This window comes from Limanda limanda, chromosome 8, assembly GCF_963576545.1.
Source record: "Limanda limanda chromosome 8, fLimLim1.1, whole genome shotgun sequence".
NCBI lineage: Eukaryota > Metazoa > Chordata > Actinopteri > Pleuronectiformes > Pleuronectidae > Limanda > Limanda limanda.
The window spans coordinates 15732097-16007301 of record NC_083643.1 but is presented as its reverse complement, the minus strand read 5'-3'; the positions used below and the strand labels follow the sequence as shown (position 1 = coordinate 16007301).

The window sequence follows — 275205 nt, the reverse complement described above, 5'->3', positions numbered from 1 at the left end:
CGTCAGATAACATTTTGTATGTAAAAGCCACTGACCTGTTTAGATTATTCCAGTTGTGAGAGACCAGGTCAGTGAAACAGTAGCCACACAGAAAAGGGTCAATGGATCCCAATGATGTCTATATAAATTATATCCATTCCAGTGTACATTGCTGTGGAGAAGATGGCTGTTTACCATGCATTCATCACACAGAGCTTCTATGCAACCTTGGAAGAGACCATTTATCATGTGTAGAGAGGAATTAATGGCATTAGCCTAGGGTCCATCTGGGGGTTAAAGACTTGCATTAGCCTCATATCGACCGAGGGGAGTGAAGGCACAGGGCGAGATTCTTTCAGTCTGGGTGCATCATTCACATTTGTAAAATCAGATAAGAACACGGAATAGAGAAGTTAACCTCTTCAACGTTTCTGTCCAGGACAATGCTCACATCTTTAATGACCAGGCCAAGCTATTCAGCAGGATTTCATTATGGACAGCCTTGCAGAGATGGACACGTGATACAGGCCATTAGAGCGGACACAAGGCAAGTCAAACAATAGCTGACATCGTTCGAACGGCTTCATTGTGCAGCGGCGGCAGCAGCATATCTGTATTCAGGGGTGCTTGTGCAGGTTACACATTTAGCTGAGGCGGGAATAACAGAACGGCTCTAAATCTGTTCTGCTCCAGCTGCAGGGTGTAGATACAGGCCTCCACATGGCACTTCAAACATAGCAGCCGGGCCCGACCTGGGCGCCGTGCAGGAGCCGAGGAGCTCCCCACCATCCTCCACTCCGCCCTTATCACAGAGCAACAGCAGAATGAGGTAAACAACTGAGGAATTAGCCCCTAAATAAACCCTGTAAGTGCCGTTTTAATGACGCCGCTGTCTGGTAAATGTAGACTCATGATGTGAGGCACGCAGAGTTTGGTCATTACAGTTCTGTGAGGTAAGTTAAGCTGGAAATTGACATAAATGGCTCCTTCGTGCCAGATCATTTATTACAAATACTGATTAAATGTTTGAAAAGAATAGGTTTTCTTGTTCTCTCTCTCCACGTGACAGTAACAATAAAGACATTTTCCTCCAGCCGTCAGAGCCTTGGCTTATGATGACCCTCAGTGTTCAAGGTCTCTAACGCTCTCAGCTCTCGTATTTGGAGTCAGACTGAACCGCCCACGTTCATGATTCCTCCTCCCACACAGGCAGGCATGCTTTGCTCCAGAGCTTCTTTTTTCTCTCTTCCTGCTTTTGTCTGTCAAGGCCAGCGTGTATCTCATCAGTTTTGCCTACATTTCAATCCAAGACTTATAAGTATACTGGACACTGGTGTCTCCTGGTGTCCCTCTTGATTCCATTAGTTACAGCATGTCTTCCATTTCTGGGACAAATTAAATAACAGGGAGGGTGGTGTCTACATTCCAGCTCAGACACAACACCAAGATGGAAAATCACAACAGTGAGAGAAAAAAAGAATAGAGAATAGAGAATAGGAAAAGAGAGATAGTAGAACACAAACAAACAAGAACAGATTCTACATTATAAAAATGTAATAGTTTCAATTAAAGAAGCTCAAATAGAGAGATTTAATTCAAATTTGTTACTAGCAGTGTCCTGACACGACCGTCTTAAAACATTTTCATTTCCTATGGGATCAATAAAGAATCTGTCTATCTATGCTGATAAATTGGACTGTAAACATACGTTGACCCATACAAAAATAAAAAATGTATTAATATATGTTCATCTCATCTTTTAATTTGAGGGCAGTGAAGGAAATACAATACTAACATTTTTATTCTTTTAAAACAAATGTCACATGTAACACGTACTGTTTTGTGTTTTCGATCATCACACTCATCTATCTTTCTTTCTATCTTTCCGATCCCAATCCAGAAGACACCTCATAGTGAGAACACAAAGCCACTAGGTGTCACTGTGGCCCCATTTCCCCTCCTGTGAGCAGATCAACTGACACTTCCCTCTGTGTTACAGATTCAGGGGACCTTCTCAGTGATGGGATCCTCACACTGCTGTGTCTGAACTGCACAGCTGTGTGGAAAGGGCCCATACAGCTATTACTATTCAGGACCACTACCACACATTCTTTCCCTTCTGTCTGCAATACTCTCAAACCACAGCAGAGGCCGGAGGTGGAGGGGGGGCTTGGAAATTACTGTACACTGCAGCTCTTGTGGAGAAGGACTGCATATATTATGCTGCATCTGAACCTGGGGTCCTGCCTGCAGGGAGTACCACAGCCCTGCCAATAAAAAACAAAATACCCAGAGGATTCCACTCATGCTCAGTGTTACTGCTGAAACAATTGGAGTGGGGATGATGCTCGAACAACCAGTTAGACAATCAGATGCCTGAGAAATATAATATGATGCTGACTAATATTATGTGCAAGGTTAATTTCCCTTTAGCCGTAAGGAGATAAATGGTTAAATGCAGAGAGAGATCACATGTAATGAGACGGGAAAAGGACACACACAAAGGCCTACTTTACATTAATATCTACACCTTTCAGTCAAATAAAGCAAAATGACTGAGTGGATGTATTAATGCCCGACGGATCTGCCTGAATAGTGCTATCAGACCTCTGTTTGTTCTGACTGTTGGAGGAAAAAGTAATCCGATTCTTTTCTGGGCAGCCATTGCACAAAATCAATACCACATAAGGAGGCCTGATGAATTTGAAATTTGTACTCAGAGTGAGTATTGATCAGTCTCTGTCAAAGACTTTTGAAAGCCCATGTAGATTTCTAATCAATATGTACTTTAAAACATATAACTCCAACATCAAGAATAATGCATGTAATAATATCTGCACAGGAATCTATGCTTAAACAGAATAATCTTGGCTTGCTCATGCTGTATGCAATAAGCAGGGCTGCTACAGATTTCACATTCAACAGATACAGTGAAGACATCACATACAATAGCACAGAGAGTCTGGTAGGAGGATGTACAGAGAGGCGAGCTGGGCGTGGTGCTCTTGCCTGGGAGGGATGAGTAAAGGCCCCCTCCTCCTCCTCCTCTGGGTCTGTCTCAAGAAGAAGAGATTGGACAGTGACTAATCTCTAAACAATTAAATTATTCTGGTTTGAATAGCATCACACAGTCAATGCATTACCACAGCCATTAGTGATATCAGTATTTTAAATTGTGATAATATAGTAATACTACATTTATTAATGTAAGTCTTCAGTGGTTATGTATCCTTGATTCAGTTGAAATGACAGACTCGCAGTATCCGACCGAACATTTCAGAACAGCAGATGCAGCCTGCGTCATGTCCATGTCGGTTTTGAAATGATCTCAGTTTCCCTCTGGCTCGTCAGAATGAGCGCTGTGTGCTGGAAGGTAAATTCTCCAGACTCCCATCTAATATCATTAAGAGCGGATATACCTCGCTCGGACTAATCCAGCTGTTCCCCACAATTACATTTTAGCCTCTTAGACATATCTGTCCCAAGTTTATTGCAACAGTGCTTTCCTGGCAGCGCGTAATGATTCAGTTATTGGCTGCAGCGGGAGTCCAGCCAAAATACATGAGTCTCACTCATGTACTGTCTATTATCAGAAATCTGCAGATTGTTTACTTGATTATAGTTGAGTAATTCTTTTTTCTCTGAAGGATAAAATCTTGATTATTATTTCCCATAGTTCAAAGAAATACTTAATGAACAGACTAAAACCTAAAGACATTATAATTACACGTGATGAAGTGACAAATCTTCACATTTGACGACCTTAAACCGATTAACATAATTTATTATCAGAATCGCGACTTATTAATCATTGATGAAAGTAGGTTTAGGAACTCATCCTATTTACATAAGATACAGTTCAAAGTCACAGGGGAACGCTCTAGAATGTATAAAATAGTTTTACATCTATAACAATTGCTCATAACGCTGCACATTTGACAGGGCATAGTACTATAAGAATGTTATTTATCATGAAAATAAACCGACTACATGACATTCACAGGAATCAAATCCCATCAGGATGAGGCTGCATGTCGCTCAGGGACAGACTCTGCTCCTCTGAATGCTGCAGTTTGAATCCTGGCTCTCAAACGGATCCTTCATTAACCCGGCATCTGGAGGTCATCACGTAAACAGACTTTTCCTTGAAGCGCAACCCCAATCTCCAGTCTGTCTGAAATGAGGCAGCTGAGCTGTGAGGAGCAGCAGAGATGTGTGGACTGTGTCTGGGCGTGTTTGAGAGAGACAGACACAGAGGAAATATGAGGCACGAAGATATGCACAGTCACACTGTCCTGTCTTTGTCTTCTTAACATTTGTTTGTTCTGCTTGCCGGGCACCACCTGCACACTGACACATGAATCATACTGCAGGGATATTACTCTGTCTTCTTTCAAATCCAGATTAAATGGGGTATTGAACGTTTCGATCTTAAGAGTGGGCCAATTGCCACAGTCTGAAGATAAGTAATTTACGGTGTTGTCGAGTACAACACACCAGTCTGCAGCCTCAGCACAAGAGTGAGACGAGAGCAGCCGCAGAGACAGCGACTGTCAGGGCGCTGCAGCGAGGACCGGGCTCTCCATCCAGCAGCAGGCAACTAGTTGCAGCGAAGCCCCCTGGCGCTGTCCATGGTTCTGAGGAGAACAAAGGCATCAAAGCCGAAGCTCTCCTTCTCGCTCCTCTCGTACGGGGAGGGGCCGAGCAGTGAAGGGGGAGGCACCATGTGTACTTGATTCAATTAGGCAGTCTGTGAGGCCTCCCCTGGGAGCAGGCTGCAGAGAAGGGGGCTGCAGGCCTGTCTAACAAAGACGTTCATCCCACCCCTTTGCCCCGAATGAATCCACCTCATTAGTCGGCCGAGTAAGTGTTGATCATCGGGAAGAGTGTCCTCGCCACGCAACAGGGAGAGGAGGAACAGATCTTCTTCGGATTCTGTCAGGCTGAAGTAACATGGTAGAGAAAAAAAACTCTCATTGCACAACGGAGGAGGAAAAGACCCCTATTTTGTTCATTTTATTGAGCCAATATATTGTACGTTCCATGTTATGATTGCAAGTTAAAATTACTTTTCTGTAAAAGTTATTACATGTTTCTGTTGAGCCCCTGCAGCCCAAGCAGATATTGATACAGGAACTTAGAATGAGAAAATGAATAAGTTGCAATATCTCTGTCAGTCAGAGCTACGAGAGAGCATCAATAAAAATCATATCTCTCTGCAAACATCTGTCATACTCACTGACTTATGCTGCTGAAAGTCCTCAACGTTTCAAAGTTTCCTTTGTATCACAGAAAATAAGCGAAGCAGTTAGATCTTTTTGAATACCAGACAGATAAATGTGGTCCGGCGACATTAGTATTCATCGCTGTGTGCAGCAAATGCTGTTTCAAAGCACAGACACTGGTGCTTTGAAACGCAGCAGATGTCTGTGTTTCTGCATTTGCACGTTGTCAGAGTTGCTCAGAAGCTATGGAGGAATTTTACAGGAGAAAAAAAATGGAGACATCTGCTTGGGTCTGTTTTAATGAGTGCCATGACGTATCTGTCAACACTAATGTTTACAGGATCGTTGTACAGCGAAGCGAAACACGGTTGAGATATTGGATTTATTTGATGATTAAAAGCACACAACACTGCACTGCAATCATTCTGTATATTCCAATCACAGAGGTTAATTCTACTGTGGTCTGCAGAAAAAAAAAAAGACTGAAAAAACATGTTAAAGGGACTCTTACCTTTGTTGCATTTTTACACTTTTTTTGGATAAGGTTAAATTGGTATTAATACGGTAATGACACTCTAAAATGCAAGACAGACCCACCAGGAGTAAAAACAAACAATTATTTCACTCTCATAATATTTAGTGAAAACTTCAACCAATAAAATTCTTCGGACCGAAGGACCTTATTGGCCGACAGACCTGTCTGTTTGCTGCATGGACATGCAGGTTTTCCGTCTGCTTCTTGTGGCGCATTCGGGCCCGCGTCATCAAGGCGCGGGCCCGAATGTATATAACTTACCGGTGCTTCTGAATCCGAATCCATTGCTTTGGTAAACAAAAACTCACGTGCGTGCGCGCGGGCGCGCGCGCGCGCAGGCAGTAGGTTGTAAGTCTGCTTGTAAATAAAGTTTCTTCAAAAAAACACCGCGGATGGGAACGAGGGGGTGGGGCATTGGAATAAGGCGGGATGATTTGAATGTGCTGTAATTCTCAAATGCAACAAAGGTAAGAGTCCCTTTAATGCTGCGATTTAATGTGTAGGTGTAAGTAATACAGGCCAGACACGAGGTTTGAAATGTTAGGACACGACCAGTGTGATTTATGGTGTTTGATCCCTGAGGAGACTTTAGATTTTCATGGCTAAATTAACCACCATGCAATAAATCAAACTAAAGCCATTTCCTTTTAATCTAAGAGAATAAAAGGAAATGGGATTTGTCCAAGTAAACCACTAGTGTGTCAATGTATTGATAAGAAATAAACCTCTGCACATGTCTGTTCGGTCGCATTCAAATCCACAGACAGGCCCGGCACCAACCTGCGGTCTGCCACTCACACCTGCTGTGCTCGGGGACCACTCGGCTGTTTCAGCAATCATTGCCATCATAGGAGCCAGAGATAATTGCACAGCTTCCACCCACCAGCCTGCTCTGATTCGCTCAAACCGTGTTGCTCCAGTCCAGCACTCACACTCGTCTAAATGAATGCACACCACTTTACTGCACAACTGACAGCGGCCCATTTATTCAGCCATCCAACTGGAAAGAAAAAACAAATTAATTTGGCACTTAAGGCCCCCACCCCATTGAATAATGGATCAGCGTTCTGCCAAACCACAAGCCACCCCTCCATTCCCCAATCACCGATATTCAGCCCTCTTTATTTGATTTGCAGTTTAACTGTTAAAGAGACCATTAACGCCTTTTTTACATTTATACAGAAAGATGAAACCCTGGTGTCTGATCTCAATCTGTTATCATCTGCATTGCCATTCATCTTGTGCTGCCATTGCATCTATCGAAGCAAGTATTTTTTCACTGTATCCTCATTAATTACAATGAAAAATCACCATCTGTCAAACTTGAATAAACATGTAAATGTTAGGCATGCTCTGGAACCAAACTAATTGATGTAAACATTTCAAAAAATCTACTTTTACCGACCATTTGCCTGTCTCTTTGTTCTCTTCACACTGTGTACATTATGGTCTGGGTGACAGAATAACAGCTCTCTAACAATTATCACTTCTGCACCAGATCCCAGTAACACCTCTCCTCCTCTCTCCCCCCGGGGGGACGACAGACATTGGGCTTTACACTCTCTCGTGCCCCATTATATTTATGCAAATGAGACTAAAATCAGGGGAAATCAGGGGGCATCCTTTCCTGTTAGTGCTAATTAGCAATGAATGCTATACATTGTATACATTATGTATGAGATCCCCCTTTGCGCAGATACACTGTGACCTTGAGGACAAGGCCAAGTTCGGAGTGTGCATTGAGAAATCTTTATTTTCTCGTCTCTCAGTGCACGAGAGGATCGTAGCTTAAAGGTGACAGATTCTGTTCACACCTGCATAAAAAGTAAAAGTGACAGACTGGGCAATACCTTCTTTTTATTTTTACAAATCTTCGTCAAGGGATATACTACTTACGAGCACAACACACAAGAGAGCCGTGGCTGCACAGAGATCTATTAATATCATCTGGTCAAAGCGTTCCAATGAATCAGGCCCCATAAACAGCAGAGAGACGCAGCAGGGACAAGATACATCAAATCCAAGACTGCCACTCTGCTCCCGAGTGCCAGTAAATGGTATTTCTGCGGGAACCCATAAAAGAGGATGCATTAAGATAATAATGTTGAAAAGCAATTATTAAAGAGCAATAAAGGACGTTTAGAGCACTCTCAAGGCAAGTGGTACATATATATTTTTAGTAACTGAGCTGTGAAATGAGGCCGGGGTGTCTGGGTGCAGGCTCCATGTGGAAGAAAACAAGAAATGCCATGACAATTGACCTGTGGCAAAGTAGTATGAATATTTTATAGTTATAGTCGAGCCTTTGCAAAAGAAAATGTTTTTTTAGCTAATCATATTTTTATTGAATACAAGGTTAATGACTCAATTCAAAATCATTGTGGCTCCTGCGGTAACATGCATCTGCTGAATAGAGGAACACACCTAGAATGGCATCGTTAACAATCCTTTTGAATCCAAAATCAAGTTGGACCAAATCAGTCACCTAAATATGAAATTTTACCCATTTCATTAACAATTCTTTTGGGAAAATCTGGGGAAATGTCAAAACTGTATTATACAATGTGAAATAAGAGATAATCCGATTTGGATCTGCTTAAAAATTGAATGTGCTCTTCCCCGACTCACACTGTGTCCTTCAACCAAGTTTCATTTTTACGTGATCTTACTTACGAAACAAATCATTTTGCCCTGCTCTCGCTGAGTCATGAATGTTAATGTTTTGTTATGACTAAGCCATTTATGATGAGCGCTGGAATATTGTAGCATTTCACAAAATATGACACAAAGGGGGAAATACTGGATAAATATTCACTTCTTCCTACTCCTTTCCCCTTTTTTAAATTTGCAGTTGAAGTTCACTTGTTTGCTGGGCCTTTATCTTACTTGCTTATATATTATTTGAAGTTTTAACGTGTTTGAAATAAAATCTAAACCAACAGGTGGAGGTAATGAACCTGTAACTTGGCCAATATGGACTGTAAAAATATCCATGCAGTGAGACCACATTTTTAAGATGATAAAAGTGTTCACTGTGAAGGAAAGATGTAAATGATATATTAAAGTTCTCTTTAAATGACTCAAATTGTAAGAGGCACTGCAAATTAACTATTCATAATTCTGCCACAAAGTCATCAACGCACAAGAAAGACTCAATGTGGTTTCAGTAAAGATCATCTGCATTCATCAAAAATTTAAAACATTCTCTAAATCCGTGGTGAATCTTTATTAAGCACAGCTTGTCCCTGGGTTAATTAAAGAGTCTCTGGGCCGGATTGAGAGGACATGACGAGCAACAGTTGGCATGGCGAGGCGTATCCCAGCAGGCAGTGCTGTTGTGGCATGGCTGGGGTGACAGCGTGCCCAGCACCTGGCTGCTGCCCTGCTAGGAGCTGGCAGATGGTCCTGAAGCTATTGGTGTGCATAGAGGGAGGGAGGCTGCAGGTGAGGAGAGGAGGCCGGGCCAAACAGAGGGCGGGGGTGTGGGTGTTGGGCAAAGGGACTCCAATGGACTGGGCTGCGGAGGGGTCACACTATGCCCCAGGCAGACAGATGTTTCAGCTCAGCAGGGCTCACGACACTGGCCGGCATACTTCTCTAAAAAACTGAATTATTCATTTCTGCAATGTCTGCATCCCTCACCAACCTGTCTCTGACCCCTGTGCAGTGTTTTCTGGCTTTATGATTCACTGTACCGGTGCGGCTTATACTGAACGTAACTGCAGACTGCTTCTGTGCATCTATACGTTCTGCCACAATGACCGCTGTTTAGAAACCCACAGAGATTGCCAAGAGTCTAATTTACACTCCGCACAATCCACGGGGACCTTTGAGTTTAAAATGTCACCGGCTGAGGTTCCTGTGAGCGCACACAAAGGTCACCAGTGACACCCGCTCCACAGCTCCGTATTGATTCCAAATCTACCACCATTATGCCTGGCAGTCAGAGGTGGATCTGAAATTCTAAATCATGGAAATAAATTCAGCGTGAGCATGAATCTGAAATTGTAATGTAATACCAACACATGTATAATTCAGCCTATCTTCGGGGATTCTCCCGTGTTGGCGGACACTTTGCCCACTGCTGCGTCAACATTTGCTGTGATTTAATGATATTATTATTGATTCATCCGCTTAAGCTTAAATCCAGGCAAATCTTTAAATATAAAAATGGTGATGAAAACATGCATATGAACAAAAAATGTGATGACAAAGTAACTCTCTCTATGACTGCATAGTTAAAGAGAAGGCAATAGAAATAAACACTAAGCATTCAGCTCACAATTATAGTGTTTAAAATAACTTGTGGTGTTGCACTGTTGCAAACAGAAGTTAAGCTAAGCTAAGCTAACCTGAGAGGGAAGTGGAAGTAAACTGACAACATTAATCATGGAAATACTTTTCAAATAATTCCATTACATTGCCTCAAACTTAAACTGAGCTTTTAATCAGTTTGCCGAGATTATCTTTAAAACTACTCAGCAATCATCTGATATATAGAGAGAAAATATATACCCCCACCAGGGAAGTTGTGTTTCCATCTTTATTTTTGTTAATTTGTTTGTAAACTAGATTACATGGCAGGGTGTGCGCAGGCGGGCAGGTTTGATCCGGTTAGAGTGAGACGTGAAGAGGAGTTCAACAACCCTGCCTTTAAACAGCACCTTTAAAAAAGCTGAGGTAAATTGACAACGTTAATCTTTTTCAAATATGTCGTTACAATAATGTTTATTAATACAAGATTTATTACTCAGCAATTACTGAGATCGACTGTCCTTTCACAACCATTTTAAAGATGTATAGTAGGTCGATATTTTCATAGTTTGAACAAGCTAAACAAACAAACATAAACAGATATATATGTGGCTGTGGGGAGAGGCTGAGTGTATGAAGTGGCCTGTTGCCTGCCTGGGCACAGATGGTGGCAGAGCAGGAAGTACTGACCAGCGATAATGTTCACATGCACATGCTCGTGCACACAGAAACACACATGCATTCAGAATAATCACATATGCACTGATGCCTATATACTGTCCTCACACACACACACACACACACACACACACAAAATGAGGTGCTGATCAGCCAAGTCAGGAGCTTATACAGGAAGTGACTGAAGATTCATGAGACAGGTTATTTAAGGAGGCGTTACACCTGTTTTACAAACATCAAAAGTCTAAACTCGACATATCCTGTAAACAAACGGACCCTTCTCCTTTTTCAACAGCGATTCCAGGCATTCAGACGTGTCGATCAAAGGCAGTTCACAGAGACATCCAAGGCCAAGCAGGATAATTAGTGCACTGGAACGATCAATACGCCTCGCATGGGGGTTGGATGCAGAGGAAGAAGCAATCTACGGAAGAGCGGAAAGAAAACTGCAGGAGAGAGCAAAATCCAAACCAGGCGGTGCGCATTAAGAAGTGAAACCTTAACATCAGTGCTCCAGATTTAAGCCACTGTCTGTGATTTAATTCAAACTGTTTTAAGAGCCATAGTATAACCTCGAATATTTATTATTTATCATTCTAAAGTGAGAGGTATACAACTCATTGATTACTCACAAAGGCCATTGAGATATCCACAGTTAGTGTACAGACGTGTATAGTAAAGACCGGAGACAAATGGCGATGCTTAAAGACAGGAAGACGGATAGATAGGTGGATGAATGAGGGCGAGGGCAGAGCAGATCGATTGGCTGAGGAAGAGCAGAGGTCCCTGGGGGGGAGCGGGGCCTTTTTAGCACTATGGGAGGAGAGAGGGATGACATGTTTCCCCTTTGAGGTGTCGAGTATGTGAGGGAGGGCTGGATGGAGAGATGCATGAGAGGAGAGAATGTGTGGCCGCGGCACTCTGCGGTGTGACAGACGGTGATAGCGAGCGACAAACAGAGCTCTCTGAGAGAGGAGTGGAAGCCATGCCGCTTCTCCAGACTCCAGCTCCCCGCCTCGACTCTGGGATGTCAGCCATGTCCTGTCCGTCCTCGCTCAGTTGACAGCCAACCAGAGAAACACAGAGCTTTTCATTTGATCTGGAGGCTTTCGGATACATCATCCCAGCGATCTTTCTGGAAATACTTCAGGGGGAAACCCAATTAAAACGGGCCAAAAAGGCCACAACAAGACTATTTGAAGTCAGCCTGCAGTCATGTCTGTGCTGGGATGTGTGTGGAAGGTGGAGGCATGAAGGTGGAAAATATATTATGGCCACAATCAGTACTGCTCCTTGTGGAGGGGAAAGCATCATGACATCCTCTGAAACCAAATGCCGCATAACTACCATAACAGAAAGACAATATTAAGAATCCTACTATCAAAAATATTACAACGCAATTATATAAAACAAGCAATGTTGAGTTGTCATTATCCAAAACAGAACATTTACATCAAAATCAGTGGTGGAAACGTGTCTTCGATGGAAACAGAGAATTGTGTCCCGATCTCTAGAATAATAAGGAAATGTAATGGCTACCCCCACCCACAAAAGGCATAAACGAAAACATGATGTGGTTCGTCTGCCCTCCTCTCAGCAGATTAAGGATCTGACACTCCGCTACGCATTTCATTTCAACAGGAAATACATAAAACATTGAGTTGAACCATTTGCACCCTGGCAACAGCTTTACTGTTATTATAAAACAGGAGGGAGCAGGGGAGACGGGAACACAAAATACAAATATTATTATTGTGAGGCCAGATGCTCTATATACACTCTCTTACTGTATCTACTATTATTTATATCAGATATCATAGAGTTGTAAAAATGTATTTATCACCAATAAACAGTGATATTATATATAATATAATGCTATTTAGTATATGTTGAATCCATACATATTTATATTCATACATCTAGCACACTGCATTTTATTCCTTCTTTTTGAAGACCATAAATACATATTCATGAGAGTCTAAATATGTATATATTTGTATATTTCAATATCTCCTTATACTTTGGGAGCGGGTTCTCTGTACGGAGGCCGCCATGTTTTTTACAGTATAGCCCAGACTGGACAAACTAAACATCTTTCGAGTTTTTAAAACAAAAGAAGGCTGCCACAGTCTTTCTTTAATATTTGGAAGGGGAGGGTGAGTTGAGGGGTATTCAGCTGCAACATGCAACCTCACCACTAGATGTCAATAAATTCTACACACTGAACCTTTAAAAACTATAAGACCCACTATTAACGTGAACAAAATATCACTTTGACAGAGGTCTGATCATTAATGACACTTCCTTTCACCCGATAAACATCCACATTTGCTTCATGCATTACAGTCATAAGTGTTTTTAGCTTGCACTGCAGAGGCCAGTTGTCCATTGTCTCTCTTAATTGATGTCGGAGCCCTGAGGTGCATTAGTGCATTACATGATGTGCCCATGCTGGTGTGCATTTGCCCTCTCTGTAAGGAGCACCCGGCCTCGCCTACCAGCTGCACAACGCGGCCAGAGCATATTGACTATGCTGCTTATGGAGGCAGAATAAAAGGTGTGGACAGTTTCTTTCTCACTGATCTGTGTTAGTGCTGGTGAGGAGGAGGTGGGCAGGAGAAGGTTCCTCATTGGGTTATTCCATGGCCTGAAGAAACACCTAAAAATGATTTATTGAGCAGGAGACAAAATAGACGGAGCGAGTAAGAGCAAATCCCTCACAGCGTCTGATCTGCAAACATGGCACATCTCTGCTGGTCGGTCTAAGTTATGCACTTTCACATACAGACGTTTGAACACGTTCGATACCACCTGGTGGGCAGACGATCAATGGACACCTCCAGCTAATATCAAATTCTCCGGCTGATTGAATTACAATCTTTTTCATCTCTGTGGCAGAGAGCTGTGAAAACGGAAAACTGAGATTGGGCTTCTTATCAGATTCAGCAAGATCTAATTAAAACAAAATGATTTGTCAAAATAATAATTGCTCGAGTCCAGAGCCCATAAACCCCTCTTCATTTCTAGCTGGATATTTATCACCGCCAGAGGTTTTAATCTATTTATCAACCAAACTAGAATATAAACTAATTCAGGTTGGACTGAGAAAGTGCTAGGCCCAAGTAAGGAGCGGTGGGGCTGCTGAGGAGTGATGTAGACTTTCCCGATCACAGAAGACCTAAGGGTGGTAAAAGGAAGGAAACAGCAGCAATAAAACTGCCACAGTGGGGCAGTAGTCCATTAAACTGTAGAATCCATTACTGTAGAATGAAATATCTTCTGCAGCAACATTCAATGCAAAATTCACCTGGTGAGAATTAGTCTCGATGCTTATTGAAGCTACAGCATCAATCTTGGAAAATAAATAAAACAATAAAAAACAAGAATCACTCGACTTCACAAACAGTGATTATTGCTCAATGCCCTCAAGAGGGTTGTCCATTATTAACACTGCACAAATCAATGTTTATGGCCATCATAAAAAACCTGCAAACTAGAAATCCCACACCCCCCAAGACTGATTCATCCATATATTCTATTTTTACTCACTATTTTCAATCAGCTGATTCAAACTGAGACCATTGCACTGGCTCTTTCTAACTGACCTGTGAGGGACTGGTGTGCAGCCAATGGACTTTGATTTGGTAGTAGGCCGACATCTAAAAATGTAAAAATAACTACTGCTTGAGGCAAAGAACGATCCAAACCTGCAAAGAGTAAAGTGGAGAGTGAGATGGCTCGGATACTTCCTGCTGCTTTTACAATGTTATTTATTTAATAATGATAATACCGCCATCTTTGTCTGTATGTCTAAGAAATAGTGTTAAACAGAGGTAGTAAATAAATCCTGTCCACATGAAAGTTGAGCCTTTAAGGGCATTGAACTTAGAACACATATGATTGTGGTCCTGTTGATTCACCTTCACTCTATTTATTTTTAATAGAAGCAGTAATATGGAATAAATGAAGATGTAAGTTATCATGGTTTTTGTTTTTCAAAATCAAGGAGTCATTCACAGTATTTTGGATGCACACGATTTTAGTCTCATACTATGATCATACTTATATCCTAAAAGCTTTTATTTCCACAGGTATTATCATTAATTAACTAATATACAGACAAACTACAGGCAACATATCAGCTCTGTCAAATCTGTGTTGTTAGATGGGATAATAGGAAGACTACTGGACGGATTACCAACAAAGATGTGGGATGGGTCAGGGAAGAACATGTTAAAATTGGGGCAGGTCTGGATCTACTAGGATTTTTATTATTTTTTCCATATAGTTTAATATTGCAATATTGCAATTTTTCAGACATTTTCCCAAAAATCAGGCACGTGTAGGGGACTTATATTTATGAGTGTGATGTAAATTTGGTATGTGCTCCACTGAGTGCCATTTTATTAGTTTCGGTTATAAGTTATATCTCCCAGTAAAACATTTATAGATAAAAAAAAAAAAAAAATCTATATTTTAAATTCAATATTAAGTAAATACAAAAAAGCAGCGGCTGGATATTTGAAGAAAAGACCACAGAGAATGTGATGGCATACGCATATTGTTGCACAGGAAAGGGTAAAGAAAGCATGGATTATTCATGTCTATTCCCACAGAGCAAGCAGCTCCTTTTTGATGGATTGTGCCCGGGGCACTCCTCCCCTGCTCAATACCAACAGTCCCAGGCAGCCCAGCCTCACGCTGCTCCACAGAGCCGGGATGATGAGCTCCCAAGAATCACAGACGGGGCCGACAGCTCTCATCCCCCCGCTACAGTCAGACATAATGATGGTGTGTGGTCTGAGGTGAAACTAAATTTAAACTAGAGTAGCGAGAGGAGGGTCGTCTAGAGGAGAGGCAGGGTGAGACAAGTGCTGATGGCGCTTGACTGAGCTCATTTTAGTTTAAGTGAAGGAGAGGAAAAAACATGGATGGTGCATAATGGTCTGTCATAGCGATGGGCTGACAGGAGGAGATGCAGAGAGGTGGTGGTGACAGGTACGCAGGAAACATTGTCACCTCCAGTGCAGTGCAGTAACGTGTGCTGAACATGTTTCTCTGCACCAGTTTGTTCTCAAGAAAAAGGGCTCAGGTGTGTGTGTTTGTGTGGATGCAGCAGGTGAGATCACCTGGATCAGTTCCAAACAGAAACAGTGGAAAGGCTGCAGGGGTTTGGAGTCAGTGAAGCTCCGACTGTCTCCGACAGCCGCTTCAAGTAACAACACTAAAGAAAGATTCAACAATGATTTCATATTTGCATTCTGGATAATTCTGGTATCAGGCATGTTTTTGTTACTTGTAAAAGCTATGGGAGAATATTATAAGCAATAGCAAAGTTATTTGTGTGTTGGGAGTTGTTATTTATTGTATCTATACCGTAGTCACATCTGTAAACAATGCGTACACGCATCGGCCAATGTGAATTCAGAATCTGTGTGTGCATAATCAGATTTGCAAATTCTGCATGTGCAAAAAGATATCTGTAAATATGTAATGAGATTTGTATTACAGCTCTTTGACAGTTACCATGCCAATGCCTGTTTGATTAGACAGTTTAGGCACCACCCTTTTCGTGTCTAGAAACGTGACAGGAAATAGCCTCAATGCTTTTTTCAGCTCAGGGTAAAAAAAAAAAAAAAACGTTCTGGACACTGACAAATTCCCAGATGCATTTGCAGATCTGCGTTGACAGGAGTTCAGCAAAATCACAAGTAGAACAGTGAGTTGTAAGCAAAACACTTTTACACATTTAAAGATTTGTCGATGCATTCACAGGTCTATGCACACAATTACATGTATGTCTACACAAGTACAAATTTCAATACACATGTAAAATCTCATACACATTCAAAGATTCTGTACACGTTTACTATTATGATAACGCACACACAGATTCTGAAATACACATTAGCTTGATTCCTGATATATTTTCAATTTGAATATGCATATGGGTTGAGATACAGTTACACAGCTCTCCGCACGCACGCACGCACGCACGCACACACACACACACACACACACACACACACACACACACACACACACACACACACACACACACACACACACACACACACACACACACACACACACACACACACACACACACACACACACACACACACACATGTTATGCTCCAATATTGGCTCCATATAAAGAACACTCTAAATAGAGATATAGAATCTCAATTTGGTTAAATAAAAAAGCAACAACCATAGTAAATGGATATAAAATCAAATAAATCTGCAGTGGGACCTTTAATAAATTAGAATCCAGAGACTAGTTTGTCTTTTAACCACCATATAAATTTAGAAATAAAAGAAAAATGGGGAAATAATGTTAAATATTCTCATTTGTTCCCAGAAATACAATTTAGAAGCTAAAACTACATCATTGAACACAAGATGAATACTTTCAGAGCTATCTGGGTTTAAAGAAAGCTTCTTTGACTCCTCTGCTCAGTCTGCAGAGCTGAAATAGCTTCCCTTCTATTTGAGCCCTGAACTGAGGGTGAACCTGACCTTATTCCTATCTGCAGACAGCGCCAGTCTGTGCCAATTTGTCTTGGCAGGGGATTTAAAAGATGTTCGATGTAAAGAAATCGAGCACAATGCGGGTCAAATCTCAATAACGAATGTTGCCTGAAGCCATCGACTCCTTCAGACTGGGAGTGGACGTGTAGACTGTCTGGCTCGCTGGCGAGAAACTGAGTAATCCTGAGATTTCACACCCGAGCCCTCGTCATTCTCCAGCCGTCTCCCAGCATTTCTGCACGTGGAGATGGACGGCAAATTAAGTTGTGTAATGGTCAAATAACCATTCAAAATACCTTAGCAACAGTTAGAATCCTTCATGCTGCGGGCCTACAGCAAACGTCAACCTGTGACTTTGCTGTCCTCCAATGAGCTTGCTTCGCCGGCCGCAAAGGGGAGGAGGCAGGCGTAGGGAAATGAAGCAGTGGCTTAAACAAAGGCAGGAGGCTTCAGAAACATTTCGCTGCCTCTGTCGAAGTATCAGTATTCCCTCCACATCCACAGCTATCACTCCCCACCTTCCCTGAAAGTACTATTTAGGCTTGTGGGTAATTATTCTGTCACTTAACAGGCAGACCCAGGCTCGACAATTATCAACAACACTGAAATCTTTCCCTCTGCCATCAAAAACAAAGCAATTTCACACAGATATACGTTCTGCTGCCAGTATTCAGCATGAACAACACTGGGGGGAAATGTAGCGTTAACATGCAGAGTGGCCGTTCAAGTGCAACGCTTTCCCAGGAGAATAATCCCAGTTTTTCACCCCCACAAGGAGGAATGTTCAGTGGCAGAGAGACTTCAGAGACATGGGCAGATCAATACATTTTTCTTCAGTAGCAGTGGGGCTAAAGGATTTTATGAAACATCCCACATTTTCTTTGTGAACATTCCGAGGACAAATATGTATAATTACACCTTGGCAGAATAAAGAAATAGAGCCAAAGCATTAGAGAGAATAAATTCATACCTCAGAATGAGGCAGTATAAAGTGCAAGAGGTGGCCAGCAAACAGCCTGTCACCGTGCACAACAGATGTGATTTAAATCATGTGATTGATATAATTTCAGTTATAAATTCAGTTTTGTTTTTTCTAAAATAACTTTATGGTTTGGGCTGATAAACTGTTCAGACGACAGCAACATGCAGGGATGCTAACAACACAACGCATCAGAGCAGTTAGTTCTGCTTATCTTCTTATTTCTTCTTCTAATAATAATAATAACTTTATTTGTATAGCCCTTTTCTAAACAAGGTTACAAAGGGATTTATGAAACACATTGCAAAAAACAAATGAATGAAGATAAGAGGTAATCAATTCAATATCCCACATACGTTCCAACAATATGTCAGATCTGTGCCTGATAGGATGAGTTTGATCGTCATAAATCATAGATTCAATGCACCTATTGTTTGGCTGCATGATATGAACAGTCTCCCTGTCCCATCATGTCTTCAGTGGTGTTTGGTTGTGGTTGTAATTTGATGTCTTGATTTAAATCTCTTTTAAAACTCTTGAAGATAATCTTATTCCTGGCTTTTTACTTGAACTCATGTGTGGTCTCTTCTACTTTGTGCAGCCCTTTGCAGGTCGTGACAGCAACTGTGAATTGTCCAATATGACATTCCTACTGAGATGAAACTCAACAAATTAGTCAAACCTGACCCAGAGTGATCATGTTCTCTTCTCTGGCACTATGTGCTCTAAGGTCTTTACTGTTATGTTAAATGTGAAGTTGAGCCCACACAACATTACCCAATACCTTCATCCTATTTGCTGGTGTTACACTCTTCGGCTGCAGCTCCTGCAGCTCAGCGGAGAGCCTTTCCTCACGGGAGGGGCCTGCATGTGGGATTGTGGGTGCAATGGGTCACCTCCTGACTCCACCGCCCACAGGACTCATCTACTCCTCTCTGCCTGTAAATGCAGAGATGTAAACACATGAAACAAGTCGTACAGGGTTTTTCGTTCTAATTAAGCCAGTCGTTTTTTTGAGAAACTCTCACCCTGAAAATTAATGTCATGTTGTTTTCTCTAATTATGTGCTTCAGATACAAAAACTCTTTGGTGCATAGCAGCACATATTAATTCCCACCATTCTAATTTAACAAACACAGACTCAACTTTAACAGATCTAAGATTTGAAAGCAATCATGATATGAAATGTATCCTTTCCCTAAAGTATTTAACAGCAATAATGCCCCCCCCCCGCTCCTCGTAGCCATGTGATTTATTAAACAAATCAAATAATTCCTCACACACACACACACACACACATTCCTGAGGAGGCAGAGAGCCAGGCCGTCTCTTCCACAGAAATTACAGTTGTCTTTCGCAATATGTTATAAAATCCGGAGTGCAACTCAACACGCCTGACTAATCACATGCACAGCCCAATCAAATATGCTCCCTCTCCCTCCAGAGGCCTAATCCCTCTTAGGGAGTACGTAAGAAACGTGCCACCTGCTTCCTCTCACACAGCTCAGGGCCTGACTGCCCTTGTGACACTTACGCTGCTTTTAATCTCTCCAAAGAATGCAAAGCTTCATCTGGATGTCCCTGCTGGATCTGCACCACTGCATGGTGAACCGTTTTCCCTCCACCATCTCTCACCACGCTCACAATCATGTGAATTGGTTTGTCGAATGGGATTGAAGGACAAAATAGCCATGATGAGTAGTTTTTTTCCCTTTTGTTAATGGCACTGAGGCCAAGATAAAAGTAAACTATTGGGATTTACATGATCAAGAAGGGAAATTATAAAAAGAGACAGAGTCATGAATAGGACAAGGAGCATTGTGGGTGATGAGAGGCATTCTCTGTCCTTCTAATTTAAACTGCTCCGAAAAATATCCTTTGCTCCTCATTATCCATCCATCCAACTATCCATTTAATCAATTTTTTTCCACGTAGGCCAACAATTCAAAGGGGAGAACAAAGACAACTCCTCACACTTCTCCTATATAATATTATTGTTCTGATTTAAACAGAATAAATGTACTGGAATGAAGCCAAATGTCCTCTACTCTGTCCCACCACACAGGGAAACTCATACGCCCAGTTCAGCAATGAAAAAGACATCCTTCCTGATTCAGTCTGTTTTAATCCCATAAAAGATGTTCTATCTAATGACATAAGTGGTTAGAGAGACAACTGACTGACTGATTGAGGTGATTATATGTATATGTATGTTTAAAGTTTAAGTATATATTTAGCTTGAGGTATCAAACTAAGCTGAATTGTATTTGACATGTTATATCACACACATACACATCTACACAACATATGTAAAAACATCCTTTCGTTGTCAGGATCAAATCAGACCAGGTTGAGATATGACCGTAGTGAAATAGTAGAGCAGTAGTGTTCAGTCGGAGATCCTTAAAGTTGCCTCTAATGTTTCCTTTGCCCCATTCAAGCGAACACGGTTGTTTAAACAAGGATGGAGATGTCAGGTTGCATTAGCATCCAGACCGACTCTGCACCCAGAGGATTCAGCAGTTCCGGGAAGATCGGTCATTAAATTTGCAGCCGTTCGGCAGAGCTCCACCGTCTGCTAACGGGATGAGGGGCAGCTTTTTATGGCGGGGGAAGCTTTTACCACAGCATAGGTTCATATTTCTGATCCACTTCACCGATAAAGAGACGTCTGTGACATAGGACACTGGCGACATTTGGTGAAGTGTAGTTTTTGTAATATGTGGGTTATATGTTTATCTCTGAATCGTGGGGGAGGTGGTATGTGCCGTCTTTGAACAGCAGGGTCTTCAAAGGGCCCATCTAATATTTAGAGCTCACTTAATTTTTACTAGCTACCAAAAAAGGATTGTGCTAAAAATACACATTAGCCTGCGGTTCATGGTTCAAGTCTTTGCTACTGATTTATCACTGTAAATAAGGGTTGTTCACTTTGTTACTGGTTTATTTCAAAATAAAAGCTCGCTGCCAATATGAGGGTCTTATCAATGTCTAAGTCTGTGTTGATAATTCATGTTTGAAGCAATGTAATGACTCAGAGAAGGCTTGGTCCTTCAGTGTTCAGAGACACAGAAGCAAATTGCAACTTTCAATCTATGAATCTGGGGTTTGTCGTTGTGGCAGCTATTATTCTGAGGCACATTCACAATTGTTGCTCTGCCATTATGTTTCTGATTGCCGTCGATATATTTGTCATTATTCCTGTCAGATTTTCCCTCGGCTGTTGCGGCAGCTGAACATTGACTTGTTTACAGCTCTTTGCTCGTCCATTGTAAACAAAGGATTTTTTGTTGTTTCTCATTTCGAGTGCCCTTCCCCCGTCTACCTTTTGTCTCTGAGAGCCCTGGTTTGTTGTGAGAAGCTTTTAGTCGGGGCCGTGCCGGGCCGCCCCCCTCTCCTGCCTCAAAGCCGACTGCAGATGAAAAATGTATGACTCCATGCCTTGAAAACCTCACATTCCATTTGAAGAGCTGCTGTTCCTCTGATGCTGCCCCCGATGATGGAGGCTGCGTCTGCCGTCTTCATTTGACCAGCGCCTTTGCTCACAGTGGGAGTGCAGATCAGGGAGAGAGGCTGGGACGGTGTCCAGTCTTTACTGGGATTCACTAATCAAGGACAGAATCCTCTTGGCGGTGCAATAAGACATTGATTAGCTGCTTTTGAAAGCCACTGACTGTAAAGTCACCCCCACACAGTTGCTACACTGTCCAGCAATATGTCTGCTTTATGGTCTAAACCTTTGTCTTGTTTGTCATATGATGAAATCAAAGTAGGAAAATGTTGTTGGTCAAATTATAAACATGAGATGTTGCACTTTATAACTGCTCCAAGCAAGCAGGGTCTAAATCAGTACATATATACGTATGTATATATTAATATATTAAGCAACAAGATTAAGACAAATTTATTTAGAGAAGATTTTGTGAATATATTATCTAAATTAATATAGAGAATATATATTTTAGAACCAAAATACATCAAAACAACATCATGCTACGTTTTTTGGACAATTTCCAGATGTTATACATGTTTACATTCTGCATTACAGTGATTGTGTATTCTTTAAATACATGTATTGTGTAACTCTTCAGATATGACATTCGCACTGTTTCCAATTGCCATGTCTTTCATTCAGCAGGGAAGGATTGAATCGTTATGCAGAGCGACAATGGAACCCTGAGCGCCACATGTGGGCGTCTTCTCCTAACACCACCTCCCTGAGATCTGAATAACCTGGAAGAGATATTTCTCACATGTCCCATTCAATGGTTTTGAAACATGTAAATAGAGAAAATTTTAAAAACAATATGCTATGATGTGAAAGTGTAAAAGTACACAAACACACAGATTATATTGTTCTCATTCACATAAGCAACACAAGATGTATCCTGTCTTGGGATCCCGTGAAAAGAGGCCATTTTAAAATATATAAAGTAGGGATGAAATCATTTGAGTCCATGGTGTCATAACAAAAGATAGAACAAGACGGTTTAATTTAATGAATAATTTATTGGAAAACTAAATGCATCTGATTATTTCCCAAATGATCTTAATATTTTGAAAAGTAAAGAAAGTTTCTCTGTTAAAGTGTGTTAAAGTAGTTACAAATTAAAACACTCAGGAATATTAAACCAAGTTTTGAACCTGAGATGGATCTCACCACTTCTTCTTTTCAAAGACCTTGGCAAAGCCTCCTCTCATGCATCAATACCCACTGGTTCCTAAGCAACAGGTAATTTCAAAACACACACACACAGCAGCAGCCGCAGCTTTTCATATGGTGGCGTTTCAAGTCAATTTAATGTCTCATCAGCTGGAAACCTTGAGCCTCTCAATACTGTTCCAAGCTGTGTTCAGAGGTGGGGGACGATGTCACACTTGTCACAGGAATAATTAGCTGAGGACAATGAAGTAGCATTCATCTTCAGCATCAAGGTCTTCTCCAGCTGCATGTGAATCCACATTCCCCTGCACAACCTGCGGTCTCCAGGCACAGAGACTCAGCTGGCCGACGGTCGTGATGAAACCAACTCATCACAAGGTGGTTTTACTATCAGCTTTTACTGTCGTCAACAAACTCAGGCAAAACCTCCTGATTCAGCAGGATTGAGTATTATTATCATATCAGACTATTCAACGTTAGTTTATTATGAGAGTGACGTCAAAATTAGGTTCAGTAAAAGAACAAATTTGCACCAGTAACTAAGCATTAAATTATATCAAATTTAAAGTCTGGTGATAGTCTATATTTGTATTTTATTAACAACACAAAAAAACTAAAACTAAAAAAGTCTATGGAAGACTATTTTATATTTCTTTTTGTTGTTGATTCACAATGGGTAAAAACATTATCAGTTACCCATGTATTTCTTAAATTTTAAAATGCTCTGTATTTGGAAAAAAAATTGTCCCAGTAAATGCTCTATTTCTTACTGTTTGAGTTACAATTTTTAAATAGTGTTGAAATTCTTTAGGAGATGACTGGACCTTTTCATAAATAAATAAACTATATATTCATGACCTATGTTTAAATATTTACATCTACAATAGCAGGAAATGGACAGGGTAGTGAGGCAGATACATATTACAAACAGACATATTGGGCTTTTTTTATCTTTTCATGGTATTTGTTGACAAATGGATAAACGTGGAACATCGCTGACCTTGTCCACTTTGAGTTTTCTAGGAAATGACATGTGGGGCTGGTACGTGTTCATCTCTGCTGTTTTCCTTCCAAAACAGAGACACTGTGTGGAACATATTTCTCATTATTCTATCATCCAGAACCCACTGATTATCTTAAAAACCTATTTCCTGCAATAGATTGACCGTGACAAAGTGCAACACACAAACAAGGAAATCAATAGAAGGAAAAAGAGCCTTTTTTTATGGCAAACTAAAAACTCTTTTCTTTCCATGAGATACGGATGTTGTTATTCGTTAGGATTGAGTTTGTCGACGTCAGTGTTTGAAAACTGTTTGAATAAAAGGAAACGGTTTGGTGATAAAGTAACATTTAAACCCTTTAAGTGTATATATCTTTCAGTTTAAATTAGTTCAATTCCTGCACTGAAAATTAAATGATTCTTACACAACTGTCTGCCCATCACAACAGTATGGAGCTGTTATTATGAGGCAGACCGATAAACGCGAAATAAATAAATATAAATCCATGTTTTCATTTTGGTTTTGGGATTCGTTAGAAAAACCCCACTGTGCTGCTGCTGATGTATAACAACACAACACTGGCTCAGTCTCACAGGATTCCAGACTGGTCAATAATTCAGAGCTGGCTGAGAAATCTTATGAGGAGGCAGAGACATAAAAAGGCAAAGAGTAGATATGGGGGGATATCGAGGCTAACTCAGGGTTTGCCTGCTCCTGACTCGGAGCAATAACATGTCTGCAGAGGCTTTCAGGGATTGTACCTGTCCATCAACATGATACGAGGAATTGTCCGAAGAATCCTCGATCTCCAGCAGCTCACGTATTATCAGAGAAGTAGAGAAAGTGAGAAGATAGGGCGAGAAACACGTCGTCCACAGGTCTAAGCTGCAGACACTGGGGAGGACAATGGAGCAGCGGAGCACTGAGGGGCGTCTGCAGTGCACATGCAAATCACTGCAGAGAATATTTGCATGAGCCGCAGTTAGCGGCTCAATAAGAGTGTGAGCGATGATGTGAGATATTAATTTGGCCAGCAGCATGTGTACATCTGACAACCAGCCTGACAAATGACACAGATAATGAACTGCAAAAACAAATTTAACACTGAGGATGGGGAGTTTTTGTACATGACAGATGAGGGTTGTGTCTTAAATACGGTACAAGGGCTTGTTCTCATGCAGAGGAGATAGGGATTCAGATAAGTTTAGAATAAAAAACATGTCTATTCATCTTGGTACAGGAAGTCAAAGGGCAGTTATTGAACAGCTAATAACAGGAATCTTGGTCAATAAGTCTGTTTTCCTGTTGTTGTTATGTATCTGGTATTTTTTGTTTGAATTCAAAGCTTTAATGTATTGAAAAACTAAAATGGCACCGCCCCCTCATCCATCATGTGCTTCAGATACAAAGTGTATGTAAAATCACTACTGCCACTTAATGTTCTCATTATCAAATGTTTTAATGAAATAATACTAATCTAATAAAAGAACTAGAATGGCAAAATGCACCTCTGCCAAGGCCCAATTGTCTCCTGAATTAAATCAATATTGGCAACATTTTACACACATCAATTACCTAAATTTGCCAAAATTGTTTCATCTGAGAGCCATGATCCTTCACCCTTCAACCATGTTAAATTTGTCCGATAGTCTTTGTGCAATGGTGTTAACCATCAGACAAACAAACAATCTAAAGATGAAAACACAACCAAGGAGGTAAGAATAATGTATAGGCTAAAGGCAGGTTATGTTTTCAGTCTCAATGACACCAAAACCCGCGTTCACACATTCCATGACTCTTTCCACTAATCTATGAAGCTACAAACTGATGCCACAGAATAAATGTTGTATCAGTGTTAGAACAAGGTGGCGTCTCTATGGCAGACAAGGCTGTTTTCACTTAAAAGCAAACAGCCAGAGGGATGTAACGTCTAAATGTTGCTGCGCGCTACATGAAACGGAGTCTTGCGGGGATGTGCAGCTCTTTTCTCCAGAGGCTGAAATTCCCAGCAGGTGTAGGGCGGATCTTTCGTCTGTATCGGGGCACACTTTGAAAACTAATGACGCTCTGTGGAGTTTCCTCTTGTGTTGTGCATATCAAACGCTGCAGAGAGGCGCAGTGGCGGTGAACAGGGCGAAAATCAAAGACAAACTATTTCCACGCCATCTCAAATAATGCAAAGTCAAGAAGACACGCCGACATAATAATTCAAGTTTATGTTCTAATTTATCGTTTCGCTGCACATGCTCGCCACGCAACCTTCTCTCTCATTTTAAAGACTAACCTGGGCACAATAACTGCTACAATAACAACACTCACTGGATGGTACCTTTGGGGTCTGTTAAGCTAACTGGCCCTGAAGTGCCACTATCCTTCCCCCATATGCGCCACCTCCCACCTACTCACCGGGGCACGTACATGCAAATGACAATCTGTTGCAGCACTAATTAAGGTCTAGGTCACGTGAAAGAGAGCTGTGCGACTCCTCAAGCTCAAAGAGGCTTTTTTTTATAGGATCCAATCACACAGTGAGGAGCCGGTAGGGAAGGACGGGCGACTGTGATGTTATGAAAAGTGTGTCAGGAATCATCTTTGAAGAAGAGAATGCGGGAAATAGATGTATTCTGCCCTGCCCATACCAAGCCCACAGGGGGTTTCCTTTACTGGCTTATCTTCAAACCTCTCAGGGATACATGATTTGGCAGTCGTATGGGGAATCAATACCATGATGTCACTGCGACAGCAAGTGGATATCAAAACCAAAACTGATAATACATCAGGGGAGCCATGATCACACACGCAGTCACACAATACTGGGCCAGATGTTCCTAAAAGCACTCTCTGTCCGAAATCACTCACTAATCATCAGAGTGGTGTCCGAATGTTTTGTTTTTTGTTTTTTTATACCTTATATAGTGTACTCATTGTTTCCCACAATGCATCATGAAAAATAGTGTGCAACCGATGGCCACTAACCGAGCAATAACCGATTCCCAGCAGGAACAACCTGAGCTGTCGTACAAATGCAGAGCATCGCAGCAAAAAACTGCTTCAACCAAATATACATCTACATTTAAACAAGGCCATCCAATGTGGGCTTTGAAAAATAAACATTTAAAATTTAAATTTATTGAAGGATTTTCCACCAGCTTATGTCATTGTTGTCATAAACCTGCATAAAATACGCTAAGTAGTCTCTGAGAGCATTTTTTTTTCTTTTGCTGATGAGCTCACTGTATAATCCTCTGGATATTAGTCACTGTATAGTAGTGGTTAGTGAATAAGTGGGGGATTTCGGACACAAGCTAAATATCTCTTTCTTCTCTGTTGAGATTTTGACATTGAGAATTCCCTTATTGTCAGCAGCATCGAACTGCAGAGCAGGTCTCGTTACAGGAGCAGCGGTAACAGGAGGTGACACCAACGTTGCTTTGACAATCAGCTCCTGCCTTTGAGAATCACTTCTCTCTTTAATCAGCTGATCCCGACTCTGGAGCACATCAGTTCCGATTATCTCAACGTCATTTCATCGTGTTAAGTCCATCAGTTAAACCAAACAATGCAGCAAACGCTCCAGTTTAAGCATCAAACCATATTGTAAGTTATAAATCACAAAACCTTTCTCTCGCGTCACATCGTGTTTAGGCAAAACCTGATTTACGGCAGCGAGCGTTCCCCCTTCAGACTGGGATGAATACACGTGCCTTTGTTCAGGCGGTGACACATGGAGAGCAGCCTTTTGCTAATGGAGGCATGAGTAATCTTCGCAGGGGACCCACACAGTGTGATGGCACTATATAGTCTCAGTGGGATTTACCGTCAGCTTCAGACAACACCCAGATTCCCGCTCGTCTGGCCATTTGTTGCTGAGCTGACTTTTACAAATCATCACCCTGACCACTTCCCCGCCTTCAAAGCAGCCGCTGCAATCCATCAGAACTCTGACAGGAGGTCATAAAGTCCAAAAGGACAGTTATCTAAACCTAAGTCCTGAGAGTACAAAATATTATCTACAACCTTGATATATAGTTAATTATAACTCATATGAGGAGGTCATGATCATAACTCTTATCCAGTATTAAATGAAAAAAAAATAAAGACATTTACATATCATTCCCTCATCTCTTTTCTATTATAATTTGTCAGATTTTTTCATCAATAACCACAAATGTATTTATGTTCTTAGATAACAACTGTGTGAATTAAACACTTCAACATATTTAATGTCTGCAGGTCAACATACTTCCCGCTTCAGACCACTACAAACATTGTTAAAGAAAATGTATTTGTAATACTTTAATATATTTCTATGAAAAGAAAAACATATCTGATTGGTTTGATCTTTAATTTTGATCCTCACATTTAACCACAGCAGTCTCATAATAATATTTGCTGTTGGTAGAAATATAAATGATAAAGAATCCCTCTGACTCCCCTTCTTATTTACCATAAAACAAATCCTCTATATTTTAACAGTGATAATATCAACTTGCATTTTTTCCCCCATCTTAATAAGGATTACTATTATACTTAAAATAATTATAATTGATATCCAAAGGGTTAGGGGTCAGGGTTATGGCTGATGCATGTATGGTGTTTATATAACAAGACTCCATGAACACTACTATGATCAGGTATAGTCCTGCAAAAAGCAGTAATATGGCAAAAAAAATTACCAAAAAGTAAAATTCATATTTATCTAACACAGTAATCACAAAATTAAAAGTCAGAATATACTGCAAAGAAAAATGGACATAACAATAATCCTGCACCTAGTGCACTATCAATCTTTTTGCCTTGTAGACTTACAATTCTGCTATCCATTACACTTATGAACCAAAAGCAAATCAAATAGCATCAGCAGCTTCCAACACGTGCTGCCAAAAACTATGCGTTCATACACTAGCCACTACAAAGCCCCTGAAGCCAACACGTAGCCTTTGAAACACTTTGCCCTGCCTGCCGTTCGTAGGATATTTCCCACATCTGTTGATAACCCAGACAAGCTCTTGATTCAGCGTCATTCCAGCAGAGACGTGTGAAAGTCAAGCACCTCTGAACACACAGTGAGACACGTCTGCAGCCTCACACTATGAATCCATTATTCATCAGAGACAGCTCCGGCTCTGCAGACCAGGAGGCATCTTCTCTTATGAAAACTGGTCAAACTCGGGCCCAGTGGTACCAATGATACTGATAAAAAGGACACGCTAAATATCCAGACAAGAGACTATTAACATTATATTCTATGATAAGGGAAAATATAAAATTAAATATAAATACAAATATAAAATGTGTTTGTCTATTGTGCATCTTTTAAACAAATTTTTGTAATTTTTTATTTCAATATTTTTTAAAGCAACCACATGTACTGGTATAAAAGGTTGGATGGTTTCATGTCAGACACAAACAGAACGTCGACTAATTTGCGAAGAATTGAATCAGAACAAACAAGAACACACAAACATGAAATATTAAATCCTGTTCGCTCAGGGACTCAAACCTTAGAAAAACAGTGATCAGTTTTTCTCTGCCCTGAAATCTTTTGGGACAATTTGGAAAATCTCTCATTTTGATAGCAATTATGTCAGGCATGCTGTGGTGAATTTTTATTTCATAATTAAAAACCCTGAGATGAGAGAAATGCTAATCTCCCATCAGGCCGAGACAGAACGTGTTGCTCCGACGAGGAAATCCATATTCATGACCCGTTTTCTTGGATAAATTCTGTGTGCGGATCATTTCACTGCAAACTGATGACACTGATGTTCATTTTCTTTTTCGTACTGTGATATTTGTCGTGTTTTTCCTTGATTTAAATTCCAGATTTAAGAACTGGATGCAGCTAATTGACCTTTCCCTAAAACCTGAGAAATGAAATACATTTCTTCAACAGCAAAGTTCAAAACAAAAACAAACAATGCAGATAATGCTCCTTATTCTAGGAACAAATTTAAGGTCATGAAAATCTATCAGTGTGATTGAACTTTCTGCCCTGCAGCGTTCATAGGTCAGATAAGATTGAAACATCCAAAATTCCAAAACCAATAATCCACTGCACACACGGCGGAGAGCAGCACAGCACAAGAGCCTTTAAATTTATGTTTACACACACACACACAAACACAATGACAAAATAGAGGCCACGGCAAGGACATCATCTATCACACTGACGTGTACAACACCCCGACTAAAGCAGACATCAAAACACACAGAGGAATTGCGCAGCTATCCTTATAAGGACTCTGCACTGACTTGCATCCATTGTGTACAAAAGCTTAACGAAGACCGTATCCCTAACTTTAGCCATAACTAATTCATTCCTAATCCTAAACTTAACACATAACCACAAATCACATTTTACCACTAACCTTAACCAGGACCTCAGAAATAATATTTGCATTTGACTGCCTTGGTCCCCATGAGGTCTACTGGTCCTGACAAGATCAGTGTTTATGCCGAAAAGAGGCAACAGAGACAATTTAATATTCACGAAAACCACAACTTGCCTTACCTTAACCTTAACCTTACCAAACCTGACCTTAACCTACCATTAACACATGTCTTCACCTTTAATTTTAATGATTTACATTGTGAGGATCTGCTTTTTGTGCCCAAAGATTATGTCCCCACAACATCAACAATTCCTACAACACACACACACACCATCTCAAAGAGCAATAACTAGCTGATATCAATAACAGAGTCCTTCCTCTGTTTGCTTTACAACCTCTGTAAATCACCTTCTTTATCTCCCCAGATCAACTCCCTTCCACACAACACACAGTTCATACCTCACACTGAACCACCAATGCACAATACAACAGTGTTATGTTACAGGTATGGGAAGGTTGTATTGTTCAGTTTTGGGTACACACAGTGTCAGAGGATATTGTTACATTGATAATTTACTTATATTGTACCGTGTTGTATTAGAATGTTGAATTTCGTCTATTTACACACATGACAGGGACATTGGTTTGTATAACTGCGGCTAATAAACTGTACCGTGTAATGTCTGTGAAGTATTTCTTCAGTAAAACATCAAGTGGAGCTGCCATTTAAAATAAAACACATCATGATGATCTCATTAAATACTGAAGTGTGCACGGCGTGTTTGCCGAGGCGCTCGACAAACGCTCGTATAAAGACGACTCAACCCCCCCGCCCGCCATGAATTCAAGGTGCTTGTCAGCCGGTCGCAGCAGAAACGTGACAGAGCAGCAGCCCAGCAGCTCCGCGGCAGAGTGATCATGATCACTTTAATAACTATCAGGAAGATTTGTGCTTGTCAAAGTCTCTGCAGATATAACATCCTATTCTCAGTGCTCATAAAGTGGGAAATAAATCTTTCAGTCCCGGCCCGCTACGACAACAGTGATGCATCCAAACGACCTGTGTGACTGAAATTGATTTTTTTCCTCTCATGGCCGTTTTAGTCCAATCAACCTTAGATGCCAAAATGCAATACGGAAGCAAGTCGGTAAAAACTAGACGATTAAAATCCATCATAGGAAGGTAAAGTGTTGTGGATCACATCTTTGAAACTGAAATTAAAATCTATTCATGCAAAGAAATCAGTGTCGTGGGTGTTGGTCTTCATATGTAAACTAATTTGTAACAATCAAAGACAGAAAAGAAAATTTGTATTCATGATTAGATAGTGTTCTCCAGGAGCCATGAAGCTTTGGTTTGAGAATGTGATTCTGCTGAATACTTCACTTACTCAGTCAACTGTCATGGAACTGACGCATTAATGTTAATAAATGATTAATATTCTATTCTAAGCATGTCCAAAATCTTTTGTTCCAAAAAAAGGATGTAAAGAATATTTGGTTAAAAAAAACTTAAAGTTGACAGCATGATTCATTTTGTGTATGTTTTTAAAGTTAACTGCTTAAACTAACAAACAGTCTCTCTTATGTGTGAACAGAAATTATATTTAGCTAATGCTATGTGCCCAAGTGTAAATCATTAAATAAACATTACAGTGTAAATTTAAGTTTCTGTTGAACGAAGCCAAATGCAGGAGTCGGGGGGGATTGGCTGAATTTCTCTAAAGTTAAGAATTAGCCGACCCAATTCAGCTTCATTACAGCTGTCAACACAGATAAGCAGTTCTTTCATGTCCATTCAAATGTACATGTTTTTCCACCTCCAACACACGCAAATCCAATTATGTTCTAATTGAGTGTTACAAGGCTCATTGATTATGACAGAGGCGAAGCAGCAGACTGAGCGGCAGAATAATATCCCCAGTAATTAGCCCGCCGCACCCGGGGGGCATGATTTAATACTGAGCCCATATTTCTCAATATTACTCAATTTGAATTGACTTTGCCAACATTGGAATGGTAATATTTATGGAGCACAGAAAATGAATAAAATAACCATTTCAGAGGTTTCCAGGCAGATGCAATTGGATTTGTATCATATTTATTTGAGGCCTTAGGTCAAAAGTAGTCTTGGAAAAGCTGTGGAAAAGTATTTTATTATGTATTAACAAAAGCTGAATTCAATCACTATCAGAATCCAGTTTGATGATATGGCCGGTAGACGTCTCAGGCTTGGGTTAGAACAGTGGTGAGAGCAGATTGTGAACTCAGAGAAAAAAGTGGAGTCAGCAAGTTAATAATTATGACGGTAAACTTTGCTCTGACCCCCATTACCCACTCATTATTTTACAAAACAGAGTGATTTACTGGGAAACAGCAGTCAGGTGAAAAAGTCATCCCCATCTTTGCAAGGTCAGATGAACTGGGAGGAATGCAAGGCTCTATAGAGGATAGGATGCACACAAATCCAGAGATCTCCAGTCTTTATAAAGGCCAGAATATAATTCTGATAAATAAAAACAATCTACATTATCTCTCTCTCTCTCTCTCTCTCTCTCTCTGAACTAATGAGTCAATGGCAGTGCAGTGACAGACAGCAGTGAAGTCTTTGGCTGAGATGCATTCCAGAAGGGGCATCTTGTTACCAACAGACCTGAGAGATAAAACCAGAAGAAACTCATTTTAGCTTTGCCATTTTATATCACAACTGCTTCGTGTTGGATTTCATGATTTTTGCTGCTCCTTTGTTTGATGAAAGCCGTGGTTAGCACCGTCATCTCCTGGGTTCGAACTTGACGGCCGGCTGTGTTCTCTCTCTTTGGGGTTTGCATGTTCTCCCCCGTGCCGGAGTGAGTTTCAGGTATTGCAGCTTCCTCATACAATTCAAACACTGGGTTAATTTAGAATCTGAATCGAGAGTAGGTGTGAATGTCAGATGTTTGTCTCTGTATGTCAGTGCTGCAATACACTGGTGATTTGTCCAGGATGTTATCCTACCTCATGCCCAACGTCTGCTGGGATTGGCTCCAGCCCCCCTGCGCCTCACAGAGGATAAGAGATATAGATGATGGACAGAGGGATGGATGTTTGAAGAAAAGGACGTAGGCCTCCAGGATGTCGATGTATCCCTGCAAATTAAAGCCAGCATGCAATCAAGTCAACAAAAGAGGAGTCTCAGAGTGTGACTCCATGAGGGGACACTTAACACCAACTGTCCTCAGCGCATCTACATAAAGTCACAGCAGGGCCATACAAATATCCTCTTCTCTCTGACCAGGAAGAGATGGCAGATTGACACTTCAGTGTTTATCTGAACCTCTCACAAGCATGACTTCTTCAGGTTAACAAAAACCAATATACTGTGTTTACATATCTCAAACTGTTTATGAAAGTGCAACCCTTACCTGAGCTGTTCTGCAGAAAGGCCATCAGTGTACGTCAAACTGGTCCGAGTGACGTCTCCATCGCCATGTTGTACCGTGTTTCCTTTTGCATCCATCGTTGCAGCTCCCTCTTTCACCATGACTGGAATCACTGCTGTAAAATCTGAAACATATTTCAGAATACACAGAAGTTGTCTGTCGTGCTAATGCAACTTGGGAATTTCTTCACAAAGGCGACTGAATGTGCGACACTAAGACTCAGCTGAGAAACAAACACAAACCTGCACAGCTAATAAAAATGTCCAACCCAGATGTCAGAGGCTTCAAGTATCATTTCATTGATTAATATATATTGTACAGGGCCAGCATTCTGCAGCTTTTACTTTAACTTGTCCACATTAGTCACCTCTGCACAGTCTGTTTCACAACAGTTTGCAGCAGCAGCAGCTTTATGATGCTTACACCACAACAAGATAGAGACAGGTCAAAGTCCCAGCCTAACACTACATGAGGTGTCCAGAGGAAGAAGAAAAAGAGTGAGGCTGCTCTTGAGATTGTTGTTTTGTTGATGTAATAATTATTGAACTTGTTAGAGGAGGGTGTTCATGGTGGAAGCTGGTGAGGACTCAGTCATATAAAAGTTCTCCAAGCTGAGACAGCACGGGGTTCACACAAGGTAAGGATCATACCCAGAGTGACTTGTGGTGGATTTTTACTGTGATACTTGGAGGAAATAAAGTGTTTATCATCCGATTTAAAAGCGTTTTCTACGGTGGCCAAAGTTGGCTGTCGGTGCCTCCCTGGTCCGGACGCGCTCAGCACTCACCTGGCTCTGCGGCACGACTGCAGGCGCTCGGTCAGGTAAGTCACCGACATGCGTTTATTTAAACTGATTAACCAATTACAGGTGATGGGAAACATGCGCTCCTGTTGCGGAACGGTCCTGATAGAAGTGGCCACAGAGAGCCGCGCGTAAAGGTCCCACAGAGCAGGCGCACGTTTCCTTCCTCGTGTGAGAACGTGGCAGGATGAGGCGCAGGTGACTGTGGTTCCTGGTGGAAAGTCTCTTTGTTGTCACTGGCCCGAGCTCAGTTTCAAAGGGATGAAATGTGTCCAGGAGCTCTGTTTGAAACTGAATCCTGGAGCTGCACCTCACAGAGCGCAGGGACCTGCCACCGCGTTCAGCCGAGGCGAACAATGAGCTGCGTTGCTGCTCCACCGGTGGACGAAGTGTTCACATCCTGTACTTGAAGTAAAAGTACCATTTCCACGCATTGCAGTGCCCCACTACAAGTAAAATCCCTGCATTTAAAACCTTACTTATACTATTTCCACATTTTAAAAGTGCTCAGAGTAAAAAGCCCTCCATTAAAAACCTTACTTAAGTAGAAGTACTATTTCCTCGACTCAAAAGTACTCCACTTCAAGTAACAGTCCTCCATTAAAAACCTTACTTAAGTGGAAGTACTTTTTGCAATCCTTTAAGTAACTCACTACAAGTAGAAGTCCTGCATTTAAAGAAAAACTATTATCAGCTATTGTACTTAAAATAAAAACAAGTACAATGACTCAAAGTGCAGTAAAATGTTGTAATATTCCATCTGACATTTTGAGTGATTTCATCTCTGTGTCATTTTCCAGCTGATCCAAGAGACTTGAGAGTTGAATTAGAATTTTCGCAACAAAAAGGAACCATTCATCTTGCAGTTATTCACAAATATTCGACATCAGCACATCTGGACAGATGTGGTTAACAGTGTCATCTGAAAAGTGACTAAAGCTGTTGCACAAATATAGCAGAGGAGTAGAACATTGCATAAATGCCAATACTCAAGTTAAGTGAAAGTACCTCAAATGTTTACTTAAATAAAGTGCTTGACTGAATGTACTTAGTTACTTTCCACAACAGTGGTCACACTCGGTGGTTACAGCAACAGTGTGCTGGAGTGATGATGATATGGATGTAAAAGTCAGTTTGAAAAGATATGGAAAACAAAAATGATTAGTATTTAGATTTTTTTTTTTGCCGCTGTTTTTTAAACCGATCAGTAAATCAGTAATTTAACTCTATTTGGTGCTTGATTTTCAGACCAATGTTTTTTTTAAAGTCGACTTCCTGGTACGAGTGAGACGTCTGTCTCATCAAACTGCCTTTCTCTGTGAAGTCATTATAACCGTTCAAAGCATTCTTTGTTCACTGACCCCTTTATTTTTGGCTGCCTTTTTTCCCGTCTGGAGCATATTTGATTTGGTGGCTTACTATGCTTGAGAAACAATGTTTTCTCAGGAGTGTTAGGAGGCTAAATGTGTTGCTTTTAATGGTTGTGTGACTGTAATCCCGGCTTAATGAGCGTATGCTGATATGGAGGCAGCGTTGCAAAACTGACTTAGTCTCAGCCGGCTGCTGCTGAACGTAGGAGCAGATGCAGACCTGTTGCACAAGACGCACAACCTCTCAGGGTATATGGCGGTCAAGATAAAAGTATAAGTGTAGCTTCATTCAACTCGTTGCAGAAGAAAGAAAATAATTGGAGCTAAGGTGTTCGCCAGGACCTTTGACCCCAGGGTGTCTCTGCAGGCCTCACATGCTTCTGCTTTTCTAGTGTCAGAAGCTCTTTGTGATAATTGTGCTTCTTTGTACTGGTATTGTTGTCAAAAAGAAAGTTCTGCCATCAAAAATGTCACCTTAGAAATAAAAATTTGATTTCTATTTCAAAAATGCAGCTGATGAAAAATGGTAAGCAGGTTACCATGCAAAGACGGAAACGAATGAGAGCCTCACAATCTGGTGTGATTGACGTCTGCTTGGTTGTCAGTCACACCGGGTTATGTCCGTGGGCCCCAACAGAGATTTATCATGACTCAGTTATCACTGAAAAGCTGGTATGATGTGCCAGTGCATCCCGCCAAATGAAGTGCAACATGTAAACAATAAAAACTAGGCTAAGGTGATTATCTTTTAATCTCTAATTTATTAAAATTACTGATGGTCACAAACCCCAGTTACACTTTAGCAGAGCTCGACATAACATCTTATTTTGTCTGAAGAATACAAAAACCCAAAGATATAAATGTAACAATGATATAAAGTAGAGAAAAGCTGAAAAACTTCACACTTTAGAAGCTTGCACCATTTTATGTGGGACTATTTCTCTTAACGCAATAATGAAAAGTATTAACACAGTGTTAGTGTTAACTTTTGCTCAAATAAGCAATTAATTAGTTGTTTTAGTTCGCCGGAGAATTGGATAAACTTAAGGTGTCTGGAGAAAAACACGTTTTCAATCCATAGATTTAGATTCTTTTTAATATTTTGATCATTTAAAAAATTGCTTCGCTGAATTAAATTATTCTCTGAGGGATGTATTTTAATATTCTGAAGTCCACTCTTCATTATAACTTATTCAGTGAAGATTAGTCCATGTGGATGGTGGATATAACTCTGACAACACTTTTGACCCAGTTTAGATTAAATTCCTTTCCTCTGGGCAGTGTGACGCTGCCTATTGTCAAATCCATTTGATTCTCTCATATCATGTGTCCTTCTCATTACTACCTCCGCCAAGTAGGTTATGTTTTCATCGAAAGTTGGCGGGAGGATGCATTATTGGTCAGGGCACTTTCCTAAACATAAAAGATGAGTGTGTGCAATGTGGTGCAGATCAAGATAGAAATCTGGATCTAGGGAATTTAAAAGTGGTTTCATAAGGGGACAGTTGGGCCTCAGTGAAAGTTTGAGCTCTACTGATGACATTCTAGTGGTTGTATCATCTTGATTTGTAACTTTCTGATTAACTATGTCTTTCTAAGAATTCTACCCATTTAAAATAACTATAAATACCCAAGTACCTTATTTAGTTAGAAAATTATTTCCACATAAATATGGCCTTTTATCTGGAACATTTTATCTGAATTGATCTGCTGAAGACAATTAACCAGTCGTTGATCCTTATAATGCTGAAGGTGCAGAGATATGAGATGAGCCGTGATCTGAAAACACGTGACTTCCATCCTCCTGCTTTATTTGCTTCTGCTGATTTACCTGGATTGACTTTGTCTAACCTTTCACAACCAAATCAAGACAGTAGGGAACAATGTGAGAATTTGCCTGTTATCATGGGGAGCTCTGGAACTGGCTCATCTCTCCCAGCCACCCACACAGTCCTAGCTGGAGTTTTATAACCCTGCACACCTGACCCTTACAATCACAAGTCCAATAACACAACTCCAAAACTTGATGTAATCCCAGTAAGCCGCAGGTGGCCGTGCAGATTGGCTGCCCAGATCTCCACCACTTTCCCTCCTTTCACACACTTACTCCCCCCCCCCCCTCCTCTCTCTCTCTCTTCCCCAGGCTCCCAGTGTGGTGGCAACCCTCAGCTGAAATAGGGCCTGTGCAGGGTGGAGGCAACACGCTGCAGCCAGGACCTGTCACATTACTCTCAGCTCCACAGTTGGACCCGGGCACCTGAGTCTACAGGCTGTGAGGAGGGAGAGTTAGTGAGAGCAGACCAAACACAGGGAAACAAGGACGCCTCTGCTGCAGAGTGTATAGTTGGCCCTTTGGAGAAACTTTTTCCCTCTTGAGTCAAAGGGGGATTGCAGCCGAGTGCCATCAGAGGTTCTGGTAAAAAGTTCTTCTTTGTAAAACTTTGGATCCGCTTGAAAAAGAGAACAATGGATAAGGATGCTTTTGTGGACTACGAGTATCCAGACCTGGATCCTCCGCCGTCCAAAATGGAAATGGAGTAAGTACACGTTTGCATTCGTAAGGAACAGATTTAAAATGCATTTGTCGTTATTCCAACTTTTGTGAGTCTGAACAATATCACTGTGAGATGCAGCTTTCATTGAGATCTCAGGTGACACTTGGCATCCATCACCACGGCCTGTGTCAGCGTGTGATCTTGTTTCCGTTCTTATAATTTGTAATATTATAGTAGACGATGTATCAATTTCATGTTTTGAGAGTGCAGGTCGTTATGGAAATTGGCAAGCCACTGGATGTATTAAGTAAAGAAAGAATGAACCCAACCCAAAATACTTCATTGTTTAAACATTTTCCTGGAGCTTTTTTTAAGGTGTAGCACATCAAGGAGCCAGGCAATGTCGGACAAAAGATCCAGAAGTCTCTCGTCTTTACTCCCCATCCGTGTGACAATGCAACAGGGCGCATGCACTTACTTTTTCGGGGGATTTCATCTAAATTTCCATTGGTGCAGAATGATTCATAGTAAAAAATATTGAAGTTCGGTATCCTCCTCAGATGAACAATGTGACACAAAATACGACGGAACAAGTTTCATTTGTCACCAGCCGCCATGTTAAGCTAATAAAGCGTCTGGATGTCATAATGGTCTAAAAAGCTTCTGTTCGGGCCAAGTTGGCTGGGATGTAATTTTTCATTGTTTGAACAGGTAAGAGACTCTTGTGAAATATATCCAAACATCCACTCATGAAACTGCCATCTCTGCTCCATCAGGAAACTTATTACTTTTTTTTCAAGTAATTACCACCCCATGACCAGGCATTCCTGCTCCGCTAGTGTACAGGAACGTGAACATAGAAGTTTTTTGTTTTCCCGTGTCACGTTGATGCCAATCCCTGTTAATGCAAATCTCTCTGCTGCGGGATTTCGACTACAAGCCACACATGCTCCTCACAGTGATGCGTGAACGGTTTAGCGAGGTCCACGTTAGGTCAGCTCAGCGGCTGAAGGACTCGGATTGATTGTTTTGCTCATGTGTGAATGTTTCTTTCCCTGTTTTCTTTTTTTTAGAGTAATCCCTCCATGTGACCCCACGGCTGATGACAGGCTCTACCACATATGCATCACAGCGATTTCTGTAAGTCCACTTTCCTGTTGGATTAATGAGATGCAACATTACACTTCCATTTTCTGTCGTTCATTGGTCATCATCAACCCGGTCTAATGACCTGATCTAATGTTTTCAGTACCATTTGTGGTCTGCTAGTAAGGAAAATATCTCAAACACTTGTGAACTTTTGTTCACACATTTTAATGAAATCGGGTAGAATTAGTCAATGGAACAAATGGGTTTTTAATATGTGATGTTTTTTTATGAACAGGAAATATTCACATCACAATGCTTTTCAATACAAACCACACTTACTGCATATAAACAACTGTCCCTTCTAGTCTATAATGGCCTGTTAATACGTCTTTACTTGATAGAGATCCTAATCCCAAAGTGACAACTTAACTTAGTACATAGAGCACTTCAACATCTATATGAAACAATATGAACTATTTCCTGAAAAATAACTTGCGATGTTAGAAAATCTTGATCTAAATCTGCACATAACTTTACTGAGTTCTTCCTTCACACATACGGGACCACTCACCCTCATTTCGTGGGAAACCCTTCTCTTGTTGTTTATAAACAAACCAACCAACAAACAGACAAGTGTGAAAACAAGTGTCTGTAAGTCTCCTATGTTTACATACTGATGCTATTTGGTATCAAGTATTTTCTCAATCGGAGGATCTTAGAAGTTGGTCTTCACAAGGAATTCCTCCCACCCTCGTGTTTCCTAAATGTGTCACAGGGTCACGGCAGGTCATTGAGCTCTTACTGGTCGATGATCTTGAGTGATGACACTTCATTCACTCCACATCCACGGGGTGCACTAATGAGACACGGAGGTTTGGCCTTTTGTGGCATCAATGCCCCCTGATAATTAGTCAGTTGCAGGGTGATGCCTCAGCCCCAGGAGGTCCACAGCTGCGCCACTGCTGTGCATCTCATGCTAACAGATGTACCTCTTCTTCCAGCTCGTCGTCATGCTGATCCTCGCGATCTTGGCCAGACGCACAAAGGCGAACAACAGACAGAAAGGACTCCCGGGTTTACTCAGGTGAGGCTCTAGTTTTAGTCATAAACACCAGGGATAAATGTGAAGTGAAATTGGAGCATATTGGCGCCTTCATTTCAATCATCAATGGCTTCCATTTCAATTCAAAAAGTATGAATTTGCACATTTGCATGTCACTTTTAAAAAGCTACCCTTTAAAAATAATCTAGTTCCTACTTAACCCTTATATGATAAATGATATCGGCACCTATTTTACCTTTTTACTGATGTATCTTTGAGTTATTAACCTCAAAATCTGCTCCAGTGGAAATATCCAGCAGATGAAAGTGACCATAGTGGCTAACTTGGTCAGTGTGAGCTTGTGAGCTGGGTGGAAAAAAGCTTTCATACTTGTTGTACCTTCACTGGATTAACAGAGTTTAGAGACTGTGGTGGATTTTCAGGTATTGAGCAAGTTGCAGGCTGTGCCATGCTGATATGAGCCAAGGTTTGCCTGGAAGAAAATCACACTGTACTTATAAGAACTTTGCACACCAAGTCTGAGTTTTTCATTGGGAGAAGTTTGCAGCTCCTTGATCAGAAAGATGAAATTATCCTTGTTCCTGACGGCTTCATAGGATTGGATGTTTTCTTTTTTCAAAAAGTGCAACGACCAAACCATTCTCACCGCTTGACTGGAATTTTTGGAATTAATAGAATAATAAAATTCATCAGACTCAGTGTGCAAAGTTTCTGTGCATGATGATTTTTATTGGTTATGTTTATTGGTTTAAACTGGATTAGAACGTCATGGGGAAAAACTTTGTGTGCAACACCTCAAGTCGATAGAAATTAAATAGTTGTGGGTTAAAACCACTTAAAAATAAACGTGTATTTGTTCCCTTTTGAAGTGTTATCATTTCTGGTCAATAACAGTTTCATCTAAATGTGAGGCCGGTAACATGTGGGCTCTAAATACCTGCTCCTTGATCTCACAGTCCGGTCAACTTCCTGGACCATACACAGCACAAGGGCCTGGCGGTGGCTGTGTTTGGAGTGCTCCTGTGCAAACTGTGGGGCCTGGTCATTTCCCCAAACCCCCTCCCCTTCACAGCGGACTCAGAGAACAAACGTGAGGAGGTCATCTTTCTTCACGATCTAGTATTAGATGAGCATTTCCCTTTTGTCCCCCCACAGATTGTAAATCTTCTATAGCTTCTGTTTAATCCTAATCTATTAATAATGTTTCTACATTTGTTAAATGTTTGTTATGTAATTGGATTATCTTGCTTCAGTGTGTTATTTTCGAGTCATGAGTTTGACTGAAAACTTCTCAAGCAGCTTTTATTTTTTTGTCTGAAATGAAATTACGTAAGATTTGACTGTAAGGAGTCGATCCCCTGCTACTTCACACAATCCTCAAATAGCAGCTTACAAGTTTCAATAAGAGAGTTTTTCCATGTTTTTCCCAAAACACTGAAGCAAAGCAGAGCTGATGTAGAAGTTTTGTTTTTGTATCAGTGTATATTCCCTCCGATGCTCACAGACTTGACACATGTTGCTGTATTTGCAGAGAACTGGGTGATTCTGGGAGTCTTCTTCTACCCCGCACTTTACTACCCTCTCCTGGCATGTGGCACCTTGCATAATAAAGTTGGCTACGTGCTCGGCAGCCTCTTGTCCTGGACCCACTTTGTTGTTCTGGTCTGGCAGAAAATCGACTGTCCAAAAACGGCGTTGGTAAGCAACAATCACTTTTAATAAAACAATGATCAACAATAACTTAAGATGGCTGCAGTTTGGTGAAGAATCCAGCATCTCAGCAGCTTTTCAAATGTCATTTTCTTTGATGTGTCATCTGTCTGAGATTTAAGGATTTTGCATCAACACAAAGCTGATCTGTTTTGCTGTGGAAACCCATTGATTATCTAACAAAGTCCCGTCTGTTTTCTGTGTAAGATGATTTGAAAAGATGGATAGATAGATGGATCAGACTTTTCAGCTGCGTCCGTGGACTCGTCCGGTCGAGATTTTGTGTCACATCCCTGTTTGGGTTTTCTTCTGTGTGACGAATGTCTGCGACTCACAACCATTGGTTCCACTGTCTGTTAGTCTTAATTAAGAAGCTTTGTCACAGTTAATCAGTTTAGAGTGTGTCAGAAAAAAGAGACCAGTCCAGGCTTTACACCACACAGTCATGGTTGTCGTCTTATTTTAGTTTTTTTTACACCATGATGAGTTGGCACGCAGCAGACGCTGCCAGGAGCATTTAAGCGGACCTGAAAGACTGATTAAACAGATTCAATTTTACTTATTATTTACTTATAATTTTTTTTCTTTTTAAACATGGAAAAAAAGAACTAGTATTTTAAGATTCGTGTCTTTAATTTTGAGGTTGAGATTGAGGTTTTAAATTTGTTGTGTTGGGTAATTTGGCCAAAATGTGGACGCCCGCCAAAATACACAGCCATCTGTGTCCACCTTGTTTGTGACCATACAATAGCTTCATTATGTATTCCTTAATTGATTCTCCAAATCTCCCAAAATAGTTTTCTAAATAGTCTTCTTTTATTCTTCTGCAGATCCACAAACACTACTCCCTCTTCTCCAGCCTGCCGCAGATCGCCTGCTTGGCATTCCTCAGTTTCCAGTATCCACTTCTGCTCTTCAAGGGCTTAAAGGGCACGGAAAAGCACAACGCTACAGAGGTAAGTTTTCTTAATTAAAGTAGTTCCTGCCTGTTTGCCTCAGGACGGATGCAGAGCTCTCGTGGCACTGGAAGTATTTCGGTCAGCTTCCACAACAAACTCGGAGTAAATTTGATTAGTGGTCTTTGTTCATGTGACTCTGAACTATTTAGGGCGAAAAAAACAAAATTTTTACTCAGATGCACATTTGGTCTGAATCTGTGCATGTGAGAAACCTTTCGTAAGCCGCCCGCTAATCAACGGAGCTTATTGTGCCCGTTCAGTCTCGGTCGAGGGGGGGGGGGGTCTGAGGCCCAGCAGAGCACACGCCAGCGGCCTAATCATTTTAAGTAGATTTGACGTAATTGGTTTATGTTATGTTCTCGATGAGATTATGAAAAGGTTGCATTGTTGTTTTCACCGAGGACACACAATGTGGTGTTTATTTGATGCTAATCTCAGCATAGGTGTGACAAAGCTGCGGTGAAGCCATCTCCTGGAGTTTGACTCACCCCCCACCCCCCTTATCAGAAGGAGGCTTAAAAGCTTTCTCCACGTGTACAAAATAAAATTTGAATTCAGACAGCGATTAATACCACATACTAAGGTGTTCATGAAGGTGGAGGCCATTCACCAAATCAATGAAGTCAGCTTTGCCACAGTGTGCCAGCATATTTCCTGTCTTCTATTATCAGTTGGTTTCTTATACGGTTGCTGTGTTTTTAGGATCTAACCAGCAGCTACTATAAAGAGTATGTGAAGAAAATCCTCAAGAAGAAGCCCAACCAAATCAGGTGAGACGTGCATCAGTTACCAGTAACACACTTTGCTGTTGACTTGTTTTGGTTTTATTTACGTCTCCTTAACCAACATTTAATCCCCAAAATAGCTACGTTTGATTTATCGAACTTTGTTGTGACACCAAGTCGGCGACAGCCAGTGGTCGAGGGTCAAGGTCAAAGGTCATGGTCCAAGTGACCGCACGAACCCTTTTTTTCTTTGCCTTGTGAATGCGTTGACAGAATCCTTTCACATTTGGCCCAAACATTAATTTAGGCTCAGGGAGGATCTGATAAGATCTTGGTGGTCAAAGATCAACGTCACGATGACCTCATGTTTTTGTGAATGCGATGTATCAGGAGCATCTTCAGGAGAAAGCATTACATCCTGGACAAACATTTACTTGTGCTCAACGACAGCCTGATTAGAACTTGGAGGTCATAGGTCAAGGTCACTGTAACCATACAAAACCCTTTTTTAACCTTATGAACTCTCAAGAGAATCCTTTCGAATTTGGTACAAACATTTACTTGGACTCAAAGATAAAGTGATTTGATTTTGGTGTTCTAAGGTCAAAGGTCAGGGCACAGTGGCCTAACAAACATTTTTTTGTCCTTGAAAATGTTATCTTAAACATTCATTTGGACTCTACTGGTTGGTGGAGGCGTATAAACGTAGGGTGGTAACCGTGGTATCCCTAGTTTTAATCAATGTTCTTGTTTATTCTTGGTGTAGCATATTTAAGTCTTTGTTATAAACAATACAGAGATGGCAGGGAATGAGGGAAAGATTGAGTTACAACAAAGGACTCACACCGGGGACGTTGGGCAGTCCTCATCCTGAGCCCCTGTAGTGCGCCCCCTGGAGGTTTCTGCCTTTAGTTAAAAGCCCTGAATTACCAGATCTGGCTGTTGGTAACGTTACATTTGGGACTTTGGGAGTTTCCCAGCCTTGTATTTGTCCACTGTCACTAGCAAATTAATACATAACTCTCCACTGGGGGCTGGGGGTCAAGGTGAGTGACGTGCCAAAGATCCAATGTTAGTCATGTGATGGAGACGAACGAGAGGAAACAAGTTGCTGTTGCTCTTCCTGTCCTAGAGACTGAAACCGGATTAGAAAGAATCCACAGGGACATGGTTTTTACCCTGATCAGCACAGTGAGCGTTTTTTTTAGATCTTAATCTCATCCGCTGGACTGTAAATATTTCCTCATGTATTCAGTGTCACAGAGATGTTTTTGTGATAAAGCACCTGGAAATACTGCCCCATCTTTCTACTGCAGCATGTTTGACTACACTGAAAGAACTTCTCTTTAAGTTGACCTGAGGGGAGATGATGGCAAAAAAATGTCTCATCCAATCATCAATATGTCAAAGGCTGCGTTTAGGTTTGTAACTGTGTTTATCTTTTGCAATCAGCACATCGAGCACAGAGACGCCGAAGCTCCCTCAAAGAATAATTGATGCTGTGAAGTCGTACATCTACAGACCAGAGGAAGGTAAACAAGTGATATTTGTTTCTTTGATGACTGGTCATGATAATGTGTTATCTCCTGTTGAAGTTACAAACCTTCTATTATTGTCTTTTTTTGAAACAGCTTTCCGTTTTCCACTGAAGTTGGCTATATCTGGTGTCGTGTCATTCATAACACTGTATCAGGTAACCACCATATCTACTATTAAACATTGTAGCTGCTCTCCTCAAACAGGTCCTCTATATCGCCATATTGAAGAAAGTGATACAAAACCAAAAATGGCGACGCCCACTTATCCAGATCTGCTCCAAACTTTTATGGAAATCAGTTTTGAATAGTTCTTGAGTAATGTTCCTGAAAGGCAGATAAACAAACAGTAATGAAAACATGACGCCCCTGCCTGATGTGATAAGGTCAAAATTATAATCGCAAATTGATTACAGTCAGTCCTTCCCCTGACCTTTGTCCAATAACTACAGCTCAGACTCTGGCTATCATCAGATTATATTTTACGTTCCTAAAATATAAAAGTAAATAAATAATATCCTGTATTTTTTGTTTTGTCTGGTTGTGTTTTAGGTGGGTCTCCTTCTGATCTCGGGAGTGGTGCCTACTCTCCAGACCGCTCGTATGGGAGTGGATGAGGACATCGCCAACGTTTTGGCTGGATTCAGGATAATGCTGTCTCCAGACAAACAGGAAGTGGTGCGAATCGTGGTTTATTACATGTGGTGTGTAGAAGGTGAGTGGAAATCACATATTGCTAAATCAGCCACTTGGTGACAAGAGAGATTCTGAATTTAGTTTTAAATGCAACTGAATACAAGCTGAATTCTTAGCTATTTAAATTTGCAGGAAATTACATAACATGCTAATTGTCTGTGGACGAGTTAATCCCATAATATACAGCCTGAAGTTGTGTGTGTGCTGTATTTTCTTGGCAGTGTGCTACATCTCAGCGATGACCCTGTCTGGTTTGGTCAACCTGGCTATGCTCATGCGCTCTATGGTTCTGCATCGGTGGGTTTCAGAGCAACACAGTCCTCTCTTTTTCTGTATTCTCTTCCAAAAGTTTCCAATATCCTTGTGTGTGCATCGCATCCTGCTCCCCTCATTATAATGTAATGGTTCACCCTGGAGTTATTATAACATAATAGAGTACTAATCACCCAGACCGACTGAATAGCATTCACACAGCGTCGATTGCTGCTAGAATGGAAAATGGCTATTAAGATAAGACATGAAATACTGTGCTATTACCATAAATTACGTCGTATTAAAATAAATGTTTTTTGCAAGTCGTGTATTGAATTGCATTTCGGGTCTATCCCCTGCTAAATTACCTCCTCAATTGACAATGGAGTTTGTACATTTAGTGATAAATCATACATTTTGTGTTGATTGTGTGTTTTATATATTCTATAGGTCAAACCTGAAGGGGCTGTACAGAGGAGATATCTATAACGTGTACAACTGCCAGAGAAGCATCAGGGCTTCTCGGCCGGCGCTCGTCTGCTGGATGGGATACACCAGCTTTACAGCTGCTCACATCTTCATCGGTACAGTTACACTACAAAAGTCTACTCGCTTATATAGTTTATATGTGATGTTTCCACACATTTTCATTTTATTCCTTCAGAAATGGTGCAAAATGTCATTACATCTGGCAAAAACATTCACTTGGACGCGGGGATGACCTGATTAGATTTTGGAATTTCTTAAACTTTTGACCAGTTGTCAGTTGGACTCAAAAATGAAATTATTAGATTTTGGTTGTGTTTGGATTTCATTCAGAAATTGTACAAAATGTTTTAGATTTTATCCCTCAAATGTTTAACTCTAATCGAATAAATACAGAACTGTTTGCACATTATATCATAGATTATGCTAAATACATAGCAATTCTTAACTTAATATCGCCAGTAGCCACGCTAGTTATAATTTCCTTTCCCATTATTATCATTAGTTTTTCTGGTCACACTCTTGAAATATATCTAAATGCATCTTTGCATCCTTCAAGCAGCTGACTGAGCAGCTAGAGACGTGTCAGGGTTTTTGTGAGAGAGACGTGGGTGTGCAGTGCCGATTTGTTAGATACTGGACATGATTTAAGCCTTGAGGCCCTGAAGCTCTGATCTTTTCCCCTCAGGCATGATGGTCCAGACTATGGTGTTCTTCCTCTGCCTTCTGATCACTGTGTTCCTCATCATCATACCTGTCCTGCACAGACAGAACCTGATTCTCTTTCAGATCCTCTGGAGCATGTGGTGAGCGTCGTCACGTCTCTCACTCATCACTCTCTCTCCTGCCAGTTAAATTTTTTTTTGCGTTCTCAGTGTTTCACCGCGGGAGATGTTTGATGTTTGATTGCTGATTTTGTCCTTTCAGGCCCTTCTGGCTGATGATTCTCTTGGCTGTGGTGATTCAGCACATCACTGCCAGGTTTTGCTTCATCAAGAAGACAGCAGGCACTCGAGACCTAAACAACAGGTACATTTTTATATTCGTCGTGATTTACTATCAGAGGTGCTCTTTTATTTGCAGTGTCTAAGTGTTTTATTCCCTGATAATTGATGTGTTCCGTCCTGTCCAACAGGGGGAATCTGTTCCTGCTGACGTACCTGCTTTTCCCAGTCAATGTCCTGATTGGGGTGCTCCTGGCGGTCTGGCGCATGATCATCACCGCCCTGTTCAACATTGTTCACATGGGACGTATGGACATCAGTCTTCTCAACCGCAATGTGGAGGCGTTTGACCCAGGTGAGGGAGATTCTCTGAGTAGATAATGATTCACACTGTCTAATATACCGGCAACATTAATGCATTTAGTCAGGCTCAATGTTATCTGCATTAAATATACTAGTGCAGTGCCCATCCTGTTTGGACTGGGCTGTTGTCTTGGTCTGTGGCTGGTTGCAGATTTCTTTCTGAAACTGTAAAAGTGACCTGGAGTAACTGTGTCCACAGAACCCTGAGGCTGCGGCAGCACAAACAACTGTTCATCTGTTTATTCAAAGTTACATCAATAGACCAGTAGTAGAGGTAGAGAGAGAGAGTTAGAGAGAGAGAGGGAGAGAGAGAGCGGTAGAGAGAGAGAGGTATAGGGAGAGAGGTAGAGAGGGAGAGTTAGTTTTGTTAACATATTCATTGGTATAAACCCTGGGCTTTTACCTTTGTGGATGTCACTGTGTTCTCTTCGCTGAGGCTTAAATGGAAGCAATTTTCTGTGAGCAAATGCACTTTTACTGATCCCACTTAGAGGCCAGGCATGTGTATCCTCTCCACTTTACTGCTGCCGTCGACTCACTGCAGCTCCAATGATATCTGTATTCTGTGCAGGGCAGGGGACTCTAATTGCCCCCACCCCCCCCCCCCTCCCCCCGTCTCTGAACCGGCTGCAGATTTAAGACATCTGTTGTCAGGAAAAGCAGGTGGTTTCAAAAAAAAGAAGTGAGATTGTTCTGCCATTATGTGTGATTGCCTCAAAGCCAACGTGGGGTGCAGCCCTATGTGTTTATTGCTTTTGCCCGGTCTGAGTGCCCCCCCCTCTCTCTGCCTCACTGTCTGTCTGCAGCCTACCGCTGCTACGCTCATTATCTGAAGATTGAGGTGAGCCAGTCACACCCTGTGATGAAGGCCTTCTGCGGGATGCTGCTTCAGTCTGTGGAACAGGAGACCAATGCTAATGCTGCACAGAGGACACGGGATGCTGAGGAGGGTCAGTAGTGCAAAATTCACTCCAGATCATAGACCGCACCCTCATTTATTTACACAGCACACTGATTTGGCCTGGAACTGGGGCTTCACTGTATTATTAAGATTTAAAAACAAAGGCCGATGTTTTTTGTTTGTTGTTGTTCTCTTTATCAACAAATTCCATGACAAAAACAAAACCAACAACACGTTTATAAATCTCTTCATTCTTTTTGACCTTCCTTCCTTGTCTTCCTGCCTTCACTTTATCCCGAGCACTAAATCTTTGAAAAGTGCCAACATGCTCTAAATGTTTAAGTCATGGAGGAATGAGCTTTATTAACACAGACACTTGTTGGAACGGTCAATACATTAATGGTTTTAGATTTCATGATATAAGGAAGATGTTTATTTTTACAGATAGAACGAAGATTCAAATCTCCATTGAGAACAGTGTGTGTACTTTAACAACACAGCAGCAGGTCACTGTAGCACTGAATTAGATCATAACACTTTCATTGCGCCCACAGAAGAAATGAAAGCTTAGCAGTTCTGATTTAATATGTCAGGAGCAAATTGAGTCTTGCTGTGGAATAATTTACAGAGCTGCCGCTGGTCTTAATCAGATCTGTCATAAACTAATAAGCTGCCCACATGGAACACCTACACTCACCTGAGCCCCCAGCCGCTATCACAGAGAGACGATAAGGACAATATAGATTAGTGCTACAAATATTAGTTAACCAGTGCAAACAAAACACAATGCACATTATGTATAAACATAAATGTACATTAAGCACGAACAGCAACGTTAAGGCTTGTTGCTGATCTGTAGCAATGATGTTGATTGGAACAGGAGGTGAGGTATCGACGCCTTCACATCTGGTGACGGTCGTCTTCAGGCCTCATCTGTTGCTGTGGAATCTGTCTGGTATTCAATCGCAGCTGAGTCCAGTTCCTAACTGGAGATGTTGCATGTTTGTATCTAGAGAACTAGAGATCTATTATGAGGATGAGTCCATGAGTAGCTGATTACATAGATGAGCTACGCTAATTGCCTGTTTCATATTCATGTAGCCCAAGGGGCTGAAGCTTTCAGTGTATAAACGGCAGACACAATATGCTCCGATCATGCTTAGAGGATTAAAATATGATTGCTTTCTATTATTACTCTTTCTGTGGCATGTCGCTCATCCTGGGTGGTCTTCAAATCAGTCTTTTCCCATTCCAGTTAAGATGGGGAAAAAAATGTATAGTCTGTTCCTGAGGGGATCTGGGACTGTATGAGTGACATACCTCCGGGGCCTCTCATGATGTCTTTATGCCCCCAGGGATCCAGCTGGTCCAGCAGGAGAAGAAACTCTGCAAAGTGTCCAGTGCCAAGAAGGCCCGTAGGCACTGGCATCTCCTCTACACCCTGGTCAACAACCCGTCCCTGGTGGGCACCAGGAAGCACTTCCAGCGTCAGGCCGCAGAGAGCTTTGTGAATGGGAGCCTCAGCCGCAGTGCCAAGGAGGGGAGCAAAAAGGAGGCGGCAACCAAGGAGATGTAGGCTGCTGCCAGCGTTTGAGCGTGAATGTGACCTTGATGGAGGATTTTCTGCAAAGTCTCTGGTGGTTTTGGGCAAATTCTACCATCACAGTATTTGTCCATATCCTGCTGAAGATGTGTCTGCATCCGGTACAAAAATAAGTGCACTTATAGCTCAGTGTCTCATCTGCAACCAGCCTTTCTTTCTGTTTATCTGGAGATTGTGTGTTTTCTTTGTGTGCCTTTGTGCTGCTCTGGCTGTTTTGAGTGTGAGGGCCACCGACTTCAGTCTGATGTGAAAGCTTGTGTGGCCTTGCTCCCCCAACTAAACACACTCTTCATGTCATTTTCAGTACGTTTATGTGATTATTTTGGGGCAGCACTCATGTTATATTTTACCTAAAATCACATATGTTTTCCATTATGCTTTTATTTTCCTTTGTGCTCAAATAATGCATCATGGTGCACGCCCAAACTAAACACATACTGTACAACCCACTGAAGCATCGCCTTTAAAGAGTATTTATATGTAGAGCTGTTCACTATTTATGACTTTACCGAATGACCTGGTTCCATTGGCTGAGTAATAATTGTTTAAATTGTACACATTCTCTGTAATTAACAATAACCTGTGGAATAGGAGTTACCAGACAAATTAGGCTGTTTGTTCTGTCTTTTCTTTTTTCTTTAGACGTTTGAGTCCAAAACCACTTGCTGCTACACCAGCGTTTGCTTTTTGTTGTGTTGTTCAAAATCCTATCTGGTTTTCTGATATTCACCAACATTGAATTTCTCTGCGTAGACCTTCAAAATGCTGACTTTCATGTGAAAATATCAAAAACAATGTTCTTTCTGATTACTGTGAAAATAAAACTTAAACATATACTTGTTTTCTGCATTATTTATATGAATGTTTGCATTGTGGATTAATTCAGCTGTGGAAATGCACCGTGTGATGCTGCTCCTGCATGGACTGAGAAGGACAAAGGGAGGATGTTTTTAATTCATCAGCACTATTTAACACAGCAGTGTTTTTTCTTTGCCTTCTGCATAAACACACTATCTAAAATACTGCAGTGTAGTGTCCCATTGTAGCTGCATTCTCTTAATATAAATTCTGACATTAAAATGCTCCTCATAATAAGAGGCACATAAAGAAACGCATCAGAAATTGGCAACTAGACCACTTTTTTTTTTTAAAGCCTTATCTGAATAAATATCAACCCTATAAAATTGTCGTATTTGGATAGAATATGTTCTTCAGATTAATCTAGAAAATAAAACATTTTTAACGATGTGAGCTGTGGCTTTTTTCCTCTGAAGTCAATGACAGATCCAGAAAATGTCCTGCATAGTTTTCATCTGTTTTATTAATTTCACGTACATAAAATGATATCAAAAAATCTCAAAAGGTCACGGGGATTTCTGTTTTTACAACATAGTTCACAACAAATCTCACTATGCATTGGAATTACAAGACATGTGAAGCCGTCGTGACGCACACACACGCGTCCTCTATTTAGACTTACCGTCGTAAAAAAAACCATCGAATTCACATGGCTTTACATCACATGTTGACAGCAACATCTACAGTCCTCTATAGACTACACTAAGAAACCACACAAGGAAATTACGTGTGACATGCCATGGACACGTTCATTCGGAAAAAAGCGAGAGCAGGCTATTGGCTATATCATAGAAAGCACCCGTCGAATAAAGAGGTCGAAATCGTTTGTTTTTTTAAAGCAGAAAACGTTACGTGAAACAACAGTTTGTTGGTTAATAACCCGGGAATGTCCCGTCAAGCACAACGCACCAGAAAGTGAAATGTCCCTTTTTGGAGTCACAGGACAGCGCGCAGGGTGCTGCCGTGCGCAATTACGCCGAATGGAAATTTCTCCGTCTGTAATAAATTCCTCAAATATAATCATCATCACCACCATCGTCTTCATCATCATCCAAATCTGTTGCTACGTTGGACGATCGAAGTGGAGTCGGAGCACCGACACCTGAGAGGATGTGTGAGAATTGTTTCCCGATAAGAAAAGCATCATCCACCGCTTTGCACAGAAAGAGCACATTTTCCCTGATGTCACTTTATTAGGAATGGCTTTAAAATATGGCACATTTGTGTCCTTTGTTGCTTTTTGTGATCTTAAAAACTGTGAGTATATTTGTATAAATGTTATTTTTGCCTTAACATTACGCACAGCTCTCCTCGCCGCCTGCGCACTGCGCGCCGCTGTCTGTCCTGCTCAAAGGGAACAAACACTTTGTGGCTGTCCTGTCGCTTTTGAGGTCTTGGTAATAAACGACGGATTTGTGCTTGCATTGTAAACGCGTGTTGCTCGTTTTAACCTTACAGTAGACTACAAATGTCACATGAATCTATTCACGATCTCGGTGATTGGCGGAGTTGCTGAGGTATAAAGAAAAAGAGAGAGACAGAATTAAAAGTTCCACCTCTTTCATCAGGCGTTTTTCACGTGTGGTAATGGTGGGTGAGTTACCTGCTTGGATGAAGGCTATTTCAAAGCAAAATATGTTACATGTGACCCGCACAGACCCGCGGCTCAGCGGCTCGGCTGCTTGTAGTTGCCGTTGATCTCCTCCGAGATGTTGACCGCCTCCGCGCCCAGCGGCAGCCGGTCACTGTACTCGGACCCCATCTCGAACTCCTCCTGGTTGGTTTTGGACGAGGACCCGGGGATGGACTCGGTCACCACGCTCCCCTCCGCCTCACCCTCTCCGTCCCCTTCCTCCCCCTCGGCCTCTCCATCCCCCTCGCTGGGGTCGAAGGTTTTCTCGGACTCCACTAAAGATGCCCTGCGATCAAAATCCGTGGCCATTTGTTTCTCCATCTGATCCGGGTTGTGCGCCTTCATGATCAGCCTGTAGGTCTTGCCTTGGTACTTGTAGAGCAGGTGGCAGCAGGTGGCCCCCAGTAAAGGAACAGTGGCCAGACCCAGAAGGAAAATGCTGACAACAACGATGATGAGGAGGGAGGGGATCTTCTTCCTGGTTGTGAAGACAACTTGGACTTGGCAGTCCTGCCCCCCATAGGTGAGACAAAGTGTGTAATTGGTGCCAGGCTTTAAACCATGGAAGTGGTAGGCATTAACCCCCTCCTCTATGTTGGACCACTGAACAATGGAGTGTCCGTAGCCTGTGTTTATGCACAGGTAGAGCATGTCCAGGGTGGATTGACTGGCAGAGCTCTGGTACAAACCTATCGGCTCTTTATTCACTGTTTTCTCTTTTTCACTTTGACTCAGATGAAGGTTGGATTTGCTGCTGGGAAGCTGCAGCGGATTCAGCTGCACTTTGGCCTCCGTCTCCGACACCTCTAATGCAATAACACCAAAATCAAAGGTGTACTGCTTCAGGTCGTCCAGGCTCAGGTTGAAGGCGTGGTTGGAGATGTGTTCGCTGCTGTCTCTAACGCCGCACTTGCCCGCAAAGGTGGGGTCCTTCGGGACGCCATCAACCTGCGCCATGTCGTCTGTTTTGTCTAAGGAACCTTCCTGACTCTTTGTCTTCTCATCAGGCTTGGTCCAGTTGATCACATTGTTTTTGGGGGTCTTTGAGTCTGTGGTTTTTTTACCAGATGGATTCAATTTGTCCATTTTAGGGTCAGGTATTGAGTTGCTGGCATGTTTCGTGGCTCCTGCCACCACCACTCGAACACTGCTCTCTGCTCTGCCCAAGTCATTCACCGCAGAGCAGCTGTAGTTTCCTTCCTCCTTTTTACTCAAACGAGGGATGATGAGAGTGCCATTTCTGAAGACAAGGAATCGATTATTGGTGGTTTTATCATTAACTGGCGCATCATTTATTTCTACAGTGGAAGGCAGGGGGAAGAGATAATTTTGATTTCCTGCTATCACCTCCCAAGTGAGTTGTGGTTTGGGACTTCCTTTGGACTCACAGTTTAAGCTGACCAGGTAACCCTCATAAAGCTCTGTGCTCTCAATGTTGGGCTCATAGGTTATATCGACAGTTGGGGCCCTACAGTCCAGTTTAGGGATGTTTGTAACCATTGAACCCTTCATGTGTTCGGGGGCGTCACACAGAATTGAATTTGGATCAGGAACAGAGATTTTGGTTGTTGAGATCCAGTCCCTGAGCCATTCCAGGCGGCAGGAGCATGTGAAGGGGTTGTTGAAGATCTGAAGGTGGGACATGGCGGAGAGAGCGGTGAAGGTTCCCTGCACAATGGTGGTAAACTTGTTGTTGTTGATGCGCAGTGACCTCAGGTCGTTGAGCGTGGAGAAGGCATCCTTCGGAAGGTTCACCATTTCATTGTTGTTCATTTTCAGGAGCTGCAGGGAGGTGAGGTTGTGCAGATCCTCCCATGGAAAGTTCACAATTTTGTTGTAACTGATGTCCAGGTTGCGGAGCTGGATGAGGGGGGCCAAGGTGTCCGTCTCTATGGTAACGATCTCATTGTGGGCCAGCCAGAGGGAGGTGACCTGGGTGATGTTTACGAAGCTTTTGCTTTTCAGTAACTTGATCTTGTTGGCGGAAAGGCTCACGGTGGTCACGTTGGAGGGCAGACCCAAAGGTACCTCCAGCAGGTCCTTGTAAGCACAGTCGGCAAACTGGTGGGCGAATTTGTCTTGGCAGCTGCAGAGCTCCGGGCAGCACTGCACAACGCCAATCATGACAGTCCACAAGGCGACGAGCTGCAGGAGCCTTCTCGCCATTTCTGCACCTGCAAGTATCAATTACCAGACATTAGCCAAACTAAAAAATATCCACATGAACATCCATTATGTCCATTATGGGCTTCGGCAGCGGAAATGTAACATGGAAGCTTTTATCTCATATCAACACAAATGTGTTTTAGTGGTAGTGGGTTAAGAGGCATCACAAGGCATAGAATTACATTGCAAACTAATGAAATCAAAGAAACCGAAAACAACAACACAAGATGAACACATCCCCTTCTGCTGCTGCCACACAACCAGAAAACATCACATGCAAAGTTTCATTTCTCCAATTAACACCATAAAAGGAACATGGACAGTTTTAGCTGCGGACTTGCGTGCACTTTACAAAGCACATGCATGCACATATGGTGAGTATCACATTTGCAGCATGTGGTCTCTCCTGCTCTGAGTCCGGTGCAGACACACTGAGTGTGTGTGTGTGTGTGTGTGGTGTCAAAGCCTTTGATTTAAACACACTTTATTCCAAACAAGAGTTAAATATCAACACTTTATGCTCAGATGCCATCGTGCGATTTTTTTGTATTACAACTGTCCCACAGCTTAGATCCGGCTCCTGATCGGTGTTATTTTTTTTTATTCTAAGGAGTAATCGCCTCAATAACGCGCTGAATCCTCTTACCTTGTTTTATGTTAACTTCAATCCAAACGTCTTATAAATCACCCTCTGAGTTTTTACGCTCCTCTAAGTAAGTTTAATGATGTAAAAAAAGGGAAAGTCCTCTTGCTCCTATGTGGTGGATCCCTTCACATGACTCCTGCGGACCAGGGCAGCGCTGTTGAAGGGCGGTGGAGGGCACATTCTTTTTCCCGGTGAGTCGCTGCTTGCAGTCCGTCGTGCGCTTTTTTTTTCCCTCCCCTCTCCAGCGAGTGTGGTCTCCACTGCGCGTCCACGCGGCCACGGAGCGCAGAAAAGCAGTCGGGAACGCGCAGCCTCACCCATCTCTCTCTCTCGCACTCTCTCTCTCTCTCTCTCTCCCTCCTCAATATTAAAGATACAGAAGCTCCGGCTCCTGCAGCCGCAAAGACAATTCATAATTCAGGATGCGCATGTTTAATTGATGGCCCGGACCCGACCCTGTAATCTTTGACCTCATTCCTGCTGCCTATTGTCTTTAACTACAGAGGCAGGCCGAGAGTTTCCAAACGCATGATTCCAACATTCAAGTTGTGCAGCTCGAATGCGTAACACACGGATCTCTGCAGCATTGTTTTATTAGAATAACTCTTTAACTGAACAAACAAAAAGAGGCTGAATTAAGAGTCTCAATGCAAAACTATTACGCAACAGATTCTGATCATTTGAATGCATTTCATAATTCATCGGTAATATGTAAACCCCAAATAGATGTATAGCCTAAATCGTTTTAATTAAAAAACAAAGTGTTATTCTTAATCCTGAAATACTCTGTGCTTCCTCTCTGCACTTATTTTGTGATTAATCCACTTGATTGTTTTTAATTTTTGATTTCGAAGAATCGCCCATTATTCATGTCTATTAATTATTTAAATCACCATCATTAGTCATTAGAGTTCCCTGAGTGTTTGAGTCATTATTGTTAGAGACATATCTGCTGAAATGCTGCCATCGTCTGGTGAACGACAGTATAGCTATCTCTCTCTCTGTCATGCAATTAAAACTGAACACCATTTGGCTAATAAATAATAAGCTCTATAATCAAGGGGCAAAGAATTTAAGATTCTAAGGAACAACAATATTTTGGCATTTCTTGCAGCTTAAGAGGCCTGTTTAATGATTTAAAGATATGTTCATAAATCTTCAAGTCTGAAAACTATATAGTCGGATGCCTGCTATGTTTTAAAACAGCCCTATTTTTATGTTTTCAATGTTTCTTGTGTTGTCTTTAAATGTGACCCCTACTCCCTGACCTGTGGAGTATGTCATTTCACTCCCATGTTTGCTGTAACATGTGAAAGGGACAAATAAAGAAAGATCAGAATCTGAAATGTGCAGGAAAACTGCTTTTGTTTGCCGGAAATGAAACCTTTTTTTCCCCCTAACATGCCTAAAAGGATGGAAAACCAAAGTCGCAGACCTCATACCGTGTGGAAATCTATTTCATGCTACATTTGAAAGTTAATATGAGATTTGTGACTCTAAGTGAGACAAATCAAATGTGTTCCAGAGTAACAATTTGTTTTAGATATGAGATAATGTGATGATGTAACTAAGATTTATATTCCCTGCATTCATAGATTTACTCTATAAGACGAGTGAGTGTTCAGTGTTTGTTTGCTGCTCCTCCAATGTGTCCCGCCTCATTTCACATATCACCGCCTCCTTCAGTGTGAAGTCTCTATGCTCCGCCCTCTCCTCTGTCAGGTCGTCTGTTAATATCCCTCAAGCTTCCTCTGTTTCGTTCTTTCTGTTGTCTGTAGTTTTTTGAGTTTGGACTTTTAGTCTGTTTTTTGCCTGCTTGTTTGCCTACTGTCTAACATGCCTGATTGATTGATATGCCATGCTACTACTTCACACGCATTAATATGTAATGTAGTCATACAAAAGCTCAATATTCTGTTAAGGGGCTGACTAGCTAATATTAGATGTTTAATTAATTCTCTTTGTCTCTGTGAGAGAAACACAATCACTACTACTAAAGTGGATATCAGGTACTTTAGAGTTAGGTTAAGTTTGAAAATGTTCAAACATCAACAGTAGTCATTGGTAGTGGAGGTGCTGAGGCAGTGGGGTAGATTCAATCCTGCTTGGGCAACCTTGTGGTTTGGATCAGCCACTTGATAATACGTTGTTCAGCAGACAGTTTTAGTAATTAATGAGTTGAACTGTTCATCAAACTTTCAAAGTTTAAAGTTTAACAGTTCACTGTTCTTTTTTGGACTAATTATATCATCTGATGTGTTAACCTCAATATTCATGGGAATTTCAGTATGAGTGTGAGTAATTATATAAAAAAATTTCCATTATGGATCACAACAGTGGCGTTTCTGTTATGTTCTGATACTTAGAAACGACACACAACAGAAGTGCAAAAACTTTTGAGGCATCTTCCATTGGATTCTCACTCATAGGGCAGTAATTATAATCTCAGCAGCATTTATTAAAAGATCCCCCAACACCATCGACATAATTGAGATAATCAAGTGCTGAGGCCTCAGACTTTGAAAAATTACTTGATTTAGTCTTTCATCGCTTATATTACATTCACTTTACATATTGAACCTTAACTCTCAAAGTTGAGTGGTTAAAGATTGTGGTTGTCCTGTGAAACGACAGTGCCCTCTGCTGTCAGAGACTTTAGTTGCAGACAGTATCATAAAATTGTCCTTATAAATATCAATATTATTGAAAGAGTTGACACTTCAGATAAAGTTAAAGTTCCTTTACAATGTTTACTCTGAGCAGAATACAGGGCTTCAGTACTGACTGAATAGCTCGTGGTTGGGATTTAGGTTGCTAGTTATGTGTAAACATGTAGGTCTGGACAGCAGTGACCTCTGCTGTTGTAACGCAGTAACTACAGACAACAATTTGTATCATTTTTGTGTAACTAGCTGGAGTAGGAAGTACTAAAACCTTTAACCGAAGTTTACGTACAAATAGATTAAAAAAATGTAATATAGTGAAATCAAAGCATCATATTAACGTTTATACTCAAGTAAAGTAGGTAAATACTTGCTTTAAATGTATCAAAGAAAAAGTACTTGTTGAGTGTTGCGTCCTCCCATATGCATCAGTCTACTATATCATTATGTCCACTCTGACTGCATCAATGAAACAATCAGGACCTTTAAAACAGTGCTTTGCAAAGATGTAATGCAGTAGAAAGTACAGATGTTTGCTGATATATGTACTGAAGTAAAAATGAAAAGTACCTCCAAATAAATCTACTAAAGTAAAGTAAAGTACAGATACATGCAACACATACTCAAGTGCAATGAGGTAAATGTACCCACTTTGTATAACCAACACATCTTGAAGTCACTTGTTTACACACATATTTGAGATAATGGTAATTTCCTGTGTTGAGTTGTGCTTTGTACAGCTGCAGTGTTTGTAATAGACTGGGTGTGTTCCAGCTGTTAAAATAATTGTTTTTGTTTGGTGATTATATTAATCTCGCATTCCTTCCTCTATATTTCCCCTCCCTTAGAAGCACAACAGGAAAACTTGGACCTGTATACTATGCTCCTCGTGGGGGATCAAGGTTTTTTTGCACTGATATCAGAGACCAGAAGCTCAAGGTTTGAATATCTAACAGATTAGACTCACAGCTCAGTACCAGCCACACCCAGGGCTGTTGAGAGTAAAGAGATACTGAATTATTTTAAAATAGACCACCGTAATTCCAATCAGTGATGCTTAGCTAACGTATGAAGCCAAAGGTTGCCATGATACCATGTTATCCAGCATCTTGAGCAGAGAGGGCCTGGTGGTGATTAGACAGGGTGACTCATGAGACAACACTTAGGGACACCGCAGACAAATGTATGGCATCTAAAAAACAACAACATGTTTGAAATCCCTGTCTGAAGTACAGGCCGCGTAGACACTTAACCACAGGTATCGGGTCAGGTGTCGTGTAAGCTCGTGCTTAAGCCTGAGATGTCATGATCTTCGTTAAAGTGACCTGAGGCCGACAACACAGACAGAAGACAACAAAAGGAACAGCTACACAGCATGCAGAGCCACCTCTTTCTCAGAAAACAAAAACAACTTGCAAAATCTGTGGTGTTGGGAGTAGCCTGTGGGAGGTAAACCTATTGAGCTGTCTGTCTAACATGTGAAGTCATTGCATTACAGAATGAAAATATGGGTGGATGCGAGATTTACACTAACCGACATAATAAAGTGAGGTCAGGGTTTGGTCATAAAACAGAGAGGGAACACGCCCAGATGATTGTGCTCTGTTATATTTATCCTGTTCATGACATTCTTACTAAAATAACTAGAATGTTAAATATCTGAAAGTATGGCTTGCTGTGTGGATCCTCCTCTTGGATTTAGTGATAAACAAATATAAACATGAGAAGTTCTCATAAAGTGTCACAATTAGTTCATCAGATAGAAAAATCTAACAAGAATCTGCAGGATTTCTACCCGGGTGGCTCTGGAATGCATGAACAAGATGTCCTCACTTGGTCGACCTGAGCAGGGCTGAGACTTGAGATCCAGGCAGATAGATTACTGTAATTACAGTGTTATCATCACCCTGATTGAACTACACATGGTTTACTTTAGGGTGTTAGGTCTGGGGAAGGTATGACGTACTAAAGAAGACTTAGTTGCTCTCTCCAAACTATGTACGGGTGGAGCTATAAAGAGTAAGGAAGAAAAGTTATGAATATTATGATTTTTTTCAGGTCTTATTTCTTTTTCGATTTAATAATCAGGACATCAGTAAAGTTTACATACATTTTAAAGCAATCATTAGTGAACAACTTACCTGTTTTTTAATTGTAGGGAGGAGACATTGCTTGCACTTATAAAATATCTGATATGAAACAAGATTTAGTAATAAAATATATGATCAAATTTAACCAATATGTACATAATAAATATTAAGCTTAGTAGTTATTAAGGATTCTTGCATTAAGGGTCCAGTGTGTAAGATTTAGGTGAAAGGGAATTATTGGCATAAATTGAATATAAAATAATTTAGAGATGTTTTCACTAGTGTGTTTCATCTAAATAGTAAAAATTGTTGTTTTCTTTACCCTAGAATGGGCCCTTTATATTTAAATACCTTATATTTACATCGGGAGTGAGTCCTCTCTACGGAGGTCGCCATGTTTTTTTACAGTCCTCCAATCTGGACAGACTAAAAACCTTTTGAGTTTTTTATGACAACTCAAGGCTGCCACTGGTTGTCCTCCATGTTTGGAAGTGGGGGGTGAGGTGAGGGGTCTTCAGCTGCAACATGCAACTCCACCACTAGATGTCACTAAATTTTACACACTAAAGTGAGACTTTCGCAGAAAAGGTCAAACGTAATTTTTCTTATCAACGATAAGTTGTATTGAAACAAAATAAATCAAACCACTGCTCACCTCATTGCACTTTGATAAATATTAAATAATATTAACGTCGCTCCCACCAATTGACCCGTTTAGCGTTAGTAGCTGCTCTTGACTACAGATAATGTTGATCCCCGTTTCTGTATTTTAATAGAACTCAGTGACATTAACAGGTTTTGGCCAAAGTTGATGTGCCTTCCAGAAGGAGTTGTACATTTTTCAAGCAGCTTGCTGACACTGACTGTTAAAACCATAGATTTTATGATGATGGACGACATGACGGCTCCCGTGAAGTAAAGCCAAAGTGGACTGATCACCATCTGGTGGTTCACTGCTGTCATAAATGTTTCCTCCTCCATGTAAGTGGATGGCAAATGGACCATTATCACAAATTGTTCCTGTCATTTTATGTAGTTATTGACTCAAGTGATCATTTTCCAGTAAGTTTGTTCTTAATTAGTTATTTGATGCTATAAAAAACATAGTGATTGACAGCTGTGACTGACTCACGATTGCTCAAGCAAATTAATCGACGGGACCTTCCTGATTCATATCCCTTCCTTCATCTCTACAGCTCTAAAAGCATTACCGGGATATATGTTAGCTTCCTTTCTGGATAATGCCAAAGTGTCCTTGGGCAAGATACTAAACCAAAAATTCCCCCTAGAGGCTGCGCCCTTCTCATAGAGAAAGGGCTGCCCATAGATGCACAGTGTGAGTTGATGAAGGGAAATATGTTCTGTACAGCGCTTTGAGTGGTCATCAAGATTAGAAAAGCTCTATATAAATACAGACAATTTACCATTTACTTCCCTATAGGGGGCACAGAGGAAATTCAAACAGGAACATGACATTTTCCTGAGCTCTGCTGAAGTAGAGAAGGAGATAGAGCTGGCCTCTATATGTGCCGTGCTTAGAAATACACCAAACCCAATCACTGCATATTATCTGTGGCCGTGTGACTGGGAGCTTATTCACTCTGGGTATGAGTGTCACACTTAAAAGACATTCCATCAGATTCCTTCTTAAACCCTCTGTTATTTCCTTGTCTTGGAAGAAAGATAAGTTATCGCTGAAAAGTTGCAGGGCTTAATGCTTCATGCTCAAGTCAAGCTCTAAACAAACACCATTAGGGCGCCTCAGAACAAAGCGGCATCTTGCATCCTGTTCCTGTTCTGGTTTCTCTTAAGAAACTCCACTTAACTGAACTACCCTAGCTTTTCTGCAAAGCAGATGTACTATGTGAGCAGTTGCATTAAGAAGGTTTTAGGATCACAGCGGGAGTGTTCCTTGTTGAGCTTTGTTGATGTTACTGCACAATTCCTTTAGCGCCGCCTGCATCCTGGTCGGACTCTCTCCTGCAGAGACCCAAAGCCTGAGAATTATTGCTGATAGAATAAAAAGTACTTAGTGCAACATTTCTGCAGCCAGTGCTAGAATGATCAGTATTGTCTGTGACACAGCAGCCGATGCATCATTTATGTTGTGAGAGCTGTCGCTCCCCATCTTTGTGTCTGCGATCAATTGCTCCGTAAGCTGATATTTTATCACCACTTTTCTGTAGTCTTTCTCTTTGGAAACACACTCGTAGCCGCCGTAGTTCTCTTGTGCCATGGCAGGAATGAGGTGCAGGCAGTTAGACTGCATCTGCAGACACGGGCTGATCTGGTCTCTGTGCTCCCAGGTGTAGTCAGCATGGTAAGAGTCTATGGGGCACGAGAGGTAGAAGGGGACACCCAGGGGAACTGAATGAACTGCTGTCAAATTCTCCGGTGACGAAACTATATCCCGTTTGGTCCGGTTTACTGTCTTCGGTTCTAAAAGAATGAAAAAAGATAAAACATAGATGTGATCTTCATTTTTCTTTTTTATGCAACACGTAGCATGAATGATAACAAGATCATCATTGTTACCTTCTAAGGATTCAAAGCACACAGTAGTTTGCCCATTCATGATATTCTGAATGCCTCCACTGTGAACAAAAACAAAACAAACGCATTTTTATCAGACAAACATTTAGCAAGTAACTTTGTTGTTGCCCCGACGATCCGTTTTATACTGTCAAATGTTTGAGTCTCCCTCTCTAGTCTAATGAGTCTTGTTATGAACATTGTCCCGACTTACTGAACAGTGGAGTTGCATCCAAACCGAGTCCAGGCACAGTAAGGGTCCCGGGCCAAAACACATTCAGCACAGGAGTTGTTGTACTGCTGACACCTCTGCAGGTCCATGATGGAGACTTTCTCTGAAAACCCCACGACTAACTTTTTCTGAGCAAAAAAAGACAAATGCAGTATTTCCCTTTAAGCCTGCATTAATAGCTTTTTGTTCAATCGAGTGCAGTGCAATAAACGCCACATTTCCTTGCCTTTTTACACATCAAGCACCTTTGGGGCAACATTAGCATTAATTTGACTTTGCAATGTAAGTCCAGGGTACAGTATGTTGCTTTCCTTTTAGCTTGGTTTTTGGTCTCCACCGGCTGACTCTTGGGTTAAATCCACCTTCATGTTCACTAAGTTGTTGTTACTTTGTCTCTCTGTCATTTGTTTCTAGACATGTAGCCTACAGAGGATTTTTGCAGAAAACAGTTCAACAGGGAATAAGACAGACGAGAGCCTAAAGACTGAACTGAAATAGTAGAGTTGCCAGCCGTCACACCAGAACAATAACTTGATAGATGCACATTACTACAAGCTACGTTGCACATGATACATTCAATTGAGCTGTCGTTAATATAAAAAAAACAAAACCCTAATGACAACATTGCATTGTGGGGCATTTCGAGGTGTCTTTTTAAACGAGCTGTACCTTCTTGGAGTCAAGTTTCATTGATTGTACAGTTGAACTGTTGGAGAGTTGTGTTTCTGAGATGATAAAAGCTTCAGATCCAGCCTCAAGGATTTTATGGACCTTTCCGGAGTCTGTGGGAGCAGCACACAAACAAAAATTGGACATGTTATTATTTTGGGAGTGCTACATCGTATTATTAGCCCATTGTTTCTAGCAGAGGTTACGAACAATGATAGTCGGGTCAATGTGGAGGAACGGGATTCAAAGCATTGAAGATTGTCTCCGTATAGAACAGCTTACCCGTGGCTAGAAGCAGGACGTTATACTTGTGCTTGTCCACAGCTTGGACTTGGTCCACTGCTAGCTTGGTGTAGTTGTTTCTGCTGATATAAAATGGAGCTGTGTATTGCACAGAGTGAACCCATTCAGTCATCTCCGGGTAGTCCTTCACCATTTTGACTGTAGGCAGCGGCAGACTCTTGCTGTTTTTCACACACTGAAAGATACATGGGCAGAAATATTTTTCAGTTTCAAAATAGTCTGTACATAGTAAGACATGGGAATATAAACCAGGAAGCTCAAGTCAAGCTGTGCTAAAGTCTTCATGTATACAAAACTGAATGCATCTGATGTTTGAAAACAAACTAGAGATAAACATTTACTTGAACTTTAAACTGAAAAGGTGGAACGTACTTGTCCCTGTACAAGTATGAGTAATCATTGAGTCAGTAAATCTTTTACATCCGCAAATCTTTTATGGGCCCCTTTAGTTCCTTAGTTACAGGGCTGAACCATAGGGCTGAACTCAAATAGACGTAAAAATGTACGTATGTAAAAATAATTACAAAAACAAGAGATGGAAACACTGAACCACAATTGATGTGGAGACGAAATGTAGACACATTTTCCACGTCTCCACCCCTTTATGTAACATCACTGTTTTCTGTAGCTTACAAGCCCACTCAGACACATAGACTGCCCACAATAAAGCCAAAACAAAAGAAGAAACACTCTTTGACTGCACAGCAACATAACAACAAAACAAGTCCTTACAGTTCCCGGCCGTGGTTTGGGAATTTCTTTGTCGTAGCCTTTGAAAGTTGAGTTCTCAAATATTTCTTCAATCTTTTCCATGGAGAAGATGCAAACTGCTGTTGAGTTCCTGCATGTTAAAAATACAAGTGAGGGTTACCATTATAAGCGGAATATTTCAGGAGTTATGATTTCAGTTTTACAAAAAAATGTTTTAAAAAGGTCAGAGAAGAGGCAAATAACTTTTATGGAACATACCAGACTCATCCTCATCAATCAAACCTTGAATATCTGATATTTCCACCTCAAACATAGATATCCTCCCAGTTTTCAGAGGCATGATCAAGTCGTATTTGGGCCGCTCCCTTGGCCAGGGAACAAATACCTTTTCAGGCTTTAATTCAGTAAAGCATACCCCACTAATGACTAGCATGTGAACACGCTTCTGTTGCTCTGGTGGATCTTTGTCCAATCTGATCAGACAACCCTGACCATGGTGGAGAGGCGGTGGACTAGTGGCAGAAACTTGGTCTATGGGCAGAAAAGGTCTCTGGTTCATCTCTGGTTCGACTCCACGGAGAAACAACAAAAAGACGAACCTGGATTGATCTGTCCAAAAATCCAAGAGGATTCTCCCTACCCTGTCTAGTGCCCCTGAGCAAGGCCCCTTACTCCCCCAACATCTGCTCCCCGGGCGCCGTACATGGCTGCCCACTGCTCTGTGTGTCCTGCACCAGATGGGTTAAAAGCAGAGGTTAAATTTCCCTCCTTGCATGAGTGTGCTTGTGCATGTCTGTGCATGTGTTTGGGACAAATAAATGTATCTTAACATCTGCTTGGGCTTGGAGACTACAAATTAAAAACAGACAATCTGCCTATATATAAGTGCAATACTAAATTATAGGAGTATCCCTTTAAGCAAACAATCAAGTACAACAAGCACAATGAGGAAAAAGTGTGCATCTCCTATTATGAGGTTAACGAGTGGGGCTGGAATGAAATAATCACTAATTGTTTTTGTGGGTCATTAACAGCAATATTAACATCTGACCTCCTTTGTTTCCTCTTCTCATTGAACTGAATTGGTGGAAAACCTAATGTTCTTGCATTTGTTATTCATAATAAACGTTCGGAACTATCACTACACTACACAGTGTAGGTCAAAAAACCTCCGGCCAAATTTAACTGGCTTTTAACAAAATGCTGAGCTTTCAGTATGAAGGATGCGCCCTGGTGTGTTCAAGGGTAACTTAAGTTACTGATAGTTGCAATAACAAAGGAAGGGAAAGTGTCTAACCAGCTGCTTGAGAAAAGGGCGTAGACTCTGGTGTTGCGCCAGTCGTCAGCGTGAATCACAAAAATGTCAAGGAGACGGTTGAAATAGAGAGACTCTTCTGGAAACCCACAGACGAGACGAGCCTTCAGGAAAGATGTCCACATGTTCTGGAAGAATCTTTTTGATCCGCCTTCATCCACCTGCATGAAGAGTAGAGATACATTACGGCAGGGAAGATATGTCCTTTCACTTGCAAACTGAAATATGTCAACTGGTGATTTGATATGGTATAAACATGTGACTGCTTTTAGGCCAAGTCTTTTTTTGCACAGATGTCAAATTACAAGAGGAGGCGATAAGACCACCCGGCAACACACGGCTGTACGCCTCTGCTCCTACATCAATCTGGTTTATGGTTTAATTATGTGCACACTTGTCAAAGCCTGGCATTGTATCCACAAGACTATACCCACAATATTTCCATTTAGATTAACATCAAACATCACTGGTTTGAAACATGGGGGCATTTCCATTGTCTGGCAAATTCAGAACAGGTTACTTTGTGAAACGCAGCAGACACGCTGACAGAGCAAAACATTGTTTATGGTATTACACTGGGAATATGAACTGATTACCACCTACAGGTAACATACTAAGGAAATAGGATGTAATGAGTGTGTTGATTACGATATGGAGCTTGTTATTTTTCAGAATTATCAGCCAATATATATATCAAAGTTTTTTGTCTTATTCGCCTGCTAGCGCCCCCTAGAGTATGTGCTTGTCCTTCTCATACAATCCAACCAAAGTGCTGTGAGCTACAGGTGTGCAGTTCTAAACCGAATATTGATAATTCCAATGCTAAGTCCTGTTATATACTGATGATAGCACCAGAGGGATCAATACCGTAAACTGTATATAAAGTTGGACAAATTGACAGTCAAAAGTGCAGCTAAAATCCTCTACATTGCCCCCTGGTGGTTGGCTCCAGTTTGGGTCACAAAACCAAGCCTTCTCCATGTTAGTGGATTGAACATGGGACGAACTTAAGAGTCAAAGTACACATCGAATGCATTTTTCTCGAATATCGTATTTTATAAAGCTGTAACGGGAGGAAGTGCAGATGGGTCGTTTATCTTTGGTCCGTACCATTAAGACTCATCTGTGGCACATTAAATCACACTTTCTTACATAATTGTTTGATTCTTGTCCTAGTATCAGATCAATGTGATCACATTTATGAATTGAACATGAATACTGTATCTTCATTACTTACATTTTTCACATTTTAATAATCGATCTCCTGGTATTGACCTTTCATGTTACTTGAATAGGACTTGGGCTTGGGGTGACTATTAGCTTGATTACTGAAGCTGAACTAATGAGGATTTAAGCAGCTTAGAAGCCAAGCAAGATAAGAGCTTCACTTCATCGTCCAGCGTACCTTGCAAACTCTGGCGACCCTAGATATCCAGGGGTCAGCCTCTGGGCTATGGTCCGAGTTCTTTTCCCGGAAAAAGATGTAAATCTTCTCTTGGTCTGGGTCTTCAATTCGCTTCACCCAGGAGGCAGAGATGAACGTGGGCTCTGTAGATAGAGGAGGATATGTTTACCAAACTGTAATGTTGACAGTACAGTGAAAGACCAGCACACAACATGACGCAAATGCTTGGACTGGTATGACAAGGCAATTACTCTGCTCTAAGCACCAGACACAACAGTAGGCTATGGTCTATATGAGGGTTAAACTACCACGTTAAATGATAGTAAACAGATCCATCACTTCAGACAAAATTATATAATTATTGTCTGTGTGTATGGGAGAATTTAATTATATTTGCTGTCACACTGCAACACCAATGAAGTTTAAGCATAGTCATAATTCAACATCATAAGCTGACTTCACCCACCTGAGACCCAGTTGTCATACATCCAGACATTAGCTCTTCCGCCAGCTTTCCTTCTGAATTGTAATGAACTTCTATCGTTATCCACAGAAGCTGCAGCGTAGAGATCCCCGTCTAAAAATAGCAGAGACATCGCGTGTAAATGAGCACAAATGTTCCCTTATTCATTATATTTATGTGATTTGCCAACTCAACTGTCACACATGATTTAATTTTGTTACATAAGCCAGAATCACATGAAGAGTCACAAAGCACAAAGCTGCACTGCAGTACTTACCTACTGTGAGGGACAGGGAGTTTTGGTTGTACACAGATGGAGAGATCCCTGTTCCCTCATAACTCTCCACTATTTCGTGAGATTGATTGTTCACTGATGAAAACTATAGGACAACAGATAGTTGACAGGATATTTGACGGTTAGTTCAGCACAACTGTGATGGAAAAAAGGACCAAGCACCCAACACCTGCCACCCAACACCCTGTAAATTATAAAAGACGTTTGTCGGAGCCACTTCATCCGTTCCATGCTTCAAAGGGTCCCTTGTTTCACACTTTAATGGTGTTTTATTGGTAGTTATGATACCCATATAAGATGTATTTATGGGTTTGAACAGTTAGGGCCTTTTGTATGAACTCTGAGTTAATTTTGTCTGTATTTGTGCCGCTTTTCTGATCCGGAGGAAGCAGATGAAACGGAGCAGCATCATCTGAAATTGTGATGAAGCAGTATTGATGATAATTCAAGTAACTGTATATGAAGATGGAAAACATCAGTGCTCCACTTATGTGAGTCCTATATGGCTCATTTAAAAGGTGGTATGCCTTTCCTTCCACATTATTTATCCAGCACCTATCGACCTGCTTTAAGATCAACAGAGACATGGACATTTCACTGTCTACAACATGTCATAGACGGATATAACATTAAGTGAAACTCCAGTGCAAACACTTACTAGTTTCCAACACTGTGGTTTGAGTCCATTCGTTCCACAGACAAAAATGCTTTCCTGGAACATCTCAATAACCGTGATGACATTTTCACAGGAGCCCTGCGACACAAAGGCTGTTCTTGTCAAGTTGTAACGCAGAACTGAGTCTTTATTTCATTTAAAGATCCATTATTTCTTCTGATAACACAAATCATCACTCTCTAGTTACCAACCTCTTTGCACAGCTGTTGGCCTGATGTTTTCAGAAGGAATTTCTGCGGGGAAAGCAAAGAGAGGACACATTAAGGTGTGTTAGCTTTGAAGGAGACATTACAAATGGAAAATGAACATTTTACACAGGTCTTATCCCTTCATAGCCTTTAAAGAATCCTGCACTCAAACAAATGAGTTTGAGTGCATTCATTTATTTATATATTTAATTATTTATTCCTGCATTCATTCATTTATTTATGTCATCTTATGTCATTTTGGTCCCTCAAATGAAATACCTTGGTTGGATAATAGATAAAAAACCTATATCCATCTTTCTCAGGTCAGCTAAGATTTATAGCCAAATTCACTCAAGAAAATTGATAGTGCATGCAAGACCTCAATGCCCCAGCCAGAGACGCCTATCCATCAGTGAAATAAAGAGGTGAGTGTGAGTGTGTCTTACGGTCAGAGCCATTATAAAGGCTAATCAATACACCAGGAGAGGCCATATTACGGAAACTCAAGCATATCATATGTCAATGTTTCCATTTCACCGCCAGCACACAATGCTCTATTTGTATGGTGGCTTCATAAGGAAAAAGTGAACAATGGGCTGCAGCCATCTGCCTCAGTATCATCTGATCATGAGCAGCTGAACCTCACCAACGGGTAAGCGTGTGATTTATGTATAAAAGGACAAAAACTAAATAAAAAAGTTCAAAAAATTTGTTTTTAAACTCTGGAACATGCACCCACCTCTTTGACGTTATTGTCATCCATGTTTAGTTTTAACACAAAGTCAGTGCCTCCCACATACATGTCCGCAGATTCCTCATGGTAAAAGAGGACACTGTGTTTCTGGGGGTCTGGGTAGTCAAATCCACCTTTGACTGTACCTGAAGGTGAAACACATGAAGGGACACATTATACTTCAGTAGCTTGGAGGCTGTCAGTGCAGACTGATCAGTGTCAATGACAACAACATGCTGTCACATCCAAACAGTACAGCCCGTGTGATCTCATCCCCGAGGAAGACGAGATGGGTCAACCTTAAACTGATTAGCTCGGCGGGCTTGGAGAGGATTTGAGGATTGACCCCTGCAGCTGATTGTTCTTAACAGCTTCTATTCAACTCCATGATTTTGACATCTACACGTATATTACGGCAGCCTGAATGGATCAGTGAGAAGTGAACTTACCTCTGCTCAGAAGCCTCGGAGTGTTTTTGGATCCAAGCCTCGGTGCGTCCTTCATACCAACACTCAGGACGAGCAGAAAATCCCTCGCCAGCCAAATGTATATTACAACTAACCGCCTCATTTTGCCTTTTAGATCCCGAACGTGTGTTATCCCCTATCCCCTGCGTCCTGGAGCTCTCCTTCCCTGATCTACTGTGCAGATAAATGTGCGGCTTTAACGTCCAGCGAAAAGAAATCGTCCAAAGAAGTTCAAATCACATCGCATAACACTAGAGTTAGAATAACGGTCCGCACTCCTGGTACGATCCCAAAAAATGAGGATCCACCTGCAGTGCGCTCTGTTGTTCAGGGGAGTGGGCGTGGTCTGGGGGCTTAAAACGCATTATACTATAAATATTTTTCACGAGTAACACATGAGATAATATAAACCCAAATCCTCTTTCATTAAGATGCAAATGTGACTGTTCAGAATCCCACTGAAAATAAAAAACCTGACCTGATTGCTGGAGTTTTTGACAGGACAGTCTAATGCTTCCCTTTCCAAAGTGACAGATGTGTTTCCTTCCCTCTGTACAGTATAACTTCCCCATTTCCCCCCCACAGAATATACATATTCAAACACCAGCATCAGTCCCTAAGAGAGATATATTCACAGAATGACACTCTTTTCTTTTAAGCTTTGTGACAAAGTTATTAAGGACAAACTTGTAGAAATGAAATCTTAACTTGCTTCGGCTGAAGTTGCCCCAACAATTTCTGAAAGATCTAGATTCACCAACATTTGTATTTTTCACAGTGGTGTGCACTTTAGGGTTTCACTCACACATCACTGTCATCTTCCTCCGTGGCGTTTATTTCATCTATACATTTTCCCACTTTCTACCATTTCCCCAGAGTGAACAGGGAACTAAAAAGTACCTAATTATATCACAAATATTGTAGTTTGGTGCAGTTGAATTGTATTTTCAGTTTTATTTGTCTGCTTTTAATGATATTAATGTGATGGGAAAAAAATATGACTGCATTGCACACAGACACTATGATGAAATGTGACCAGATACATGCGTTTTGTGTTAACTAGACACAAAAAGCACATGATGAAGAATTAATACATTATAAAAACCCTTTTCTATACAAACTATATATAAACCTGAGTTCCTCATTTCATCTAACATCACTATGTCTTTAAGGAAACGCCCCCTGCTCCTTCCTTTGTCCAATCAGATACGAGAAACATCTTCCGGCTTCTGACTTGCAGCTGCTCAGCTGACTGTTCATCATGGTAAAGACGTCCAGTTATCTTTTATTTAACACTAATTTGCGTGTTTGTGAATAAAAGTACTTATTTGGGAGTTAAGATGTTTTGGTCGCACGATGTACAAGTGTCTTACTAATCTATTTAGCTCAATGCTGTCAGTGTTGAGCCAGGAAGAGCTAGCAGGCTAAGCTAGCAGGCTAAGTGACTAGCACCCTGGGATGTAAATACTCAGCCTGCCTAGTTCTACCTGATGACTCTGTCACAGCTGATCGTGTTGTTCTGTTCTGTGTGTTGTAGAGGTTCCGCTTCTGTGGAGATCTGGACTGTCCGGACTGGGTGCTGGCCGAAATCAGCACGTTAGCGAAAATCGTGAGTAGTCCCACCGATTGTGCACGAAATCAATAAAACAATCATAAACTGCACGTATGTTTTGTCTTTTATTAATACGTGTTTTCCTCTGCCTTGTGATTTTTCTTTGACAGTCTAGTGTCAAGATGAAACTCCTGTGTGGTCAAGTGCTGAAGGAGTTACTGGGGGAGGGAATTGATGTAAGAGCTAGATATTCAATATTCATTTGTATATAGTTTCACATTTCACCCAAACTGATACATGATGTCTCCTTCTATTGTTTTTAGTTTGACAAGGTCGCAAAGCTCACTGCAGATGCAAAGTTTGGTAAGTGTCTCTTCTCTTTGGGGTTTATATCTTTACTACATCTACAAGTGCCACTTCTATAAGGTGCTAATACTACAGTCTGCAGACACATGACACCTCATCCACTACACAGCTCCATTCATACAAGTCTTACCTTTTCTTTAGTTTGTTTTATTAAATTGTGAATACACTGTTTTTATTACAGCTTCCATTTCGTTCTTTTTTTATATTTTGTCTTAATGCACATTTTTGTACTCTTATACAAATGAAACTTGCGCATTCAAAATCTCACTTTAGCTAAACACTGAACTAAAAACACATTTTGTAGAGTAACTTGTTTCAGTATTAAATGTTAAAGTACACATTATCCAGCTGAGTGTTATGTAATGTTTTTCCATTATAGCGGATGCCATAGTGTTTGAGCAGTGTTTACTGTAGATTGTCAAGGAGAAGCTACTTTTTATACTTTATTGGATAGATAAAAATGATTATGTTTTGTATGCAAAGTTTAAATCAAGAATGAAAACAGTAACTACAGCACAAAACATACAATATAGTGACAGAAAAGTAGAAGAAAATTTGAGAAAAGTACCTCAAAATGTTCTAAAGCAAAGTACTTCACACACACAGCACTTCTGAGTTACATTATTGTACTACTGTTAATGCCTTTAAATTATTTATATACAAGCCTATAAAACTATTATACTTCCATTAAATATTTTCTTATATAACATGCACTTTTCTTGCAGAGAGCGGAGACATCAAAGCCAGTGTGGCGGTGCTCAGCTTCATTTTCTCCAGTGCGGCAAAGCATGATGTTGACAGTGAGTCGCTGTCCAGTGAGCTGCAGCAGCTCGGCCTTCCTAAAGGTTAGTCCACTGGAGCTCTCCCTCTTTGGTACAAAACAGTGGTCACACATACACAAACCTCTTTCTGCTAAGAGCAATGTACCAGGACTAATGACAAACGGGTGGTTACAGTAAAGTTGGAAAAACATCATCTGACCGGTTGGTCTATTTAAAACTATTAATCATATTTCAGAGCAATGTTGCCATGAGATGTAACTTATTTATCTAACTGTTGTAGCCGTCAGACAACCAAGGGCTCCTGAATACATAAATAAATGCAAAACTTTATACATTTATACATTCTTTAAATAGAACTGTAGCTCGTCAGACACAAACAATTTCTCCATTTCCAGAAACACAAGAGTCTTAAATCACAGCCTAGTGTGTTATTGTCTGAGGTTATTTCACCATATAATATACTATTGTGTAACTTATATGTGGCCCTACTGTATTCAGCGGGTACTTGAACAATGTCCATGAAGGCTGTCCTTGATGGCCGTGTGGGTGGTGTGGTGCTTTGTTACTTTGGTGCATGAATAATACAATGAATTCTCTGTTGACTCTTGTGCCGGCTTGTGATTGTATTATCATTTCTCAGATATTGTGAATATATCTAAGTTGTTTGATGTTTCTGTATCTTTATTGTGCAGCCTTAGAACTTTAATGTGATTATACCAAAAATAAATCCTGACTATTAATGACAAACACTCTGCCTTTCAGAACACACAACGGGACTCTGCAAATCGTACGAAGACAAGCACTCAGCGCTGCAAGACAAACTACGAGAGACAAGCCTGAGATGTAAGTGTTTCTGTACCTTCAGCCCTTTTCAAAGAGGGAAGACGAAACTTGCTGATACTCTGTGCGGCCTTTCGAACGAGACTGCTGACTGAAGCAGCCACTAAATCTGCTCTGTAATGCATTTCAGTGGGACGGCTGGAGGCGGTTTCTTGGCGGGTAGACTACACTCTGAGCTCCAGCGAGCTGAGGGAGGTAAATGAACCAGTAATTCAGCTGAAACTCCAGGCCCAGGGAGCAGAGTCCGGCTGCACAGACACGACCGTGGTCTCGGTTTCTGCTGACAAGTTCAGAGTGTTGCTTGCAGGTCAGCTCTCCATCTTTTTACTCAAATTGCTCTCAAAATAATTATATCTGGCAGGATTGTGTTGTGGTAAATCTTTTCTCATGTTTGTTTCCACAGAGCTCAAACAAGCCCAGGCTATGATGAATGAACTACAATGAAGCCTTACCTCAATATCTGAAGAGCTGGACATAATCGGTGCTGATAGACTGCCAGAAGTGCCATGCATATATCTTGTACATCATAATTTGTTTTTGTATGAATGTAGTTTTGTCAATGGTTAAAGCAAAGGTTGGTAATGCAGGAAAAGCTAGCAAGAGCAGGCTACACTTTGAAAAATAGGCAACAGATACATTCCACTCCATCCCATCAGCACTAAGGTCAAAGCTACGCCCCCAAAACACATGAACACTGCCTGACAACTGCTAGAAGCCGACTTGTGTGTGAAGCTTGCTAACTTCTGGCTATAGTCTCTGCTTCAGGGGTGCATGTCTCCCCTGAAGACTGAAGACTCTGGTCATGCGCAGCGAGAGCACAGGCAGGGTGCTGGCAGACAGGCAGGTCAGTTAAAGCCAATTTCAGACATGAACTCTGGAGAATGTCTGCACAACTGGCTCCAGACTTTCTCTGGTGTTTGCCTTTCACACATGAACAATGAAGCAGGAGATTCTCTGCACTGACACGTTCACAACAACACAGTAATCTGCAGAGCGTTCAGGTGAGAGAGGTTGCAGCAGTATTCATTCTGCTTTGTAGATTATGTGTTTCTGTTTACAGCACATCGATACTGGCGTTAGCTCTTATCAAAAAAAGTTCTCTTGACATCATCGTTGGTGCCTTGTAGGTGTGTGGCACCACTTTTTCATCCTGAGATATTTGTTTCCCTTTTTGTTTTTAGTTTCATTTTTGTTATTATCACGTCCACTCACTCGCAGTAAATCCCACAGAGGATCTGCTACTGCATCCCACAGTCTCATTTGAACATCAGCCTGTTTTTCTGCCAGGGGGCTGGCCGGAGACACTCCAGAGAAAGTTCTTACTTACTTACTTCTTACATTTCCGTTCTTACTTACTTACTTATTCTGGAGAATGAAAGGAGAATCTCCGCAGTTCAGTACATGTCTGACAGTGTGGCTATCGATACTGGCTATGAGTATATTTGAGGGCTATCGGGATGTGAAGAGGATAAAGATAAAAAAGTGTTTCACCAACAAAATACCAACCCTGCCTTTAAGTCAAAGGCTCATTCCTCTTTTAGAATGACTGATATTTAGCTGTATTTTATAACCATGTGAAAAATAACTGCTGAGAATGTTTCTGAACTAAATGGACCATTTATAAAATATTGCTAAATAATTTGTATTTGAATCATGTTGATGGTTTGTATGTTACCATGATTTGATCAGAAATAAAATGTAAAACCCGGAAATATTTGTATTCTTGCTCCAGATGTGCAGCGCCTACATTTCCCATCATGCATCGAGCTGCTCTGTTTGCTTATGCTGTGTCTCTGTGGAGCCTTTACTGATTTTAATGTTTTCATCGAGTTGCCGCAAATCACGACAGAAACATCCATCTGAATCACTTGTGCTGAGTTTACATACAAATAACGAGGCCGAGAGTACCGGAGATCTCGCGATATTTGCCGTGGAAGAATGAACAACACAACGTGTTTGGTAACGAGCACGTCGTGAAAACGTTTCGTTGAGTAACATACCTGCACATGTCCTGCAGCACAGTGCAGGGACAGGGTAGTTTCTGCAGGTTTGGATCATCATACACTTTCGTTCTGCACATCTGAAAACCTCCGCGGGGTCTATTTCCTGGTGTGGGTACGTTGTTCGAACCTATGACCTTTCAACTCAGGAAACAGCCTGCTTTCAAATTGTTTGTTATGATCACCGGTTGTCTTTTCAATGCAGTAGTAACCTGAGCAATGCAGCAAAACGATGTTTATTTGCTCACGAAGTTAAATGATCGACCAGTTGCACGCATGGTGTTTGTGTTGGTTTTAAATCGGTTGTGTAGTAACCATAGACTGTATATATAAGGTAGTAACGTGAAGTCAGCTGTGTGCACTGAACGTGTGGAAGTATAACGATGAACGTGTTTTGTGTCTCAGCCTAAATGAGTTTTCATGTGTTTGGAATATTAATACAGATTGTTGTTTTTTAAAAGGAAAATAACTATATTGTTAGTTTTGAAATATTGAAGTTTGCATGTATAATAGGTTGTTGGTATAAAAGAAGAACTAGACTGGCACTCAGTAGAGTACAAACCTCCCCCAAGGCCCGAAAGTCTCATTATGAAACTACATCAACTAGATTCTTATTTAGATCTCAAGCAAATCAAACACACACTCATAAATATCGGTCCCCTGAACATGTCTGAGTTTTGTTTTTCATCAAGGATCTTTAATTATTCCCTGAGAAATCAAAGAGAATGTTGAAAAATGTCCTATCTCTGAATTTTAAAGACCACAATTAAAAGGATCTGTCCCCTGGAGACCCACACTACAATTTCCAGGTTCTTCCTTGGGTCATGCACCACCCCTCCATAAAATCACATACAAATTGGTTGTGTAATGTTTGCGTATTCCTGCTAAATAACTAATAAATAAACGATTAACGTAAGCTCTTTGGCAGAGGTAATTAAATGCTGAAAATTTAAATTTGTATCATGTAAAATGTCCACAAGTTGTTAAAAGATGTGGCTTTGGATGTGGTCATTTGTAACTTGTTTTTCACTCGTATACTTTTCCACAGCTTCATCTGTTCCAACAAAATGCCTGAGGGACCAGAGCTCCACCTCGCCAGCCTCTATGTGAACAAAATGTGTAATGGGGTGGTGTTTACTGGAGCGGTCCAAAAATCTGAAGTCAGCAAGAGCCCTGAGGTGCCCTTCACCTGCGAGGCCTACCGCATCACAGCTGCTTCCAGAGGGAAGGAAGTGAAAGTCACGCTGACGCCCGTAAAGAGCAAGGAGCCCGAACAGGGAGCGCAGACAGACCAGGCCGACCTGCCCATGGATGTCGTCTTTCGCTTTGGGATGTCGGGCTATTTCCGCTTCACCACAGACGATGAGTTACCCAAACACTCTCACTTGCGTTTTTATTCCAAAGAGACGCCGTGCAGAGTGCTGAGTTTCGTGGATACCCGCAGGTTTGGCAGCTGGCAGCCCAATGGGACTTGGCAGCCTGACAGAGGGCCATGCATCATGTTTGACTACAAAAGCTTCAGGTTGGTCTTCCTGAGAGTGTCACATGTCACCCCGGTTCAATCAAAGTAGCACTGGGTCACTGACAAGTTGATTTTCCTACAGGGAGAATGTTGTGTCGCATCTATCTAACCGGGCCTTCGATAGGCCCATCTGTGAAACCCTGCTCAATCAGAAGTACTTCAACGGCATCGGGAACTATCTGAGGGCGGAAATCCTATTCAGGTAATTAACATGTAAAACCTGCAGAACTACACAAATGTCCCCTTATTGTGTGTTAATGATGCAAAGATACAGCTACTGAATAAGAAACGGAGAAAGCAGAGTTTAAAACAAATTTCAAGCCAAATGAAAGAGATGGAAATAGTAGAATAAAAGGGGTGAGGAGATTATTAGAAATATACAGGATGCATCTGTATTTTTAAAAAGATCAGGGAGAGCTGCACAGAAAGATAACAGTTGTATTTCCATCACCAAATCTGAGCTGTTCTTGCAAAACAAAAAATCACCAAGTTACAGTGGCCACATGACATCAGTCTTCACGTGGAGCTTCTCTATTGGACAAATATATCCAAACCTTGGCTTGTTTCTCAAAAAATATGTTTTTCTTGGTTATCTTTCTCAGAGGAAGTCTGTGTCCTAGCACAGAGATATCATGAAACGTCATCAAGTTGTAATATGTCTGACTCCCTAACTCAACCTCGGGTCCCACGCATACTGCTGCATGGGGGAGTATGTGGTGAATCTCACTTAAGGCTATGTACGTTCATTATTGGTCAGCGAGCCAGCAATATTTAAGCCAAGAATAAACAAACTTAACAAAATAGACCAAAACCATTAACAGTTACATAACAACCTAGTTTAAAAGCATCAAAATATCTGTTACAAGGTATACGTACAACAAATATTAAAAGTTTTAAGTGAATGCAGTTCAGGTACAAGACCAATTCCAATGAGTTCCCCACAGTGAGTGGTATAGATGTCCAATCAAGTTGAGCCAGCATTTGGAGAAAAGAAAGTTGGATCAGTGCATTTCTTATCAGTATTATATGCTCCTATTATGCTCGTTCAAAGATAAAGTATATTTCTTGTTTGTGTTGCATTTGTTTATACAAACAATGCAACACAAAGCGCCGCACAGAATAAAGGCATTAAAAAACCCAACTAAAGTGCACTTAGTAGAGCAAATACCTCCACCAAGGTCAAACAGTCCCAATATGAAACCATATTTCAATTCACCAAATTAGTCTCTGAGATTTAAATTCAACGAAATATTGAACACTCTTATTTGGATCTGCACCAAATTCAAATGGGTTCTTCCCTGACCCGACCACATCCTTCCACTACTGTAATCGTGCTAATCAACGCAAACAGTAACAATATTAACAGGATTTTATGAAAGAACCAAAAGGAAAAGTAAAATATCACTGGCCTGCATAAACATAAGAAAGAAAGTCCGGTGCCAACAGACCATTGTCATAAGACATTTACTTCAACAGGGTGAGTGTTGCTTTAGTGCTTGTTTATGTGATGGTTAAAGACTCAGGGTCAAACTTTCTGACATTACCTTACTGTTCTCTGTTTCCGCGAGGTTCTGTTTGTTTTGTTTTTGTAGAAAGCGACCTCCACATGGTACCGGCTCTCATGCTTTCAAGGCCTGTTTCCTCAGATTCGAAATGAATGGTTTCTTTCACTTCTCGGCTTCTTGCTTCCCGTGGGGAGGCATAATGATTCAGTCACTGAAGACAAAAGAGTCTTGTTGTTTTACAATGGAAGGAGTCTTTAGTTGAGTTTCTCTCTTTCTTCGTAGGTTGAACATTCCTCCTTTCGTGCCGGCCAGGACTGTACTGGAAGGCCTTGAATCAGAAGATTCATGTGAAAGAGGTGACTGTGTGAAAAAAGAGAATTCAAAGGTGAAGGAGCCCACACAATCAGCCCCTCACATGTTATCACGGAACGGTTTTATTAACACTCCCTGTGTTCACATTCCAGAAGAGCCCATACGAAACAAAAACAAAGGTGGTGAAGGAGGAGGAGGTGGCGGACCTGCTCAGACTGTGTCATACAGTCCCTCTGGAGGTGGTGAACCAAGGTGGGTTGTACTGTCTGCTTCACTGAAAGTCCATCAAAATCAAGTTTTATTTCAATAGCCCAAATCCACAAATCACAATTTGGCTCTTGACAAGGTGAGACTGAGGGAAACTACACAAGAAAACGTTGGAAACCGCAAAGACGCGTTGATAGATGTTGTGTGTAGCAGAGTCAATCACTACTCTGTTTGCTTTAATCTCCAGTGAAAGGCTTCTCCCTCATGTAGAGATGATGCAGTTTGATTCCTGTGACACCTCTGTTTTTTTTTATTTAGGGGGAAAAGGCTATGATCCTGAGAAGGCGGACTACTCTGACTTTAAGGCATGGCTGCGGTGTTACTACGTGGTTGGAATGAAATCTATCCTGGATCACAATGGCAGAAGGATGTGGTTCAAAGTGGGTTTAAGGAGTATTGTATGTCAATCTCTGGAACAATATTTAAAGTATCACCGACAATAATTTGTTCTTCATCTCCAGGGCGATCCAGGCCCGATGGCTCCTATAGGTAAGAATCAGATTGAAAACACAGAACTGAGCACTAGAGATCACATTTCTCTGAGAACAAAGCATCTGACTCATCTGATGTCATCTTTTCTGCTCATCGTAGTTTCAAAGTCACCCAAGGCAAAGAGGAAAGTAAAGAAAGAAGACGACCACGATGACACACAAAAGAAAAAGGTATTATCAGACCTTTTATTTTTTTTCTTGGCATGTTACCATCTCTACAAACGCCCTTTAACACCCATTGGTTTCACCAGGTGGCCAAGAGTCGCTCTGAAAGCACAACAAAGAAAAAAGTGGTCAAACAGGAATCTGCTGCCAAAACACCAAAGAAAGAAAAGGAAGCACGTCCTCAGGAAGCCAGAAGAAAGAAGGGAAAAACACAGAGCGTAAACGTGAAGCGTGAAGAGACAGAGAATGCACGTAGGCAGAAGAGAAGTCCTGCAGAGACGACTGCAGGTGAGTTCCTCATATTCTCTCAGATTGAAACAAGTTGTTTTCCTACTGTTGGAATTTTGAATGTTAATAAAATAGTCCTTCTTGTTGCAGGCGAGCTGAGGCGGAGCTGCAGATCTACCAGACAGAACAGCAAATAAAGATGGAAAAAAGATGAATGGACGCAGCCTTTTTAATTTTTTTTTTACATTTTTAATAAAACCATGTTTTTACAAAAGTTCTGCAAATGTTTGTTTTGAAGTAATGTGAATCCATTCATTTTGGAATTTCAGCAACAATGTGTACCTCAAACAGATGCGCTGCATTCAGCAACTGGTTCTACCTTCAGGAAACTTCTTTATTAGACTAACGGTCATTAAATTGTTGATTTGACTGATTTTATTTTCTTAATCCGACGTGCATTTCACTTGGATGGCACTCATGGAAATCAATAAATTATTCCACAGGAAAACATCAAAAAACACAGTAGCAATTTGTTGATCTGCATCAAAATTTAATGGGTTCCTCCCTGATTCATATTGCATCTTTTCAACAAGTTTTGTGGAAATCCGTCCAGCAGGTTTTTGTTTAATCTTGTTAACAAACAGAAGAAAATATAACCTCAGTATTCCAAACGGGAACACCCTGAGGATGAATAATCACAGGATGAGGAGAAGTGAAACGATTTGAAAGGGGCTGAAGTTCAGGGCGATCCCTCCTGACGTAATGTGGGCTGGCTGGGAGGGGTCCTGTCTCTCCATGAGGTCACAACTGAAGGGAAGAAGAAAAGGATTTGCTCTCGGCGGACCACATAAAAAGATTCCAGACTGCATGTTTCACTAGGAATTACGTCACTCACTGCCAGGCTTCCCTCACTGGAAGGGCGGTGCGGAGAGTTGCGGTCACGCTGCTCCCATGTGACTCAAAGAGTCGGACTACCAATGCCCCCTTCCGGTCCTCGGCCTGTTATAGTAAATGGAGTAAATAACATGAAGCAGGCTTAGTGGATTAAGTCACACTGGATCGAGCTGGGCGTTAATTGGATACCTGCTTAACGGTTTCCAGGATGACGGCTTCGGCGCTGACAGAAAAGGCGCTCCATGGTGCAGAGTCGGGGGTGCACTGGATTAACCTCAGCGGGAAGTTGAGGTTGTACGCACACTGGATTACGGCGGCATCTTGGAAGGATCCTGTCGAACACACGTAACAAATGTGTTAAAACGATTAGACCCGGCGGGATTAAATTCTAACAAATGTGTAATTTTCTTTTAAAGACCGGCAAGACCTTTGTGTGGCATGATTGCATATGTGAAGTGATGATTCCCCATGTCAGCGTTGGCGTCTGGAGCCTTCGGTGCTCTCAGTCTAAGACACAGACATTCACTGTTAGATGCACTGGTTATAAAACAAACTTGGTATAAGTGAACTTTACTGTTGAATGAATGTTATAGAAACTTTGTGTGTGATCTCACAGGGACAGAGTCATTGTGTTCTTATGGACAGAGTAACCGTATTTGCAGTCGTTCAGCAGCGCAACCCCGAAGTTGTGCTCGGACAAGTCGGCCCACTTATGACCCCAAACCTGGGAAAGAAACCATAAGAATCAGTAAACAAGATGCAAAGCACTATGGGTAATTTTCCCCCTATCTTGATTCAAGAGCAGGATTTATTGATTTCATGTTCCGATTTGTTTATGCTTTCTCTCAAAACCCTGCAGTCTCACTCACAAAGCCCCTGCGTGTGCTCAAACTGTGCACTGGCAATCAGCTCTTCTCACGCTGCTTCTGTGAGTGAGGGAAACATCTGCTCCCAGATTTCTCCTCTGCTTTGGAATTTTTACTGCAACAAGTCTGTCACACCCAAAATGATGTTTGCCATCATTGTGGGTGTGGTAGTTTTGCTCCTGATGGGCAGCAGGTGTAATAACAAAGCCGTGGAGGAGGAGAGTGCATGAACCCGGTTTTAGTTACCACCCGTACGTGACACTAAAAGACGTAAAGCTAGCGTGCCCGGCAACACAGGTGGGGTTTTGAGTGAAAGCATTACAAATGTTTCAAGCGAAATCAGTAAGTGCTATTCTCAAGCTGAAAGGCCAAACCTAAATATAGGAATAAAAAAAACAGCATTACTTTCATCCTAGCAGCATCACTGACATCTGATTCCTGTAAGGATCAGTGTGAATTAAAATAACACCTTTACGAAAACCACAGTGCTGTACCTCAAATCTGGCCCAGTCCCATGAGGTGTTTCTGTGTGTGGGTCTCTGCAGGTGGCCGAACTGGATCTCATACGTGGCGTTGGGGCTGTGCACTCGCACTGGGAATTCCACCTTGAGAAACTTGTGTGACTCCGCCCACTTCACCTGAAAGTGCAACGTTGTTTTAGTTTTTTTACGTGTTGCAGAATTCGTCTGTAGATTTCTACACATATGGTTAATGTTGTAAAACCTCTGTGCTGAATTTGATGTAAGGACACATGGCGTCCATGACGATCGTCTGCGTGATGGTGCTTTTGTCACTGATCCTGAGGGTGAAGCTGACGCTGCCTCGCAGTCCACCTGAGGACGTCACCTGAACGGGCTGCACCACCTCCAACACCGGCTTCCTATAAAGTCAGAGTTGTCATATCTATAACACCCACAAATACACCGATGGGTCTTAAGGTGGCGTCAGACAGACGAGAGGGACACCTTGTCTGAAGATGGTAGTCCATTACATCCCACGCGTCCCAGTAGAGGGGGACGTCATCAAACATGACAAACTGGTTCCCATGGCAGCTGTCAGAGATGGCTTCTCTGAAACCAACAGAGTGAGACAGCTGTTAATAGATTCATGTTAATGTTGTTAGATACAAATGTTTCATGGGGTTTCACAGAACCTGTTTTCATTGATGAGATACAGCGACACCAGAGTGCCGTCTCTGTTCACGACGGTCTGTAAGATCCCGTTCTCCATGACGACAGCTCCGTCGGCCTGGGACGTCACACAGCAGCTCAGTTATTTTAGTGACATTACAACACAGCCACGTTTATGAAATGCTCTCTGTACTTCACACACCTGAACAGTGACAGAGACTGGAGTCACAGGCTCCGTGTTTGTGACGGGAGCTGAACCTACACTGGGAGCTGTCACCAGGGCTGCAGCGACAAGGATACAGCATCAGATATGAAGCTGCAGACACGATACAAAAAGGCAACAACACACTGTGAACACTAAAAATCAAACATACCCAGATCAGGTTCACCAGCGCCTTCCTGAGTCTGGATGACTTCCTGACGCTCCCACGGCAGAGAGTTGAACACACCGGCAGCGTTTCCTTTGGACGCCAGGGCTCCACATGCATCACGCAGCAGTGCAGTGCAACCACTGCGGATATCTAACACACATTGTAATGTACTGTTACATTTGGAAAACTACATATGTATATGCATATGTATATGGCTTTCCACAAGAATATAGAGTAAATGTTAAATAGGTGTATTTACTGTATATATCACTTTTCCATTTCTAGTCCCATTCACACACTCATTCGTACAATTCTATACGCATTGCTTCTTCTTTTCCACACCATTCATACACACACAGGGTAATTTAGGGGTATCTATATGGGTATCTTGCCCAAGGACACGTAAAATGTAAATGCATTATGTACTCTGTGGTTCTGATAGTAATGGACAGAAACTGTACCTTCATAATACCTGAGTGCATCCTCCACAACCATCTCTATGCAGCTGCCAGGGATCACGTCGTGGAACTGGTTTAGAAGAAGCAGCCTGGAAGAAAACAGATCGATGAAGCTACTTTAGGTACAGCAACAACAGAGACAACAGATGTTTATATTTATCCCCATCATGAAACTTTAATGGGTCTGCACCTCCACAGCTCCCGAAGCTTTTCCACCGGATACTTAAATGTGGGCTCCCGCCACAGAGCCAAGCAGCTGGCTACCTCCACATCGTGGAGGAGGGTCTCACATTGACGGTTCCCTCGTTTAATCTGGAAGCAAAAGCACAAAAAGTATAAAGATAACAGCTCTTTTATACATAACAAACATTGGGTATTGTTACCATGCATAACTGCAACTTTTTTATCTCTTCATTCAGTTTTACACTTCATCTCTATTTCCTGTGTGACGTTGCAAGAATGATCCTCCTTTTTATCCTTGTTTTCATTTTTATTTTGTGGTGTTTGGTAAATATGCTTTAAAATATATTTAAATCCAGCATATTAGATGCCAACATAATACATTTTCATCTCAATAATATGTGTTTATATATGCTCAATGTATTTTACAGCGTTATTATGCACTACTGTTGTTGTTTTGTCTGTTTTCCTTCTTGGGGCGTCTGTGGCTCAGGGGCTACACCGGGTCATCCACTAACCAGAAGGCCGGTAGTATGATTCCCGGGTCCTCCACTCTTCATACAAAAATGTCCTTTGGCCAGACACTGAACCCCAAGTTGCCCCTGACCACTGTGAGCAATGTGTGACAGAGAAAGTGCTGCACAAAGATGCACTGTATGACTATGTAAATGGTAAAACTGTACTTTGAAGCGCATTGAGTGGTCACCAAGACCAGAAAAGCTGCTCTATAAATACAGTCCATTTACCATTCTTACATTTTTTCCTTTTTCTCAGAGAGAGCCTTTGAGTTTTGTCCTGCAAGCATGATTTTAATTTTGAAATAAAAACTGTCAACAGATGTGAAATCTACCTGCGCCTCTGTGGTGTAGGTGCCATTGTGCAGCTCCAGGAAGAGCTCACCGCTCCACGTACACAACAGATCTGAGTCAGCGCGAAGCTGAGAGAAAAGCTTGTCGGGAGTAGACGTCTGGACTCTGGGAACCACACAAGAGTTAGAAGTGAGCAATGTCCTCCCCTGACTGCACCTTTGTTGTTCATTGTGAGTAAATCATGACTGTATAAACTTAATATAGTAAAACCCCACCATGGTGACATCAGTAGACATCACTCATATCCTTTTACAGTCAAAGAGGTTTCCAGTGGTCTGCCGCCTGCGTGCTGACACACCCCTTTGAAATCCAACAGCCCCGAGAAACAAAAGTGATACCATTGAACCATATAGAGTGTTTCGGGCTCAGATTGGCCTCGGTCATAGTTGCTGATGCATGATGAGTGAATGGCCCCGTTTAGACCTGGGATAAACATCCTGGAAGAAAATGTGTCCTGAATGCGTCTCCTGTGTCAAGCTGCGATCAAATCTCACTTCCCGGCTGTGAATTCAAATAATCAAGAATGTTATTTCTGTTGCTGAAGACCAAATTATGTTATTTTTCACCTTGAGTTTACAGATGGGTGCGGTGATAATGTTTGTGTGTGCGTGTCGGCATGGGCGAGCGAGAGGTACGGGCCGAGGCAGAGAGAGGTGGAATGAATCTTGTGCAGCTCTGAAGAAAGATATTTACCAATTTAAGAAAGTATCAAACGCTATGTGGTGAATGGGGATCAGCGTTGATATTGTGTTGCAAACAAATCAAGCCTGTGGACACAAACAAGTGTAAGAATATGGATCGGTTCTGTAGCATGTCAGAGGATGTAAATGGAACGGGTGGTCTTTCATATATGGCCCAGTATGGATTGTGCTCATAGGGTAAAAGAAAGTGTGTCCACGTCCATCTCAGACCATCTTCCAAAGAGACGCATTCAGGACACGTACGTCCACACCTGTACCCTGTCTCTCCTGCCAGATGTCACTACCAGGTGTGAACTCTGTCTATGTGAGAGGCGGAACTGACTTTGGAAGCCCGTCTGTGTCCCGGACCCGGTTCAGTCTGTCCAGCATCAGCTGTGTGGGTCCGCCCCCGCCGTCACCGAAACCGAACAGCACCGCACTGTGGTTGGCTCGGCCTTTGTCTTTGTTATTCTTCGCTGTTTTCACAAGCTGTGGGAGAAGAATGAAAACAGGATTTGCTGGGAATGCAAATATTTTCAACCTTTACCCTATTATGTTTGTCAAGAAACCAGACTCACCTCTTCGATCTTGCCTTCCATTCCGTATGAATTTCCTGGTGGGAAGTGTGTTAAAACCTTGGACCCATCCAGACCTTCCCAGAAAAATGTGTTGTGCTGTGGGAAATCAAATCAAAACGGAAAGTAAGAGCTTTTTATCCTTTAAAATCTAAGCGTGTGGTGCCTACAGTACTTACAGGAAAAGTGTTGACCAGGTTCCAGCTCAGCTTCTGTGTCAAAAAGTTGGAAATGCCAAATCCCTGCATAATTTGAGGAAGCTGGGCGGAGTAGCCAAATGTGTCCGGTAGCCAGAACTGAAGAGTATAGAGAACGGAGTCTTATGTTTAGGTCAGGTATAAAACAAAGGTAAACTCAGGATGTTTAATGAATCCTCCACACCTCTTTACAGTGGATCCCAAACTCCTGCTTGAAAAAGCGCTGGCCCTCCAGGAACTGTCTGACCATGGACTCACCTGAGGGCAGATTTCCATCCTGATGAGCAGATGGTAATAAAAAGGGTTCAATGACAGCAGGCCCCAGAACACACAACCACATTATAATACATGTGGGATTTATTTCTGAGAGCAGTTTTACCATCTCCACCCAAGTTCCTCCGACTGGAATGAACTGGCCTTTCTTCACAAAATGCTGGATCTGGGAGAAGAGTCCTGGGTACCAGCTCTTCACCCACTGGAACTGCTGAGCCTGCACAAAAAGTAAAAAAAATAAAAGGTTGAAACTGAGGATGAGTGCTGAGATTTCTAGCACATTCTACAGCTCATATAAAGCTACAATCGTGTGGAATTACCTGAGAGCAAGTGAACACAAAGTCCGGGTTCGTCTCCATCAAACGGATCACGGTCACCCAGCTTCTGCCACATTTACGGATGGTCTCTTCATAGGGCCACAGCCAGGCTACGGATGAAAGTCATAAAGATGAGTTCATTCTATGCTGTTACCTTAATATAACATGGTTTTCTTTCTTTATCTTTTTACATTACAGCGCACAGTCCTAACATAATACATGTTGCATATCATACATCTAGATAATGGAATATAATCTGCAAAATTAAGACTTCAATCAGTCAATACCTTCAAGAATTTGAGAATAAATATCAAGAATACAAATCTGACTGATCCGTCAGTGACCCAGAGCTACAGACAAAGTTGATTCACAGGATAGTGAGCCCAACAGTCCCCTAATGAAACCTCATTTAAATTCACTATATCTGTTTTTTTTGTTTTATTATTTCTATTTTATTCATACTCATAACTATCAGTCCTAAAAACAAGGCAGATTTTTCTCATCAGGCTCAATGAATTATTCTCAGAGAAATCCACAGAAATGTTGAAAAATCTCATATCTTTAAAGTTCCTGGATCTATCCTCTTATTGGGATCCACACCAAAATTGTATGAGTTATTTCAGGAGCCATGCACACATCCTTCCACCATGTTTTGTGGTGATGTGTCCAGTAGTTGTGTGGACTCCTGCCAACTAACAGACAGACAAACCAACAAGCGAAGGTAAAAAATGGAGACCTGAGTCTATGTGGCAGTGACCCATCGCATGGACGATGTGCTGGCTTTCTCCGTTCCGCTGGCTGAAGAACTTGTGAGCCAGACTGTGTGCTCTGGGGAAAGTGCTGGGATCGGAGGGGACACACAGGTTGACCATCTCATTCACAGTGAACAGAGCCTGGTAGCCTCGCTGCTCGCCCTCTCCTAGTTCCTGCAGAGGAAGGGCCAAGAATCCACAGGAAGTTATGTTTGCCTGAATTGAATTCCATTCTCCTTGCATGGCATGCACTGTTTTGTGTCGTGCAGTACCTTCACAATGTCGATAAGCATCTCAAAGTCAGTCAGCAGCTCCCTGGCGTCACGGTTATATATCACCAGCTCAGCTCTCTGCACAGAAAACTTCTTGTTTGGGTCCGGAGCTGCAATCATGGAGCCCTTACCAGCTCCGAAAAGCCCGTTACAGGCCATCTCTACATAAAGGGTCACGCTAGGGAAAAGGAAAACTAAGGTTAGTGCAGTCCAAACATTCAATAAGACACGTTGGTTACAGAAGCAGCACTGAACTCATCTTTTTCTTCACTGACCTGTGAGGTTCTTCATCTTTTAGACAAGCAGAAAGGATGTAACTCGTCTTTTCACCCTCTTTGGTCAAGCCCTGCAAGTTCATACAGCATGTTACACAACGTAACTTCATCTACACATCGGCGTAGCATAGACTACTTTAATCTGATCTCATGTAAATTTAGCTGCTACCACATCACCTGCACTGGCTGCCCATATCTCCACACCATTGCTTCCCCATCACTTTCCCACAGGAGGTGAACCTCTCTCCCTCTCCACGACTCAGGGATGTTCAGGTTCAACTTGAACCAGCAGGTCCACCACCTAGAACAAGCAAAATGCTTGGATTAGCGCCAAGATCTGAGAGATTAAAAGATGTGAGGGTGATAAAGTGTGTCGCTATCTCTCTCACGTCGGTCCAAAGGTGTCGCCCACTCGATAAGGTGCAAAGTTCTGCTGGGAGGCTTCTGTGAATGTGATGCGTTTAGCAGACAGGGAGGAGGTGAGGGATTCCAGTGGACAAGAGTCTCCATAGAGTCTGCAGGAAATAAACAGAATCATAAAGCAATTTACAGATCTAATTCATGCAGGAGGGGAACCGGCTGAAATCTGATTGCCCCCTAAAGTGCCCCTGTCCTTTCAGTAGTCTTCAAATTAAACTGACTTATAAACAACGCTAACAATAAACATGACAATTTGTGACCATCTTTTTTTTTCTAACCGTCTTTGAAGAACACAATGTGCTTGAGCTGTAGCTATGGAGCTCACAGTGAACGGGGAATGACTTCAATGTGCACCTCACTATGTCGGGAGCTGTGCATGGATGCTTAACATATAATTGGCCCTTCAGTATAAAATCTGGGGCTTTATGGCCCCAGATTTAAAAAAAATCCTAGATCCGCCCCTGAATTCATGAATGAATTATTTCAATACGACTCAATAGGCTTCAGAGGATCACCAACGTCTTCAAATCTCATCAATGTATTGATTCATGTTTTGAATCTGACTCCTCTTGCAGCTTAGCAACTAACAAACTGATGTATTATCTTTTAACCTGTTCATACATTTTCATACAGATGCATCCTTTTTATTTCTTCTATCTGCTCTTTTCAAACTTTAATTTAGCTTGACATTTTTTTCCTGGTTTCCTTTGTTGTTTGAATCCACTTGTGTGTATGAAACCTCGCCTTGCTACTTGACCAACTCTGACATCCAGTGGACACTCTGCAGGGAAATATTAAGGCTAGGAATGAAGCAGTAAGCATGAGGAGGTCAGTGTTTATTTAGCATTTGCTCTGATGTTTTTTTTCTCATTATGATCTGCACACACACGAGCTGTGAGACGTGCAGCTGGGATGTTCCTGATATGCAGGAGTGTGACTTTAAGCAGCTCTCTGCAGGACCGTGCACCGGTGGAGACACACACACACGTTTGTTGTTGCGTCTTACCGTCCTCTCAGATTACAGTCGGTGAAATAAATGTCCGAGACGAACTTCTCTGCTCTCTCCAGGAGGGTGCGCCTGTTCTTCAGCACGGGCTGGTGATACATCTCCGAACCGACACACTCACACACACCTGCAGGTTTACACTACAAGCGGGACCCGGCAGCAGCCCGCTGACTGACACCTCACCTCTCCCGACCGGAAGAGAGGAAGTGACACGCTCTGTCGCTGCACCAGAACCAACCAGGCGCTAGATGGCAGCACTGTTCAACATCTGTGTACAACGTTCATTCATTATCAGCCAGAACAGGTGAGAGCGCCCCCAGTGGAGATTTATGTCTACTTTAAAATAAAATAAGATAATCCTTTATTACTCTCACAAAGGGGAAATTTGCAGTATTACAGCAACACGGGTCACTAGAGGCATCAGTAAGTTATAAACAACATGCAATCCTTAAGTGTGAGAAAAAGTATTGAAAATTTGAATGGGATTAAACTAATATATACAGTGGAAAGACAGGAAAGATATGTGCAGTGTGAGAATATGTAAAGTGAATGGATTGCACATGAATCTTTGATATTGCAAAGACAGTTAAGAGTTAAACAGTAAAACAGAAATAATTGATGAAACACACAGATATTGGTTGGATTATCTTATTTTATAAATTGTGTGGAAGCATATCATATTTCTACTTAAGATATTATGTAAGAATTGCATGATTCACAGCTAAGAAGGTGAAATAATGCAAAAAAAAATGAAATTTTATTTCAAAACATGATTTTATTTAATGGAGACATAAGTTATTTACACTTCTACCAAAACCGAGAGACACTGTAGCACAAATAACATTCACAAAAAGGTTTAACACATGAAATGGCATCATTTCTTTCCCTTTTTCTTTTTGAAAAATGGCAAATGAGTATCAACAGTGAAAGTTCAAGCAGCATGAGCAGGAGTAAGGGGTTCTGTTGAAGGACTGGTGAGGGACTCTGTAATAGGGAAGATCACTGCACCACCTATGGTGGAGAAACAACTAACCCACACTTTATTTACTAATTAATTTATTAATTTGATAATTTCTCACTGCTCGATTAGTATAAACAAACTATCTAATGTTCGGCTAAACAGTATTAATGTTGTCTTTATTTGCCAGGTGGTACACAGAGGATATGGTTTTGATTGTGTTCCAATGTCAGAGGTCACATGGGAATGAAGAACATCAAATGGCTATTTGCATGGTTATATTTTTTGTTCAACTTTAGTAACAATTAGGATTCAAATACTCTAATATTTCTATTAATTTCAAAATTGTATTTGATTTCCGGAAAGCATCTTGTGACAAAGCCTTCTTTGGGAACTACTGTTCTATCCTACAAGCATGCACATACACTTAACATAAACTCAGGAACATACAGAACATGGTCATGGGAAACCCTGTGACATGATCTCATAACTCCAGTCCAGCAGAGTTAGAACAAGCAATCTAGAGGGTAAGTGTGCATGCTCTAGTCTAACTGAGAAGCAGCGCTTGGGAGTTAGTCTTGTGATCAGACTGGCGGACAGGGGTCAGGGGTCAGCCCACATGCAGCCTGAAAATACAAAAGCCTCTCTTCTCTCAGCATCATTCACAGGGAAGGAGCTTTGTGTTTCTGTGTTTGTACCGAGCTGAGAGTCCTTTTATTATGCGATCCACGGAGCAGCTCTAAGTACAGGCTTGGTGGAAATGTGGCAAAGCCCATCCCTCTCAGGCCACCCTACCATCAAGGATAACTGTCGACTCCTGTCCCCCTATTGTTTGGGATTGTGGTTGTGCTTTCCACCACGCCAGTAAAGCCGAAAGGGAACGGGAGCCACGGTCCGACTCGGCCTGAGCTTCTCACCAGTTCAGCTCCCGGCCTTACCGGACAAACTGACCACATCATGATGCGTAAATAAAGGGGTATTAGAGAGGAAAGCTGTTCCTCTCACTCTAAGGAAGTAGTCGTACAGCATGAAACAACTTTTTAACCATCCAGCATAGGACCGATGATGTTCTTCCTGCCACAACACAGCAAAGGAAGTCCAGACTGCGGCTTGAGAAAAAATAAAAACAGTGCTTCCATAAAACCTCAGGGCTGCATTCAAACTTTTTATCGTGATGCTTAAACCTTGCATCCCTCCACAGACGTCCAAACTGACCCATGGGACAATTTCACACAGTGTGAGAGGTGCAAAAGGACAACCGTCAACTGAGTCTCTTTGAAAGGAGTTCCCGGACGATGAGCTACACCACGGAGCGGAACTCATCTCTCTCTCTCTCTTTGTCCTGTTCAGCAGCAGATCTAAGAAATGAAAGAAACAGAGACTGACTTTACATACGTAACCAACAGCCTGAAAAGAAGTTCATCAAATGCCAGTTTAGTTCATGGCCATCAACCATCTCTTATTATCACCTCCGTCAACAAGTTGATATTTTCACCACTCTCTTTCTGTTTGATTACACAAAAAACACTGGTGAGATTATCACAAAAAGGATTTGGTACTGGTCGGGGAAGAACCCATTCAGTTTCGGTGCGGATCATTATCAGGGAGCAGATCCAGGTCATTTTTATTTACCATTGCATTTTTCAACCTTTCAACCTTTTCAATCTTGGATCTTCAGGAGGAATAATATCATGAGTGTGTGAAATTTTCTGCAGAATGATTAAGCTTAAGGAGACTATTGGGCCTTGGCGAAGATATGTGCTCTGCTGAGTGACAGTCTATCTGAGGTTTGTTTTGAAATTAAGATTATATGAGCAAGATGTTAAAGATGTTGCTGCAGGAAATTAAGAGCTAGGACTATATCTCAATTCATCCATATTCTCCACTGGCACAAGAGCTCTGCCATGTTTGAAGTATGACGTGCTTCTGCTGATATTTTGTGTGGAACATCTGAAGACAGAAGGAACATTGAATACTGTTTAATTCAGAAAGTCTGCGAACAACAGACGTGTGTCTTCAAAAACAGAACATCATTCGCATAGAAAATGAAGAGGGGAAGTGAATCCCGCTGATGAAGAGACCTCTTTAAACACTTTTCACCTCTTAAGTGAGACTGGCTACTGCTACATTTTCTTTTCTCTCATTTGAATTCCATTTTCTACATGTACATCTTTAAAAGCAGGAGACATTTAGTTGTATTTATTCATAAACACAAGCATATGTAATTTCATGAGGTTTGGCCTTTAAAACCCCTTATTGGCCAAAAATCATTGTAGCTCAGATTAAATCTTCTTGTCAGACTTAATTGCAGGTAACCATGAACATACAGTATTTTTGGAAAAATGCATTCAATCATTTTTAATTTGTTGATTTCTTTCCTTCTTTCTTTCCCTAAAGAGTCATTTGAGTTTTTGAATTTGTTTTAATTCCCTTCAGTTACAGTGAGATAGAGAGCACTTATAGAGAGCAGTTATCGGACTCTTTACATATTATGGACATTTTATGGGTTTTTTTCTCCATTTTCCCTGCACGTGTTTCCTCCTGAGCACAGTTGCATCCTCTTGTCTGGATTTTTAATAGAAATCACTCTTCTACCAGTCGCAAGTGTGAGTCACTGTCACTGTTACGCTTTCTTTAAAAGCTTATTTTTGCTCAACTGAATTCTTAACTTGTTTTTAACTATGTACAGTAAAATCTCTTCTAATTACAAAGCCAGAGAAAATATCCTTCGTGGTACCACTTGTACTTTATAGAAAACCGCAATTATAGAAACTTTATTTAATGTACACGTGATATCTTCTCGACTCGTGACTAAGAGCAGCATGAGCGAGTCTACATTCCCAAAACTGCAAACTATTGTGGACACAGCCGCTTTAAAATCCATCATTGCCTTTGTAAATCCTAGCGGCATCGTTCAAATGAGGTTAACCATTCCTTTAAACTATCCTCTGCCAATCTCCCAGTTTATAATATATTTATATCTAACCCTCTTAAAATCAGTCATGGTAAGCAGAGAATTTCCTCACTAACTAGTATCGCCTTCATTTTTGTGGAGATTCAGGTATATGGACGTCCTGGGAAAGTGTGAGCTGCATCAGGTTTAAGTCATGGGAGTAACATCAAATTCAAAAGTTCTGATCATAAAGTTAAGGAGCAGCACTAAACAAAGTTATTATGTACAGGACATGATTTCAACAAGTAGAGTTGTGGTTTTGTGTTGTTGTCTCTGATTACCTTATTTGCCTTAATATACAGCATATTAAAGAGACAATGAAAACAAGTCCCAGTGCAGAGCCCACCAGAATGGGAACCAGTAAACCTGCAGAGCACAGAGGCAACAGAAAAGATAAGCGAACAGTTTTTCTAATGTGTTCAGTTGGTCTGTAAATGTGCATGAAAATTTAATTGTTGTAAATTTAATCAATGAAAGTTTCACTTGTTGGGCATTAATCAATGGTAAATTACATTTGTTATGTTGTTATATTCTACAATGATTACTAGTGCTGCATTAATGATACTGTATGCAGAATACACTGCACATGTATTCCAGTAATGATTTAGTTTGTTAATTGATTAGTGTTAATATTAAAGCTATGATTTGTTGAGGATCTGTCAATGCTGCCTACGATGACAAAAAGAAAAGTGTAAATATAGAAAATGAAGAGAAAAGCAACGTACCAGTGTCCATCCAAGAAAGATCAGCTGAGTGGCAAAGATAAAAGAGAGAACAGGGGGTGAAAAAAATAAATTAAGAGGAACGATATTGTACCATTCGAGGAAAAAGAGTGAAAAGTTAAAGTGAATATGGTCTCACACACAAAACCGTACATACTGTGTAGATGTAGAAGATAAATGTATAAAAGTTAAATATCACAGTGAGTCTCTCTCCCTGTTCTTTTTTATGCTGCAAAAGAACTTCGTAGTCAGACAAAAAAAAAAAACATTTGAATATACTTACACAAAGTGAAAGGTGCAAATGTAGGAGGCAAGAAATCTACCACATTCAAGTATGATGCTTTTATTGCAAATAGTTCCACATGTACTGTACAGTAGCTGCATGTTCACTGATTGTAAACGGCCGTACGAATTGTACAACAGACGCACAAATTGTCAGAGAAGACAGGAATGTTATGTGAAGCGCTTAAAGCTCTGGAAAATTCTTTTGGCTTTGCTGCATCTTTATGCAAGGCAATAATCACTAGCTCCAGAATTAACATCATATAGAACTGACATGGGATACAGCATAACATTATAAATGGTCCATGCCATGACATTATGTGCACTACATGTTCTATAGGGTGATGCATATGGATATCCGATGATACCAGGACAACACGTGCTGTTCCTGTAGAAATCACAGCACGTGTTACATACACAGTATGTGCTTGGATCATCGTATGGTAGAATGTTTAATAGATGTGTAGGTGGATGTGAAAGAGAAACCATTTCTCACTTTTACAAATTTCCCCTGATAAAAATCAACTTATTGATATTGGCTTAATGTTGTAGAATCTGCTTAGACAGCCGGTCCACAGTTACATTCAGCAAATTAACTCGTACCACATTCTTTTTCATATAGTATCTATAATTATGTGCACTTACGGGAAAGAATAATTTAAATATTAAATATGTTTTGTGGGAAACATTGGTCAAAGAAATGCGGGGCGTGGCTTGAAGATTAGTCATCCGCTGTAGGACAGGAAAGTGACATAATGCAAGTCTCAACTATGTCGGGAATCTCTCTAGTCTTCCCACTCCATAGGCAAAAGCCAAGGATGTGGATAGCCCTGGCTGTGTGGTTTCCCGGGAACAGTAGCAGGGGAGAGACTGCCATGGTTTGTCTTTGGCACACTTTCCTTGGTTTCTGTGTGAGGTTTCTTCGAATACATCAAGGCTTTTCTCAGAGAGCGGTTCAACTCAAACGCCTCGTCTGTTGGCCGTCCTTTGAGAATATGCCTGATGGTTGGGAGGGCTAAATCTGACCTACAGTCCAGGTAGCTGTGGAGGTTGAGCTTAGGGAAGACTTCATCTCTGAGAGTGTGAACCAGCTGGTTCTCGGAGTGGGACAGTTGGAGCTGATGGAGAACTCTCTGCTCCAGTGAGACGTAGCAGAGTGCGTCTTCAGCCAGACCCAACTTTCCCACAGACTGTTTGGTTTGGCTCTTCTTCCGCGGAGAGGGATTCAGCGGCCATTGTTTGGACTTGGCCAGACTCTGACTCTGCTGGTTCTTGAGGTCTTTCTTCTTGCCAGCATGGAGCTTCTCCGAGCCACTTGGTAGGAGCTGATAGAGCCCTTCGTCAGCCAGGTCCGCTAAATCGCCGACCAGCAGCTGCTGAACGACTCGCTTCCTCGTGAGCGGAGACGTGACTGTACGAGTAGCATGCAGTCCTCGGCCTGCATCGAATACAGAGCCAATCACAGCATGTTAAACATCCCAGTGTGTGGGATACTCAGTGTAACGACGTTGGGTCTCGATGCCCAGCATGCAACAGCACGGTCTTGTAGTGATAATCTAAAAGCAGAAGCCTGCTAAATGCCGCTCATGAAGCACAGGATTCCACACGTCTGTGTCAAAAAACATGTGCCATTAGAAAAGAATAGCTGAGAGAGGGAAGCCCAGGAATGAAGAAAACATGCACATTAGCACTGCACTGTATGGACCTAAATACCATACAGTGTGGTGAACTAGGCGACCACATGAAAGTGAGGCTTTAAAGACAAATTTAAGGGCTGCAGACATTCAGTATGTTCTAGGAGAGTTAAATCGGTTGTGTCTTAAAAGATGACCTACTTTGCAACAAGCTCATCACAGTCAATCAACTTGAAGTATAATTGAGTTTGGCATCAACATTGAGGCTCAACCACAAGCAGGTGATATCGTACATGAACAAGCCGCAGCCCACATGACAGCCCTGTGTTTCGTAAAAGGAAAACGTTTCCCGCATGTCTTATAACCATTTTTAAAGCAGCACAGTGGCCATACCGTGTCTGTGACCTTTGCACTCATGCCATAACAATAACGCAAGCCCGTTTTTGAAGGCCATACTTACCCTCCTTAAAGGAGACCAGGACGACTCGGCTGTCCGCGTGTTGTGGTTTCCTGTAGTTGCCGTTCAGTGGCACAGGGGCTGACTCCTGGGCATGGGAGGAGTAGAGGGCCGTTGCCAGGGCCAGAAACTGGGAAGACACAACAAAACAAATGCACATAAAGAGATTTTTTAATGTAGTTATATATAAAGTACTGACTACATTAAGATGTCTGAAAAATTCTGTGCTTAAGAAATGAACTGATGCAGCACCTGTTTGCGAGATATTGTCACGTGATTCCTGAACAGTGTCCACAGCACGCTAGGGTAACACGGAGGAGTTGTCAGTGACCCATCGTAGCGATAATACTCGTCCAAGCGTGCAGGCAGAAGTGCTCTGACGTTGAAGCCGGGCACCTGCACTCGCTGGTCTGTGAGATAAATAATATTAGTATGTTGTGATTGCTCGACAGAGTAAAATCCATAATGCACATATGAATCAGTTGTGAGGAGGTGCCAAAGATTTTTATGCATTAAAATCCCTAAATTAACCTTAACAGTAAGTGGATGATGTGTCATAAACGATGTCTGAATACTGGGGATGACAGTGTTTGATATTGTTGTCTACAAATGCTCATAACCAATACTAATAATTAATGTGGCTGAGAAGACATTGCTAGAGAAAACATCACTGTAGTAGACTCACCACTGTATTTAATCCCATTGATGAACTTCAGGAACTGGTCGAAGGCAGGATTGAACTCACCAACCTGTACAGGAAACATGGTTTACATGGTTCTGCCCAACACATTATTCAGAGATCACTGAGTCCGCGAAGTCTCACCTCGATCAGGACACCCAGCACCGCCAGGCCGTCGGATTTGTCCACAGCCATGGACATGTTGGGGTACTTGTCTGAATTGAAGTGAACCACATGCATCTGTTGAGAAATAAGAGAAACAAGTCAAACCCTCGGGAGCAAACAAAACCAAAGGACATCATATAAGGATGAGACATACTTCTGAATAAAAATGGGATAAAATGACATATGAACAGAGGTTACATAAGAATGTAGTTCTATTTATATAGTTTTTACTTTTATTATTTAATAAGTTGCATATATTTTAGCATGAGACCCATGCAGTAGTTTTAGGGAGCATGTAAGGGAGAGAAAAAAACAGTCTTCCTAGTCTTGATAAACACTCAAAGCACTTTGCAGCACGGCACAGCTATCAGGCAATTTGACAAATGCACTTGAGAAACCCTGCAAGTGTTTTTAAGTGAGTGGTCTTTAAGTAAACACCCCACTGTCAGTTGTTTTGGTGACAACGTTGTGGCACGTTGGTCCTTCCAGCCAAATATGACAACATTTTATGTACAGTCTTTGGGAGGTAAGGTAGACGTTTGCACTATTTTGGGGAAAAGTTCAACTTCCCGCCGTCGCATCCCTCAACAACAACATGTCATCAAGGAACTGCGGTTCTGTCGTCTGGAGACACATGAAACGATCCACGCTCTCGAAGTGTCCCCTCAGAGACTCAGGTCAAACCGCGGCAGCTCACGTGAGGCTCAGCTGCATGAAAGCACACAGGTTGTAGCCATCACAGCTGCTGCTCGTTCAAATTATACCAAATTACAAAAACAGAAAACTCCTTTTTTTTTGTTTATATCATAAAACACACTCCTTACTTCAGGTAGAGTCGAATCTTCTGCTGTAATTAAAGTAGAAATGTTATAAGAGAAAACAAGTGAGTGAAAATTGCTCACAGGCCCGACACATAAAATAGCACAAGCAGCCACTCCTTCCCAGAGGTGGTTGAAAACCCAAGTGTAGAACAGTCTGGTACTTTAAACCCTTAAACCCGTCAAACCAAAGTCACACTGACATATTATACAGAGTGAGCCAGACTGAAATCAAGTCTTTGTCTTTTAATGTGGGCCACTAATTGACAAAACGTGCTAATTTGATTGGTAAATTGAATCTACAATTTATTTAAAAGAAAAGCCGGCTTAACATTTCTCATTAAATTTCTATTTACTGTCAAAAACGTACATTATAAAGCCTCTTTAACTAGAATGTGTTTTATATAATTGTACTTTACAGTGGAAGATGCACAATAAGCATTCTCTGGTATTGTCTGACGGGTGGATCATAAAGTGAACGTCTGCCAGTGTGGAGAGGCTGGAAAATGCCGATGCGGAGCTTCAGAGAGTTCCCTCAGCTTAAACACTGTCTGTGAGTCAGCGGCTCGGATTTCTCTGCCAGTCAACAGTCACCCGTTGAAGTCATTAGGTATTAAATCATTTGTCCGGAGCCTGAGATGCTGTCACATCAAATTGAATAAATAGACTGAGCTAACTTCAGACGTAGATGTCTAACCTTTCATTCACTTTTTTGCCAGTGGTTGAAAAAATACAGTATATAAATACTAAATTACAAGTTCTGCATTTAAAATGTCACTTATATAAAAACATATGCAAGTATTATCAATGAAAATGAAGGAGATGTAAACTGGAACAAAATAAAGGCAATACTCATGAAACCCCTTTTATCAATGATCTTCTATCTAATTTATCTTTTTTTTTACATATGTTATTAATCTTCTTTTTTTAATCAATTTTAGGTTTGACTTAACTTAAATATTTTTCGGGTTCATGAACCTGTATGAAAGATACAGATAAAGTTTGATTGATTAATTGATTGATATATGACCTTGAATATGTACGTAGGTGCAGAAATGGAGTATTAACCCTCTCTCAAACGTGAGCAGAAGGAGGTAGGTGTGTTCACCTCGGCTGGGTACTGTCGACTGTTCACCATGTGCTCAGATCCAGCAGGTCGGCTGGAGGAGCCCCAGTGGAAGTGCAGTTGAGCTGCGGTGTAACGATGCGGCAGGCTGGAGATGTGCATCTTGGAGGGCAGGGAGATCTGCACTGTGGATCGAAAGACGACAAACACAAGCACACACAAAGGAGGAGGGTGGAGGTTACTTCATTTGACATCATGGGGATCAAGAAACATCCGCTGCATCCTTTTTTAAATTTAATTTTAAACTTTGTTAGTCATTAGCGAACGTCAACGTGCTTCTAAAAGCAGTGCGGCTACGTCCAAGGCACTTTGCTGGAGTGACGCAGGGAGGACTTTCAACATGTTCGTCAGTGTGTGACGAACGTCTACCAGTGAAAATCCATTGTCAGCTTTTTTACGAAAGACGTCACACCGATGACGCATTTGTCTGTTTTTTCAGTCTGTACAGTTCACTTGCACAGACATTATAACCGTATAATCATTACCAACCTAGGCAGACATTACATGTACATGTATGTTCAGCGACACAGCGGCTGTCACTGAAATTCCTCATACATGGCAATTTGTACAGTGTGATTACAGAAAGAAACAGATCGAACCAGTTGTTATTTGTAGTTTACCTGACGTTTCTCTGACTGAGTGTCAAACGAAGCAGAATGAAACTAAATCACAGGGGGCATGTTTTAAATGTTTAATCTGAATTTCAAATTCAATAATTGATTTTAAACTTGTGTTATGAATAGATATCAAACTGGAACTTGTTTCTTTTTGTTGAGGTGCATCAGACCCAGTCGATGCAGAGCAGATGACTAATGTCTGCTCCTATTTTTCCAGACTACACGTGGAGATCGTTCTCTGGCTGAAAGGACAGTTAAGATAATGAGAGAGTGATTATGGAAAATTGCTGTGGTAGATGTAGAGAGAAAATCCTCCTATCATTTTCCTTTTGTTGACCCAGAAATTAGGTCTCTACAGCAAGAACAGACTCCTCCACGTTTATGTGTGGGCCATCTCTAATGAATATGTAGACGAGCGCCTTGATTTAAAGGACATTGAGCTCCAGAGTCAAACAGAACATAATGTTTGCTTAGTTTGCTGTGTGTGGTGAAAGGAGGTTAAAGTACACAGTACATTTTAAGTATTGTATTAAATGAAAGGTTTTGTAGAGAAGAGTGATGACGTCTATGAAACGAAAGGAAGCTCAAGGACCCTTTGCAGTGATGCTCTGCAGGGAGATGTGGCCTGGATCCAGTGGGTGGGGTAGGATCCCTTTTTTTACCTGGGTGATATTTTTCTTATTCTTTTCTTACTAATTGTATATTTTGTGTATGTGTTTATATTTTTTTTATTTTTGGATACTCACCAGAATGTCCATTATTTCCAAGAGTGAGCTGCTCATTGGGCGACAGGTTGTAGTTATGAACCTCAATCGGACGCAAACTGGGGTCGAACCTCAGCAAATCTGACTTGATGTCGATTGGAGACTGGAAAGCTCCACCACAAAATGGATAATGCTTGGACCAGTGGTGCTCTCCTTCTGGCCCTGCAACGGCAACATGAACAATAAACACGACTGCTACATTGCATATATTACTTTTGTTTTTTTCACTGCATTCTAAGGACAAATGAGCAAATGCACATGGTTCAATGTGAAACTTCATGGGGGATGGCTCCAAAAAGACTTAACATTTTATCTGTAATCAAAGTGAAGTATCATTATCCATGTACAAGGCAGCATGGGAGAGGCCCACAGCTTTCGTTCTTGGCCCTTTCTGAAGCAGTGAGAGTGAGAACCAGGCTGTTGTTTACGGGGAGAGCCAATGAGAACACTGTTTCTCTCCAAATGATGGGTTTCTGTAAAGAACAAGACACCGAAAATGGCCACATTTGCAGATCAAGTCATGCAGTGTCTCTCGGAGGCGTGTGCTGCGGAGGCAACGAAGCACAATGAGCCTCGGAACAATGTAAAAGAGAGGAGGCAGAGGGGATGGTAGCTGTGATACTAAATTGCTTCTCAAACACGCTGCTCGGTGTAAACAAGAGTTTTGCGATGAATGGACGCATCAAAATTGAAGTGTGGCACAATAGAAAATGCCATGAAAGGCCAGTAAATGCCCTGGAGCTCTCATCCCTTTCCGCATATAATTAACTGTCCAGAATCATTCTAAAATAAAATAACACGATTCACCATATGCCAGCAGACCATGGTTAAATATGAAAGATTCAGCATGAAGCCAATACCCCCAACCGGGCTGTCAGTTCCCATTGGATGGGTCAGACAAGACGGGCCAAAAGGGTATGAAGCAAAACTGTGAAATCCCTGAATACTTGTTTGAGGCAAAACTCATGGTTCAAACCAGGCAAACGCTCCCTATAATAAGGAGATAAGATACACTTATGGCTATAATTGCTCAGTGTCTACTTCATTTATTGTTTTAATTAGACCCAGCCTGCCCTTTAATAATGGCCATCAGTGGCCCCTTGCCATGCAAATCCTTGGTAGAATTCACATGACTGCGGGTAATTATGAAAGTGTGGGAGCTTTTCTACATAGGATGTGTGTCAAATGAGATTTATATTTATTCATAACTTCAGTGGTAGAGACTACAACGGTCATCAACTTAGTTTTTTGTACCCACATGTTAAGGGTCACTGTTTGACCTTTGCCAGAGGATGCAGCGGTAATGTGAAGATAATTTCTCTGACTCAGCCGTGCCCCCCCCACCCCCAACTGAAAGTGCTACCAGCCCTCAAGGCAACAGACTATGACACGGCCTCTCCAGGGTTTGACTGTAAGTGACGGTGAAATCCACCACGCTGCACTTAGGATGCTGGAGGGGCTTTTATTTGATTCTTTTTACTATTATTAAATCAACTCTTTTCCTCGCTAGTCATCACAAAGCTTTCCACTCTAAGCTTGTGTGTTATCATTAAGGTTTGTGACTATGTGATTGTGGTGTATGTTCCTTCATTCTGTACAGGATGAGTCACTGAGGTATTCTGCCACATTGTCAAGGTTTTCCACTGTACTCACACATAAAATAAATGTTTATGTGTGATTTCCTAATTTTCAGTTGTTTGTTTAGAATTTGTTCAATTTCTTTAAAGTTCCACAGGGAGACAAAAGACGTTGTGTCTACAAAGTGCTGTTTGTCCTCATTTAAGTTCAGCTGCTGCAATAATAACAAAAATCTAGTGGATCGGCGCTTTTCAGAGGACTGAATTTCAGAGGACTGAATTTCACAGGTATAATTTCCTCTTACTGTAATTATTTGAACATAAATTACAGCGCAGAGAAAAAACTAAAAAGTTTAAAAATTCATCCCTGGTGGCCTGGATTTTGCACATCATAAACGTATTTTTTTTAAAATGAGACAGTAACTTTGAGCAATGAATTTAGCACAGAAAATATGATGAAAAATTATTATTAAACCACCTTTCTGCACCTGCCAACTTATTAGTATAAATTCCCTGTGCCTGAATGCAACAGACTTTTTTAAAGAGAGCTAAGACAAGAGGTCCCGCTCTGAGCACAGTTTATGTAAGAGACTGTCATAGTTCAAGAAGTCACTGCGTATTGGCCTTGAGGCAGAAGACAAGGGCAGTCAGCCACTTACGAAATGTTGTAATTGCAGAGTCGGTATAATGACCTCTACAATTACCTGAGGTGACAGTAGGGCTGTCAGCACTAGGGGTCTTAGGGGCGTCATAGAGGGGCCGCAGAGGGTTTGTCTTCTCCCTTTGATTAGCAAACACTCCGCTTGATGCTGCGGTCACTTCTGTTCTATCATTCGGCCGTGTCAGCTAACGCACCACTGTGTCTCTTAGAGAGTTGCATCACATAGAATTATAACACTCAATTAGTTAATGCTTTATTGTTTAGGGGTAGAAAAGCACAGTGAGTGACTGAGACACTAGGCCACAAGTGCACGTGAACTGGAAAGGCACATGCATCAAAGGTGGATGTAAAAAAAAATTATATTTCTACTCTTGATCAACACTGGAAAAAATTGTTTAAAAAGAAATTGAATCAGTGACACATACAATCATTTTAAATGGTTCAACTTAAATTTAGCCATTTCTATCGATGAAAGTCAAATGTTGGGCAGGTGTGGCTCAGGAAATCAAGTGGTCCACTAACCAGAAAGGTCATGTCACATGGGTTTGATTCCCATTTCCACCACTCTGCATGCCGGAGTGACCTTGGGCAAGACGCTAAACCTCAAATTGTCAATGACTGTGTGTGATGAATGGTCGAGCAAATGAAGCACATATATGCACTGAATGGGTGAATTACAACAACTGGTCATCACTAGAAAAGTGCTGTAGAAATATGGACAATTAACAATTAGTAACTTTACTCTGAAATAACTTATTTATTTATGTGTTTCCGAATGAAGATTTTAATTTTGTCAGTGTACAACTGCCAAACCGAAGTGTAAGAAAATTATGAGACTTACCACTGTATGTCCATTTGGCAGCTGAAACAAGAAGAACAAAAAATCTTAGTGCATTTTTATAAATATTATGAAAATAATAGAGCAACTTTATATATGCAACAGGATGAAGTGATACATTTTTTTAACATTTACTTTTGTCATTTTACACATAAAGAAAATGAAAGAAATAACCATCTATGGTTTTGATCACAGAAACATGCAATCCTCATTCCTCAGGGAACATATGAGCAGGTGGATGGAGACACCTGCAGCATCCCTCCTGCAAGTGCTGAAGCCAATTATTTCCTTACACCACCTAAAAGTGCACATGAAGTTGTTTTCAGCAGGCTGCTCCATGCACCCGTCGGAGGTCTTACCGTTCAGCACAGCGCAGAGACTCAGCTGCAGGAACACGATGGATGAGACGCTCGCAGACTTCATGTCGGTTCCCTCAGCGCACCCTCGTGTGGCAGCTCGGTGTTCGCCCCGGTGCAGAGCAGGAGGGTGTCCAGCCTCCGAACCGGCTTTTATACTCATGTTGTCGGCTTGGTTTGTAACACGCACTGACGTCAGAGCCACAACAAGAAGAACCCAGCCTCCTCAGCCACCCTCTGCTCACCGGAGAGAGAGTGAGTGACAGCTCCCTCTCCGGATCCCAGTCTCTCGTTTGGCCCCGGGTTCTGATCTCTCCCCGTGTCACTGACATGTAGCCTACTCTTTACATTTGCTCTTATAATAACCCCATCTAAACATATGGAGCCACCAAAAGATGAATATCATGGGGTTTGTGCACTTGAGAGACTGATTCTTCAATTTGTGCCACTTTTCTATTAAAGGGTAAGTTCACCCAAAAAATGTAATTAACTCATTATCTACTCGCCACTATGCGAACAGAGGGGTGGGTGAAGTGTTGGAGTCCACAAAACACTTTCGGAGTTTCGGGGGTAAACAGGGTCCGATAATATTGAAGTAACTTGTGACCAATTCTTCAAACATAAAAAAAACAACGACTCAAAACGGTTTTGATCATGATTTAAGCTCAAATATCCTCCCTCTGGAGTCGTGTTCTCATGTGGATCATCAGTGACTTGTGACTTCAGATTCAGGTTCTACGTCCGTGTGATAGGAACTACCTAAAATGATAGAAACCATCAATGAGGAAATTGATGTGTGCTTTGACTTTTAACAATGGTTTATGACCTATGCTGTGGCCAGTCTCCAGGTGGTGGTCAAGATGCATTGTCTTAAATTTGGGTAACTGTCATGTCATCCATCTTTATATAGCTGCAGTCTATGAGCTACGTAGGTCTGGTGTCTAATACCCATGTAAATAGGGGAGACACAGGAGGCCTCTCAGAAGTCAGCTGGTTGGGCTGAGGTACAGTATAAGGTGGTTTCTATTTTGATAGGTAATGGCTAACATTTCTGTAAGTATCCTGATTCTGTCCTCATATCAACAGCTGTTAACACAGAGTGGGTTTAGACTTGTGGCTGTGGTTCAATTAAGAGCCTACACAAGAGAGGCCTTTCATTTTCTCTAAATACCGAAACATAAAATGTAATAAACTGTAACATTTTTAGTTTGGGTAAAACATTTCAAAGCAAAAATGGAGGTGTTAAGCTATATACTTAAAACACACCTGTGGATATCTGGAATACAGCTGTTACCAACCTGTCCATCTGTCTGTCTACCTCTTTGAAGACTGTAAATAATCTAGAGTGATGATCACACACACTACAAGTCCTACACTGTGAGTAAAGGAAGTCAGCCTCAATATTTCTGCCAAAGTGAGTAAAAAAGAGGACAAAGTAACTACCTGAGGGAATTCTATGACAGGCAGATTAGAATTCACTAAATAAAGCTCTCTTATAATAAAAGACTGTGAAGGTTTGGGTCTCATTTGCAGGCATTTTGGTTTTGATGCATATGGTCTCAATATCAAAGATAACCTTGCCACTCTATAAACAGACACATTTCTCAGTCTACCTCTCACTTGTTGCTGTTTAACAGCTTTGATCACTTAGTAGCAATGAATAGATCAACTAAATCCACAGATGTGCATTGTGTATGTGAGCCGCTGAATATGGAGCTTGTTAAATCAAGTTCTAAATTACAACCTTATTCAACGGTAAAGGTACGAAAAAGGGGAAGAGGTCTGCTCTAGCCAGTGACAGTTGTTACGATCGAAGGTGTTACCAATGAGGAAATGACTGTCCAAAGTTCAAGGATGATAACCCTCCACCACTGTAGTTTACAACCGTCACTCCAGGACAGACCGGACCGAGACGAGAAGCAAGATGAAGCACCTTCTGCTGTTGGCCATGGCTTTTGCCGCAATCCACGTCAGCCATTCAAACATTCCAGGTAAGTGCTTCCTTCTACCATCACTCTTTAAAAAAAAAAAAAAAAACATAACCAAAACTCTGTTTATTGATCCGAGATGTAGTTTTCAGAACAGGCCTCACTATCAGCATGCAGGCCACAGGCTAATCATCAGCCTTTTGTATCGCAGCTTTTTTAAAAAGCAGTTTAAAAGATTTGAAAATATATTATGGTGTACATATTTCATTATCGACTGGGGTCTTTAAAGTTATGGTTTTGCGGAAACTGGATCACGGAGATAAAGCGTCACCTTCAGCACTGTCAGGGAAACATGGCGGTTCCGATTTTCTGTCACATGGGGAAATCTAGAGACGTAATATGGGGGAGACACATCCTGTTACATTTGAAATTAATAGAATTGATTTGATTTAGATTAAACAAGTCTAGACTGCATCTCATATTCGTCTCAGCAGGATATAATTGTAATTTACCTTTTCCCTGACATTCTCTTCATGTTGTAATTTGCAACTGAAGCCAACAATGATTGTCTTCAGCTTGGACCAAAAAAAATAGGAAAGAAAAGATGGTCTTTAGTCTCCTGGAAATATTATTTACACACTGCAAACGATTTAACTAAGCTGACTGGACGATTCCTCCCTCTGTAATTCCAAGCTGTTAAACACTGAGATCATTTCTGTCTGAGAGTGACGAGACTATAACAATGTCAAAGTGTAAATTATTGGGAAGGTCTAGATTTTGAGCAACTAACCCAGTTGGTTAGTTTGCCTATAAAACCCGTTGCCTTTTGGGTAAAAGAATCATTTGAAACCGCTCCCTTCTGCAAAGCGTGTTATGAGGGGGGAACTGAAAATATGAGTTTTTATTGCCGTCGTAAAAAGAGGGAGTGGATCTCTGGTGATGAGGGTAGTTAAGCATTAATATGTCAAACAGTATCTGTTGAGGCTTTCTACTGAAGCATTATTCATACAGAAGCTTAGCAATGGTCACTTCCCCAGCTTGTTCTTGTGATAAACTAACTGTACTTTACACCAAAATATTGTAGGCTACATTAAATGCTTGAAAAACCAAAGAATCCTTTGTAGTCTTTGTGCAAATAAAATGTTGCTAACTCGCTGTTTGTGTCTTATCGTCCAACAGACTTCTGTCTGTTGGAACCAGTCGAAGGTGATGGCCCAAGCTTCATTCATTCTATCCATTTCAACCACCTGAAAGATCGCTGCGAGCCTTTCATATACTCAGGGACCGGAGGAAACGCCAACCGTTTTGAAAATGAAAGAGAGTGCATGAGAAACTGCTCTGCCAATGCAGAAAGCATCTACCCCCTGGATGGTAAGATTGTTTAATGAATACATACTGAGAATCTTGTGTCTAATGTAATCGTTCATTTTGCTTAACATGTCTAATGTAGCCTAACATTTTATTCGTGTCAATGATACAACTCTACATTTATGTAAGACACTGTCTTTTCTCATAAATGTTAAAAATATTATGTTGATGCACTTCTGTCTGTCCTGGAGAGGGATCCCTCAAATGAGACTATCTCTGAGGGTTTTTTCCCCGTTGAAAGGGGCTAAGGGGGTTCAGGGCAGAGGATATCGCACCTTCTGAAGCTGAATTAGGCAAATGTGATTATTGAATATAAGCTATAAAAATTTTAATTGATTGATTGAGGAACTGCCTTAAAATAGAGGAACCCAGATGAAAACATACATCCCTCTTCAAGGCTTGTTTCTGAGGACTTTGGAACATGGACTGCAGTTAATGAGTTTTATGACCTAAGGGACCATGAAAGGAAATGCATCATCATAATCAAGCCTCTACTATCTCGACTGAGAGAGAGGGAGGGCCAGAGACACAGAAAGCGAAAGAGAGAGAGGAGGGGTCCCTTGATTCAGTTTCTTCACCAAAGTTTTTGCAGGGATCCCTGTTAACCTTGAAAAAGAGCATTTGTTATTGAAAAACATTTTTTTTTGTGTGTGTCAATTAAATTAACCTAAATATCGTTGTGTTTCTTTTCCTTTGTTTCTTTATTTAATTTCTTTAATTCTTCTGAGGTTGAAGGAGAAACTGAGTATTAGCCGTACGCCACCAAGTGGTGAAAGAGAAGGACTCATAGACGAGCATGAAAGAACACACCCAAGACTTTTACAGCCTTCTTGATAAAGTTGAAGTCATCTATAACTCTGATTGTGTGACAGCTGAACTGCTTAGATACAATCAGTCACATTTATGTACTTTGTATTAGCATTATGTACGAACTGCAGTCACTGCTATGACTACTTCTCATGATTATAATAATAATGAAGATGTTTTCTCTTCACAGAATCGAAGGCTTGTCACTTTAAGAAGGACTCAGGTCAATGTAAAAATCAGCTTCTGAGATACTATTATGATTCCATTCATGACAAATGCAAAAAGTTCCAATGGACTGGTTGCATTGGAAACGGAAACCGATTTTTCTCCATGGAAAGCTGCAATCGTACATGTGAAGGAATCCACGGTGAGTGCAAATCTCTCTCTTTTGTAAAGAGTTGCTGATGAGAAGTTGCTATGTCAAAAAAAAGAGTCATTATAGTACTGTCTAACATGTTTTTAACATGCTTATGGTTATTGTCTTGGTTCAAAGATGATGGTGATGAAGTGGAGGAGGATGAGCCAGACACTCCGATTGGTGAGTCCACACAATGGATTGAGTGAAATTTATCATTTTATTCAAAAGCCGCAACAAGCTCCAGTTTTATTATCTTTAAATTATTTCTCATTGCAAAAGAGGTTGTTTAGTTTTCATAAATAGTGTATACATTATGCATGATGTTCTAACTGGTTAAAACTATCTGCAAAAATTGCGTTATGTAGTTTATTTATCATGAAGCATCTCAACTTTTTACATAAATCTTTGTGTAACACTGTTGTCCTCTTTGACAGCGATCATCTGCGGAGTTTTGCTTGGTCTCATTGTCATCGCCATCATTACAACTGTGGTCGTCTTGACAGTTCAACAAAAGTAAGTTAATTTTTCTTTATTTTTCTTTTTACATAAAGAATGATGATACTACTAAAAATCATTAGTATTACTTACAGTTAATGCCACTCTCTTTAAATTATCTACATATTAACTGTATTTCTTTAGGAAACAGAACCCCAAGAAGAAGGAAGGAGGAAAAAGTAAAGATCCAAAGTCTGAAGTACCTCTTCAGGAACCGGCAATGGAAATGGCATAGATATCATTGTTATATTCAATATCATCCAGTACAACATGTGGAGTTTTTAGCAGATTGGTTTAGTCTTTTAACACCAGTGGCCTTAAAGCCAAACATATCAACTAATTATTACATTTAAGTTTGATTTTTCTTTTTTTACTTACATATGCAAATAGCAATTACAGTTTTGTTCAATGTTGTGTTTTGTTTCCCCTCAATGCTCCTTTATCATGTGCTTTCATTCAGTAATACAAACTAAATCTGTTTAGGCTGAGTGTGATCAGAATGCAAATAGAGTTGAAACAATGTCTATTAATTTACAAACCGAATCAGCAACTATTTTAAAAACGAATTAATGGCTGAACTAGTTTTTCAAACTGAAATGTCCCTTGTGTCAGCTCCTCAACTGTTGGGATTATCTGCTTCTATTATGTGATAAAAAAAATAAAAAAAAGTTTTACACTGTTGGTTGGACCAAACTAGCAAGTTCAAGAAAATGTTACCACTTTCTTACATTTCATTGTGAAAACAATTAAGAAATGAAATGCATTGTGAATTGCATCCATACAATAAACACAACCATTACAAGTCAAACGAGCTCCATTAGATGTCAGTCTAATGGAAGAGAAGTCAAGAGCAGTATCACATTATTTCATATTCTGATTCTCATCATCCTGTACATTGTTAACTGAAGTAATTTTAACTGTGGGATCTCCGAATCTCCGCAGTGTTTCCAAAATATAACTGCATCATCGTCGCGCTCAACCATTCGCTGAAAACTGTGTGAAGTTTTCTGAATGCACATGCCCATTCAAAACCCAACACATATATTTAGTCCCGCTTTTGTCCGGCTTGTTTTGCACTGAGGTGCCCATTGCACACTAAGGTTTTCCTTATCAGCATTTGTAAATCTTTAGTTTTGGGCTGTAATGATTTAAACATAAAGAGTCAAATGTTCTTCTTTTTTATCATACAATGTACAATGTGGCTGTAAGATCATTAAACTTTGATGTGTATGTTTTTTATTTGGTGTAAAAGTGAGTCCAAAATATTTCTAAATAAAAAGAGGATTTTTTTTATTTTGAGGGGCATATAGTGTCAGTTGTATTTGTATCATTCACTGTGTAAATATCAACACAATAAATGTATTATCATTGTGTTATAGTTCTAAAATAATTATCAGATTAATGATAGATAGGTTTAATGATACTTATTGCATTTTACTTCATGGCAGAACTCTTGTGAAATGTTAAGAATTTAATTTGTGGAATCTAGTTATAATAATTATAATTTTAACACAAACTTGCGTCAAAGGTTAAAGCAGTCATTTCCTATTGCCACTAGTTGGTGCTGTGATTGCGAGTGTTGTCACATAGATATTGTTCAGGCCGAGACTGTTTGTAGACAAGTGAAGTTTGGCACAGATTTGACTTTGTACAAGCATTTAATCAAAGAACAGTAATACAAGTGAGTTTACATCTTGGCGTGCAGGACGTGAATAACCATATATTTACCTGCCACCACTCAAACAAACTAAAAGTATGCTACGGCACTTTAAACTGATATAATTACAATTCAACTTTATGTCAAATCTTTTTTAACGTGTCATGTAAAGGTTACGTTGGGTCCCTTGGATGATTGACTTGCTGCACATGCCGGAAGCTGGTCCGGAACAAGGAAGCGACATCGCATGCGTGCTCCCGAGTGACTACCAAACATAGGAGTCTCAAAATATGCCTGAAGTGTTAACTAAAATAGGTTCCTGGTAATACCAGTGGGTATACGTGTTATAGACGAGAGAAACGAGACGAATATGAAGAACTCGCTGTGTAACCAAAGTGGCTCGGGGAAAGGAAACGCGAAGCCGGAAGTGGTCTTCGATTACCCTCACGGAAACTCTATCATCTCTGATTGGTGTTTGGCCGAGCCGGTAGACCACTACGTCACTTCCTCAAGTTATTTCCATTTGTTTGTGACCAACGCCAGCAGTTATCCTGTGCCCTACACATCAAAGGTAACCTAAAGGCTTTGTTTAACAACACGTCGCGGTGAGGTATCGTTACACTTCAACTCTGTGACATTGTGTAGGAGATCCGGGCGCTACCGAACGTGCTAGCTTGAGCAAAGGCAGGAAAACGTGCATATCCGCGGAGATAAAGTACTTGTTTGGCGAACATCAGCTAGCTAGTTCAGGTTAATTGTCCACCTATTGTTAGCCTGGCCCCCGGTGCCGCGCTGTTGGATCTGTTGGCCGGCCCGCCCGCCGCTGTGGACCGATGGAGTGTCCTCATCTGGGCTCGAACGCGAGCTGCGCTGTGGACTCCCCCGGGTTCCCTCACGGAGCTCCGTCCTCCTGGTGCTGCACCGGTGAGTCTGTCATTCTCTCATGTGACTTCCACACGGATCCCCCCACCTGACTGGGTCGGGACAAGCGGGACAGATGCTGGGACACTTTACACGATGCTGTCCCTGTGGCACACGGAGGAGGGATCCAGTTAAAAGTCAGTGTGTTATCCCTTGTTTACAACTAATTCAGCTCCGTGTTTTGTCTTCAGTCTGCAGGTCTAATAAAAGCCCGTGGATCTGTCTCACCTGCACCACGGTCCACTGCGGAAGGTGAGATACTCTCTGTTGTTTGTGCTGCAACTCCATCCCCCCCCCAACCCACCACAGCAGAGACTTCAGTCACTTCAGATACTGGCGTCTCAATGCTTTTGCTTTCGAGGGATTGTTTTACCCCTGGCAAGTCAATGAAGCCTCCATGAAAGAGCTGCAAATCTTTGAGATGGATTGATTCTTTATTTGTCCCTGTAGGGAAACTCCTAACCAACATAACAAAAACATCAACTGACATCACCAACACGTACAATGCACCATAGGAAACTCTGGATTGACAGAGGTAGACGTTCCAAACAGATGCTACTTATTTTTTACCAGTTGAAAAAATAACAGCTTTTGGGATAAAGGACATTTCTGATTATTTTTTAATGAGTTTGGGAGGGGACACCTCATTGGCCACTTTGATCCTTTCCCTAATTGTGAATCTGTCTGTGTATATACATTCCATACTTGGTAATGTAAGTCCCAACAGTTAACTGACTTTTTTTCTGGGCTTCAATAGCCAAACCAATACAAAGCATCAAAACACCTTCCATACATAGATAAAGAATTGTAGACTATTGTTTACTTGGGCAGCAACATTCAACATAAACTTAGGTAAATATAACCAAGGATAGTACTTTAAACTTTTGGTACAAGCCATACTTCAAATACAGCAAGATTGTATTTAATTTCTGTAGCCACAAGGGTTTGAAATTTGAATATAAGAAATGGTTAAATATCTGTTTTATTATTCTGCAGGTAGATTACATTTTTACCCAAGTGGTTGGAAAAGTATTCAATATGGAAATATTAAAATAGAAAATACCAGAAAGTATTCTTACACAGCTTAGGCCGACCTCTGTTGATGCTTGCGTTCTCAAATAACTTATTTTTATCCAGATATGTCAACGGACATGCAAAGAAGCACTTTGAAGACTCTCAAGTCCTCAGCAACAGTCAAAGGAGGGGGGAGAAACAGGAAAAAGAGAAATCCCATCACTCTGTCTGCATGGACTGCAGCAACTTCAGTGTGTATTGGTGAGTTTCCCTCATGACCGACCTATCTTTGTGTACAATCTGTGACTCACCATGTGGCCCTGCACACGGTCATTAAAACAGTTATCAGTCAAAGCATTGAGATTCCATGGTAATGGGAACCAAATGTTTAAACAACCTTCATTAATCTGTTGGAGCCTGATCACTTGCTCTCCCACATTCTTAGATCCCATGCCACACAAACAGTGATCCAAATTTTAAAGGACATTTCCAAACATTTGATGACAATCACTCCTGCCACATGTACACCTGTGGTTCAGTGCTGAGTGCTACAACAGAAACACATTAACAATGACTGTGTCTCTTATCTAAGATTCTGATGGGTTCAATCCTCTGTAAGTTTATTCTGTTTTCAAACGTGCTTGTGTCTTTTCTAATGTGTCTTTTATAGTTACAGATGTGATGAATTTGTTGTCAATGACACTAAACATGTGCAGAGGGTGAGGGAGCATCTTCAGAGTTTAGAGAAGTAAGTACCAATCTCAAGAACTGAGTCTCAATATATGTTTGTTTTCTCGACAATAATCTAAGCAGGGTATTAGTTTTGATTGGTGGGTGGTGTTTGTCATAAAGTGAAGCCTTCTCCGAAACATAAAGCATTTTAAACATGTTCAGTAAAAGATCAGTACCCAGGTTAAATGTTTTTTTCTCTCTTCCAGCTCAGCTCTCATGGGTAACAGACCGAGGAAAAGAAAATTTCAGGAAAGTCCAGCTCCTGACAGCAAACTGTTAAAAGACAATGTAAGTAAAAATAGATATTATGATTTTCATGAAGAAGTTAAGTTGCAGCCGCTTTACAATTGTGCCCTAACACAACTGTGTACTTGTGCTAACAACAACTAATACCAGCTTTGCTCAGATTTTCCTTTCATTAGACTACATTTACTCCGTTCAGTGAAATAAGTCACATCAGCCTTTGCAGACCTCCACACAAACTGACTATTGTGATTTCTTTAAATACTAGTTTAAAGCTAATATCATTTTTATATATTATAAGCATTTTAATGCGTGCCACTTGTCTCTGCCAGGACGGGGCAGCTTTAGGTGCTACAGGCCTACGGAACTTGGGCAACACGTGCTTCATGAACGCCATTCTGCAGTCGCTCAGGTGAGGCTCTGCGCTGAGGATGTGGTCACATTAGTGGTGAACTGGGTTTGCAGCTTGGTTAAGTTCCTCTGCTCCCGTAGACCCAGGGGCCCACGACCAGTCACCCATTATTAATACTGTCTGGGGCACAGTCAGGGGGATTATTACACAGGCTGCTTGGAGAGGGGACACAGAAAAAGGCCAGACTTTCCAACTAACACAGTTCCAAACTGAGTTCCAAAAGGATTATGCTGATGCGTTTGCAGATTTTCTTTATATGAAGAACATCTGATATTACTGCTGACTATTTGCCAAAGGATGTGATAGATATAAAAAATATCTGGCTTCCTATTTTTCTGGTACCATTTAGTTTCCATTTATTTAAAAATGGTGTTAACAATCTAAATCTGAATCTTAGAAAAGTAACTTCTGAGAGCAATTCAAAACATTTGTCTTTGTTGCATGTTCATTATCTTTAAATTGGCTTTCTGTTTTCCACATTGAAGTCAATATGTCAGTGTAGTTTCACTACAACATTGTTTACGAAATACAATGTCCAATCTGCTAAATCGACCTTTTTAACGTCATCATTATTTATTTTTATTTTTAAAGATAAACAAATGGAGAAAAAATAAGAGTTGGTTTACATGACTGTAAACTATGTCTGTTTACTCAGTTGTTAATGGTTATTAGCGTATGTAACAAATTTAGCAAATCTCTGGTGTGGCACTCTTCACTAAACGTGTGTTTTTTGTCCAACAGCAACATCGAGCAGTTCAGCTGTTATTTCAAGGAGTTGCCTGCTGTAGCTCTACGCAGTGGTAAGACAGCAGGAAGAAGGATGTACCACACCCGCAGCCAAGGGGAAAGCACTGTGTAAGGTCCACTTCTGAAAGGGGGAGGGTTATGGGCTGACTGCATTGATCTGAGAGTCATTTCAGCAAGTGTGAAATTGGCAGAATTCCAACTTGTTAATGATCATGGAAGACATCCTCTCAGAAATTGTTTCTTATTACGCTCCTAACAGCCAAAGTGTGCTACTCAACATCACAGACATAGTGCGATACAATGACTGACAAGAGAAGTAAAAATGAGTGTTTATTGGATTATGTAAGAGTATTAGACGTTCTTTAGTTTCTGACTGCAGCAGCTCATGCAGCGCGGTAACAGCGTTGCTCTGTGTTGAACAGGTCGTTAGTGGAGGAGTTCAGGAAAACCCTTTGTTCGCTGTGGCAGGGCAGTCAGACCGCCTTCAGTCCAGACTCCCTATTCTATGCCATATGGAAAATCATGCCAAGTTTCAGGTAAGCCCACATCGTACAGAGGTTTTGCAGAATTAAGCTTCTTATACAAGCAATAAACTTTATTTTTATGTGTGTGTGGAAGTGTTGCATGTTATGGTCTGTATCCTCAAAAATGCACCAAAGAAACAATCTGTTACGTGTTATTGCAGTCGTGTCAAGGAAAGCTGTGTTTTTTGTGTGCAGGGGTTATCAGCAGCAGGACGCCCACGAGTTCATGCGTTACCTGCTGGATCACCTCCACCGAGAGCTGCAGTACAGTCGCAACGGGTCGGCGCTCCCGGTCTCACCTCAGGACGGCGTCAGACTCTCCACACCAGAGGGCAAATGCTGCATGCAAGTCCATCCAACTTAACCATTATTTTTGTGTTTTCTTCTCTTTCCAAGCTAAATTTATATTGAAACCTGTGAAGTCCTGCTGTCAGCTGTCAAAATCCAAGCGTCTTATTTTTTCTAGTTTCTTTTTTTATTTAATTTAGTTATAGTTTTGTACTTTTTTAGAGGTTGGAAAGAGCAGAGCCAGAGATGAGTTACTGTCTAATTGAGTATATTTTCAATAAATGTACCCCTTTTCTAATCAGTAACATCGATTGGGTTCAGAATATGTGGGGTTCTTAATTAATTTTCCTATGTTTTAATTGATCACAAGAATATTTTAATCTGTGCCCATTTATTGATTAAACCTGCTTTGTTTGCCGTTTGATTCTCTACAGAAATGGGGCTGCCAGTGTTGTCACTTCAATTTTTGGCGGATTGCTTCAGAATGAAGTCAACTGCCTGATATGTGGGACAGAATCTCGAAAGTTTGATCCATTTCTTGGTAAAGCAACATTTGTGATTGAATAAATGTTCTCAACACGTACACATACTCTTGTAAAAAGCTGAAGAAAGAAAGATTACCAGTAATGTTGTGGTCTAGTAAAGTTATTAATTCAGCAAACTTCTCACCAATGTGAAAGTGACAGTTGATGTAGAGATTATTGCTCTATATGACAAAGTGAGTGAAGAAAACGAAATCCTGTCATTTTGGGGGAGATAAGTAAAGCAAGACAACCTGATGATAAATGACATCCGAACATCTGTCTCCTTCTCACAGATCTGTCTTTGGACATTCCAAGCCAGTTCAGACAAAAGAGAAGTAAGGACCAAGAACCAGGACCAACCTGCACCTTGCGTGGTAATTTCCCTTCGTCATAGACACTGACTCATTAGTTTTTTGGCTGTGTTAGATTATATTTGTAAACTGCTGAGATTAATGAAAACATTTAATCCTTTTTTGTTAATTTTTTTATTAGACTGCTTACGTAGTTTCACTGACCTGGAAGAACTTGATGAAACCGAACTCTACTATTGCCACAAGTGTAAAAAGCGACAGAAATCCACTAAGAAGTTCTGGGTTCAAACGCTGCCAAAGGTAGGAGACAAAATCTCAATTCATTTATAATAATTCACCAATTTGACTTAAAAAGTGTGTACTGGAGTAACCGGGGGGTTCATTTCCAATTGTAGGTTCTGTGTCTGCACCTGAAGAGGTTCCACTGGACAGCCTTCTTGAGAAACAAGGTCGATACCTATGTGGAATTTCCCCTGAAAGGCCTGGACATGAGTGGTTACCTGCTTGAGGTGAGCACACAACAGAAGAGATGCTGATCATACAATTTTACAATAAAGGTTTTAAATTGTTATTTCTCAGCCAAAATATTTTTAAGAGTAGGAGGTATTTTGTGTCAAAAACAATCAGTCTTATCAAAGGATCTAAGGATCTTATCTAAAATCAAAGGAACAATACATTTATCAAATTATGGATGCTGACTCTTTGAAAGCCATACCAATTCCACAATCAAGTAGAATAATAGGTCAGAGGTCAGCTGCACCTGTCAGGACTCAAGAAATACTTTTCTGTACCTATACCACAAAATGCTAAATAACTAAACATTAATAATACTTATTAAAGGTCATCCAAGCTTTTCTCTCCATCCACTGTTGGGAGAGACTAGAACATGTTTGCAGATGTTGTCATTGTGAACATTTTTTTTGTTTTGCTTCCGATGCACCAACAACCAAGTGTACTTGTCTAAATTTAACCCCTTTTGTAATCAAGGTGGTTTGGTAATTTTAAAAATAAGCATAATGCCAGACAGCTGACTTTGGTAAGACATGTGAAATTTAACACTGAGCTGTAATGACTGCATTGTAAGTTCAGCACAAACAGTAAAGCTGCGGACAGAAGGAAGAATAAAATAGAATAGATAGTATAGAAGGTTTGTATATTTACAAAAATTACAGTAGCTCCTTTGTCAAACTGGTCATTTAGTCAAACTAAATTCCGCCTGTCATGCCCAGCTGATGATGGATTTATATCCACAAAGAAAAATAACATGTCATGCAGAGATATACATTTTGGTTTCTTATAGACACAATACATCCAAAAAAGATATGGATTTTCTTTTATTTGAGTTGTTTACACACATACAATATAGGCAGTTGCTAGGAGCTGTAGTTTCTCCAGGGGGTGCTATTGCTTTGCAAATCAGTTTGACAGCCTCAACAATGGATGCAAAGAAAAATCTGTAATTTCCCTTCACATTTTTCTTTTTTTCTGCTTGGAATTTGTATCATGGTCAAGATTTGGAAGCCTCTCGTCTTTTTATGAAACACCTGAGTCCTCCATAAAGATTTATTAAATATTATAAATGTTATACATCATCTTCATTCACTTAAGTTAATATTTTGGGTAAATGGTTTGAGTAGAACTAAGAGTCGAGAAGAAATTCAATTTAGGATTATTTGCAAATCTCCAAATCCCAACTAACTTATCTCAAGTCACTTTACATCATAGAGTGTAGACCTTACAAAAATATAGAAAAAAACCCATCGGGGACAATGGAAATGGTGAACATCTCCGACAGACCTGAGGAGGGTGACTTTGAAGGGTAGATAAGGGAGGAAAAACAAGAGAGGGATGGAAGGATCACTTGTGTAAATTCTCATCTTGCTCTTGTGTTTGCAGCCAGAGAACTCTGTACCAGGGAGCTGCCTGTACGACCTTGCGGCTGTTGTCGTCCATCATGGTTCCGGGTGAGTAGAACATTTTTGAGACTTGATCTTATGATCAGTATTTCAGTGCTTATGAAATGGGAAGACTAGAAAATGCCTTTTCAAAACTTCTCTTTTTCTCTTAATTTAGCCTATCAATGGGCACTGACAGCAGCCTAGATGTGCTTTAGTCACTGTCTGAGCATAATTGACTCAACACTGTATATCTCAGCAACTCTCCCTACCACAGTCGGCTGTCAGTCACCCCAGCGCTATAAAAACAGTTCAAATCCAGTTTTGTTCATAAGCCTTGTAGACAGCTGCAGATAAAAAATGCGTGAAGCCACTAAATGCTGAGAGTCCTTGAAAAGCATTTAGACATGCCAGGAGGAACTGTTGATCAAATTGCTGCCGTTTTGCCTTTGGCCTCTAAGTGGCGATGTTGCGCTGCTGCATCCCTCACCCCTCAGTAGCAGGAAATGAGGTCTCGTAGGAAGCCAGAGAGTAGAGGCTGATGGATGTGTCTGTGTTCACAGGGTTGGATCAGGGCATTATACAGCATATGGCAGCCACAAGGGCGGCTGGTACCACTTCAACGACAGCACAGTATCTCTGACCAATGAGGACACGGTGAGGAAGGCCAAGGCCTACATCCTCTTCTACGTGAAGAGGGCTGGCCTCGTGCCCTCGGACAACACCACCAGCAACAAACCCGCTGTGGCCAACACGGCCTCGGACGGCGTCTCTCCAGGAGCAGGCGGTCGGGACAAAGGCACAGCAGATTCAGTCGCTGCGGACGGTGTTTCGATGGATGCAGCAGCCTCACACGTGATGGATACCTCAGACGAGAAATCCTTAGATAATCTCAACGTGGCAAATGTGGGCAGAGACATGGATGAAGCTGCTATAGATAGAGACTCCTCTGACAAGGCTGCAACAGAGGAGAGCAGCCGAGCTGTACAGCCGTCTGCACAATGATTCAGACTTTACTGCCTTAGACCAGCTCCTCACTCCATGTCGGTCACATCTCACACAGTGCTTGATTATTATAGTTCATTTTGTTATGTATAATAATATATGTGCAACAATTCTTCTTTTATGACTTGCATGACGGCACCATGTATAATTTGCTGCTTGATTTTTGTTAAGTAGACTTTGCATTTATTTCCTCGATGTTTTAATCCTCAGCTGAGGTAGACTTCTCCGTATGTAATAGATTACAAAGCTGATTGTTAAGTAATGAAGCGTTAGCCTTGGAAAACCTCAGTTGGTCCAATGTTTAGACTGATGAGACACCGTGTCATTGTGAAAATAACAGTTTTTGTTTTTTTCAAAGTTTCTAACTGTTTATTTTCCACATATTAAGAACCTGACAGTTCATTTTTTTACAGGTATTAGTAGAGATTTAAGGATTTACAATCCAACACATTCATTGACTGACAGGTGCTCATTAGAGCTGTAGAAAGTTGTTTTAACCTCTTGACCAGAACCAATGTGAAAGAAATGTTCATTGTCAAATTGTTTTGTTTTTGTCTGTACTGGTGTTGGAGTATATTTGAGCTGCACTCGCCCCAATGAACTTCAGAACGTGTATCGGGCAAAGTGAACATGACAAAATACAAAGAAGAATTTTTTTTTCTAATGTTTGATGTGTTTTTTTCTGTGTTTCCGAGACATCCTGTAACACTGATAGCTTAACACACACTCTTCTGATACACCTGCTCTGAAGGTCCTTTCTTAATAACACTTCAATAGGCAGAACATTGCATCGAACGAGACAGAACAATAAGCTAATAGACTCACACAACCGCAGATGGGAAATGTCAGATTTTAGATCCAGATTAAGTTTATTCCTGATTCAGTTTCTCTAATATAGTCTCTCGGTAGCAGAAGTATAAAATATATTAAATCATAATGATGCTTCAGCAGCTGCTATTCCATTGATTTATGTGTAGAAGAAAGATTCCACTCCAGGACAGAGGGGCGGATAAAGTTGACAGTCAATCGACAGAATATTAATCTGCAATTGATAAAACTGCTGACTTGGTGTTTCAGACATTTGATACTTATGTTTTTATATAAATTTGTTTGTTCTATGACAAATTTCAAATAGCCAAAACGTAAAATAAATATAGACTACAGTACGTTTTCCCAAATGTAAACATTTAGTCTAGTCATTTATTGCTGTTTACATATGATGTCCTTTGGTTTTGTAAGCTGGACACATGCACACCAGAAGGTACACTGTGTTTACATATTCACTATAATTGTCCCAGCACCGGTATTATTGTTGTTCGTTAATGGAAAGCAGCCTTTGATATGTTCAAATACGACCGTAGAGAGAGAAAAAAATGTTTTTGCATGCCTCTTTTTTTTCTCCCTTCCCTCTAGCGAACATCTCCACCCACACACATACTCATCCACACACAAACACACACACCCACACACACACTCATGAGCGCTCCCCTCAGGACACGTGCCAGCCAGTCAGCCTTCTCGCTCAGGCAGGAACAAGTGCTTCTGTATATGCTGAGGAACAGCTGCTCGTCCTCACCTGCTCACCGGTGGCTGCAGGCTCGCTGCTCCGTCCCCATTAATGACACAAGTGCCCTTTCTTTCTTTTCCCCTTTTCTCTGGGAGGCTCAATCACAGCAGCTAATAATGAACTCACGTTGTATTTGTTCGCATCAGGGGTCTGGTTAAGGACATCATGACACCATGAGTCACAGCACAGATTGTAATCAGCCTCCCAACAGTGCCATATCCCACTGTCCTGCTTTTTTGGGACATTGCTGCTGATAACAAGTGGAACAGGACTTGACTGGTAACGGAGTGATGACACAGATATAATGGTGTTTTGCCTTTGAGTATGTTCTCTTGTTGGGGATTTTTTTCAGCCAGACTGAGTCATGGTTCATCATCGTTTCATAACCTGCTCCCAACAGGTTTCTGTGATGGTTTCCTCACTTTGATGTTTAACCTACACTGTGGAATATTTATGAGCACACTGTGACTCAAGATGGGTGTTTTCACATTCTTAGATTTTCAAAGAAGACATCATTTTAACAAGGGAATTAAAGTATTATCTTTAAAAACAAATATAATTCCATATACTTTGAACATGATATAGAATAGTAATGGAAAGGAAATAAACTGGGTCATTAAAGCTGTAGTATTAGACCTTAACTTAATCCAGTAAAATAGGTTTTAACCACTATAAATACTTTATGTATATGTACTATATATTTATATATATATATTTGATGATACTGTACAAAAATGCAAATTCAGCTCAGTAATGTGTTATGTACTGTCACTACTGACTGAGTTGTTTTGTAAGTAGATTTTTGCTCCAGCCTTTATAAAGAGGACTAAGAGTATATATCTTGAATCTCTTGCACCACCTTCAGTTTGTTTTTAAAAATATGTGATAGATTTCACATGGTACATAACATCCGCTGCACTCTTGTTTGGATAATACTTTTATTCTGACACAGACCTTGTTAGAAGTTCTTAAAATAAATTTTACTCCTCCTTCATTAAAAAAGGATGAATGTGACAACACACTGTGAGTTAAACATCAAAATAGTGAATTACAGCTTGACTTATCAGCAGCTGGGCATTTTGACCTGTGGATGGTTTTGCTTTGCGATGCATTATGGAGGCGTTTGTCTTTTTGTGCGTCATTCAGTGAGTATCTGTGTTTCAGAAGTGGATCAGGGCAGTGTAAACATCTGGCTCAGTCCACTGCTGGCTGCCTGTTGAGAGCCACGACAGATGGAAAGGGAGCGTATGGCTGAAACACTTCCATCTTTGACCGTGCCGACAGTTGTCTTCCCAAAATAGCCCACGCTCACACGGCCTTATATGTGCAGGCCTCCAGCATGTGCCTGAGAAGGCATCATGTATCTAGGCCACACAATACAGGCTGCAGGCTCATTGTTGCTGCCTACCAGCCGGCCTGTCGCTGCCCGAGGCCCCTCTGTGTGTCCCTGGAGAGCTCACCATGCACCTCACCCAGCTCAACCACGAGTGTCTCCTCCACCTTTTCTCCTTCCTGGACAAGGACAATCGCAGGAGCTTGTCCCTCACCTGTCACCAGCTGCGCCGGATCTTCGTGGACCCCTGCCTCTGGAGTCTTCTCCACTTCAGCTCGCCGTGTCAGCTGACGAGGGACAACTTTGTGCTGGGACCCTCGCTGCGGTACTTGACTATTTGCTGGTTCTCCAGCAGAGTTCAAGTGTGCAACATCGAGGACTGGCTGAAGAGTTCGTTTCAGAGGGACATCTGCAGCAAACACGAGACCCTGGTCAGCGCTTTCCTGGCCCATGTCTGCTACATGTGAGTGTTTGTGTGGGGTTTCCCTGCTATGGCATGTCTTTCAAAAACAACCAACAAGGGAATTGCACGTGGAATAGACCAATAGAGGGTGGACAAAACAAGACAGGTGCTTTTTTGTTTTGTGACCCAGAGTCTATTTAACCATGTATTTGTCCAGCATTCAGAAAAAACAAAAGCTTTTTCCATTCTGACTGGTTCTTTTGCGACCCCTCACATGTACCTTGTGACCTGTTGTTGGGGTCCTGACCTCTAGGTTGACAACAATTAAAACCTGAATCTTAAATCTGGCCATGGAGCTAAATGAACATTCATTCTAACACATCCTCACAAAAAATTCAGCATGAGTAGATTTATTTTTATTATTTATTTTGTCAGCCCCTATCGCTGCTTTTATAGGAAGATGCTTTCTGGAGCCTGAGGTGTCACTGGTGTTACACATGATTATGTTGTTTTTTTTTGTGGGAAAATATAGTTCCTATGTGTCGAAATGTGTCTCAATCACAATCTCGCAATTTCTGTGATTTTCAGGGTCATTCACAGCCTCCACAGGGAGGAACATTGTTTTTCTTGAAGAGGCACATGGCTTAGTGAAGCTGCCATGTTCAGCTGTAGGCAGCAGGAAACAAAAATCATTAGAAACAGATGGTGTATCCTGAGCTGGCAGCAGAGACAGATAAATGACACATCTGTGGGAAATGAGAGTGATTCCATTAAGTAACATAACTGTGGTCAGATATCAAATTATGTTCGGTGAATGCTGTGACAGCTGGATTTGATAGGTCACTGAAACGTAGCAGTATTGGCGTCCGGCCTTGTGCGGCCGGCTGCATGCAGGAATCAGCCTGGAGAGACATAATGAGGTCTCTGGATAATTTCTTCAGTGTAACAGTAATAACGGTTGATGTGAGGGAGCCAGGCCACCACTGCTGGCCGGGACCAGAGAACGGAAGGGAGGCTGGCTTATGGGTTCAGTGTATGACCCTGTGAGGATTTCCTGTATTGTGAAAATTGAGACGCAAGACACGAGGGCTGTGCGAGCAGTCAAAACTAGAACCACCTACTTTGTCTGGGTCCTGTATCTCGACGGGCCACAGGCACACTCGTTGCATACTGATAAACCCTCCCAAATAGTCCACAGGAGAAGAAAGCAAGTGCACGTGACAGAGTGGGAGGAGACACGCAGAAGCTGACACTCCCAGTCAGCTGCAGACTGGAGATTTACACAAGCAGGTGGAGCCTACAATTGGCTCTTTGTTGCTGTTAAAGGAATGAACATGTGCGTGTGTGTCTGCCTGCCTCTTCCTGGAGAAAATCATGCAAACGCTGACGCCAAGCTCATGTCTGACTGTTTTTTTTTATCTCCATGGAAAAAGCTATAAACCCTTGCATGTCAGTGGGCCTCTTTATAGTGTAGTTTCCAGTGTAATGCTCCCCTCGTACAGATGCCTACAGCAAATCAATCATCAGGAGCTGAATCGTTTGATTCTGATAATCTTGAGGTCACAGTAGCAGGATTATGCAACATGAATTGACATGCTAAGCATGCCATGTAATGTGGGTTGGACAGTGGGCGGCACAAGAAGCTTTTATGTTTTTTTTTCTGAGTGGGTTCATCCCAGTATGAGGTATGCAACATTTGAATAAACGGATGCATTCTCTTACAAAACAAGCTTGAGCACGTTGTTCGGGTCATGCATTAGGACATCTTCTTACATAGTTCAAATATTCCCTGCTGTATCCAGATAGTGAAAAATTCAAAAAAGAAACGATTTAGCCTGTTACAAAGTGGCCGATCCACTTAACAGGAGGAGTGGAATGTTAAATATACGTTCCTTTTGCAGTTCACTAGATAATTTGATCAGACAGAATAACGGGCGGGAAACCAAAGAGCTCATTAGGGAGATGATTACAGGTTAGTGGTGTGGAGCTCTGCTTGTGCTCAGCCCCAGGGTTCGGGTCAGCCCCAGACTGCCCCCTATGTTGTGTGTTTTAATCATAGACTGTAAACTGAAGACAGTTGTTAATGTGCACTGCATGTCTCAAAGTCTATACAGCCGACAGATACATAGAGCGATAGATAGATAGAGAGATAGATAGATAGATAGATAGATAGATAGATAGATAGATAGATAGATAGATAGATAGATAGATAGATAGATAGATAGATAGATAGATAGATAGATAGATAGATAGATAGATAGATAGATAGATAGATAGATAGATAGATAGATAGATAGATAGATAGATAGATAGATAGATAGATCGATAGATAGATAGATAGATAGGTAGATAGATAGATAGATAGATAGATAGAGAGAGAGAGAGAGAGAGAGAGAGAGAGAGAGAGACAGACAGACAGACAGACAGACAGACAGACAGACAGACAGACAGACAGACAGACAGACAGACAGACAGACAGACAGACAGACAGACAGACAGACAGACAGACAGACAGACAGACAGACAGACAGACAGACAGACAGACAGACAGACAGACAGACAGACAGACAGACAGACTGTTTTAAAACACATGGGACGTTGATGTGGTTTTATTAAGACAAGGTGACATGCAGATAATTACATGCTTTTGTGGAGAAAAACAACACACAGAGACACACACACACACACACACACACACACACACACACACACACACACAGATATGTCTGCACACAGTGAGGGGAGGAGCCACGTGAGGGTGGATTATGTAACAAAGGTTGATGAAGTTTTTATGCCCATTAGGTTTACCTCGGTGCCTCTGCTGTGGTTATTAGAAAGCAGCTGAATCTCTAAATGTCACCAGCTCCCTGCTCCATTCATCAGGATTCTGTGCCACCTTCCTCTACCTCTTCTTTCTTTTTATCTTTTGGTCGACGTCAATGCTTTGCAGTTACATCCTCTGATAAAAAACAACAACACATTTTTCCTGTGTAACAATGCAAACGGGGGCACGTGGACTGACTCCCCTGTCCCACGTTCAGAGGTTACTGGGGCAGCCCCCTCAGCACTTGAAAGCAACTGCAGTATGTTTGGCTCACATGTGGTAAAGTGGGAAGATTATGTAAGTCTTTATGTAATCTCCATCAGCAAACGTGTATTACATCCCCTTTGCCATCAGGGTGTGTGTCTGCCAGCTCTATAGCCGCCAGGCTGCCAGTAGGTTGCAGTGCACTTCATGGTAATGGATGGAAATGAGCAGTCAACACATGCAATGATTCATTTTAGGCAGAATTTCCTGAGAAAAAATGAGCATGAGAGAATGTGCAAGGCTGTTATTCATGAAATATCCTGTGATTGTTCTGTGCCAGAGTGACATTCTCCATGTGTGCACGGGAGAGACGCATAAACCCTATTGGGCCGTTTAAAAACATTATATTAAACTGCTCTGTTATAGAATCAGGCTGAATTTCTCGGCATTTCTCATTAATGCTCTCAGATCAGCAAACACCCCCCTCTGTTATGTCCTAAAGTGGAATGACACAGAGCAGGTCTGGTTATACTCCATGTTTGGAAACCTGTCTTCGCTTAATGATGTCACTCGCTGTGTCACAGGTGTCCCAACCTGCTGGAGTTGAACCTCTCTGGCTGCGGCCACATCACCGACTGGGATGTGGTCACCGTGCTGCAGAGCTGCACGAGGCTGCGCCGCCTCCACCTGGAGAACTGCGTCCGCATCACCGACCGCAGCCTGGTTGGCGTGGTGGACCACGGAGACGATCTGGAGGAGGTGAAGGTGGACTTTTGCCGGAACATCACTCAGGCGGGGCTGCAGGCAGCCAGGGAGAGGAGGCCCGGCGTCCAGCTGACGGCAGAGAGAAGCGCCGACATGATCCCTGACAGCAAGCCCCAGGAGAAGGTGCTGCTGAGGAGGGCGCTGCAGAAAGTCCTGCTGTTCTCCTGAGGGAAGAGCCTCAGCTTCTCTTCAGATGGACTGCAAGGGAAAAACAATACTGTGACAACATTTAAGGACTTGATTGTGTGATCCTTTTACTTTGAAGTGTTTTTATAGTTTTTATATATTTTTTATGCAACACACTATATGTCGAACAGGAATATTTCTTTCAAAAACATTTGACGTAAGGTGCTTCTATTTCATGTTAATCAAAACACACACACACACACACACACATACACACACACATACACACACACACACACACACATGTCTACATGACTTCAGAGGGCATTGCTTTGACTTACATGGATTTCCTGGAGACTTGTCCTAATCTTAACCATAGTTACTACTTGCCTATCCCTAACCCCTATTGTTTTACCTCAAATATAAAGATTTATGTGGGATCTTGATTTTTCTCCCCATAATCTGACTTTATAAAAAGATTTAGGTTCCCACTACATGAACACACACACACATGTTTTATATACACATGAGGCCTTAATCAATGAATATTGAAAGAGGTGCATTCATACGACATAATCTGTCATCACTATTTATTGACTCTACAGATGTGAGGTTGGTGTCAGTCATCTCAACAGTTTAATTAAAATATAACCTCCCCTGAGGGCGAGATCACACACCTTCATGATACAAAGAGAAGTCATGTGGTTGCTGTGTCCTGGTGAGACATGTTGAGAGGAGACATTCTATCGGGGCAGCCAGGCCCCGTGTCTCAGCCCTGATTGGAATCAGATTACATAAGACTGTGAGACGTATGAAAGTAGGTTGATTGGGCAGTGCGTCTCCCCCAGTAAATGCCATGTGACACTTTTATTGCAGACTGCTGCTGTGGAGCTCGCCACATCCTGTGATGTCTAAAGAATTACCATATCTTCTCACAGAAGGTCAATGTAATCAGGAATAAGCTTTTTTCCCTATCCGACCAGGACCTGGGCTTTTATACTTATACTCTATGAGGCAGCTTTTCAGTTCCCTGTTGTTGTTCCAGAAAGGTCACAACACTGTGTTTATTTCTACTTTGTGTTTGTTTTGAATTTTACTTATTTATTATCTGGAAAATCCAATTTCTCCAATTTTGTGATGGACAATAACGACTGTAAAATGTAATCTCTAGAATGATAAACCCTCAGGAAATTAGACCTGTTACAGTTATTGGATTTATACAATTTGAAAAGAAAACCTTTATTTATATAACTGTTGTTCATTAGCTTATAATAATAACAATTATAATTTATGATTAAATATGTTAATTTGGTGCAATAATTAAAAACCAAATGAGCCATACAAAGTTTTGAATTTTAAGTATTATTGCAGAATCATTGAACTGATCATTCATTCATTTTGGATACTTTTCTTTCAGCTTCATTATACAAAATGTTTTAAGATCCATTAAAAAGAAACACTTCCCAATCGCTTTTAAGCCATTAGCATTAAGAGCATATTGAAGAGCAATTGTATTTTTACATTTAAAACAAATCTTTGCATATTGGGTTGATAAGAGCTACAACACATTCAAATGAGTGACCCTAACCCTAACCCTAACCCTGACCCTAACCCTACACTGGGTCACTCTGGGATCATTCTTGTTATAAGAGGCTTACTGAAAGCTTTAATACACATTATACTGTATAATACACAATACACAACACATAAAGGAAAGCCCCCAAGTGTGGGTGAAGAATAGCATGTGCTACTTTAATATACAATAACTCTGCTGCAGTGAAACAGGCCACGGTTTATTATTTACTATCAACAAACATGCTTTAATTGCAAAGTGCTTGGCAGGATGGACCATTAAAGAGTTATGAGCTGCAGGTGGGGAACTCCTGAGGCACTTCTGGCTGCAGACACAACTCCAACACAACAACACAACTGAGACGTGTAACAACGCAACATAGTCAGCGTGTCACAGCTCTGCTCATTTCTACTAGAGAGCCAGTTTGTCTTCTGAAAGGTGCGCTGATTTTAAAACAACACAATCCTGATGCATGCCTGTCACTGTGTTGTTCATTGTGAGGCAGCTGCAGCCCTTTCAGCCATCACACCAACATGTAACCTTGTTTTTTGCCAATTGCAAATGAAGTATCCGAGCACAGCCTTCACTCCCATCGCATTTCGGGAGAAGTGACGATTTGTGCGATCGGACAAAAGACAACCTTGCGTCTGACAAGAGCAGCTACTGTGTCGACCAAAACAAACCTTTTCTGTGTGAGCGATTGGATATTTAGTTTATGCACGAAATTCACAGTGTCTGACAATCACATCTCTAACATTTGATGTGACGCAAAGATGCTCTTTTATTAGATCTCGGCTGGTACATACTGTGGTCGCATTGTGTTCTTGTGTTGCCCCTTATTTCGCAGTAAAGAAAGGATTGTTCATGCGAGAGCTGGTGCAACATAAATCCTACAAGATCAAATGTGGACCCCCCCCCCCGCGTGTCTGTATATCCACTGTGTCGAGTTAAAAGCCTAACCCATTTTTGAGCAGCCCTGCCTGAGGTGGAGCACTGGATTCTGGAGTTGGGACTAACTATGTCTTCAAACAGACCACACCACGCGATTATATCCCTCCTTTATGAGAACAGTCTGCTGGAGGGTTCATGTACAAAAAGTGCCTATAAGTTGAATATTATTCCAATTGTTATTTGCACTGCAGGCATCAAATCAATCAAAGGGAAACATTTCTTCTTTATGACTCTCCTACTGAAAATATGTTTAAAAAAAAGATTGATGACTGGAGGCGTTTTCCAGCTGAGACATTTGAGGACACCTCACTGCCAGGTTTATTTCTTTGTTATGTAACCCCGCAACCGAGGACACAAACTTGTTTAGATTAGGCATCTGCTTTTATGCATACGTGCTTTTACATAATAATAATCCACTGACTGGTTTGAGTCTGGATGAGGAACATGGGGAGTGGTGGAGGAGGAATTCAAATCCTTTGCTCAAGTAAAAATGCCAAAGGCCAGAGAACAAGTCATGTTACGCAAGAAAAAGTACAAAAGGGTTTATATGTTTCAAGTTATGAAATGAAAAAGATTAATCATTATACACTCAATTGTTACACAATTTCATTAATATGACAAATGTTCTAAGGCATGATAGGCACATTTTTGGGAGTATAATGCCAGAGGAGAGGAAAATTCTAATAAAAGCTCTTTTCTTTCTTGCCTTTTTCGCCCAGATAACACTGAGCTCAATTCAAAATCAATATGACTCAATATGAAACTATTTTCTCATCCATGCATGTAAATGATAAGATAGTCATCCTCCTGTCTCAGTCTGGTCCTTATTCAAGATCTACTCTGGTGATTTTTATTTGTCCCAAATAATGAGATTCTAGAGATAAAACTTAGACCTGAAATGAAATTTGATTGGATTACACATGAGACAATGAGCACTGCAGAAAAAACTTCTGGTCAGGATTTGGGGGGGGGGGGGGGGGGGGTGGTCATATTTTATAAGCAATGTTTTGTTTGTAGAATCTTAATTGACATAGCAAGTACAAACTGCAGCTTTCATATATATATATAAAGAAGGAAAAAGTACATTGCCTCTGTCTATGTAAAGTAGTGACGGAAAAACTGGAAAATAAAATCACCCATGTGAAGTATAAGTACACTAAATTAAGAAATGTATTTATTTATCTGACCGAACATGCACTCTCACTGTCATGCTAAACAGTGATTGGATGAAATGAGAAGCAACATTGGCTGACAGAAAAACAGATAAAAGGCCAGTTCCAAGGGATTGATTAAATGTGTTGCTCTCGCTTCATTAGAATAACAAATTTCATTAAATAAATTCAGTCCAGGGAATCGGCTAACCCTCCTAATTGTTTTAATGAGCTGCCACACTCTCACCAAGATGCTCCACAAATACAGATGAGACACTGGAATGAGAATGAGGCAGCTTTTACATATAATCAGGAAGATACACATGTATTACAATTAAATGTGAATCCCAAACAACATAAGTGTTTATTAACCTCTGCCAAGGAGGTTATGCTTTTATCCATGTCCATTTGTTTGTCTGCATGACTACACAAAAACTATTGAACAGATTTCCTCAAAACTTAGTGGAAGGATGTTGTCAAAAGAAACTTAGCTTATAGAACCCAACAAAAACTGTTTTAAAAAAGAAGATTTTTACTTTTGGAAAAAGGAAGATTAAACTGACTGAGAATCTGCACATGATATAGCAGAACTTTACACAACTTAAACAATATTATATAAGGCTGGGTTAAAAGCATGTGAAGGAATTCTCTAATTATAGAGCACACACCTCCATTCAGGTCAGACTCTTAAATTCTGTCAATCTGCACCAAATCAAGATCCATGACTTACTCCCTGGAAAGTAAAAAAGGTAGATATCAACATCTCAAAATGTGTGAGAAAGTGAAAACAAAAGAAATCCTGGATGCGCCACCTGATGCCACCAAAACTTAATTGTTTCCTTTTTTGACTTTTACCATATACTTTACCAAATTTTGTATAATCTGTCACACGTCCCACCACAAAATGACATGGAAGTCAGCTGAGTAGTTCTTAGTGTAAATCCTGCTTAAAAACAAACAAACTAAACTCAACAAACAAAGGAAAACAGGTGAAAGCCCAACCTCTTCGGCAGAGGTAATAACATTTCAAGAGAGTTAATGTTATTATGAATTGAAAAGTGATTTACAGGATAAACAATATACAGCACATTCTGCATCCTGCCATTAGCAGAGCCGATTTCCTACATGATATATAGATGCTCTGTTGATGACAGCAGGCAAAAGAATCCAGCCGGTTATCTAAAGGATTCATGCTAAAAAAAGGCCTTTTGAGGAGCTGGTGCAGCACCGGCCTTTGAGTCATGGAGGGCGGAGGGGGGGGAGACTGAGGCAATGGAGGTAAAAGGCAGGAGGTATAGCTATCTGAGCCCTGAAACCCAAAATCAGCAGTTTCCTGACAGCCTTATAAGGTCAGCCATAAGGCATTTCCAGTATCCACTGATTACTCACCCACGGAAGGGGAGGAGGGGGCGTTGAGGCTTTTGCGAAGGAGAAGCAGGACGTTTTTTTTCTTTTTTTTTGATTACTCATTTATTTAGGTATTTGAGCAATCTGTGTGTTTTCGAGTCCGTGATTCGTACGGGGCCGGACTCGTACGGGGGTTTGCTGATGTCACCCACCACAGAGGGCATCTGAGGCGTGTGTGATATCAGTAACTGTCCCTAATCAGTAACTGTTACTCTTTACGACCTAAAGCTTTATGTCCTAACAGTCTGGGGTATAGGCTGCAACCTAAAACTCGATGAATGATGTTGTCTAGACAGTGGAAGCATTTGTTATCATCTCTTTTATGAGACAGGGCATAAAGAGGCTGTCAATTCTTCAGTCCCTACCCGCATTATCACGCATAAATATTGATGATCCCTTATTGTTTGGCGACTATAAATAGATTATTACAAAGATGAAGTTTCACCAATGATTCTAAAGCGGCTTTCGGACATGCACTGATCATGTGTGGAAAGCCAACTCCTGAGAGAGTCCGGATCCAAATCTACAGACATTCTCTGAATTCGATCACGAAATCGCTTTAAGTTGAATATAACAAGCACATTTATTCCGGTAACATACAATTTAGTTGAGTATTTTCATTTGACGTATATTGGGTTTGACTTTGTTTACAGTGTAGATGCAGTTAGACTTCTGTCAGGTGAAGGGATCTATCTGGATGTTCCCACATGAGCCTGGAATGCAGATCAATCTTATCTGGGTTACAGACACATGAGGTGAGTGTAAACATCTCTGAATCTGCATGGTCTGGTCCTGGACTCCCTGTCAGAGTTAGATTAGAAAAACCTTTCCCTTCAGAATTGTTCCGCTCTCAGTGTTTGTTGCATCTTTGTCCTTCAGCGCTCGTATGTTTGCTATCTTGCACCTGCTTGAGTGTGCGTCTGTCCCCGGGGCCCAATGGGATCGTTTTAATAATATAGCAGCGCTTTGACGCCCCTCTCTCTCGTCCTGCGATACTTTATTCTTTATATTTCCTGCTGGAGTAACTCAAAAGCTTCTTGAGGTCTCAGTAACTATGTGGCTCTGAGTGTGTCTGACTCTGGTGAATAGAAGGCCACAGCTGTGAATTATTCAGAGAGCTGGAGTCTTTTGTAGCTACGTGACTATATATATATATATATATTATCCTAGATATTTATGATGATGTAAATCCGGGGGACACACAGGGAATTTATATCAAAACTGAGAATAATTAACAAAGTCTTTTGTGTACAACATCCAGGTGTCGCTCACTAAACTTCAGAGTTAAGATTTGTCTTCTTCTCTGTCTCTCCCTCCCAAGTTGATACTGTGTGAGGTATTGAAAAGGGAAGTGTCGTGCAGCAGAGAGGGAGACAAACAACGAAAAGGAGGAGGGATGATGCAGAGCAGCATCGTTCCAGACGAGTGAAGGGCCGGCTCAAGGACACACGGATTCCAGCGAGGAGACATTGTTTGTGTCTGTCACAACAACACGACAGCACCCCCGCCAAAAAAAAAAAATGGCTCCAGCACACAGACAGAGGCTTGACCCATACGTTAGCAGTCTGTCACCTCCCACTTTCACACGCTGTGAAACCACATTGAGATTTTATAACAGCTTTATAGACCGAGCTGAGAGCGTGAGTGAATGTACGCAGTTAAATTGAACATGTATCGTGTCAAAAGGAGGACACAATAACTGAATTAAACACAGACGTTTTTCTTCCACATTTTAATGATGTTTCAGTGCGAGTTCTGCTTCCTTCCTATAATCCACAAAGCTCCATGTCTAAAAAAAGGGAAGATTTCAGTAGAAAATACAGAAGATAAATACCTGCTTTAATTTTCCTTCTCTCAATTTATAATTTTGCAAATTAAAAGAGAACGAGTGATGGCAAACCATATACAAAGTTGATATATTTGCGGCCTGTCATTTCAATTAAACATGGACCAGACAGTGTCGTAGACGGGCAGCAGACAGCTCCTGAAATCAACCTATTTTCATAACAATATGTATTTATGCACACATTCCTCCTTCTCCTTCCCACGATAGTGTCCGTACGATCTAATAATTCCAAATTTGATTTCCCAGTGGTACTTCACTAACTTGTTTTGGCCCGAGGCGCACACGAAATAGGAGGCAAGAGCACACAGAAGTGGGGCTACTACTCCCCTGTGAGACCGAGCAAGGGTCTATTTGTGGAGCTGTGTCTGTGTCTGTCTGCCAGAGCATCCACGCAGGCTGCCGACAGTGCATGTGCACGGAGTAACTGGGGCACTACAGGTGGAAGACAGGGGGGGATGCTCCCCGGATGCAGGGCTGCAGCAGAGGACAGAATCAAACGCAGTGACGGATGGGAAGGAGCTCGCTGGCGTGATATTGCACAGCACGTGTTGTTTGCTTGTCCCCCATGCGGCCTGGTAATTAGACAGGAGGCGTCTGTGGATCTCTACAGCGAGGTTTCTTACAGGCTGCCTGCCCAACTGGTCCCAGTCTCCAGGGGGTGTAGGAGGACAGCCAGCAGCCGCCTCTGACGTGCAGCACGGACGGACGACGGAGCAGCCGATGACATGTGCAAATAGGAGTAGGAGGGCTGAATGAAGCACACGGCATAGGCCGACTTATAATGACAGCCTTTCAACTTGAGCTCATAATGCATTCAATCTTTTGTTGCCAGCGCTCAAATTGCAGGGGGGAACAAAAATGGGAAGGATCACAAGCTTTGAGAGCAAAAAAAATGTAATAAAAAGTGTTTCTAACCTTTGTGAACAGCAGGAGAGAGGCAGCAGGCTGATCTGTCACTGCCACAGGCGGCAAAGGTCAGGTACCTCCACTTGCTTTTGTACAAAATGAGCTGAAGAAACACGAATCTAAGTGCATGCACACCGTCAGACTCTAATTTCTTTGTAAATGTAATATGGTGAAAAACAAACTATGTCAATTGAGCCTCATTATGACATTAATCTACCTGTTTATTATGGTGGATGTTAAGACCTCTTAACCTGCATCAGCTGATCATGAAGAATCTCTACTGGTCTCATAAGCTTTGGTGTAGCTCCACTCAACAGGTCACATGATCTGACAACCGCTATCATCCTTTTCCTCTTCTTCAGGGTCCGGGAGAAATATTAACATCCTTTACTTAAGTAAAAGCTTAATTACACCATTTTAATATGGGCCCATAAAGTCATACATTAAACTGAAATAAACATTTATTATGTACCTAATGGAACTAATGTAAGATCTGACACATGGTCCCATTCATGGTGTCAGATCTACATCCATCCATCATCTACACCACTACTTCTTTCAGGGTCGAAATATAAACCCTGTGCATGAAAAAGTTGATTAAACTGAAAACTGATTGGCAGGATGATGTATAAACTACGGGACAGATTACCATGAAACATGGTGGAAGGATGTTTTGTGGGTCAGAAAATAATTCATTACATTTGTCGTGGACTTGGACAAAAGAAGGGATCCAGGAAATGTTTGTCACTTTCTGTTTCATTGTGAGATGGGATGTTTTTTGTCATTGTCAGCAATTTCCCAGGAAACAGTTTTTGGACTTTGACCTTAAACGATCGGTCACTTTTATGTAACTGATATCTATGAGTGAGTGGAATTTACATTTAAGGGGACTGTTGGCCCGTGGCTGAGGTATGCACTTCGAGTTCCCTCTGAAATGTAGAGGAGTAAAATAAGGTAGAATGGGCTTGCAAGAAAAAGACAAGCCAAGTCAAACCTGTACAGTTCTTCAGTAAATGTATTCAGTTACTTTCCACTGCTGGTGGTCTCCGTTGTACAAGCTGACATACAGTGTTTCACAGTGAACCCTCTGTCCTCTGACCTCATTCACAGGATTTGCCGGAAGTCATGTCTCAGGTGTGACATTTTAGCCGAAGGCGTGTGAATGTTTTAGAAAATGCATTCTCTGACGCTGGGGTCAAGCCAGACCTCACGTTTCACAATGTGTCTTGTTACATTCGGACTCAAAAGGCGATGCCAAAGGTCAGGCGCAGTAAGTATAGGAGGATTCTATTGTCAAAACCTTCCTGTGCACATGCGACTGGAGGGGGTCTAAGGCCCACCCCCCCCAAGTTCAGCCGTTGTGTTTCAAAAGAAAATTCTGCAGTGAACGGAAAAAGAAGAAGCCACGTGTTTAAGAAGTTTATAATTGTAAAGCACTTGAACTGTCCTTGTGGGTTGGACTGAGTCTTTGTGTAAACCTCCAAGAGTTTTTTTTTCCAGCATAGAATTTCTCGCTCAGTGAACTTGAGGCATTGAGTTCAATAAACAACTGTCTGGTCTTTTCATTTGAATCATATCTTCAGATTATATAAAAGGGAGTTTTGAGTCTTTTCCTTTAAATCATTCCATCATATTATATCAAGAAGGAGAGTTTCAAAAACATGTATAACAAGTGTCCAGCTTTATCCAAATTTATTATGTTCTCTTCAGGAATTTTGAATAAGCACACTTCCCAAAATGTCAAATTGTTCCTCTAAAAACAATATAACTCTTGTATAGAGTTATATTGAGAAAGGAGCTGTTAAAGATACATAGCGTCATTAGTCATTTGGAGTTTGGCTGTTGATTTCCTGTCCGTGAGTCTGGCATCTCCTCCCTGAGCTGCTGAATCTCATTACGCTTAAATCTGCGGCGCGACAAAGATCTGTAAATGAGATTCCTTGTAAGTGAGATTACGTAATTTCTGCTTCAGTGATTGTGAGCATGGAAACACCAAAAGGCTTTGATTCCAAAATTCCCATTCAGAAATACACACTAATCCACTAATTGGATACTCTTAACGGAAAAAATAACTGGGACACTAATACAAGCACACTAACGCACGTGGAGTAACACACACACGCACTCACAAATGTACACAAACCCATTGACCTGTTGAAAGCCCATCCCCCCCCAGCTCTCTGTTTCGCATTGCTAAGAAATACCAGCTCCTGGGCTGCTGACCTTGTGGAAAAGCAGACCCGTAAATTAGCCTAAAACATTGGGTTGAAACCTGTCCTCCTGAGGATCAGCTGTCCGGCTCAATGTGCTGAGTTCTGTTTTGAAACTTTTCCCCCTCTGTTCACACCCCTCCACCAACAAACAGGGAGGAGTCCCAAACCAAAATATATATGTTTGTTTCCATTACATCATGCTTCCACCTTGCGTTGTTATGTTTCCTCCTCTGCCTGATCCTGATAAAGCATTCGTTTAATACCCATTAATGGGTCACGTCAGGTCACTTTTCTCAATCCCCATGGCAGATATTCATGGCAGACGAAGCTGAGAGTCTGGTCTCACTGCTCGGTCACGTTTTATTGCCTGAATGAAAATACCAGTGAGAGGATGGGCTGGGCTCGGGCGTTCTCCAGCAGACACAGCATGAAACCAGAAGCAGATTCACATGCCAAAAAAACACAATATAGGGAAAACTGTGTGCTTTTTTTTGATGGGAACAGAAAACATTTCATCAAGCCTCTGGGCTTTCGGCAAAAGCGGATTGAGCGCTGGATAAACGACCGCGACTGCTCCGTGTCCTTGACTGGCTTAGTTTGTGGCTGCACATAATTAGCGGTGTGACTATTAAACTGTTTTACCAGGATCCCGCTGAGCCGAGCTCCAACCGATGCTGCCTGACTGCAGACCTCCTCTGAAAGTTAATGGGTCGCGGGGGGCGGCTCGAACTAAAATTAGGGTAAGAGTGTTTCATCCTGAGTATGAGATTTGTGCTCAAAGTCCACAGAATCTGAGCCCCCCCCTCTCCTCAGCCGACCCTCTCCCCCTGTCACCACTACTCGTAAGGCTGTTGGCAGATTCATTTGCGCTTGACCTAGTTAATGTCTCTGGAGAGATGGAGGAGTAAACACACGCAACTGCTCCTCTCCAGAAAAACCTGGAACTTTGCACACGCCCAGTTCACAGGCCAGTGTCCACGAGAAGGACCTTTTTTGGCTCGGGAGCTGCGACAGGGGAAACATCCCCAAACTTTACTGATAAAACTTTGACCTTCTAAGAGTTGGGTCATGGAAATCTCATACACTCCCAGCTTCAACATATTCTGTTCAATGTGAATTATCCCTGTTTGATCCAGTTTGTTCGTGGTGTTCTCCTGCACAGAATTGGATTTTTAGGGCTTTCTCTTTGTGAATCTATGATCTAGTAAAATTAAATTGCAGGTTTTTCTCTTTTCTTTGGTTTGTTATATCAGTTTTTATTTACATGTAAAAATTCTGTCACAAGTCTGCAGCAAAGGGAGTCCTTCTCATAGATATATATATAAGGCTAGATGTCTCAGCCAATGGAGTCGAACGTCCGCTCATGGCGGCCATCTTGCTACAGGCGGCTCGCTCCATAGATATATATGGCTCGCCCACCCATTACATTGTGTTGATCTGCAAAGTTAAACCAAATTCCTGGAGTAGTGTTTCAGCTTTGACTGGATTTCTACAAACTTAAGTAGAGAAAGTTCCGCAGAAACTGTCTCACTTGGACATTTGCGTTTCTTCCTCCAAAGACGAAGGAACAACGGAGTTCAGTGCATGTCTGACAGCAGCTTGAGTCACAGTAAAACCTGTTTGTGATGCCAACAGTTTATGGCAAAAAGGCTAGAAATGTAAATCAGGCGTTCCAACCATAGACTGTATATAAAGATGGAAGACATGACAGCTGGCAAAGTGTGATGCCAAAGTGTCTCCATCTCCATCAGGTGGATGACTGAGGAGCCATCACGATTGACAGCTGAGAATGACAATCCCGTCAAACACATGTATCACCGGGACCTCACCACGTGGCTCCATCCCCTGATGAACGCCGGCTTCATTTCTTGATAGAGAGAGGAAGTGGAGAGGTGTCTTGTTGGAGATTAGGACCATAGATATATATAAGGCTAGATGTCTCGTCCGCATTGCCGGCCAACGGAGTCGAACGTCCGCAAATGGTGGCCATCTTGCTACAGGCGGCTCGCCCACCCATAATATTGTGTTGTATTGGTACGTACTTTTTAAATAACCATAACTTGGTCAATTTTCAACCGATTTTTAAACGGTTTGGTTTGTTATAAACTTCAGAGATGAAGTTATGACACTGCAAAAATTAAAAAAAATTTTAGGAAATAACATAATTATTCATAAGTATGCAGTGTTATAAATACATCTCTGACGTTTATAACAAACCAAACCGTTAAAAAATCAGTTGAAAATTGTCCAAGTTATGGTTATTTAAAAAGTAGCCTTATATATATCTATGGTCCTAATCTCCAACAAGACACCTCTCCACTTCCTCTCTCTATCAAGAAATGAAGCCGGCTTTCATCAGGGGATGGAGCCATGGTGGTGAGCTCCCGGTGATACATGTGTTTGACGGGATTGTCATTCTCAGCTGTCAATCATGATGGCTCTGCAGCCATCCACCTGATGGAGATGGAGACACTTTGGCATCACACTTTGCCAGCTGTCATGTCTCCCATCTTTATATACAGTCTATGGTTGGAACGCCTGATTTACATTTCTAGCCTTTTTGCCATAAACTGTTGGCATCACAAACAGGTTAGTGACTCAAGCTGCTGTCAGACATGCACTGAACTCCGCAGTTCCTCCGTATTTTCTCTGGAGGAAAAAACGCAAATGTCCAAGTGAGACAGTTTCTGCGGAACTTTCTCTACTTAAGTTTGTAGAAATCCAGTCAAAGCTGAAACACTACTCCAGGAATTTGGTTTAACTTTGCAGATCAGTTTTGAATTATCAGTGACCAGTACACTGAGGTCCTGAAATGAGTGTATCAAGAACATGTATTCCTTGAGGCAAAATGACTCTGTCTAGAATGTCACTCAATCACCACCTCCTGTACAGTATGATAGACACTGACTAGTTTGAGTGAGACAGTCCTGCTTGGGGCTGCACATGTCGGCTCACAGGGAAACTTCAAGCATATCAGTGGTTCACCTAGTGTGAGAGGTTGAAATGTCAAATATTTGGAAATGGTGTAAATTGTCCAAAACCTTCCACTTCCTGTACCCGGCATTCGCTACTGGCTGCGGAGGCCTGGGCATCATAAACAAGAAGAATTTCAACGTAATCTAAAGACAGTCAGGCAACTATCCAGTACACATGCATATCGTGCAGTGAAGTGCAGATAGGTCTGATAAGTTTACAGTTTTGTAAGAAAGGTTCACAAGCTCTTTTTGACTTAAATATGGGTCACAGGGCTGAAAATGTTAATTGAAAATATCACCATACTAGCTGTGATGCCACTGTGGACTGAACGGTGTGAAACATGCATGCCTGTACTCGCATTTCTATGTACGCTATTTTTTATTTTTTCCAAACTAAATTAAAATGTTATGCTTTATTCAGAAAAAATGACATGCACCTCCCAAAAAAAGTAACTACAAGTAGAGACAACGCAGAACGCAAGAGTCGGATTGGTCGCCTCCATTTTTTTATTGAGTCTTTCTTTTCTTTGTTGCAGTTTTTTAATGTGAGTTTAAAGTGACAGCTCTTCAATATCTATCAGCTCCAACTCCAACATGATCCACTAAGAAATAGTCCCCATTCTTCTGGAGTAAACAAAGACGCCAGAGAATTTGTAAATAAGTGGAGAAGACACTCATAGAAACTCTACAGCCACTGGCATTTCGGAAGAGTAATTTTTTCCAACGTACGAACTCCAGTTTTTTCAAATCATGATTTAGATTTCAAACCTGGAAAACAAACGGATGCACAGAAACACATTTGAGTGCTGCAGTTTTAAAGGAGGGAATTTTAAATACAAAAAACTTTCCAACCTATCAAAACACGATGCAAGGCTTCAAAACTTGGTTTAAGTTATGCAAGCCCTTGCATAACAAAAAAACGTATTCTAACCTTTCAAAGCCTTTTATCTCATTCGGAATATGATCGATGATGGACGTAAAGGAGGGATGCTGCTGTTCATGCATGTGTGTACTTATGGGCAAGATGGGATGGCACGAGAAAGAAGAGATGGGCGGGCGGGCGAAACGCTGTGGTCACTGACTGAAAGATCACAGCAGGAATGTGGAAAGGAAGTATAAATATGTGATCGAGAGCAGTGAGGGGGCAGGAACAGGATTAGTGTACTGTGTGTAGAGTGACAGGAGGCATGTGTGTGTGAGTGTGAGAGAGAGAGAGAGAGAGAGAGAGAGAGAGAGAGAAAGTTGCTGGGGGCAGAGGAGAGCGAGCGAGCAAGCAGCGTGTGTCACGTGTTTTCCAGAATAAGCACGGAGCTGCACCGGGGCCGATCTCTGGACACAGCGGCAGCAGCCAGTCAGACCCTCGGCCCCTCAGGTCCCTCGTGCTCCTTCCACATGGACTTTTCTGCAGCAACCATACCATGTCACCTGTCCTCCCCCCCCCGGGTTTTTCGCTCACTCTCCATCCCTCTCTTGAGAATCACCCACCTCGTGCACACATGCAACCACGAATCAGAACCGCCTTGCTGCAAAGATTCAGTTAACGTTGCCAAACATTTCCCCCGTGTATTCAAGGAGTTCCTCTCTGCATGTATAATGTCAGAGCACGTGTTCTCGTGCAGAAGACTTTACCATACCCGTACTGCATGCTTGTGGCATTTGGAGGCCATTATGTATCCACTGCCTCGTGCACAAGATCAGCTCCAACTCTGTGGCTAAGTACAGGGAATCCACTCATCACCTAAAGTGCCATCCTGATGTGTGTGTGTCATAGGACGTGATGGAGGAGAAGCAAACGCCTCCCGAGCCCTTGTTGAATCGTACTAGCTTCTCAGGAGAAAGTAAGGAGGGATGCCAGGTGCACTATAAAAGGTTGGGATGACATCCAAAGAAAAGAGCTGCAGTCTCAATATGGGCCTGACGGTGTTATGCAAGTGTAGAGACTCCAGTAGCAGGGCGATGGTAATAAAAAATAATTAAAAGCCCACGTTGAAGCTTTTCTGTCTCCGTTGGTGAGGAGACACAGCCCCCCCGCTATACCGCAGATGTGCTCTGGATGGAAACGTCTGAGGTCTGACTCCGGTGAAGGAGCTCTGAATGGACGACTGCTGTGCTCCACGTCAGCTCACAGAGCAAACATGATTATTAATGACATTCAACGTAATGCTACTGGCTTAGCTCGTGGAAAAGAAGACACGGGGGGGGGGGGATTATGAATGACATGATCAGACTTGGCATTGTGCAGAATGACCTGTTGAAAGGAAAATAGCATGTACTCGTACAGGTGCGTATTTTAAGTGTTCAACACAGTTTAATTTTTGGTAATCAGGACGATTTTAAGGCGTTGTTCAATTTGGTAAGTCTTATCTTTTTCCAATTTTTGTTGGGCTGCGACATTTAGTCGACTCATGAATTAGCCGATTGTTGGAAAATGTTTAAATCTTTTTTCAATTAAAAAAAAGTGCAAAAGGTCAACGCAACTTCGATAGAAAGTCGAAGACGTATGTTGCTCATCTCCTATGAATTATGTTTACTAGACTATTAGCGATGGAGTTTTATGTTCAGCCCAGGACCCTGAGACCAAATAATTGTGTAATGATGATAAAACAGTTAACTTTTTTCTTTGTTTTGTTTTATATACTGAAACTGAATGTTACCTAAGAATAGGAACAGGTCACTATGTGTATTTGAGGTTTACAATAATCAGTAAATCATCTCCCCGACCTCTGACAGGACGTGTCTGTGATGAAGCATCAGCTCCAAACTAACTATGATCACCAGCTGCTCTCCGAGTGAAGCTGGACGCTTGCCCACTAAAATAATTATCAGCCCATATCACGCCACTTCTAGATCTCGCACAAAAAAACGCCCACGTCGCGATCCCGTAAATGTGCTAGCAGAGGGAGCGTGGGCAGTTCTGCATTGGACGTAGAGTTGGCGGCCAGCCGGTTGTCAGCCGTCTCACCGGCTCTCCACAGGGAGACCCAAGTATAAGACTTGGTCAACCTATATGAAGAGAAGTGTCTGCACCGAAATGATCCACTGATTTCGTAACAATCCACGGACCAATCTCGATTTAGCGAGTGTGAGTGTAATCTGTCCGTTCCTTCCCCCCTTATGTAACCCTGACCTTCACAAAAAGATTATATTATACTGGTGCTATTGACTGAAACGTTATGTCATCTGTTCAATAGAAACACATTTGCTGACGACGGAGATAAGATCAAACAACTATGAATCACACCAGAGCTCAGTCCATGCACATTGGCCAAAGTTCCAGCCCAGTGAAGGATTATTCAACGTGCTGCTGCGAAAGGCAACGCTTGTGGTGAGCTCACAGTCCTCTGCATCATGCGTGGCCCTCCTCATCTTTGTGTGTGTGTGTGTGTGTGTGTGTGTGTGTGGTAAGCGCAGGCTGGAGCACTTACATAACCCAGTTAAAACATACCCCAGTCACATGTATCGTTCAGCCCTGCAGATAGATATCCCACTGTCGCTTGAGCTGCTCTGGCAGCCCTTCAGACGTTAGAGAGCGTAAACACACGCACACACACACACACAGAAAGAGAGTGAGAAATAAAAGATTTGACAGTGATTCGCTGCCAGACATTCTCAACTTCCTGCATGTGAACTGAACTGTCTGTGTGGAAAAGGCTCATGGAGCTCTCTCTGTGCATGTGACTGACTGGAGACGGACCGGGAAGAAGCCACAAAGGGAGTGGGCACATGACGAGCTGCCGGAAGTCCAACCTTTTAAAGTCACATAAAATGCACCCGTGTATCACTTCTCCTCCGACTACATAACCTCCGACACCAGCTCTGAACACTATTGGCTGAGCCTTGCCACACACAAGTGGCAGTTTTTTCTTTTTTTTGCTCCACACATTGCTGCAGCGTGCCCACACTACGTGCAGGCACATTTCTGCTGTGTGGGCGGAGTTAACTGGGCGGAACTAACATTTACTGTAAGAGGATGACATATCTGGAGGAGTGAGCAACGAGTGTGAAAAGGAAGATGTGTCCTCTGACTCAAAAAGAGTTTCGAGGGTCCAGACTCAGTCTTTCCCCACATTATGCAAGAAGCAGATTTGTTTTTCAAATGTAAGATTCAGTCCGTTGTAATCTCATTTTTTTGTCATTATGATGTGAAACATCTGTGGAAATTATTATGTAACAAGATAAATTGCCATGTTTTCTGTGCTCAAAATAGAGTGAGAGATCCAAGCTGTAAAAAAAAAGTGAATGCACCATGGTTCTAATCCTGCTCCTTTAAAACTTTTACAGGAAAAGTTACACAATCTTGTGATTACACAGCTATGAATCGCTGCTAAATCCTAATGTCAACTGTGTCCGGCCTCTGCACGTGTCTCTACGGTCTGTCCCACACTGTCATGGCTCACATGTTTGTGTTTACGTTGCTGTTCCCTGAAGCTTCAGTAGCTTCAGTTGCCGTTTAGTACAGTTATGCACATTCCAGACGTTCTTCTTTTCCACCAAACCCTGTGCCTGAGTAACATTAGTGACTGTTAATGGTGAACAGTCAATATGAATAATGCTGTGGAAAACTGATTGGTGTCCCAACATTAGAGTACAACCTGCTCACACTCACATGCTCACGTCACTGTAGTTTACAGATTTGGGAACAGGACAGCATATGGCCCTAATCCAGGGTACAGAGCTGAGTCATATGCACAGCTCATACATACTCTGGGACAGCTGCTCGTAAGACAAGACACACACAAACATGTTCCCCTGCCAACAGCATCCAAACACTCTCACATATCTGCTTGCAGCGTACATGCAGGTAAGGACAAGTTCTGTTGTTATACAGCCTGCAAGTAGGATGAGGGTCAACTAAGGCTATCAGCAAGCGCTTCCAGAGAATGTTTTTTGCGGTTAGACTCTGAAAGTTTCTGTGAATCGGGAAATGAGCAACACATTTTGCAATGCCTCACATAAATCATACACACATGCATGAAACCCCCACAGGGGACGCATGGTTTCCAGAGTTCCTGTAGGTTGAGGTGTGGCGTTGAAGTGCACCCACGCACACGTGTTGTACTTCTCTGCTCGGCAGAGCTGGGACAGATGTTTGGTGCAAGCCCTGTAATAAAGTGGGTGTGAGTCTCTGATTGGGATTTTTTTTTTTTTTTTTTTATGAATGAGAACGGGAGACATGCAGTCTCCGTGGGATACAGAATCAGCCAAGCCTCTCTGACAAATTGAAAATCACAGCGCCTGTTTGTGCTGTGTGACTCATCTGGGATCCTGACCGGCGAATGCACACGCACAACCTAAATCCTCCGTGAGAAGATCGCAAATTGCTGCCGTTGTTCCCGACAAATTACAGTGCAACTGAATGCAGCCGGATTAATGTTAATACGTAAACGTTCCTCGAGATCATATCTTGGATTTGCGGGAACATCTAGAACAATCTGCGGTTCAGCTCTGGAAAACACTTTCAACACTGCACAGTAGCTGTGGAAATCTCTTACTTATATAAACACACTCACTGTTTTCTCTACATTTCATACAGTGCCTGTGTCGCTGCAGTTTAAAAATGCTGCATGCGTGTGCTCGAAATATCTCTTTGATCCAAAACCCAATAGATGCCTGTTTCCTGTGCTTTGAAGTAGATGTGATGTATTCCACTGTGACGTGGAAGCCTTGAAGACAAAAAAAAGGGAAATGAGCATTTGCTGGGAAGCTGTAGGAAGCTCTCGGTCGTCACCACGTCTGGGGTCAGCGGAGGACCTGGTCCCGGGGAGCAGAACAACAGGAGACAGGGGTTTATTGGATGTTTAAATGAGTGGAGCGGCCACAAAGAACCATTACAGTTCAACATTAGTGCCAGGCGTGCCACCTCCACCGGCTTCATGGGTGCTCTGGTGTCTGAGGTGCAGGATGTGAATAAAAGCGAGACACCGCAGTCAGGACACCGGGCTGTGGGTGCCCTTGTCCTGCTGCTCCTCATTTTGACAGCTGTACATAAAACAAAAGGAGCCACATACGCTCCCCCTATGATCACTTCACCATAAAATGCTCTTAGAATCTAATTACCATGGCACAGGCTCTGTACAGAAAGCTCAGAAGACGCTCCAAGACGTCCTCATGCATTTTATGTCTGACAGATTTGCACCCAGTTGTTAAAACAGTCTGGGCAGCGTCTCTGCCTCTGTCAACGACACACACACACACACACACACACGCGTCTCTGGATTTGCCCATGTGACCGGCTGCCTCTGCAAAATGCATTGTCTCAAATTCGGTTTTGACCCCATCCTGGCTCGTGGGGGGGGAGCCGAGGTGAGGAGTCTGGTGGGTGTCTCTCCCGAGCACACGTGACCTTGTTTGCTGCGAGAGGGTTCGTGACTCACCGGCTCCAGGCTCAGGATCCTCGTCTGACTGAGTGCTCCTAATCCCTCCCTCTCTCAGGCAGTCACACAGAGGTCCTGTGAGTCACGCCTTTACCGCCACTGTGCCCCCCCCCCCCAAAATGCAGCCCAAACACACAAACTTGCATGTCGACTGCAGCAGCGGTTACAGGAGGTAAAGCTTGTAAAAGGATTGATTGGCTGCAGCTTTCAAAGAACAACAACATGATGCAATACGTCCTCATTCCTCACCAGTCAGAGACCTCGCATGACTCATACGTGTGAATTTCCTCTGTACATTTATACAGGAGGTTGAAGTAGTTGAGTTACATTTTGTGGTAGGTGTACATTACCTAAATATTTCCATTATATGCTTCCTCATATTTCGGCTCTTATACATTTCACAGGAAAGATTGTAGCCCACTTTTTATTTGTCATGTATAGGCAATGAAGAATAATTACTAAGTAGTATAGTATAAGTATACTTCATCTACTGTGTAATTATATTTTAGTATAATTTTGAGGTACCTCAATCTGATATTTACAATTCTCCTATAGATTTAAGAGGAAAACATTGTAACTTACTTTTCATTTGAAATGTATAGGCACTGAAGAATAGTTACTAAGTAGTATAGTATAAGTAATATACTTCATCCACTGTGTAATTATATACTATAGTATAATTTTGAGGTACTTCATTCTGATATTTACAATTTATGCCTTTTCACACTCCAGCTCCTATAGATTTCAGAGGAAAACATTGTAATTTACTTTTCATTTGAAATGTACAGAAGCTGAAGGATGAAGGAAATCTACAAATTAGTGTAGTTAAGTATAATCTTGAGATACTTTGCTCCTCCTGTACATGTCAGAGGGAAACATTGTACTTTGCATTTCATCTGTAGTTACTACAATTAAAACACAAAATGTTTGATCGGTTGATATAAATTCATTGGTTTATATGGATTAATAACTTTTGCGTCACATTTACCGGTCGTATTGAAGAGTCAAAATTAGGATCCAGTAATAACACTCACAGGGGTCTGTCTATATATAATGCATACTTTTACTGTTGACATTAAAGTACATTTTCTTGTCTGATGTTTGTTTCTTTAGTGTAGTATTGCTATTTTTATTTGAGTGAGATCTAATCTGGATTATAACCGTAATGCAATGATTGTCCAACAGATGAGCAGAGATTATTTATTTAAATATAGTCCGAGTGTCCTGGAACAAACTCGTGCCCGGGCCGTCTCAGTGGTTCCTGGATGTGCTGACTGTGCGAGGAGCTCAGATTACTGACGAGCCACCAGTCAGCCATCATCTTCCTCTTCATCCTCCTCACGGTGCGGATGATCTCATGAAGAAGAAGAGAGGATGAAGAGGATGAAGAAGAGGAGCACCTGCACAGCGGCCGACCCCAGCCCCCCCAACCCCGGGTCGACGCTCCGCCCGTGGCTCGCTGACATGAAACCGATCCGCGGGTCCACGTGTTTGTGTCATTTCCATGAACATTTGCATATGTAAACGTGTCCTAGCCAATCACCGCGCGGCTGTGCTCGGCGGGGACGCGGATTGGTCGGCGGGGGTCGACCGCGCAGCCAATGGGGGAGGCGCATCGCCGCGGTCCCGCCCCCGCAGACACGTGGCTCTGGGAGAAGCAACACGGGCTCGCTCCGCTGGCTGTGTGTGTGTGTCTGTGTGTGTCTGTGTGTGTCCGCCCGGCCGCTGCTCACTCACACATCAGCTGCTCCGAGAGGCCGCACGTCCCGCACAGCAGCTGCACCCAGAGGCCGCCTCGCGTCCCGCACGTCAGCTGCTCACGGAGGCCGCCTCGTCCTGCAGGACTTACCGCTGGAACAAAAGGTCCGGCCGCTCCATCCTGAGGGGACAGGTGAGGCTGCTGCACCGCCTCGCGACCGCCCGGGCATCCGGATCAACCGCAGCGATTTACGCGCGCCTGCGGAGGTGAAATCACGTTTTGTTTATTTATTTATTTTTTTCAAAAATCATCCGGAGGAATTTGACTCGCGGTTAATTCGTTGGCGGCGGAATGAGGATATTAATAATGATGCGATATTTCAGGTCTGTCGGGATGGAGATAATGACGTGTGTGTGTGTGTGTGTATGTGTGTGTGTAGTTTTATGTAACCTTCACTGAGTGCGCTGCCAAATTTACTATGACTGATGAGGAAGTCTTTTGTGTCTGTTGCTGATGTGAGAGCTGCGGTCAGGCGGACTGATCCGAACATTGTACTACAGTTCGGTGAGGACACGATGCTGAACCTCTGGATGCTGCATTTCTATTTCATATAATTCCAGTTTGTGTCCATTTTTTATTTAATAATCAGTGGACATCTCTATCCAGCTGCCCCACCTACACAGGTAGAGGGACACAGAGATAATACGGATAGGGTTTTTCTAATTAATTTTGTCTTGATAATATGTGAATTTGAATGTATATCAGGGGATATTGTAAGTTGTTGAGGCCTGTGTGGTGTATGAAGTGTATGATGTGTATTAGAGTCAAATCAGTGATAAAACGAGTTATAACAGAATATATTTTAGGATGTATTGAATATCCTGAATAGATTTCAGTCTAGGAAGAGAATGTTGGGTTCTCACTGATATTTCATTGATTTCTCTTCTTGTAGAGAAGCATCACTATTGACTGAGATCAAGTTCTTTTTATAGATCGGATTAGTGTGTCGTAGATCCATGTTCCACAAAAGTTTGACCATAAATACTTTGCTCATCCCTTGCTTTCAATGAGATTAAACTCATTCTTCTGATTAACCTGAATGTGAGTTACTTGCTGCTTATTTTAATCTTTACACGTGTATATTCCTTGAAGTACATATTAGTGTCTAGAAGCTTTGCCTCTGTACGTTTTGAAATCTTCATATTCAGATTGTCTTTTTTATATTGATCGGCCTATCTGTTCCCTTGGCCTCGTCTTTTGTTTTCAGTAGAACTGCTGAACCGTGCGTGGTCACAGTTCCCCAGAGACCGTATTACAACCAGCAATCGGACGCATCTAAATTGTTCTCCCTTTGTGTCTTCTGTGTTTGTGTGTAACGTGAGAACTTGTAAAATCAGTAAACCTCCGCTGCACCCTCCTCAGCAACAGTGAGATCAGAAGGTGGCCGTCGTCTTGAGACAAAGAGCCAGGGAGCAATTAAAGTCTCCTGCCCTCAAATTTCACAGCAGACAAAATGACATAGCAGGCGTTCACCATCCAGCCACCAGAGGTAATGTGTGTGTGCTGACAACGCTGATCTCCCTTCCATTATCTAGCAGTCAGCGGTGGAGAGATGCACAGATCCCCATTGAGCCTCTGTGAAGAAGAGCCTTTAGTCTGAAGAGTTTTTACTCCACCAGGCACCAGCTTCATGTTGGGAACACACAGTGCCACTTTCTCTTTTTCTAAAACCCGTCTCCCCCCCCCACAAGTGTCACTTGTGTTGATGGGAGGTCTGCAGTCTGAATTGTGGTCGTCATGGTATCAGACCCCTGCCCCCCTCTTTCTGAATAAACAACCTTACAGTGTTTATGAATGAGTGCGATGGGAACAGCTGGCCGCCGATATATAAAATCTTGAAATCCTCCTGTGAGTGGCGTCGCGGCGTGGAGATTTACAGCGACAATAAAGACGCCGGAGGCCTTGGGTTGTTGTGGACACTCGGGTGTTTGGCGTTTTGCCTTTGATTGCAGCCCGTGTGTGTTTACTAGCTCAGGTGTTGCTTCTGCAAAAACAGACAGATCATTGTGGTCTCAACAACTTTGCTCTCACAGCCACCAGCTGCTGCGACCGCCCGGCTGCGTCTCTTCCTCTGGTCGTGTCTGCTGGGCTGGACGTGCAGGAGGATTCTGTTTATCCACACGAACCTGCACAGTTCAATATTTCATATACATTTCCTGATGGCTGCTGATTAGGGCTGCTCAATTAATCGAAATATAATCGTGATTAAGATTATTGGGTCAAACGATCTCCAAACTACTATAATCGAGTTGAAACGATTATTTGGCATTTTTTTCTAAAGAGACGCGCATTCGCAATTCAGTCCCTCCCCTAAAGAATTCTCATTCATTATGAGAGGAAATTTCAAAGTTCTCAGTTACAAAGTGTTTTTATGGAGAGTGTTAATGTTGCCATCATTAAGGGTTTGAATAACTGGGCACCGATATCCTGCATGGTTTCACGGAGGAATAAGACACGCAGCCGTAATCGGTGTTTACCGGAACCGGAAGTGACTGGTACTTCTGGTTAGTCATTAAAAAAAAAAAAATAAGGGCACATATTAATAATCGTTTGAATAATCGTGATTTCTTTTTTGTCCAAAATAATCGTGATTATGATTTTTTCCATAATCGAGCAGCCCTACTGCTGATTATAGTTAAGCTACCTCACCTCTGTGCTGCCTGCTGCTTTTCACTATACTTTCTGTTGTTGCCTCAGAGTAACGCTGGGTTTCCTCTCTCTCTGTCAGGTCAGTGATGGTCAGTGCTTGTTAGAGCCTGCAGCTCAAGGATGTCTGCTACAGATTCGGACACCTCCATTGACTGGCTGGCTAGCGACACCGAGGACAATGAGAGCGAACGAGAGTTTGACGGTTCCACAGAGCTCAGCCAGACAGAGGCTCCTCCGTCCCCAAGCAGCCCGACACACCTGGGTCCGTCTGACGCCAGCCGCCGCCAAAGCAGTGAGATGAAGGGAGAAGAGGGGGACTGGAGCGAGGTCAGGGAGGCCTCCAGCCGGGGATCTTCTTCCCCCGGCCGCACAGAGACATACGACGTCGCCATTGGCCTGTGTAAGACACACCAAGGTGAAAAGGCGAACGGCAGAAATGCCCAACAAGCACTGAAGAGACCTCGCAGCTCCGCGGAAGAGGAGTGCGAGGAACGGCAGCTCAATTCCAACATGTCGGAGAGAGACCGAGTTTTCAGCAGTAAGGTGAGCCCCCCCCCATGATGAGTGTCCTCTTCCCACTAAAGGTGGTTGACGGTGTCGACAAAACTAGAGCGTGCACTGTCACCTAGATTGACTCCCCTGCTGGTTTCACTGAACATTTCATGCATGTCATTTCCAGTCTTTAGGCATAATTAGACATGCAGTTATTCTTCTGAAGAGCTCAAGTCCCTGAGTCATGAATCAAACATTCAATAAGCTGAATAGTAGTTACTTAGGTCATGTTGAGCACTTTGAATCAATGATATCAGAAATTTTAAATGTTTGTTCATCACATTTTGGCAGAGATATCACTTACAAATGATCCGTTTTCCTTTTCAGTGCATGGAGCTACAATGCTACATTCACCCACTGTCATTAATCCTGAACGGCCTTCGTTCAGGGAGATACAGAGAACGTAAGTCTGTCATTTCCTATCTTTTCTTCTGTGTTCTCAGTAGATTCACAATGTTTAACAATGACCTCTGTTCCTCAGCCTGTCTCTCTTGGTTCACTGTCCTTCTTGTGACTGGGAGAAAAACAATAGACCTGATAGACAGTGTGCCCGTACTGGGTCCCTGAGATGTCCCACATGTATTTGCTTACTTTTACGTCCGTCCAGCTTTTATAATGGAGCTTGTTCTCTATAAAGAACTCCACCGCATTACATTTTTTTTTTCAGCAGTTGGAAATGAGAAATCTCTCATTTCAGAGTTTCTTGTAAATTGGCAGTGAGAGGGAGAACACTCTGTACAACCGTCTCCAGAAAAACAGCTGCTATTTATGAGTCGTCCGATAGGTGCAGCGCAGTCCTCTGGAAGGCGGCTCCATGTTCAGACAGGCTGTGAAACTGCTTAGTTTGGGATCTCTGTCAAACCAAAACCTTGTGTGACCCGACACTTCCTGGCCACAGAGGCAGGGAGTCTGTTCCCTTTACACACAGTTCACACAACCCATCTGCTCCACAGAGTCGGCCCTGCTGTCAGCACGTTTCATGCGGCTCATGGTACAACTTTCTTCTTTTCCAGGACTCAGCAGTTTCCAGGAGAGTGTGGCGATGGACAGGATTCAGAGGATCATGGGTGTTCTGCAGAACCCCTGCATGGGGTAAGCGTCCTCAGCACGACCCGCATACTTGTCCGCATGCAACAATGGGCTCTGTCATGTTATTGTTCGGTATATTTCCTACATATATAAACAGTATAAAATAGAATAGCTCTCAGTAGAGCACATACCTCCACCAAGGCCTAACAGTCGCTTTTAATAATAGACCAAAGACCAAATTGCATAAATATCCGTCCCCTAAACATGCCTGATTCTTTTTTCAACATCCATGAAGTATTATTGGAGAAACAAATGAAAAAAACAGTTAATGTTAAATGAGTAGTAAAAAAGTGGATCCGCTGACACATCCTGCATCCTTTCACTAAGTTTTGAGGTGATCCCTCCAGTAGTTTCTGTCTGATCCTGCTAACAATCAAACAGACAAACGCAGATAACAAACAAACATAAACGGGTAATAATTATCGAAACATTTTTTTTATCATTGATGTCAGGTATGTAAAAAGTTGCAAAGTGTTTATCTCATTTACTAATGAAGAGTATAAAACAATAAACTTCACTCAGGAGCAAAAATGAGTCTTTAAACTTAAAAGAAATAATAAGGTGACATAAATCCTGTCCTTTATTTGCATATATATATAAGCAGTTGCATTTTGAGATGTATCAGTGCTTTGTTTTTACACATTTTATGTTCAGAATTAAAAAGCGTATATTTTTGCTTCTGAGCTGCTCTAAAGCAACAACTACATTCAACCACCATATTGCACATAATTATAACAGCTAGAAACGGCCCTTGCTATCCGTAGGTCAGATTGGTTTCCAGTATGTCTGTGACTCGTGGTTCACAGCAGGTTGTCCTACGAGGAGTCGCTACCCCCCAACACATTCAGGATGAATTTACTGCTGGGATGGCTGGGTTTCACTATAGCTGGCCATCTTGTTAAAAATGTAACAGGCCCCACTGTGGGGGCAGCACACTTGTGTCTGCTTGATTAGCTCTCCACTGGCCAGACGGCATAATGGAGCACATCCCCCCTGTGAAGGAGAAAGTCTTTTAGTCTCTGTAACGTGATCATTTTTCAAAGGGTCTGATATTGTAAATCTGTTTTTACATGATACAATAGTAAATGGCAACCTTTTATAGCTGCTTTACCATCAGCAATTGTGTAATTAAACCCAAGATAATTAAATTAAATCAATATCATATTATCATTAAGAATCTTTTCTGATAAACAGTTTTCATGACAATATGTGAAAATCCATACTAAGATACATATAAAAGAAAGAATACAATGAATGTTGAGTCCTTTATATTGCAATTGGGAAAAACTCTTCACAAAAGCAAAAAACCATCAAAACAATCTCAACAAAATACGCATCAACATTTCTCAGAGCTCACTGTGACACGTTCAAAATGTTTTGACTAATTTATAACCACATAAAAGCAGGAATCCTTGGCATTCTTAAAGCTGGAACGAGATATAGTGAAAAAACACGTCTGGCAAGATTTTTGATCGACAGAGTAACCAAATTATATAAAATAGAACAAGGGCATAAGACAATAATGTCCGTACAATATAAAGCTGACAGTCTAAAAAATGAAATAACAGCGTCTCGGAGCATTGAGCCCTCGATGTAAAGCCCCCTGGGTGATTTCTGTAGTGGAAGCCGAGTGAAGGGAGAGCACAGCGTGTCCTGCAGGGCAGAACCCGGCCGGGAGCGTCTGCATCGAGGTGCACGGACGTATAATGAAGTGCTGCTGAGTGTGGCACAAACTAATTGGAGCCCTCACCCACCAGCTGCTGTCCTCATATGGGAGACAAAGAGTGGGTGTGGCCGACAGCAGGGGCAGAGGCTGGAAGGTGGACTGCACCTCCCTCCCTCCCTCCCTCCCTCCCTACCCGTGCCTGCTCTGTGTTGCCAGCTGGCACCCCCCCCCCCGCCGCAACACAATGGCAGATCGGATCAAAGTGACTTTTTTAGCAGTCGCCGTGGCGGATAATCTTTCACATGAATATAACATGCCCTGAATGGAGTGTAGCATGAAGGTCCTGATCAGATGACACAGGCTAATCCCTGCCCACCATCTGGTTCCAGCGGGTGGACGGGACGCGGCCCGGTGCCCACCTCCGACGAGACCTGCATCAGCGCCGGGACTTTGTTTCCTCAGTGACGCTGCTGGAGACCGGTGTGGCTTTAGTGTTTATATTTAGAAGCGAGCAGAACTATTATGCATCATGCCACGTGTGAGCTCAAAACATGTGAGAAATGTACTTAAGACAATCACTCCTCCCCTCCTCCCCTCCCCTCCCGGAACACACACACGCTCATGCGGCGCAGCCTTTGTGAAATGAGTGCAAGTGTTCATGTTTTCAGGATTGCATATTTTTCCTGTGTTGGAGAAATGAGATTTCATGGAAGAGAATTGTTTTTGGTTGATTACTCGGATTCACTGGCTGACCAAATGTTTCTTTCTCTCTTCCTCTCTTTTCCGTTTCCTTTTCCAGAGAGAAATACATTAATATCATTCTTAAAATGGAGGAAATGCTGAAGAGCTGGTTCCCTAACGTAAAACTCCAAGACCAACTCGCTGTCACGCAGACGGAGAAAGCAGCTCCTACCAAGAAACTGAAGGTGAAGTTGTGTGTGTGTGATGGGGGGGGGGCAAGCAGTACTGTTGTGTAACAGTTCTTTGCTGTGACATGGTCTGCTGCCAAGAGCACATGCTGACAGTGCAGTGGAGGAGGGACTAAATTATCAATTGTTATTTAATCACAGGTCTGGGACAGGGAGGATTAAAGGCTATTTTTACTGAGGTATTACTGCAGTCTCAGGTTCGCTAAGAACAATGGTGGAGGAGAACAGGTAGTTTTGGAAGGAGTGTTCCTATGGGAATAAGAAAGGTCAGAATGCTCTGGAACATTCCTCCGCATTTTTTAGCGGTGAGGATTTATATAGCTAATCCTGACACGCCCTTCATTAAACGGATACTGATTTAGTTCCAGTCTTCACAGAGACGATTTTTGTAGTAGATGCATTATACAAAAGCTGTAATTTCAAGTTTGATATAATTAATATTTTATATAAACATAGGAGGAAATTTCTATTTATAATGTGAAAATGATCTCTTATAATGACCAATTCCCAGGGAGTTATCATCCAAATCTCCAGTTCTTTGCTCGACACGGCATTTTTAGTTTCTTTTGGCTCATTGTTTTAAGTTTTACAGCCGAAATTTTTACGATTTTATCAAGTTGAGGGTTTCAGCCACAATACATATTTGATTAATCCACTGTATGCTCCCTGTCCCGGCTCCAAACACCAGACAAGAGTTAACAGATTGTAATATGTAGCCAGAGCCAGAGATTTTTGGTGATTTTTGTTAGCCCCAAAAAGTAGCTAAAAGAATCGTGTCGGATCAGAATCAGACGAATGCCAATGTCGCTTTGTGTTTACTTCATTTGTAAATCGGCAAGTGTTTGCCAACAAGTGTTTCCGAACAAACTGAAGAGATGATGATCTATCAGTGTTGTATTTGCAGCTTGTCACACTGCCCCCAAGTGGCCAATCAATCAATTATTCCATGACAGTCCCTATGAGGAGTGGTGCTGTCAGCCTGTTCATCAAATCCTTTCTGGGGCAGACTTGGGCACTGGGGGAAACACTGCTGGAACATTTTAAATTCCAGAGGCTTAAATACTTTTTTTGGGCTTGCCTTAAATATCAGATGGGAACATCAGATTGTTGTATTGCTCTGACACATGTAGAGTTGTGTTGTTAATCAGTGGTTATTGATCCTGGCTTATAAACTAGTAAATGAATTAAACCAAACCGTGTTTCCTTCTTTCCCCACAGCTGTCGCCAGTGAACGCCACTGCAGCCGAGAGCCCAGTCACCGTGAGCGATCCTCCAGTCGGTGCCAAAGCCCTGAGAGTCACCGAGCTCACTCCTGGTGGAGCCCACTCCGCCAGTAACCTGAAGTGGCTCCACACGTCACCCATCTGCTCCCCCCCAGCAGAGCAGGCCCAGGCTGGCCCCAGGCACCTGCTGCCCCCCAGAGACAGAGACCTGACCCAGGTTAACGCTGTGTCCTCCAGCACCGACGCCCACACTAAGACAGACTCTGGGCCGCGGGGCCGTCCGCCTGGCAAAATCAACGCGCCCTGCCTAGAGAGGCTCCTTAAATCGACAGAAAGCATCATCACCCGCAGGGAGAGCCGGGGTTTGATGGACAGCAGCTGGTCCTAGTCCACACAGAAGGCTGGGTGTCCAGCTGTTAGCACTGCACAGCCCGGCCTTGCCTTGCCCACCTTGCCTGGAGCCAGTCAGCTTGCTTAGCCCATTCCAGCCTTCAGGGGGAAAAAACGGTAGCCTTCAAAAAGGGACATCACATTTTCCTCTTTAATGTGGAAGGAGTGTCGACAAACACGTTGTGCTCTCTGTATGGGAATGTGCCCACTGTGACATGACAAGTGTCTGCTTTAGTTCCCCTTTGTTGACTTCTCTTTGTTTTTTTTGTTTTTCCCGTTTGCACTCTTGAATAGCGCGTGTTAGAGTGGGAAGGATAGATTTCACAATGGCGGGATCACCGAAGCTTGTGATTTCATGAGCGGACTGTTCCCACTGGCTTGTAGATGCAATAATACGGCTTGACTATCTGTGAAAACGCCATTATGCCAGAAAGGGAAAGAGCTGCAGGAGTAGATGGTGCTTGAAGGGAGTATTTCAGATATCCAGACATGTCAGTGGTCTACATATTGTTGTGCTGAAAACAGGGGGGAAACGTGATGTAATCCCACCCACCCACCACCCACTCCACTTTTTAAGTTTATTGATGTGACTGTTACTCATTTGTATACTTTATAAATAAGTCCTTTGGTACAACTGTTCTACCTCAGTGGGCACCACGTCATGGTTATTGAGTAGGAATGTGAACGCTAGTTATCCGCAGCAGTGCGCCCGTCAGCCCCGGACAGCGAGGGTTTGCCGTACGAGCCGTCCCGCTTGTACAAACAGAGGATGCTCTCTCCATGGGGACGCTATTGTGGCCTGACTGGTGCCATTGTAAAGAATGTCAACTGCAGATTTCGTTTTTTGAGTTTCCCAGTCGTAGGCAAACAGTGCCTGTAATGTCAAGCTGTGCCTGTAAGGTGGTTTGATAAAGAGAGAGAGAGAGCCATTCAGAATACCTGCTCCTCTGTGGGATGTACAAATCAGGAATTCTCACGCTCCTGCCATTTTCCTGTATCGATTAAGTTATTCAGATCTTGCCAACTACTTTCTGTGGTGGAGTAGAGCGATTTATAATTATTTTGCCACAGAACTGGGCAGTACGCTAGACCAGCAGAGAGCAACAAGGTGTTTCTCTGTGTAAATCTTACAGAAAGGTTGTCGATTTACCCTGAAAAGTGGCCTTTATAGTGTGAAATTTTATACTTTCAAAATAAATGTGGTTATATTTGTTTGATGCAAATTGCCTTTTTTTGTGTGTTTTTACGTGCGCAGCCTGGTTGCAGTCACCGTCAATGTAGAGAACCTGCAATCGTGTTGCACTCAAGCTCTTTCACCTTTACATTAAGCAACATATTCAATACCTCTTTGTTACAGCATAACATGCACAATTCAAAGGGTAAGACACAGGGAAAGACCCGACTGTGTCAGCAAAGGACATGAAAAAACCCATTGTTAAGTCTCAACTACAAGATCTAAAGCCAGTCAAACCACCATCAAAGAACCCCTACCTGGTTTATATTACAGGTAGAGCAATTATAGCGTGGGCTGACATGGAACACTTGAATTCGTGCTTACTTCACGAATGAATAATACGATTTATTGTGTGCGAGGAGGATGTAATTTTCAGCACAGTTCTGCTGTAAGTGAAATGGTTTTACAGAAGTGCAGTGAAATATGCCAACGTGGTATCACTTCATGTTTCTAAGAAAGTGTTGCCACTCAGGGGAGGTTGGCTTCGGTTATTTCCATGCTCACACAGGAAAGTACTTTCGTAAGCCTGCAGACAAACCAGACTGCAGAGCTACGACTATATTTCTTCTTATTTTATTGATATTTCCTAATTAGATTTTTGGTAAATCGTGAGTCATTGAGATTTTTACTCTCTTTTTCAAGAGAAACATGAGAACAGGAAAGATTGACAATCAGAAAATAAAAGCAACACAACAAGGACTTAATTAAAACACCAGATAACGAAGACTTAAAATCCACCGAGGGGAATGTTAGACTGTCTCCAGGCTCCGCTTTATTTAAACGGTGAATAACAGCTGAACACAGCTCTGCAGAGTGAGCGGGGGGGATATCTAAGGTGCTGTAGTTATTGGATCATGTGCTGTAGTGACCAGATTTAAATTAGAGAATGTGAGGTAGTTTAGAAGTTTCATCACTATACCTTTATAAAGGAATAACATGAGATGACTGTGAAGATGTGCAATCAGCCGAGTGACGCAGAGAACAATGAGTATGAAATTTGTGATAAAACGTAATGCACTATAACTTGAGTATCTCCCTATTGAGATACAACATATTCATCTCTCTCATGGATAATAATAATGAAAATAATAGAGGTAATGACAGATAGACAAGCATCATTTTCAGAGAAAGGAAACATTGGAAAACCTCTGCATCTAATAAACATTTGGTAGATTTAAAAATGTCTGCAGGTTTTCTGTTGGAATGAAGTGTTGGACTGTGACCTACATTCGTTACAGCAGCAGCTAACTCTCCAAAGTTCTGTGTGATGAAAGAGACGACTCCCGCTGCCTGGAGCTGCACGATAAACTGTGCCTCAAAGAAGGTACACCTTCACTGCCAGAAGAAAAAAAAAGTATTTCTGCAAAGAAGACTTGAAATGACTGGTGTCCCCAAATCTAAAACCGAACACTGCCACCTATAGGTGGAAACCTCACAAACACAGAGTCCATCCTGTGTTTGTGAGGTTTCTTCTTTTCCCAAATGAAGCTGCTTTGGAGTTTTAATCTGTCAGAGGGAATTAGAAACAAAAATTCAGAACCATCTATCAATGTCAGACCTTTTTTATTTTCTTCGGTCATCTCAAGAGCTATGACTGAAGTTTCCTGTGGTCTGGGAAACAATTTGCGATGTCATTATGGAGATAGTTCAGGTCTTCCACTTTTTTCTTGTTTGATTCGTCGTTCTCTTAACTGCAGTGTATAGTCACGTGTCTCATTTCCCAGATTAAAAGGTTTGGCTGACTGGAGGTCCATTACCGAGACAGCATTGTTTCCCTGCATTTCTGCCCCAGATTCCATCTCCCAGGGGCAAGGCTAATGGCACTGGACTCACGTGTGCAGTCGACCTGACAGCATCTGTACCAGAAGCCGGCTGGCACAGAGCTGCATCGCTCTAGCCCTGCAAAGGGAAATTGTAATGAATGATAGAAAGAGCTGCAGCTACAAAAAAAAGACACCTCTCTCCTACGGCTCTGTGAAGGAGGTTGTTGTAAAATGGCTTCCAATGGTTAAAATGTGATTGGAAATTGCACAGAACACAAAGGGCAAGGGATCTTCAGATATGCAAATATGGGTGCACTTAAAAACACTCTAATTGTGAAAGATATCCAGAGTAAATGCATTACCATAAACATGTACGCCAAAATAGGCAAGTCGGGCACAGAAAAAGGGCTACAAGGCCAAGCTCTTTAAAATTGCTCTCCAGAGGATAGTTATCATATTTTAGGAATATAAAAATACTTTAATTGCGAAACAAATCCACAATAATGGTTGGTCTGCATTACTAGAAGCATGCAAACCCCCAAAAATGGCAGGTCACGTGCACATAAAAGCCAGCAAGGGCCAGAAAATCCCATAAGTGAATGTTTTTAATTTGCGAGTGGTAGCAGAATCCCGAATTATCTTCCAATGTTCCACCTGATGACACAATGGACCAGAAATCACATCTCCATTTTAAAGGTCCAGAGAGGTCACTGATTGATGTCAGCGTATTGTTACCTTGAGGCCCACATTCGGGAACAACTACAAAGCCTAATCACCACTGGAGGAGCAGAGATGGGAGTCTTTTGTTTGAAACATTGAAAGGCGAGTGGGAGAGAGAAAAGGGGAGAGGGGGGAGGAGGACAGGTCCGCTCTTCCAAATTGCGAAAAGCCGGAAGGAATAATAAATAGAGCTTAATTATCTCCAGCTACTCTTTCATTGTAAATCAGCCTTGATTGGAGCTCCAGCTGACTGTGAAATGACAAGGCAGCGCCACGCTGAATGGAACCCAAGGTGGCGGCGCTTCTCTCTGCTGCAGTTATTTATACGCACTGTATCTATGTAATTCAATTTCTTCAAGTCCTCGCAGACAGAAAGAAGCAGATGTGAAGTCACCTCCCAGCCGCCAAGGCAGAAGAACGTTAGGTGTCACTTCAGGATGTAACAGGGTCTAATTAACCCTCGGTTCAGGTAGTGAATTACAGAGAGATAATCCCAGCATCTCTCCTGCAGGCCCTTTAAAAATATTTCTCAAGCTGTAAGACCACAGTTAGAAAACAACATCCTCCTGTGATTCAACACTTAGACGCACATGATTGTAGTCTTTAAACCTGCACTATGAAACAAAACAAGAGGCCAGGACCACACAATCATCACAAGCATAATTAAATGCATGCGACCATAACTGAATTGCCATCAGCAGATTGAGGTTTAAAGCTTAATAACCACTTGAGTCGTTGGATGTAAAATCAAGGAACATCTACTTATTTCATAATGTTTCCATCAGAACAACAAATACTCGGCCTCCTCAAGGATTAACCGGTTGTCAGAGCAGTAGGAGTTACAGGGGAGACTTCGCTTGAGAATGTCACACATTTCCATCTGATATCAAAAGTATAGAGGGAACTCATTATGTCGTTAGGAAGCGTGAGGCCGATTCCTTCGCACCCTACAGAGATAATGGTCTCATCTGTCAGAGGACTGAACACCTTTAATTACGAGAGAGCCGTGAACCCAAAATATCCCCGGCTCAATTATAAGAAGAGCAGGTTACACAAATGATGACACTACCTCTGCAATCTGCTTCCCACTGAGGGGGGGGGGGGCGGCTGGTCGCGTCTCCCATAAAACCTCTGAGCAGTTTGCATGAGCACTGGTGTGGTCTGGTCTTGCTTACTTTTATGGCTTATTAGCTAAATTGTACAATATATTAATGAGGATAAATCAATGCTACTTAAAGGAGGCTGGTTGCTGCTTCATCCTTATATTGCAGGAGGAATATCCTGGTCTCTGGAGCCAAGTGAACCCCCCCCCCCCCCCCCCACTGATCCCTGGTACAGACAGCAGTGGGCCTCCTCAGCTCAGAACCGGGCCATTGATTTCTCTGTCTCCAATAGGTTGTCCTCAGCCCTTTTAGCAGCAGAGATGTTCAAAGAGCACTGTTAGTGTTCTGTGTGGCTCTTCCCAGCAACATTAACATTTGTTTGAAATATGAAAAACCTTAGATTTGAAGATATATCCAAATTCAATGCATTGCACGTGCACAGAAAACTGACACGAATGAGAAAAAAAGCTCGATCACATGTGAGTGGACGGCCAGGAGGCTATTTAAAGGCTTGTTGAATGTTTCACATGTTCGCAGCAGAGATGATGATGATCACATTGGAAATGATTCTCTTTCTCAGTGTGCTCTCATTGTGTGGTCAGCTGTCCCTGATTCAACATCGTCTACAAGCTTCATCTTCATCATGGGGTTTAATTTGTGTGCAGTGTCTCAAGCTGTGCACCGCCGGGGCCTCGGAGACCAATTATGGGAGTGTGGCATCGTCCAGCCCCCCCCCGCACCACAACCTGACACATACTGCTGGCTAATTACCTGCACTTACTCCTGTAGCACAGGAGCACGACCCGCTCTCCTGAGGCGTCTGATCTTCCTGGAATAAGCAAACTATCCTTTTAAAGAACCTGAAAGAGGCATTTTAGCTCGGTGCATCTGGCAGATCTCACATCCCGCTGGGTGAGACTGTACAGCAGGTACTCCGTCAGGACCTGGATGTACCGCATGTGCAAAACAACTATAGCATTAAAGCCAGTGGATGTATGGACGACAATTCCTTACAATCAGATAAAAAATCTGACAATATAAGAAATGTACTGTGATACTGTGATTAAGACATTTATATACGTCTTAATAACAGTAACGTCCTGTCCAGTTTTCACAGCATTTTCAGACGTCAACATAATCAGTTACTAACAGCTTGATGTCAGAATCAGACTCTGCTCTGTAGGATGTAAACAGGAATAGGAATGGAAGATTCATCATAAATATGATCATTGAAATAATAGGACTAACAGTAGTCAGATTATCAGTGTCCATATAAAGAGTCTGTGTTGCACTTTAAAGCCTTGTCAGATCTACAGATGTTTGTAAAGCTGCAAAACATAACTTTGATGTCATCTAAGTGAGTGAATTTAACTGAAGGGGCGTCCTACAGTCATCCTTAGTATCCTGAGGTGCACCACCTGCCACCTCCCTGGAGTCTAATCAGCAGGTCCAGGGGACGCACATCACTGAGGATGAAGCACCGAGGGGGGGGGATGAGACCCCAGATGCAGACACACCAGCCGGTGACATATCAAGAGCCCAGAGCCTAAATATGGCCCCCCCTTCATTAAATCTCATCTCCAAGAATAGGGAGCAGGCCGTGCTCTCGTAGGTATGAATAATGGAAGCAGCCTCCAGGAGCTAATTTCCAGAGTGATCATAGAGCTAAAGAATGGCCTGATGATCACACAGATAAAGTGAGAGGCTGACATACAAGATTAATGCCTCCAGGTCTGTTTCCAGAGATTCACGGCCTCCGCTGTCAGATCTTCTGACGCCCGTGTTCCCCGAGCGCCCAGGATCAGATGTTCATAGAAAACAAGATCCACTGTGAAACACTGGAGACGTATTGTTGACATTTGTCAGTGTGCACACAGCAGCTGTGATATCAGACGTACAATATAATTACACAAAACTAAAGGGACGTTCATGCAATAATAATATATGACATATGGTGGATTGTTGTACATAAATGAGAGCTTGATCTCATAGTTTTGTTGTTGTGCTGTTATAGTTGCAATATTTATGCAAGGCTTTTAATATTCATTCATACACAATTAATAATAATTAGTTTGTCCCATGTTCGAACAGGATTCATCTGGTTAGCTTGTGCTCAACTGTTTAATTCCTGCTACTCTGAACATAGTTTTGATGATCATTTAATGTAGTGGCTCATTGATGTAAATCCGAAGAAATGGATCATCAGCTCTTCGTATTGACCACTAGGTGGCACTGCTCTCAAAGGAAAACAAACTCACTGCTGTGCAACTTGCAAAAATAAGATTAGATAATCCTTTATTATATATTATATAAACACAAGGAAATATAAATATAGGAATACAGCAGAAATAATACGTGCAGTGTGAACAGTGTGAGCAGAATATATACAATGTACCTGGATTGCACATGAAGGCTTTAAGTTCCACACATAGAAATTAACAATGAACAGTTACATGACTTTAACCTGAGTGAGTTAATGGTGCAGTTCCAAAAGTGATGTGTGTGGTCTGGTGTGAGCTACTTGATAACCCTCAACAGCTCAATGATAAAGAAATATAAGTACATTGAATCACTTGTGCTAATGGTGTGGTAAACAAGGGAATCCATTTTTACATATAGGCATTCAATAGGGTTATCAATACATGTGTCCCAGTGTGGCCTCCTGTCTGCTGCTGCTTCAAAGACATCTGCATCTCTGCGGATGAAGGACACGGTTTAGTGTTACAGTAAATACATGCAGCGTCTGATATGTGACTGGACGCCTTATTTGTCTGTGTCAACGGACCACGCATCAGGTCATCTCCTCGTGAGCCTGCTGGAATGTCATGAGCCCACAGCCCTGTGTCGCTGGTCGACCACAGAATTGATCCCAGCATACCAGCAGCGACTCTGTCACACGAGATGCTGCTCAGACCGATCTGTAATGGCTGACTGGAAGGCATCTCACTTCTCTGCCCATGACAAAGCTGCAAAGGACTCGGCTCATGTTGCAGTGAGACATGGCTGAAATATTTACAGTCACCAGCCCGGGGACTGACTCCATCAGGACAAAGTGACGGGTGATTGAGAGCGGGCTCTAAATCTTTTGCCTCATCTCATCCTGTGCCAGTAACTCACGAGTTGTCATCAAACAGAAACAGACTACTGTAGAAATGTAGTGTCACTATGCTCTAATAAGGACTTGAGATCCAGCTGCCCATTACATCCTGACAGCGCAGATTTAACACCTTCTTTAATTCAGTAATGGAGGAGGAAATAAACTAAACGTATAAAATCAAAAGCTTACTAAAATTTTCAACCTATTATAAGTGTAATATGAATTCAAAGAATATGCTAACATGCTAACGTGTTGCAACAGTCCAGGCTAAAGCAGGCTATTGCCAGGGGCCGCTGAGAACAGCTGATTACCTTGGTCCATAACAGTTTTTATGAGCATTCCCTTAAATTCTACGATTGGCTACATACAGCCGAGAGCAAAGACTACGTGGTTGCAAACCTCTGCAACGAGGCCTCATGTCAGTATTTTTCTGTTTTCAAAAGTATCATAACTTCAGAGATTTGGTTAAAACTAAAACATCGAAATGCATCTGTGATGTGTCTGGGGTTAGCAATCATTCAATTTACTACTTTACTATTTTTTTTCATGTATACACAATAAGTGCTTTGGTTATTTCTTTTGATAATAAAAGAATAGTTTGAAGATTCGATGTGTATTATGTGTTTCTGGGGTGGGGGGTTCGCTATGGTTTGATGTAGGGCCAAGTCCCTTTTGCCTGGGGTCCTCAAAGTCCCCTTGAAACGCTCTTGATTCCATGACATGTATCCGGCTGTTTGTTCATTTTTATTCATAATGTGAACATGAAAGCACATCTATGAGGGGCCAGGTGGGATTCAGCATCTTGCCCAAGGACACTTCGGTATGGGCTGGGCTTCTGGTTGGCGGAAGACCGCTCTACCCCCTCAGCCACAGCCCCCTCAATAAAGTTTATGTGTAAATCTTGTGTGTGGGGGGTTTTCATATTGTTTCTTAAACTCATATCGACACGACCAACTTCACACACCTTGTCAGTTTGACAATCATCAAGAGGAAAATGACACGGTTGTTTCTTCCATCAGAACGGAGGAGCTTTGTCATTTCATTATTTTTTTCAATTTCTTTGACACTGAAGCTACGTTGTCTACTTGGTCCTGAAGACAATTTAATAGAAAGCCATATTGTCGATTCTTTCCACAAAACTTCATGAAGCGAATCATTCATGTGCCCGAGACCTTATCAAACTTTTGTGTGCAAATTCAGTGTATAAATGAATCAATGCTGTCATGGAACACTGAGGCACAAACAGGCCTTCAGGTTTCAGACTGACCCACTTGTTGATCACTACTTCTTTCTTGCAATCTGTGGAATTGACCTATATTGTGCTGCTGCCAAAAATCTATTTAGTTCAGATCAAATGATGCCTCTGATCGGTTTCAGCCCAACTGAACGCAAACAACATCTCTTTTGTGAGACCAAATAACTGAACCGTGGCCAGAGGAAAAATTAGTAGATGAGCCCGACTACGATTAGAGCTCTTTGACGTCCAGGGAACTAGTAAGGCATTTATTGTCAGGAGCAACTGGTGTCAGTGCAAAACACTTCAAAAAGCCCATGTGTACAGAATGTTTATAGAACTTAAGAAAAAAGAATGGCAATGACCTTGAACCAATAATTGCACCGTGATGGCGCCACTAATTCTTTATTTTATAAAAACTAACAGAACAAACAGTCAGGTTTCATTAATTTATTACACAAAAGCTCCATTTACAATACATACAAGTGAACAGAAATACGTCTTCGTGACAGTGAACATTCCGTTTGAGCTAAGATATGAGTAAAACTGCAATTAAGACATTTGGCTTACATTTATGTATATATACACCATAAATATATAGATGTCGAGAAAGTAACAACTGCATCATAAAGGGCTTATAATGAAATACAGCTATCTTCCCATTGGAAAGTAATTTACAGTATTTCAAATGTCCTATATTCAATACAACCTACAGATATATCTGTATAGTGAACAATGCAGGTAATTATGATGAGGCAAATAAAGAGGTCAGCAGTAAACAGACATGGCTGTAATTTAAGCAAAACAACATGTAAACATTTGTTTAGGAAGACCTGCTAGCATCTTGTCTTCCCGCAGCACTTTTATGTGTCTATATACGTTGGACAATACATGTCTTTCAGATCCTCACAGGCACCCGACAATAAAAAGAGAGAAGGACTTTTACTGAGGCGTCAAACAACAGCCGAGGGACTTTTAAGACTGCAGTTGTTAGAGGAAGCTGCCTACGTTCTTGTGTGCGCGCCAACACCGGCGTCTCGGCTCCTGTCAACAATAACACATGTTACATCTTTAAAACCTACATTTGAATCTAGAAACAGCAGGAGGTGGTCTATCGTCTGCTGGTTTTTATGAGTGGAAAAAGACAAAGTCGCCTTGACCAATAAAAATGCTGCATATTCAGCTGTCACTCAAGCGGACACTGTGTCGGGCTCTTTGAGAAAATGTCAGCTGCAACGTTAACAAAAAAAAGAAGATGCTAAGTCACTACTTGCAACCGGAACATGAACCAACAGACTTGACACTTGGACTGGACACGCTGGTGGTTGCTCTCAGGAAGTGTTGCTTCTCTTTCTGGATCTTTGTCGTCTCATCAGGACATCTTCTTCTTGGTCACTTTCACAGTCACGCTGAGAAAAATAAAAGTAAAATCTAGTGTTAGAATTTAGAAACAGTTCTGACTAATACAAGACAAGTATCTGGCACATAGCACTCGTAAAAACACAACTTGTTGTTTTGATACTTCAGTTTTTGCACGATTTAAAGATCCATTGTGTAACTATTTTACCTTAAAACAATGAATGTTTGGTGAGCGGGTTGGGCTTCCCATGAGAAATACTCAACAGGTTTAACTGTCGGCATTAGGCCCAGTAAGTTCAGTAGTAAAGTAAAGCCAAAGTGTCACAAGTTACATAGTGCTTCTTTAAATCGGGAAGATACAAAGTTAAATTGAATGAGCTTTAGAGGTGCTGGCAAGAAAGTTGTGTAAAATTCCTGCAATTTGACATTTTACTCAAGTTTCCAGATTTGCCAGAAATCAAAGAAGCTTGTCGAATTATTGTTTTAACTCCTGACTGAGCCGTGGCTGTTACTTTTACAACAGTGTGTTCATACCCCGTCCTGCTCAGGCAGCTTGTTGCCCTTCTTCATGATCCGCGTCAAGTGATTGCATAGAGCCACAATTCTAAATGAGAACTGTTGAACAGAACAAAGAGAGAATCTGTTACAACATAAACCAATGATATTTTTATAGAACCACGATTTGTAAATACTGCACTTTACCTTCCACCTGCGTCGGGCGTACTGTCTCCTAAAGTTGTCCAGGTTCACGACCGACAGCCTCTTCACCATGGCCTGTCTGGTATTCAGAGGCTACAAAGACACAAGGAGCTTTCACGTTAATTTCAAATTTGGAGAATGCTTTTTAAAGGAGAAGCTCAGGAAATAAACTGAAATTGCTGAAAAATCAAAGCAGATTGGAAATGGGGATGTGTAATAAATAAAGAACATTTATTTCAGAGGTTTTGACAACAGTTAAAAACGTCAGTGTGCATATCAACGGCGAGACCAAAACATCTGTGAGGTGTGAACATCTGTTGAGATGTTGAAAAACACTGATAAAGGTGCAAAACTCATCGACTATATCTCATCATAGATGCTGTTGTAACATCTCCAAGAAAGAAATACAAAGGATTTTACATCAAATAAATAAATTCAACCTTCATTAAAAGTGCCCATTGTTAATTAATAAGACTACAAAAGTTATTTTACACATTTATAACCATTGTAAAAATATGTATGTATAGTCAAAAAAATTGACTGGGATAACAAAAACAATAAATCAATCAGAAAATGTGAACTTCAAATACATTCAATTGAAAATATTTGCTGTTTGATTCAGTATTCATGTAAACGTGACGGAGTAAACACATTCATAACCATTGTTGTCTTCATTGCTACAGGCCACCAAAGCTGCTCCATCAAAAAGAGCTGTGCGTAAGTTTACTCAGCTTCTGTTAATAACATTTCAAGTTTAGTAACATTTTTAATATTGTACCACATAAAATAAATTTTGGACATTTTGTGAAATATGATTATTTGCTCTCTTAACCACTACGGGTAGATGCCAAGTTGGCATTTTACAGGTGATTTTGCCCTCGATGAATTTTTTTTATCTTGTCTACCTCCGATGATTACAATATTAGGGTTGATAATCAATATCTCTATTTAAAAATCAATGGGATCTCATTTATCCCTCAACAAGAAAGCAATCACGTGTATTTCCTGCAATCTATTCCTTCAACTGAGAATTTAGTTTGTTTTCACAAATAAAGAAATCTAGAAATAATTTTAAAAAGGAGACTACACATATACATTCAAAAGTTTGTGTCTCTGAAAACAAAAATCAATGTGTAGAACACGTTAAGATCCCTAAGTCCAATGAGAGCGTGTCCTGGTCTGAGCGTGTTAACCCGACTCGCTGAGCGGCTGCTGGGCCTCTGGGCTCAGTTCCCCCCCGCAGGACTGACTCAGCAGCTCCTTCAGCGCCTGCTTCACGTCCATGTTCAGACTGCTGCTGTGGACGCTGCCAGCGCCCTCTGGATGCAGGGAGCTCATCGCCTCATGCAGCCACTGCATTTCAGAATCCAGCTCCAGCCGCAGAGCGTCCATCTGGCTCTGCCTCTGGTTGTATTTCCCGCTGATGCTCTCCAGGCCGGCATCTACGGCCTTCACGTCCTCCTGCAGCAGCCTCCTGGTGTTCTCCACTTTGCGAAACTCATAGTGGACCTGGGACAGCTGCTTCCGCGCTGCCTCGCTCTCCTCCTTGTACCAGGCCTCCTTGTTATTGTAGATGGAGAGCAGCGCCTCGATGTCCCCCTGAAGAGAGTGGTGGGCCCCTGCCACCTCTGACAGGCCCGTCTCCATCAGGCTGATGTCTTCCACCACATGGGCGAAGCGCTCAAAGTTAGCGTACGTGTTGTTCTGCGGCATACTGGAATGCAGCTGGATGGTGTACTCCTTCAGACGCTTGGTCTTCAGTTGCTCGGCTTTCTTCTCGGCCTCAGGGGCGGCGCTGTCCTCCTCCGTGTGACCGCAGGACTTCAGACAGAGGGGTGGAGGAGGGGGAGGACACTGGGTGAGAGTCTCATTGTCTTTGAAACACACGAAGCGGTGAATATCCCAGCAGATGTGGTACTGAAGGATTAGTGTGTGACCCTACAGCGAAAAGCCATGGCAGTTAAGAGCACCAAAAGGGACAGACATTGTTGTTGAGTGTGTTAAGTTTCCTGGTTTCATGCTGATGTGTCCAAACAGGATGAAGACTCCACCGCAAAACACTGCTCCCATGCATTTCAGAAGCCGACTCTGGAGTGGACTCCTTTGACGGTACGGGTTGTTAAATGTCCATGCCAGTAAAAAACACGATTAGTGACAAGTTGCTTCCCCTTGACCTCCGACTGCGAACTACAGATCTATTAGATCTGTGCTGCTGTGATGATCCCTATTTTAATCGAGTTACTATCCCCAATGCCAGAGAGAAATATAATTCATGAATAGAACACTGCTGCTCACATTTTAACCAGCACCAATCCCCGGCCCATGTCTCTCCTATTCATGCCTCCCTTCATTGGCTGCCAGTTAATTTTAGGATTGATTCTAACAACCCACTGTTATGTTATGGATCTGCTTCGGGCCATAATTTAAGATCTTCCAACCAGCACTTACTGGTAGTTCCTCAGTCATGACTGGTAACTAAGGGTGACCAGGCTTTTGCCATCAGGACCCTGAGGCTGTGGAACTCCATGTGCGAAGAGATGAGAATTGCCAACACTTAACATGGGAACATATGTTTGTAGGAAACCTTTAATCCCTGATTTTTAACTGGTTTTAATGGATGTTGTTTGTTGTGATCATTTTCTTTTATGTTATTTATATCTCTCTGGTGGGCAACATAGACCACAAAGAATGCGGTCTATGGGGCTGTCTACTGCCGAGTCATCAGCTCATCCCGCCCCTTATTACTGGAGTTTGTCACGACAGGAAAAGTCTGAAGTCCCTTGGTTTTGTTTGACATGTGTAACCATTAGCTTTTGAGTTGAGCGTGATACTGAAGCACTTGGTCAGTGAAGTGCAGTGAATCCTGGGATAGGATGGGCCGGGAAGGATCGACCCGTTGGAGCCTTCGTTTCTCGGGGATGAAAGGATGCATCTGTCGGCTGCATTCGAAGGAGACTTTGAAGTGGGACTGTTTATTTGTGCTGCTGTGACACAATCTGTTCTTCAAACGCAGCCTTAGAAGAATGCAGCCTCTGAATTGAGACACAGCTTATATATTGTACAGTCACTGTGATAAACTACTGTATGTTCCCAGAACATATAGTGAAGTTAGTGTTTGAACTCTTAGCCTCAAACAAACCTGCTTCCCTGTTTGACACGAACTGTCTCGTGTTGTTTTTCCAATGTGTGGGTGGGGAGCTGACCGTAGTTATTAAGAACACCAAACACATGCTACAACACGGCACACATGTAGAGCATACCTTGATCCAAGGATGATTGAGGGTTTCTTGTATGGTCAACCGTTTTCTGGAAGAAGAAAATACAGCTGAGTAAATACAGGATGGAGGAGCGGGACCGTCAGTCACACATTCTGCTGTGAAACATTCGGGAATACGTTCAGATGAGTTGAACATTCACAGGGATATTGAGTTTCTGGGAAGGCGTTTTAAATGGAAACACGTTAAGCAACAGAACAGGACCACACGGTGCAAAAAAAGACAAGTATTGCACAATGGCTCGCCTGGGGTAATGAGGCTCCTTTGTAAATAATGTTTTTTCAGCTTATCTTATTTAGTATGTACCAAAAACAAATGTTTCCCAAATCCTTGCTCTAGATTTCTGTGGACTGGCAGTGCTTTCATTTTTCATTTGGATCAGGACTGCGTAATTAATGCACTTAGGATTTATGGCAGTGAAACCGAACTAAAGCCGGGCTTTGTACTGGCATCGTCGGGACTTGACCTTTGGCTTTCAGCTGTTTGCCAGCGACCTGTTGTGTTTACCTCGTGTCCTTCTCCAGGAGCTGTCGGATGAAGCTCTTGGCCAGCTCGCTCGTGTTGCTGAAGAACTCCTCGTCGAAATCGTAGCTCATCGCTGAGATGTTCCCCAGCGTTTCCTGCTTGGTGTCACCCAGGAAAGGTGAGGCGCCGCTTAACCTGAAACAACACAGCGATCGTTCACACACTGGCTAAGACCCTCCTCGATAATCTCCAAAAATTCCTATTCATAATCACGAATCATGGCAACTTACAGTATATACGTGATGACTCCGATGCTCCTGTGAATGTGAATAACAGCACAAGGTTAATCCCAAGTTCTGCCCTGCAGCCTGTTGTATGGAGGGCAGCAGAGTCAGAGGTAATTAAAGGATCTTACCACATGTCTGCCTCCAATCCCAGTTGCTCGTAGTTGACTATCTCTGGAGCTGAAAATAGACAGGACATGTTTGTGCATCACAATCAGGCCACCAGACATCACGCTGTCCTGCGGTGAAAACAAACCTCGTACAAAACACTTACCGACAAACTCTGGAGTGCCAGCTATGTTTTTGAAATCTGCGCCAGCTTCTATTTTGTGTGCGAGGCCGAAGTCTATGAGTTTGATGCGGGGTAGAGGAACGTTCCTGTCCAGCAGCATTATGTTTTCAGGCTGAAGGGTCAAGAAAACAAAAGAGAGACGCACGTTTGTAAGCTGATTTGCTCTAATACAGAGAGCGATTAAGACATAAAGACAATGAATAACTCACGTTGCCTCTTTAAAGCCGTCTGTTGTGTAAGCATTAAAGAAAAACATTGCAACCGTTATACTTGTTATACAAGTTTGACATCTTGAGTGGTTTTCAATTTCCTTATCTAACTCGTGGAAGGAAAGTGAAAAAGCACGTTTCAAGAAATGTTGTTACTTTCCATCTAAAATGTGAGAGTAATTTTTGCCAATTTAAGTTTAGACTTGTGTTGGTGATAAAACGCATGAAGAGAGAAGAGGTAAACAGGAAGCTGGTTTTCACAGAGCAGCGACGATGGCGACACTGCTCTCTCACAGTGAGGAGATAACCTTGTGGTGTTTTTATCTGAAAATCTGGGCCCCAGCCAGAGCAAACAGGAAGGAAGTGCGATTCAGAGAAGTGAGACTCTACTGACATGTACATTAGACACCCGCTATATATTGCCCTTGCATGTACTGTACGGTATGTAATGGTAGAGTTGCTGCGGAGGGAAAGAATTTCATCTGCAACCCCGGGACAGATATAGTCTTATGCGTGTGATGCACAGATGGAGCAGTTTGTACCTTCAGATCAAAGTGTGCGATCCTCTTGGAGTGGAGGTACTGGACTCCGTTCAGGACCTGTTTGATAAACTGAGTGGCCTGCTCTTCACTGAGAGACTCCTTCTGAGCCAGGAAGTCAAACAGCTCTCCTCCAGAGACCCTGAAACACACACACACACACACACACACACACACACACACACACACACACACACACACACACACACACACACACACACACACACACACACACAAACACACACTTGAATTTGATCTACAGTGTGAATGGATGCCTTGTATACGTTTGTTTGTGGTACTAATTTAGCTCAGCTTTGCGTCTGTTTGTCCAACTCATAAACGTTCCCCATTAACTTCACAGAGCGACATAAAGCATCCTTTGACCGGCTGGAATCCCAGAGGCATGATATTCTTTCACTGTCATACAAAGACGACAGAATGGACGGATCACTGGACTACGCACACAGTTTGCGATCCTGCCGCTAACAGTCACAGTCACAGTTCACCCATACTTTAATTGGACAGAGCCTTCAATTAGTCCCAGTTTTCAGATCTCCATGTTCCCATGCAGGGGCTGGATAGACACAGACAAGGTCCTCTCAGGACTCTGATCAACACAACTATTACTGTCGCTGAGAGACATTCAGTTCTTTTCTGGAACAATACTGGACAAAGGATTTCAGCAAACACGTGTTTAACAAACCAAACGTGGACAAAACTCTCATGGAGCAGGACACGCTTGAACGTTAAAGTCTCTGTAAACACTGCTCAACATATTACATATTATATTTTAAACAGGCTGTGATCATGTGACTACAGAAGAAATAGATACAAATGTTTGGGTGTTTTCAGGGAGAGGTTTTTATAGTGGGAGGCAATTCTCCCAAAGGAAACAGTTTCAGGGGAGACTGTAAAATATTAAATAAGTGCAAAACACGACAACAAATTACAAAACACCTCAAACGATGGCGCCCATCGCTGATTGGATGGATGCACTTTCGAAATGTGTTGTGATTTGTCATTGTGTTTTCTTATTTGCCGTTGTGTTTTGTGATTTGCCTTTATTGAATTAGTAACCAAAAGGATATCAGCCTAAATGCTTGTGATTTGGTAAAGTTCATTTGTTGTTGGGTCATGTTTCTGTTTTACAGAAACTAATAAACTCCTGTCTTTACTTGTTTGTACTTGTTAAATTCTTGATTGTCTATTAAATCAAAGAAGATAACCATGGTCACATAGCGGGTTGGGGTAAGCATAGGGGGTGGACTCTATACAGGTTGTTGAACTATGCAGCGACTCACAGTTCGAGGATGAGCACCACGTCTGTGCGGTTCTCGTACACGTCGTGCAGGGACACGATGTTGGCGTGCTGGAGCTCCTGCAGGATGGTCACTTCCCTCTCGATCTCCTCTCTCCTCACGCCTCGCCTGCTGGCCCGACTCTGCCGCTTCTTGATGAACTTAGCGGCGTATTCGGTGCCCGTGCTCTTCTCTGTGCAGCGCTTGACTATTGCAAACTGCCCACTGCAGGCAATAGAAAGACACAAAAAGAAGACACTGACGTTAACAATGTGATTACTGGGGGGGGGGTTTACATCGCAAGTGATAAAAAGCTTGTACTATCATTTATTTGTATAAATTTCAAAATGAGATTCTTGGTAATCAACGACAGGATGTAGCTGCAGGTGAAGAAACCCAGGGAGGAAGCCGTGTGTCACAACCAGATGAAATATCGTGGTGAAGCTCATCACTTCCTGTTTCCCGTCCAGACAAAGAACAATCAGGCTTGGAGTGTGGACAGAGCTGGTGTCCTCCCACTTCACCAGCATTCCTGCCAAATCTCAAACTATCCTCCAGTGATCAGTCCACAGAGGAAATAAAATCCCAGGAACTCTGAATATTTCACAACAGAGGCGTGGCTCGGGGGGGGGGCATCTCTCAGAGGACGATTGTTTCACTTTTCACTGAGCTCTTGTTTCGCGGGTTGGAGCCTCCGACTGGGACTCTGACACTCCTTCAGTGTCACTCTACTCCAACATAACAACACGGTATTTTCACTCATAATTGACTCACTGACAGACAGATTGAAGAGTGTGAAAACATTTTCCAGCGTCGTCGCCCAGTTAAATATATGTGCAGAGTCTCTGTGATCAGAGCAGCACATGTAATCTCAGGCCTGACTAAGACAGATCTGGGACCTGAACTGCCAACACTGTAAATTTAGACGTCGTAGTCACTGATCCGAAGGCGACAGAGACACGAGGGTGAGTCCTGCGGTGGCGGAGATGATGTTCTGCGTAAGCTGGGTGAGCCTTGTGGCGACTTCGGTTAAGGAGGTAGAGCGGGTCATCAGCCAAACAAACAAGGATTGTTTGATCCCTGGCTCTTGCAGTCAGCACGCCAGTGGACAAGATACCGAACCCCAAATCCCCACTGATGTTTTTTTCAGCAAAAGGATGAGTTTGATAGAAACAATATATAGTATCACTGTAGGAACTAGTGTGTGAGTGGGTGAATGAGGCTGGTCGATAGCAAAAAGTGAGACATAAATACAGTCAATTTACCTTTGTCTTTGAATAATAGAGACACTTTGTATTTTTAGACATTGTGAAAAAAAACGCCCAGAGGAGGAGAGAGATAATAACTGGCATTGCATATATTTCGGACATAACTGTCGGAGATTCCAGGGTGGCTGTGAGAAGCTGTCCAATCTGCATCCACTATCATCATGGTGTCTAGTGGGCCTAAGAATAGCTCAGCTTCCAGGCTCTTTCTCCACTGCTGCTGCTGCTGCTACTGCTGTTGTGGATAAAGAGAGAGGCGTCCTGCTGAGTGCGCGGAGGAGTGGAGAGCGAGGATGAGTGGAAAAGAGGAGTGCTAAGAGGAGCTGCAGGATAAAAGACAAGAGTCTACAAACGCTACGGACGCCCACTCTGCTCCTGCCACACTCAGGTTCCACTTTCCCTCTCAAGTAGCACTCACACAGAGCTCATCGCAAAACAAACCTCCGCCGAGGCCCAACAGTCCCTTTCAATCCAGTCAAGCTGCACCACATAACACACAGTCATTGATATCAGTCCACTTAACATGCCTGTTTGTTGTTTTTCATAAACTATCATTAATATGTATATAATTAATAATAATTAAGTAGTTGCTCAGAGATTGGTGAAAATGTACCCCCCAAAAACGCCCTAATTTTGATCCGCACAAAATAGAATGAGCTCTTCCCTGACCTATACCACGTTCCCCCAACAAGGTTTGTTGTAATTCATAGGGTAATTTTTTGTTCTATCTTGCTTATAAACAAACATACAGCCAAACAAACAGGGGTATGGACATAACCTCCTCGGCAGAGATTAAATAACAACCAAACAACAGTTATCCTCTTTGTGGTTTGAAGCAACCCATATAGTGGGTTAACCTTTCCTTAACCACATAAGAGCAGGACGGGTGAGCCAGTTTGCTTTTATGAGGCACACCCTGTCCTGCGCTCACTCAACAGTCACATCTGGGAGCAGCTGCACTGTACACGCTAAGCTCCATTAGATTTACCTCACTCAAAAACAATGAAACAATAAGTCACTGAGCTTTTCTTTTCATGCAAGCCAACAAACGTTTATTGAACTGAAGGGAAAACCCTCCAATAGGAATTGATAAATAGACGTCTCCCTGACAACAAAAGGTTAAAACAGAAAGTAGACATCATTTATTTTTTTTATGAGTCAGAATGCCTTCCGGATTCCATAGCAGTACGTCGTCAACTGTAAAGCACAAGGTAGTTATTAAGATCACTTCATTCATATCGGTTCAACTAAACGCCATCGGTGGGTGTGGACGTGTCCCGACAGAGAATGCAGAAGAGTAGGAGAGAGAGAGAGAGAGAGAATGGGGGAGAAATCTTACATCATAACGAAGAGTCTCATGCTGCAGAGGTAACAACACGGAGGAGCAGAGCAATGTAGAGCCTCAAATCCCCCCCCTCTCTGTTCCATTCGGGGGACATCTACACCTCTGAGACGTCCCTGAGAGGCTGACAATGTTAAAGATGACGATGATAATGTGTGAACTGGAGAGGGGGGGGGGAGAGCCGTCCAATGAGATCTCTCTTGCCAAAAACAGGCACCCCAAGGGGAGGAAGAATCAAATGGCAGGAGCGGCAGAAGTGTCCTTGATTTGCCTGTTAGAGCAAGTCCGAGCAGAATAACCCTTCGTGTTTATGGTTGTCGCCGAAATGTGAGAAAGTGCCCAGCGACACGAATGTCTGCGGGGGTGCTTTGCTTTGGTGTGGCTGCGGAGTCGTGTAGAGTAACAGCAGAGAGCAGTGATGCTAGGGGTGGTATTCCACACCGGGCCAGGCGTGCCGGCTGTCTTAGCCTCTAAGCCGGGGCCGGTGGGGCCGAAAACACCGTCTCTCCGCAGAGTTTCCACTTCCAACAGCTGAAGGTTATTATCCACAGACAAGGTTGGAGGAATGCTCGGACAAGTGGCGCCGGCCCAATATTTGAACACATTACTCGGCTGAATAAGCTCGGGGGGGCTGCAATGACAACGAAAGCCAGATTCATAATTGGCCAAGCCCCGTCCCCGACGACCATCTGTACATCAACGGCTGGAGGAGAAGCTCGAACTTTTAAAATAAGGATCCTCACACTGCAGAAAACAACAACTATTTTCTACAAACTACAGCTTTATCAGCCACTATGCTTTTTGTTTTGAAATACTTCAACTTGAATGCCCTTTAAATTCTTCAGGATACTATAGATCCCCATTGGTTTTGAAGTGGTTCAATGTCAACAGATCATCTCCGGCTCAGCGAGGCTTTACGAGTGTTTGCCGACAGTAACGGGAGGACCCCTGTCGAGCGGGAACTCCTGGAATGTCCAAGAGGTCACCGCGGAGTTCCCTCTGCCAGGCTGCGTTGAATAAACACATTTTTCTTCCCACTCAACAGCAGGAATGCATGTTCCTCAGAGCTGACTACGTGCATTCCTGCCCTGCTGCGTGCACACCCTCCCTCAAAGCTATAGATACACCTCGTACAGTAGATCCCATTGGGGAAATTCTATCACTTCCCTGCCTTCACCAGGAGCACCTGTTGCACCTCAACACATCCCAAGTGTGAACGCTGCTGCCTCCACCGAGCATCGCCGCCCTCCCTGCGTCTGCACATTTCCCCCAATACATTTCCTTCTGCATTCATTGTTATGGGTTTCTAGAAATGACATCAACCAGAGAGGATGGGGAAACATCTTTGACGTCAGGTGTGGTGAGATCAGACCACGTCAGTGTTTCTGCATTTGAAATATGTCTAATTGAATCATGAGTACACGGCTTTGGGAGATCCAACAAGATAGCCTGCTCATGTTTAGCCTCCTGTTCACCATCTTAGCCATTGACTGTAAGTGAGGATTAACGACATGACAGCTCCACCACCACCTCCCTCGATTAAGAGATTAAGAGACACTGCCTCCTCCATGTTGGTGGGTGAGACGAAGACCAAACTAAAAAGTCAAAGTACAAGGTTTCTGTAATATCAGTTAGTTGTCATCACACTGATGTTTGATCATTTTTTTCCAATAAGTTTTTCTTCAATTAGATATTTGATGCTATATAAAAGGAAAGAAACATCATGACTGACAGCTGACACTGACTCTTGGTCAGGCATGTGACATAACTAGTCCGCTACTGTGGATTCAAATGCACAAAATGGAAGCGTTCATATCCTGGATATTTTGGCAATTAATTTCCAGATAGTGTGAAGAAGTGGCGACATGTCGTCCATCTCTATTCACAGTCTATGATCTTAGCTTAGCATGTTTGCTAACATTAAGTACAGCCAAGGCTGATGGAAATTTTGCTCGCAAAATTTGAAGGAAATATATTATCTATGACAGCTGATTAAGTACTTCTTAAAAAAGAACTCAAAAGCTTTTAACTGTTAAATGCCCATATTGTGGATATCGAGGGAATCATCTTAACACTGATCTCTGCTTCCACGTGAATTTATTATGATCCTGAATCTTGTTTCACAACCCCCGACCCAATACACTTGAATTTCAACAACAAAATGCAGCTTTTGTACTTTTTGATATTTTATTATTTATATTTAAACTCAAAAACAGCTACCTAGATTATTTTCCCCACTTCCGCACTCAGGCACATCCGCCAACAGTATCCTGAAGATGTCTTTGTACTTACAGTCGAGACAAAACATTAAATAAAACTCCCGAGGTTCACATTCACATTTATTGTTATTTTACAATAAATATTTTACCATAAGGTGGTGCTATCATGGAAGTGATTATAATTCATCATGACGTGGACATAATAGATGTTATGGCAATCAATCTGTTGTTCAGTAGTTCTATAAACAAAAAGGTCAAATTCATGGTGGCACCAGAGGACCAATCGTTATGATTCAGCATCTGGAAACCATGAATGCAGATTCAAAACTTCTTGTCAATCCTTCAAATACTTGTTGAAATATTTTAGTATGGACCAGAGTAGTGAGCCGAAAACAACTGACACTTCAACACCCACAAAGACATGCAGCCTGTGTTCGCTAACCATTGTGAAACCTGTGTAGTAGACATCATACTCACATCCGCCATGGTGTCAGTGTAGTATTTACACATTTCAGTAAATAGAGGAAGTTTACAAGCCTTTTATTTGTGGAACGCAAAGACAATGGCACTTCCTACCAAACGGTGCATCCTGTGAACTTTTGTCATTACTTGGCCATGACTTACAGAGGGGGGTGTTGTTGTTTTTTTTAAATCAGTAAGCGCTACATGACCAACACGGAAATAACATCTTCTAAATGTACTAAAGTTGTCTGACCGAATATGGTGCTGGTCACGACCAAACATGAACAAGGACGAGTCTGTTGTTGACAGGTAGAGTTCACATTCTTCAGCACCTTGCCTTGATGGTCACTTGCATAACAGCTCACCACAGGTTCACCAGTTGGAGAGGGGGGGGGCAGTGGCAGCTGTGGGCCGACACTCACACACTTCCTACTGTACGTCATCACCAGTGTCATCAATCACATGTTAAGACCGGTACAGTTGCCGGTGAATGCCTCGTGTGTCAGGCAAAGGGTTGACTTACAGATAGGTTTACCCAACGTTCTCCATCGGTGGAAAGAAACAGTGACTACAACCGTGTGGGGTCCTGTGACTTTAGAATTTGTCAACAGTGGGGGGCTGATATGATGAGTGGAATTTCCTCTCGGCTCAACAGTTCCACAGAGCACAGAACATTTAAATAACCCACATCGATCAACGTCTGGCCCCACTCGATATCCCCACTCTCTTGAGAGGACGATGGAGCAACAGTTCCACTGTGGAGCGGTCTGAACCCATGAGGTCAGCACAAACTGTGGCCGAACTCAAAACTCACCGTAAAGCTGTCTAAACAACACTGAAGAGTTAAGAGGGAAAGACTCCAGCGGAATTAGTGATAACAATCTAAGATGTGACGTGTGACTGAAAAAATTAAGTTATGTGGTTTCAGTCACAAACATCTGCAGCATTAAAAACCACAGTAGATGTGAGTTTCTGTTTCTCACGAAAGTGAAGCTGAACACGTACAAACCTCAGGTCTCAGTTCTGCTCTCAAGAAACACGTTCCAGCTCAGCCACAACTCACTGACGTTTTTACAATAAACATTTAATAACTAGAATAGCACTCAGTACATTATATGCCAATAAGTATCAATATGTATTTTCTATCAATTTCTTTCATCTTTTAATGTAAAGCACATTGAGTCTGCCTCTGTAAGAAATTGACTATATAAATAAAAATGAATAGATTCATTGATATAACTATAGTAACTATTGTAACTATAGTAGCTAAAATCTGCTTGTGTTGCCAGGTTATGAACGTGATGATTCTTTGTCTTTAATTAATCAGGAAGCTACAATACTGGAAATTCATCTGCAATTATGATTCACAATTTGTCATTAATTTACTGCAGTTTATAAATAGTTAATAAGTTATTAATAAGCGCATTCAGATCTCTGCTGCCCTTTTCATAGAAAGTGGTCAAGTGATTTGACTTGACAACCTCAACGTTTTGACTGACATATGAATAAAATCCCTATTTGCACCTTGTAAACCCTGAGTAATGGATGCCTTTTAGTAATTGTGAAGTCATACCCAGTTGACATCCAGTAAATGTTTGCTTTTCAATTGCATTTGCATTGGAATGTTTAAATAAATGAGGAAATATGTAGAATCTCAATGTAGCATACAATCAAAGTGCTGGACATGAAACCTCTCCTGCAACGCAGCTGAAGCATTTCAGGAGCAGATGTTGGTCTGTGCTGTCAGGGTGTGTCAGAGGGACGGGGGCCAGCAGACACTGGGACGCAGGGTGTATTTTGACAGTTAGCGAAAGGTCAAAGGTCAGACGATTTCCCCTCACACCCTCTCCGTCTGTTAACAAGTGCTGCGTATGTCGGAGCTGTGCGTCCGTGCAGAACGACTCAGCAGCTTCCTCAGGCCCCAATGCACTCTGCCAACTTCCTTTAATTTATTTCCCCATTAGACGCTGTTTCCTTAATGTGTGCTCTGAATTAACACCCTTCCTTAACGTATAAACTTCAACACATTGGTTCCACCAACGCCCAGAATCACCTTTGGCAAAAATCCTATTTCATTCTCTCTCTTGGACTGAACCCAGTGGGACCTTGTTTTCATAGCGTTCACTTTTCAGACTTTATCTCTGGCTTTAAACTTCCACCTAGTGCTGACAGTGACACTCCCAAGTCAAGCTTAAACAAGCCAGCTGTTTGCACACATAGAGGCAAGCAGGGGACTCCTCTCACACTCTGACTCACACACAGTTTTTCAAGCACTGGTGATAAACATTTTGTACTGTACTCACCTTCCTAGTTCCTCCCCAATTTCATAGAAATCATCCACGTTCTGTTGCTTGAAAACCGCCATGCCAGGTGTCTTCATTGATGTGCTTTATCTGATGTGGTCTGTCTGTCCAGTCCTGTGGATATAAGAGAGCAGTTCACATTGATTCCTGAAAGGAGCACAGAAAACCCTTACTGCATGTTGCAGCTTGCTGTGGAGCATTCCATCTCAGAGCTGTACCTACTTTCACCTTCCTGTTCAGAAAGGCTTAACAGCACTAGAACTTGATCAACAAAGGAGAAAGTGCACTTGGTTTGTCTTTAATTTGTCTAAATACTGATTTAATGGCTTAAGATGTAACTGTGCCAAGCTGAGCCGAGTAACAGTGTTTCCTTCTTGTGATTATAACAGGATTACAAATTAAAAGATAAGAGCATTTGGGGTATTGAGGGCAGGGTATCTATTATGAAACATTTTGTCTGACACAGGCCACAGCGTATTCTTTGTATTGCTATTATTCCCTCTATGAATAGGAATGAATGAAATAAATAATGAAGTAATAAAATAGAATATAGAATAAAAGGCAATCTCATCTTTTTCAAAAACTGAACTAGAACCAACTTCCCATATGTTAAGCCTCATGTCACACATTAAACTGAGCAGCAGCCACATCTTACCTCAGTGTTAAAGCTTCTGTCTGCTGATGAACTCACATCTGTCCCCACGTCTCCAGCAGCTGCTCTCCTCATGAAACTGGCTGCTTCACCGTCTCTGTTGCTTTCTGTCACTTGTGGCTGCACCATCAGGCTTTTGAGTCTGCACAAGCCCCTCCCCCTGATGGCTCCACTATGAAACTGAAGCATGAGATGGACAGGCTATGAATAAAGATGACTGGCATGTCTGCTGTTTGGTCTGAAGTGAGGATTACTAAAGCGTTCCTTATAAAATACCTACAGAGGGGACGACAAACTCAGTCAGATGTTTTTTTTATTGAATGTGTGCTACGAAAACATAGAGTAGCGTACGCTCACTTCTGTGACATGGAAGCTTTAACTTTATACTGAGTAACAAAGAAAAAAGTAATGTAGAGATTTACAAACAAATCAATTGAGTGCTTAATAATATTCTGACACTTTAGGGATATGAAAAGAAAAAGAGGACAAAAAGATAACCTGAAGAGCAGAGGGTAGCTGTACATGTAGCTTATTCAATACGAAAATAAAATGACAAAACATGAACAATGCAATTTAACAAGCATCAGAACAAGTGGCCGTGCATTGAAATAGAAGTGAACATTGACATTATGAGTGGAAGTTCAGAGAAAGTGAATTTTTTAGCTTAAACTGAACAATTTCTAGAGAGACCTGCTCTCATGAGGATCATTTCATTTCATTTGAACCTAGTTTTTTCAATCTACATTTCTATTTTAATTACAATTGGAACAAAGAAAAGAGAACAGGGTACATTCTGATGCAAACAAAGCTCTGTAAATACAAGTAAAAGAAAGATAAGTCATAAGTTGTAAACAATACATCAGCGAACGAGGGAGAAGGCTACATGTCCAAACCTCGTAGATTTCAAATAACAATAACAAAATCTTGTTTAGCCAAATGAAAAAATGGTTCTTTTGTGTTTGTAGAATATTTTTAGACTGTGGTTAGTTGAACAGCATGAATCACAAACCAGATGGTCACAGTGCTGGAGAGGAAACCGTCATGTCTTAGTACCTGGATGTGGAGGAGAGACAGCTGTTGCCACGTTAAACAATCTCCATAGATGACAAATCATATCATCAACTCATTCTCACACAACAACCACACTGAAAAAGTGACTTCTCATCCTGAACTGAGGTCCAGCACAGTGATCGGTACCTGTGGACGAGTGTAAACACTGGACAGAGACCTATGTTGTACTGCCACACTGTGGACAAAGAATGCAAATACATCAGCAATTTGAGATTAGGCTCAGGAATCCCAGCATATGAAATAAAATGATGTCAAAAGTATGAAAAACACTCTTATCTTTGGGGAAAAGACAAATTACTGAAACCTAAATAAAACATTAAGAGTAGAACTCTGTGTCAGAGGTAAATTACACGTTTTAAAGAAGTTATAATAAAATACTCAGGTTAACAGAAATCCACGAATATGGGTGATATTATTAAATGTTCTCCGGACAAGGTCCAGAGGCTGTAACACAGCTTCACCCAAGTTTAAGTGCAAATGTAGATGCACATCACTTTGACCTTTAAGACTTTTCTTTGGAATATGTAAATATTGAGTTGTATTTAGAATAAAGTAATTTGAAAGCATTGAAAATTAAATAATTCTGCCGAATACAGACAGATGATATTAAATGGACTTATCATTATTATCTCTTGTTTTTTTAATCTAGATATAAAACATTCCACCTGATTTCCAAAAAACAGGAGTAAGATTTTGTTTTTGATCCCAGGTTTGATCAAAAGAGCTTCTGGACCACACACACACACAACATTGAATGATAAACACCCAACTTTGTGATTTGAAGGCTCTAACACTTTAAGTTTAAGTTTTCAGCATCAATAGTTCATGTTCATCAACAGACAAAAATATGGGTTGTTCAGAACAAGTGGAAAAACGACATTTCAGAGGAAATTTGAGTTGCGATGAAAGGAAAAGAAGAGTAAACAATCATTTCTTCGGTATAAAAATCTCCAACTTATTACAAGATCACAGCCATGATTTAGAAAATACTGATTTGGACTGAAGGGAAAGTTTGAACTTGGCATTGGAGGATAAAGAGATAATAAGACAAACACAGTTTTGGCCGTCAGGTAAACACACAAGCATCCACCAAATAAAGTATATAGGAAATAAGGCAGGAATACTGATAGTAAGCCACACTGCCTGTGACGTTTTTGTCCTTTGACATGATTTCACCTTGACTTTGTATGAAGTCGATTGTTCCAGCATCAATGTGGAGACCAACTCCAACAGATCTTTACGACAGAACATCTCTTTTACAACAGCGACACATCACTGGTGTGTGGAGGAGGTCTCTTCATCTTCAGCTTCAGGTTAATTATCCTCCTCATCGTCGCTGACGAAGCTCCGTCCGTCCTGACTCGACTCCCTCTCCCTGAGGAAGGTCTGTCTGATGGCCTCCAGCTCCGTCAGCTCCAGACGGACCTTCTCCAGGTGGAAGGAGCGGCGGTTCTGGATTTGCCTCATGGGGAACGGGTTCATGTCCCCAAAGGCGATGCTCATCAGCTTCCTGGAAAAAAACAGAGACGATGGAAAAACTGTTGTGTCAGTTTTGGCTGTTTCATATTGTTGTGCTGTGGATAAGAACTGAATTTGACATCCTGTTGTCCCTGTGTTGTGCATCTGTTTTAGGTTACTAAGTGTATTACTTAGTCTAAAAGTGTATTAGATTTAGAATTTGTACCTCTGCCAAGGAATTTGTGTTTTTGTTTGTTTGTTTATATATTTGTTTGCAGGATTACACAAAAACTACTCTGGAGAGGTGGGGCATGGCCCAAGAAAGATAACACATTTTGGGACAGATCTGGATCAGGGGGTGGATCCTGGAATTCTTTTCACTTTCTTCAACATTGCGAGATGTTTGTCAAAATTGTCCTTGATTTCTAAGAGAATAATTCTTGGATCTGGATGAAAAAAATCTGGCAGAAAAGAGAAAATATAAGATTGATATACATGAGTGTGCACTTTGAAGCAGTTCCAAATCAAATTCAGGATCTAGTGAATTTAAATGTGGTTTCATAAGGAGACCGTTGGGCCTTGGCCGAGGTATTCAGTCTACTGAGTGCCCTTCTGGTTGATTCTTGATTATTTAATTCTTAGCTACAGATGCAAACTCATACTGTAGATGAGCCGTATGAGTTTATTTGCTCAGTAACAGAGCATGAGGACACAATCAGCTACTCCAGTGTAGATGACCTTGCTCCTTATTACTGCAGACACACTGGTCTGAGTCACGCTGCAAATACCAAAACAAACAGTTAGCAGTGACTGTACCTTGAATCCACGATTGTTCCTGTGAAGTATCGGAGATATTTGAAGATGGTTGTGGAATCCTGCAACTTCAAAAACTCTTCCTCCTTGTACTTGAAGAGAGCGAGGGCGGAGCGAAATATGATCTGTAGAGGGGAAAGTATCAAAAGCTGTGAAATTCTCCCCTGGACTTTCCTGTGTGAACATAAACGACAATCCCATCATCATCTTTAATATGCAAGGTCTATTTAGAAGAATGGAGATTTTATGACTTTTCGAGGAATGTCTGAAGGTAACAATATTTGAACAAAAAGGGAAGGTTCGCCATTGTTGCATTTGCTTAAATGTGACAGAACCTTAAAAGGTGGAAATAGCTGTAGTGTTGACTGCTCATTTGACTCAAAATGTGTCTTTTATCATATTAAAAGGTTGAAACTCGACATGTTAATATGTTTAAAAAGTCTCACCACGGGACTTTAACTTGTTAGTTTCTTTTGGGCCGCTCTCACTACTCTGACTGCTTCGTTTTCAGTCAATGGAAAAACCCACTGGGCACTACACAGATATTGCCTCACACGGTGGAGACCGAAAATGAAACATAAAATAAAGTGAATACTAAACCTCAGGGGGCAAGAATTACTCCTAAAGACTGCTAATGTTGTCGTATATGCTGGATGTGTCCTGTGACCTAACAAGTTTACCATACGATACAAGAAGATAATAATAATATGCATGTTGGTGCTCTGTCCACAGTTGGGTTGTGTTGCCACCAAAGGGCCAAAACAAGTCCGGGTGTAATGTCGTATTCATTTATTGTGGTTAAAAACTGCAATGTAAAAACCACAGTGCCGACATGTAGCATTGATTTGAACTCATATTAGGGCGAACCTGGCAAATGATAGCGTGATACAGAAACTCATTTTGGTTGTCTATTTTTTAGTGCTTTGTCAGCACTTTTCTAACTGAAAATAGATGTGTGCTGTTGTTGAAAATGAGAATTTATTTAACTTGTAGAACATAGAACCAAAACAAAAAGCTAAAATAGGCTAAAATGCTCAGCAGCTGTATAGTTAGGGGATAATTTCATATGGGCTCCTCTTTTTTAATAACACAAAAGCATTTGACCCACTGTTAATAACAAACGTCTGTAAATAGATGTCTGGCACTATACAAACACAAATGATTTTGAAGTTTGGAGACACAGTGAATTAATATGACGAACAACTAAATGTGCACTTGTGGGAACTTGTTTTACACCCCAACAGAAAGCATGCTATATATAGAAGGAGCAAAACAGCATTTGCCTCTTACCTTTGGACCTTCGTACAGGAAGGCGTCCCAGATCTTGAAGAGGACGCTGCTCACCAGGCTGTCCACGAACACCACCAGGAACCAGTTGAAGGTGATGAGGGAGAAGTCGACCTTGTGCTGCTCAAAGTGGGCGTGAAGCCGCGGCAGTTTCTCTAACATCAGGTCCTTGAACACGCGCTGGTCAACCTGCACAAGCAAGAAAACAGGGAATTTTATTTTCACAGCAGGAGGGAAAACTTCAGAAAAAAATCCAGCAGATAGAAACACTGATCCGTGCACTGCATTCCTGCTCTGGTATGTCATGAGCAGCAGGCTCGATCACATGGATATGACATCACCATCACAAGAAAAGAAAAAAACACTCCTGAGTAGGCAGCAACTTGTCCCATGTTCTCCAGTATCACAGTATATAATTTCAGCTTGTTTACCTGTGAGCCAAGCAGAGTCTTGGTGTAATAGTCTCTCGGCATGAACACTTCCACAATAGCTATGAGGCTCCAGAAGGCGTCCTCTTGGTCCAGATAGAGCAAGGCAATGGCAGCCAGCCTGAGGAAATTCATGCAATAAAAATGAATGGTTACAAGGCATAAGAGGAGAGAAGGAAGAGCAGGAAAACCAAACCCCCCCCAGTACCTGTTCAGTCCCTGACAGTAGCCAATATCTGGGTTCCTCCAGGAGAACGCCATCAAGATGTTCCGGAGTTTCTGGATGCCGCCCGCACTCGGAGAGGAGTAGTGCTTGTTGTTGGGCAAAGTACGCAGCAGGTCCAGCTCGATCTGCTTCGAGGCCGGGTTGGGCTTGTCCCTGGCTACATTCAGTAACGTCTCATAATAGTCCGGCGCCAAATGGTCCCGGAATTTCTTGACGTGGAAGGAGACACACCAGCGCCACACCTGGGACCGGTGCTCGTGCGGCACACCGCAGCGAATCAGGGCTTTGAGCTCAGGGGAGCGCACCAGGTCTCTGTTCATGGTGCTGGCCAGGTAGTTCTCCCACTTTACTCCCACGGACACCTCGTGGTTCGTCATGGACAGCGACTTCAGCTCCAAGGCTCTCACCTTCGCAAACAGCTTCTCCTCCTCCTCCTCTTCCTCAAGCACCGTCTTGAAGCCAAACACGTCGTACTCACTGAGGTTGATTTCAAAACAGAGAAACAAAGTAGAAAAAACTGTCAAGAATCAGTGACGCTCACCTTAATGCAAAAGTTATTTCAACTTAGGCACCTCTGTTCTTTCCAACATGATGTAAGGATTTCCTGAATTTATAAGAACGAGTGCAGTGCCTGTTTAGAATGGGCTGTTTTCTTGTCCTGTGTTTAATTCTCCAGAGCTGCTTCTGATTTATGGATTATTTCTTGTCACACATGAGTCCTCCTCAGATATGAAGTTTTTATAAAACAGTCTATGGTGCAGAGTGAAGTTAGAAAACTTGCTTTATCTGCAGTGATTTTATAATAACTGCTAAATAGTTTGCACAAATATCAGATCCAAGCTCTGTGGATGTTGTTGCCATGACGAAGCTTTGCACCTGTTACTGGTCAGATCTGCCTGTGTCTGATATGGGGAAATAAAAATACATCCTCAAAATAGTTTGATGTAGAGTTTGACCCAGTTACAGAAGTTTGCTTTAGTTTATTCTAGGACATAGAAGAACATGATCCTTGGACAGACTTTTTGCACACTGCCCCACCTCCACCTAATGTTACAGAGCACTGGTCGCCTGTTTAACTTTTTATTAAAAATGAGGATATCGCATGTACATACTGCACCAGATTAAACACTGCACTTCCCTGGACCATTAAGAATACACATGTCAAGTGTGAAGTTGATAAGATGAATGGTTCTCGAGATATGCGTTTCACGGACAGAGAGAGATTCAGAGAGCACTAGATATATTATTAGACTCATTCAGCAGAGCCTGTTTTTCTGGTTTAATAAGTGGGTGTCGCTATTAATCAAGGTACAAAAGGTCTTGTGACTCTCATGCAACAGTGTTGCACATTTATCACAAACACATTTATCCATGATTTGTAAAAGCCCATGTCTACATATAACAGCATGTCCAGGGACTGACACATTGGCTACTGCTGTTTCCTAACATTTAATGGCCATACCTGACAGTGCTTGGTTTGAAGATGGGGTGCTCCTGCTGATCGGAGCCCTCTACCTGCAGAGCATCCTCTAACAATCTGGAAATTACGTCACAGGCAGGGCTCTGCTCCGAAGACGAACACACCGGGTTCTTCACTTCTTGAAGCAGCACCAGATATTTACTCTCCACCTGACACAACTTGGCATCCAGGGCTGTATACTGTAGGCAAGGGAAAAAGCAGAGGGTTACAATAAAGTTTCTGATTGTTAATCATTTTTTCCTGATTTGCACTTCAAGAATGAGGGGGCACCAGCCAGGCTCAACACTGGACTTCCCCTACCACTCAGACTTCCTGTTTCTATTAACAGGAAAATGTACCATTAACCACAAAAGACAAGACAGTACCTTTGCTTCTAAAGCTTTTTCTCTACTCTCTGCATTTCTGCGTAACACTGTCAGCTCCAGGATCTCTTTGTTCAGGAACTTGTTTTGGGATTTGTAGCCTTGAAGACTGTCCTGAAAATAAAAAACACATAGTTTGTCGGGTTAAACAGTGAGAACTTAACCACAAAAAGAAAATAATAGTTGTGGATCATACACTGAAGCTAAAGAAAAACAAACTTTTCCTTGACTACCAATTGATTCCCATAGAATCAGTGCTTATAATCAGCAGCTTCATTGTCTCTCAAAAAAATAAAAAAATTTCCTCTGCACCTTCAGGATGTCCAGCTCCTGCTGCTCTTTGATTGGAGACAGTGAACTTGCATCATTTGGATTTCCACTGTCCTCAAGGCTCTGCTGCGACAGCTTCATGATGACCTCATCCTTAGCCTGGATGGTCTCCATCATCATACCCAGCTGCTCATTCATCTCCCCTACTTTAATCTTCAAGCCTTTCAGCTCCTGTTGCAGGCTCTCCTTCTCCAAGGCGAGACGCTCCATGTGGCCACACAGGGCCTGGATCTGCCCGTCTCTTTCCTGAAGCAGGTTCTCCAGCTGGGCCATGTCTTCCTGGGTTACTTCAGAGGCCTGGGCCGGGGCCTGGTCAGAGGCTGTGGATGGATCAGGAGCCGGGGCGGGACAGCGCACTGTTAGCCGCTCGCTCTGAGACGTCCTGAGAGTCTGCTGCAGAAGTCGAACCAGCTCCTGGGTGATAAAAGACAGACAAGTAAACTTGTCAACACATCAACTTGTAGGGTCACAATGATTTTCTGAAATGACGTTGCCTGGTTCACAGAAAACAGGAATTTGAAGTCATAATATTACAAGAATAAAGTCTTAATTTAACAAGAAAAAGTCATTATATTATGAGAATAAAGAAAAAAACTATTTAGGAAAAAAACACCCAGAACACCCCTACTTAGTTCCACTCTTTCTGGATACAAAATCTTGATTACAGATCTCACCGTTTACTATTAAGTAGTTTAATAATATGTAAAATGTAAAGTCCTATATTTTTTTCAACAGACTTCTTGTATTCTAAATGAATCGCCACAATCTTGCAGCTTACTACTGAAACTGACAACAAAACTCACGGCACAAGGAAGTAAATCTTAAAATGTCTTGATAAACATTGACTCGTTGTGCTAACCAAGCAGCCAAGTGTGTGCTAGTTGGGGTTTCCCACTGTGTTATATGGCAGAGCTGGAAAAAAAAACACCAACACTAATATAATAAAAAATGTGTCGATGCTCATTTGGACCTGGAGTCAGGCTGACCAGAGAAACATGTGACGTTTATCCTCCACTATGCCCACATGACCGCCTCATTCACTTCAACAACAGAGGTGTACCAATATGCTGCACTGAGAAAATGTAGCTAGTGTGCTTCCACAAACACACCCACATGTGTGCTCACACAGATGGAGACACAATATGTCACATGCAACAAATTTGTATTGTATTTCCAGTTACACAGAGACAACCACCAGTTGTCTCCAGAGTCAGTTAGAAAATTCCTGCCTAAGTTGGAGCCGCTGAGTCTTATCTAGGCACACACACACACACACACACACACACACACACACACACACACACACACACACACACACACACACACACACACACACACACACACACACACACACACACACACACACACACACACACACACACACACACACACAGTTAGCTATTCTCTAAACACTAAAAACAAGAACAGGGAACAACACACCGTTGACTGTTTTGAGGAGAACTGTTGTTCCATCAGTTCTTGCTTCAGCATGACTTTACATTTTTTGTCTTCCTGTGTCAGTGAGAGAGTCAGAACTACTCGTAGCTCTAACTCAAACACCACCACCCAAGACTTCAGCTAACTTACCTGAAATACTATTTCAAGCACTAAATTCTGTCTGGTGAAGTGGATGAGTCAGACATTGTGAAGTAAAGTCCTAACAATCTATCATTGAGAAAACCAACGAATTCTTGCTACATCCACTTAGAGATGACACAAGACAGGTTGGACAGAAGACCTTAAATGGACACAAAAAATGTACACTTGATGTTGAATGATAAGAACTACTTAAATAAAATAAACCATCTTTGAGAAAATATATTTGAGATGTTATTGGACGTTTTAGTTTGGTCCCTGTCTCATCCACTAACATGGAGGAGGAGGGGGGTTTAAGATCTGTACTGCATCCAGCAACCAGGGGGCGATCAAGATGATTTGCTATATAAACAGTCATGGCAACATGTTGATATAAAGCGATCAGAATGTTTACATTGTTGAAAATAACTTTTGTTTGTTTAGCAAACACAATAAACCTGTTATTACATCGGGAGAGATAAGGACAGTGTGTACCTTCTGACTGGCGAGCTCATCTCGGAGTTTGGCCTGTTCTTGCTCCATGCGGCTCAGTTCTTCCTGTTGGCTCTGGAGGCGAAGCTGCATCTCAAAAGGTTTGCTGCCGTTGTACTCCACTGGCGAGCTCTCAGCACTGCGCGTCTCAGCACTGCGCCCAAACCTGCCAGAGCCCATCATGTCCCGAAGCAGTGGCTTCCTAGGCCGGGCTGAATTTCGCACAAAGTCAAATGTAAATGCGGATCCCAAGGAATCTGAGAGAGAAGAGAATTTTCTTACTTGTTGCCTCTTATGGAAGAGACTTCAGGAGCTGGATGCAAAAAAAGTATACATTTCTTCTATGGGGAATGTCAGCAGAGTATGAGTATTAAACCAGAAGTGTTTATGGAAACATGAAGTGGACGTACGTCTGAGTGTGTCTGGGTTAGATTTCTGTTCAATGAGGTCCTTGGGCGGGGCGTCCACCATCTCCCACTCCTCTGTGCTGTTGTTACCAGTGTAAAACACACTGCGCCTGTTCTCAGCTCCCCTGCCCTGCCGCAGATAAGACATGGAGTTCCTGACAGAACAAAAACCAGACAGGAGGGTGAGTAAGACCAGGAGTGGAGCTATAGTTACTGCTACTTTGTGCAAGCCGTTCAAATCCACAGACATCACAGACTACCTGCAGGGAACATGAAGTTCTACTCCTTGGTAAATAGTAACATAAGCATAAAGAAATCCTTTTTTAATCTATTAGAGTGTTGCCATAAATTCTGATAATGCTAACGTCTTTTTGAATTAAATACTAATCATTTATATCATCGCATTGGAATAAATGGGAAGCTATGAATCATAGTTATAAAAGCATTCTTTAAAGTGAAAGCAGGTGTAAAAGGGCCACGACAAGTGGGACACTGAAGTTGTCGCCTGCCTCACACCTCGTCAGCAGACACATCCAGCCCCACAACCGTCACACAATAAGGACACAGTTTAACAAGTGTAGCTGCCCACAGAGCCCACGTGATGAATCGCTCTTCACTTAAGGCCTCAATAAGCATCTTCAAACCTCAGGACTCTGCTGTTACAGTAAAGGCTAATTTATGCTAAACGTTAGATATGAGAATTGTTGTTGTGAGGAGTCAACAGCATCGCAGTTGAATTGCTCGCAGTTTCCTGTGCACCTCAACGAGTACAACTCTCTTTCCATCAGAGATGCAAGGCGAATTCAAATGCACATTTCAGTGTGTAGCGTCACTTGAATGTAGGTATTGTGTGGTACCAGAAGGGGAACTGTTGATGTGTCAATGCTGGAGCAACTTGTGAACTGGATGTAACCATTTCCTCTCCTGCTGACACCTTCAAGAAGAACTGAGGAGGTCTTTTGTTTCCTCACCACAGATCTCTAAGGGCCCACGCTGCAGCAGTCAAACTAACTGCACCTGTTCAGCAGGGACTCGAAACAAAGACCTGAAAATGTGATATCTTTTTTCAAAAAACAGTATGTACGATATAGCTGAGCCTTACTTGAGTTCTGTACCCAAGTTTTTGAGCGAGAAGTTGAGAGGGTTGGTGGACACAGCGGAGGCTCCTCTGGCCGTCTGAATCCCCACCATCGACCCGTCCTCTGTCTCTGTCTCCATGGCAAAGTCGCTGCGGACCTTCTCCATGCTGTCGCTCAGCTTCTCAAAGACGTAACCATCTGAAGTGCAACACAGAGACGAAGATCAAAACTACAGCACTCGCCTCACCACTACTCCTTCTTAGGATCTAGGATTCATCTTATTATTTTTAGATTAAATGACACCAAAGGATTGCAAAATAAAGCAAAAGCAATATCTGGTGTTACCCACAAAGCTATTTACAGCAGGATACATGCCTGTGGGTTCATGGGCAACTCTCTAAAAATCACTGTGTAACATTTCTAAGCCCAGCATGCTGAATATACATTTTTCGTCTTTGTATGAAACTAACTTTGAAGATGTTATTTAAACGTAGTTTAAAAGGAAAGTGGTCGCAAATGTCAACAACGCTTTGTACGTACTTGTGTGTTATCACAAATGTGTGTTTGTAATTTAAGTAATTTGAAATCGTTTTACAGATGCACACTTCCAAACCTGAACAGCCTTTTTTAACTTGGTTGTAACACTGTTTCCCCCTGAGACTCCAAAAGTGTTTTGTGGAGTCAAACCCTTCACCCACCCTCCATCGGCACAGTGGTGAGTAGATAATGAGAGAATTTAAATTTTTGGGGGGTGAGCTATCCCTTTAAGACATTATTCTTAATACGACACTATCATGTGAACAGCATGTTCTGATCTTATCCCAGATAAACATAATTCAATTTAGGCATGTGGAATATTCTAATCTTAGATAATAACGTCCTGCTGGAGTTTTCACATCATTGTGCGACAACAACATTCAACAGTTGCCAAATGCTTGAGGACGCATTGTCCTGAGTTCCAGTGTAAGCAAGCCGTAGCCTTATCAGACTATGCTCTGTAACATGTTGCTCTATGAAGCTCTAAAAATACATTGTACTGTAAATGCTACTGGTCTGGATTTATTCTGACATGATTCAGCATCAGATGTTTGTGAGTAAACATTGCAAACAGCAAGCAGGATACACGATAGAGCACTGAACTCCGGAGATCAGCAAATTGATGATGTTTTAAATTAAAAACGTGTGATCTCCGCAGCAGAGTTAATATGCTATGATCTGTCTTTGCTGCTCCACCCCTCACTAGAACAAGCTGGAGGATTGGTTTCAGTTGTGATCGCAGAGAATCTCTCTCTGCGTTGTTCATGTGTGAAAGGAAACCTCTGGAGAAAGTCCAGACCCAAGTCTCCAGAGTTCCTCTTGAGGCTGATGGTATTTGATTCTGTCAATGCATTCACTTTTAAACACACACTAGATTAAAAAACTTATGTGAACTCTTTTCTGTCCACCTGTGTTGATCTTTCATTTAATCAATGCTCGATAAAACCACTCCTACATTCTCTCACTGTTAAAACTTGGGAACCTGGCCACAAAATAACTCGACTGGTGTTTGCAGCAGTTGTGTCAACATCAACCCATCAGATAGAGGTGTTTACTTTCAGCTGGTGCCTGGACATGATGAAACAGAGCAGGGACGTGTCCGCTGAGTACATTCACACTGTGTGTACCTGTGTGTGTGTGTCTGCCTACCATTGTCTTTGCCGACCAGGCCGGTGGGAGGGTAGGCCAGGGTCGGGGAGCTCCAGCTGTCTCTCTGACCGGAGCTCCGGGTGCTGCTGTACTCCCAACGCTTCTGCTGCAGCTGCTGGAGCCAGAAGTTCATCACCTGCCTGCTGGGGGCCTGGAGACACAATCACAACAACACAAACAAGAGTTTTCAGACGACCTGTGGATAAAGTCAGGAGAATTTCGTTATTCGAATTCTTATCATCACAAACTGTCTAGACATCTTCATCAGTGTCTTATAGGTGCGTCACCCCTTTATCGCCGGGAGATATTTGTTTTCTTGTTAATTTTTCATCTGTTGCGTGTTAGAAGCGTCAACAACCCCCCAAACAGAGAAAGCCTGCAGATAATCCAGAGGCTCTCAATCAGACATTTGTGCGTTCACACATGCACCTCCCCCTGAGAAAGTGCTGAGAATCTCCAGACTTCAGTGCATGCCTGAAAGCACAAAAGGTGATTCACTTACGGATAAAAAACAAACACTCCCATTAGTCTCAGAGGGCCAAGTGTTTGCCCAGTAGGTGTTTTGAGTTCAAAGATTAAATGACAACTCACACAAACACACATCAATAGTAATGGAACGAAATCCTGTCTGGATGCAAGATAACAGCTGTGGAGTCAAATTGAACTTATGAAACAGTTTAAATAGCAGGTTACTAAAAAGATCTGTCACGTGAAGGAGGCGCAGATCCTGGTTTCAGTCTCTGTTCCTGCCTCAGGCCATGCAGGCGGGCCTGGTGTTAACCATTCACTCCATCTGCTCCAGCCTGGGCAGCAGCCGGGAGGAGTGAGGCCACAGGGCCCTGGTTTGGCACTGACCCCGGTCACAAGTCACATGACAGCAGGCAGCAGAGGGGGGCGTCACAAGAGACACTTTTATAGAGACTATGGCTGTGACACTTTTATATAAAGTCTATGGCTGTGACTCTTTTAGGTCTATGGCTGTGACACTTTTATATAAAGTCTATGGCTGTGACACTTTTGTATACAGTCTATGACTGTGACACTTTTATATAAAGTCTATGGCTCTGACACTTTTATATAAAGTCTATGACTGTGACACTTTTGTATACAGTCTATGGCTGTGACACTTTTATATAAAGTCTATGACTGTGACACTTTTATATACAGTCTATGGCTGTGACACTTTTATATACAGTCTATTGCTATGACACTTATATAGAGACTATGGCTGTGACACTTTTATATACAATCTATGGCTGTGACACTTTTATATAACGTCTATGGCTGTGACACTTTTATATAAAGTCTATGACTGTGACACTTTTATATACTGTCTATGGCTGTGACACTTTTATATAAAGTCTATGGCTGTGACTCTTCTAAGTCTATGGCTGTGACACTTTTGTATACGGTCTATGGCTGTGACACTTTTATATAGAGACTATGGCTGTGACACTTTTATATAGAGTCTATGGCTGTGACACTTTTATATAAAGTCTATGGCTGTGACTCTTCTAAGTCTATGGCTGTGACACTTTTATATAACATCTATGGGCTCACGTGCACTTGAAACTATGTTTAAAAGTAAACAGACGGATCTGGAAGACATGACACTTGCAGATTTCCTTCACAGTGACTAAACGATGTGAGACCAGATGACTGTGCCCAGTGTGAATGGGTGTGTCTGCGTCCCCTCCCTCAGAGGAGGAAGTGAGGAATCACAGCCTCATGCAGCGAGGAGCCCTCCCACCTCCAGCTCCTACCTTCAGGAGGAACTCTACCTTCAGGAGGAACTCTTACCTTCAGGAGGAACTCCTTCCCGGCGGTGCGGATCTCGAACTGTCCCTCGTCCCCCTCCACGTCGTAGCAGAAGCACGCGTCCCCCACCTCGATGTGTCCCAGCGGCAGCGCGTCCTGCGGAGTCTTGAAGTAGTACAAGTAGCACTTCCTCGGGTCGTACACGAACCACCTCGGCTTGTAGCCCCTCAGCGGCCCCTTGCCGGACAGCTTGTTCAGGTAGCCGCACAGCCGGGAGGCCTGCTCCCTGGCGCCCTCCACCTCGGCCACGTCCATGGACCTGGCGGCGGTGATCCGCGGGGCCGCGCCCGGGATCGCGCCGCTGCCATCCTCCTCTTCGTGCATCTTTCCCCAACTTTCCTCTTCTTCTTCTTCGACTTCTCTGTGCAGCGGCGGATGCCCACTGCTGCTTCCATCCGCATGACTCTCTGCCTCCTGCCCCGGGGCAGCACGGGAGATGTAGTTCACTTCAGTAGTGTAGTTCGTGTGCGAGGCAGGAGCACCGCTGGGTGGTGCTGTTTCACCATAGACTGTATATATTCATGTGTTTCACAACGACAGCAGCAAGGTGACTTGTTTCTTATTTTTCTAGTTTTGATTACAACAATGTGCAAAAAATAACAAATGTTAACGTTCAGTATAAATAAAATGTAATTATATAAAAATATAAAAAATTAGTTAAGTTATAATTAAATTTGTATAAAATATCTTCTTCCTTGGGTCATGGCCCACCCATCCACAAAACTTAATGGATAGCATTTGAGTGTTGTTTTTGTGTAATCAACAAATAAACAAACAAACGCAATGGCCAAAACATGACCTTTTTGGTGGAGGTAATAATACACATAATACACAAAAAGTAAAAAAGAAATCGAATAGACTACATTTTGATGCTAGGGGATAACTGAAAGTGAAATGAAATATAAAGTATTTATATGAAAATATTTAACTTGTTACCTGCTTTTATAGTTTTTTGTTTTGTGGGATGTAAAATTGAATCAGCGTATCGTCTGAAATCCCCACTGAGTTCTACAAAGTTTCCTACAGGTTGAGAGAAAAGTAGCTAAAAGTAACTAATATTAAAATGCTTAAGTTTAACAGTTTAATGATACAAGCTCTAACATCATCAAGACTTTGTAGTTTTACTGCACCTTCGAAGTGATATAGTCTCAATCTGTAAAGTACCCCTGTAACTAAACAGCTATAGATAAATGTAATCGTAAAATTAACCATGTGTGATACTGGATGAACAAGCTGTTCAAGATGCTTTAGAGTTGCAATCTTGTTATAACATGATTCATGTGAGAAAGAATAGTAGATAGGTGGTCTATGTCTGGAAGTGCACCTACACATTGTCCCCAAACTCTTTTATATAACTGTAATGCAGTTTTGCCCATGGTTTAAAGGAAAGTGTAAGAAAAACTGATGCGGTGCTTTTGCTCTGACATTTAACAGGCATCAACAGACTTGTGACCTTCTAAAGACCCACATCCTCCTCTTGGGTATGTCGCCACAAGACTGTAAAAAGATCTTAAACCGCCTCCTGGCTGGCAACTGTCTAATGAGACAAATCTGCCTCTTTTTTCTACATCTATCAGAAAATACTGTACTGCACTGCAACTGTTGAAAAACATGTACGTCTATGTTACTTCTGCATTGTTAACAATTCATTATGTGTACATTTACATAATATACACAAATAGTGATTATATGGTAATTTACAAACACAACAGAGACAGCATTTGACCCCAAAGCTGTTCACACCCCCAGAGGAGCAGATGGTGACTCACAGAGACATTTAAAACCAGAAGACAGCGCCTTTAAAGATGATTTTGATATTCTATGTCCTGGTGTGTTGCAATACTTAGTCATACAAGGAACAAACTGTATGTACAGTATGTCCTTAGTGGTAGGGCTGCTATTTGTTTCCTCTTCATGTCATGATAGCATTGAAAGATGAAGTCGTCTGAATTTTTTTTTTTTTTTTAAAGCAAGTGACTATGTCCCTCGCAGGACTGTAATAAATTAAATACATCTTTAAGTGTTATGGCCTTAGCTTCAACGAGGGGGCCGATGGGAGAAGAGTGGGAATTTTGGGTGGATCACAAACCTCTAACTGAAATTGAAAGTATTTTGTAATAATATAAACATAAACACTATCAAAACCACATTGATCGCAGATGTTTTATCAGTTGAATTTACAATATTAAAATCCAGTCTCATCCCGCTCAGTATGACACAGACTGTTTCTGGTTATTGTTCTCCCCCACAGGAAGTTCCTATACTGCTCCTCGCCATGGAGCTGGAACTGCTGGAGGGGAATCATGACAAGCTTTCTCAGCAGTGGAGGGTATGAGTATGTATTTATGACAAACATGGCTGGGAAAATATCTGATTTAATTTGGGTTGTGACTTCCAATGTCTTTGCAAGTTTTTGTAAGATATTTCCACTCCTTCGTACCTGCCTCAACAACTATAACCAGAATGTATTGTAAAACCAAATGAGGTGAACACAAGAGATCAACATGGTGACGCAGCTCAGCTCCCATTACTACAGTAAATCAAACAGTCTGTGGGTAAAACAACCTCCTCTCTGCAAATGAATGCAGTCATGTGCACAAACCACATTTTCTGTACAGCTCTTTTTCCGTCTCTCTTCAGGAAGCTCTTGTTTGTTCAGCCGCCTCTTTCATGCAAATGAGACGTACAAACTGTTATTGTGTCATTGCCGAGCATCACTGCTTTCCAAGCCGGTGGAAAAAAGTGTGTAATTCTAAATGTCATCTGTCTATATCTCCTCATGTTTGGAGTTGAACTCCCTCAGAACACCTTTGATTGCAGATCACAGGCTAATGAGAAGGTGAGAGAAGGGTTTTTAATGTTTGCTGAAATGGCTCCAGGTTCAAACCCCACACGGTCAGTCTCAAGAGCAGGTATGAACTCTATCAAGAAACAACAGCATCAGAGCTTTATATCTAAACGAGAAAGAATCAGTGTTCATTTCTTTTCTTTTCCTAGAGGTTGAGAGGTGCGCACTGTACGGGAGACCAAAACCCAGATTGGAAAAGATCTTCCCAGGGCCGAGGGATCCCAAATCACCCTCCTTCAGTAATTGTCTGAATTTTTTCTTCAAGGTAAGAACACTTCTTTAATAAACACTCACTTATCTCATCTAAAGAAAAAAATCAAATAACATCAGCAGGGGAGAAAGTCTACTATTACTTAAATTTTACTATTTTAAATCTACTTTTATCATTTAAATTTAGATAGTCTTTGAATGAATAGGGAATACAGCATTATTTTTAAAGTCAGCGAGTTCTTTGAACATTTTGGATTCCGCATGGATTTGTAATTAAACAGTTAATACATGTTATACGGTATTAAAAAGTTGCACATGTGACGAACAGTGAACAGTTTTTCCTGTAGCAGTGATGAGATCATCGAGCTGCTTTGAATTTCTGGTTGACACCTCCTGGAAAATAAACAAATGAGTTCTGGTGGAGCCTTGTTTTGTATGTTAGGAGACAAAAACAGGCTGTCGTCACTGAATGTCTGTGCGGCTCTGATTAGGACCGAGTGAGGATGGAGCCCAGAGAAAAACTCAGGAGTTCTCACGCTGAAGTGGCCCAAGGAAAACTGAGGGAACTGGCATCAAAGTGGTTCCTAGAGACTCAAGTGCCCCACATCGTCCAAAATGGTTTATTTCCCACCTGGTTCCTGGGCTTCATCACCAGAAAGTAAGTATCGATTGAGGAAAGCGTGTTCACTTTCTTTGGACATAAGCCACCTTTCTTTCTCTTTTTGAATCTACCCCTCTGTTCCTTTAAAACATTTACATCATGAATGTTTACAAAAAAGTATTGAGTATTAACTTTTGTGTCTTTTCTACTTTTATCTACAGCACCGCTGAAGACATACTCAGAGAAAAGGAGCCGGGCTGTTTCCTGGTCCGTCTCAGTGATAAGGCCATCGGGTACATACTCTCCTATAAGTAAGTAATGACTTAGGGAAAAAATTGTGTTGTGTTGTGTGGGTTGTTGTGTGTTTCTATATTATTTCAGTAACTTCCTCTTAACTCCAATGCAAATTGTTATCATTTGATTTTTAGAATCCGAGAAATAAGCATACATTTTCATATTTTTGACGCAAAATTGAATCAACTGAACAATGATGTATTGCGCAGAGACTTGAGACTCAAACAAACGTTTTTTTTATTGTTGCAGAGGCCAAGATCGGTGTCGACACTTTGTGATAAACCAAAATGAAGAAGGGCAGTTTGTAGTCTGCGGAGACAATAAGGGACATGACACGATACATTTGCTAATAAACTTCTACACGTCGAGCCCCATCGAACCGTTTGGAGAATTTCTGACATCTTCCTGTTCTGAGGTGATTTTTGGTTACTTTCTTTGGGTAAAATTGATCCAGAATGAATAGGTCTGACTTTTTTTGTTTTTTTGCATTCATGCAGGTACTGAACGAAGAGCTGTACGATACCATCCAGATCTCTCAAAAAGAAAAACCTGTGGCTTTCGTCAGAGCGGGCAAGAATGTGCCAAAACAACGGATTGACTTGCCCGCTGAGCGGCCACGCACCCAGCCAAGACAGAGCAACAGAACACTAGAGGTGAGTACAGTTTAAGTAAATGAAGAAGAATCAGTAACTCTGAGCAGATTTTAAAAAAGATGGCTTGTTGTGTCAACCAGGAAGTACCGCCTTTGCCTCTGAGGAACAGGCTCTTCGACATCGGCCCGCCGCACAACCAGGACGGTGTTTTGTACGCTCAGCTCAGGAAGCAGTCACCCAGGGATAAACCAAGATCCCAGCACATCTTTCAGGGCCATTTACCTGGAGACAATCCAGCAAGGCCCGAGAGATCCACCAGCCAGAATCAGACTATCAGTCGGTGTAGTCCTCCATCAGGACAAGGATCGTCTCTATACCCCCAACTCAGCCTGCCAGAGAGCAGCAATGGAAGGTCTCGACCGGACTACAGCTCTGACGGGGAGCATTTTTTCAGGTTGACTACACCCCCACACACCCCACCAAGACTTTCCCCCAAGCCCGTCAGACAAGTCACGCGCAGTCTCCCACGGTTAGACCCATGCGGTCTAGAACCTGCCCTTTATTACCTAGCTGGTAAATCTGGCTGCCCACACAGTGCAGTGTCTGAGACCAGCTCAGAGACATCCGAGCAGAGCAGCGAGTCACCGTACGCTGAGGTCGCTGGTCTGGCCCTCTTCAGTCACCTCCCTGGAGACAACACATACGAGCTGATTCCTGTGCACAAGGACTCAGTTGATCCGGAAACCGGCAATAACACTTACGAGCCTCTGGAGGACCTCAGACCCAAGAGATTAAAGGTTAGCAATGTATTCAAATTTCATTCAAATTCTTAATTCTTCACATATAGTTGTCATTCATCATGTTTAATAATGAAAATCTTCTGCAGAATGAGAAACGCAAATGGCATTTCCCTGAGGCCCTGAGGAAATGGTGAAGAGGCTCAGTCACCAGCCGCTGAAGGACCTGTTGACTCCTGCTAACCTGACACTACTGTGCTACTAATATACAACCTGTGACAACTTATTTTATATGTTCAACGTAGACTTATGTGTTCATAGATATTCAAATGTCTTTTTGTTTTGATTGTATTTATTTAAAGATTATGATGTATTTGCATTTTCCAGATGAGCCAAATAAAAGGCACACTGTGTACCGAACTTTTCCAAAACAACTTATTTAACACAAATCAATACATGGATCGATAGTGAAATTGTGTTTCCTCGAGACTTATTTTATTTCAACAGTTTATGATGTGCAGTGAAATGTAGTTTATTCAATGGGCTCTATGATTTTCTGGTTTCTCCGAGTTTGGGGGTAAAAGGAGATATGTTGCAGTTAAAAAGACATCAGTGTAAATATATTTCCTAATATGAAATACAAATTCAAACCAGCTGCACCAAATTTCACACACTTATAAATTGCAGTTCGATAAACATACCTGGTTTTTTTTCAACAAGATGCATGTATTATTCCTTGGGAAACTGATGAATGTTTACAACACTGAGAATTAACAGCCTATCTTGCAATTTTAAAGAAAGTTAAGCACCTACAAGTACCTATCCTAGTAATACATGATTAGGTCATGATGATAAAGGGGAAATTCTACAAAACCCTCATGTGTGAGGCTATTGTATTTAACACTTCACTAACGGGAAACAGGATTTGCATAAAGATTTCGAATGTCTGTATATGACAGCAATGAAGAGAAAAGATCAAATGTCTCTTTTATTATTCTCTTTTCATTCGCAATTACAGTTGTTGTGATCTAAGTAGAATTTCTGTGAAGATAAAACTTCAATAACAATATTTAGATACTTCTGAAACTTTCACAGTTGAGGATCTTGATGATAAAGTGTCAATGGGTAACAGAAGTTAGTCTTTCTCATAAAGACAAAGAAGATGCCATACCTGCCTCATCATCTATGATGAGTTTGTGCGATTTACACATTTTAATGCAAAATAAGAGAAACACTGAATCATATGTGCTGTGATGTGAATTACAATAACTCAAAAAAGCATTTCCCCTACTGGTAAATCCCCATAAATGTAACATTCACAAGGACATAAACATGTACCGGTAGTTAATTGTGTTAACTCACTCTAATATAGTGTATAAGGCTTATAAACAGATATTAGGCTAGTTAATTAAAGTAAGTTAATAAATGACTCTTAACACATTTAACAGACTATTCATTACAATACTCATCCTCAATAATAACTTGTTTTAAACTGTTTACAAATGTGTTAAGAAAGTTGTGAAGCCATGTTAAAGTTGAATCTTGTTCTCAGAAATAGTAAAAAATTAAACTCAAAGGCCACTTACTGGTTTTCTCTCTGCACTTTCCATCAAATGGCATGGCCTTCATCTGCGGGGGAGTTTGTTCAGTCATCGTGGACAAAGTTCTTATGCATGAACAATCATGGCTTTCAGCGGAGATCTATCTATTCATTTGTCATAAAACAAAAAAAAAAGTGAAAAAGATAATTCTGTATCCGCCCTTTAATCTGCACCAAAATCCTTCTTTCTTTCTTTCTTTCTCTCTTTCTTATTATTTGGTTCTAAATCAACCAATACACAGACACTGGTAATAAATATTTCCAAAATACTTTTCGTATCCTTCCTCCACTGTCGTCGTCACCATCTGTAGCAGCTCAAATGTAAACAAACAAGGTCCCGTGAAGAGAGACCAGTGTGAGGTTCACTCAGTTTCTTCAGAAAGTGTTGCTTACCGTTTGGGCTGCTTTACTGCCCAAGTATCACAGCCAGCCAGAAGCTTCTCGGCTGGAATCATAATTAACAGATGTTCTCGGTTATTTAATGAGGCCACACAATCAGCACTGCGTTGCCCCGAATCCTTGATACTGGCCTCATAAAGGGAACTGGAGATAATGGAGTGAATTAACTATCTGCCCTGCGGAAGGCTCACTGTTTAACTGACTTCAACATCCGCCCCCACACTCAGTATCAAGTCCTCTCCATTTTAGTTGGGACGGTCTATAAGATTGTGGCTCTGTTGTGTAAACTTATATTTTGATGTTTGCTCCGAAGCTGCTTGTTTGTTTTTGTGTCTGCTGCCACATACAAGGTCCATCTAGCTCCCAATCTAGCAGGGATAAAGAAAAGTGGTGCTATATTCCTGATCCAGATCTGCACCAAAATTGATTGGGTTCTTCTCTGACCAAAAGGGCATTATTCCACCAAGTGTTGTGGTAATCCCTCCAGTCCTTCTTGTACAATCTTGTTCACAATCCAACAAACACACAGGCAGGGGGGGAAATACAACCTCCTTGGCTGAGGTAACAATAGATCACAATCTGAGTGAACACAGTAGAAATGTTTTAATTATTTATGTATATGTCTTGTTGCAGTACATATTATATTATATGTTATATTATTACAAAGAGCTTCAGGCAACTAGAAACAAACCTGAACTGTTTCCTCCCAACACACACCACTGACATGTTGTTTGTCATATGGTTGTTTTTTTTTTATGTAGCTTGCGTCCCAGTTTCTACTTCGTGAATCTGTCTGACTCGGCACCAACTAACCAGGTCACATTTATTTTGCAACCACTGAAAGATGACTACAGTCTGACTCTAAGCAGATGCCTGGTCTGACCATCAGACGCATGTACCCAGCGTCTGACTCCTTCGTGCATCCTGTACCAAAATCATCCGCCGCACAACAACAACACTGTGCACTGTACCTTGTATAATATACCTGATGCAAATCTGCTACCAACAGCCGGGAAACCAGATCCCATTAATCATTGACCCACATGACAGAGGCCGTTTCCTGCAGCTTGCACTGAGATGAGGTGTGTGTGTGTGTGTGTGTGTGTGTGTGTGTGTGTGTGTGTGTGTGTGTGTGTGTGTGTGTGTGTGGGGGGGGGGGGTGTGTGTGTGGGTGTAATGTAATGTAATCATGCCTGTGAATGCTGAGGCAGCTGGCTCTTGATCACATCCTGCTTAACAAGTTATTACGGCTCTTATGATGGGGAGGTGCACTCATTCATTTCCTGATCTTTACTGTGCACTCTCCTTGATCATCATGGGCCGGTGGGTTGAGGCAAAATGCTTATAAGGACGTGATGTTGCTGCAAGTGTGGGATCCTGGATTCAAACTATTCATTCATACAACAAATCCCACAGATGCATTGACACAAATGCAATTCACCACACAAACTACCAGTACACACAGGAAAAAATCATTTATCAAAAGTACCTGAAGTCACATAAAAATACTGTAACATGAGAAGTAACCAAAGGATGGCTGTAACTACCATCTCACGATAATGGCTGAGGCAGATGAAAGATACCACAATGAGTTCAGAAAACAGAGCCCTTCATTTAACCCGGAGAACAGGAATATATGATTGTCAACGTGCCAGAGAAACACAACCTAGCATGACTTAAAGCAACACACCGCATGTACAAATATTGCATAGCTCATATAGTAGAGAATATCTGTATGCCCTTAACGCCAATGCTGTGCTTTCATTCACTTTAACCTTATATCTTATGTGTCATTGTAGGAAGACATGTGCAATGTAGGTAGATACGCATTTTAAGTATAAGCAGCAATCCGGAGACGACTGGCTTATTTTAGACTCGTTTCATTTCCCATTTTTCAAACTTCAAATGTTGAAGAATGAAGTGTTTTCCCAACGAGAGACCAAACCAGGTCAAGCCCTTAATAAGTAATAAAAGGAAAATACATTTTCATCTCCAGTCGAGAAATCCAGCGTCCTGGGATTCTATCTTTACCCAATATCTTGATTTCTAACTCGGCAGACTTCAATGAAGCCAAAGAGAACTGATTTTCTTTTTGACGATGGGAATGGAGGACAGGCACTGTGCTGTGGCCAGGACACAGTTCAGGTAGAGTCTTGAGGTTCATCACGCCGTCGACCTTGGAAAGCTTCCACTTGGCCCTCTCAGATTCGTATATGGAAGGTACTGGAGTAACAAAAGAGGCAACATGAGGGACATTGAAACAGTAAACTCATTGCACATGAGTATAAAGACACCAGAATCAGGAGATGTGTTCATTGGAGACAAACAGCGGCAAGGTTATTTACATATAAATAATTAGTAGTAATTTGTAGTAATTAAGTAGCGAGGGACACAGAGCCCACATTGCTGCAGCTTCAGGGGTACTCAGGCTTAGCCCACTTTCAAACTGCTTTTTATATAAAATGAGGTGTAAACTCATTTACACCTCATGGGACACAAACATTTGATTGATAAACTTAATATTGCCACATGCTTTTCGACATGCAATCTTAAAAATGTTACTTTATGGTACATTTATTACCTTAAAAAGTCAGGTGCCCTAGATATCATATTCTCAAAGTCAGCAAAGGAGAGTTTGCTGTCTCCGTCCAGATCGGCCTCCTCGATGGATTTCTCACACACCAGCTCCACCTCCTCGGGAGTCAGCTCCTCCTTTGTCAGTCTATTCAGAGTCTTTTCCAGGTCCTCTTTGCACAGGTAATTGTCCACATTGAAATCTGTGGGTAACAGCGGTTACAGCAAACAATGGCTGACTCGTTCTGGGAACTTTGAAAGAAAATGAAAGAGTATCCTTTAGAAATGCAGCAATACCATATATTTTGAAGGCATATATGGCCTTGAGTTCTCTGGGAGCCATTTCACTGAGGACTGAGAACATGTCCACGAATTCATTGAAGCTGAGATTGCCCTGCCCGTCTTCTGAGAAAGACTCGACGATCCTGCTTCGAAAGGGATTTTCCTGCAAATTAATTAACAACATGAACAATGAAATAAACACCGGTGCAAATATTAATGAGAAGGTAAGACTAGCTGCAACGAGGAGCACATCACAATATAGAGCTCAGAGTCTGGATGAGAAAATAGTCTTCCTCTAAGGAACCATAGGTTTTATGACCATGTGGTTTTATATGCCGTTGTTCTACATACGAGCTGCAGCCGTTTTCTGCTGATCACAGGGTTCGTCTGAAAAAGGCTGACTCCTTCTCTTTGCCGATGTTGCCAAGCCTATATTTTCTCCTCTATTGCTCAACCGTGGCGACAAGTGGTTTTATATCCCTGGTAATAAGCTGATTTGGCACAATCTGCAATCCATTTATGCTGTCGATGAACAGACCTGTGTGTGATGTAAGGAAAACTGTTGTCATGATCATAGATAGCATGTTCGAGCTCACTGCAGGCTTATTTAGATAAACAGCCATCTAAACCAATGCCATTTTTAATAGGATATGCTGAGACACGTCAGTGGAGCATGAATCAGGCCAATCAACTCAACACAGCTCATAAAAACTGAGTCCTAGTGAGATAGGAATGTATTTATGGGACTGTAGCTGCCCAGGACTTTGGATGAGCATGTATGGCCGAGGCCTCATCGATCCTGCCTTGACTGGTCTCCATCTTCTTCCTGCCACCCTCACACCCCTGTAATCATGTGACAGTTTCACAGGAAAATGTGCTAATTATACCCAGAGTATAGACACATTTTGGCTGTCTGAGAAAAACCCTGGGTGACGAAATGCGAAATGGCATTTCTACAATTTCTGGATGTTCTTTTCAAATGGCAGATGCTTCGAAATAGGGAGGGAATCCATCTGTCAGGAAAAAGAGGCAGAGCATCTCATGGCACATTAGCTTTCATACGCTGTGTCATACAATCAGATGTGTGATAATGATGATGGTTAGAAATCAATTCTGTCTGCTAGAACAGAGAGTGCGTATCGATTGGGTGTCGGCCCACGTGAGTAGTGGGCTTGTGTCCTTTTGGCAAATGTGTCGAATTTACAAAGTGCCTTGCAGGCAGTGAGGGTAAACAAAGTAAAATAAAAACCTTTCTGCAATGCTTTGAAATCGGGCTGAATACGGAGCTTTTATTTAAAAAAGTTGTGAAATTGTGTCAGAAGATTGTCACTCGCTAAATAGAGCGAGTGACAATCTTCTGACACAATTTCACAACTTTTTTTTACCTCTGAGCCACAGGCAAAGGCTCCTCACACAGCATCCAGCAATAAAACAGTGACATTATATTGTAGAACTGTTTGAGGAGGAGTCACTAATAAACAAGGAATAATTCTGAAGTAGCTCCAGAGCATAAACACAGGACAAGAAAACAGCCCATTCCAAACAAGCAGGTTTAAACCGGGCACTGCACTAATCATCCAAGTTACACCACAGGACTCAAACCGTACTGAGGTACATAAAGGATTATTTTACCTTTAACTCTGGCATGTTGACTATCAAGGCTAAAGGCACTTGGCAATCAGGCTCCTTGGTGTAGTCCATTGGTACAAGATGTGGAGCCAACTCATGGTATCTGCCATGTAACCTAGAATAAAAGATAGAGAGAAATTACTGTGCTGGAGGTTTTTACTCAACGTATACAGGTAATCACCTGAGACATAGAGAAATGTGTGGCAGAATTGATTGAGTAGTTATCTATTGGGTTATAAAAAGCACAGGTGGAGAGTAGCAATTGGAGACAAACTAAACTAAAAACACACTGGGACATTTTTTGAGTAAACCTGACAAAACGATGGAGGTCAATTAGGGTACTGCAGGAAATGAGTGGGTACCTGCACCATGACCTTTGAAATGGGTTAAGATGTATAACTTCTCTGACCTCCTTGACTCTAAAATCTCCTTGGAATTTTAATTGCAATAGCAAATCATGAGGAAACTATAAACATTATCATTCATTTACAAATAGTATATACACATAGGAAGATACACTGAAATGCTCCAGTGTAAATGCTGGATTTGTCATAAAGCCGAAAGGCTGAAATCAGTGACCTCATGGTTACCAGTGATAACCTTATCTTACATAACTGTGATGTTACAGCTGCAGCCGGAAACACAGAAACAAGCAGTGTTTTATGAAGGTCATAAAGTGTAGGACACTATTACGCCCTCTGCTGATTGTCAATTTGGTTTCCAGTCCACCGCTGACCACAGAATCGAGGTCAATTCAATATCACAAAAGAGAAAAATGCACAATTTGTTGATGATTGATAAGAGTGGGAACAAATACTGAGTCACAAGTGAGGAAAAAAGCATCTTCACCTTTCTTTATACAAGCAGGTGACGTTATGTGTTGAATTTTAATCCTTTATTAATTCTTGATATTTCAGGAAATTTTCATTGTTTGTTTGTTTGTTTTTTCAGCAGAATTATCCCAAAAAATACTAACAGATTTCCAAACTTGGTGAAAGGATGTTTTTTCACTTTCTTTTCTTTCTTCAACGTTGTGAGAATGGACATTTTTTTCAACATTTTCTCCCTGAGACCTTGATGAAGACAATCACACGTTATAAAGGGACTGACAACTATGACTGTGTCTTATATGGTGAACCTTGATGGAACTTAGGGGGCCAAATCAGAACCTAACTCCCTGCATGCGTGGAATCACAAAACCTTTGTCCTTAACTAATGTTGCCCTACAGTATCTGTATTTCATTTCTTTAAGTTGCTGCTTATCTTCCAGCATCTAGAACCTCCTGACAAAAGAAACTGAAACATGAGCATCACTGGTCAAATCAATTAAAGAGAAAAGCAGGCATCTTTTTTTAATTTATGCACATGGTCCTGGGACTGAGTGACAGGTAGAGAGGAATTATGCTAAACCCAGTGAGCCATGATACCCAGCGCAATCACAAAGAGCACGTTCATATTTATTTCATTTTTTAAGGTGTTGAGGATGCACATGTTGACGGAGGTAGAAACGTGAAACTCCATCGGGCGGTGCTGAAAACAACACCACAGTCAAAAGGTCAAAGTGACTTTCAGAGGTTTGGGTAACGTCCTGATAATGCTGCAGGACGACATGGGGAGATGATGGAAAGATACGAGAAGATCATGAATTATTGGAGTATTGGAGAAGAGAATAATTTACTTGTGATTGTAAGAAATGTAGCAGCCACTAAATAATCATTGACAGTTTCCTAATTTGACCATTTTGCTTGATTGAACTTCTCACCTACACATTGAAAACAATGTAATGTTGAATTTCCAAATTTTATTATGTCAAGGGGTTGAACAAAATAAACTTGTCTAAAGATAACCTAAGATAAGATAACCTTTACATTTACAAGGAGTCAAAAATAATTCAGTCCAGCTTTGCTTCGTATTTTTAAAATCGTTGTGAGGTAAATCATTAAACAAACCGGGAATCTTCTTGCTATGGGGCAACAGTGCTAACCACACTTTGCCACCCAAACATTGAAAAAATATTACACATCAACAGTGTGCATATATGTGAAAAAGCAATAATCAATGATGTGAACTACATAAAACTTACCGCAAAATTTCTTTGCGGGTGAAAAATGTACAGTCCTGCAATGAGAAATACACATGTGTGAGTTTGATAGAGAGCTGAACTGTACAACCTAATGCATAAGGTACATGTGTTACATACTGTTCTCTCAGTGACACGTGTGTGAGTCATATATAATAACATTACTCTTCCTCTGACAGCCATGTAAACAGCCCTTACTGTAAAAGCGTTCATTGAGGTGTCCAGTTTCTCTTAAATGAGGAATGTGTGCGGGTGTTGTCACCTGCCACTTACGGTAGGAGCGATGAGGCAGGGAGGAACATGATCTGCTGTTGTCTGACATGCATGTACTGGCACACGCATTATCCAACAGCCCGACTGGGAGCACCTCACTTTACATTTTCTCTTGTGCCAGTTGTGTCTGAGCTGTGTCTCCTGAGTGTGAGGCCAGCTGAGCTCCAGAGACAATATAGGAATATAGGGTGAAATAAAAGGAAGGAATCCTATTCACTGTTGCAGCTCAAGTGTAAAACAAGCCTTCTGAGGATATGTAGGTTAATTAAAATGTGTGTGAATATTTATAGCAATATCTGACAATGATATCATAGACAACTGGTGTCCCTCATACAATATGATGCTGTTATTGGAGCCTATACACATAGAAAAGATAGAAAGCGTAATTACAATATCAAGCTGTGAATTTCTTAGAGGAGCTATCTACAAAACCTTGGTCAGTTGATTACGTATCGGGTGGTATATCTAAAACATTTGATTCTACAAAAATAAGATGTCTCATTGGTCGATATTGAAGTGAGGCTTAAACAAAAAGCAACAGTATTCTAAGAAGGACTTTAAAGAACCTGGAGTAACCAGAGAGGCTCTTGAGAACCAAACTGTCTCCTGAGAGTAGAGTTTCACAGCATATCACTCTGACTTGGCATCAATTATTGAGTCCACACCTAATCACATGATAAACCTGTGCACAGGAAGATGTGTTTCTTCACAGGAAAAACCTGGGTTATTGTTCCATGGAGAACAGAAAAAGGTCAGATGTTCTCAGATCATAACTCAACAGACAGCAGATCCTCCACTTTGCAGGGAAATCGAAACCTTCAGCTGTAAGACTTGATTTCATCTATTTAAACAGTGGAGTCATAAATGATAACACTTCAACTGGTAATCGGTTACTGCCTTTAATATCATTCACTTATGTGAAATACAGGACCACCTTGTTCCATTAGATTGATGTTAAGCGATATTGACGACCAATGTTGAGTAAATTCTTTCCCTTCTTTCTCTTTCTTACACATTTGAATATTCCTGGTGGGTTGGACATGCAGTATATGTATGATGCACGTACAGACCCAGACATGCACGCTCACCTGGTAGGCATCAAGCTGCTCGTCAGTAAATATAGTTTGTTTATTACCCATCTCGATCAAGTGATCTGCTGCTTGAACATCCGGAGCCTTTTCTCAATGAAAGGCATTTAGTCTCCTCACAGGACAAGTCCAGGACGCTGGATAAGTCTCAGTAAAATGTCTCTGGTGTCCTTACAGCTGATGTCCTCCCTCACTGCTAACTGTAGAGCATGTGGTATAAATGAAGAAAAGGTCAAAAAGAAAAAGCATGGTACCGGATGTGTCCAGTTGTGTCAGTGGAGCGAGTGGAGCCAGACGGCGGAGACCAGGGAGAGCAAACTGATCTGCTTCTCTTTAAGCCCCTCGGCTGCTCTGCACCGGAGTCAAGACTGACCAATGACGACGCAGGTAAATAAATAAATAACCAAACAAATAAATAAATAAAAACACAACCTGCTGCTAAAAGGAGAAGCTGTCCATATATTCAATATTAAGTACAATGTGTATATATAATAATAATAGTAATAATAATGATAATAATATATCATTATTATTATTCATAATAATGTGCATTATAATAAATAATATTATATATGTATAATAAATAATTTTAGTATAGTAGTAGAAACCAAAACATATTTTACATACACATATTTTACTGTGTTTTATAGAATTTATAACACGTAATACATTATTATTATTACTATTATAATAAGCATTATTACATTTGTATATCCAATAATTCCATCAAAAGTCTATTATCAACTATGTATATGTGTTTAGTTTTAGTATGGTAGTATGGTAATTGAAGGTAAAGGCAAATATTTACATCTGAAATGAAGTTACTCTGCAGTGGATATATGTTCAACACGATAATCACATAATGTCTGATTCTACAGCACCTTTAAGATTATTTATAATAATAACATTTCAAATTGTGCCTTTTTCCTCATTTACTTATTGTCATTTTGATGAAATCCTTATTTACAACCACAGTTTGCTGTTGTTGTTCATGCTGACCCTCTCTCAGTCAGTGCTCCAAGTTTACAAGCTCTGAACTTCCCACTGCCACAGAGGAACCTGTTGCTCTGAGGCAACATCTCTCCTTCACAGACTCTGCAACACTTGCTTTCTGCAGACATGTCTCCATCTTGCAGCGGCCGGGTGAAAGCAGAGCGTCCCCCTCCCAGTGTGCTCGTCCTGGGCTGAAGGTCCGTGTCACCCAGCATTCACCTGCCGGTGACTGGCTGCGGCTGCGGTACAGTAACAGTGAGTGTGTGTGTGTGTGTGTGCCAGTGTGTGTGTGTGTTAGTGGACACCCCGGGACAGATGCATGCTTCACACTCACACCAACACAACCACAGCCTCGTCTTGTCCCCCCGCTGCCTCACACCCTCGCTCACCGCCACCACAGGCAAACTTTCCCGCGATGGAGTCGAAGCGAGATAAAGACCAGGGTGAGTTGTGATGGAGGGAGCTTGTTGCTACGTCGCTATGCTAGGCGCTAGCGGCGTATGCTAAGGCTTATGCTAGGGTGAAGCTAGCATGGTGACGTTTGTTCCACGACGTCTTTTTTTTTTTTACGTGTTTCGCCTCCAGAGAGAGAGAGACACAAATATAATTGAACAGCTCCACGTTCTATCAGCTGAGTCATCGTCATGAAAGGATGACTCAGCTGACACACAGGAAGCTAACAACACGACCCGGTGGACACTTGGACCGTGTCTCCGCAGCTGTCAACACGATGTTACTTGTTGTTTCCTCCACGTTTGTGGTGATGCAACAGTCACCAGTGCACCTGTCATTGCGTTATTTACATGCAAAGTGAACGAAATGGAGGGTGAATCTGTTAATATGACAGAATGAATAGGATCTGTGGTGAACCAGATGTGTGTGCTGCTGTCTGCAGGCTGTCTTCTGCAGGCTGTCTGTCTGCAGGATGCTTTGTCTCAGCAGGCGCAGGCAGCAGCATTCATGTGCACTCAAGAGTTATGGACTGACTCCGCCTGAGGAAAAAGAACCCAAATATAACTCCCATGCAACTGTTGAGACCGTGCATCACACAATCATCCCACAGAGCAGCACATCAGCCCTGTTTGTTTGTGACCCTTCCCCCCCCCCCCATCCTCCCTGGAATTACACATTTCCACTGTGCTGCCCACGTATGAAATCCACGGATTTGATTGGATTGTTATTTGCCGTTTGGAGAAGATTTGCACGAGTTATTTTCATGGTGGGTTGGACATGCACAGTATATGTATGATGCACGTACAGACCCGGACGTGCACGCTCACCTGGTAGGCATCAAGCTGCTTGTCGGTAAATATAGTTTGTTTATTACCCATCTCGATCGAGTGATCTGCTGCTTGAACATCCGGAGCCTTTTCTCTATGAAAGGCATTTAGTCTCCTCACAGGACAAGCCCAGGACGCTGGATAAGTCTCACTGAAATGTCTCTGGTGTCCTTACAGCTGATGTCCTCCTTCACTGCTAACTGTTGAGACCGTACATCACTACATCATCCCACAGAGCAGCACACCAGCCTTGTTTGTTTGTGACCCTTCCCCCCCCACCCACATTTGCACTGTGCTGCCCACATATGAAATCCACGGATTTGCTTGGATTGTTATTTGCCGTTTGGAGAAGATTTGCACGAGTTATTTTCACGCATCACCATAAACGGAAGAGACACTGCGCCTCCAGCAGTGTGCTTCACCAGCGCTGACTCACAAATACGATTTCTTGCATATGTAAGAATAGAAAAGTGAATGCTCTTGGCTGTTCCGCAGATGCAGACTGTGAGAAGATAACCGCTGTGCTGCTGAAGGGACGTACAGGAGAATTTGATCTGGAGTCCATACTGTTTCTCAAATTGCGAGGTCTCGGTAAGATGAAATTCATATTTCAGTATTTTTGGTCTTTTCAAATTGCATCAATGTTTCGTATTCTTATTTTTTTGGTTTGTCTTACAGGAATTCATGATCTTGGATGCATTGGGGAATGCGTCAATTTGGAGAAACTGGACCTCTCTGGAAATAATATCACAAATTTGGGATGTTTAACGTCGCTGCGGCTTCTTTCTGTGCTCAATCTGTCTGCGAACAGGATTTCCAATTTAGGTAAGATTTCAGAAGCAGTAGTTTTGTTGATCGTTACGAATCAAGCAACATTCTTTCATTAATATAATTGTAGTTATTTATTTACTGTTATTACTTTTGCACTTCCAGAGCCCCTGCGCAATTGTGACAGTTTACAGCACTTAAACGTGGCTGGGAATATCATATCCAGGTACTGCTGTAACGACTACTTTACCTAAATGAATGAGTTAACATGGCACTAATTAGAATGTGTATTATGTACTGTACAAACAATTGAATGTTTGGCATGAAATATGAAGTATTATAGGTTATGGCCCTGTAAATTGATCTTGAATGTGTTTTGTTTTTCACCAGCATTGAGAGCTTTCACTGCCTTCAGACTTTGAGAAAGCTAGAAAATATCCGTTTTAAAGACAACACTTACAATTACACTAATCCAGGTATGTTATTCAGTGATTCTATTTTGTATATATTTTATGGATGAAAAATCTTGATTAGTGAACTCACAATGACTCTCCTTGTCAGTGTGCAGAAACACATCATATAGAACCATAGTTCTGGAGATGTTCTCCAACATTAAGGTGCTGGATGGTAAGATGTTTTTTTTATTCTTATGCATTACATTAAAACTCTTATACTTGTGCATGTTTCACAAGGTCTGTGGATTTGTTTGTTTAAACTGTAGGCGAAAGAGTGGTCGGACGGGGCAGTGACTTGTACCAGTTATGCAAAGACATTGATGACACCATCAAAGGTACATTTTCTAACTAGTATATAAGTGTATTATGTTTGAACTGTACATTCAGGTAAATATTGTTTACTCCTCAATCTTCAATAGCCCATAAACACTAAGCAAAACAGCATTTTAGATATTCCATTTGCAAATGTATTAAAAAGGAATAACTAAAATATCTTCATGGGGGCCTCCCATTTCTCTTGATAATTTTTTAGATGATTTAACCAGATTGAACATCTCTGGAGACACATAAATGTCACATTGAACCTTATCCCAATGCAGCGAGAGTGCCAGAGGATTTGTAGAGCAGAGTGGCAGAACAGCTTTATTTGTGTATTCATATTACAGCATTACCAGCCTGTGATGTTTTCCTGGTAGAGTAAGATGTTATCAGATTTAACAAATGTGTTTTTCTCTCTCTCTATGAATCTTTAGCTGGTTTATATAAGAATGGACAACTTGTTGAACGTCCTGATTGCAAACCATGGGTGGAGGATAGTTACTGGGAGATAAAGCGATCAAACAACGCCATTATTGAAGAAGCCTACAAACAGTTTAATGGTAAGATGTTCTCTGGGTAACTGTTTTACATGTGATCTAATCAGCTGTCAACTCAACTTCTCTGTGTTTGCTGTATTGTAATCCATCTAATCATTGACTTTCATTGTACTCTACAGATGTTCTTCATGAATGCAGACTCCTCAACAACAGAGCCACACATGTCATTTCTCAAACTGAGAGATCAATGAGCTTGAAGAAGCAGCCAAAGCAGTACGCCATCTAAGTTGGGCAAACTTCAACAACCTTCCGTTGTATGATTTCCTATGTCTAATGTACTGTAGGCTTTTTAAATTACTAAGCTATATCCAAATGCTTGATAAGTATGTTTGCCAGATTCACGTTCTCTGTGTTGCAGTGCAAGCATTTGTTGAAACTTTATGGCATCCTATGCATTGGGTAGTGGACAATACATGCAAGTGTTTTAAAAGCCTTTATCCATGCTGACACCCCTCAGTTTGGTTCAAAGATGTCTTTACTTGCACGGTGTGCATTTTGTACCATGTTGTAGCCTGAATTTACGCTGAGAGCTAATGCTGCTCAAGAATTAAGAGCTCTTTTCCATTTGACATTGCTGGATAAGTTTGGGAGTTAATGTGTCCCATGCTGTATGCTTTCTTTGTATGTTAAACTTTTGCAAAAAGTGAATGAATGATTGTTCCAGCTGTTTCTACTTGTTTTATACCATAGACTTTATTATGTGTACGACCGACTGACTTGTAGAAAATACAGTGCTTATAAAGGTGTTAAAGTTTACTTCACTATTTTTTTTACTAACTTTCCTTTAATACTGATACACACACACTGTGTACACATCCAGAACCAAAGAAAGTGTAACATTAATAATGTGTCTTAAGTAAAGAAAGGAGCAACAGACTGAAGGCAGCCATGCATGGTGGAAATTGTAGACTCTCAGTAACAGTCTACTGGCGCCACCCGTTGGCGGTAATGTATGCTGAAAAATTGTCTGAGGTACTGACCCACTGACACATTTAACAGGATCAGCGGGGGCAGTGTCCAATCAACAGAGACCTGTGAACCCCAAACTGCTAGTATGTGCATGCTGTAGATTTGAATGCAATACTGGTTGTTGTATTGTGTGCTGGACAGACACTAAGTTAGGTATATGTGAGGATATCATTCTTTCACATAACCACAATGAGTCAGGCACTTACAAAAGTCCCCTGATACGTTCAAGAGTATCAGTCAAGCAGAGGACGTCATGTGGATTCCTGCAGATTTCAAAATATTGAATTAAACTAAATATGTGGCAATCTGAGTGTAGAAAATAGCTTTGGTAGCTGGGCTGCTTAATGTATCAGGACTGGAGGAGAGACATTTGACAGGTTGTTCATTTTGCAAAGTTAAGTTGAATGTTATGGATGGTTTATAGTGGTGAAAGACAAATAAAAGCAATCACCAGTAAACAGTCAGTACTCTAAAAGGAAACCATCTAATCAGAGCACCTACTATTAAAAAAGAAAGAACAACAACTTAACAGATGTCAGTGACTAACTCAAATAATGCATCCATGGCACAGTCAACTACAGGTAACAAAGCTCCAGGCGGCATCACGAGACGGTTCACATGCTGCAGTAAACAGCTGAGGGTTAATGGTTGAGAAGACCTGGCGTCCTGAGGCAGGGCAAGATATAAGGTTTTCAAAAGAGCAGAAATCTTACTGAGGAGGTAAACTAAGAGTAAGAGTGGTGGTTCAATTGGATTGAAAAGACAAACAAAAATATTATAAATATATAGATATTATACTAATAACAATAACACATTTATTATATGAAAACGTCCCAAAGATCATGTGACAGGAAGGAGAAACTGTACGTGTCATGTCATGACACAATGCTGAAATTTAAGGGAAATTCTTGCAGAAATTGGGATGTTGAAGAATTAGTTGGGGCAAAAACTGGCTAACAATATAGAAGCTGTGGGGTTTTAATCTTAGACTTACAATTATTATTGTCATTTTTAATATTATTACAATTTGTATCATTAATAATCATCAGAGGTGTCAAGTAACGAAGTACAAATACTTCTTTACCTTACTTAAATAGAAATTTTGGGTATCTATGCTTTACTGGAGTATTTATTTTTCAGACGACTTTTTACTTCTACTCCTTACATTTTCACACAAATATCTGCACTTTCTACTCCTTACATTTTAAAAATAGCCTTGTTACTCCTATTTCATTTTGGCTTGTTTTCATTCCGGTTTGTCATCGTTCAAAAACACACACAATGTGGCGCACGCAGCGGATGAGGCGTGCGCCAGCGTCCTCGCAGCATCCCACATTTTTCAATATAACATTTTAATATAACATTATAGTCATAATGGCTTTTAGAAAAATGTTTTTTTTGGAGGAGGTGGTGTAGTGCACTATAGGCCCCTGAGACGCAGCTTAAGAGTTTGTCCTTAATGGGAAAAAAATTCCCCTTACATTACTTTAACTTTTATACTTTAAGTAGTTTTGAAACCTGTACTTTTACAATTTTACTTAAGTAAAAAGCTTGAGTTGATACTTTTACTTCTACAGATGTCCTTTTAAACCCTAGTATCTATACTTCTACTTGAGTAATGAATGTGAATACTTTTGACACCTCTGATAATCATAATAATACGATTATGAGATAAAACATGATTTATAATACCCCGGGAAAATCCCTTATTACAGCAGCAGATAGTCTGAAGTATATAGAACACAGGAAAGTATACAAATATAATAAAATAAGATGAAAATACATAGAATGTGTACATGACATGCGAACAGCCCCTATCGGACCAACACCAGCAGGTGGCAGTAATGTGACATTGAGGCTGGAGACCGTGATAGCCCAACGAAGAAGAAGCGGCTTCTCTCTCCTGCTGCAGTACCCTATGTGCAGTACAGGATCGACCTTGGTCTGAAGCTGATGATGGCGGGGAAAGCGTGGAGGTCAGGGGTACGTACCGTCAGTCTGTCAGTCTCTCACATGTGTTGAACCAAACCTCTGCGACTGTGTCCCAACCACGGTCAGGTGACTTCAGCCTGTTTGACCGACGCTGCTTCATTCACAGACTAACATCTGCCTCCTAGCTAGCTAGCCATGCTACCTGCTTTTAGTTACTATAGCAACCTGATTCCTGATTCCTGACCTGCTACTACGACATGTTTTCTATGATGTGATAATAATGCATGTGGTGACAGTGTATTGCTGACTGCTCAAGTTTAACATGTTACTGTAAATCTACGCTAAGGCAACACGTCTTCATATCATCTGCAGATTCTTAATCTACTAAGAAAGTGGGGTTTATCGGTCAATGACAAGGATAAAATCAAGGCACAGGAAGTAAGTTAAACATGTGAAGTTGACTGTCCCCGCGGGGTTAGCACAGTAGCTAGCTAGCAACGACCCTCAGTAGAAATGCTGCTCAGATCTGAAGTTGACATGTTATTGAAACTCGGCACGGCTAGGACACGCCCTCCTCTGTAAACTGACAGCTCCTCTGCAAAATGAAACCTCTCTTCACTGTTGTTCAGCTACAATGGCAACATTACATTTTCTATCTCATCTAACCTTTACCTTTAATATAGGTATTTGTGTGGGTCCAAAAACCTTTGTCCTTCATTAAGAAGAAAAATGTTTAATTAAGGAGGCATTGCAGCTCCTGCTGTAATGAGTATCCTCTCCCAGAGAATCTATCTATCTATCTATCTATCTATCTATCTATCTATCTATCTATCTATCTATCTATCTATCTATCTATCTATCTATCTATCTATCTATCTGTCTTTCTGTCTATGTGTCTATCTTTCTATCTTTCTATCTGTCTCTCTGTATATCTATCTATCTATCTATCTATCTATCTATCTATCTATCTGTCTTTCTGTCTATCTTTCTATCTATCTATCTATCTATCTATCTATCTATCTATCTATCTATCTATCTATCTATCTATCTATCTATCTATCTATCTATCTTTCTTTCTATCTGTCTATATACCTGTCTATCTGTCTCTCTGTCTCTCTATATCTGCCTATCTGTCTGTGTGTATATATAAATATCTGTGGGCTGTATGCATAATTCTTGAGTCACCCTTTTTCTAGTTCGCTCGCTGCCCCAGTAAGTTAACTGTGCCCAGTCTTCTTCAGGTCTTAAGGGCTTCCTCAGTCAGAAATACACAGCATAGTATCCGTGACATATTCCTGCAATAGAAGTCAGAAGGTAAAATGAAAAGTATTTGATTTTTATATTCTTGATTGTCAGGTGTCGAAGGTGGTTGGAGCTTTGATGAGAGAGACTCCACAATCCAGGACGTTCAACCGTGGGGTATTCATCTTTTACTTTAGAGATTAAAAACATTTTAAATTGAAGACTTTTGACATATAACTTATTAACTTGTGACTCTGAAGTGACTTATTGTTCTATTATCACTCAGTGTAATTTTGTCTTTGTTCTTCCTCACAGTTGCAAACCGTCACTTTAATCCCTGGTGATGGAATTGGTCCAGAGATCTCCAATGCTGTCATTAAAATATTTGAATCAGCTCAGGTAAATACTTATATTATAAGTCTGTATTTTTTCATTAATTTTGTAATGGCTCTATTCAAACTAATCTTCTGCTGCTGTACACTTTTAAATTAGGCACCCATTCAGTGGGAAGAGAGGAATGTTACTGCCATTCAAGGACCTGGTGGCAAGTGGATGATTCCTCCTGATTGCAAAGAATCAATGGACAGGACCAAAATTGGCTTGAAGGGTACATTTTCACAAATATTTATTAAAAGTAGGATAATTAGCCAATAAGTTATTGTTAATGGTGATGATGATATTGATACACATTTTTAGTAAGTCTAGTTTTTAGTCTAGTAAGTATTAACTGATTCTTCTATACCTGTAACATTTCCCCCATTACTTCCCACAGCAGATGTTAGGGATTTAGATCATTTAGAGAGTTGAATTACATTTGCCAATGACACTAGAAGATCAGTTATTTTATCCTTTGTGTCAGAGAAAGTGGTTCAAAGTAAATAACTGATACATTTCTGTAAATTGCTGTTAAAAATAATCATGGCACATAAATATTAGATCTTATCCATCGGATAGGTGTTTGTTTTGAAAGGTTAACAAATAAATATTATTGATTTATGTAACCATAAACAGGTCCTCTGAAGACACCAATAGCTGCTGGTCATCCCTCTATGAACCTGCTGCTTAGAAAGACCTTTGACCTCTATGCCAATGTGCGTCCCTGTGTGTCCATTGAGGGATACAAAACCCCCTACACTGATGTGAACCTGGTCACCATCAGGGAGAACACAGAGGGAGAATACAGTGGGATCGAGCATGTGGTAAAAATCTTCACACATTACTTGTCAAGTTTTGGAAATTAAATTTTTTTGTCAACTTTTTTTCTGTTTTGACCTTTTCATTTTACATAGACATGCGTAGAATCAAAATGTAGGCAGTTTTCTTTAGCTCAAAACCCTTATATTTTAATGTCTTTTTTGATTTAATTTCTCAGATAGTCACTGTTATTAATCTGTATTATAGCAGTGGGGTGTTTCACATTCACTATTGATAATATTCATTTCAGATTGTCGATGGAGTTGTACAGAGTATTAAGCTCATTACAGAGCAAGCCAGCCTACGCATTGCAGAATATGCTTTTGAATATGCCAGAAACAATCAGAGGGCCAGTGTTACTGCTGTTCATAAGGCCAATATTATGTAAGTTGTTTTTATTACAAATTCGTTTTAGAACTTAATTTTAAAGCTGTTTGAGGAAATTAAAAGGTTGTCCTCTCTTTTTTCTAAAGGCGCATGTCAGATGGGCTTTTCCTGCGAAAATGCAGAGAGGCCGCTGAAAAGCACAAAGACGTGAAGTTCACTGAGATGTACTTGGATACTGTGTGTCTTAATGTAAGTCCCAGTAACTTTTACAACAAATTAGTTTTTGATTGGATACAAAGCAATATTTTGCTGTAAATATTGTATATTTAACATCCAATTATGTGTTTACAGATGGTGCAGGACCCCACTCAGTTTGATGTGTTAGTGATGCCAAATTTGTATGGAGACATCTTGAGGTAAAACAGATTGTGTATGCATTTAAACACAACTGTGCATTGTGTCTTTTTGTTTTACTCTTCATGTAGAAATGTGTTAAAACCAGGAGAGCAGTGCTGACTAGGTTGAATCAAGCAAACAATATATTAGCAGAAACTAGCAATGTGTAACAATGACAACCACGTTACTGTAGGAACAAGAACTCTAAAAGTTAACCACATGTGTTTAATATTACAGTGATCTTTGTGCTGGACTTATTGGAGGTCTCGGAGTGACTCCTAGTGGAAACATTGGAGCCAATGGTGTTGCCATATTTGAGTCGGTATGTTGTTTTTCTATCCAGAAAATCAAGGTGTGGGAGTAGTTATTGAAGACACATGAACCTTTTTTTCTACATGTTTTTGTATCCTCATCATGATGATTGATTTTGATTAATTCCCTATCTCAGGTTCATGGAACTGCACCAGACATAGCAGGACTAGACATGGCCAACCCCACTGCCTTGCTGCTCAGTGCGGTCATGATGCTGCGGCACATGGGTCTGCACGGCTACGCCAAGAAGATCGAAGCTGCCTGCTTTGACACCATTCGAGACAAAAAGGTAAACTTCTTTTCAAGACATTAAAGACTCGCATGTTCATAAGTTCCCTTTCTGACTTATTATGCTTTTTGTCATCCAACTTAAAGGTTCTCACAAAAGACCTGGGAGGAAACTCAAAGTGCTCAGAATTCACAGATGTTATATGTCAACGAGTGCGTGATATGGACTAATAGGATCCTCATGTGGCTGTGAGTCCATTGTTAGTGTTGAAGCCTATAAACTTAATCATGGCATGTTGTATCTGCACATTTTAACCGGAATATGTATTTAAAAAGATTTTGAGATCCCAAAAGTTTTATTTTTCCCGCACTTTCCAAAGCATTGTCTTAAAACGTTGGACCAACATTCAACGCTGTATATGTTATATGAGTATACTCTTAAAGAGATTTATCTGTGGTGGACATGGTATATTTATTGGCTGTATTTAGCCTCCTGTGTGATGTATTGGACAATTTTATTTTATCATTGAAGGCACAATTTCAGCTTTTATAATTTGAACATTATCAGGCTCCTTCACATGAAACTTGAAAATGTTTTGCACTCGTCTTGTTGTTCAGGTCATTGTGTTCTTTGCTGCAACTATCATGAATGTACAATATAAAGAAAATGAGTATAACATCAGAACATGTCAGACTCTTTATTTCATAATTTGCTAATGACTATTCTTGGCTTTATTTGCGCCCTAAACTAACGGCAACAATTCCTATGATAACTTATATGTTTTTTGGGTTATTGATTTCATTTGTTCACATGGGAATAAACCATGTACTGAATATTACCAAATAGCAGCACAAAATATGTATATTTTTAAGATCCTTACAAGGAAGTACCTGGTAAGATTTTGACTGGAAATTATATGATATGTCAATCAGGACAGATTTAAATTGAAATATGAACAAAATGTATTGCCGTGCTGAATAAGAGATTAAGTAATGTGAAATGCTTGAGTCTATTTGATGCTGAGGTCTAGGCACTGCCGTTGGTTGATGGAATCTAGAGAATGTTGCGGATGTGAATGAGATGAGATTAGTGAACTCAGTTGAGCTTGACCAGTCTGCACATGAAGACTGGAGGAGGCTCAAAGTAAGTCACTGAAATTACAGCTGACAGACACAAAGTGGAAAAACAGATTTAAAGTTTGACAGTAACAACACGATTGGCTGATTTAGATCACGGCAAAATCAGTTTGATTACTATAAACATCCAACGGAAAAGAGAAAATAACTAAAAATACCGAATTTGCACATAATACAAACATTTCACTGAGTAAATATTGTTTGTATCAAAAGGTAATCGAGTAAAGTGCAGTGGCACAGGATGATTGCACCAGGATGTTGGTTGATTGCACAAAGCAGGGGGGGTACAAAAAGGAGTGAGTATGCAATGATATATAAATATATATATATATGAGGAATAAAATAATGGATATGAGGTTCATTTTGAACAGTTTCCTATTATTTGCCTTAAATGTTTGTATGGTTACTTGTAAAGCACCTTGTGCTATATACATATAAAGGTGATACATAAATACAGTTTTTGTTATTTTGACATTGATTGTAATTATAAATGATTATTGTTGTTATAATTGTGGGGATGTTAATATTGATGAACTCCCATCTGAAGACCTCGAGGGGATATTTTACTTGTTTAAATTACTTTTAAATGAGCTGCCTGTGACCCACTAAATGCTTTATAAGCCTCGGACCCTGGCACCATGGCTCCGGTGTAATTTAACCCGGGGGGAAGAGGCAGGCGGCTGGCCTCCTCTGACCACACCTCCTTCCACCTCCCGGCGGCCTCAGCACGACGAAACATCCGGCGCCTCTCCTGGAGCTCTTCAGAAAGTTCTACACCGTGGAGCGGTTATAAGAGCCGGCCATCTTCCCCCAGCAGCCACACCGAGCACCGAGGGAAACACGGGACTGTAACACCACAAGGTAAATGTGTGAATTCAAGTGTAAATGTGTACGAATCCCTTTGCTGCGTGGCTGCTAAACGCTGGCGGTTCAACGTCGGAGAACAACAGCGGAAGTAAAGAATGGTCCGTGAACGCCACATGTCCTGCAGCTGTTACCGTGTTTTTCATGTTTAGCGTCACCTCTGTCTCAAGGTAACCTTCGCCAACGGTCGTTTCACATTAACTGAAGAGCCGTATTGATTTGTTTTTTGTTCCTTTCTCTTCCGGGGTTTGTTGTAGAGGAGCTAACCATGGTTCACGAAACCGGCTTCTACGACCTCCTGAATGTCGGCCCCAAATCCACGCAGGATGAGATCAAGAAATCCTACAGGAAGCTGGCCCTGAAGTATCACCCCGACAAGAACCCCAGCGAGGGGGAGCGGGTGAGTGACGACCAGGCGCCGAGCCGCTGGACGTGTCTCTGCTAATTTTAAACACTTGACAGAAGGAAGTTTCTGGAAAGACCGAGGCCGCCTCCCCGGTCTCTGGCACCGTGTTAGAGCCAGGGATCAATATGGTGACATATCCTCTTCCTGACTCATGAGACCAATCAGTCAGTCACATTTCTTTGTGTAGCCCTTATTCACAAATCACAATTTGTCTCATAGGCCTTAAATGGATAGTTCACCTAAAAATGCAAAATTCCCTCATTATCCACAAACCACTTCGCCGGTTGAGTGAGTGGGGGAAGTGTTTGAGTCCACAAAAGACTTTGGGAGTTTCAGGGGCAAACAGTGCTGCAGCCAAATACAATATAGATGATATAACTGGGGGACCACTTCTTCAACGTATAAAAAAATCATTAAATGCCTCCATCAGCTGTTGTGGTGTCATCCATGTGTCTGTAAGCCCTGACATTCATATTGGACTCGAAACAAGGTCATTTGCACCAAGTATTTAGCCTGAATGTCCCCTGTGATCCTCCTCTGGAGCTGCGTACGCACGCGGATCACAGCGGACGTTTACTTTAATTGTATAAGATTTGGCTACAACGCTGTTTAACAGAAGTGTTTTGTGGACTCAAACACTTCTTCACCCACACCTCCATAGACATAGTGGTGAGTAAATAATGAGTGAATTTTACTTTTTGGGAAAAAGTGTGACGTCCTCTGTCCTTAACCCTCAACCAGAACAAGGAAAAGACAACAGAAAAAACTATTGACAGGGTAAAAAACATAGAAACCTCAGAGAGAGCCAGATGTTTAAAGTATTTTTACATGAGAAAATGTCTGAAAGAGATAAAGGGAGCAGCAAGACCGATGACTTGCGGAGTTATTGTCAGTACTGGTATGTGAGTAGGCAAATCCTGCACTTTTTTTTAAGGGCATTTAGTATTCATCCTCAGTAAGACGGGTATTGACATGTATCATTATCTTACTGTATTGAAAGATATTGATATTGCAGAATCTCTGTATTATATTATTGTTAAAAAGGCAGATTTTTTTCTTTGCTACTCGTTTTCATTAAGAGTGAGTGTTCATTAGGTGATAATTGGGATGCTATTACAGTACAAGGCCAGTAGAGGGCTCCAGCACTATTTGTATAGAGGGGATTAGATGGAGTAGTGTGCAGAGTGTTTAAGACCGAAAAGCTCTCTCACTTTGCTGCCTTGCCAGTGTTGCATCTTGCATATATTGCAGATATTAACTAACAAAATCACACATTATTACCAAGATGTAAAAAACAACAAGTACACAACCATTCATTCAATGCACGTTATAATGTTGAGCTTGGAAAGGTGCAGCATCTAGACTGCCAAAATAAAGAATAGGTAATTGGTGCGATCACCCGGGGCCTCATGGCTTGTGTCTACTGCAGAGTCATTTGAACTGGGAGTGAATGCTGATTGCATCTTTTGCCACGGCAGAAAAAAGTGAGGTGTAAGTGGGATTTTGGCTATATAGTGAAAAATAGGCTTCATTGATGGTCTTTAGCTTTACAACGATACCTACACATTTGTTTTGGTATTAGTACTGTCATCATGAAGTACGCTAACTAAAACAGCACTCAGTAGACTGCAAACTTTTGCCAAAACACATTTTTATATTCACCAAATCAGCATTTTGATATGGATGTGCACCAAACTGCACACACTCTTAAATATCAGTCTACCAAAGAAGCCTGCAATTATCAGTAGAATTGAATGGGCGCTTCCCTGACCCATACTGCAGCCCTGCACCAAATTTCATAATTAAAGTCCATGTGTACATCTAATTAAACCAAAAGATTATGTTTCAGGAATCATGAAACCGGCATCAGTCATTACCACTAATACTGAAGTATGTCAATTATTTATTTATGATATGAATGCAGTCCTGTTTTCCAAAGTGAGGTAATGTTTTTTAAATGTTTTAATCCACAGTTCAAGCTTATTTCTCAAGCATATGAGGTGCTGTCCGATCCAAAGAAGAGGCAATTGTATGACCAAGGCGGAGAACAAGCGATCAAAGAGGGAGGCATGGGCGGAGGAACATCACCAATGGACATTTTCAACATGTTCTTTGGAGGTGGGGGACGGACGCAGAGAGAGAGAAAAGGTACAATTTGTATTGGCTTGATAAGTAATCCACCTGCAGACTGTTTAAGTTTATATATTCCAAATGCATAACCTCTTTAACTTTTACCTACACATATTACTTTATTATACACCTATAATTTTTATATTTTCCTACAGGGAAGAATGTTGTTCACCAGCTTAGTGCTACTCTAGAGGAAATGTACAGTGGCGCCACCAGGAAGCTTGGACTCCAGAAGAATGTGATTTGTGAAAAATGTGAAGGTACGTATTGGTTTGTCGTTAATCTTGTATCGAAACAAGTGTGTTCAGAAGTATCAAAATGTCATTCTCTTTATGGCAGGTTATGGTGGTAAGAAAGGTGCCCTGGAGAAGTGCTTGACTTGCAAAGGAAGAGGAGTACAAATTAAGGTGCAGCAGATTGGGCCCGGCATGCTCCAGCAGATCCAATGCATGTGTTCAGACTGCCACGGACAGGGGGACAGGTTTAACGCCAAAGACCGCTGCAAGACCTGCAATGGACAAAAAGTAGAACGCAAGAAGAAGATTCTTGAAGTTCACATTGACAAAGGTTAATTTTCCTTCCCTCTCAGATATATTTATTTCTTTAAGAATTGCAGTTAGTATTAAATGTGTAAAGCAAACTAACTGGAAGATAAATTGTTTCGCAGGTATGAAAGATGGTCAGAGATTGACTTTCCAGGATGAAGGCGACCACGAACCTGGACTGGAGCCCGGGGATGTGATCATTGTGCTTGATCAGAAGGAACACTCTGTTTTCCAGAGGCGAGAGCATGATTTAACAATGAAGATGAACATCAAACTTATTGAGGCCCTGTGTGGTTTCAAGAAAACCATTCAAACCTTAGATGATAGAACGCTAGTCATCAACTCACAGCCAGGTAACTGATCAGCTGCTCTCCAGCCTCCCTAACCCTTAAATGGAGTATTTCAAATTCAGACTTCATTTAAATGTCTTTTTATCAACAGGTGAAGTCATCAAGCACAATGACATCAAATGTGTTCTGAATGAAGGCATGCCAATTTACAAGGATCCCTTTGAAAAGGGAAAGCTTATTATTCAGTTCCAGGTAAGACGCTGAACTGTTTAACCAGTGTTTACACCGGACACTGGATTCAAATCTTCCTTTGGTTATATTGTCAGACAAAACATTTAGATCAGGTAATTGTAATTTAACCCCTCAGATGGATTTCCCAGAAGAAGACTGGCTTCCAGAGCACCTCATGTTCCAGCTGGAAAGACTGCTTCCTCCCAGGGAGGACGTGATGGTTACTGATGATGCGGATGAGGCGGATCTCTGTGAGGTGGATGAGCGGACACAACAGAGAAACCAAGGCAGGGAGGCGTATCAGGAAGATGAGGAGGGTCCCAGAAGCGGAATGCAATGTCAGACACAGTGATAATACACTATGATATCACTGTGAGAGCATGTGGGGTTTTGTTGTGAAATGTTTTTGTTTCTTTAAAGTTATGATTTTTAAGTAATGCACAGCAGATTGTTCACATTAAGTTCAAAACAGTAAATATTTGTGTGCTTCTTTCCTGAAACACATGCAACTGGGGTGCTTGTATTTCCCATTTTTATTGTGCTCCCAAAGTTATCAAGTGTATGTTGTTATCTCATTCTCTTTTGTTGATGTATGCTTCTGAAGAAAACCAATGCACAAAAGATTTATTTTCACTCAAAAGCTGAAAGGACTACTTGTATGCTTTCTGTGAAGGTAATTTCAGCCATGACAAACATTTTATTATTTCTCAATTAAAGTCCCAGAATGCCTAAATCTTTGGTTTTGGATTTATTGAGATCTTGCATGTCATATTTAACATTGGCTTGTGGTAAAGCTGGTGGCACAGTTTACTTCTGACACTATAAATGTGATCTGTGGTGATTGAGTTGTTTCAAGCAAAGAACAGCTGCAATCATCAGTTCACAGACACCTGAAGCTATGACACAAATATTTGTGACCGATTTTATGAAATAATGAGACGATTGAAATGTTCTTTACAATGTCTGTTCTACATATAGATGCGTGTTATTGTTTTACATTTTTCTGGTTTTGGATGATTAGGGATATGTAAAAAGTCATTAAATTACTCGGCCCACCTGTGTCAATAACTTTCGGTCAGAATTCTATCAAGGCTGCAAGTCATTGGCCATGGGTTATGATTAATTGATTAAAATTAAGTTAGAACAGTAGGATGCTTTTGCCCCTTTAACTTCCCATTGGTAGGTTATCATTTCAGCTTTCCAGATGTCATAGAATACATGTCAAACTTTTTTTCCATTTTCATTCCTTTCTCCTACAATCTCTCTTTCCAGAGTCCAGTACTGTCTGGCAGTTGTGATTAAAAAGAGGGACCAGATCCTCTGTGTTAAAATTTGGATTAAAAGCAGTTAAAGAGGCAGAAGTAAAATGCTCGGAAAACGCGCTACATTTTTAATTTGTGTGCGATATCATGGCACTTGGGAAACAGAGATTAAAAGTAGCTAATAGTCCATCTCTAGCGCATGTATAAATAGCCTGACATTAATAAATGGATGATTAATCCTAATTAATGTTTCAGCATTATTTTTAGAGAAAAACATCTATCATGTCCTGTTCTACCTAAGACATGAAATCTGTACAGCCATAATAATTTGAATATATTTTATTGACAGTGAGAATGGCAAGAACATTTGGAACTGTTGGGATTTATTATACAACACATGTATAACCATAATAATCATTACAACCCGATCAATCTAATTACATTTTCATTTTTTTATTTGACCTGGAACCGTCTCAATGTACAAACACTTATATCACCTGTATGAAAAGTTAGGCCCAGGCCTAACTTTTAGATCTCAGAGAAGTATCAGCTTTGTCCAGGATGTCCTCTCTAATTCTTGTATAATTTGGATGAGCGGCCAGAACCTTATGACACACATGTATGGCATCGTCACGCCTCTTTGCCATTAAGTAGTTGAAAGCAAGCTTGTATCCAATAGATGGGCTAGTCTGAATCCCATATTTCCAAGCCAGTTCATAGTTGTGTGCTGCATCATGGAATTTTCCGTCTTTTTCCATCATATAGCCCAGATATTCATAAGCTTTACAGCATGACTTGTTATGCTTGAGGCATCTCTTCAGCAGGTCCCCAGCCAAGTCATACCTCTCCGAATGGATGTAGATGTCTGCCAGGAGCAACCAGCTCTTTTCAAACTCATTGGCATCAACTAGGCTCCACTTCATCTGAGCTAATGGTTTGAGCTGGTTCTTGGCCCGAAGAGGTTCTTTGAGCATCATATAAGCTGTCGCTACAGCCAACAGTGCTGGGACGTTGTCTTTCTCATTGTTGGCAATCTCCATGAAAACTCTGAGGGCTATTTCCATGTTGGCCTTCTTTTTGGTTGCCAAAAGGCAGTAGTTCTTCAGGATGCTGTGCTGTAGGTGTCCGCACGGTGTCTGAGGCTTTAACTCCTTCAGCAGTTTCCTAGCTGATCTTATAGCAAGGCGCTGTACTTCCTGCTTCTTTGTGGAGTTCTTCATTTCACTATCTAGATTCCCAAACATCTGTTCTCCTATGGTGTAATTGTCAGGGTTAAGGTAAATTTCAGTCATGTTGTAAATAGCGTTTTGACCCCAATCGTTGTCTGTCCGAGCTTTATTAAAATGATGTAGGGCATCATTAAGTTCTCCTGTATACCAAAGATAAAGTCCTTTGCAGTAGTTTAACCCAGGGTCAACCTCAGTCCTGGAAGATTTTTTTTCTGCCTTATCAAGCAATCGGGGCCCTTCTTCCAACTTCCCAGCCCTCCTCAACAAGTCAATAAGACATGACAGAGTTTGGTAGTTGTCTGGTTTGCACTTAACAAGTCTTCGACAGTGGAAAACGGCCAGTTCATAGTCCTGCTTCCTTAACATGATGTCAACCATCATCATAGTTGCGTCCTCATTAAACCGGTCATTCTTCAGAATGAGGCAGCATTGCTCATGACACGCATCAACTTCATCCAGAGTGAGGTGCAACCGAGCCAACTCCAGCATCACCTTGCAATCAGTCTCACAATACACAAGAACTTCTTTGTAGAATTTGACTGCTGTTTTATAATAGCCCAGTCTGGTGTAGTGTTGAGCGATCTCGGTGCAGATCTCTGCAGCAAGCTGCTTCTGCATGGGGACAGTGTCAGGCTGCTCCGACTGCACCCTAGTAAGTACCTTTCCCTGCACATCCCGGGCTCTTTTTAGGCAAAGTAAAGCTTCCTCATTTTTGCCAACCTTTTTCTGGACATTTGCTAATAGGAGAAGATATTGGCAATACTCTGAGAGTACCTTAACTTCATTCATTGGTTGATGGTCCAGCGCTTCATGCAATACCCTCTCACAGTGCTTATACTTTTTCATCCTTAACAGCAGCACAGCCAGGTCATAGCGTAGGAAGTTCTGTTGCTCAGTTTTCAACGCAACTTCATAGTAATGTATTGCCTTGACATAGTTATTGGTCTCAACCAGTGCTTTTCCAATTTTGCCAGCTAAAGCAGCATCTTCTGGGGTTTCCTTCAAAACATGGTCATACATTTTTATGGCTTTCTCTTGTTCTTGAATCGTCACATAGGCATCACCTAGCAAGATAAATGTGTGACAGCTGGGCATCTTCCTCGCCATTTCTTTATAACAGCTTTTATACAATTTTTTGTCTTTTCTGTGGTTCAGATATATATCTGCCATTTTCTCCTTTGCTTGGATGTAGTAGGGCTGCTTGGGACAAATACTTCTAAGCATACTAAGCGCCATCTCAGAGTCTCCACGGAACAGGGCCAGGTCTGCGTCTGCAATAGTGACACGTGGCTTCTCAGGGGTCCCAGAGAACTCAATGATGGCATCTTGTATTACCTTTGCTGCTTCATGCTTCATTCCCTTGAGCCTCAGGGCCTCAGCCAACTCCAAGAAGACAGAGACACAGTCAGAAATGCTCAGCTCAATCTTATTACTCTTGGACTTGGACAAGGATCCAGCTCTTTGAACACCTGGGAGTCTCATGGCCATCCTCAATGTTTGAATAGCCTCTGTCAGTTTGCCCATTTTCTTCTGACACTGAGCCTTGATCAGGTGGCACAAGAGATGTTCTTGAATCTCAAATTTATGGTTGAGGCAGGGTTCAAGAGACAGGGAACACAATGTGAAGTTACCCTGCAGCAGATGGATCTGTGCCATTAGTAGATGAGCTTCTGCATGAGAGGGGCACTTTTCCAAGCAACGATGGAGAATCCTCTGAGCAGCGTCAGTGTCACCAGACAGATATCTGACTTTGGCTAACAGGAAGACCGCTTGGTGGAGACCTGGCACAATATTGACAACAGTATCCAACAATTTGTCACATTGCTGGAGTTGAGGAGCGAGAGTCTGGCCCTGGGCCAGAGGCTTAGCAGGACAGAGTGCAAGATACTCTTTGACTATCTCCAACAGGAAGTCTGGGTTTAGCTTCTCCAAGTACTCTACTCCCAGAGGCACACCTTGCAGTTTGGAGAGGTGTTTGTCCACTGCCTCATCCAGCAGATTAGTAACCTCTTCCTGTGGTCTGCACTTTTTCACTGCCAGTAAAGCACGTAGGTACAGTAGCTCTCCTGATTTTTGAAAAGATTGTTGATTCTTTGCGAGAAATGCCAATTGTCGTTTTGCATCGTCAAGGTGGCCCTCGATCAGCTGGCAATGAATTATGCCAGTCATAGCAGAAACACTGGTCTTATCCAAAGCCATGGCAATCTTGTACCACTTCATAGCCTCCTTTATACTTCCCTGAAGGATCATCTGGTAGCCCAACTCTGTGGATAAATATGAGTCCCTGGATGCCACAGAGAAGGCTCTTTCCACCATCCTGAACGTTTGCTCAATCACTTTCTCGTTTCGTCCACAAACACGAGTGAAGGCAAGAGACATTCTGTAGATTAGCTCAGGGTTGTGGTGTTCCAGGTAATCCAAATTTCTGGTTAGGGCTGAAAGCTGTTTCACTGACTCAGTTATATCTCCATCTTTACATAAAGAATGCAAAGCTAACATCCGTACTGCCTCCAGGTTATTTCTATCCTTCTCTAAAAGCCTGCGCGCTACCTTTATGGTTTGATCCCAGTCTTGAAGGCTGAGCACCAGTTTCATCTTCTTGATGAGCGCAGGCACAAACCCAGGGGAACTCTCAATGACCTGGTTGACCATTTCTAATGCTCCAGAGTAGTTCTGAAGATATTCATGGTATTGTGCCTTCCCCATCAGGGCAAAAACATCTGCTTTCTCTTTCAGTGCCTCATCAAAGTATTTCCCAGTCTTCCTGGCATAGTCCTCTTTACCAGATGTCACATCTATCCAGGCTTTTAGGATGATCCCCTCTCTAGAGCCATTGGAGAGTTTGATCATTTTCTCTATGTACTCTCTTGCCTTATCATTTTTCCCATATAGCCAAAGAAATAGTCCAGCATAATAAAGACTCTTGGGTGATGCACTTTTACGATCATGTTTTATCTTTGCACTAAGTGCTTGAATGACTTCCCTGTCTGGGTTTGTCTTTTTTCTCTCAGCATAGGCAAGAGCCATAACTGTGCAGAGAGATACATCTTGACTATCTCTTAACGTCTCCAACTCCATTGAAGCTTCTTGAATTTGGTCTTGCATCATGGAACCATATGCATGGAAAAAACTGTAGATGGGGTCATTGCCAAACTTCCTCTGAGCACCTTCTGCTGCATTTACAGCGTGATTGAAATACTTTTCATAGCAATAGAGCTCAATCAAAGCCAACATTGTCTCTTCATCCTCTGTCTTGGCCATCTTCCAACAACTAGTTGCCTGGTAAAATGCAGTCAGCTTTTTCTTGTTCGGTTCATTGGCAAAGGCCACCAACATCAAAGATCTGCCTTTTCTTCATAAGCTTCTGATGCCTTTGATCTTCAAAGCTTAAAGTCAACCTGGCTTGCCATTGAAATTTGCTTGGTACCAAAATTTGAAGTTTTATTAAAGGTCTTTCTCAAATTGTCTTGAAAAAATATATTCTCTTCACACTTGTGGCTCATTTTGTAGATAAATGCATAAATGCCCACTGTGGTACTGAAGTAATAAGACTTTGTTTTCTCACAGTGACACTGAGCTTAAAGAACTCTGCAACTTTAGATTTTTTTTTTATTTCAACTTCTATCTCTCTATTCACATTATTTACACAAATCTTGAATAGCTGTGTTATAGTTTTTGTGTAAAGTCTAAAAAATATATATTTTGAACAATAACATTAATGAAACGATGGAATTCACCTTTGCTGTGGTGCTGCTCTTGAAATAGCCCACTATCTTCCCAGAGTTAACCTGGATGTCAGACAACACAGTGTTTTGGTGAAGAGCCGTTTTCATGAGTAAATTGAAAGTATGCATCGTACAAATTGTGTGACGCATATGCATAAAGCTTGAACAAGCTTTCAACCCTATGTTCTCCACAATAGTGAAGGGCTGGGAATCCTCCATCACCTAATTGACCAAGGCCTCGCCACTTCATTCTTCACTCCTGATTCGTATTGATTTACAGATGTCATTAATTACTCCCATATAAAATATGAATTAATGTTGTCTTATACAAATGTCCCATGTAATTTATGTTTGTATGCTGTCTTATATCATTGCATCCTAAATGGCTTACCTGAGCTTGGTCCATGTTAGTGTTGTATCCGAGTTCTTTTGAACACAACAGACACTTCACCTTTTAAAATACCAGAAATGAGAATAAACACATGAGAGGAAGGGATGTGCTGTGTTGTCACATCTATTTACAGTATATTACACAAGTTGTTATTTCTATGTTCATACCTCGTTAGGAGAGATCGGCTCAGAAGGAGAATCTCCTCTTTCGCGCTGGTTCCATCGCAGGAAAAAGAAGCTTGAATAGATTGCAAACAAACGCGCCATTTCCTGAATCAGTCACGTGGTACGGCCGGCTTGCGAGGCCTCAAACGTCACCACATACGTTACATTACATGTCATTTGGCAGACGCTTTTATCCAAAGCGACTTACAATTAGTGCATTCGACATCTATTAGGGGCTATTTTAAGGGGGGGAAGACTGAGGATTGAACGGCCCACCTTCTGGTTTGAGGGCGACCACTCTACAGCAGCCACATAGGTCATCAACACAAACCTCGATACGCCCCTCACAAAAACCTTCCTGGATGATTGGACAAGCGCGTGATGGCGAACCCATAAAGACCTGAGGAAGAAGGAAACGTCACTTGGACTCTGACGAGACTTCACTGACAAACATGTACGAGGAACAAACCTGTGAGTAAAACTTTACATACGTTTGTTCACACTGGATTTATATTCTCATCTTTTCTCTTTCTCTTTTTAACTTCCTCTTTTCCAATGAATGAAATTTACAACAGTCAAGTATTTACAACCCTTCAATCTTTAAAATCTTTATGAACAGAATGTGTCTGATTTGAAGGAGACCATAACAACTGGAGGAGAAACCGTCAAAATGCTTCCACACTAACTTCACGGGACAAGTTGTTCCTACTTGTTGACTCGTAGGAGCCAATCAGCAGAGGCCGTCTTTTCCTGAAATGCGGAGGCGCGACATGTTTTATTGTGGAAACCTTGTAATGGAAAATTCCACTGATCAATGTGCTTCTACTGTTTTGACTGTTTTCTGTGCACTTAGCTGAAGCCTCCTCAAAGTTCATGCCCTTATTTGGTAATCCCACCTCCTGTTGACCTTTATCTGTTCAACTGGCTGCTGGTTTGATAACTCTTTCTGTAACAGTGATGCCAGACCGCAAGGTGTTTCCTGTCTGCTTTCTGTGTGTTTCCTGTTTATCACTTTGTATAAAAACTAGGGCTGTCAATAGATTAAAAAAAAGTAACTAATTAATCTCACATTTTGAAATTCATTAATCGCGATTAATCGCGATTAAAAGTTTGTTTTTCTTCTAAAGACTAAATCTAATGAATTAACGAGTAATCACTTCAGACAGCCTGTATTTTACACAATGCTGTGTTTTCGAAGAGACTCAGGCCTATAACACCTACCTATAAAGTGGCAGCCAGGTTGTTAAATATCATGTATGATAAATTGTGTAAAAAAAAATATTTAAAAACAACAGTGTCCTTGGAAACAATAACACTGCTTCTTTCTTCAGAGAAACATCCAGATTAGTAAAAGGTAAACAAAAAAGAAGGTGTATTTGAGACACCATTACGAATACGTATTCTCCACATCGGCTTGAGTGGAGAATACGTAATTTACCCTCCACACCCGACATTGAACGGAGCGAACAGCGGAGAAGTTCTTGAAGATGGATGACATTAAATTAATAATTGAAGTGGAGTAAAGTAAGTAAAGTGCGCTGTATGATCTTCAGCACATATGAGGCAAAAATACAAACGTTGGGACGCTGTTGCAGTTAATGTTGGAGCAACAAGTAAGTATATGCTTGAAAAAAATGATTAAATGCGGTTTTTACTGCAGGCTGATAACAGCAAAAGTATGTGATATTATTGGCACTGCGCGGCGCTTCAGCAGCGCAGAGTAGGACTACACACACGAACATGCGCACAAACACACACACAGTTCGAGGAAGATTAAAAAAATGCACATGAGAGGACGGAAAGAGTGGAGTTGCCTGTGTGAAGGTCTCTGTTTGCACTGCTGCGTTCTTCTTCTTCATTCACTTCACTTGACTCAGGCTTAGAGAAACAGTTTAACTTTATTTTCTGTAACATATAACGGGACACAGTCACAGTTATCTATAAAAGAAAAGTTGCATATTACTAAACCAGTTTCATGCACTAAAATAACCATTAGAAACTAACTAAAACACTAACAGACAGAGCGACACAACTCACTCAGACTGGGGGAATCTGCTTCTGAGATAATAAAGGGTGCGCTGCTACACTAATCCCCAGAAGTTCCTGCTGTGGGCCTTCAAAATAAGACAAACACGGCAAAATAAAAGAAATATAGCTCAGCCAGCGCTGAGCCAGGGTAGCAGCGAGCGTACCCTTGTTTCGCTGGATCCATTTGATAACCTCCAAGGCAGAATTCCACCGGGTGGCAACATCTTGAACTAGCAACTCTTCTTGCTGTCCTTGTGCAGTTTGCTGTGCTTTCATTCAGACGGGACTTATCATTTGACGGGCTGTGTTTGAAGCGCCACGCTGGCAGCTTGCTCGAGGAGCTGAATTTTCTTCCGCACACCGGATGTAAACAAAGCTGCGTTAACTTCGTTAAAATATTTTATCATTAATCTAGGTCACAATAATCTCATAGATTAACGCTTTAACTTTGACAGCCCTAATAAAAACCTTCCTCTGGTTGCACTCTGAGCCATACAATTGTGATTGTAAATGTGGTTTAAAACATGAGATTGACTTAAAGTTTGTTCATGTGTTCTCCAGCAGATCCAGAGGACTCTCTCAGGATGGTTCTTATTGGGAAAACTGGAGTTGGGAAAAGTGCAGTAGGAAACACCATCTTAATGGAGAAGCTTTTTCATTCATCAGTCTGTGCTGCCTCAGTGACGACAGTGTGTAAGAGAGGAACAGGGAAGGTTCAGGGCCAAAAACTGGAGGTTATTGATACTCCAGGTCTGTTTGACATCAATCTGAGTCAAGAGAAGTTGGCGGCGGAAATCGCTAAGTGGTTCGCATACGCTGCTCCTGGACCTCATGTGTTCCTGATCATCCTCAAGGCAGACAGATTCACCAAAGAAGAAGAAGAAACAGTGAAAATCCTTCAGGAGCTGTTTGGAGAACAGGCTGCACATTACACCATGACCCTGTTCACCTATGGAGACGATCTGGAGGCAGACGGCGTTGCCATAGAAAACGTCATTCGTGAAAATAAGGATCTCAGCGACTTCCTCGATCAGTGCAAAGGAGGAAACCATGTTTTTAACAACAGAAATGAAGATCCTGCTCAGGTCCATGAGCTGCTGGACAAGATCAACACAATGGTTGAGAGAAATGGAGGAAGCTACTACACCAACGAGATGTTCCAAGAGGCTGAGAAAGCCGTGGAAAAAAGGATGAATGAGCTTCTGATGGATAAACCACAGAGGGACCGGGATGACGCAAGAACTGAAGCAAAAGAATATGTGGCAGGAAATGGAAATGTTTCCTTAGTCCTTTCTGGAGCAATAGTTGGAGGTTGCATTGGAGCTATTGTTGGAATCATTGGAGTAGCTGCTGGACCTATTGGAGCAGGTGTTACAAGTGCTTTTGGAGCAACATTTGGAAAGTATATTGGAACGGCTGTTGCATGTCTTATTAGTGTGCCGATTGGGGCGGCAGTTGGAGCTGCAGTGGGAGCAGTGGGTGAAGTAGTGATGAAAAAAGCATGTGTCATACAGTGATATTTAATATCAAGGAGTCATCCGCTCATTGCAGCTAAATGAAAAACGGATAAAAAATCAAATCTAAAAATCTAAACGTTAAAACAGTATTTGATCCTGTTTGTAAGGTCAGAGTGACCTTGAGTCTAAGTGACACATTGTACCAAGTTTGAAGAAATTGCCTCAAGGCGTATTTTAGATTTCCAGAATGTGGACCTACCAACGGACGTACGGACAGAGGGACAACCCAAAAACCTGACCCCCCTGAAAATAATCATGGAAACACTTTGATTTGATCATAATGTTTATCAGAGAATGTATGATCAGGAGATGGTTTTCTACTGAAGAGTTTTACTAATCACTACTCACGTGATTAATGACGTCACACATGTCATATGTGTAATATGACATTTAAAACCAGAGAGGACTCTGGACCTGATTAACTTAAATTTTTCTGTCATGAAAAGTTTGGATCAATATGAATAGAATATGAGTGTTAATGTCGAGGAGCTGAGATGACACAAACAAATAAAGGTCTTGCCTAAATACAAGAAGCTCCTGTACTTATTTAGATCTTTCTACAACCAGTAACACTGAGACCTGTTATAAACCAGTTATAGTTCCACTAACCCACAACCTGCTGTTCCACTGGCATCGTATCGTATGAACATTCAGAACACAGTCATGTATCTTTCTCTTTTCTACTGCGGTTGTTCTCCAGGTGAAGATCCTCTGAGGGACAGATCGTGAGACACAGCGTGGGACAGAGCGTGAGACACAGGGGAGACAAAATTAGATCAAACTTTATTGATCCTACACCAGGGAAACTCCGTTGGTACGCCAGGATGAGACAAGAGAAGAAGAAAAAGGATTCATGGTCCATGTATGTCCGCGATACAGAACATCCTGTTTTCGAAAAATTGATCTTTTAATAACTTTGTATCTCCATTTTGTTGTGATGACTCATCTCAATTTGAAGTCGATCTGATGTAAGCCCTGGTACAAGTACCTCAAATCAAAAATGTGGAATATGGCCAAAATGGCCACTTAATGCAAAATAGCAGGCTTCCTTTTGTGTTTTTCAATTGCACCTAAGACTTTTTTGTTTGTCTGGTCATGATACACCTGTGTATCGATTGGAGTGAAGATCGGTCAATGTAAACATGTTTCGGGGGTCTCGGGGGGCACCGTTGAGCCATTTTGCCACGGCCATTGAAAATTCCTCCAGAATACGTTAATTTTCACCACTTTCTGCAAATTTTGGTAATAATTTGAGCATATTATAGCCCTCAAAAAGCCAATTCATTTGCCTGAATAATAATCCTTACAATTTCAATAGGGCCTCACGTCTGTCAGTGCCCGGGCCCTAATTACCTTGCATAACATTACTTTACAAAATATTCAAATGTACCCAAAGTTGATCTCATAAGCTATGCATCCAGTAAGTCAACAAAACATCTCAAGTCTCCATCAGGAACACATATTTCCCTCTTTTGGGGGCGACTGTGGCACAGGGGTCAGAGCAGTCATCAGGTCAGTGTTTCGATCCCAGTCTTCCCTTGTCCACGTGCTGAAGTGTCCTTAGGCAAGATACTGAACCACAAATTCCCCCTTCTCATAAAGAAAGTGCACATAGATGCAATGTATGAACGTGTGTGTAAATGGGTGAATGTAAAAATGTCATGAAGAGAAAAGAGCTATAGAAAAACAGACAATTTACCAAATACAGACCATATATGAGTAATGGTATCAAACACAGGAATGGGCGAGATGGCAGTGTTCAAATTGGAGAGGTGTGGCCCATCTCTGTATCCAGTCTTTTATAATAACCCTAAAGCCATTTTTTTCTTACTTTCCTGAAACATGAACATACGGGTAGAGTTCCTTTTATGTTCACATATTTAAGATACTTGTCTTTATTGATGTGTGCTTCTGAAGAAAACAAACAAACTAAAAAAAAAAATGTTCACCCAGAAGCTGACAACCTGTATGCTTCCTCTAAGGGTAATTCCAGCCATGACATACATTTACTCCCTCAATAAAAGTCCCTGAAGGCTTGAAGGTTTTTATAACAGTTTTATTTATTGAGATATCTCATTTCATATTTAAAAAAACTGCTAGCAAGTTTTGAAACTCATCTTAAAAGTTGAACATTTGTACAGTGACAGTATCATTATTGAATGAACTACATTGTAATCAATGGAAAATGTTATCAACGCCATGGCTGAATTACAGACATGATTGAGGAGGCATTCCCTTTTTAATGTTGCTTCCTCCTGAAAGAGCAACCTGTAAAACAAAAATGAACACAAGTTAGAGAGCCTTCTAGTTTACAACACAGGGGATATGTCAGCAAACTGGCTGTTGATTGTGACTTTTAACAAAGAAAACAGCTCTATCTGTACACTGGAATTAGGATGTTTTACCCTCTGTCAGTCTGGCCTTTCCTCCTTTTGGCTGGCACAACACAGTTGAGCATCCCACACAGAGAACCACCGTCTGTGCATGGCTGAACACAGTGGTGATCTTGTAGCAGCCTGCAAAAAATATTGTTTTAAAACTGTGAACAATATATTAAACATATAAGTGCTAGGTAATAGCAAGATATATCTGAGAGGTCCCAAGATTATAAATACTACAAAAATATGAAATTTCTCTTTCATGACACATTGGATACTTTTACCTCTTTGTGTCGTGCAATAATACACATGAACCATCTGAGAAGTTTGAAGTTGATAAAAGTAAATATGATGAAAAAGGTCATATCACATCATTGTATTGTACTAAATGAAACTCATCACATCTTTTAAAAATAAAATTCAGCTGCTTGAAATGTAGAGCTGTCAGAAACATGCAGTGGCGCAAAAAGTGAAATATTTCTTTCTGATTGTAATTTTACATATGTAGTTAAATAAAAATAAGAACTTGAGTAAAGCTATTATTGGAGCAATCTGCAACAACTCCCGTGTCCAGAGGGATGCGCTTCCCTTCCTGTTTCCACAGCATGTGCATACCCAGTGCATGTGAGGGGTCATGGACGGAGATTGTTTTAGTTTGAAAAGAGCTATTTACAAATAAAAACATAACTTAACAAAAACACAATATCTGACCTACAATGAAACTAGTCTTGTGAGTAATGTACTGTATAGATGCTTTTCAGACATGGCCTCTGGAGGATGTCCGGAGAATTGGGTTCAGACTTTCTCCACAGTTTGCCTTTCACACAGGAGATTCTCCGCTCAGACAAATTCACAATAACACAGAAATCTCTGGAGTGTTCAGGGGACGGGTGGTGCAGCAGGAAGACGCAGGATGTCCTGTTTAAATTCTGCTGCGATGATCATGTGTTTTTGTTTACACCTCTCTCAGCCCTTCTGACCAAACTCTCTTAACATCTTCGTTTTCTTCTTTTATGCCTGCGCTTTTTCATCCTTCAATAATTTGTAATATTCCTCACTTTGTGGAGGATCTCCCCCTGTGTATTCACATCAGCACCTCCTGACATTCTGCGGGCTTTCTAACAGGGAGCCACATTTAGAAAGACCAGAAAAAAGTCTGGAGGCTCTCAGTCGGACATTTTCATTCACACACACACACACACACGACCCCTCCACAGAATGTCAGGAGAATCTTTGGAGTTCAGATTATGTGTTAAGACCTGAATCTAGTCTGTCATTACTCACCTGGACACTTCACATCCATAAAGTAGGAGTTAGGACTCTGAACAAGTCTTTTCTTCTTGTGTTGTCTTCTCTCATAGTCGAGAGCAGGGTGGAGGAGGTCTTTGGCCAACTAAAGACAAACACAAATACAAATCAGTGGACACTTGACAGTTCTTAGGACATCCAGACCCGGTTGGTCAGATAAACAGTGGTTTATAGTGGATTTGTGTAATGAACCAAGTACTTTTGTCTGGTCTCACGTTATCTACGGCTTATAACGATGACAACATGTTCCTCTCGATGTAAGATGTCATTGGTTTTTGTTTTTAAAGCTTTAAATGTCATGAGAATAGCTGATATTAACTCATGTTGAAGAAATGATAACAAGACACAGAGAGCACACACTGTACTTTCTCCCTTTCCCAAGACGAATATTAATGTTAGTAAAATATGTGAATCATCTGGTTAAAACACACGAGGCTCTTGTCTAAAAGCTCCGGGTGCGGACTGCTTCCTGGCCGCCTGTGTCGCACACGCCTTCGGTACCGCTGTGTTCCAGCAAATAGACGCCTCCCGCTACGCTAGCTAACTTCACGTAGCCACATGTGCTGCGGCTGCTACACGTCAACAACACAACTCCGAGGCCTCGCTAGGTGAGAAGTCGACACGTAACAACACACACAGCCGACATCACTGCACAGGGACACACACACAACGCACACGGAGCGGGGAACTTTAGAAACTTACAGGCATTTTGTCCTTGTTAGCTTTAGCTTTCCTGCATGTACGTGGGGCTGCTGGGCAGAGACAGGAGGAGGAGGAGGGGGAAGAGGAGGAGGAGGGGGGAGGTGTTCGTTCTGTCCACAGCGAATCTTCAAAACATGTTGACTGTTCCATAAGACATCATGGGAAAGTCTGGCACCTTCCATGTGCGTAGACATTTTAACATTTTATATTAATTAATTCTGTGAAGTCTTTCTCTGCAGTGATTGGGGATTTGATCCATCAGCCATTAAATCATCATCATCCTCATAATAATAATAATAATAATAATAATACGAGGTTACAAAGTGCTTCACAAAAAGTCCATGGCAAAATGAAGAATCAAAAGGTGCAGTCACCTCACAATTAACCTTCGTAAAATGCAGGACAGATAACAGACAAGTCCAATACACAAATACAACTTTTTGTTCATGTGTAGTGGTTCAATAGAAGGGGGGGGGGGGATGCAAATATTATTAAGCTACCCGTAGTTCTGCACCACTTTGTCCTTTTTTTGGTGCAAATTTACCAAACCCAGCAATAAATCAACACACCAAACAAAAGAGCACAGCGTACAAATAACCCAACACAAGAAATAAACAAATAACTAAACAAGACGGCGAAAAGGAAATTCCAAAGGCCAAATAAGAAAGCACAACAGCAAAACAAAACACTACAACAAAAGACCAGGGTAAATTAGAAAACATAATAGTAAATGAGAACACAATAAGACGTATAAGAAAAGACAACAGTTGTTAAGACAACACAAGGTAAATAGGAAACCAAAACAAAGTACAAAACACATAGGCATTAAAGAGGGACAAAAGAGAACAGCATAGCAAATTTAAAAAAGGACATTAAAGAAACCATAAAAGGAAGACACCGTTGCGAATTGAGATCTGTTTTGTAACATTTCCCTTTAAATAATAGAAAGGTTGTAGTCAGCAGCTAACTTCCTGTTTTGTGTGAAATCAATGTCGCTACGTTTTGGTCTTTGTTGTGTGTCTTTGATGTGCTGTTGCGATCACATACTCTATATATGGGGTTGCGATTTGCGCTTCGGGGGCCACCGTACGTCAAACTACATGGCCCACAATGCAAAGCGGGAAGTGACGCCTCAGCACCGGTCCGCCGCTCTGTCACAGGCAGACAGCTGAGAAGGGAGGGGGGGTTCCCGGCGCCGCTCGGCCTCTTTGACATCGAACACGTTGGACTTCATGCTGCGTTCAAATGGCGAAGACGTACGATTACCTGTTCAAGCTGCTGCTGATCGGGGACAGCGGCGTGGGAAAGACATGTCTGCTGTTCAGATTCAGCGAGGACTCCTTCAACACCACCTTCATATCCACAATAGGTGAGAATACCCCTGCAGCCGCCCCTCAGGACGCATCTGCTGCACTGCATGCCCATATTCACAGACAGCGCTGCTCTGCTGCCATTGCTCTAATGTAGGTTGAATATATATATGCAGAGACAGCAACACATTTTGATACTGACAGAGACGTGCATCGTTAAATGCAGCGTAGGACTAAGACAATGGGAACTAGTGATGAGCTCCTGTCCTTGATGCTTCAGAGGCATCATTAGACCTGCATGTAGAATTAGATCCAAACTGTAGTCATGATGATCGACCGTCAGAAACCTTATTGAAATGTGAAGCCGCTACGAACAGCTTTGATGTTGTTATATCCTCGTTAGTTTCCTTGCGGCTACATTTGCTGTGGAATTAAATTACGTCCTTCAGCAGGCTGACATATAGGATGGATCATTTGTCCCTGGGCATCATAGACATGTGACCGTTCACGATATGATGCCACTAATGGATGCAGCAAATATCAACTCATGCAGCGCTGCCTGTTTGTGTTCATTCTATTGCAGGTATAGACTTCAAAATCAGAACAATAGAGCTGGATGGGAAGAGAGTCAAACTTCAGATTTGGTAAGTGTCTTTGTTAAAGCGAGTGTGACGTGAATCTGGCTGATTTGATAACTGACAGTGTTGCTTTGATGCTCTTAGGGACACTGCAGGACAAGAGAGGTTCCGCACCATCACCACAGCTTACTACAGAGGTGCTATGGTGAGTCCTCCCTTCATCACCACACACCTCCTCACTTCGTGTCTACCAGAAACATCAGGGTCTGGACATTCTTTCTGAGGTTGTTTTTCTTCACAGGGTATCATGTTGGTCTATGACATCTGCAATGAGAAGTCCTTTGAAAACATCAAAAACTGGATCAGAAATATTGAAGAGGTGAGCTCTCACTTTAAAAGGGTTGTATGTGCGTGTTTGCCGTTGCTTGATGGCAATGTTACAGCATTATTAGTTGTGTAGCAATCTACGATAAAATTGTATCCCTTTGCTCACAAAATCAGTTTCTATTGATGGATGCTGCTGTTGGGCGTGTGCTTCTGCTGAAGTTAGCATTTGAACCAGAGAGTCTTGTTACGGCAATTTACTTACTAATAACGAGTCACTGCAGTCTGAAGACGTAGCATGGTGGAACCAAAGAACCTAGTATTAATAGTTAAACAAAATCTTTTGCAAAAAAAATGTATTTATATTTGTCACAAGTGCTGTTGACATTGTCCTTGTTATGAGCAAAATACTTTGCATAAATAATCTTTTCCTTTCTCCCAGCATGCCTCATCTGATGTGGAGAAGGTGATCTTGGGCAACAAATGTGACATGAATGACCGGCGACAGGTGTCGAAAGACAGAGGAGAAAAAGTGAGTCTCTTCAGCTGCTCATTACTAAAATCTGTCTCAAACAAGTAAGGTGCACTTTTTCCAGTTTGCACTAAGTGACACTGACATTGCAATTGTCTGTCGTCTCACTTAGCTGGCTATTGATTACGGAGTGAAGTTCTTGGAAACCAGTGCAAAGTCTGGTTTAAACGTGGAGGAGGTAAGCAGAAAGGTTTAACCCTGGAAGTGTCACGTAACACGAGTGATAATGTATTTACAGTTAACATTTCCTCTTTTATCTGTCACTCAAGGCTTTTTATACCATGGGAAGAGACATATTACATAATCTGAGCTCAAAGGCAGTAAGTGATTAAGAGTTTCTTTTAATAGATTCTACAATGTGTGAAGGCTCACTTGTTTAATACTGTATTCATCAAATTTCTCCCTGTTCTAGACTGACAACGGTGCCGGAGGGTCAGGCAAGGTCAAGATCTCAGAGAAAAAGTCAAGGAGGATTAAGTTCTTCAAATGTTCCCTCCTCTAGGCCGCTCCTCTGTAGCACTGGCAGCTCACAGCCTGTGTGACTTTGCTATTGTGGAGCGTCACTGCTTCAATGTCCTCACAGCAGCGGCAGCACTGGTCATAAACAGAGAGCCTTACTGCTGTCATGAAGCTCCCAGTGTAATGAGTGGTTGAGACGCCATCGTGATCTGATGAGCAGAGGAGCATCACAGAGGAATGAGGCTGGATACTGTAATCGGCCTCATGATAAGACTTGTGCGTGATCATCAGCAGTGGTTTGTAGCTGGCCATCAGTACCTGCTCACAGGGGGCCGGGATTCTGTCGGCATTCATGATACCTCTGGGGGAAAATATTCATTACAATATCTCAGTTACACATAGTTGTCGTAAAAATGTAAAACAATGTGGGAAAAATGTTTTTCATATACTGTCTTATTTAATATGATGATTGCGAGAGTCTCAGCACTGATTGTATTTGTGTGAATTTCTGTCTATTAATAAGCTTATGGTCTCCTGTTGCACTTGCAACATTTCTGCTTGTTCATGTGTGCCTATAGAAGGACTTACAGTATTGTTTTAGAAAAGACAAAAGTATGTATACATACAACCTACTGTATTCTCTCAATTTTTGTTTATTCTTTCAAACAGAACCTTTATTTATACAGGTTTGTGTGACAAAATGAAACAGAAAAGGTTCTTTCTTTCTTGGAAGTTGTACTTAATACATATTGTTATGCAGTTGTCAGTATTTGCATGAAAGCTGTAGGGACACCTCAGAGTTGGACATTATTGAGCACATTATACATTATATCTCTTAAATGTTTACAGACTGTATTACAAAGTGTCAACCATATATGGACAGTCATGTTTTTGCTTTTCACATTGTGTACACGTGAATATTAAGAGTTGTATATATCCTTTAGTTTCACCTAAACTGTAGACACCAAACATGTTGCCCTTTTCGTCTCTACAGTGAAAACACAATGACATGGGAAAGCTGTAATGTGAATGATTGTCTTCATAAACTACTGTATGTTACATAAATGAAAAGAGACAGTAAAGAAAGTGGATCTTCAAAAGAGAATATTATGTTGGTTTTCACTATTTTGCAACAACGGTTAACATTTACTGCAAGATTGGAGAGTTTAGTAATCCTTATCAAGTTTAGGTCGTAGTTGTGAAAATTGTTTCATAGACACAGTCATCAGAGGCCTCTGGCTCTAACACGCCTCGCAGTTCCTCTTCCTCTCAAATACTTTCCTCATTCTGTTTTTTTGTCCCCTATTTCCGGTCTAATCAACCTCCTCTCTTTGTAGCTCTCATTTCTTTTCCTCTGCTTCATCTTCGCTCTTCTCTGCCTCCATCTTCTCTCTCACATCTTTCCCTCCGTCATCTGTCACCCTGTGGACTTCAGTGAGGTCTCTCTCGCTGCTGGAGGCTCCGGGCTCCTTGCAAACCATCAAGCTCTTTGTTTTCCTCAAGCTTGCATTCCAGCTCTGTGACCTGTGAGACGGCAAGTAAGTTGCATCAGCCACAGTCAGATACTCAGTGGCGTCTGAGAGGTTTCTCCTCGCCTTCATCTTGGTTTGATCTGGCATGGGCTCTGCCGCCCGCTCGCTCTCTGAAGGACTTGGATCAGTCAGACTTTTCTCTTCTTTTTCAAGTACTGCAGGGGCGGCATTAGTTTGAAACTGCTGGGCAAGAGTCCTGACTGTTGATACCTTATGCAAATGCCCCAAAGTGCTGGGGTGCACCTGATACTCCAAGTCTCCTGGCCACTGTTTTGGCGCTGTAGTTACCTGCTCCACCAGTGACCTGTAGTCTGCAGTCTGCAGCACATCGTCACCTGCTTCTGCTGGGTTGTAGAAAAAGCTGCTCATTGCCCTCTTCTTTGTGATAGGAGACGTTTGACTCTGGGTTGCAGTGGGGACAGATCTCAAAGATTCAGTTCTCTTGGGAGAAGAGGACGCTCCCCACAGCATGGGGCCTTTTTTCGTTTGTTCAGCTGCTTCCCCTGGTTCATCAGGAGGGCTGATAATGATGGTGCTCATAGCCCTCCTCTTCGTCAAAGGAGATGTGGGCTGTTCTTCAACCGGATAGTACTTCAAGGATTTGGCCCTTTTTGGAGAGGAAGAAGGCTTTAGTCTATCCTTGTCTGTTAGGCTGTCTATCAGCAATGTGCTGCCTTTTATGTTGGTTATGGTCTCTTGACTTGATGCTGCAGAAGCAGGCTTTTGTTCACATGGAGATATGAGAATGTCCACACAAGAGCTGGGCCTCGATCTATCCAAACCTGCAACAGCTAAGGTCTGACCACCATCCTTCTTGTTGAGAGTACTAACACTGGAGGCTTGCCGCAGACTCCTTTGCCTCTCTACACCAGTTTTCGTCATCTCATTTGTGTCCTTCTGCTTCTGTGCAAACTCCTCCATGTCCATGTTGAAACGATAAAGGCTGTAACCATCAGCACTGCTAATACTGCCCTGACGAAGGAGAGAGGACGGGTCGCACACTGAGGAGTTTCGTGAGTAGGTTCTGGTCAGCTCCAGTCTGTCCACACCTGCCAGTTTTTCGAGGGCGACTGCCATTCGTCCGTGGATCTCCTCCAGTTGAGCCAAACGCAGATCCACGGTCTGAAGAGAGGCCTTCATAGTGTTCTCCCTCTCATTTACCTCCTCCAGACGCATGGACATGTTCTCAACTCTGCAACAAAACACAAATGAAATGTATGAATGTATTTCCTAGAACTGGTGTTTAGAAATGTCTTAACACAAAGGAGGCTCACCTTTCTGAGGTAACCTTGATGCGTTCGTCACTGGAGGACTGCTGCTTGTCCTCTTTTCCACGGAAATATTCCTCCACACACTGTTCTTCGAACTCGAAGAGACTTTTTAACTCCTCTGGATTCAGCCTGAGCTCTGGTAGAAACAAAGCCCAACACTTTTTGTCAGTCTTAGGCTACATCTACGCTACCACGTTTAGTTTGAAAATGCATCAAATGTTCTACGCATACACCTTGCATCCATACTCCTCCGGAGATTTAGAGCTACAAAAAATAAGTTTTATCCCGGCAAAAACACAACCCCAAACTGCTTTAGATTGGGGCTGCGTTTGTGTCTGGACGGGCATAAATGTCGTAACCGTTTGCTACTAAACAATCAGCATCAGCATGGATAATCTATTACAAGCGTTGCAGACCCTGTAATCTTTGTTAACGGCTGTTGTGCAGTAGAATTCTGCATTTTACAATGATATATCTGCATGCCTTCATGCATCCTAAGTCTAACAATGATCTAAATGTCAATGAGCTAAAACATGATCGATTTGATTAGTTTTATTGAGCCAGGATCTGATTAAGATCTTGATATTAAGGGTTTAGGTATACGTTTTTTTAATTATTAGAGGAAACTAACTGAGGCCTCGGTCCTTCTCATCCAGCTCTCCCTCTTTTTTCTTTATGGCACACCGACGACACAGCCGGCTGAAGATGATGTAGAGGTGGCTGAAGATGATGAGAGGTGGAGGAAGCATGGGACGGTCATGAAAGGTCATGATCAGCTGATATCTCTGGAACTTCCATATCTGGTTGGAAATGCACTTGACCTCCATGAAGGTGTTGCTGTGGAACAGGAAAAAAAAGATTAATGAGTATAAACCTTAACTGTGCAGTCAGATACTGGAACATATACCTACTTAAAGACTGCAATGAGCAAGTTGACCAGAAGAATGTTTGCGACGAGGAGGTAACAGGCCATAAGAGCAGGTGTGAGCCAGGCACCCGGGATGCAGGGAGGCAGTTTCTTTCCATCCTCGTCATATAAATGATCACCACACGGAGCTGTGGGGAAGGGAGGTTACAGCTGTTGAATTTATTCTGAGATCTTTAGATAATTGATTTGACTTAAAAACAACTTACGATTGATTTCCATTGCATAGACTAGAGAAATCCGAGAAAAGCAGAGTCAAGCAAAAACACGTAGAAAGCGTTAAAATCAATAAATGTTAGACTTTCATATCTCGCTTCTGTCAAGGTCAAGCTGACGTGCATCATCAAAATGTTTCCAGAAAGCATGTTTTTTCCCTTTTTCACAAAAATCCAATTTCACATTTCACAGCTTGGTTGACATTTTTTTTAAAGCTGTGGAGCATTAGTCTTAAATACATGGAGCATCAAACATGATATTTAAATATTCATATTTATATAATAACCCAGATAATTCCTTTTTTTTTATTGCTGCGTATTGCCTTCACCCTGACAGAAGAAACTGACAGAACTTGAAGGCAGATGATCATGATCCAGGGGTTTGAGATAATTACACCTATTCTACTCTCCCTCAATGCAAAATTCTGGACATGCATTTAAGACAGAGCCTATTACAAATCTACCAGCAGAGGGAGACAAAGTATGAGAGGTCCTAGCCCACATATTGTTTCACAGAATTAGACAAATAAATTAATCTAACGCTGATCATCTGCCCAGAATCAGGAAACAGAATCTTACTATGAATTCTAGTCTTACGGTCTATCGAGTCCGCAAAAACCTCTCCGTAGATCATCCAGTAGGGCATGTAGAAAATGTTTCTGGCCAGGCGCCAGGTGGGCTTCTCATCTGGGTGAAGGATGGCCTGCCGAGCCACCCCGAAGCTCATGAGCACCACCAGCATGATCACTACAAAGTACATCATATCAATCATCTGAAAATAAAGAGGAACAAAAAATTGAACTCCTTGAGAACTGCTGTTTGTTCTGTTAGTATATGTTTAATGTCTGTCACGTGACTTTCATAGGATTTAATTAAAACACTTATTACCATCTTCCCGATCATCATCACATAGGGTCCCAGGTATTTGTTGACTCCAAAGATGTCCAGGACACGAATGTACCAGAAGATAATGTCTATACAGTAGATGACTCGGCCATAGCCCATGTAAGGCTCCTGCTGCAGCCGAAGCAAAAGCCCAAACAGGAAGGCGAGTATGGCGACCATGTCTGTAATGTTCCAGTACTCCTCCATCCACACACTTATCTTCTGTTTCAGCTTCCCCGGCTCTGACATCAGAATCTAGACACAGTTCAGAGACCAAAAGATATCTCAACACACATAGTGACTTGAACTTGATTAGACCATAAACTCCACTTTCTCCTCTAGTACGAAAATGAAGCTTTAAATATCCTGTATAAAGGTGCCGCCCTCTTGTGCTTTTGATGTAATTTGGAGTCAGAGTCTGCACAGAGGTGATAGTAGTGTGGAGCCCAAGTATTGAGGTCAGCTGTCAATCATGACCTAATCCCCCTGGCTTTATAGCACCAAGTAACTAATCAAAATATGTTTGGCCCATGTCCCATCCACTAACATGGAGGAGCCAGGGTTATTTGTTGGTCTATACTGCAACCAACCACCAGGTGGCAATCGAGAGAATTTGGCTTCATTCTCATTTTTATATACAGTCTGTGGATCAGACAATTTCTTGTCCTTTTTACCTGTCTGATTTTTTCAGCGCCAAGCGTGAGGATGTATGCAATGACAGTCCACTCCTGTAAACATGGCAATCGCTCCATTTTCACCAGGATTATGTAGTTGTACAACATCAAATATGCCAGATAGCAAATCTATTGGAAGAAAACGTTATAAATTAGAATTTTTTTATTGTAAGTGAGACATTTTTTGTAAAAGCTCACTATAATTTGTCTCATGCACCAAAAGGGAACTCACAGTGTTGAACCAGAATTTGGTGAAGGGTGCGTCATAAAACTCAAACAACCGTTTGCCAATCGGGATTTTGTGGACGTGCGTGCTACCCTCCTCTTCGTCTCCCTTTCGGGAAGTTGCATCCGAATTGGGATCCTATAATGCAAGAAAAATCTCTTAGTTCATCATCTTTCATCTTGGATAAAAATGGTTTATTAACAAGATGTAAAAACTAAAAACTGATCAAGGTCAGCATGATCCTGGACCTTGCTGGATTTTGCATCGTCGTCCTTGTCTTTTCCCTTGTCAGGTGCGTCAGTTGCTTGATGGGATGCTTCATCGCCAACACGGAAATCCAACAGTAGAATGAAAGGAGGAAAGATGATTCCCAGGATAACCTTAAAGAAAATATTCAGTTTTTACAAGACATGGTCATATTCATTTATTTTCTTGTTTACAGTGATATGTTTACTCCAATGTGGTTCCACTGCCGGGAGAAGTATTACAACTACTGATGTCACTGCTATCGTTACCTCTGCCAAGGAGGTAATATTATTGAATTTAAAGGGATTGTTGGGCCTTGGAGGAGGAATTAGACCTTTTTTAAAAACTTATTTATGATTGCTTGAAAGGAAAACATTTTGTGTTATCAACCTTGAGGCCTGGATTCTTGCCGATCCTTAAGCAGCCCATCCACATGTCAGTGAGCAACATCTGGCTGCAGGTGTGGGCAATGAAGTCGCGTTGCTTTGCAGCCACAGCCAGCTTCAGACAGGTGGAGTTACTCCAGTTCACCAGCTCGTATGTTAGGAGTTTCATGGCCACCTGCTCATCATGCTTGTAGGATTGATCTAACATCTCATACGCCAACTCGCCAAATTCTCTGTGAAGGGGAAGAAACAATGACAATTATTTCAACTCAGCACTTCTCCAAACAGTTTGAGTGATATGCTTAATATGTTGTATAGAAATATAGATATTTCATTGCAGACTTGTGAGAGGCAAGAGAGAAGTTAGAGTAGTGGACTGGAAACCAACATAAAGGTGAGAGTGATAGGCACCTGTTTGTTTTTAACCAACAAGTGAAACATATGTGAGAGACGTTATCTGTACTGACTTGGAGTTGTTCTCCAGGTCTTGGGAGATGTCATCCACCAGTTCACTCTCAGAGCAATCATGAGCCATGGCTTTGTAAAGTTTACAAGCCACCAGGGCCTTTGCCATAGCCTCTTCTCCACGTTGCCAGAGGAAGAGCGCCATCTTCTGGCGCTTCATCAGCACCCCCCACAGCATCAGCTCGTGGAAGGGGAACTTGAAACGACAGACCTCAGGGTCATCCACATCGATTTCAACTTCTTCCTCTTTCTTCTTCTTTCCCCTTTTCTTGCCTTTCCTGGGTTCATCGTCCTGATAAAGTTTTTGAAAATAAAATGAAGTTTATCGATTAGTCTGCAACATGTGCGAGTTGTTGTTTCAGCGGACAGGGTTGTAAAGGAAACCTCACCTCCATTCCAAGGAGCTTAAGCGCTTTTGGCTGCAAGAGGAGGGAAAAAACCGTGATAATCAATATCAGATGTCACTTAATATAATGAGCAAGTCATTGTCATTTATTTTTTCCCAACCACGCGTACCCTTTTTAGTCCATACAGAGTATTGTAGAGGTTACGGAAAGCCTTCCTGGTGTAATTGCTCCTGTACGCTCCACCCATGAGGTACTCCAGCACCAGACCAATGTCAATCAGAGTGATCTGATAATCTGGAGGAAGGTTTCCCTGCAAATTCACCAGAGTAATACTTAACAAAGCTGCACTCTGAAGATGAAACCTGATATGATCTAAATAGTCAAACATTATGCATTAAGGAATAATGCTGCAGGAGAGTTCATTTGTACCTTTTTGACGTCCCTAACCACAGCATGCAGGGTGTTAGCCGGGCCTAGTTTCTGAGAGAAGAGAAGAGGAGGAGAGGCGAGTGTCAACCTGTTTCATATTTGTCAGATCTGCATTCAGATTTGGTTTCTTTTTATTTATTGAATTTTGTTGCTGCGGCGTGTCATCTCCACCGTGTTGTATAACTCCTCCAGTCTGGGAATGGTGAGGAAGTGGTGAATATTGACACCGTTCTCAAGAAGCAGTTTGACAAAGTCCACTCTGTCCAGCACCAGAGCATCCATCATCGCCTGCTCCAGAGAGTTCACCTAGGAGACGTCAACAAGGGACACAAACCGATTATTATTGACATCACACGGCTTTCAAGCTCTTTACTCACATTTCAATCATGAGTAAAGTTTTTGTTGTGAACCCTGCGCTTACCCAACGAATACACTCCAATTTCCGTGGGTCTGTTTCTTCTGGAGGCTCAGGCTTTGCCTTTCCTTTCCCTTTGCCCTTCTTTGCCCGGGTCTTACTACGAGGAGCGCTGGCGGGACTCCTCTGCTTCTCCTGGGTCATGGCAGTAGATGTTGTAGTGCTGTTCATCATACCGGCAGGCTGACCAAAAGGAAGAAGAGGGGAGGAACTCTATATCTCTTCTTTGAACAAACATTCACAGAGCATTTCCATCTTCGCCTTTTGTTACAAATATTTCTTGTTTATTAAATCATTGAATTTTTGTGTAAGAAACTCAATTCAGTTCAATCAAAGTTCCTCTGTCTTTCCGCCAAAGTTTGAGAACACGTTGGAAGCATTTGTATTCTATTTCAAATATAAAACAAACAAAAACAATCATTGATGACTTTGCAGCTGTATTACACTCATTCGGAATCATTTATTCATATTATTCAGATGTGATAGACTCACGGGTAAATTGTGTCCGTAGACAAAGATGTGATTGCGTGCGATATCCACTCTGTTCCACGCCAGAGCCAAACTGAGCTGATCTGCTGCTGAAGCATTGGTGCCTAAAGCCAGAGGAATGGAGGAAGAGAGGGAAGTCAGAGAGAAGAGGTGGTATGTAGTATGTGCTGTGCTGCAATAGCACCAATATTGTTGTGACGTATCGCCAGAAATTACCTTTTAACAAGGCCGTGAGAATGGCCATTTCAATATCTTCTTGTCCCTCAGAACCCATTCGAAAAACTGTGATCTACATGTTGGAGAAAACATGAAAAGACAGGAGGAACGGTTGCAGCAGTCATGTGACGGTGGGATATGTTTCTAAACAAACTGGATGGATGAATTTGTGAATCAATGAACGGATGAATGTGTACAACTGTCAGTGTCGCTCACAAACATGTGGAGTGAACTGGTGGGACACTGTTTCAGCAGGAACTCTCTCTGCAGCACTCTGGGGCTGACCCCTCACATGCTAACTATTTGTCAGACACAGTGATAGAGCTTTCCTTGTTACAGGCTCGACTATATCAAATGAAGTTACGCTGACGACCCTGTCACATGTGCAGCCGTGGTGAATGGAATTAGCTTGGCATGAATATGCGGCCCTGTGCCAGAGAGAGAGCTCCGAGCTGGTCTCGAGATGCGTCTATAACCAGCTGCTAACATCAGCATCAGGACATGAAGACATGTGTTGCTCTTCCAGACAGATGCAGGATGCAGACAGGGAGTCAGTGAACTCCAAATTCAGTTAAATGATGTGTCCTGGTGTAGCATCATTGCAAATTTCCGCTCTCTAAGTCAGTGTTTTCAGTTTGTCTAACCCAGCTGTTCACATGCATTTAGGATGAGAGGATTAAGCAGGGCCTAGACAGTGACACTGATTCACCTGTAGGTTAGTCATGGCACTTTAGATTAAGAGCAAGCAATGATGGGGCCTCTTAGTTGTGTATAAAGTTCTGCCACATTGTCTGGGTCGGGTATCAGTGAGAACTAAATGGCACATGGGGGGAAAAAAAGGCCGCAGCAGCTTGATATTTGAAAAAAAAAGCCGTTTAAGTTGCTTATCTGAGTGTGTTGGAGCATTAGGCAGACTAATACACCAGGGATAGAGCACACAAAGTCACTGGTGAAGAGATAGCACTCTGGGCCCTGAAAAAGAAAAGCCTGGGGAGTGGAGAGAAAGAGTAACCTGGTTGAGGATTAGGGAGATGGATCCTATCCTCCATCTGTGTGCTGCATGTTTAACGTGAATAGATGAAGTAAGAGCCTCTGCTAAGCAGTTGGTAGTGGGCTCTGATCTTTCCCACCCAAATGTATAGAATCTGGAGATTATATATCCCGGGTATTATACAAACTACTAATCACATCACATGGAAATCTGCTGCAGATCCTCAAATGGCGCCGCTATTTATGCACCGAGGTCTCCCATCGAACACTTCTTAGAAACACTCATGGCTTGGGGGTTAATCTGCTATCTGTGGAGACCCATCACCTGCTTCCTCATGTGAGCGCCAAGCTGCATTGTTTACATCAAAATAAAGACTTTAAACTCGGCAGAAATCGCACATCAGCCGCCACCTCGCAGCTTTGCACTTATGCATGAGCATTTATTACTGGTCGGCGGTGGAGCTGCGAATGACCCGCATTACATGACATGACCACGACAAGACGGAGAGATGACAGGCAGGTTGTGGGGATTATGTTTATTCAATATGTTAATGGATCACATAGATGAGTGGAATGGATGAATGACGATGGAGACCAGATGTTTCACAACAAATGATTTATTTATTGACACAGACAAGTTATTTTTTATATACAGGATAACTGTAAAATACAAGGAGCCTGGAGATATCAGCACATCATCCATCGCTTGTATTCTCCTACTCACCAGCTCCCTTTTCTTCATGCACTCCATTACCATGAGCAGGATTTGCTGCGATTGGCTTTTGGTGTAATTGAAAGTCTTCTGAATAGTCACCAACAGTTGGTCTCGGACGTCATCATTAATCAGTCTGGAGGGTGTGTGGGGGGTTTGAGGATGACATTTCAGCTTTTTAACCAGAAGAGTAATGTGAACATAAAGAAGGAGAACTCATCGTCTAAAATCTCACCCTCCATCCTCTGAGAACCTGTGCGCGAAGGAAATGATGTCAGAAGCTCGGCCGCTGCCGTCGCACACCACCACGGGGATGGGGGGGTCGTCTCTCAGGCTCTCCAGGGCGATGGAGATCACGTTGGGGCCGCCCTCCACAATCAGACACACAAGGGGGACGCCCTGACCCAGACCTGGAAAACAGCAAAAAATAACAGTCTGTCGCTGAAAACCCATCCATTTGTTTTTATCACTCAACAGAACTTTGAGAGTCAAACATTGAACAAACAAGCAGTCGATGTGATGTGTCAACAAGCAAAACCTTAGGAAGGAGGTGGTGAAGTCAGTGGTGACGGCTGAGCATCCCTTTGCTGTCCCTGCCTTAACCAAGCTCCAGGCATAGGATGACAAAGGGAAGCCCACAGGTCACAGAGGAACTCTCTGCCCACGCGTCCAACAAGACGGAGCGTCTCACAGTCACACAACACGGAGGATGTAGAGCATGTTTCATTACGTGTGTGCAGCACCGTCCGACTTACGAGTGTTAATCTTCTGCAGGGAGATGTGCTTCTCCAGCAGTCGACGTAGTTTGACTTCAGAGCCATACTTCCCGCAGGTGCCGTTGTCAGTCAGGATGAAGTGGGAGTGGCTGTTGTTGAGCACAGCCAGTTTGCTCAGGGGGTTTGCCATCGTCTGATAGGGTCTGGTTACCTGCAAACGAAGGAAGAAATCTGTTTAAAGGAAAAATCATTGGCATAATAGTTTGAGAAATGAAATGCAGCTGCAGATGTTCTTACATCTTTCCCAATGAGGTCCTCTTTGTTCTCCAGGATCCCCCATGGAGCAATTCCTATTGCACACACCTTCCCTCTGGACTTGGAGGAGTGGTCCTTCAAGGCATCTCCCACATGACGGATCACCCCTGAGTTGTAATAATATAATATATTGTTAAACACAGCCTCAAGGATAATGACTCTCTCTACTGCCTAATGGAGCTGCATCATGGGACACACTGCTGAAAACCTGCTGATTGTCTTTGGCGCTCAATTTTTCCACAGAAGCTTTAATTATAGAGCTTAACCCGTGACAATAGGCTGGTCAAATCTCCCCTAGGAAATTGCAGAAATTGTATTATGTAATGACAATTTAGAACAAAGGTAATCTTCTAATGTCACAAATGGTTTGTTAAGGGAACATTAAAAGCATTGTCCTGAGCCGTCAGTGTCCTACCCGTGTTGACTCCGCCCGTGAAGATCCACGCTCCAGTGGTGACCGCAGCTTTGATCAGGCCTTTGCCAAACACCTGCTTGAGTTTGGGCTGGAGGTCGAAGTTCTGGAGGCCGCCGTGAACAGAGATGAGCAACGTGGGGAGCTCTAGCTGCCAATCCTTCACCATCAGGTGCAGCAGGTTGTCAGGCTTGGTGTCGTAGGAAACCCGGATGTACTAGTTTAGAAAAAGTATTGGATTCATATTAAAGAATATTGCATGGAGACTTTTTTGTAATGAACCACATTGTCACTTCATCTACATTAGTTTCCATTAGCTGAGACTCACCATGGCCTTGTTGATGAATCCTCCACCCTGGAACTCGATTAGGCCAAAGGCGTCTGTTGGGTACGTTCTGGTGTATTTTAACAACGTCCATTTATCCTTTGGGGTGTCGAGCTGCACCAGCTGGTTGGGTTCCTCTACCGAGCTGGCACCAGGGGGAATGGCCGCGTGCTGCGTTGTCAGCTGACCACAGGCACATCTAGAGATCACAGAACCACAATCACTCTGTTAAAATATCAGAACTGATCCCGGATGTGTAAACTTAAATAAACTGTCTTTGCTACTCATAGAAATCCCTGAGGGTTACACTGTCCAGTGTTGACTGGATGAGAATGACCTGAGTCAAAGAATGTTGTTTCGTTTGCCCATGCGACTTTGTCTTTTCCTCGAAACACACATTGTGCAGGCTCTTTCATGACTGTGCCCATTTCTGGGAAATAATGTGCCTCATTGAACAAAAGGCTGCGCTGCCTGGCTGCTCTCAGCCTGTTCTCGGAGCCCAGCATAGTAACCATGTCCTACAATGAACTGTGAAAAACCAGGTTTAATCTCAGTAAATCTCTGATAACCTGTTGTCATAGGTCCCATGATTTAGTGAATTACTTAATTAATTAATAGGAAGAAATGAAACATTACTCATAATGAGTCTAAAACATGATTAATATTCTATTGCACATTATTAACACTGTCATGATTCTATAACAACTGATCTTTCTAGAGACTTGCATTACACTCACATTCTTTTCATATTCTACTCAATTAATTTGAGTGAAATTAAAATAATTGACCTAAACTGTTTCATTAATGTTTCCTTAATGTAAACTCTCATTATAAATGACTGAAGAAAAAGCTGATGTTGCAACCTGACTTGAGTTTAACACAAGTGACAAACAGTCATTAAATTGAATTACCTGGTTGGGTCCTTGGTGGGAAATATGTGAACACATTCTCTTTTGAGGAAGGTCCTCTCAATCCAAGCTTTCTGTGCCTGTCAAGACAAACATTTAGAAAGAAAGAAAGAAGTTGTTAGTCGATATAACAAGTTGTCATACCACAGAGAGATCATCCGTCTTTTTCTTTTAGTTACACTCAGGAAATCCTCTTAGCGGTAATCCTGGCTCAAAGATCAGGACTTTTTGTATCTTTCAAAAAAAATAAAAAAAATAAATCAGATTAATAAAATGACTACTATTATTCCTGAGATTATTAAAGATTGATGATACTGTGGTATTAGACACTTTATCATCATCTGCTCAATTTTAATGAGCAGCGCTGAGTTTGAAGCGAGCGTTGCTCTGAGAGCCGGTGTAGTTGACAGTGTTGACCAATTAAAAGTGAAGCATTGGAGGCGGATCTGTCCAAACAAAAGCTCAAAAGTTAAACGGCCAAAAAAAAAAAAAAAAAAAGTTATTTAACAACAGTAAACTTTATTTAACTTTATCTTTAAATCATATAAGTCATATGAGCATAAAGAAACAGATAAAAATAAATTCCAATGTAGTCTTGTGACCAGTGACCACAAGTGCCCACAACACAGTGGAGTTACTGTTTCTCTCTCTCTCTCTCTCTCTCTCTCTCTGGAGGTACTGCAGGAGTGTTACTGAAACAATATCAACTTTGTCATATATATATGTATATTTTTCCGCACATACATTACATCCTCTTTTCATGAACTATAACTGATTTCTTTTGCTGATCTGCGGCAGAACTGCAAAGACACACTTTTCATCATCAAGTGTAAATAAAGAAATAACCATTATATTGTTTGTATTGTATAGCTGATATTCTTACCAGATTGAATTTGTCTTTATCCCAAACAGTCATCTAAAAATGACTTGGTTCTGTAGATTGAATTAGCAAGTAACGATTGGATAAATCAGAAGATACAATTAATTTAACTTTGAATATTAATCTACACAATACAAAGTATTCTTTAAGACAGAATAATGCTGTGTGTATGTAAAGTACAAATACTGCCCGTCAGGTTTTTGTAAAAATATGACCATCCTGATGTATTTTTTTTTAAGTCCAACTGGCTGTGGTTCTTTCCGTCTGTTTTGTGTCCGTCTTGTCTCAGCAATTTTCCATCTCAGGGTTGTCGTGCATCATTGAGCACTCACAACTCAAACTGTGCTGCCCTGCTGACATCTAAATTCAGATTCAAGGTACCATAAATCCAACAACATCTGCCACTCGCTAGCATTTAAATAATTCTGAGACAAAAGTGTTAAAAATAAAAAAAGGTGCTGCTGTAGATTGTAGAAGCACTTACGGATAGTCTTCGGTCCGAGCTGCGGAGTCCTATCGTTAAGGCTGCCGGAGTTAAAGCCTGGAGAGTGGAGAGGTCCAGCGTCTGCTGAGTCTCTACTCGAGCTTTCTCCTGCTGCTGCTCTCCCAGCCAAGCCCTCTTATTGAATCCCACTGGACATGAAACTTCTTCACTTTATGAGGGCCAGTTAATATGATGAGCATGTGAGCAGGGTCTTTGTTCGCCCAAGTCTCATGACTCCAGTTCAAGGTAATCCTTTTGGGAGTCCCATGACCAACCTCTCCATGCCCACAGGGTATTTTCATCCTTCGCTTGAACAAGGCACAATAAATCTACTTTGATACACGGCCCCTAATCTCCCAATTTGTTGAAACTCCTTTCTTTGTGTTCACTTCATAGTGTGGAAGATCTTTAGTTTGTGTGAGAAGACGGAGGAGAGCGTCCGACTTCGCAGGGACTGCAGTGTCGTTCAGAGGCTCTTCAACTATTAATTTGAAAGTTTTTACCCCCTCCAACTACTTTGATTTCAACCCAATTTGCATAATTGAGAGAATTGGATGCAGGCATTCTTTTGGAAGGCGCCTTGTTAAGACATGACTGGTCTCCAGTCGGGGGCAAGGTCACTCGCTGCTAATTGCAGTTAATCTCCATTTCCACCCACCTTGTTTTTGTGGTGTAAAGGAAAAACTCAGCAGAGGAGACAATTCAATATTCTCTTAATCTTTAAAGAACGATAGTGTAAAGAGATTCCAGCCCACATGTATAATAAATACCCTACCAGCTGGGTGAATAAAAAAACCCAACATTACATTTAACCTACAGCCAGCAGTTTGACTTTTAATATTTTAAAGCTTAAGTGGGGGGGATTAAGCCTCTTTTGTATAGGGGAATGTCAACTCAGATCTTTTTAATGAGTTCAAACTGAATTATGTTTATTGTCTATGGGGAACTTCAAATTGTATATCAGTTTAAACTGAATTATGTTTATTTTACGTGGTGACCTATCAGTTTAACACTGTTAAGGGCTTCAGGTACGTGCTGAAATAACCAGAGGAAGGCATTAGGTGGGCTGGAAGCTGAGATGGAGTTAAAAAGCTCCGAGGTGCAGATACTCATTTAAAACCTTCCTCTCGTGAAAGGGTTTGATAATCGCTCCTTTTATGGTTGAAGGGAGCAGTTTGAGCCCGACTGAAAAAAGTCTTGTTGGTGAAAAAAGACGAGGGAGGTCGGTGACTGATGTCTCAAGAAGACAAAGAGAGAGAAGCCTGGCACACACACACACACACTCACACCCATCCCCAACTTCCCCCGTTTGGTCCTGGCACTGGTAGAAAAATTAGGAAAAAAAATTGCACATGGGCCACTGTTAATTATAGCTGGAGAAAACAAAGCGCATTTCCAGAAGGGTTTGGCCAGTATGACGCAGTTATTTCAGCTTACTTAAACTCATTAACCACAGCAATTAAAACCAAAATCCAGTCAGCAGCCAGCCGCCTCGTTACGAGCTGCCTCTTAGCACTTAGCAACAAAAACCTTAAAGAATTAGATACCGTGGGATCAGATTGTGTCACGCCAGGCATATTAACACGACTTAAGACAAGCCCCGGAACAGTAAACAACATTCATTCCAACGTGCTCCGTTTTCTGAAGAAACGCTGCTGGAAAACAAAAGGCAACTGTGTGAGATGGACACTAGAAGTGTTGCGTTGCTGATGAGGACACAGGAAACAAATTCATGACTATTTCATTAGCTGTACTTGATGCAATGTTCCTTCTCTTAAATATTAGGCCACTGCATTGCAATACTTTAAATATGCATTGTATCATTCAGTGTGTTGGCGCAAGTCATTCCACAAGTTTCACATGTGGTAAATACCATGTTTGTATTAAGCGATGACACCTACGGTCCACATAAACTGTGTGCCATACATTAATGCCTCTCTGCGCTGGAATCACATGGTCCCGGTCTCCTGACCCACGGCTTAGCGAGCAGCTAAATCACAGCACATTTGTTCCAGTTCAGCTACAATTACATGGACCATTCAGCCCCAGCAGTTTTAAGGAAAGGGTATAATGATGCCTGTATTTCTTTATGCTGATATGTGACCTGGATGCACATGATGGTTTGGAGTTGGTGGCTTTATAAAGTAGAGAATGACACAGAATCATTCGTTCTGGATATTGATTTCAGTAACGATGGAATTCGCACAACAAAAGCCTCATCAGCACAAGTGAAATAGATCAGAAGGGATTTGGGGGTCCTATGAGGAATGTGATGTCTCCAGGGTCGAAGATAAAAGCAACTAATTGCTCAGCTTTGGTATTGAATGGCGACGTGCTTCGAGTTTGATGCTATGTGACAGGAAGGAAGCCCATGAAGACTCCCTCACTTGCGGAAAAAAAATATTCCAGACCCATGGTCCATCTCACGTGAAGCGAATGAAACGCTGCCTTTTCTTACGTATTTTCACTTGAGGGGAAAGATATTTGGAAGAAGGCGACACAACTCGAGTTACAAGTTCTGGATCGGCAAATTTGCATTAACTGTGAAGCTAACTGTTTTCACTCTGCCCTGTTTGTAAATGCTCTCATTGTGCGTCTGAGTTTGAAAATCCAGTTAGCCATCACATGAGTCCAACATGTCACTGATTATCCCCGAGAGTTGAGGGAGTCATAAGACGTTTTTTAAAGACACTGTTTCCCTGTGTTTTTCCCCTAAAGAAAAACCCTGATAGAAAAAGAGAATAAATGGAGATTTTCATGGAATCGGCATAGAGATAACACCTGGGCAATGGACGGTTATTTATAAATCAGCTGACGTTTGACGGCAGGTCACATATTAGAAGAAAAGTTGTTTTTTTTGACGGTGGTTGTTTTATTAAATGTTTGACTTGCATCCTGGGATATATTTAAAAAAAAACTGCAACACTCTTTGATTCTGCAGCATAAATATAAATAGAGTCAACCTATTGCTAACATGTCACCGTGTTTAAACGTGTTAGTGTATGGGATGTAAAAGTTTTACCATCTAAGTAGCAGAATCAACAGATTTTCCCTTCGCTAAGACCACAGCTTTTATATTTTCCACTTGGTCTGCTTCATAATTTAGTACAATAACTTCTCTATGTTTGTCCTTCAGTGACATGAACCCATTTAACTTGTCTGCAACATTTGAGGCTCTTACTCCTTTAAGTCTTAGTTTTTCCCCAAACTCAGAGCTTCAGCCCGGCTCCGGTCCGGGTCCCACAGCCCCTGTGTAATTCATGCTCAACCCTGACCTGAATCTTAAAGCTTTTTAAAGATCCTTGGCCCTCACCTGACCTGAGCCTGATGCTTACAACACACAGTCATATGATCTCACGCAAAAAAAAAGCACTGTGAAAAATGCTGAATTTCTTAGTCCGATTTGTATTGATTTTGTTGCTTGAACAGCGTTTATTAATTTGGTCCATTTGGTTTTCTAATCGTCTGAATACAAAACTTCTCTCTGATCAGTCAAACCCGTTAAACCAAAGACGCTTTCAGTCCATTTCTTTCCTCACTATTGACGAATAAGATATAATATCTCAGTAAAATAGGTAAAAGGTCAGTAGTCAGCTGGGTAGATGGAACTTTGCCGGCGGCATCTTTATGGCAACAGACAAAGTAATATCATGTGAACGTATTTAACTGAATGTGCTCTCTGTTAGAGACTTTCCCCCTCAAATCTGATCTGTCCAAACACTTCCAAGGGATATTGCCTTCAATTTCTGATGAACTATACCATGGATGAAGAGTAAATCCTCATCCTTCATACCATGACCCACTGTAAATAATGAAGTATATCGTTTAAATAAAGCAGATAAATCCACGATTAAAGACTGTCATACATGACAATGCATGATAAGAAAATAAGGACAATGTTGGCTGTCGGTCGTCTGGTTTGTGCTGCCAATGAGTTTATATTTAGCAACATATCCGATCTCATTAAACATTCAGCAGAGAGCCATGACATTGCTGGTTGCTTAACAGAGTTAAAGCTCATATATATAAAGAGGCTGTGGATTTTACACAGAATATTAATCTCACCCTATAATGCCCCTATTAACATATAGAAACCCATCCCACTGAATACTTTTAGGGACGCCAGTGTCAGATGTGCAGCTGATCAGGAGTTGATTTAGCCACATTGTGAAGAATCTGCCTCAGTAATGAACAAAACGTTCAAGTACAGGAACATTATGGTGATGGTGATAGATGTGGATGTAATCAACAAAAGTTGAATTTGAAACGCATGATGTGTTTCATATTTCAATTTATCTTCCATTTTTTTAACATTTAGTTTACTTTAAAACTAAGAAATGTATGTATATATGCAGTTCTGTAGTAATATGCTTCCACACGACAGACACCAAGTGAGTGAATTTGTGGTGTGTGTCAGCGTGTGTATGTGTTGTGTGTATGTGTGTGTAATCCTAGCATACACTGCTCATTGGATTCGAGCTCGAGGCGAGCATGAATATAAAAATCACATCTTTCTTGCTTTCAAGGACATGTTAATAGGAGTGTGTTAATCACATGAAAGCAGACTTTAGAAAGATATAAAAGTCCTTGATCTGCCGAAGCCATGGTCTTCCATACTGGGCCATTATGAAGGATTAAAGTGGTGTACTGGAGTGAGCTGCTCGCTCGGCTTCCAACACCACTTAGCACTAAGTTTGCAGGGGCTGGGAGTGCAGACCATGTGCTCACTAATATACAGCCCACAGTCCTAAAGGATGCATGTCATTACGCTGTGAGCAGAAGCTCTCAAATGATTGGTTAGGCTCTAATATGGACTCTGGCTATAGTAGCGGCTCCATGTGACACAGGCTGTGCACCACAAGTCATTCTCAGAATAATCATGTGATTTCACAAAAAGCAGCCAAGAGTTCACAAAAAGCAGCCAAGATAAAATAGTTTGTCATTGATATTAAACCTATACTCTCTTTGTATAATTAAAGCAAAAACTTAAAGGGTAACATAAAACAAAGTCTTAAAGACAAATAATTACACTCCAGTTTGGAGCTAACTCAGACAGGGGACACTGAATCACCTGCTGAATGTGACCTCATCTTACCTTCTGCGAGCCAGATGTGGTGCGTTTGAGCGAGGACCTTTTGAAGGTGCTGCTGGGGCCCTTGGGGTCCATGTTGACGACGGACAGTTGGAGTCAAACTGACTTCGACAGGGATCCTTGGAACGCGACAGGTCAAGATTCAGCAGCAGCGTCAGCAGGAGAAACAGACAGAAACCCCTGGATGTCCACTACAGAACCAAGGCATGGCAACGACTTCTGTGTTCACACATTAGAGAAAATAGGAAGTATCAACGCATCATTGAAGGTTTCGGTGCTTCGCTCTCCTCTCCGCAGCTTACGCCCGACTGACAAGACAGAGATCCCAGCCAGGGATATAAATCACTCGATGACACACTTGACACATAGACCCTTTTCCTCTGCCGGGCATCCCATAATCAGGCTTAATGCAGCCAGCTCTTACGAAGCGCCAGAGTCTAATGGATAGAGATTTAATAAATGGTTATTGAAGGTAAATCTACTTTGGCACATCACAACCCCAAAAAAGGCTTAGAGAGAGAGACCATGAGAGCTGCAAGGCTAAAGTTAGCCGGCGCAGAGCCAGAGGTTGTCCCAGGAGATGAGGCTCAGTGTGTCTGACAGGGGGACGACAGGAGGGTCCCAACAGAAAGGTGCAAACACATACACACACATACAAAATGTGATGCAGAGACAAAAGACCAGAATCAACCCACACACCCTGAACAACAGTTGAGTCTAGAGGAGCAGCATCAGACTCATCACTCAGTTTGATTACTAGAGTTATGAACACAGCAGAATATTATGAACAGTGGAGTTGTCTCATTTCCACTCAACAGCAGAATTTTACATGGATAAAGTCGTATCACAGCACAGATTCAAAGCAGCTTGACATTAAGAGTTTTACCTGTTACGTAATAGCAACGAAATTAATGGAAAATAAAATGACATTTAAAAGAAAAGGAAATAGAAAAGAAATACAACTAATTTTCTGCAAATTTTGGTAAGAATAATTTATAATATATAATTAGAATAATAATCCTTGCAATTTCAATAGGGCCTCACCTTTCTGTCAGTGACTGTCAGACCTCGGGCCCTAATAAATAAAATAAAATAAAATAAAAAAAATTAATTAAATAAAATTAATCCTGCGCTGTTCGCTTCTGTGCAGGAGTAAATAAAAAATAAAAACTGAAACCATTAGCAGTGAGATACTTAATACAGAACTTGTTGCTGTTCATGCAATATTATTTGATATCATATAGCAATGTTTCATGTTATCAAGTTTTTACCCTTTTCTCATCTGTAACATTTAATTATTTTTGTATTTGTGCACTATTGCTGTGTGATATTCAAATTGATCTAAAAAGAGACTATGATGTGAAAGTAACCCCAACATTTAAGAACGCGAACAATATATCATATATATATATATATATTTAAACATAAATATATATATACATTTATCCGTGTCTACATTTTCTTCTTTTCTTCATATATGTATAAATATATACATTTATTTTGTATACATGTGTTTTTATTATGTTCAAATATTTATATATTGTTATAGATTATCTGAAAATTCCTCTTAAACCTCCGACCTCCTAAACCACAGATGGAAAAAGAGTCAGATCAGACAAATTAGAAATCCAGTGACTCCCTCTGGTGGTTACTAAATAGAGCTGTAGCAGGAGGCAAATAAGGAACATTTCCATGGCAACAGTCAAAACTGTTGAGAAAACATTAAGATAAAAAAAAAACCACTTCTGCTTGAAGCAGGGCGTTCTATGTCTAGGTTTGCGCCTCCGATCAGATAATAACCCTGAACTGTAATGAAGCTCACATAAGCCTCAGAATGTAACTGTACCTGTTGTGGCGAGAGAAGAAAGTCAGATGATGTTTTCTTGAGGTCAAAATCACAAACGATCAACAACAACCACCATTCATCTTTTTGTTCTTTTGTCCACTGCAGCCATGTGTCTCAGTGTTGTCTGCCTGGATGAAGGATGGATAATGCGTAATTTCTCCTCGTAAGCAGACACAAATGAGCTTTATCATCTGCTGGTGGCTTTATGTGTGTGTGTGTGTGTGTGTGTGTGTGTGTGTGTATGTGTGTGTGTGTGTGTGTGTGTGTCACTGCAGGAGATTATTTAGCTGCAGGAGAAGGTGCAGCACTGAGCTGAGCAGAAGCAACAAGAGCTGCTGAGTTGAGAAGTGTGGTGTCGACCAAAAATACAAAGGGGAAGTCAAAGTGCAACAAAGTACATTTACCCATTACTGTACTTTGGTACATTTTTCATGTATCTGTACTTCACTACATATATTAATAAGCATTTGTACTTTCTACTCTATAACATTTTTACAAAGGATTGCGTTACATGTTCACATAAGTTTTTTTTGTATATTGTTAGAGTGATAATCAGGGGAACTGGTCAGATCTGACTCCGCCTCCTATAGCTGCAGCATCACTTGTATAGAAGAAACTTCTAGAATGGATTCAGAAGAGGCCGAGACTCAAACATAATGATGTAGTAGACAGTTACATACATTCAGTAAGTACTTTTACTTTTTATACTGAAAGTATATCTAAAAGAAAAGTACTTACTTCTACTCAAGTAGAAAAGTCAATGTGGTACTTTTACCATGTACTTGAGCATATTTTGGCTATTTATTTGTACTTTACTTTAGTAAAATGATGAGTACTTCCTCGACCACTGGTAGGCACTGCCCTCCCCTTAGATCAGAAACAGATGGATCAACATGTGTACATGACACTGAAGCCTGAAGAAAACTGACAATTTTACACTTAGTGCGCATTTATCAACAAACAATGGATTTTCAACAAACTGCAGTGAACGATACAGAGTATAGAAGAAATTGGAGCCCACAAAAACAGGATGTTGATATACTTTAATCTCTTCACTGGTGGCAGGTGACATCTAGAGTTAATCCAACCTGACATGAATGCATCACTGAGGAGGTTGTTGTTGGCAGAGGAGGTTTATTGATTTTCTATCCTTGGAAAATACATTGTCCCCTTTGCCCAAATTCATGTTAGAAAATAAATAAGGCCTTATAAAGTTGAATTAAGATTATGTAAATAATCAGTACATTCATTTGTCAACAATAATAATGAGCTGACAGCATTGTGGATTTAAGGTATAATCTCATCAAGTATTAATATGACTGTATCTCTGTGCAGTACACAATGTACAGACTACTATGCGGACGACATGGAGCATGTAATTTCCAACTTTCACCACAAGATGGCGCTCTGAACTATAATATGACCTGGGGATTTGCGCATCACTGTGAGTGTGGGGGGGTCACACACACAGTGATTGACCTGACATCATGACAGTCACTGTGGTTTTAAATCTATCAGGTTGTGTCTATATGAGATTCCCCAGGAGAGATGTGCAAACAGAGGAGGTGCTTCCCTGTATTTAACACTTCTTTTGGCATCAGGCCCGATCTACCTTGGAGTTGCTTCACTTAATAACTTGTTAATAGCTGGTGTGACTAATTTCTTCTATTAAGCCAGATGGGATGAAGCCAACAACTGGAAGGCAGGTTTAGGCCCCGAGCCGACTTCCACGTGTGATTCTTGGGAAGGAGACAGTCCTCATGAGAAAGGGAGGACGTCTCACCTCTTCCAGTGAAGCTGTGGAAGAGTTTCTTTGTTCCTGTGAGGTGCTGACAGGCATTTCAATTCATTTCAACTTACAGAACCAGAGCACCGCAGAAACCAGACGGGGAAAAACACCAAACTAAGGGAATTACGTCAGCTTCTTCTTGCACGTGCTTTCTTTTTTTTGTATCAAGGTGATCTGCAGTAACCTTAGCTAATAAAACAATAATAAGTAGTGTGTGTTTTTTTTTTGACTAGGTGAACACCCAGTGTTTCTGCTGGTTGCTAGGGAGACGGACTACACCCTCACCTGAGACCTTCGTGCTTCAGGTGTGTTCAGTCCCTCAGTACAGCGGGGGAGGACAAACACAGCCGGCTGATAATAACATGCACGCAGTTGGAGTGATAGATTACAAAAACGCTGCTTTACATGTGTCGGGGAGAGATAACACACCACAAGGATGTGTAAATGAGTGAGTGTTGACATTTCATCTCTCTTTACAGACCAAACACTGAACATGAACCTGAACTGAAGGGCAGGAAACGTTCTTCGGTGTTTTGTTATGAGCGGGTCGTGTCAGGACATGTTCACTCTGCACCCTTCGTGTCCATGTCTAGCATCCTGAGTTCCCCTCATAATAACACCTTATTTGACACAACACGAGTGGAAGCTTGATTTGTACGTCTCAAAGCCAACGGAAGGTGCATTTAAGAGGTGTGCAACACGGTTGTGAATATTGTTTAACTGTCATTTCGAGCCAGACGATTTCACTTTTATTATTTTGAAAGAAATGTCAGAACTGTGCTCTTGAAAGCTGAATTTATAAGAGTTCATATCCCTACTGAGGCCCAACAGTCCCAGTATGAAACCACATTCAAATCCGCTACACGTGCCTCATTTTTCAAACTCAAAACCTTAAATTATTCAAATTTGAGAAAACAACAAAAATGCTGATTAAAGCCTGATCTCTCAGTGTTATTTTAGAACATATGACAAGATGGAGAATATCCCTTTTACGTTTGAAGGTCTTCCGCACTAGTTAAGATGCCAACCAGCAATTGATGTCTGTGGATGTTAGTGCTAAAGAAGAACTCCCTATCTGGCTATGTCAAAGAAAGTTGAAAAAAGAATCCTGCAACCACAGTGAAATTGAATAGGTTCTTCCTTGGGTCAAGCCCCTCCTTTCCACAAAATTGAATGGAAAACGCTTTTGTAGTTTTTGCGTAATCCTGCCAACAAACAAACAAGAGGAAAACATCCCCCCTGGGCAGAGGTAATACGATGCACTTCAGCAAACTCAGGAATTAGCCTGCTACAGCTTTACTTCTGGAACTCAGTCGCCTGACTGCAGTTCAAGTCACTCATGTTTGCCTACAAAGCAACTTCTGGGTTTGCACCCATCTATTTTAACACTCTGCACTGTGTTCCTCCCAGGATCGCGTCTGGCTTTGCCCTCCCTGCAGACCAGGCAATCAGTCCAGACTGTTCTTGTTGTGGTTCCCTGATGGTTGAACGAGCTGCCTATATGTGATCAGTGCAGGGACGTCCCTCTCTGTCTTTATGAACCAGACTCGTGTCTTCTGAGACAACCTCCTCTCCTGACACCTCTGACACCCAAACATGCTTCAGTAGCACTTACTGTGCACTTTCACTTCACTTCTTTACCTGATCTCATGCACTTTGTCCTTTTGAAAAGACTTCGTACTTCAATGTTTCCTCCTGCACTGTGTTTTGGTGTTGTCCCTCATTGCACCTCAGTTCTAAGTTCACAACAGAGTTAATGTAAAATGTAATTTCACGTCCAGTGGCTTATTGTGTCTAATGATAGCTAACTTAAGATAGTTATTGTTGTGTGACTGACATTGTTATTTGTCAGTTTGCTGACTGTTGTCTGTAAAAAATGTTACTCTATGTTTTACAATAGATTTTCCATAAATATCACTAACATTTCCTTTAAATTGATAAAAACACAAGCACAAAATGCAACTAGTGGTTTTTAAAGCCATGCAACTGCAGATAATTCTTGTTTATAGATTTATGAAATAAGGTATGGTACTGTTTGTGGCACAAAAATATACACTTAAAAGATTGCTTCTTTTTTTGTCACAGTGACAATTGTGAAATCAGTAAATCGAATATCCTGTGTAACACATAATTGGACTCATTCTACACAGTTTACAGTATATTTCATTCCATATATATCATCCCCTTACATATACTTTAACTAATACTATTCCATTTGTATCATTGTTGTTGAGTCCATGTTTGTGTGCAGTACCAATACGATATAATCCAATAGTCAAAGTTTATGGCTAACACTTGTTCACTGTATTGCAGAAAAACAAGCTAATCTTACATTACATCTGAAGATGCACAGGAAAATAAAAGCATATTGTTGTCAGGAGCGGAAAAGCTTGGATCTTCTCTGGGTGAAAATTTCATGGGTTCTTCCTCTCAAAAATAACAAGTTATACAAATATAGAGTATACATGTGCATTAATGAAAAGGAGCTTCTTTTATAAGCTGAAGGAGGAAGAAGCCCCCTATGGGCCACGTCTCAGACAATGTCTGGGGCTGGAGAGGGGGCAGAATTGGGTGAGGGGTAAAATTGCGGACGTGTTGAGCCCTAGGTTCTTCCTGAAGGTTCGCAGCTTATGAGGATAACACTGATGATAAGGCATATGTCGAGAGGAGTGGTCGCTCTGTACTCCACCGTCAGCACAAAAGGGGTTTTAGGGAAGTGGATAGGAAGCAGGCGTGGCAGCATGTAGGTCTGTGTGCACAAGGCTAACAGCTCCTCTGATGAAACCCCACGGCCGGCTCGTGCACACACACACCCAGCTCTGCCTGCCTCTGCCCGTGGAGTGGCTCACTGCACACCACTTGAGCAAAGCTGTTCCTGGAAACCTCTCCCCTGGGAGAAATGCATTCCATGAATCTCCTGCTCAGAGCGGTTAATCGTCTAGCCTGTTTATCTATCTCTATTCTGCCTGCTCAGTGGTTGCATGCTGGCATAAGGCTTTGACCTGGGGCCCACACAAAGGTTAAGAGGGAATCCATGTGCTGCAGTGGAGCTGTAAAAGTGCCGCTCTCTTGACCCACAGGAAGTTTCTCCAACCCATGACTCCATTTCACGATATATCAAAAATGACAAGAACAGTGGCTCCTTCCTGTGATCAGAGAGGGGCTCCGTGTTTGTGTTTGCAGCGTCTGTGCTGTCAGGGGAAAGCACATAAGCCCTTCCCCAGCAGCTCCTTCTCACTGGAGGAGGGGAGGGATGTGGAGTCCTGCGCTCAGCTGCGTAAACTTCCAGAATCAACTTGTAGTCCAAGGTCCAAACAACCAGATGTGGGATTCACATTCAGAAATCCCTTCCTCCCCTCCCCCTACTCCTTCCTTGACCTTTTAAGGGGCCGACGTGTGATGGACTGACGGGAAGAAATATTTAAACCGCATTAACACTCTGGAGATGTGAGACGGGAACAGACAGCTAGACTGACAGAAAGCACAACAAACTGCCGGTCAGCACTTTTCGCACCAGGAACCGAAGCCTTCGACACAGTCACCGCCTGCGTCAGACGTCCACAGTCACACAAACCCAGTGTCAGAGATGCAAATGAATGTCAGAAATGGATGTAAACAAGCAAAAATCAATAGTCATCGCTGTGCTTGTTTGATTACCTCTACAGCCCGAGTACTGCTGTGAGCGAGATTACTGGGAATTACGAGTCAAAAACGGTCAATATTTTTAGAGCTTCACCGGAGCCACAGGCTGTTGTCAATGCAACGCCAGCTCTGTTTAATTCACAGAGATGTTTCTGTGACTGGGGCATTCAGAAAAACACAGCATTAAGTGGGATGGTAAGCCATGAGCTTGGACTGCTCAAACATTAAGACCGACGTATGTAAATACTATTCACTGGACTTAAATGCTTAAATGAGAGATAGAAAACTTTGGGGTGTTCTCAAACCTTTGACCGGTAGTGCAGGTCTGCAGCTGTGAAGTGGAAGAGAAACACCCGTTCGTTAAAGGAAACAGCATTGTTGTGTATCTGAGCTTAAAACAAAGAGCCAGTGAGGTTGTCATCTCCTCATTGATTGGGCACAGTGTCTTACAGGGCGACCATAAAGGCCCAAGTCAGAGCAAGTCGAGCATGTGTCTAATCCTGCTGATCATAGCACCATTGTCATTATCTATGGGCTCTTGCCTGTGACTGTAATTAGAACTGCCTGTGGATGATCTGAAACACAGATGGTGCTGGGAGACTATGCAAACAGCAGTAAGGTAATCGGTTGGGGCTGCAGACAAATCTTTGAAGACCTCAGCTGACCGAGACCAAAGCTAGGTTCAGCTATGTTCTTTGGGGGCGTTTTAAAACCAAAAAGTTCTTTGTCCACACTAGCGTTCTGGCTCATTATCTGTTTTAATCCCCATCCATGCTAACAGCCAAAATTTGAGGAAGATGTGTGGAGTTCAGTAAATGTCTGAAAGCAGATTTACTGTCATGAAAAACCTCTTCAGCCATGTGACAGCTGTAAAATGTGAATGATGGGTCTGAAATGAAACTCCAATGCAATTAATCAAACGCTGCCGCTGACGATTGAATCACACCAAGTCGTGTCCTCGTGTTCATTAACCTTATCAACCGCGCCACACTCACACATTATTCATGCACCTGCTGTGAATCCAGATGTTCTTCAAAGCTCGAGGGATTTGGGGGTCTTGAAGTTATGCTGAGGTCTTAACGCGAGCACCAGCCTGCTCTCATCTCGAGCAGCACTCGCAGGTACGTGTCTCTAAAAGTCTGTAAATCAAATCATTGCCCTTAAAGTCAAACTGTTTTTCTCACACCCACACAGGAAGTGGGGTTTGACTGAAACACAGCTGCTGTGACACAGAACCTCCCCTGCAGCAAAGCATGTAAGGTACATGTTTTAGTTGCTTTCATGATTCTACACGAAACTCCAGATTTTTTTCCGATTCTCAATCAAAAACCAGCAGCTGCCTGATCGGGACAGAATCGCTTCTTCACATGTATACGCTCACGTTGATTCTCAACATGAACAGCAGATAACCACACAAATATGACTCAAGGGTGATT

The 275205-nt window shown here is 41.7% G+C and overlaps 22 protein-coding genes across 29 annotated transcripts; 13 read left to right on the top strand and 9 right to left on the bottom strand.

Moving 5' to 3' along the window:
- The first annotated feature begins 38246 nt into the window (after positions 1–38246).
- On the top strand, positions 38247–50574 carry stra6 (signaling receptor and transporter of retinol STRA6). The gene is made up of 17 exons (XM_061077106.1): positions 38247–38317; positions 39349–39415; positions 40366–40448; positions 41384–41517; positions 41959–42125; positions 42968–43093; positions 43799–43866; positions 45274–45353; positions 45453–45514; positions 45909–46071; positions 46274–46349; positions 46755–46888; positions 47479–47596; positions 47718–47819; positions 47926–48089; positions 48904–49047; positions 50354–50574. Exons 1-17 carry the CDS (start codon positions 38247–38249, stop codon positions 50572–50574), a joined length of 1980 nt encoding a protein of 659 aa, XP_060933089.1.
- A 2361-nt stretch (positions 50575–52935) lies between these two features.
- On the bottom strand, positions 52936–55258 carry islr2 (immunoglobulin superfamily containing leucine-rich repeat 2). The gene has a single exon (XM_061077001.1). It carries the CDS (start codon positions 55256–55258, stop codon positions 53126–53128), a length of 2133 nt encoding a protein of 710 aa, XP_060932984.1. The 3' UTR covers positions 52936–53125.
- A 6143-nt stretch (positions 55259–61401) lies between these two features.
- sema7a (semaphorin 7A) lies at positions 61402–70923 on the bottom strand. The gene is made up of 14 exons (XM_061076473.1): positions 70629–70923; positions 70186–70325; positions 69450–69491; positions 69241–69336; positions 68565–68667; positions 68291–68401; positions 67825–67967; positions 66402–66580; positions 65126–65234; positions 64373–64568; positions 64091–64203; positions 63404–63549; positions 63193–63251; positions 61402–63096 (listed from the first exon to the last, which is right to left on the bottom strand). The coding sequence occupies exons 1-14, from the start codon at positions 70747–70749 to the stop codon at positions 62687–62689; spliced, it is 1968 nt and encodes a 655-aa protein (XP_060932456.1). The 5' UTR covers positions 70750–70923; the 3' UTR covers positions 61402–62686.
- Positions 70924–71855: 932 nt separating this feature from the next.
- commd4 (COMM domain containing 4) lies at positions 71856–75888 on the top strand. The gene is made up of 8 exons (XM_061076323.1): positions 71856–71910; positions 72184–72255; positions 72369–72434; positions 72522–72561; positions 73290–73409; positions 74109–74189; positions 74317–74493; positions 74590–75888. The coding sequence occupies exons 1-8, from the start codon at positions 71908–71910 to the stop codon at positions 74628–74630; spliced, it is 600 nt and encodes a 199-aa protein (XP_060932306.1). The 5' UTR covers positions 71856–71907; the 3' UTR covers positions 74631–75888.
- Positions 75889–76136: 248 nt separating this feature from the next.
- neil1 (nei-like DNA glycosylase 1) lies at positions 76137–80950 on the top strand. Its single transcript, XM_061077072.1, has 10 exons — positions 76137–76301; positions 77235–77708; positions 77791–77910; positions 79496–79598; positions 79678–79777; positions 80051–80172; positions 80254–80281; positions 80384–80454; positions 80535–80736; positions 80827–80950. The coding sequence occupies exons 2-10, from the start codon at positions 77254–77256 to the stop codon at positions 80871–80873; spliced, it is 1248 nt and encodes a 415-aa protein (XP_060933055.1). The 5' UTR covers positions 76137–76301; positions 77235–77253; the 3' UTR covers positions 80874–80950.
- On the bottom strand, positions 80828–90394 carry man2c1 (mannosidase, alpha, class 2C, member 1). Its single transcript, XM_061077071.1, has 26 exons — positions 90212–90394; positions 89175–89300; positions 88963–89086; positions 88786–88856; positions 88511–88688; positions 88223–88412; positions 87490–87596; positions 87276–87386; positions 87081–87173; positions 86879–86995; positions 86703–86798; positions 86468–86613; positions 85426–85549; positions 84586–84707; positions 84399–84484; positions 83941–84087; positions 83769–83848; positions 83590–83684; positions 83402–83506; positions 83160–83316; positions 82931–83074; positions 82185–82294; positions 81998–82077; positions 81760–81902; positions 81572–81675; positions 80828–81483 (listed from the first exon to the last, which is right to left on the bottom strand). The coding sequence occupies exons 1-26, from the start codon at positions 90310–90312 to the stop codon at positions 81372–81374; spliced, it is 3069 nt and encodes a 1022-aa protein (XP_060933054.1). The 5' UTR covers positions 90313–90394; the 3' UTR covers positions 80828–81371.
- A 5517-nt stretch (positions 90395–95911) lies between these two features.
- ca12 (carbonic anhydrase XII) lies at positions 95912–104981 on the bottom strand. The gene is made up of 9 exons (XM_061077223.1): positions 104822–104981; positions 104466–104486; positions 101369–101548; positions 99988–100130; positions 98041–98136; positions 97903–97966; positions 97470–97627; positions 97221–97347; positions 95912–96564 (listed from the first exon to the last, which is right to left on the bottom strand). The coding sequence occupies exons 1-9, from the start codon at positions 104979–104981 to the stop codon at positions 95912–95914; spliced, it is 1602 nt and encodes a 533-aa protein (XP_060933206.1).
- A 1761-nt stretch (positions 104982–106742) lies between these two features.
- On the top strand, positions 106743–112011 carry si:dkeyp-73b11.8 (BPTI/Kunitz domain-containing protein). Its single transcript, XM_061077222.1, has 6 exons — positions 106743–106809; positions 107926–108117; positions 109112–109288; positions 109415–109459; positions 109714–109792; positions 111747–112011. The coding sequence occupies exons 1-6, from the start codon at positions 106743–106745 to the stop codon at positions 112009–112011; spliced, it is 825 nt and encodes a 274-aa protein (XP_060933205.1).
- On the top strand, positions 111972–120711 carry usp3 (ubiquitin specific peptidase 3). The gene is made up of 15 exons (XM_061077381.1): positions 111972–112355; positions 112544–112604; positions 113490–113627; positions 114037–114114; positions 114305–114386; positions 114674–114753; positions 115495–115608; positions 115923–116036; positions 116220–116369; positions 116747–116853; positions 117130–117210; positions 117329–117447; positions 117543–117656; positions 119044–119111; positions 119606–120711. The coding sequence occupies exons 1-15, from the start codon at positions 112265–112267 to the stop codon at positions 120045–120047; spliced, it is 1839 nt and encodes a 612-aa protein (XP_060933364.1). The 5' UTR covers positions 111972–112264; the 3' UTR covers positions 120048–120711.
- Positions 120712–122871: 2160 nt separating this feature from the next.
- On the top strand, positions 122872–127429 carry fbxl22 (F-box and leucine-rich repeat protein 22). The gene is given in 3 exon segments (XM_061076984.1): positions 122872–123038; positions 123041–123410; positions 126963–127429. Coding segments are annotated over 3 exon segments (804 nt in total). The 5' UTR covers positions 122872–122953; the 3' UTR covers positions 127312–127429.
- Positions 127430–148340: 20911 nt separating this feature from the next.
- LOC133009377 (circadian-associated transcriptional repressor) lies at positions 148341–158145 on the top strand. Of its 2 annotated transcripts, none has more exons than XM_061076867.1 (6): positions 148341–148556; positions 151153–151616; positions 151953–152028; positions 152639–152717; positions 155180–155306; positions 156528–158145. In XM_061076867.1, exons 2-6 carry the CDS (start codon positions 151194–151196, stop codon positions 156918–156920), a joined length of 1098 nt encoding a protein of 365 aa, XP_060932850.1. In that variant the 5' UTR covers positions 148341–148556; positions 151153–151193; the 3' UTR covers positions 156921–158145. The 2 variants fall into 2 exon arrangements, with proteins under 2 accessions (XP_060932850.1, XP_060932851.1); XM_061076868.1 differs by lacking the exon at positions 148341–148556 and adding an exon at positions 148563–148630.
- An 8363-nt stretch (positions 158146–166508) lies between these two features.
- dapk2b (death-associated protein kinase 2b) lies at positions 166509–182832 on the bottom strand. Of its 2 annotated transcripts, XM_061076226.1 has the most exons (12): positions 182740–182832; positions 182085–182198; positions 174497–174718; positions 173199–173337; positions 172430–172559; positions 172287–172335; positions 172162–172188; positions 171914–172066; positions 171392–171437; positions 168135–168224; positions 167967–168047; positions 166509–167482 (listed from the first exon to the last, which is right to left on the bottom strand). In XM_061076226.1, exons 2-12 carry the CDS (start codon positions 182159–182161, stop codon positions 167405–167407), a joined length of 1092 nt encoding a protein of 363 aa, XP_060932209.1. In that variant the 5' UTR covers positions 182162–182198; positions 182740–182832; the 3' UTR covers positions 166509–167404. The 2 variants fall into 2 exon arrangements, with proteins under 2 accessions (XP_060932209.1, XP_060932210.1); XM_061076227.1 differs by lacking the exons at positions 166509–167482; positions 167967–168047; positions 168135–168224 and adding an exon at positions 168342–169952.
- A 200-nt stretch (positions 182833–183032) lies between these two features.
- On the bottom strand, positions 183033–197645 carry tbc1d2b (TBC1 domain family, member 2B). Of its 3 annotated transcripts, none has more exons than XM_061076099.1 (13): positions 197231–197645; positions 195431–195581; positions 193768–193942; positions 192669–192820; positions 192262–192515; positions 190174–190605; positions 189865–189975; positions 189482–189678; positions 188002–188496; positions 187797–187914; positions 187369–187554; positions 186082–186203; positions 183033–185317 (listed from the first exon to the last, which is right to left on the bottom strand). In XM_061076099.1, the coding sequence occupies exons 1-13, from the start codon at positions 197570–197572 to the stop codon at positions 185122–185124; spliced, it is 2931 nt and encodes a 976-aa protein (XP_060932082.1). In that variant the 5' UTR covers positions 197573–197645; the 3' UTR covers positions 183033–185121. The 3 variants fall into 3 exon arrangements, with proteins under 3 accessions (XP_060932082.1, XP_060932081.1, XP_060932080.1); XM_061076098.1 differs by lacking the exon at positions 197231–197645 and adding an exon at positions 197194–197202; XM_061076097.1 differs by lacking the exon at positions 197231–197645 and adding an exon at positions 196022–196177.
- Positions 197646–198844: 1199 nt separating this feature from the next.
- On the top strand, positions 198845–202919 carry LOC133008788 (SH2 domain-containing protein 7-like). The gene is made up of 10 exons (XM_061076100.1): positions 198845–198861; positions 199500–199577; positions 200069–200160; positions 200246–200361; positions 200798–200964; positions 201129–201218; positions 201451–201616; positions 201699–201854; positions 201935–202591; positions 202681–202919. Coding segments are annotated over exons 1-10 (1572 nt in total). The 5' UTR covers positions 198845–198859; the 3' UTR covers positions 202729–202919.
- A 3812-nt stretch (positions 202920–206731) lies between these two features.
- Positions 206732–214780, bottom strand: cib2 (calcium and integrin binding family member 2). Of its 3 annotated transcripts, none has more exons than XM_061076792.1 (6): positions 214730–214780; positions 211099–211133; positions 209019–209130; positions 207402–207549; positions 207112–207307; positions 206732–206753 (listed from the first exon to the last, which is right to left on the bottom strand). In XM_061076792.1, the coding sequence occupies exons 1-6, from the start codon at positions 214778–214780 to the stop codon at positions 206732–206734; spliced, it is 564 nt and encodes a 187-aa protein (XP_060932775.1). The 3 variants fall into 3 exon arrangements, with proteins under 3 accessions (XP_060932775.1, XP_060932773.1, XP_060932776.1); XM_061076790.1 differs by lacking the exon at positions 214730–214780 and adding an exon at positions 212457–212507; XM_061076793.1 differs by lacking the exons at positions 209019–209130; positions 211099–211133; positions 214730–214780 and adding an exon at positions 212457–212507.
- On the top strand, positions 213733–217591 carry lrrc61 (leucine rich repeat containing 61). The gene is made up of 9 exons (XM_061076789.1): positions 213733–213892; positions 215225–215320; positions 215408–215554; positions 215663–215723; positions 215888–215973; positions 216059–216124; positions 216219–216287; positions 216705–216830; positions 216947–217591. The coding sequence occupies exons 1-9, from the start codon at positions 213769–213771 to the stop codon at positions 217051–217053; spliced, it is 882 nt and encodes a 293-aa protein (XP_060932772.1). The 5' UTR covers positions 213733–213768; the 3' UTR covers positions 217054–217591.
- A 2122-nt stretch (positions 217592–219713) lies between these two features.
- idh3a (isocitrate dehydrogenase (NAD(+)) 3 catalytic subunit alpha) lies at positions 219714–224112 on the top strand. Of its 2 annotated transcripts, XM_061076310.1 has the most exons (12): positions 219714–219779; positions 220101–220166; positions 221085–221147; positions 221286–221369; positions 221463–221577; positions 221982–222169; positions 222415–222548; positions 222638–222740; positions 222843–222907; positions 223125–223209; positions 223336–223488; positions 223575–224112. In XM_061076310.1, the coding sequence occupies exons 1-12, from the start codon at positions 219750–219752 to the stop codon at positions 223656–223658; spliced, it is 1170 nt and encodes a 389-aa protein (XP_060932293.1). In that variant the 5' UTR covers positions 219714–219749; the 3' UTR covers positions 223659–224112. The 2 variants fall into 2 exon arrangements, with proteins under 2 accessions (XP_060932293.1, XP_060932294.1); XM_061076311.1 differs by lacking the exon at positions 220101–220166.
- A 1156-nt stretch (positions 224113–225268) lies between these two features.
- On the top strand, positions 225269–229763 carry dnaja (DnaJ heat shock protein family (Hsp40) member A). The gene is made up of 8 exons (XM_061076698.1): positions 225269–225425; positions 225686–225828; positions 227808–227982; positions 228120–228224; positions 228304–228531; positions 228632–228862; positions 228951–229051; positions 229167–229763. The coding sequence occupies exons 2-8, from the start codon at positions 225697–225699 to the stop codon at positions 229380–229382; spliced, it is 1188 nt and encodes a 395-aa protein (XP_060932681.1). The 5' UTR covers positions 225269–225425; positions 225686–225696; the 3' UTR covers positions 229383–229763.
- A 3459-nt stretch (positions 229764–233222) lies between these two features.
- LOC133009683 (GTPase IMAP family member 9-like) lies at positions 233223–240075 on the top strand. Its single transcript, XM_061077221.1, has 3 exons — positions 233223–233249; positions 238402–239197; positions 240047–240075. Exons 1-3 carry the CDS (start codon positions 233223–233225, stop codon positions 240073–240075), a joined length of 852 nt encoding a protein of 283 aa, XP_060933204.1.
- A 1311-nt stretch (positions 240076–241386) lies between these two features.
- Positions 241387–243806, bottom strand: rps27l (ribosomal protein S27 like). The gene is made up of 4 exons (XM_061076451.1): positions 243735–243806; positions 243009–243117; positions 241752–241862; positions 241387–241614 (listed from the first exon to the last, which is right to left on the bottom strand). Exons 1-4 carry the CDS (start codon positions 243738–243740, stop codon positions 241586–241588), a joined length of 255 nt encoding a protein of 84 aa, XP_060932434.1. The 5' UTR covers positions 243741–243806; the 3' UTR covers positions 241387–241585.
- A 1101-nt stretch (positions 243807–244907) lies between these two features.
- Positions 244908–248019, top strand: LOC133009588 (ras-related protein Rab-8B-like). Its single transcript, XM_061077112.1, has 8 exons — positions 244908–245103; positions 245628–245688; positions 245767–245827; positions 245924–246001; positions 246389–246478; positions 246591–246656; positions 246748–246798; positions 246891–248019. The coding sequence occupies exons 1-8, from the start codon at positions 244980–244982 to the stop codon at positions 246978–246980; spliced, it is 621 nt and encodes a 206-aa protein (XP_060933095.1). The 5' UTR covers positions 244908–244979; the 3' UTR covers positions 246981–248019.
- A 258-nt stretch (positions 248020–248277) lies between these two features.
- On the bottom strand, positions 248278–266567 carry LOC133009682 (transient receptor potential cation channel subfamily M member 1-like). The gene is made up of 27 exons (XM_061077220.1): positions 266496–266567; positions 260040–260116; positions 259132–259327; positions 258807–259020; positions 258374–258498; positions 258116–258287; positions 257596–257770; positions 257373–257496; positions 255659–255731; positions 255446–255546; positions 254960–255136; positions 254710–254844; positions 254539–254589; positions 254279–254419; positions 254152–254181; positions 253765–254054; positions 253302–253530; positions 252914–253045; positions 252672–252803; positions 252440–252568; positions 251769–252020; positions 251478–251652; positions 250875–250895; positions 250652–250796; positions 250372–250577; positions 249744–249876; positions 248278–249661 (listed from the first exon to the last, which is right to left on the bottom strand). Exons 1-27 carry the CDS (start codon positions 266565–266567, stop codon positions 248278–248280), a joined length of 5091 nt encoding a protein of 1696 aa, XP_060933203.1.
- Between the last annotated feature and the right edge of the window lie 8638 nt (positions 266568–275205).

What these genes read in the sequence shown, in the direction of transcription:
- stra6 (XM_061077106.1), top strand. Translation starts at nt 38,247, where the DNA reads ATGGATAAGGATGCTTTTGTGGACTACGAGTATCCAGACCTGGATCCT. An exon ending in CAGATCCTCTGGAGCATGTG is followed by an intron (nt 47,597 to 47,717) that starts GTGAGCGTCGTC and finishes TTGTCCTTTCAG; the next exon opens with GCCCTTCTGGCTGATGATTC. An exon ending in GACACGGGATGCTGAGGAGG is followed by an intron (nt 49,048 to 50,353) that starts GTCAGTAGTGCA and finishes TTATGCCCCCAG; the next exon opens with GGATCCAGCTGGTCCAGCAG.
- islr2 (XM_061077001.1), bottom strand. Translation starts at nt 55,258, where the DNA reads ATGGCGAGAAGGCTCCTGCAGCTCGTCGCCTTGTGGACTGTCATGATT.
- sema7a (XM_061076473.1), bottom strand. Translation starts at nt 70,749, where the DNA reads ATGAGGCGGTTAGTTGTAATATACATTTGGCTGGCGAGGGATTTTCTG. An exon ending in GGGTCGCCAGAGTTTGCAAG is followed by an intron (nt 66,581 to 67,824) that starts GTACGCTGGACG and finishes CTCTTCATGCAG; the next exon opens with GTGGATGAAGGCGGATCAAA. An exon ending in GCCCTTTTCTCAAGCAGCTG is followed by an intron (nt 65,235 to 66,401) that starts GTTAGACACTTT and finishes TTTAACATGCAG; the next exon opens with GAACTCAACAGCAGTTTGCA.
- commd4 (XM_061076323.1), top strand. An exon ending in GCAGCTCGGCCTTCCTAAAG is followed by an intron (nt 73,410 to 74,108) that starts GTTAGTCCACTG and finishes TCTGCCTTTCAG; the next exon opens with AACACACAACGGGACTCTGC. An exon ending in GTTCAGAGTGTTGCTTGCAG is followed by an intron (nt 74,494 to 74,589) that starts GTCAGCTCTCCA and finishes TTGTTTCCACAG; the next exon opens with AGCTCAAACAAGCCCAGGCT.
- neil1 (XM_061077072.1), top strand. Translation starts at nt 77,254, where the DNA reads ATGCCTGAGGGACCAGAGCTCCACCTCGCCAGCCTCTATGTGAACAAA. An exon ending in TTTGACTACAAAAGCTTCAG is followed by an intron (nt 77,709 to 77,790) that starts GTTGGTCTTCCT and finishes ATTTTCCTACAG; the next exon opens with GGAGAATGTTGTGTCGCATC. An exon ending in TGAAAAAAGAGAATTCAAAG is followed by an intron (nt 79,599 to 79,677) that starts GTGAAGGAGCCC and finishes TTCACATTCCAG; the next exon opens with AAGAGCCCATACGAAACAAA.
- man2c1 (XM_061077071.1), bottom strand. Translation starts at nt 90,312, where the DNA reads ATGTATCACCAGCCCGTGCTGAAGAACAGGCGCACCCTCCTGGAGAGA. An exon ending in TGCTTATCGACATTGTGAAG is followed by an intron (nt 88,413 to 88,510) that starts GTACTGCACGAC and finishes CTTCCTCTGCAG; the next exon opens with GAACTAGGAGAGGGCGAGCA. An exon ending in TCCTGGAAACCGTTAAGCAG is followed by an intron (nt 81,676 to 81,759) that starts GTATCCAATTAA and finishes TTACTATAACAG; the next exon opens with GCCGAGGACCGGAAGGGGGC.
- ca12 (XM_061077223.1), bottom strand. Translation starts at nt 104,981, where the DNA reads ATGAGTATAAAAGCCGGTTCGGAGGCTGGACACCCTCCTGCTCTGCAC. An exon ending in TCTCTGCGCTGTGCTGAACG is followed by an intron (nt 104,487 to 104,821) that starts GTAAGACCTCCG and finishes TTCTTGTTTCAG; the next exon opens with CTGCCAAATGGACATACAGT. An exon ending in TGCCAAATGGACATACAGTG is followed by an intron (nt 101,549 to 104,465) that starts GTAAGTCTCATA and finishes TTGCCGTTGCAG; the next exon opens with GGCCAGAAGGAGAGCACCAC.
- si:dkeyp-73b11.8 (XM_061077222.1), top strand. Translation starts at nt 106,743, where the DNA reads ATGAAGCACCTTCTGCTGTTGGCCATGGCTTTTGCCGCAATCCACGTC. An exon ending in TGAGCCAGACACTCCGATTG is followed by an intron (nt 109,460 to 109,713) that starts GTGAGTCCACAC and finishes CCTCTTTGACAG; the next exon opens with CGATCATCTGCGGAGTTTTG. An exon ending in GTCTTGACAGTTCAACAAAA is followed by an intron (nt 109,793 to 111,746) that starts GTAAGTTAATTT and finishes TAACTAAAATAG; the next exon opens with GTTCCTGGTAATACCAGTGG.
- usp3 (XM_061077381.1), top strand. Translation starts at nt 112,265, where the DNA reads ATGGAGTGTCCTCATCTGGGCTCGAACGCGAGCTGCGCTGTGGACTCC. An exon ending in AGCCAAGGGGAAAGCACTGT is followed by an intron (nt 115,609 to 115,922) that starts GTAAGGTCCACT and finishes TGTGTTGAACAG; the next exon opens with GTCGTTAGTGGAGGAGTTCA. An exon ending in AAAATCATGCCAAGTTTCAG is followed by an intron (nt 116,037 to 116,219) that starts GTAAGCCCACAT and finishes TTTTGTGTGCAG; the next exon opens with GGGTTATCAGCAGCAGGACG.
- LOC133009377 (XM_061076867.1), top strand. Translation starts at nt 151,194, where the DNA reads ATGTCTGCTACAGATTCGGACACCTCCATTGACTGGCTGGCTAGCGAC. An exon ending in TTCAGGGAGATACAGAGAAC is followed by an intron (nt 152,029 to 152,638) that starts GTAAGTCTGTCA and finishes CTTCTTTTCCAG; the next exon opens with GACTCAGCAGTTTCCAGGAG. An exon ending in CTCCTACCAAGAAACTGAAG is followed by an intron (nt 155,307 to 156,527) that starts GTGAAGTTGTGT and finishes CTTTCCCCACAG; the next exon opens with CTGTCGCCAGTGAACGCCAC.
- dapk2b (XM_061076227.1), bottom strand. Translation starts at nt 182,161, where the DNA reads ATGAAGACACCTGGCATGGCGGTTTTCAAGCAACAGAACGTGGATGAT. An exon ending in ATTGGGGAGGAACTAGGAAG is followed by an intron (nt 174,719 to 182,084) that starts GTGAGTACAGTA and finishes TATTGCCTGCAG; the next exon opens with TGGGCAGTTTGCAATAGTCA. An exon ending in GGATTGGAGGCAGACATGTG is followed by an intron (nt 172,189 to 172,286) that starts GTAAGATCCTTT and finishes TCACATTCACAG; the next exon opens with GAGCATCGGAGTCATCACGT.
- tbc1d2b (XM_061076099.1), bottom strand. Translation starts at nt 197,572, where the DNA reads ATGCACGAAGAGGAGGATGGCAGCGGCGCGATCCCGGGCGCGGCCCCG. An exon ending in AACTTGGGTACAGAACTCAA is followed by an intron (nt 192,821 to 193,767) that starts GTAAGGCTCAGC and finishes TTGTTCTGTCAG; the next exon opens with GAACTCCATGTCTTATCTGC. An exon ending in AGGAGCTGGACATCCTGAAG is followed by an intron (nt 189,976 to 190,173) that starts GTGCAGAGGAAA and finishes TTTTATTTTCAG; the next exon opens with GACAGTCTTCAAGGCTACAA.
- LOC133008788 (XM_061076100.1), top strand. An exon ending in ACGGTCAGTCTCAAGAGCAG is followed by an intron (nt 200,161 to 200,245) that starts GTATGAACTCTA and finishes TTCTTTTCCTAG; the next exon opens with AGGTTGAGAGGTGCGCACTG. An exon ending in AGAGCAACAGAACACTAGAG is followed by an intron (nt 201,855 to 201,934) that starts GTGAGTACAGTT and finishes TGTGTCAACCAG; the next exon opens with GAAGTACCGCCTTTGCCTCT.
- lrrc61 (XM_061076789.1), top strand. Translation starts at nt 213,769, where the DNA reads ATGCTTCACACTCACACCAACACAACCACAGCCTCGTCTTGTCCCCCC. An exon ending in GAAGCGAGATAAAGACCAGG is followed by an intron (nt 213,893 to 215,224) that starts GTGAGTTGTGAT and finishes GCTGTTCCGCAG; the next exon opens with ATGCAGACTGTGAGAAGATA. An exon ending in TTACAATTACACTAATCCAG is followed by an intron (nt 215,974 to 216,058) that starts GTATGTTATTCA and finishes TCTCCTTGTCAG; the next exon opens with TGTGCAGAAACACATCATAT.
- cib2 (XM_061076792.1), bottom strand. Translation starts at nt 214,780, where the DNA reads ATGGGTAATAAACAAACTATATTTACCGACAAGCAGCTTGATGCCTAC. An exon ending in AGCAGCTTGATGCCTACCAG is followed by an intron (nt 211,134 to 214,729) that starts GTGAGCGTGCAC and finishes TTCTCATTGCAG; the next exon opens with GACTGTACATTTTTCACCCG. An exon ending in ATATGCCTTCAAAATATATG is followed by an intron (nt 207,308 to 207,401) that starts GTATTGCTGCAT and finishes TGTTACCCACAG; the next exon opens with ATTTCAATGTGGACAATTAC.
- idh3a (XM_061076310.1), top strand. Translation starts at nt 219,750, where the DNA reads ATGATGGCGGGGAAAGCGTGGAGGTCAGGG. An exon ending in GACCAAAATTGGCTTGAAGG is followed by an intron (nt 221,578 to 221,981) that starts GTACATTTTCAC and finishes AACCATAAACAG; the next exon opens with GTCCTCTGAAGACACCAATA. An exon ending in ACAGTGGGATCGAGCATGTG is followed by an intron (nt 222,170 to 222,414) that starts GTAAAAATCTTC and finishes TATTCATTTCAG; the next exon opens with ATTGTCGATGGAGTTGTACA.
- dnaja (XM_061076698.1), top strand. Translation starts at nt 225,697, where the DNA reads ATGGTTCACGAAACCGGCTTCTACGACCTCCTGAATGTCGGCCCCAAA. An exon ending in TGAAGTTCACATTGACAAAG is followed by an intron (nt 228,532 to 228,631) that starts GTTAATTTTCCT and finishes ATTGTTTCGCAG; the next exon opens with GTATGAAAGATGGTCAGAGA. An exon ending in AGTCATCAACTCACAGCCAG is followed by an intron (nt 228,863 to 228,950) that starts GTAACTGATCAG and finishes TTTTATCAACAG; the next exon opens with GTGAAGTCATCAAGCACAAT.
- LOC133009683 (XM_061077221.1), top strand. Translation starts at nt 233,223, where the DNA reads ATGGAGAATCCTCTGAGCAGCGTCAGT. An exon ending in ATCCTCTGAGCAGCGTCAGT is followed by an intron (nt 233,250 to 238,401) that starts GTCACCAGACAG and finishes GCAGATCCAGAG; the next exon opens with GACTCTCTCAGGATGGTTCT. An exon ending in TGCTGGACCTATTGGAGCAG is followed by an intron (nt 239,198 to 240,046) that starts GTGTTACAAGTG and finishes GTTGTTCTCCAG; the next exon opens with GTGAAGATCCTCTGAGGGAC.
- rps27l (XM_061076451.1), bottom strand. An exon ending in TATGGATGTGAAGTGTCCAG is followed by an intron (nt 241,863 to 243,008) that starts GTGAGTAATGAC and finishes TATTTTTTGCAG; the next exon opens with GCTGCTACAAGATCACCACT. An exon ending in AAAGGCCAGACTGACAGAGG is followed by an intron (nt 241,615 to 241,751) that starts GTAAAACATCCT and finishes TTTGTTTTACAG; the next exon opens with GTTGCTCTTTCAGGAGGAAG.
- LOC133009588 (XM_061077112.1), top strand. Translation starts at nt 244,980, where the DNA reads ATGGCGAAGACGTACGATTACCTGTTCAAGCTGCTGCTGATCGGGGAC. An exon ending in CACCTTCATATCCACAATAG is followed by an intron (nt 245,104 to 245,627) that starts GTGAGAATACCC and finishes ATTCTATTGCAG; the next exon opens with GTATAGACTTCAAAATCAGA. An exon ending in CGAAAGACAGAGGAGAAAAA is followed by an intron (nt 246,479 to 246,590) that starts GTGAGTCTCTTC and finishes CGTCTCACTTAG; the next exon opens with CTGGCTATTGATTACGGAGT.
- LOC133009682 (XM_061077220.1), bottom strand. Translation starts at nt 266,567, where the DNA reads ATGGACCCCAAGGGCCCCAGCAGCACCTTCAAAAGGTCCTCGCTCAAA. An exon ending in CCTGCAGAAGATTAACACTC is followed by an intron (nt 257,771 to 258,115) that starts GTAAGTCGGACG and finishes GCTGTTTTCCAG; the next exon opens with GTCTGGGTCAGGGCGTCCCC. An exon ending in TTGCTCATTGCAGTCTTTAA is followed by an intron (nt 250,578 to 250,651) that starts GTAGGTATATGT and finishes CCTGTTCCACAG; the next exon opens with CAACACCTTCATGGAGGTCA.